The 260,187-nt window shown below is 43.4% G+C and overlaps 14 protein-coding genes and 1 pseudogene across 26 annotated transcripts in view; 9 read left to right on the forward strand and 6 right to left on the reverse strand.

Annotated features, from left to right (window-relative positions):
- Positions 1-68,927: 68,927 nt before the first annotated feature.
- On the forward strand, positions 68,928-70,172 carry LOC311016005 (Ig lambda-1 chain C region pseudogene; annotated as a pseudogene). The gene is made up of 2 exons (XR_014599280.1): positions 68,928-69,015; positions 69,702-70,172. The product of XR_014599280.1 is annotated as an Ig lambda-1 chain C region pseudogene (transcript).
- Positions 70,173-105,026: 34,854 nt separating this feature from the next.
- On the reverse strand, positions 105,027-115,726 carry LOC311015693 (serine/threonine-protein kinase PAK 2-like). Of its 4 annotated transcripts, none has more exons than XM_084013093.1 (15): positions 115,544-115,726; positions 111,252-111,445; positions 111,057-111,163; positions 110,578-110,725; positions 110,462-110,478; positions 110,261-110,374; positions 109,532-109,655; positions 109,393-109,456; positions 109,210-109,258; positions 108,802-108,914; positions 108,601-108,718; positions 108,140-108,239; positions 107,796-107,992; positions 107,541-107,678; positions 105,027-107,141 (listed from the first exon to the last, which is right to left on the reverse strand). In XM_084013093.1, the coding sequence occupies exons 2-15, from the start codon at positions 111,427-111,429 to the stop codon at positions 107,055-107,057; spliced, it is 1,554 nt and encodes a 517-aa protein (XP_083869219.1). In that variant the 5' UTR covers positions 111,430-111,445; positions 115,544-115,726; the 3' UTR covers positions 105,027-107,054. The 4 variants fall into 4 exon arrangements, with proteins under 4 accessions (XP_083869219.1, XP_083869218.1, XP_083869220.1 ...); XM_084013092.1 differs by lacking the exon at positions 115,544-115,726 and adding an exon at positions 112,998-113,141; XM_084013094.1 differs by lacking the exon at positions 115,544-115,726 and adding an exon at positions 111,686-111,795.
- Positions 115,727-116,355: 629 nt separating this feature from the next.
- Positions 116,356-124,777, forward strand: hltf (helicase-like transcription factor). Of its 2 annotated transcripts, XM_084013090.1 has the most exons (25): positions 116,356-116,461; positions 116,975-117,177; positions 117,290-117,456; positions 117,751-117,893; positions 118,037-118,107; positions 118,318-118,389; positions 118,648-118,839; positions 118,974-119,048; positions 119,138-119,198; positions 119,360-119,426; positions 119,585-119,643; positions 119,794-119,841; positions 120,050-120,154; positions 120,264-120,355; positions 120,464-120,607; positions 120,818-120,950; positions 121,329-121,464; positions 121,677-121,856; positions 122,004-122,119; positions 122,731-122,912; positions 123,045-123,167; positions 123,493-123,605; positions 123,883-124,063; positions 124,199-124,279; positions 124,572-124,777. In XM_084013090.1, the coding sequence occupies exons 2-25, from the start codon at positions 116,980-116,982 to the stop codon at positions 124,713-124,715; spliced, it is 2,883 nt and encodes a 960-aa protein (XP_083869216.1). In that variant the 5' UTR covers positions 116,356-116,461; positions 116,975-116,979; the 3' UTR covers positions 124,716-124,777. The 2 variants fall into 2 exon arrangements, with proteins under 2 accessions (XP_083869216.1, XP_083869215.1); XM_084013089.1 differs by lacking the exon at positions 116,356-116,461 and having other exon boundaries at positions 116,487-117,177.
- On the reverse strand, positions 124,771-165,137 carry gyg1a (glycogenin 1a). 3 transcript variants are annotated; one of them, XM_084013099.1, is made up of 8 exons: positions 165,133-165,137; positions 132,284-132,368; positions 129,570-129,705; positions 129,309-129,483; positions 129,055-129,217; positions 128,259-128,385; positions 127,485-127,722; positions 124,771-126,442 (listed from the first exon to the last, which is right to left on the reverse strand). In XM_084013099.1, the coding sequence occupies exons 2-8, from the start codon at positions 132,288-132,290 to the stop codon at positions 126,275-126,277; spliced, it is 1,014 nt and encodes a 337-aa protein (XP_083869225.1). In that variant the 5' UTR covers positions 132,291-132,368; positions 165,133-165,137; the 3' UTR covers positions 124,771-126,274. The 3 variants fall into 3 exon arrangements, with proteins under 3 accessions (XP_083869225.1, XP_083869224.1, XP_083869223.1); XM_084013098.1 differs by lacking the exon at positions 165,133-165,137 and having other exon boundaries at positions 132,284-132,455; XM_084013097.1 differs by lacking the exon at positions 165,133-165,137 and having other exon boundaries at positions 129,570-129,708; positions 132,284-132,455.
- LOC311015628 (plastin-1-like) lies at positions 134,743-141,496 on the forward strand. Of its 2 annotated transcripts, XM_084012982.1 has the most exons (16): positions 134,743-134,877; positions 135,166-135,256; positions 136,684-136,844; positions 136,935-137,064; positions 137,312-137,444; positions 138,015-138,096; positions 138,548-138,713; positions 138,825-138,967; positions 139,050-139,145; positions 139,230-139,443; positions 139,762-139,840; positions 140,050-140,164; positions 140,242-140,375; positions 140,498-140,621; positions 140,704-140,837; positions 140,945-141,496. In XM_084012982.1, the coding sequence occupies exons 1-16, from the start codon at positions 134,872-134,874 to the stop codon at positions 141,081-141,083; spliced, it is 1,947 nt and encodes a 648-aa protein (XP_083869108.1). In that variant the 5' UTR covers positions 134,743-134,871; the 3' UTR covers positions 141,084-141,496. The 2 variants fall into 2 exon arrangements, with proteins under 2 accessions (XP_083869108.1, XP_083869109.1); XM_084012983.1 differs by lacking the exons at positions 134,743-134,877; positions 135,166-135,256; positions 136,684-136,844; positions 136,935-137,064 and adding an exon at positions 137,131-137,257.
- atr (ATR checkpoint kinase) lies at positions 141,934-158,218 on the forward strand. Its single transcript, XM_084013082.1, has 48 exons — positions 141,934-142,278; positions 142,425-142,516; positions 142,689-142,841; positions 142,937-143,844; positions 143,921-144,063; positions 144,288-144,458; positions 144,582-144,745; positions 144,929-145,081; positions 145,188-145,386; positions 145,484-145,740; positions 145,885-146,081; positions 146,201-146,301; positions 146,755-146,926; positions 147,215-147,370; positions 147,524-147,718; positions 147,877-147,972; positions 148,081-148,170; positions 148,290-148,385; positions 148,557-148,687; positions 148,849-148,992; positions 149,209-149,302; positions 149,419-149,544; positions 149,684-149,890; positions 149,997-150,110; positions 150,384-150,499; positions 150,625-150,745; positions 150,890-151,027; positions 151,115-151,286; positions 151,521-151,687; positions 151,936-152,100; positions 152,448-152,539; positions 152,719-152,810; positions 152,894-153,071; positions 153,161-153,346; positions 153,470-153,629; positions 153,810-153,989; positions 154,283-154,425; positions 154,533-154,630; positions 154,727-154,956; positions 155,170-155,304; positions 155,674-155,874; positions 156,006-156,149; positions 156,438-156,588; positions 156,690-156,846; positions 156,976-157,129; positions 157,253-157,404; positions 157,516-157,621; positions 157,726-158,218. The coding sequence occupies exons 1-48, from the start codon at positions 142,046-142,048 to the stop codon at positions 157,897-157,899; spliced, it is 8,004 nt and encodes a 2,667-aa protein (XP_083869208.1). The 5' UTR covers positions 141,934-142,045; the 3' UTR covers positions 157,900-158,218.
- Positions 158,790-165,889, forward strand: LOC311015694 (endophilin-B1-like). Of its 3 annotated transcripts, none has more exons than XM_084013096.1 (11): positions 158,790-159,443; positions 159,559-159,700; positions 159,927-160,055; positions 160,134-160,267; positions 160,380-160,472; positions 160,563-160,646; positions 160,752-160,775; positions 160,985-161,074; positions 161,231-161,331; positions 161,904-162,507; positions 165,456-165,889. In XM_084013096.1, the coding sequence occupies exons 1-10, from the start codon at positions 159,387-159,389 to the stop codon at positions 162,499-162,501; spliced, it is 1,452 nt and encodes a 483-aa protein (XP_083869222.1). In that variant the 5' UTR covers positions 158,790-159,386; the 3' UTR covers positions 162,502-162,507; positions 165,456-165,889. The 3 variants fall into 3 exon arrangements, 1 of the variants encoding a protein (XP_083869222.1); XR_014597399.1 differs by lacking the exon at positions 165,456-165,889 and adding an exon at positions 163,584-163,709 and having other exon boundaries at positions 158,791-159,443; positions 161,904-163,421; XR_014597400.1 differs by lacking the exon at positions 165,456-165,889 and adding an exon at positions 163,584-163,700 and having other exon boundaries at positions 158,791-159,443; positions 161,904-163,417.
- Positions 165,890-166,166: 277 nt separating this feature from the next.
- LOC311015698 (uncharacterized protein) lies at positions 166,167-167,931 on the forward strand. Its single transcript, XM_084013102.1, has 2 exons — positions 166,167-166,380; positions 167,166-167,931. Exons 1-2 carry the CDS (start codon positions 166,206-166,208, stop codon positions 167,771-167,773), a joined length of 783 nt encoding a protein of 260 aa, XP_083869228.1. The 5' UTR covers positions 166,167-166,205; the 3' UTR covers positions 167,774-167,931.
- A 1,426-nt stretch (positions 167,932-169,357) lies between these two features.
- slc35g2a (solute carrier family 35 member G2a) lies at positions 169,358-173,810 on the reverse strand. The gene is made up of 2 exons (XM_084013354.1): positions 173,502-173,810; positions 169,358-170,923 (listed from the first exon to the last, which is right to left on the reverse strand). Exon 2 carries the CDS (start codon positions 170,888-170,890, stop codon positions 169,529-169,531), a length of 1,362 nt encoding a protein of 453 aa, XP_083869480.1. The 5' UTR covers positions 170,891-170,923; positions 173,502-173,810; the 3' UTR covers positions 169,358-169,528.
- Positions 173,811-180,975: 7,165 nt separating this feature from the next.
- On the forward strand, positions 180,976-216,163 carry stag1a (STAG1 cohesin complex component a). 2 transcript variants are annotated; one of them, XM_084014338.1, is made up of 32 exons: positions 180,976-181,124; positions 204,391-204,598; positions 204,675-204,795; positions 204,873-205,025; positions 205,124-205,220; positions 205,340-205,416; positions 205,990-206,194; positions 206,451-206,602; positions 206,717-206,790; positions 206,953-207,076; positions 207,231-207,329; positions 207,446-207,525; positions 207,768-207,875; positions 207,985-208,099; positions 208,310-208,427; positions 208,645-208,748; positions 209,075-209,167; positions 209,572-209,865; positions 209,952-210,022; positions 210,121-210,289; positions 211,144-211,236; positions 211,419-211,593; positions 211,700-211,839; positions 211,960-212,061; positions 212,172-212,320; positions 212,863-212,991; positions 213,072-213,274; positions 213,373-213,541; positions 213,694-213,810; positions 213,922-214,036; positions 214,142-214,222; positions 214,492-216,163. In XM_084014338.1, exons 2-32 carry the CDS (start codon positions 204,570-204,572, stop codon positions 214,513-214,515), a joined length of 3,780 nt encoding a protein of 1,259 aa, XP_083870464.1. In that variant the 5' UTR covers positions 180,976-181,124; positions 204,391-204,569; the 3' UTR covers positions 214,516-216,163. The 2 variants fall into 2 exon arrangements, with proteins under 2 accessions (XP_083870464.1, XP_083870465.1); XM_084014339.1 differs by having other exon boundaries at positions 213,376-213,541.
- A 609-nt stretch (positions 216,164-216,772) lies between these two features.
- On the reverse strand, positions 216,773-221,504 carry pccb (propionyl-CoA carboxylase subunit beta). 2 transcript variants are annotated; one of them, XM_084013538.1, is made up of 15 exons: positions 221,237-221,504; positions 220,587-220,706; positions 220,433-220,501; positions 220,271-220,327; positions 220,079-220,192; positions 219,881-219,991; positions 219,677-219,785; positions 219,462-219,582; positions 219,295-219,376; positions 219,081-219,204; positions 218,839-218,946; positions 218,635-218,735; positions 218,182-218,280; positions 217,548-217,647; positions 216,773-217,464 (listed from the first exon to the last, which is right to left on the reverse strand). In XM_084013538.1, exons 1-15 carry the CDS (start codon positions 221,477-221,479, stop codon positions 217,343-217,345), a joined length of 1,680 nt encoding a protein of 559 aa, XP_083869664.1. In that variant the 5' UTR covers positions 221,480-221,504; the 3' UTR covers positions 216,773-217,342. The 2 variants fall into 2 exon arrangements, with proteins under 2 accessions (XP_083869664.1, XP_083869663.1); XM_084013537.1 differs by having other exon boundaries at positions 220,271-220,501.
- A 1,099-nt stretch (positions 221,505-222,603) lies between these two features.
- Positions 222,604-226,450, forward strand: msl2a (MSL complex subunit 2a). Its single transcript, XM_084013091.1, has 3 exons — positions 222,604-223,603; positions 224,224-225,638; positions 226,128-226,450. Exons 1-3 carry the CDS (start codon positions 223,462-223,464, stop codon positions 226,428-226,430), a joined length of 1,860 nt encoding a protein of 619 aa, XP_083869217.1. The 5' UTR covers positions 222,604-223,461; the 3' UTR covers positions 226,431-226,450.
- Positions 226,451-228,931: 2,481 nt separating this feature from the next.
- Positions 228,932-232,788, reverse strand: LOC311015697 (tumor necrosis factor ligand superfamily member 10-like). The gene is made up of 6 exons (XM_084013101.1): positions 232,226-232,788; positions 231,468-231,611; positions 230,763-230,808; positions 230,548-230,664; positions 229,360-229,613; positions 228,932-229,147 (listed from the first exon to the last, which is right to left on the reverse strand). The coding sequence occupies exons 1-6, from the start codon at positions 232,529-232,531 to the stop codon at positions 228,938-228,940; spliced, it is 1,077 nt and encodes a 358-aa protein (XP_083869227.1). The 5' UTR covers positions 232,532-232,788; the 3' UTR covers positions 228,932-228,937.
- A 3,391-nt stretch (positions 232,789-236,179) lies between these two features.
- nceh1a (neutral cholesterol ester hydrolase 1a) lies at positions 236,180-241,264 on the reverse strand. The gene is made up of 5 exons (XM_084013233.1): positions 241,012-241,264; positions 239,485-239,740; positions 239,160-239,229; positions 238,636-238,807; positions 236,180-238,549 (listed from the first exon to the last, which is right to left on the reverse strand). Exons 1-5 carry the CDS (start codon positions 241,150-241,152, stop codon positions 237,929-237,931), a joined length of 1,260 nt encoding a protein of 419 aa, XP_083869359.1. The 5' UTR covers positions 241,153-241,264; the 3' UTR covers positions 236,180-237,928.
- A 7,448-nt stretch (positions 241,265-248,712) lies between these two features.
- The window catches only part of ppp2r3a (protein phosphatase 2, regulatory subunit B'', alpha), a 43,560-nt gene continuing 32,085 nt past the window's right edge, over positions 248,713-260,187 (forward strand). The window contains exon 1 of the mRNA XM_084013083.1: positions 248,713-248,991. The gene's annotated coding sequence lies outside the window, so the exon portion shown is untranslated. The remainder of the gene's footprint in view (positions 248,992-260,187) is intronic.

Consider the following 260,187-nt stretch of genomic DNA (forward strand, 5'->3'; position numbering starts at 1 on the left):
CAAGCTGTAGCTGCCTGACAGTTTTTTTTTGGAAGACCATTACAGTAGTCTAGCCTACTAGTAATAAAGGCATGTACAAGTTTTTCTAAGTCTTGAGCTGACATGAGCCCTCTAAGTCTTGCTACATTTTTGAGGTGATAGTAGGCTGATTTTCTTACTGATTTAATGTGACTGTCGAAATGTAAATCAGAATCCATGATAACCCCAAGAGTTCTGGCTTTGTTTGTGGTTTTCAGGGACAGAGAGTGAAGGTGTTGAATTACTTTAAACCTTTCTTTTTTAGCACCAAAAACAATTATCTCAGTTTTGTCCTCATTTAGTTGTAGGAAGTTTTGGCACATCCAGTCTTTGACTTGCTCAATGCACTGGCACAGAAGATCTATGGGGCGATAGTCGTTTGGTGATAGTGCTACATAGATTTGGGTGTCATCGGCAAAGCAATGGTGGTCAATGTTATTATTTTGCATGATTTGTCCTAGTGGGAGCATGTAGATGTTGAATAAAGTCGGCCCCAAGATTGAACCTTGGGGGACTCCACACGTTACATTGGTAGGTTCTGATACAAAGTCGCCAATGGAAACAAAATAGTTCCTATCTTGTATATATGACTTGAACCAGTTTAAGACTGTGCCTGAGAGCCCCACCCAGTTTTCCAACCTGTCCAAAAGTATTGAGTGGTCGACAGTGTCAAATGCAGCACTGAGGTCTAATAGCATTAATATTGAAGTTTTGCCAGAGTCTGTGTTGAGACGGATGTCATTTACAACTTTAATAAGGGCCGTCTCAGTGCAATGAAAAGGTTGAAATCCTGACTAGAAGTTGTTGTGGCAGCCAGTTGAAGCCAGGAAGTGATTTAGTTGTTGGAGGACAATGTTCTCAATTATTTTACTTATGAAGGGTAGATTTGAAATTGGTCTGTAGTTGTTGATAATAGAGGCATCTAGGCTCGGCTTTTTTAGAAGAGGTTTAATGACTGCAGTTTTGAAGGCCTTTGGGAAATTGCCTGATTGAATGGAGTTATTAATTATTTGCAATACGTCTATTGATAGGCAGTCAAAAACATTCTTAAAAAAGTTGGTAGGTAAAGCATCAAGGCAGCAGGTGGATGATTTTAGATTTGTCACCGTTTCCACTAGAGTTTTAGAGTCTATGGCATTAAAGCTTGCCATCATTGCTGTGTTACTTTTGCCTGAACAGGGTGGTGATCCAACTTTTTTGTTTGAGATATTGATGGCGCGTCTGATGCCTTCAATTTTATTAGTGTAAAAGAATGCAAACTCATTGCATTTCTGCGTGGAATGGAGTTTAGCTGGTATTTGTGTTGGGGGGTTGGTCAGTCTGTCAACAGTTGCAAATAGGGTTTTCCCCTTATTAGTGTTGTTGTTTATGATATTGGAGAAGAATGTTTCTCTCGCACTTTTTAAGACTAAATTGTAGGCCCGGAGGCTGTCTTTATAGATGTCATGGTGAATATGAAGTTTAGTACTCCGAGAGGATTCGTTCAGCCTTCCTGCCTCTCTTCTCTGGGCTGTCACAACAGCAGCTTTTCTCCAGGGTGCCTTTTGCTTACCAGAAAATGTTTTAACCGTCGCAGGTGCAATGACATCTATGACATTCAGAATTTTGGAATTAAAGATGTTTACAAGATCGTCAACATGACATGGGTTTAGAGGTGGTAACGAGGAGATGGCATTTTTAAAGAGTACAACTACTAGTACTACGCCCTGCTGAAAATGAAAGCTAATAGTCGTATGTTTATTTTGCAGTGACATTTGAAGAGAATACTATATTTTGAAGAAGAAAATGAATGGATTTTTATATAATGACTAATAAATTGGAAAAGTTTGCTAGTCTGAGAAGAATCTAATCTGACCATCTCACTCATAAAGAGACTGAATGAACTGATAAGAATATGAGTTTAAAACTGCATGTGGAAGAGCGTCTGTGAGTCTGTTTCAGTTTTATTTAGAGTCATTGTGGTTCTGCTTGGTGACTCTGCTTGGTGTTGTGTTCACTGGACCAGTTATTCTCATCACCGTCTCTTCAACAACCCTCTGCACCTGCAGCAGGCCGTTCTCACTTCAGTCACACTGAAGGAGGTTTTTGTAAGGCGACAAATCACTGTGTGAACACATCCCCACTGTTTATCTTGTGGAGACTCTGACAGTAATAAACTGCTGCATCTTCAGCCTGAACTCCACTGATGGTCAAAGTGAAGTCAGAGCTGCTTCCACTGCCACTAAACCGAGATGGTGTTCCTGATTGAATATAGCTAGTCGAATATATCAGGAGCTTTGGAGGCTGTCCAGATTTCTGTTGATACCAGTGCAAATACTGAAATACACTAATTGTGTAAACAGGTCGACTAGTCTTGCAGGTGAGAGTGACAGTGGATCCTGGAGTAGATGTCACTACTGGAGGCTGAGTCACAGTCACCTGACCGCTGCATCCTGCAGGACAAAACAAATCATTCATTCATCAGCAGAAGGAAAGGAGAGAAAAGGCGAGGCGTCGTGTTTGAGATGTTGCCGAGCCAACGAACCTGTAAACCAGCAGCAGGCCAGCGTCCAGATGAGGATGGTGATGAGAGTCATGGTGGTTGTGGTCTCTGCTGTGTTGACTGACAGATCTGAGTCCTGCAGTGTTGAACTCACAGGACTATAAAGCTTCTCAGTTCACTGGAGGATCAGCTGACGATGCAAATTGCCTGCCCCTCATAATACGGGACCGTCCCACGTTTATGAATTTTAAGACTCATTTAAAATTGTGGCTCAGGGAAAATCAAAGCTGCACTCACTTTTAACTGCATCACACACTTCATTATGTGTGTCACTCACATGTCCTGTTGCATCTTGTCTTGTCTGTTGTTGTTAGTGTTTGTCTTGACCCTCAGATTAAATATGAGGGTGTTGTATGTATGTTACTTTGTTTTTATGTTTTCTATGTTTTCTGCCTGGGTACAATAGATGAAAACTAGCCATTGTACTATCGAGTATTTACATTGAGTATTTAAACTGATGTCCATAAATATGCACTGTCCCTATTAAATAAACTAATAGTTCAATAAATAAAGCCTCCTCTCTATGGGAATGATTTCTCTGAGTTTTATTTGTTTCACACAAAGAGAAACGATTTATTCATCAAGAATGTAGCATGAACCATAAACCATCATTAAATAAAACTGGATCATAATGAGCCTGTTTTTGTATTTCTTTTACATATTCAACAAGAAAAATACCGTCTTGATATTTTCAGTATCTAATACATCTGTTAGTAGAGGAGATGGTCGTATGTTTATTACACTGTGACATTTGAAGAGAAAATTGGACGCAAACATGAGAAGACATCAGCTGCAAAAATGATCACATATGTCTTCAAAACCTCTCACCCTGACTCAGAAAACCCAGCATGACAATCAGAGTTATTGGCAACATCATCCTGAAGCAGTTTTCAGTGTGAGTACGAGAAAACAGTTCAGACTCACGGTGACACGAGAACTTAAAACTGCGAGGAGCAGCGATGCATTCAAATCATGCAAAACCCGTTTGGGCCCAGCTGTGGTTGTGGAAGTGAAAGGGAGAGAGGAGGTGGAGGAAGTAGAGGCTACATCTCCCTGTGGACTGATTCAGAACATGAAGAAACTGCTGACTCTCTGTTTCTCACCTCTCTGCTGTTTCTGTCTTTGTCAACTTTCCCAAAGGCCTTTGTACTGATAAATAGTTGCATGCTGCCCTCTGCTGGCTGTTAATGGAGATGCTCCAGATGTGACACTGATGGATTTAGGGGATCAATCATGTGTGAAGGGTTAACGATCCCTTTAGAGACTTTAATTCTTTAAACAAATTCAGGGCTTCATCCCAAAGCTGTGTGTATGGATTATGAATAATATTCTGCTTTATATGTCTCTATTTTGTTAGTGATTTTATAATAGATGATGTTATTATAACATCCTATGGGTTTCATGCCTCTCCTTGTTTAGTCTCCTCTGTTTCTGTTGTGCATTTTAATTGTGTTAAATGAATCAAATCAAAATTATTATTCTGCTTTTTTTCTCCAATAGAAATTTGAATAAGTTTAACATCATCAAGCGTTCCACAAACATCCGTGTGAAACAGGTTCAATTATTTGCAGCTCTGACACATTTCAGCTGAGATTTGAGTCACTTCCTGTTAGGAAAGTTTATTTAAAAAATATTTGACTCTTCATCCTAAAAGAAGCAAGAAGTTTTGTCCAGTTGGGACTGATTTCCTCCTCTGAGACGTTTGATGAATTGTCTTCATGATACAGACTGATTTTTGATTGAATGATTAAATGTATTATTGTGTCATGCATAATCAATATGCCCAGCCCACAAGGGCTTACAAGACACCAATATTAGACAACAAAAAGACCAGAAACCAAAAGTAGATGCTTAACAACACTAATACTAACAAAATAAACCATCCTGACGTTTCTTCCAGGCTTTTGCAACAAAAGAGGCTAACTTAAAAACATTGAAATTAAACAACCCTTCAATCCTGTCATCATCAGTGCTCCAAAACATTTCAGGATACTGAATAAACATTTAGTTGAAAAAAGGTATTCTCAGCTCATCATAAAAAGGACAATATAAAATCAAATGAGATTCATTTTCTACCTCTCCTAAGTCACAAAGTTCACAAAGTCTGTGTTCCTCTGGGATGTTTTTAAATCTGCCGACTTCAAGGGCCAGAGGAAGGATTCCTGTTCTTAACTGAGCACACAAGGATCTTTGATTTCTCCCTAAGTTTGCTTTTACATTAAATTCAGTAGCATAGTTATGTTTGATTTGAATATATGTTCGTAATTTCGGTTTTAACAAGATGTCATTTAACCACTTTTTTTCAAATCCAAAGAGTAACTTTTCTCTAATTGTGTTTCCACTGCATGATCAATTATTTCTATAGATATACTGTAGTTCAGCTTCTCTGAAGACAGCATGAAGCTCTGCAGCCCATGGACCATTCTGAACTTCACTCCAAAGGAAAACCTTCTTACTGATCCTATTATCTGACATATTAATGAAACGATTCCACAGTCTAATCATTTCACATTTCCTCCTTATTGATCCAGGAATCCAACCCATGTCACCCTGAGCAGCAACTTTATGAATGCCCAGAAAACAACGTATAGCTCTGTTTTGTACTGCATCTGAAATTGACCTTTCTTTAGATCCCCATATCCCTGCAGCATAATTCATAATAGGAGAAACACATGCATCATACAGTTGAGAGTAAGTGGAATATCCCAGGTCTTTACATATTTGTAACTTGTTAACAACAGACCCCAAAGCTCTGCTAGCTGAACCAGCCAAGAGTTTAATTCCATTTTCCTAAGTCATAAATTCATCAAGAGGGAATCCCAAATATTTGTACTCAGATTCATATTCCAATGTCATGTTCCAGAAAGTGAAAATGTTCCCACTTCTTGGAACCCTTTTTTTTTTCCAAAAATGAATTATCTGTGTTTTACTCTGATTTATTGACAGCCTCCATCTGTAACACCAGGTCTTTAATAAATGTAACATAATCTGTAAATCATCTTCTGATTCAGCCAGCAGCGCAGTATCATCTGCATACAGCAAAATACCCACAGTTAAGTCCTGGTTCAGTTTATCAGGATCATTGAAGACAGGCCTTCCTGTCTGCTTTTGTTTAACGTTACACTCTCTTCAGGAGCTGATCATGTGACCTTCACCTGCATATTACACATGATGGAGGAAACCTGTCTCCTGCATTTTAACGGTCTGTTTGCATTTAATTAAAAGTTGATACATTTTAAGGGATAACAAATACTAAAAAGGTAAACACTTCTTTAAAAGTATAAAATGTTCCAGGTCACACTGCTTTTAGCACCAAGACACAAGAACAGACAGTAGTTTGTCTAAACAATGGTTTGACCTTTTTTTCAGATGAATTCAAAAACAATTTCCCTGAATTGGAGCAGAAACAACACGGTTGCAGCTGGAGGCCCGATCACTCTGAACCAAGGTTGGGCTGATAATGAAACTGGAGAAATATCTGAAAATGTTAAGAAATAATAGTTTGAAGTGAGAGGCAGAGATCCCAGTAATGTGTGTGCTTGGTGAGGTTTGTGTCAGCTCTGTGTTCACTGGTCTGTGTCTCCTCAGCAGCTGCAGAAGGTTCCTGCTGGAACAGCTCAGCTTCTCTGCAGTCTGACTGAGGGAGGTTTTTGTACGACGACAAATCACTGTGTGAACACTGCAGCACTGTTTATGATATGGCCACTCTGACAGTAATAAACTGCTGCATCTTCAGCCTGAACTCCACTGATGGTCAAAGTGAAGTCAGAGTTCCTTCCACTGCCACTAAACCGAGATGGTGTTCCTGAGTAACGTGTGCTAGCGTCATATATCAGGAGCTTTGGAGGCTGTCCAGATTTCTGTTGATACCAGGACAAATCATCACCACCATTAACACGTTGACTAGTCTTACAGGTGAGAGCGACAGTGGATCCTGGAGTAGATGTCACTACTGGAGGCTGAGTCACAGTCACCTGACCGCTGCATCCTGCAGGACAAAACAAATCATTCATTCATCAGCAGAAGGAAAGGAGAGAAAAGGCGAGGCGTCGTGTTTGAGATGTTGCCGAGCCAACGAACCTGTAAACCAGCAGCAGGCCAGCGTCCAGATGAGGATGGTGATGAGAGTCATGGTGGTTGTGGTCTCTGCTGTGTTGACTGACAGATCTGAGTCCTGCAGTGTTGAACTCACAGGACTATAAAGCTTCTCAGTTCACTGGAGGATCAGCTGACGATGCAAAGCCTCCTCTCTATGGAAATGATTTCTCTGCTCTCAACAGACTGAAGGCAACGTGGGACACGAAATCAGGAGGAATACGGCTCGGATGAACAACATGGAGGATCTTAATGGAACAGAGGAAAACACTCACATTAAAAGTGCAGTTGAGGATTTAAGGATACGTTTGTGTTCACTGTGGTTGGTATGAAACGTTTGTCTGCTGTTCATTTACTGACAGGATTTAATGCAAATCTATCAGATATTTCACTTTTTCATCATATGATTTTGTAAATCATCATTATCTATAAGCATCATGTTCATTTAACCATGTATGAACTTAAATAAGATGGAAAATATGACTTATGAGGAGTCTGTTATCATTTCTCTCTGGAGTAGAAAAGTAAAAAAAAATCATATAATCAATCTTTATTTTTACATTAAGTTTAAGTCCATATAATTTGAAAGATTTTGTATATTCAATTAAATATATGTATTTTTATATTAATAGAAAAAGTGTTTTCAGTGGATAGATTTGTCTCTCAAATTTAAAAATATGCTATAAAATTATTAAAAAACATGTAGAAGGTGAAGGAATATGAGATAAATCATTACTTAATTAAAATAAATGATTAATTATGCATTCTTACTATAAAATAACTCTGTTTTCAGTGGACAGATGCTTGTTCACAGTGCAGGAGGTTTTTGTACGGCCACTTAACGAGGTTGTATCACTGTGGTGGACTTTTGGTGGAGGAACCAAACTCATCGTTAACTGTAAGTATCACAGATTTATGATTTCTACAACGTTCAATATTATAATCGCTTTGTCAAAGTAAATGTGATGAACCAAATCATTATTTTGGATCATTTATACTTTTTGGATATTTATTATTCATTAATCTAGGCTGATATTGGAGTTTAGGAAAACACTGCATATTATGTTCCTATTATAGATTATGTTTTGGTGAAGTAGATGCAGTATTTTATTTTGTAACATTGAAACATCTGTTAGTGTGTTAGCTGTACGTTATAAAATCTAATGTTGATCAAACTAATAAGAGGGTTTATTGTACATTCAGTGTCGCTGCAGTTTGTGTTCACGGTTCGTTAGTTCAAAGTGATGAAAAGGAAGTGAAACAGACAGATGTCAAAGTCTTTCACTGCTTACAGTTTACAGATGATTAATGAAACTTTTCTATTCCAATGACTCCTCAGTCACATTGTATATGATTCTATAATGATTTAATGAGGAGAGCCGCAGGAGAAGATTGGTTCCTGTAAATGACAGAACTCCAGTCAGCGTTGTATTTGTTAAATCCTCCCTCCATCCCATGTCTCTGTGTGACCACAGCATCATGCACACAGCTAACCCTCAGTAACGTCACCTCTGTCATGTTCAGCTGTCTTTCCTACAGTGGAAGTTAATCTGCTCCTCGTGTGTCTCTGCTCTCCCCTCCAGCTGGCTCCATGATCCGGCCCTCAGTCTCCCTGCTTCCCCCCTCCTCTGAGCAGCTCTCTGGGGGCTCGGCCACGCTGGCCTGCCTGCTGACCGGCTACTCTCCTCAGGGAGCCGTGGTGAGCTGGGAGGTGGACGGCACCGAGGTGACGGAGGGGGTCCTGAGCAGCTCAGAGGAGGAGAAGAGCGGACTCTACAGCAGCAGCAGCACCCTGAGCCTGAGCCAGGAGCGCTGGATGGCAGGAGAGCTGTACTCCTGCAAGGTCCTCCATCACAACCACAACCAGATGCAGTCCCTCCACAGGAGCCAGTGTAAGGCCTAGAGGGTCTGGATGGAGGCCAGGACAGGAGCTCTGCATGGGGGGAGCAGGAGGAACACACCTGCTGCTCTGAACAATCTGAGGACAACGTTTGTAGAGGAAACTATAAAGCCTTGTGTGACTGCTGTAAAGTAGCTAGAGAGTAATGTGTGTAGCTCAGCAAGTAGATGTGTTTAATAACTGTCTTTATATAATAATAAAGCTTTCACTGATGAATAACATGATGAAGTGTTTGTTGTTTTATTTTATTAAGAGAAGTAAAGAATGAAATGGTTTCATATCAACTGGTTCTACTCCCTGCAGAAAATTAAAGCTTTGGATTCATCTTATAAAAATTCATATTTCTACATTACAATACAATAATACAGAGATGTGAAACTGAGGGAGGATTCTGCAGAAACTTCACCTCCATCCATCAGACAGAGAAGACAGGACCCACACATGCAGACAGACAAGGTTGCAGTGCCGAGGCTCAGTGTTCAATAAACCAGTTCAGGTTCGGTACACAGGAAGGCAGTCGGTGAAGATAACGGCACAAACGTCCGAGAGGAAGGAAAGCTGATTTTCCATAATCTTCTTTATGTTCATTACTTTACGAAATAAACATTTTAAATTATTGGTACATTCAAAAAGGTTATACCATCCTAAAATAAAACTGTGGATTATAAGAAGTCAGTGTCTCTGTGTTATTTTTAGGCAAGTCAAGGCAACTTTATTTGTATAGCACATTTCATCCACAAGGCAGACTCAAAGTGCTTCACATCACGACATGTCATACAATAAAGTGAAAAGAAAAGAATTAAAAGAAAATAAAGGCAAAATTAAAATGCATTACAGAAAGAAAGGAGAATAAAAACATATTTGCAATAATTAAAAACAGTGCAGACATTAAAAGATTTAGCAGAAAGCTATGGTGAACATAAAAGTTTTCAGTCTAGTTTTAAAAGTGGTCAGAGTTGGGGCAAGTCTTACATCTTCAGGAAGTTTATTCCAGCTATTTGTTGCATAGTGACTAAATGATGCTCTCCCGTGTTTGTTGTTTACTCTGGGAATCACTAACAGATTGGTCTCAGAAGATCTTAGTGGTCTAGAAGTCTTATATAGTGGGAGCATATCAGTGATATACTTCGGTACTAGACCATGTAGTGATTTATATGTGAGCAGGAGGACTTTGAAATCAATCCTCTGACATACAGGGAGCCAATGTAAGGATTTAAGAATTGGTGTAATGTGCTCACATGTTTTGGTCTTTGTAAGAACTCTAGCAGCAGCGTTCTGAACAAGCTGTAGCTGCCTGACAGTTTTTTTCGGAAGACCTGCAAGGAGACCATTACAGTAGTCTAGCCTACTAGTAATAAAGGCATGTACAAGTTTTTCTAAGTCTTGAGCTGACATGAGCCCTCTAAGTCTTGCTACATTTTTGAGGTGATAGTAGGCTGATTTTGTTACTGATTTAATGTGACTGTCGAAATGTAAATCAGAATCCATAATAACCCCAAGATTTCTGGCTTTGTTTGAGGTTTTCAGGGACAGAGAGTGAAGGTGTTGAATTACTTTAAACCTTTCTTTTTTAGCACCAAAAACAATTATCTCAGTTTTGTCCTCATTTAGTTGTAGGAAGTTTTGGCACATCCAGTCTTTGACTTGCTCAATGCATTGGCACAGAAGATCTATGGGGCGATAGTCGTTTGGTGATAGTGCTACATAGATTTGGGTGTCATCGGCATAGCAATGGTGGTCAATGTTATTATTTTGCATGATTTGTCCTAGTGGGAGCATGTATGTTGAATAAAGTCGGCCCCAAGATTGAACCTTGGGGGACTCCACACGTTACATTGGTAGGTTCTGATACAAAGTCGCCAATGGAAACAAAATAGTTCCTATCTTGTAGATATGACTTGAACCAGCTGAAGACTGTGCCTGAAAGCCCCACCCAGTTTTCCAACCTGTCCAAAAGTATTGAGTGGTCGACAGTGTCAAATGCAGCACTGAGGTCTAATAGCATTCATATTGAAGTTTTGCCAGAGTCGGTGTTAAGACGAATGTCATTTACAAATTTAATAAGGGCCGTCTCTGTCACGGTTCTGCCAGGACAGTGGGGGGGATTTTTGTGTTTCTGTGTTGTGTGTTTTCCCTTGTCTGTCTTTCCCCTCCTTTTCCCTCTCACTCTCCAGCCACTCCGGGGGGTGTGGCCGGTGGGCGTGCCGGCAGCAGAGGACCAAGCGGGCACACCTGATGCCAATCATCAAATCACCAGCAGACTATTTAAACCTGGCTTCCTCATCACTCCGGCGCCAGATTATTTCGTCCCTACGGTGATGTGTGAAGCTCTGATCTTCGTCTCCGCAAACAGTGTTTTCTCCTGCCTAGTCGTAATCTCTACTAACGCCTTTTTTGTGACTTCGCTCTCCAGAAGGACTCCAGCGTTCTTCCGCTGGACTCATCCCTGCCTGCCAGTCCACCTGCTTGCTCGTCACCTCAGCAGTCCTCTGCTAACCAGCGTGAACGGACACGTCACCCGCACCAGCCTGCTGCACTATTCACTTCTGGTTACAATAAACATCTTAAACCTGCCTTCTGCCTCTGGTCTCTCAGTCCGGGTCCAATAGACAAAAACCTAACAGTCTCGGTGCTATGAAAAGGTTGAAATCCTGACTGGAAGTTGTTGTGGCAGCCAGTTGAAGCCATGAAGTGATTTAGTTGTTGGAGGACAACTTTCTCAATTATTTTACTTATGAAGGGTAGATTTGAAATTGGTCTGTAGTTGTTGATAATAGAGGCATCTAGGCTCGGCTTTTTTAGTAGAGGTTTAATGACTGCAGTTTTGAAGGCCTTTGGGAAATTGCCTGATTGAATGGAGTTATTAACTATTTGCAATACGTCTATTGATAGGCAATCAAAAACATTCTTAAAAAAGTTGGTAGGTAAAGCATCGAGGCAGCAGGTGGATGATTTTAGATTTGTCACCGTTTCCACTAGAGTTTTAGAGTCTATGGCATTAAAGCTTGCCATCATTGCTGTGTTACTTTTGCCTGAACAAGGTGGTGATCCAACTTTTTTGTTTGAGATATTGATGGCGCGTCTGATGCCTTCAATTTTATTAGTGTAAAAGAATGCAAACTCATTGCATTTCTGCGTGGAATGGAGTTTAGCTGGTATTTGTGTTGGGGGGTTGGTCAGTCTGTCAACAGTTGCAAATAGGGTTTTCACCTTATTAGTGCTGTTGTTTATGATATTGGAGAAGAATGTTTCTCTCGCACTTTTTAAGACTAAATTGTAGGCCCGGAGGCTGTCTTTATAGATGTCATGGTGAATATGAAGTTTAGTACTCCGAGAGGATTCGTTCAGCCTTCCTGCACTCTCTTCTCTGGGCTGTCACAACAGCAGCTTTTCTCCAGGGTGCCTTTTGCTTACCAGAAATTGTTTTAACTGCAGCAGGTGCAATGACATCTATGACATTCAGAATTTTGGAATTAAAGATGTTTACAAGATCGTTAGCATGACATGGGTTTAGAGGTGGTAACGAGGAGATGGCATTTTTAAAGAGTACAACTACTAGTACTACTCCCTGCAGAAAATGAAAGTTTATTTTGCTGTGACATTTGAAGAGAATACTATATTTTGAAGAAGAAAATGAATGGATTTTTATATTATGACTAATAAATTGGAAAAGTTTGCTAGTCTGAGAAGATTTTAACCTCCCCAGCTCACTCTCAAAGAGACTGAATGAACTGATAAGAATATGAGTTTAAAACTGCATGTGGAAGAGCGTCTGTGAGTCTGTTTCAGTTTTATTTAGAGTCATTGTGGTTCTGCTTGGTGACTCTGCTTGGTGTTGTGTTCACTGGACCAGTTATTCTCATCACCGTCTCTTCAACAACCCTCTGCACCTGCAGCAGGCCGTTCTCACTTCAGTTACACTGAAGGAGGTTTTTGTACGACTCTAAATCACTGTGTGAACACACCGTTACCAAAGTAACCCAGACAGTAGTAATCTCCAGCATCTTCAGCCTGAACTCCACTGATGGTCAAAGTGAAGTCAGAGTTCCTTCCAGTGCCACTAAACCGAGATGGTGTTCCAGATTGAAGTCTGCTAATTAAATATATCAGGAGCTTTGGAGGCTGTCCAGATTTCTGTTGATACCAGGACAAATCATCACCACCATTAACACGTTGACTAGTCTTGCAGGTGAGAGCGACAGTGGATCCTGGAGTAGATGTCACTACTGGAGGCTGAGTCACAGTCACCCGACCGCTGCATCCTGCAGGACAAAACAAATCATTCATTCATCAGCAGAAGGAAAGGAGAGAAAAGGCGAGGCGTCGTGTTTGAGATGTTGCCGAGCCAACGAACCTGTAAACCAGCAGCAGGCCAGCGTCCAGATGAGGATGGTGATGAGAGTCATGGTGGTTGTGGTCTCTGCTGTGTTGACTGACAGATCTGAGTCCTGCAGTGTTGAACTCACAGGACTATAAAGCTTCTCAGTTCACTGGAGGATCAGCTGACGATGCAAAGCCTCCTCTCTATGGAAATGATTTCTCTGCTCTCAACAGACTGAAGGCAACGTGGGACACGAAATCAGGAGGAATACGGCTCGGATGAACAACATGGAGGATCTTAATGGAACAGAGGAAAACATTCACATTAAAAGTGCAGTTGAGGATTTAAGGATACGTTTGTGTTCACTGTGGTTGGTATGAAACGTTTGTCTGCTGTTCATTTACTGACAGGATTTAATGCAAATAATCAGATATTTCACTTTTTCATCATATGATTTTGTAAATCATTATTATCTATAAGCATCATGTTCATTTAACCATGTATGAACTTAAATAAGACTGAAAATATGACTTATGAGGAGGCTGTAATCATTTCTCTGTCTGGTGTAAAAAAAAAAGTTAAACAAAATTAAATAATGAATCTTAATTGATTCAATAAGTTCCAAAAAATCCCAAATATATATAATTTGAAAGTATTTGTAGATTCAATAAATTATAAATATGTCTATATCATTAGAAAAAGTGTTTTCAGTGGATAGATTTGTCTCTCAAATTTAAAAATATGCTATAAAATTATTAAAAAACATGTAGAAGTTGAAGGAATAGGAGATAAATCATTACTTAATTAAAATAAATGATTAATTATGCATTCTTACTATAAAATAACTCTGTTTTCAGTGGACAGATGCTTGTTCACAGTGAAGGAGGTTTTTGTACGGCCACTTAACGAGGTTGTATCACTGTGGTGGACTTTTGGTGGAGGAACCAAACTCATCGTTAACTGTAAGTATCACAGATTTATGATTTCTACAACGTTCAATATTATAATCGCTTTGTCTAAAGTAAATGTGATGAACCAAATCATTATTTTGGATCATTTATACTTTTTGGATATTTATTATTCATTAATCTAGGCTGATATTGGAGTTTAGGAAAACACTGCATATTATTTTCCTATTATAGATTATGTTTTGGTGAAGTAGATGCAGTATTTTATTTTGTAACATTGAAACATCTGTTAGTGTGTTAGCTGTACGTTATAAAATCTAATGTTGATCAAACTAATAAGAGGGTTTATTGTACATTCAGTGTCGCTGCAGTTTGTGTTCACGGTTCGTTAGTTCAAAGTGATGAAAAGGAAGTGAAACAGACAGATGTCAAAGTCTTTCACTGCTTACGGTTTACAGATGATTAATGAAACTTTTCTATTCCAATGACTCCTCAGTCACATTGTATATGATTCTATAATGATTGAATGAGGAGAGCCGCAGGAGAAGATTGGTTCCTGTAAATGACAGAACTCCAGTCAGCGTTGTATTTGTTAAATCCTCCCTCCATCCCATGTCTCTGTGTGACCACAGCATCATGCACACAGCTAACCCTCAGTAACGTCACCTCTGTCATGTTCAGCTGTCTTTCCTACAGTGGAAGTTAATCTGCTCCTCGTGTGTCTCTGCTCTCCCCTCCAGCTGGCTCCATGATCCGGCCCTCAGTCTCCCTGCTTCCCCCCTCCTCTGAGCAGCTCTCTGGGGGCTCGGCCACGCTGGCCTGCCTGCTGACCGGCTACTCTCCTCAGGGAGCCGTGGTGAGCTGGGAGGTGGACGGCACCGAGGTGACGGAGGGGGTCCTGAGCAGCTCAGAGGAGGAGAAGAGCGGACTCTACAGCAGCAGCAGCACCCTGAGCCTGAGCCAGGAGCGCTGGATGGCAGGAGAGCTGTACTCCTGCAAGGTCCTCCATCACAACCACAACCAGATGCAGTCCCTCCACAGGAGCCAGTGTAAGGCCTAGAGGGTCTGGATGGAGGCCAGGACAGGAGCTCTGCATGGGGGGAGCAGGAGGAACACACCTGCTGCTCTGAACAATCTGAGGACAACGTTTGTAGAGGAAACTATAAAGCCTTGTGTGACTGCTGTAAAGTAGCTAGAGAGTAATGTGTGTAGCTCAGCAAGTAGATGTGTGCGTTTAATAACTGTCTTTTTATAATAATAAAGCTTTCACTGATGAATTACATGATAAAGTGTTTGGTGTTTCATTTTATGAATAGGACTAGAGAATGTAATGGTTTTATAACTACTAGTACTACTCCCTGCATAAAATTAAAGCTAACGGTTGTATGTTTATTACGCTGTGACATTTGAAGAGAATAATATATTTTGAGGACAAAATTATTTGGATTTTTAAATTATGACTACTAAATTGTAAAATTCTGAGAAGAATTTAACCTGACCATCTCACTCATAAAGAGACTGAATGAACTGATAAGAATATGAGTTTAAAACTGCATGTGGAAGAGCGTCTGTGAGTCTGTTTCAGTTTTATTTAGAGTCATTGTGGTTCTGTTTGGTGACTCTGCTTGGTGTTGTGTTCACTGGACCAGTTATTCTCATCACCGTCTCTTCAACAACCCTCTGCACCTGCAGCAGGCCGTTCTCACTTCAGTCACACTGAAGGAGGTTTTTGTACGGCGACAAATCACTGTGTGAACACCCAAGCACTGTTTATATAGTGGACACTCTGACAGTAATAAACTGCTGCATCTTCAGCCTGAACTCCACTGATGGTCAAAGTGAAGTCAGAGCTGCTTCCACTGCCACTAAACCGAGATGGTGTTCCTGATTGAAGTGTGCTAGCGTAATATATCAGGAGCTTTGGAGGCTGTCCAGATTTCTGTTGATACCAGGACAACTGATTACCACCATTAACACGTTGACTAGTCTTACAGGTGAGAGTGACAGTGGATCCTGGAGTAGATGTCACTACTGGAGGCTGAGTCACAGTCACCTGACCGCTGCATCCTGCAGGACAAAACAAATCATTCATTCATCAGCAGAAGGAAAGGAGAGAAAAGGCGAGGCGTCGTGTTTGAGATGTTGCCGAGCCAACCAACCTGTAAACCAGCAGCAGGCCAGCGTCCAGATGAGGATGGTGATGAGAGTCATGGTGGTTGTGGTCTCTGCTGTGTTGACTGACAGATCTGAGTCCTGCAGTGTTGAACTCACAGGACTATAAAGCTTCTAGGTTCACTGGAGGATCAGCTGACGATGCAAATTGCCTGCCCCTCATAATACGGGACCGTCCCACGTTTATGAACTTTAAGACTCATTTAAAATTGTGGCTCAGGGAAAATCAAAGCTGCACTCACTTTTAACTGCATCACACACTTCATTATGTGTGTCACTCACATGTCCTGTTGCATCTTGTCTTGTCTGTTGTTGTTAGTGTTTGTCTTGACCCTCAGATTAAATATGAGGGTGTTGTATGTATGTTACTTTGTTTTTATGTTTTCTATGTTTTCTGCCTGGGTACAATAGATGAAAACTAGCCATTGTACGATCGAGTATTTACATTGTGTATTTAAACTGATGTCCATAAATATGCACTGTCCCTATTAAATAAACAAATAGTTCAATAAATAAAGCCTCCTCTCTATGGGAATGATTTCTCTGAGTTTTATTTGTTTCACACAACGAGAAACGATTTATTCATCAAGAATGTAGCATGAACCATAAACCATCATTAAATAAAACTGGATCATAATGAGCCTGTGTTTGTATTTCTTTTTAATTTAACATGAAAAATACCTTCTTGATATTTTCATTATCTAATACATCTGTTAGTAGAGGAGATGGTCGTATGTTAATTTCACTGACATTTGAATAGAAAATTGGATGCAAACATGAGAAGACATCAGCTGTAAAAATGATCACATATGTTTTCAAAACCTCTCACCCTGACTCAGAAAACCCAGCATGTAAATCAGAGTTATTGGCAACATCATCCTGAAGCAGTTTTCAGTGTGAGTACGAGAAAACAGTTCAGACTCACGGTGACACGAGAACTTAAAACTGCGAGGAGCAGCGATGCATTCAAATCATGCAAAACCCGTTTGGGCCCAGCTGTGGTTGTGGAAGTGAAAGGGAGAGAGGAGGTGGAGGAAGTAGAGGCTACATCTCCCTGTGGACTGATCCAGAAGAAACGTTGGACTCTGCATCTCTCTGCTCCTTCTGCCTTTGCTGGTAAATAGATACAGGCCGCCCTCTTCTGGCTGACTCCATACTGTAACCCAGTAGAAAACAGATATTGTTATTTCCCTTAAAATATATTTTTTATTTATTTCACCCTCTTTAATTTATTATTCTGTCAATAATATTATTTTGCACACACATAGTCCTTATTTGTTGTATTATATGCATGATAGGAAAGAGGAAGTAGTCCCACCCTCTTCTCGCGAGAGTTACAGTGCGTGAGTGAGAGTATAGAGTAGCGCGGTGCAGAGTCAGAGCAGCGGTACGAGCAGATGAGAAACACGGAAGAGAAAGACAATAAGAAGTCACGAAAACGGCGGTTGTTAACTCACTTATCAACACAGAATAACCCGTGAGAGTGTACCTACCTGAAGCAGAGAGGTGGTCGAGGACCTGTGGGTTATTGTTTTCGGCAGAGGCTTGGTGAGTCGCTCGAGCTAACTAGCGCTAGCCCATGCTAACCGGAGTAGCCACATCGTGATTCAGTCTGTGAGAGGGCAGAAAGCTTGTTTACTCATGAACGTGACCTGCCGCTACTGTTTACTGTGTGTTTTAAGAGTTAACGCTGCATATTTTGCTCTGATAATCTGATGAAAATATGAGGTGTGCTATTTATTTTCCTGTGTGTGTATTCACTCTGAGATGCACTGTTTAGGGTGTGTGTCTATTAAATACGGCTAAACATGTCCATTTATCACAGAGGCAGAAACTCTGAAGCACTGAATTGATATTGTGATGTGTGTTAAAGGTGCATTTAGCTAGTTTTCAGTTCATAATTCAATGAAAATGTGTGAAATGGTTAAAAAGGATTCAAATGAACAATATTTCATGTGGAAAACTGAGTTAAAATTATCATAATTCATGGTAAAGAAGCTAAAATGATCATAATTCATGGTTAAATAGCTAAAATAATTCATGTTGATTTAAAATGATTAAGAATGTGTGAAAATACTCACCTTGAGATAAAAATAAAAGAACTGTACAGTTAAAAAGATAATTAATTTAATCACTATTGTGTTCCAGTAGTGTGTTGAGATTTATAGTATGTATTGAATATGGCCATAAGAGAAGTTTGATGATTCTGTGTTTAAGTGATAGCCCTGTCTTTATACAGGCTAGGTTTTTGTGAGATCCTTGAGAAACCTTTTGATGTGGATCTGGATTCTCCTGATTGAGGGAGATGGCGAGCCAGTGAAATGTTCCTTGCCCAAAGGAGCAGAGAACCAGCACCTGAGCCGAGGAGGACATCCAGCCCTTCTTCACCTTAACTGAGTGTGTCTGTGGTAGGACCACCACACACACACCTGACTCTTTGAACTTTCCCCTGACTTGACTTACACACAATTGACTGAAGCGCGCTGACCAACAACAAGAACATTCAAGAACATTAAAGGAACGTTACGGTTCCTATTGGACACTTTTATTTGGTTTTATGTTAAAGAGAGACTGTGAAACATTGAGCAATCAGATGTCATTGCATTGAATTTTATTTTGATTTTATTTTATTTTCATACAGTTCAATACAGTCAACTTACTTTAAATATACGCCGTGGCTCCATTTATTTATTGTGTCTGTCACTTCCTCTTTAAACCCTCCTCTACGAACCTAGTCTCTGGTCCAAACTCTATAGTAACTAGTGGGTTACACTACCATGACATTTAATTTGTACAGCCCTTTGCTCTTCTCCTGATCATGACATCAGTCTAATCTGGATGCTTCAGCTGTGATACTATAGAGGTCTCAGGGGGAATGCTAGAAAACTGCACACTTGGTTATCTTCTCCATTCAAGATTTGTTTAAGCCCTCAAATCCTTTAGTTTCTTGTGGCTTGTATTTTGAGCATGTCCTTGCTTTCCTCTGAAGGTTAAAGGATTATCTGCGTTGTTTAAAGTTTTTTTAAATGGGTAATAATCCCTTAAATGGACTGTCATTCTTCAATCAATGTCAAAGTTGTGTTTATGGATAAATAAATAATATCACTCTGCTTTTTGTGAAAAAGCTCTTTCATTTATTTGATTTGATTTGATTTTTATTTGTCTCAAACAAGCACATCAAAAGACAAACAATCTATGTAACAAGAAACAAAACAACAGTGATACTGTGCAAGTTTGAGAAGGGGCTGAAAGAAGCAAAGCTTATCAAGTTCAGCCCCCCCTTACATTGTGATTCATGTCATACATCTGTAGTTCCATACAATTCAGAAGATTAAAAACATATTGCTTTAATATGAAATAAGATCATGATTATAAGTAAAAAGAGTAAAATTAGCAGTCCAGTTCTTTATAACTGTCCAAGAGTGTATGTTTGTACTTACTTTTAAATTGTTTTAAGTTATTGCACATTTTTATATCCTCATCTAGTCTATTCCACATTTTAACACCACAAAAATAGATGCTAAAACTTTTCAGGGTAGAATGGATGGTAGATTGTTTAAAATTACAGTTCCCTCTTAAATCATATATGCTTTCTCTGACCATAAACATTTTCTGGATGTTTATTGGTAGCAGCCTATTCCAGGCTTTAAACAAAATCTGACCTGTTTTGAATTTGACCAGGTCCTCAAATCTTAAAATACCCGATTTTAAAAACAACGGATTTGTATGATCAAGGTACCCAGCAAGATGAACCATCCTTATGACTCTTTTTTGTAAAATGCAAATCTTTTGTAAAGTGCTTTTATATGTGTTTCCCCATACCTCAACACAGTAAGATAAGTACGGATCAATGAGTGCATAGTACAGCATTTGAAGTGACTTCTGATCTAAAACATGTCTAGTTTTACCCAGGATTCCAATACTTCTGGATACTTTGGAGCACAAATATTTCACGTGAGATTTCCAGCAGAGCTTGTGATCTATTAAGACACCAAGGAACTTACTTTCGTAGACTCTTTCAATTTCCACATTTTCAATTTTCAAACATACCTCTTGCTTAATTGGACGATTTCCGAATATCATGAATTTTGTTTTGTTTGGGTTTAATGATAATTTGTTTTCATCAAACCACCACTTTAATTTTAGCAATTCACTTTTGACCATCAATAATAGCTGCTGCAAATCTCCCCCTGAGCAGAAAATATTTGTGTCATCTGCAAAAACCACCATTTTTAAAATATTCGACACTTTCCATACATCATTAATATACAATATAAATAGTTTGGGCCCCAAGACTGACCCCTGTGGGACACCACAGGTAGTGTTCAAGCACATTGACTTATGTTTACCTAGTTGGACAAATTGTTTTCTATTACTGATATAACTTTGTAGCCAGGTGAGTGCAACCCCTCTGACTCCGTACTTCTCCATTTTTCTAAGCAATATCCTATGGTCGATCGTGTCAAAAGCCTTCTTTGGGTCACTGTATATTTTCTTTTATCAATACTTTCTGTTATCTCTTCCACCAGCTCTATCAGTGCCATGGAAGTAGATCTAGATGATCTAAAACCATACTGACTATCATTTAGTAGGTTATGTTTGTCAATAAAATCATCCAGTCTTTGCACAAATAATTTCTCCAGTACCTTTGAGAACTGTGACAGTAAGGAAACAGGTCTATAATTTGTAAATAGATGTTTATTGCCAGCTTTATATAATGGAATCACTTTAGCCAGTTTCATTTTATCTGGGAAGATGCCTGTTTTAAACGATAAGTTACATATACAAGTTAGTGGATCGGCTATTCCCTCAATTATTTTCTTTACCAGTGACATATCAATGTCATTCCAATCTGTAGAAGTTTTGCTGGTACATTTATTTACAATAGCAATAATTTCCATTTTGTCAACAGTTCCCAAAGACATTGAATCTGCATTTCTCTCACCACATTCCATTTCAGCTGGTTTCTTTCCAGGATCTTTTATTTCTTTAGCCAGATTGGGCCCAACATCAACAAAGAAGCTATTAAAACCATCAACCACATCCTTCATTGTAGTAATTTCCCTACCCATATCTGTAAAGTGATCGGGATATGTTTGATTTACTCGTTTTTTTCTAATAATACTATTTAATATATTCCATATATTTTTCATGTTATTTTTATTCTTATCTAATAGTTTGGTATAGTAATCCTTCTTGCATATTCTCATAACAGTTATTAATTTATTTTTATATTTCTTATACCTTAACTCTGCCTCTTTTGTTTTATTTTTTATGAACAGTCTATACAGGCTATTCTTTTTTTTACATGCATTTTGAAGCCCCTTGGTCATCCATGGGTTTTCTGCATACCTGTTCTTGACTCTATACTCTAAGTTGTCATCAAGCGTTCCAAAAACATCAGTGTGAAACAGGTTGAATCTTAAGTTGATAAAGTTGATGACATGCTTTTGCTATTTGTCCTAAAAGAAGAAACCAAACATGTCACTCAGAGAACTTTTGTTCAGTTCAGATTCATTTCCTCCTCTGAGGCGTTTTGGTGAATTCAGGCTCTGCTCCGAGTGTCTTTTTGAAAGATGCTGATCCTGGTTCAGTTCGCAGGAACATCAACGAAAGCTGCAAAAGTGACGGAAAGTTTCCGATGTTTGTCTGTTCCTTTGTGACCTTTTTAAACCCGGACACACAAACATGTACTTAAACACAGCACTTGAGTAAATGTGCTTTGTTTATATTCTGAAAGTAGTTTTATGTGTTTTACTGAGACTTCCATGTGGAAAATGAACATCTTCTAATCAAAGTGAAGGGACTGAGTAGGAGATAGTGGAATGAATTATGAAACAGTTCTGCTGACGTGAAAAATGCATCTTGATGTCAATTTTCTATTTCTGAATTGGAAGATAGGTCTGAAATGTGTCATGTGTCTATTAGGGTGAATATGTAGTATGTGCTTGGTGAGGTTTGTGTCAGCTCTGTGTTCACTGGTCTGTGTCTCCTCAGCAGCTGCAGAAGGTTCCTGCTGGAACAGCTCAGCTTCTCTGCAGTCTGACTGAGGGAGGTTTTTGTACGACGACAAATCACTGTGTGAACACACTGCCAGTGTGGTCACTCAGACAGTAATAAACTGCTGCATCTTCAGCCTGAACTCCACTGATGGTCAAAGTGAAGTCAGAGCTGCTTCCACTGCCACTAAATCGAGATGGTGTTCCTGAGTGTCTTACGTTCCGATGTCTTATGAGGAGCCGTGGCGCCTGTCCAGATTTCCGTTGATACCAGAACATACATAAATCAACACCACCACAGATGTAAACAGGTTGACTAGTCTTACAGGTGAGAGCGACAGTGGATCCTGGAGTAGATCTCACTACTGGAGGCTGAGTCACAGTCACCTGACCGCTGCATCCTGCAGGACAAAACAAATCATTCATTCATCAGCAGAAGGAAAGGAGAGAAAAGGCGAGGCGTCGTGTTTGAGATGTTGCCGAGCCAACGAACCTGTAAACCAGCAGCAGGCCAGCGTCCAGATGAGGATGGTGATGAGAGTCATGGTGGTTGTGGTCTCTGCTGTGTTGACTGACAGATCTGAGTCCTGCAGTGTTGAACTCACAGGACTATAAAGCTTCTCAGTTCACTGGAGGATCAGCTGACGATGCAAAGCCTCCTCTCTATGGAAATGATTCCTCTGCTCTCAACAGACTGAAGGCAACGTGGGACACGAAATCAGGAGGAATACGGCTCGGATGAACAACATGGAGGATCTTAATGGAACAGAGGAAAACACTCACATTAAAAGTGCAGTTGAGGATTTAAGGATACGTTTGTGTTCACTGTGGTTGGTATGAAACGTTTGTCTGCTGTTCATTTACTGACAGGATTTAATGAAATCTATCAGATATTTCACTTTTTCATCATATGATTTTGTAAATCATCATTATCTATAAGCATCATGTTCATTTAACCATGTATGAACTTAAATAAGATGGAAAATATGACTTATGAGGAGGCTGTCATCATTTTTCTGTCTGGAGTAAAAAAGTAAAAAAAAATCATATCAATCTTTATTTTTACAGTAAGTTTAAATCCATATAATTTGAAAGATTTTGTAGATTCCATTAAATATAATTATTTCTATATTAATTGAAAAAGTGTTTTCAGTGGATAGATTTGTCTCTCAAATTTAAAAATATGCTATAAAATTGTTAAAAAAAACATGTAGACTTTGAAGGAATAGGAGATTAATCATTACTTAATGAAAACAAATGATTAATTATGCATTCTTACTATAAAATAACTCTGTTTTCAGTGGACAGATGCTTGTTCACAGTGCAGGAGGTTTTTGTACGGCCACTTAACGAGGTTGTATCACTGTGGTGGACTTTTGGTGGAGGAACCAAACTCATCGTTAACTGTAAGTATCACAGATTTATGATTTCTACAACGTTCAATATTATAATCGCTTTGTTTAAAGTAAATGTGATGAACCAAATCATTATTTTGGATCATTTATACTTTTTGGATATTTATTATTCATTAATCTAGGCTGATGTTGGAGTTTAGGAAAACACTGCATATTATTTTCCTATTATAAATTATGTTTTGGTGAAGTAGATGCAGTATTTTATTTTGTAACATTGAAACATCTGTTAGTGTGTTAGCTGTACGTTATAAAATCTAATGTTGATCAAACTAATAAGAGGGTTTATTGTACATTCAGTGTCGCTGCAGTTTGTGTTCACGGTTCGTTAGTTCAAAGTGATGAAAAGGAAGTGAAACAGACAGATGTCAAAGTCTTTCACTGCTTACAGTTTACAGATGATTAATGAAACTTTTCTATTCCAATGACTCCTCAGTCACATTGTATATGATTCTATAATGATTTAATGAGGAGAGCCGCAGGAGAAGATTGGTTCCTGTAAATGACAGAACTCCAGTCAGCGTTGTATTTGTTAAATCCTCCCTCCATCCCATGTCTCTGTGTGACCACAGCATCATGCACACAGCTAACCCTCAGTAACGTCACCTCTGTCATGTTCAGCTGTCTTTCCTACAGTGGAAGTTAATCTGCTCCTCGTGTGTCTCTGCTCTCCCCTCCAGCTGGCTCCATGATCCGGCCCTCAGTCTCCCTGCTTCCCCCCTCCTCTGAGCAGCTCTCTGGGGGCTCGGCCACGCTGGCCTGCCTGCTGACCGGCTACTCTCCTCAGGGAGCCGTGGTGAGCTGGGAGCTGGACGGCACCGAGGTGACGGAGGGGGTCCTGAGCAGCTCAGAGGAGGAGAAGAGCGGACTCTACAGCAGCAGCAGCACCCTGAGCCTGAGCCAGGAGCGCTGGATGGCAGGAGAGCTGTACTCCTGCAAGGTCCTCCATCACAACCACAACCAGATGCAGTCCCTCCACAGGAGCCAGTGTAAGGCCTAGAGGGTCTGGATGGAGGCCAGGACAGGAGCTCTGCATGGGGGGAGCAGGAGGAACACACCTGCTGCTCTGAACAATCTGAGGACAACGTTTGTAGAGGAAACTATAAAGCCTTGTGTGACTGCTGTAAAGTAGCTAGAGAGTAATGTGTGTAGCTCAGCAAGTAGATGTGTGCGTTTAATAACTGTCTTTTTATTATAATAAAGCTTTCACTGATGAATAACATGATAAAGTGTTTGGTGTTTAATTTTATTAAGAGAAGTAAAGAATGAAATGGTTTCATATCAACTGGTTCTACTCCCTGCAGAAAATTAAAGCTTTGGATTCATCTTATAAAAATCGATATTTCTACATTACAATACAATAATACAGAGATGTGAAACTGAGGGAGGATTCTGCAGAAACTTCACCTCCATCCATCAGACAGAGAAGACAGGACCCACACATGCAGACAGACAAGGTTGCAGTGCCGAGGCTCAGTGTTCAATAAACCGGTTCAGGTTCGGTACACAGGAAGGCAGTCGGTGAAGATAACGGCACAAACGTCCGAGAGGAAGGAAAGCTGCATCTCTCCCACGAGGCCAAAGACCATCTGGCTCAGGAGGACGGAGAAACACACAGCTGAAGTAGACGAGGGGGGGGGACACCTGGACACAGGTGAGACACATGAGGGCGGGACAAGCAATCACACAGGAGGACACTTGACAGGACACGAGAGAAGCCAAGAGTTAGGGAAACGAAAATGAAAACGTAGAAAAATGTTGACAAAGACAAGTTGACCTCTAAACAAACCCGGAGCGTGACAATCGATGCTGAGAGAGAAAACTTCAGATGGGACTTAGACTTTTAGACTTTGACTTTTGTCCCACAGGGGTCAGTTCTGAGTCCAAAGCTGTTTATATTATACATAAATGATATATACAAAGTGTCAAATATTCTGAAATACATATTATTTGCGGATGACTCAATATTTTCTGTTCGGGGAGTGACTTGAACCAACTTGTGGAAACAGTAAATCAGGAAATGGCCAAACTTCAAGTGTGGTTTAATATAAATAAATGATCACTAAATCTTGGTAAAACTAAATACATGCTATATGGGAAAACTGGCTGCAACAACAGTCCCAACATTCAAGTAAACAGAGTTAATATTGAGAGGGTCCGTGAGAATAAGGTTCTGGGAGTGATTATCGATGACATGTTAAGTTGGAAGCCACACATAACACAATTAAAAAGGAAGTTGGCCAGGAGTGTGTCCATACTTAGGAAAGTACAAAAAATACTTAACCAAAAAGCACTTCATCTGTTATACTGTGCACTAGTCTCTCCGCACCTGCAATACTGTGCAGAGGTGTGGGGACACACATATAAAGGCTCCACACAGCCCTTGTTAATTCTCCAAAAAAGAGCCTTGAGAATCTTACACTACGCCAACTACAGGGCACACACCAATCACTTATTTATCAAATCGAGAATACTCAAACTATATGACTTAATAAACTATCGCACAGCACAAATGATGTACCAAGTTTCTAACAGAACTCTCCCCCAGAACCTGCAAATACTGTTCCTAGACAGAGAGAGACACAATCTTAGAGGGAACAGGATTTTCAGGCAAAGGAAGGTACGAACTACGTTAAAATCCTTTTCCTTATCGGTCACAGGTGTTAGACAATGGAATGTGTTAGAAGAAGAAGTCAAGAAATCAGCAACACTAAGTGGCTTTAAGAAGAAGTATGTATATTCAACACTTGACCGGTACAGATTATTGCATGAGAGTTGAAAAAGGTCTGAGGCACGAATCAGCAGACATGGTGTTGTGTCGGGATGGGAGAATAACTAATGAACATTCTGTACCCAAACAATAAGTTGAACCTGAGAAGCTTGTATGGTACGATGTCAGTTGTACGTAGCAGGGAGTACAGCTCTCTGGACCACCTACTGCTGTAACATGTTATGTCAAATGTCACAAGTAAAAGAAAATGTTATGTCAAATGGAAAATGCTAAATATAAGATAATATTATGATGACGATTTTATCCTGTGGGTAAAGGGCGGGACTAGATAAGCCTTGGCTTCTCCCGCTTTCCCTTTCGGCCATGTGTATTGTATTATTTGAACAAAGATGTGTGATGATGATTAAACTGACATGCCCAAAATAAATAAATAAATAAAGACTTCCTGTCTCTGTCTCTCCTTTGACTTTACCATCGTTTTGTTGTGGAGCTACATTGAGCTGCTTGTCTCATGATTTACAGGTAAAAGCAGACGTGGATAACATGTGTCCTAGATGGTCTGGTGGTTAGGACTTCTGGTTTAGATCCAGATGGTCTGGGTTTTGAGTCCCGGTGTGGGAATCCTTTGTACTTAACTCACCAGGAATTGTGCTTCAAAGCATTTTTGTGTTCATCACAGATTTACCCCATAAAACATGAGAGGAATAGATTTTCTGATATTTAAAAAAAACAAATATGAAACAGAATATTCAGAGAATCTTTACCTAAACCTGGATTTGAACCCACATCCCCAGAGTGAAAACCCTGATTCCTGACCTCAAGGCCAAACACCAGACAAGCAACATAACATCAAAACAACTTCATGTTCAAAAAGTTACTCTAAATTATAGAGAAAGAACAAACAGTGGAGTTTGACCACCGATATGCAGACGATGAAGCTGTGTTTCTAACAGCTGAGCCACCTGATGGTCTGAGAGGTAAACTGTCACACAGAGAAGAAGTACAACAGGTTCCAGTGTGTTAAAAGAGATGCTCCTCCATGACCACTAGAACATCTTGAAGGATCCTAGAACCTCCCAAACGACCCTCACTGAAACCTCCTGAAAGAACAATAGAACCACCTGAGGAACCTGTAGGACCGCCCTAAAGAACACCAGACCAGGTCTCAGGCCGTCAACGTCGTGCCTCTGCAGCTTCACTCTCATCTTCTGTCTCTGCTTCTTGGAGCCGTGCCAGAGGTGGTCCAGCGGTCAAGAACGCAGACCGCCGTCGCAGGGAAGCGGGTTCGAATCCCGCCTGAGGTATGTCACACGGGAGTGTGTGAAGAGTGTGTGTGATTTCATTTCAACAACTAAAAACGTTCAAAACTTGCGTTCGTCGTCGTCGTCCGTTGCGATTTGCGCGTCGATTTCAACTTGAGAATTTCCACCAACAACAACAAGGAGGGAACGAAGAAGCCGTAAGTACACATGCCAGGAGGTCAAGCTAGGCTAGCTTGATAGGCTAATGATTATTTAATTTAATTTTAAACTTAAATTGTACACAATAATATTCCAGGTTACATCATTCTAATTTCAAAGCTTTCTATTCAGGCTTTTAAAGTGAATGCTGAATTTTTTTTTAAACTGATATTTTCCATAATCTTCTTTATGTTCATTACTTTAAGAAATAAACATTTTAAATTATTCATACATCAAAAAGGTTATACCATCCTAAAATAAAACTGTGGATTATAAGAAGTCAGTGTCTCTGTGTTTCTTTTAGGTCATGTTCATTATGAAAAATGTCTTGTTGATCATCTCAGCATCATATCTGATATTACACCTGATAGTACACAAGCTCTCTTATTAGTTTGTAATATTTAATATGAACTACATTTTAAGAATAAAATAATTTAGCAATGAATTGGTTCTTTTTTTCTGTGTACTGTTGTTATATTCCATCGTTTTGTGCAGCTATCAGTAGAGACACTGTTGAGGACTTTATCAGCGGCTATAGTGCAACAAGATTTTAACCTCCCCAGCTCACTCTCAAAGAGATGAATGAACTGATAAGAATATGAGTTTAAAACTGCATGTGGAAGAGCGTCTGTGAGTCTGTTTCAGTTTTATTTAGAGTCATTGTGGTTCTGCTTGGTGACTCTGCTTGGTGTTGTGTTCACTGGACCAGTTATTCTCATCACCGTCTCTTCAACAACCCTCTGCACCTGCAGCAGGCCGTTCTCACTTCAGTCACACTGAAGGAGGTTTTTGTACGGCGACAAATCACTGTGTGAACACCCAAGCACTGTTTATATAGTGGAGACTCAGACAGTAATAAACTGCTGCATCTTCAGCCTGAACTCCACTGATGGTCAAAGTGAAGTCAGAGCTGCTTCCACTGCCACTAAACCGAGATGGTGTTCCTGATTGAATATAGCTAGTCGAATATATCAGGAGCTTTGGAGGCTGTCCAGATTTCTGTTGATACCAGTGGAAATAATTATCGCCGTAAACAGGCTGACTATTCTTACAGGTGAGAGTGACAGTGGATCCTGGAATAGATGTCAATACTGGAGGCTGAGTCACAGTCACCTGACCGCTGCATCCTGCAGGACAAAACAAATCATTCATTCATCAGCAGAAGGAAAGGAGAGAAAAGGCGAGACGTCGTGTTTGAGATGTTGCCGAGCCAACGAACCTGTAAACCAGCAGCAGGCCAGCGTCCAGATGAGGATGGTGATGAGAGTCATGGTGGTTGTGGTCTCTGCTGTGTTGACTGACAGATCTGAGTCCTGCAGTGTTGAACTCACAGGACTATAAAGCTTCTCAGTTCACTGGAGGATCAGCTGACGATGCAAAGCCTCCTCTCTATGGAAATGATTTCTCTGCTCTCAACAGACTGAAGGCAACGTGGGACACGAAATCAGGAGCTAACTATTAGCTGGTGTGTTTTTCCACGTGTGCTGTCACGGAGAGTATGTGTTGCTTTGCTACTATATAAAAGTAATGTTCATGCTGTAGTTATAACAAGGTGTGATGGATATTTCTCTACATGTGTGTTATATGCTGTACATGTGCGGCGCAGCTGCGTCATTGTGCGCTGCTGGTGTTTAATATTAATATGTAGCCTGTTAAGGAGAAAATTGATGTGTACTTGAAATATGCTTGAATGTGAATGTGATGTATATGATTTGATGTCATTTAGACTAGTTCAGGACTTAATACTACTGAATTACAATAGTATTTTGAGAGTTTGTTATGATATTCATTATGGCCATAGATTGAATTCATGACATAAGAAGTAATAGCCTTGTTTTACACAGGTTTTTTCCTGGGATGACTTGATTTGGATTTGGATTCTGAATTCTCCTTGACGAAGGAGAATTAGAGCTGATACAGGGTTTATCCTGCAGGAAGGATCACCTATCCTTTCTTTCACACTTGGAGTTCACCGGTGTGGTAGGACTTCTGAATGACTAAACTTGAATATTTTCTTTTTGTTGACTAACTGACTTATTAAAGGACCTTGCATTCTGGATTGAAGACACTTTCACTGCATTCTGGATTGAAGACACTTACACTGCATTCTGGATTGAAGACACTTACACTGCATTCTGGATTGAAGACACTTACACTGCATTCTGGATTGAAGACACTTAGACTGCATTCTGGATTGAAGACACTTTCACTGCATTCTGGATTGAAGACACTTAGACTGCATTCTGGATTGAAGACACTTTCACTGCATTCTGGATTGAAGACACTAACACTGCATTCTGGATTGAAGACACTTAGACTGCATTCTGGATTGAAGACACTTACACTGCATTCTAGATTGAAGACACTTAGACTGCATTCTGGATTGAATACACTTAGACTGCATTCTGGATTGAAGACACTTAGACTGCATTCTGGATTGAAGACACTTAGACTGCATTCTGGATTGAAGACATTTAAACTGCATTCTGGATTGAAGACACTTACACTGCATTCTGGATTGAAGACACTTTCACTGCATTCTGGATTGAAGACACTTACACTGCATTCTGGATTGAAGACACTTAGACTGCATTCTGGATGGAAGACACTTAGACTGCATTCTGGATTGAAGACACTTAGACTGCATTCTGGATTGAAGACACTTACACTGCATTCAGGGTTGAAGACACTTACACTGCATTCTGGATTGAAGACACTAACACTGCATTCTGGATTGAAGACACTTAGACTGCATTCTGGATTGAAGACATTTACACTGCATTCTCGATTGAAGACACTTACACTGCATTCTGGATTGAAGACAGCACAGACAAGCTGAACTTAAAAAGGACCACGAACATTAAAGGACACAACAGCGGGACACTTTATTGTATTAAGTGAGCTGTGTGTTTCATGGGATTGTTGTTGTGTGTTAAACCATGAAAGCGCTGTAAAATTATTAATGTTGAAATTGTCTTGCCAAATACTGTGGTATTGTTTAATTCCTCTGTGATAACTGGTTGAAAAGGGGAACTATTTTATTTTCAGTTTTCAATACATTTCATATGTTTTAGTAAAGGTTATTGCCTATCACTTATCTTGTCTGGTGCTTCCATGTGTGGTCAATGTGTCACTTAGCTCCTCCCGAACCTAGAGCAACTGTTACTTACAAAGATTAGGTTATCACGGTTACAAATAGGACTATGGAATGTAGTGGTTTTATAACTACTAGTACTACTCCCTGCAGAAAATGAAAGCTAATAGTCGTATGTTTATTTGTAGGGAAAATATTATATTTTGAGGATGAAATTAATTGGATTTTTAAATTATAACTTATAAATTGTAAAAGTCTGAGAAGATTTTAACCTGACCATCTCACTCATAAAGAGACTGAATGAACTGATAAGAATATGAGTTTAAAACTGCATGTGGAAGAGCGTCTGTGAGTCTGTTTCAGTTTTATTTAGAGTCATTGTGGTTCTGCTTGGTGACTCTGCTTGGTGTTGTGTTCACTGGACCAGTTATTCTCATCACCGTCTCTTCAACAACCCTCTGCACCTGCAGCAGGCCGTTCTCACTTCAGTCACACTGAAGGAGGTTTTTGTACGACTCTAAATCACTGTGTGAACACCCGAGAACCGCTTATCTCGTGGTAACTCTGACAGTAGTAATCTCCAGCATCTTCAGCCTGAACTCCACTGATGGTCAAAGTGAAGTCAGAGCTGCTTCCACTGCCACTAAACCGAGATGGTGTTCCTGATTGACGATTGCTAGCTAAATATATCAGGAGCTTTGGAGGCTGTCCAGATTTCTGATGATACCAGTGCAAATACTGATATCCACTACTTGTGTAAACAGGTCGACTAGTCTTACAGGTGAGAGCGACAGTGGATCCTGGAGTAGATGTCACTTACTGGAGGCTGAGTCACAGTCACCTGACCGCTGCATCCTGCAGGACAAAACAAATCATTCATTCATCAGCAGAAGGAAAGGAGAGAAAAGGCGAGGCGTCGTGTTTGAGATGTTGCCGAGCCAACGAACCTGTAAACCAGCAGCAGGCCAGCGTCCAGATGAGGATGGTGATGAGAGTCATGGTGGTTGTGGTCTCTGCTGTGTTGACTGACAGATCTGAGTCCTGCAGTGTTGAACTCACAGGACTATAAAGCTTCTCAGTTCACTGGAGGATCAGCTGACGATGCAAATTGCCTGCCCCTCATAATACGGGACCGTCCCACGTTTATGAACTTTAAGACTCATTTAAAATTGTGGCTCAGGGAAAATCAAAGCTGCACTCACTTTTAACTGCATCACACACTTCATTATGTGTGTCACTCACATGTCCTGTTGCATCTTGTCTTGTCTGTTGTTGTTAGTGTTTGTCTTGACCCTCAGATTAAATATGAGGGTGTTGTATGTATGTTACTTTGTTTTTATGTTTTCTATGTTTTCTGCCTGGGTACAATAGATGAAAACTAGCCATTGTACGATCGAGTATTTACATTGTGTATTTAAACTGATGTCCATAAATATGCACTGTCCCTATTAAATAAACAAATAGTTCAATAAATAAAGCCTCCTCTCTATGGGAATGATTTCTCTGAGTTTTATTTGTTTCACACAACGAGAAACGATTTATTCATCAAGAATGTAGCATGAACCATAAACCATCATTAAATAAAACTGGATCATAATGAGCCTGTGTTTGTATTTCTTTTTAATTCAACATGAAAAATACCTTCTTGATATTTTCAGTATCTAATACATCTGTTAGTAGAGGAGATGGTCGTATGTTAATTTCACTGACATTTGAATAGAAAATTGGATGCAAACATGAGAAGACATCAGCTGTAAAAATGATCACATATGTTTTCAAAACCTCTCACCCTGACTCAGAAAACCCAGCATGACAATCAGAGTTATTGGCAACATCATCCTGAAGCAGTTGTCAGTGTGAGTACGAGAAAACAGTTCAGACTCACGGTGACACGAGAACTTAAAACTGCGAGGAGCAGCGATGCATTCAAATCATGCAAAACCCGTTTGGGCCCAGCTGTGGTTCTGGAAGTGAAAGGGAGAGAGGAGGTGGAGGAAGTAGAGGCTACATCTCCCTGTGGACTGATCCAGAAGAAACGTTGGACTCTGCATCTCTCTGCTCCTTCTGCCTTTGCTGGTAAATAGATACAGGCCGCCCTCTTCTGGCTGACTCCATACTACCATGACATTTAATTTGTACAGACCTTTGCTCTTCTCCTTATCATTACATTTACATTTAGGTCATTTAGCAGACGCTTTTGTCCAAAGCGACTTACAATAAGTACATTTGTCAAAAGAAGGAAACATAGAAACCACAACGTATCATTGCCGATAAAGTAAGAGCTAAAAATAGAACAAGTGTTAGGTCCTCATCTGAGTAAAGTAGTACCTTAAGAGCAACAGTGCTATGATCAGAGTGCTATAGGTAAGGGTGTTTATTTTTTTTTGGGGGGGGGGGGGGGGGGGGGTGTTAGTGGGTCATGCTATGTAGAGTCGAGGTGAAGTCTGAACAGGTGAGTCTTGAGCCTTGAGACTCTGCTGTCCTGACATTGGTCGGGAGTTTGTTCCACCACTGAGGACCAGCACAGAGAAGAGTCTGGACTTTGCTGAGCCACATTTGTTTGATTTCAGCGATGGTGGTACCAGCCGGCCAGCTGAAGTAGAGGAGCGAAGTGCTCTCTTCGGGGCATGAGGTTTGACCAGTGTTTGAAGGTAGATGGGTGCCGTTCCATTGATGGCCCTGAAGGCCAGTGTCATCATCTTGAATTGGATGCGTGCTGCAACAGGGAGCCAGTGGAGGTCACGGAGGAGGGGGGTCACATGGGAGAATTTGGGTAGATTGAAGATAAGACGTGCTGCAGCGTTCTGGATACGCTGCAATGGTTTAATCACAGAGGCCGGGAGTCCGGCCAGGAGAGAGTTGCAGTAGTCAAGGCGGGAGATGACCAGTGCTTGGACCAAGAGCTGCGTTGCATCCTTTGTGAGGAAGGTCCGAATCCTGCGGATATTGTAGAGGGCAAACCTGCAGGATCGGGCCACAGCAGTGATGTTGGGGGTGCAGGATAGTTGGTCATCGATAGTTGGATTATGAAATCATATTCTGCTTTATATGTCTCTGCTCTATTTTGTTACTGATTTTATAATATATGATATTATTGTAAGCTCCTATGTGTCAGGACTGGACTTGAAGGAGGACTCAGGCGCAGAGTGAGGACAGTAGAACCAAGCTTTTATTCGCAGACTTTGCAAGATTCCAATAAACAGAGTGACAACGAAATTCGGCTATGAAATGCTTGATCCCTGACTTCAGGAAAAAGGGAGAGACGGGGAAGGGAAAGGGTAGGCAGCGGACGCAACAAACACCGAAACGGAAAAGCGCTCCGAAGGGGAGGATACAAAAGAAAAGGCTAACTAATCGTCTACTCTAGCGAGGACTAATCTATGAACTTTAATAAACAGAAAACGCTCCAAAAGGGAGGATACGGGGCTACAAAAGGATTAACTACTCTTACTCTATGAATAACTCTAGAACATAAAAACTCTCCAAAAGGGAGGGCACGAGGCTACGAAAAGGAATATCAACACTAACACTAGGAAGAACTCAAGAACAGAAAACGCTCCAGCAAGGGAGGAATATAACAATATCGCTAACAGGGCTAAAGAACAGAAAACGCTCCCAAAAGAGGAGGACAAAAACTACGACGAGAATACAAACTAAGGTAAATCACTACTACGAGAATATCTAACTATGAACCTGGAACTTAAAACATTACAAAACCAAAAATCACTCGTCTTCAGGAAAACCTGAAACTCTGGAATATACAAAACTTGGTCGAGAACGATAGCTGTGGTCAAGGGCTGGACGTATACGTGGGACGAAATACTCTGGCAAGGAGACAGGGGAAGACACAGACTATATAGACATCAGGGAGGGGAGCACAGGGGACAACAATCAGGGATTAGGGATGACGTCAGACCAGAGACACATGAGGAAGAGCAAGTGACCTGAAACGAGAGGAGAGTTACTTTTCAAAATAAAGCATTCACAAGACAGAAAACCCAAGACAGGACACCCCTCACCGCTGTGTGACACTATGGGTTTCATGCCTCTCCTTGTTTTGTCTCCTCTGTTTCTGTTGTGCATTTTAATTGTGTTAAATGAATCAAATCAAAAATATTATTCTGCTTTTTTTCTCCAATAGAAATTTGAATAAGTTTAACATCATCAAGCGTTCCACAAACATCCGTGTGAAACAGGTTCAATTATTTGCAGCTCTGACACATTTCAGCTGAGATTTGAGTCACTTCCTGTTAGGAAAGTTTATTTAAAAAACATTTGACTCTTCATCCTAAAAGAAGCAAGACGTTTTGTCCAGTTGGGACTGATTTCCTCCTCTGAGACGTTTGATGAATTGTCTTCATGATACAGACTGATTTTTGATTGATTGATTAAATGTATTATTGTGTCATGCATAATCAATATGCCCAGCCCACAAGGGCTTACAAGACACCAATATTAGACAACAAAAAGACCAGAAACCAAAAGTAGATGCTTAACAACACTAATACTAACAAAATAAACCATCCTGACGTTTCTTCCAGGCTTTTGCAACAAAAGAGGCTAACTTAAAAACATTGAAATGAAACAACCCTTCAATCCTGTCATCATCAGTGCTCCAAAACATTTCAGGATACTGAATAAACATTTGGTTGAAAAAAGGTATTCTCAGCTCATCATAAAAAGGACAATATAAAATCAAATGAGATTCATTTTCTACCTCTCCTAAGTCACAAAGTTCACAAAGTCTGTGTTCCTCTGGGATGTTTTTAAATCTGCCGACTTCAAGGGCCAGAGGAAGGATTCCTGTTCTTAACTGAGCACACAAGGATCTTTGATTTCTCCCTAAGTTTGCTTTTACATTAAATTCAGTAGCATAGTTATGTTTGATTTGAATAAATGTTAGATATTTCGGTTTTAACAAGATGTCATTTAACCACTTTTTTTCAAATCCAAAGAGTAACTTTTCTCTAATTGTGTTTCCACTGCATGATAAATTATTTCTATAGATATACTGTAGTTCAGCTTCTCTGAAGACAGCATGAAGCTCTGCAGCCCATGGACCATTCTGAACTTCACTCCAAAGGAAAACCTTCTTACTGATCCTATTATCTGGCATATTAATGAAACGATTCCACAGTCTAATCATTTCACATTTCCTCCTTATTGATCCAGGAATCCAACCCATGTCACCCTGAGCAGCACATTTATGAATGCCCAGAAAACAACGTATAGCTCTGTTTTGTACTGCATCTGAAATTAACAACAGACCCCAGCACGTTAATAACAGACAGACCCCAGCACGTTAAAGTCAATGGTGTCAAATCAACCAACATAACTCTAAATACTGGGGTTCCACAAGGTTGTGTTCTCTCGCCTATCCTCTTTTCCATCTACACCAACGAACTCACCTGCAACGCCAAAAATCTGACGCTTCTGAAGTACGCTGACGACATGGCCCTGGTGGCCTGTCTGACAGATGACCATTCCCTGTTCTTATACAGGCAGTATCTGGACTTCATGACCACCTGGCTCCGGGACAGCATGGTCCTAAACATCTCAAAGACCAAGGAGCAGTGTTGTGGGGGCCGCCAGACATGTGATAACCCCCACCCCCTCTTTGAGCCTCTCATGCTAGAGGGGCAGGCGGTGGAGCAGGTCAATGTTTTTAGGTACTTTTAGGCACTGACATCGATCACCACCTGTCCTTTCTCCAACATGCAGATGGAGTTTACAAAAAGGCCCAGCAGCGCATGTTTCTATTGAGGAGGCTGAAAGGTTTTAATGTAAAACAGGACATTTTAACAGTAGTGTACCGGTCACTCATTGAGTCAGTCCTCACTTTCAACATTGCATCCTGGTACAATTCCAGAATCATAAAACAAGCTGTGAAAATCACTGGTACACCTCAGTTACAACTCCCAGATCTCTAAAGACGTGCAGTACAGAGGAAAGCGCTCTTGATCACTACGGACCCCTTACATCCCCTACACGGCTCCTTTCAGCTTTTACCATCAGGCAGCCGGTTCAGAGTACCCCTGGCCAAAAAAAAGACCTACAAGAACTCTTTTATCCCTACTGCAGGGCGTATTTTAAACGAAAAGAAATAGGTGCCTGTTTTTAGGGCAAGATTTATCTGCTGTTGCAGCTTTTATGTGAGCGCCACAGGAATTTTAGGATTTTTATGGTTTTTATGTGAGATCTTTTAATGTGAGTTTTTATGTTGGTGTCTGTATGTTTATGTTTAACTGAGCCCAAACTGATGAAAATGTTCTGTCCCTGTGACGGACAATAAAGTTTTTGGAATTGAATTGAATTGAATTGAAAAGGTAAACACTTCTTTAAAAGTATAAAATGTTCCAGGTCACACTGCTTTTAGCACCAAGACACAAGAACAGACAGTAGTTTGTCTAAACAATGGTTTGATGTTTTTTTTCAGATGAATTCAAAAACAATTTCCCTGAATTGGAGCAGAAACAACACGGTTGCAGCTGGAGGCCCGATCACTCTGAACCAAGGTTGGGCTGATAATGAAACTGGAGAAATATCTGAAAATGTTAAGAAATAATACTTTGAAGTGAGAGGCAGAGATCCCAGTAATGTGTGTGCTTGGTGAGGTTTGTGTCAGCTCTGTGTTCACTGGTCTGTGTCTCCTCAGCAGCTGCAGAAGGTTCCTGCTGGAACAGCTCAGCTTCTCTGCAGTCTGACTGAGGGAGGTTTTTGTACGACGACAAATCACTGTGTGAACACACCGCCAGTGTGGTAACTCTGACAGTAATAAACTGCTGCATCTTCAGCCTGAACTCCACTGATGGTCAAAGTGAAGTCAGATCTGCTTCCACTGCCACTAAACCGAGATGGTGTTCCTGATTCAAGTGTGCTAACGCGATATATCAGGAGCTTTGGAGGCTGTCCAGATTTCTGTTGATACCAGGACAAAAAATCACTGTTGTAAACAGGTTGACTAGTCTTACAGGTGAGAGCGACAGTGGATCCTGGAGTAGATGTCACTACTGGAGGCTGAGTCACAGACACCTGACCGCTGCATCCTGCAGGACAAAACAAATCATTCATTCATCAGCAGAAGGAAAGGAGAGAAAAGGCGAGGCGTCGTGTTTGAGATGTTGCCGAGCCAACGAACCTGTAAACCAGCAGCAGGCCAGCGTCCAGATGAGGATGGTGATGAGAGTCATGGTGGTTGTGGTCTCTGCTGTGTTGACTGACAGATCTGAGTCCTGCAGTGTTGAACTCACAGGACTATAAAGCTTCTCAGTTCACTGGAGGATCAGCTGACGATGCAAATTGCCTGCCCCTCATAATACGGGACCGTCCCACGTTCATGAACTTTAAGACTCATTTAAAATTGTGGCTCAGGGAAAATCAAAGCTGCACTCACTTTTAACTGCATCACACACTTCATTATGTGTGTCACTCACATGTCCTGTTGCATCTTGTCTTGTCTGTTGTTGTTAGTGTTTGTCTTGACCCTCAGATTAAATATGAGGGTGTTGTATGTATGTTACTTTGTTTTTATGTTTTCTATGTTTTCTGCCTGGGTACAATAGATGAAAACTAGCCATTGTACTATCGAGTATTTACATTGTGTATTTAAACTGATGTCCATAAATATGCACTGTCCCTATTAAATAAACAAATAGTTCAATAAATAAAGCCTCCTCTCTATGGGAATGATTTCTCTGAGTTTTATTTGTTTCACACAAAGAGAAACAATTTATTCATCAAGACTGTAGCATGAACCATAAACCATCATTAAATAAAACTGGATCATAATGAGCCTGTTTTTGTATTTCTTTTACATATTCAACATGAAAAATACCGTCTTGATATTTTCAGTATCTAATACATCTGTTAGTAGAGGAGATGGTCGTATGTTTGTTTCTCTGTGACATTTGAAGAGAAAATTGGACTCAAACATGAGAAGACATCAGCTGCAAAAATGATCACATATGTTTTCAAAACCTCTCACCCTGACTCAGAAAACCCAGCATGACAATCAGAGTTATTGGCAACATCATCCTGAAGCAGTTTTCAGTGTGAGTACGAGAAAACAGTTCAGACTCACGGTGACACGAGAACTTAAAACTGCGAGGAGCAGCGATGCATTCAAATCATGCAAAACCCGTTTGGGCCCAGCTGTGGTTGTGGAAGTGAAAGGGAGAGAGGAGGTGGAGGAAGTAGAGGCTACATCTCCCTGTGGACTGATTCAGAAGAAACGTTGGACTCTGCATCTCTCTGCTCCTTCTGCCTTTGCTGGTAAATAGATACAGGCCGCCCTCTTCTGGCTGACTCCATACTACTGTAACCCAGTAGAAAACAGATATTGTTATTTCCCTTTAAATATATTTTTTATTTATTTCACCCTCTTTAATTTATTATTCTGTCAATAATATTATTTTGCACACACATAGTCCTTATTTGTTGTATTATATGCATGATAGGAAAGAGGAAGTAGTCCCACCCTCTTCTCGCGAGAGTTACAGTGCGTGAGTGAGAGTATAGAGTAGCGCGGTGCAGAGTCAGAGCAGCGGTACGAGCAGATGAGAAACACGGAAGAGAAAGACAATAAGAAGTCACGAAAACGGCGGTTGTTAACTCACTTATCAACACAGAATAACCCGTGAGAGTGTACCTACCTGAAGCAGAGAGGTGGTCGAGGACCTGTGGGTTATTGTTTTCGGCAGAGGCTTGGTGAGTCGCTCGAGCTAACTAGCGCTAGCCCATGCTAACCGGAGTAGCCACATCGTGATTCAGTCTGTGAGAGGGCAGAAAGCTTGTTTACTCATGAACGTGACCTGCCGCTACTGTTTACTGTGTGTTTTAAGAGTTAAAGCTGCATATTTTGCTCTGATAATCTGATGAAAATATGAGGTGTGCTATTTATTTTCCTGTGTGTGTGTGTATTCACTCTGAGATGCACTGTTTAGGGTGTGTGTCAGTTAAATACGGCTAAACATGTCCATTTATCACAGAGGCAGAAACTCTGAAGCACTGAATTGATATTGTGATGTGTGTTAAAGGTGCATTTAGCTAATTTTCAGTTCATAATTCAATGACAATGTGTGAAATGGTTAAAAAGGATTAAAATGAACAATATTTCATGTGGAAAACTGAGTTAAAATTATCATAATTCATGGTAAAGCAGCTAAAATGATAATAATTCTTGGTTAAATAGCTAAAATAATTCATGTTGATTTAGAATGATTAAGAATGTGTGAAAATACTCACCTTGAGATAAAAAAAAAGAACTGTACAGTTAAAAAGATAATTCATTTAATCACTATTGTGTTCCAGTAGTGTGTTGAGATTTATAGTATGTATTGAATATGGCCATAAGAGAAGTTTGATGATTCTGTGTTAAGTGATAGCCCTGTCTTTATACAGGCTAGGTTTTTTTGAGATCCTTGAGAAACCTTTTGATGTGGATCTGGATTCTCCTGATTGATGGAGATGGCGAGCCAGTGAAATGTTCCTTGCCCAAAGGAGCAGAGAACCAGCACCTGAGCCGAGGAGAACATCCAGCCCTTCTTCACCTTAACTGAGTGTGTCTGTGGTAGGACCACCACACACACACCTGACTCTTTGAACTTTCCCCTGACTTGACTTATACACAATTGACTGAAGCGCGCTGACCAACAACAAGAACATTCAAGAGCATTAAAGGAACGTTACGGTTCCTATTGGACACTTTTATTTGGTTTTATGTTAAAGAGAGACTGTGAAACATTGAGCAATCAGATGTCATTGCATTGAATTTTATTTTGATTTTATTTTATTTTCATACAGTTCAATACAGTCAACTTACTTTAAATATACGCCGTGGCTCCATTTATTTATTGTGCCTGTCACTTCCTCTTTAAACCCTCCTCTACGAACCTAGTCTCTGGTCCAAGCTCTATAGTAACTAGTGGGTTACACTACCATGACATTTAATTTGTACAGACCTTTGCTCTTCTCCTGATCATGACATCAGTCTAATCTGGATGCTTCAGCTGTGATACTATAGAGGTCTCAGGGGGAATGCTAGAAAACTGCACACTTGGTTCTCTTCTCCATTAAAGATTTGTTTAAGCCCTCAAATCCTTTAGTTTCTTGTGGCTTGTATTTTGAGCATGTCCTTGCTTTCCTCTGAAGGTTAAAGGATTATCTGCATTGTTTAAGGTTTTTTTTAAAGGGTAATAATCCCTTAAAGGAAAACACCACCGCATGTCCATACTGAACTATGTTCTGCTCTGATCTTAGACGAGGTGATACATACCTCCCTCTCCTCTGTGCGTGCACTCAATGGCTCTTGCGCGCACTCCGCGCAGCGCTAATTTGCTAGCATGTAGCTTGTCCCAGTATATTCCTTAGGATCCAAAGGGGGGTGAAGTTAGAAGCGACCAAGCACTTCCACGTTGTCCCTATTTAAATACGGTTACGTGAGTAGTTACATGACCCATGTTTGGTTACACAAAATGAAACATGCCAATTTTTCTAAGCGGATAACAAGGATAACTATATAGTATGGCGGAATAACAACTGGAAGCACTTCGACGTCGGCGCAGTAATATCATCACTCAAAACATGACGGGACTATATACCTTCTGCTTGTTTTCACAACCCTGTACGATGCACGTTATAACCATGATGTTTGATTGTTCACAAACTATCTTACTACAACCTGATGCTTCCTCAACTGTGCACAAACTACTACAGGTAGTGCAGGCGACGGCGTGCAGGTCACGTAGGTTCTATTGACGGAAGTAAGAGGGGGAGCGGAGTGATGATATTACTGCGCCAACGTCGAAGTGCTTCCAGTTGTTATTCCGCCATACTATATAGTTATCCTTGTTATCCGCTTAGAAAAAATGGCATGTTTCATTTTGTGTAACCAAACTTGGGTCGTGTAACTACTCACGTAACCGTATTTAAATAGGGACAACGTGGAAGTGCTTGGTCGCTTCTAACTTCACCCCCCTTTGGATCCTAAGGACAAGCTACATGCTAGCAAATTAGCGCTGCGCGGAGTGCGCGCAAGAGCCATTGAGTGCACGCACAGAGGAGAGGGAGGTATGTATCACCTCGTCTAAGATCAGAGCAGAACATAGTTCAGTATGGAAATGCGGTGGTGTTTTCCTTTAAAGGGACTGTCATTCTTCAATCAATGTCAAAGTTGTGTTTATGGATAAATAAATAATATCACTCTGCTTTTTGTGAAAAAGCTCTTTCATCAAGTTGTCATCAAGCGTTCCAAAAACATCAGTGTGAAACAGGTTGAATCTTAAGTTGATAAAGTTGATAACATGCTTTTGCTATTTGTCCTAAAAGAAGAAACCAAACGTGTCACTCAGAGAACTTTTGTTCAGTTCAGATTAATTTCCTCCTCTGAGGCGTTTTGGTGAATTCAGGCTCTGCTCCGAGTGTCTTTTGCAGATGATGTCCAGCTGTATCTCCCCCTCAGGGTTGATGGGCAGGCTGCACTCCATCCACTGCTTGACTGTCTGGCTGACATCAAAGCATGGATGGGTGCAAACTTCCTCAACCTCAATGACAGCAAGACCGAGACCATTGTTTTTGGAAAAACCTCTCCAGCCTTCTCCAACGATGCCCTGGGCCCTCTCGCCTCTACCATCAGGCCTTCTGTCAGAAATCTGGGCGTGATTTTTGACAGTGCCTTCAAATTTGAGCAGCAGGTCAGTGCAGTAGTTCGAAAAAGCTTTTTCCACCTGAGAACTATTGCCAAGGCCAAAGCCTACCTGCCCCAGAGTGACCTGGAGAGAGTCATCCATGCTTTTATAACTTCACATCTGGACTACTGCAACGCCCTATACACCGGCATCGACCAATCACAACTCCGCCGCCTGCAGTTAGTTCAAAATTCAGCCGCCCGACTCCTCACCCGTACAAAGAAGCGAGATCACATCACCCCGGTCCTTGCATCACTCCACTGGCTCCCCATCCGCTACCGCATTGACTTCAAACTTCTCCTGACTGTTTACAAATCCCTTCATGGTCTGGCCCCCACCTACCTGTCTGATGTTCTCCACCGCCACATCCCATCGAGAGCACTCCGGTCAGCCGACCAACTGTTGTTGGAAGTGCCCAGGTCCAGGCTAAAAACCAGGGGGGACAGAGCCTTCGCAGTGGCAGCCCCCAGACTCTGGAACTCCCTCCCCCTACACATCCGGTCAGCCCAGTCTTTAAATATTTTTAAACCCCAGTTAAAGACCCACCTTTTCTCCCTTGCCTTCGATTAGTGTCTTTTATTTTGTCTAACTCAGTCGTTGTCTTTTAACCCTTTTCTTTTCTTTCTTTTTCTTTTTAAGTGCATTTAGCACTTAAACACAAGCACTTTCTGTGAAGTACTTTGGTTGCGGCTCAGCCGCTTGTATATGTGCTATATAAATAAAATTTGATTTGATTTGATTTTTGAAAGATGCTGATCCTGGTTCAGTTTGCAGCAACATCAACGAAAGCTGCAAAAATGACGGAAAGTTTCCGATGTTTGTCTGTTCCTTTGTGACCTTTTTAAACCCGGACACACAAACATGTACTTAAACACAGCATTTGAGTAAATGTGCTTTGTTTATATTCTGAAAGTGGTTTTATGTGTTTTACTGAGACTTCCATGTGGAAAATGAACATCTTCTAATCAAAGTGAAGGGACTGAGTAGGAGATGGTGGAATTAATTATGAAACAGTTCTGCTAACGTGAAAAATGCATCTTGATGTCAATTTTCTATTTCTGAATTGGAAGATAGGTCTGAAATGTGTCATGTGTCTATTAGGGTGAATATGTAGTATGTGCTTGGTGAGGTTTGTGTCAGCTCTGTGTTCACTGGTCTGTGTCTCCTCAGCAGCTGCAGAAGGTTCCTGCTGGAACAGCTCAGCTTCTCTGCAGTCTGACTGAGGGAGGTTTTTGTACGACGACAAATCACTGTGTGAACACATAGCCACTGTTTATATAGTGGAGACTCATACAGTAATAAACTGCTGCATCTTCAGCCTGAACTCCACTGATGGTCAAAGTGAAGTCAGAGTTCCTTCCACTGCCACTAAACCGAGATGGTGTTCCTGATTGACGTGTGCTAGCGTAATATATCAGGAGCTTTGGAGGCTGTCCAGATTTCTGTTGATACCAGTGCAAATCATTACCACCATTAACAGGTTGACTAGTCTTACAGGTGAGAGCGACAGTGGATCCTGGAGTAGATGTCACTACTGGAGGCTGAGTCACAGTCACCTGACCGCTGCATCCTGCAGGACAAAACAAATCATTCATTCATCAGCAGAAGGAAAGGAGAGAAAAGGTGAGGCGTCGTGTTTGAGATGTTGCCGAGCCAACGAACCTGTAAACCAGCAGCAGGCCAGCGTCCAGATGAGGATGGTGATGAGAGTCATGGTGGTTGTGGTCTCTGCTGTGTTGACTGACAGATCTGAGTCCTGCAGTGTTGAACTCACAGGACTATAAAGCTTCTCAGTTCACTGGAGGATCAGCTGACGATGCAAAGCCTCCTCTCTATGGAAATGATTTCTCTGCTCTCAACAGACTGAAGGCAACGTGGGACACGAAATCAGGAGGAATACGGCTCGGATGAACAACATGGAGGATCTTAATGGAACAGAGGAAAACACTCACATTAAAAGTGCAGTTGAGGATTTAAGGATACGTTTGTGTTCACTGTGGTTGGTATGAAACGTTTGTCTGCTGTTCATTTACTGACAGGATTTAATGCAAATCTATCAGATATTTCACTTTTTCATCATATGACTTTGTAAATCATCATTATCTATAAGCATCATGTTCATTTAACCATGTATGAACTTAAATAAGACGGAAAATATGACTTATGAGGAGGATGTAATCTTTTCTCTGTCTGGAGTAGAAAAGTTGAAAAAAAATCAGATAATCAATCTTTATTTTTAGTTTAAATCCATATAATTTGAAAGATTTTGTAAATTCAATTAAATATAATTATTTCTGTATTTATAGAAAAAGTGTTTTCAGTGGATAGATTTGTCTCTCAAATTTAAAAAATATGCTATAAAATTGTTAAAAAACATGTAGAAGTTGAAGGAATAGGAGATAAATCATTACTTAATGAAAATAAATGATTAATTATGCATTCTTACTATAAAATAACTCTGTTTTCAGTGGACAGATGCTTGTTCACAGTGCAGGAGGTTTTTGTACGGCCACTTAACGAGGTTGTATCACTGTGGTGGACTTTTGGTGGAGGAACCAAACTCATCGTTAACTGTAAGTATCACAGATTTATGATTTCTACAACGTTCAATATTATAATCGCTTTGTTTAAAGTAAATGTGATGAACCAAATCATTATTTAGGATCATTTATACTTTTTGGATATTTATTATTCATTAATCTAGGCTGATATTGGAGTTTAGGAAAACACTGCATATTATTTTCCTATTATAGATTATGTTTTGGTGAAGTAGATGCAGTATTTTATTTTGTAACATTGAAACATCTGTTAGTGTGTTAGCTGTACGTTATAAAATCTAATGTTGATCAAACAAATAAGAGGGTTTATTGTACATTCAGTGTCGCTGCAGTTTGTGTTCACGGTTCGTTGGTTCAAAGTGATGAAAAGGAAGTGAAACAGACAGATGTCAAAGTCTTTCACTGCTTACAGTTTACAGATGATTAATGAAACTTTTCTATTCCAATGACTCCTCAGTCACATTGTATATGATTCTATAATGATTTAATGAGGAGAGCCGCAGGAGAAGATTGGTTCCTGTAAATGACAGAACTCCAGTCAGCTTTGTATTTGTTAAATCCTCCCTCCATCCCATGTCTCTGTGTGATCACAGCATCATGCACACAGCTAACCCTCAGTAACGTCACCTCTGTCATGTTCAGCTGTCTTTCCTACAGTGGAAGTTAATCTGCTCCTCGTGTGTCTCTGCTCTCCCCTCCAGCAGGCTCCATGATCCGGCCCTCAGTCTCCCTGCTTCCCCCCTCCTCTGAGCAGCTCTCTGGGGGCTCGGCCACGCTGGCCTGCCTGCTGACCGGCTACTCTCCTCAGGGAGCCGTGGTGAGCTGGGAGGTGGACGGCACCGAGGTGACGGAGGGGGTCCTGAGCAGCTCAGAGGAGGAGAAGAGCGGACTCTACAGCAGCAGCAGCACCCTGAGCCTGAGCCAGGAGCGCTGGATGGCAGGAGAGCTGTACTCCTGCAAGGTCCTCCATCACAACCACAACCAGATGCAGTCCCTCCACAGGAGCCAGTGTAAGGCCTAGAGGGTCTGGATGGAGGCCAGGACAGGAGCTCTGCATGGGGGGAGCAGGAGGAACACACCTGCTGCTCTGAACAATCTGAGGACAACGTTTGTAGAGGAAACTATAAAGCCTTGTGTGACTGCTGTAAAGTAGCTAGAGAGTAATGTGTGTAGCTCAGCAAGTAGATGTGTGCGTTTAATAACTGTCTTTTTATAATAATAAAGCTTTCACTGATGAATTACATGATGAAGTGTTTGGTGTTTTATTTTATTAAGAGAAGTATGGCATGACATGGTTTCATATCAACTGGTTCTACTCCCTGCAGAAAATGAAAGCTAATCAAGCATATCATGTCAAGTACCGCAGTGAAGTTAGTTTTAAGTTGGATATTCGACGGATATTCACTCCGGTTCCAGCCGCGACTTTACTGAGGTTTGCCCAGTGTTGGCAGCAGGAGAACGGCTCCAGGGCCTCGCGCTGTATTAAGTATTAATACTTGATTAATTCTGAAGTGTAAGTGAAGGTATGTTGCATGTTGCTGAAGTAGGTTCACATAAACATTTGCATTCATCCAGCCATGTAGCTGTACAAGAGGCCCAACTCCTGCTGCAGAAAACATCCCCCAAACCATGACACTTCCTCCTCCAAATTTAACTGACTTCTTTACACACTTTGGGTTCATTCTTTCTGCTGATGAGAGGTTTGGTCACTGTAGAGTGGGCTTTCGGTCCAAATTGTCTTAAACGGCGAGACACTGTGCCAAGACGGATCCTTGTCCTGTTCAGCACTGAACTGGCGAGCAACTCCAGCTGCAGCTTTTCCAAAACCTTTTCATTCCCAGTGTCAATATTAAACTGCATTAATGCATTTCCTGGAAATTCTCATTTTCAGTTAACCTTACTATGGGAAAAGAGGGACACAGATATGGTCATTTCAGTGCTCCCTTCACAGATTAAGGGGCACAGCATCCTCATCCACCATAGTGAGCAATGCTCACTTCGACCATACAAGTGGTTGACAGGGGAGGTACGTGACTGCATGTTTTCAAGTATCATAAGTTTCACTCTGCACTGTGACATACCTAATTTATATAGCATTTCAAGACTTATATCAAGTGTTCAATTACTAAGATACTCTTAAAATGCTGGAAAGTTAAAACAATTTTAGAGTGTGTATTAACTGAATAATTATTATTTTTGTTTTTTATTTTGTTGTTTTTGCCAGGTTATTGAGGGCCTGTTTCATGTTGCTGCCCACACATTCAAGGTGGTGGACACCATGTACATTATGAATCATTACTCAGCAGGTGGGATTCTGTTCAGTGACAGAACTGAGCTACCTCGTCACAGTTTACCAAAGGTAATGTGTGTGGTGATTGTAGGTCTGTTTGTGCATGGTGATGATGTGGGGTGTGGTGGGGTGGGGAATGACTTGGAGGTTCATGGTCATACATTAGCTACATGGAGTAAAAAATGGTCTAGATTCAAATCAAGTACTACATTACCTGAGATTATGGATTTTTTTTATCCTCTCTGTGTGTTTAAAATCCCCTCATGAAATATTTGGTTTAAAGTTAATCAACCTACTATTGGACATCCATACCAACACTTCTATCTAGAAGTTCCTAGGCGCAACAAATACAGTGCACAAGAAAATAATTGTCATTGGTTTGTTTTTTATTTCATACTTTTGTATTCTGTATTATTTGTCTTTTAATGCGCACTACTTAACTATTAATGTAAAAAAGATCATTTGTGATTAATAGTAATGTTCCTCTTTGTTCTGTCACAGTACATTAATGCAGAAACCAGCACAGTATTTCTGATGGATCCAGCAGCATTGTCATCAGAGCTTGAGGACTCTAAACATGCTGCTCAAAGAATACAGTAAATCCACATTTAAGCTAGTTTTGAAAATTCTTATATAAATACATCTAAATGTTTAAAGTGAATAACAGTCATTTACATTAATATTCACAAACAACAGTAACTGAAGTGTAGAGGTCAGTATTCAGTCAGTAACATTTATGGCTGATTTGCTCCAGTCCATCAAACATTGGTTATTCACTGGTGGTACCACATGTAACAAAATCACTATTTAAAGTGTGTTAAAATGAACCTTATTTAGGGAATACTTAAGGATGAGGAGGACACGCCATGGCAAAGCAGACTGGGTGGATGTTAGGTGGAAAGGGGGTTATGAGCCATCCAGTTCAACAGGATGGCAGTAGCTGCGGTGTCATTGTTGTTAAGGTAAGCGAAGGAGATTTTGTATTCATTATGTCATGTACAAAATTACATGTGTGAAAGATCATTACATTTCAGAATATTTAGGCAAATGTAAAATGCATCTGAAGACAAGTTACAAATCTGTTAAATGTTTTGGGAGGCACTACTCACAGGTCGATGTCTTCAATACCGTGTTCCCCATGTTTGTTGTCAGTAGCTGTGTAATTATTATCCAATGGAGAAACACCCACAGAAGTGTTGTTTGTTTAGATGGCAAAAGCAGTGATGGAGGCATTCCCTCAGATCCCAGATGTTAAATTTGAGACATCAAAAAAGGCCATGAAAAAGGAGAGGAGAGATCTGGCTGTCGAAATCCTAAAGGTATCAGGTACATATACTGTAAAGCACACATAGGCTGTATAATTACAATATACTGTATGTAATGTCTGGACCTCCCATTACAGACTGGGTGAGTTGTTGTGAAGCAGCAGTTCCAATGTAGAATTGTTATGTAGACATAACAAGTACACTTGAGTCCAGCTAAGGGAAAGCCAACTGACACAAGCATGTAAACACACTGATAGCAAAATTAAAATGCATATTAATATTCATAAAAAAATACACAAAGCACTAACATAGCATAAAAAGTGGTGTGTCTTATTTGATCAGTTTGGTAATACAATTGGATACTGGTTTGGAGTCACTGGGTCACATGATGTGGAAGCTATTGAAAAAAAATGCAATCATTTTGTATTCGTATATTTATGGGAAGTAATTTAAGGACGGTCCCTAAATCAGTTTCCAACGACTTAGCGCGAGGCCCTGGAGCCGTTCTCCTGCTGCCAACACTGGGCAAACCTCAGTAAAGTCGCGGCTGGAACCGGAGTGAATATCCGTCGAATATCCAACTTAAAACTAACTTCACCGCGGTACTTGAAATGATATGCTTGAATGTGAATGTGATGTATATGATTTGATGTCATTTAGACTAGTTCATGACTTAATATTAATCATAAGTCATGGTTTAAAAGCTAAGCATTCATGAGTTGAATACTACTGAATTATAATAGTATTTTGAGAGTTTGTTATGATATTCATTATGGCCATAGATTGAATTCATGACATAAGAAGTAATAGCCTTGTTTTACACAGGCTAGGTTTTTCCTGGGATCACTTGATTTGGATTTGGATTCTGAATTCTCCTTGAAGAGAAAATATTATATTTTGAGGATGAAAATAATTGGATTTTTAAATTATAACTAATAACTTATTGTAAAAGTCTGAGTAGAATGTAACCTCCCCAGCTCACTCATAAAGAGACTGAATGAACTGATAAGAATATGAGTTTAAAACTGCATGTGGAAGAGCGTCTGTGAGTCTGTTTCAGTTTTATTTAGAGTCGTTGTGGTTCTGCTTGGTGACTCTGCTTGGTGTTGTGTTCACTGGACCAGTTATTCTCATCACCGTCTCTTCAACAACCCTCTGCACCTGCAGCAGGCCGTTCTCACTTCAGTCACACTGAAGGAGGTTTTTGTACGGCGACAAATCACTGTGTGAACACTGGCCCACTGTGGACACTCTGACAGTAATAAACTGCAGCATCTTCAGCCTGAACTCCACTGATGGTCAAAGTGAAGTCAGAGCTGCTTCCACTGCCACTAAACCGAGATGGTGTTCCTGATTGAAGTTTGCGAGCGTATCTTATCAGGAGCTTTGGAGGCTGTCCAGATTTCTGTTGATACCAGTGCAAATACTGATCACTATCTGCATACACAGGTTGACTAATCTTACAGGTGAGAGCGACAGTGGATCCTGGAGTAGATGTCACTACTGGAGGCTGAGTCACAGTCACCTGACCGCTGCATCCTGCAGGACAAAACAAATCATTCATTCATCAGCAGAAGGAAAGGAGAGAAAAGGCCAGGCGTCGTGTTTGAGATGTTGCCGAGCCAACGAACCTGTAAACCAGCAGCAGGCCAGCGTCCAGATGAGGATGGTGATGAGAGTCATGGTGGTTGTGGTCTCTGCTGTGTTGACTGACAGATCTGAGTCCTGCAGTGTTGAACTCACAGGACTATAAAGCTTCTCAGTTCACTGGAGGATCAGCTGACGATGCAAAGCCTCCTCTCTATGGAAATGATTTCTCTGCTCTCAACAGACTGAAGGCAACGTGGGACACGAAATCAGGAGGAATACGGCTCGGATGAACAACATGGAGGATCTTAATGGAACAGAGGAAAACACTCACATTAAAAGTGCAGTTGAGGATTTAAGGATACGTTTGTGTTCACTGTGGTTGGTATGAAACGTTTGTCTGCTGTTCATTTACTGACAGGATTTAATGAAATCTATCAGATATTTCACTTTTTCATCATATGATTTTGTAAATCATCATTATCTATAAGCATTATGTTCATTTAACCATGTATGAACTTAAATAAGACTGAAAATATGACTTATGAGGAGGCTGTGATCTTTTTCTCTCTGGAGTAGAAAATTAAAAAAAAATCATATAATCAATCTTTATTTTTACAGTAAGTTTAAATCCATATAATTTGAAAGATTTTGTAAATTAAATTAAATATAATTATTTCTATATTAATTTAAAAAGTGTTTTCAGTGGATAGATTTGTCTCTCAAATTTAAAAAATATGCTATAAAATTGTTAAAAAATCATATAGAAGTTGAAGGAATAGGAGATGAATCATGACTTAATAAAAACAAATGATTAATTTTGCATTCTTACTATAAAATAACTCTGTTTTCAGTGGACAGATGCTTGTTCACAGTGCAGGAGGTTTTTGTACGGCCACTTAACGAGGTTGTATCACTGTGGTACACTTTTGGTGGAGGAACCAAACTCATCGTTAACTGTAAGTATCACAGATTTATGATTTCTACAACGTTCAATATTATAATCGCTTTGTCAAAAGTAAATATGATGAACCAAATCATTATTTTGGATCATTTATACTTTTTGGATATTTATTATTCATTAATCTACGCTGATATTGGAGTTTAGGAAAACACTGCATATTATTTTCCTATTATAGTTTATGTTTTGGTGAAGTAGATGCAGTATTTTATTTTGTAACATTGAAACATCTGTTAGTGTGTTAGCTGTACGTTATAAAATCTAATGTTGATCAAACAAATAAGAGGGTTTATTGTACATTCAGTGTCGCTGCAGTTTGTGTTCACGGTTCGTTAGTTCAAAGTGATGAAAAGGAAGTGAAACAGACAGATGTCAAAGTCTTTCACTGCTTACAGTTTACAGATGATTAATGAAACTTTTCTATTCCAATGACTCCTCAGTCACATTGTATATGATTCTATAATGATTTAATGAGGAGAGCCGCAGGAGAAGATTGGTTCCTGTAAATGACAGAACTCCAGTCAGCGTTGTATTTGTTAAATCCTCCCTCCATCCCATGTCTCTGTGTGACCACAGCATCATGCACACAGCTAACCCTCAGTAACGTCACCTCTGTCATGTTCAGCTGTCTTTCCTACAGTGGAAGTTAATCTGCTCCTCGTGTGTCTCTGCTCTCCCCTCCAGCTGGCTCCATGATCCGGCCCTCAGTCTCCCTGCTTCCCCCCTCCTCTGAGCAGCTCTCTGGGGGCTCGGCCACGCTGGCCTGCCTGCTGACCGGCTACTCTCCTCAGGGAGCCGTGGTGAGCTGGGAGGTGGACGGCACCGAGGTGACGGAGGGGGTCCTGAGCAGCTCAGAGGAGGAGAAGAGCGGACTCTACAGCAGCAGCAGCACCCTGAGCCTGAGCCAGGAGCGCTGGATGGCAGGAGAGCTGTACTCCTGCAAGGTCCTCCATCACAACCACAACCAGATGCAGTCCCTCCACAGTAGCCAGTGTAAGGCCTAGAGGGTCTGGATGGAGGCCAGGACAGGAGCTCTGCATGGGGGGAGCAGGAGGAACACACCTGCTGCTCTGAACAATCTGAGGACAACGTTTGTAGAGGAAACTATAAAGCCTTGTGTGACTGCTGTAAAGTAGCTAGAGAGTAATGTGTGTAGCTCAGCAAGTAGATGTGTGCGTTTAATAACTGTCTTTTTATTATAATAAAGCTTTCACTGATGAATAACATGATAAAGTGTTTGGTGTTTTATTTTATTAAGAGAAGTAAAGAATGAAATGGTTTCATATCAACTGGTTCTACTCCCTGCAGAAAATTAAAGCTTTGGATTCATCTTATAAAAATCCATATTTCTACATTAGAATACAATAATACAGAGATGTGAAACTGAGGGAGGATTCTGCAGAAACTTCACCTCCATCCATCAGACAGAGAAGACAGGACCCACACATGCAGACAGACAAGGTCGCAGTGCCGAGGCTCAGTGTACAATAAACCAGTTCAGGTTCGGTACACAGGAAGGCAGTCGGTGAAGATAACGGCACAAACGTCCGAGAGGAAGGAAAGCTGCATCTCTCCCACGAGGCCAAAGACCATCTGGCTCAGGAGGACAGAGAAACACACAGCTGAAGTAGACGAGGGGGGGGGGACACCTGGACACAGGTGAGACACATGAGGGCGGGACAAGCAATCACACAGGAGGACACTTGACAGGACACGAGAGAAGCCAAGAGTTAGGGAAACGAAAATGAACACCTAGAAAAATGTTGACAAAGACAAGTTGACCTCTAAACAAACCCGGAGCGTGACAATCGATGCTGAGAGAGAAAACTTTGGATGGGACTTAGACTTTTAGACTTTGACTTTTGTCCCACAGGGGTCAGTTCTGAGTCCAAAGCTGTTTATACTATACATAAATGATATATGCAAAGTGTGAAATAATTAATAGTATTCGCGGATGACACAAATATTTTCTGCTCGGGGAGTGACTTGAACCAACTTGTGGAAACAGTAAATCAGGAAATGGCCAAACTTCAAGTGTGGTTTAATATAAATAAATGATCACTAAATCTTGGTAAAACTAAATACATGCTATATGGGAAAAGAGGCTGCAACAACAGTCCCAACATTCAAGTAAACGGAGTTAATATTGAGAGGGTCCTGAGAATAAGGTTCTGGGAGTGATTATCGATGACATGCTAAGTTGGAAGCCACACATAACACAATTAAAAAGGAAGTTGGCCAGGAGTGTGTCCATACTTTGGAAAGTACAAAAAATACTAAATCAAAAAGCACTTCATCTGTTATACTGCGCACTAGTCTCTCCACACCTGCAATACTGTGCAGAGGTGTGGGGACACACATATAAAGGCTCCACACAGCCCTTGTTAATTCTCCAAAAAAGAGCCTTGAGAATCTTACACTACGCCAACTACAGGGCACACACCAATCACTTATTTATCAAATCGAGAATACTCAAACTATATGACTTAATAAACTATCGCACTGCACAAATGATGTACCAAGTTTCTAACAGAACTCTCCCCCAGAACCTGCAAATACTGTTCCTAGACAGAGAGAGACACAATCTTAGAGGGAACATGATTTTCAGGCAAAGGAAGGTACGAACTACGTTAAAATCCTTCTCCTTATCGGTCACAGGTGTTAGACAATGGAATGTGTTAGAAGAAGAAGTAAAAAAAACAGCAACACTAAGTGGCTTTAAGAAGAAGTATGTATATTCAACACTTGACCGGTACAGATTATTGCATGAGAGTTGAAAAAGGTCTGAGGCACGAATCAGCAGACATGGTGTTGTGTCGGGATGGGAGAATAACTAATGAACATTCTGTACCCAAACAATAAGTTGAACCTGAGAAGCTTGTATGGTACGATGTCAGTTGTACGTAGCAGGGAGTACAGCTCTCTGGACCACCTACTGCTGTAACATGTTATGTCAAATGTCACAAGTAAAAGAAAATGTTATGTCAAATGGAAAATGCTAAAGATAAGATAATATTATGATTATGATTATGATTAAGGAGCTTGGCTTCTCCCGCTTTCCCTTTCGGCCATGTGTATTGTATTATTTGAACAAAGTGTGATGATGATGATTTAACTGACATGCCCGAAATAAATAAATAAATTAAATAAATAAAGACTTCCTGTCTCAAGGCCAAAGACCAGACAAGCAGCATGACATCAAAATGACTTCATGTTCAAAAATATACTAAATTATTAAATTATAGAGTTACTGATATTTTCCATAATCTTCTTTATGTTCATTACTTTAAGAAATAAACATTTTAAATTATTCATACATCAAACAGGTTATAGAATCCTAAAATAAAACTGTGGATTATAAGAAGTCAGTGTCTCTGTGTTTCTTTTAGGTCATGTTCATTATGAAAAATGTCTTGTTGATCATCTCAGCATCATATCTGATATTACACCTGATAGTACACAAGCTTTCTTATTAGTTTGTAATATTTAATATGAACTACATTTAGAGATTTAAATCATTTAGCTACAAATGTTCTTTTTTTCTGTGTACTGTTGTTATATTCCATCGTTTTGTGCAGCTATCAGTAGAGACACTGTTGAGGACTTTATCAGCGGCTATAGTGCAACAAGATTTTAACCTCCCCAGCTCACTCTCAAAGAGACTGAATGAACTGATAAGAATATGAGTTTAAAACTGCATGTGGAAGAGCGTCTGTGAGTCTGTTTCAGTTTTATTTAGAGTCATTGTGGTTCTGCTTGGTGACTCTGCTTGGTGTTGTGTTCACTGGACCAGTTATTCTCAACACCGTCTCTTCAACAACCCTCTGCACCTGCAGCAGGCCGTTCTCACTTCAGTCACACTGAAGGAGGTTTTTGTACGGCGACAAATCACTGTGTGAACACCCAAGCACTGTTTATATAGTGGACACTCTGACAGTAATAAACTGCTGCATCTTCAGCCTGAACTCCACTGATGGTCAAAGTGAAGTCAGAGTTGCTTCCACTGCCACTAAACCGAGATGGTGTTCCTGAGTAACGATTGCTAACTACATATATCAGGAGCTTTGGAGGCTGTCCAGATTTCTGTTGATACCAGGACAAATCATTACCATCATTAACACGTTGACTCGCCTTACAGGTGAGAGCGACAGTGGATCTTGGAGTAGATGTCACTACTGGAGGCTGAGTCACAGTCACCTGACCGCTGCATCCTGCAGGACAAAACAAATCATTCATTCATCAGCAGAAGGAAAGGAGAGAAAAGGCGAGGCGTCGTGTTTGAGATGTTGCCGAGCCAACGAACCTGTAAACCAGCAGCAGGCCAGCGTCCAGATGAGGATGGTGATGAGAGTCATGGTGGTTGTGGTCTCTGCTGTGTTGACTGACAGATCTGAGTCCTGCAGTGTTGAACTCACAGGACTATAAAGCTTCTCAGTTCACTGGAGGATCAGCTGACGATGCAAAGCCTCCTCTCTATGGAAATGATTTCTCTGCTCTCAACAGACTGAAGGCAACGTGGGACACGAAATCAGGAGGAATACGGCTCGGATGAACAACATGGAGGATCTTAATGGAACAGAGGAAAACACTCACATTAAAAGTGCAGTTGAGGATTTAAGGATACGTTTGTGTTCACTGTGGTTGGTATGAAACGTTTGTCTGCTGTTCATTTACTGACAGGATTTAATGAAATCTATCAGATATTTCACTTTTTCATCATATGATTTTGTAAATCATCATTATCTATAAGCATCATGTTCATTTAACCATGTATGAACTTAAATAAGACGGAAAATATGACTTATAGAAAAGTATAAAAAAATATTATATAATCTTTATTTTTAATATACGTTTAAATCCATATAATTTGAAAGATTTTGTAGATTTAATTAAATATAATTATTTCTATAGTACTAGAAAAAGTGTTTTCAGTGGATAGATTTGTCTCTCAAATTTAAGAAATATACATTTTAAATTATTCATACATCAAACAGGTTATAGAATCCTAAATTAAAACTGTGGATTATAAGAAGTCAGTGTCTCTGTGTTTCTTTTAGGTCATGTTCATTATGAAAAATGTCCTGTTGATCATCTCAGCATCATATCTGATATTACACCTGATAGTACGCAAGCTTTCTTATTAGTTTGCGATATTTAATATGAACTACATTTTAAGAATGAAATCATTTAGCTACAAATGTTTCTTTTTTTCTGTGTACTGTTGTTATATTCCATCGTTTTGTGCAGCTATCAGTAGAGACACTGTTGAGGACTTTATCAGCGGCTATAGTGCAACAAGATTTTAACCTCCCCAGCTCACTCTCAAAGAGACTGAATGAACTGATAAGAATATGAGTTTAAAACTGCATGTGGAAGAGCGTCTGTGAGTCTGTTTCAGGTTTATTTAGAGTCATTGTGGTTCTGCTTGGTGACTCTGCTTGGTGTTGTGTTCACTGGACCAGTTATTCTCATCACCGTCTCTTCAACAACCCTCTGCACCTGCAGCAGGCCGTTCTCACTTCAGTCACACTGAAGGAGGTTTTTGTACGGCGACAAATCACTGTGTGAACACCCAAGCACTGTTTATATAGTGGACACTCTGACAGTAATAAACTGCTGCATCTTCAGCCTGAACTCCACTGATGGTCAAAGTGAAGTCAGAGCTGCTTCCACTGCCACTAAACCGAGATGGTGTTCCTGAGTTAAGTGTGTGATCGTAATATATCAGGAGCTTTGGAGGCTGTCCAGATTTCTGTTGATACCAGGACAAAGCATTATCTCCATCACCATATGTGTAAACAGGTTGACTAGTCTTACAGGTGAGAGCGACAGTGGATCCTGGAGTAGATGTCACTACTGGAGGCTGAGTCACAGTCACCTGACCGCTGCATCCTGCAGGACAAAACAAATCATTCATTCATCAGCAGAAGGAAAGGAGAGAAAAGGCGAGGCGTCGTGTTTGAGATGTTGCCGAGCCAACGAACCTGTAAACCAGCAGCAGGCCAGCGTCCAGATGAGGATGGTGATGAGAGTCATGGTGGTTGTGGTCTCTGCTGTGTTGACTGACAGATCTGAGTCCTGCAGTGTTGAACTCACAGGACTATAAAGCTTCTCAGTTCACTGGAGGATCAGCTGACGATGCAAAGCCTCCTCTCTATGGAAATGATTTCTCTGCTCTCAACAGACTGAAGGCAACGTGGGACACGAAATCAGGAGGAATACGGCTCGGATGAACAACATGGAGGATCTTAATGGAACAGAGGAAAACACTCACATTAAAAGTGCAGTTGAGGATTTAAGGATACGTTTGTGTTCACTGTGGTTGGTATGAAACGTTTGTCTGCTGTTCATTTACTGACAGGATTTAATTAAATCTATCAGATATTTCACTTTTTCATCATATGACTTTGTAAATCATCATTATCTATAAGCATCATGTTCATTTAACCATGTATGAACTTAAATAAGACTGAAAATATGACTTATGAAGAGGCTGTCATCATTTCTCTGTCTGGTGTAAAAATGTTTTTCTCTCTGGAGTAGAAAAGTAAAAAAAAAATCATATAATCAATCTTTATTTTTGCAGTAAGTTTAAATACATATAATTTGAAAGATTTTGTAAATTAAATTAAATATAATTATTTCTATTATTCTTTATTTAGAGTCATTGTGGTTCTGCTTGGTGACTCTGCTTGGTGTTGTGTTCACTGGACCAGTTATTCTCATCACCGTCTCTTCAACAACCCTCTGCACCTGCAGCAGGCCGTTCTCACTTCAGTCACACTGAAGGAGGTTTTTGTACGGCGACAAATCACTGTGTGAACACATTGCCAGTATGTAAACCCAGACAGTAGTAATCTCCAGCATCTTCAGCCTGAACTCCACTGATGGTTAAAGTGTAGCGAGAACCAGATCTACTGCCACTGAATCGAGACGGCGTTCCAGAGAAGCTAGTTGATACTTTATATATAAGAAGTTTGGGAGCCTGTCCAGGTTTCTGAAGGTACCAACTGAGATCAGCACCAATATCTGAGCTCCCCGTGGCGGTGAGTTCCACAGTCCCTCCAACACTAACAGACTTGAATCTGTCGGCCTGAGTCAGAAATTTTTGGGCAGAAGTCTCTGAAATGAGAAATTAAATGAGATTTTGAGAATGAAATGGAATAGCCAACAACATGCAGCAGCAGTCTAAATTATAACAATCATACACAGATTAAGACATAAAGAAAATAGCACGCAAACATGAGAAGACATCAGCTGCAAAAATGATCACATATGTTTTCAAAACCTCTCACCCTGACTCAGAAAACCCAGCATGACAATCAGAGTTATTGGCAACATCATCCTGAAGCAGTTTTCAGTGTGAGTACGAGAAAACAGTTCAGACTCACGGTGACACGAGAACTTAAAACTGCGAGGAGCAGCGATGCATTCAAATCATGCAAAACCCGTTTGGGCCCAGCTGTGGTTGTGGAAGTGAAAGGGAGAGAGGAGGTGGAGGAAGTAGAGGCTACATCTCCCTGTGGACTGATCCAGAAGAAACGTTGGACTCTGCATCTCTCTGCTCCTTCTGCCTTTGCTGGTAAATAGATACAGGCCGCCCTCTTCTGGCTGACTCCATACTACTGTAACCCAGTAGAAAACAGATATTGTTATTTCCCTTAAAATATATTTTTTATTTATTTCACCCTCTTTAATTTATTATTCTGTCAATAATATTATTTTGCACACACATAGTCCTTATTTGTTGTATTATATGCATGATAGGAAAGAGGAAGTAGTCCCACCCTCTTCTCGCGAGAGTTACAGTGCGTGAGTGAGAGTATAGAGTAGCGCGGTGCAGAGTCAGAGCAGCGGTACGAGCAGATGAGAAACACGGAAGAGAAAGACAATAAGAAGTCACGAAAACGGCGGTTGTTAACTCACTTATCAACACAGAATAACCCGTGAGAGTGTACCTACCTGAAGCAGAGAGGTGGTCGAGGACCTGTGGGTTATTGTTTTCGGCAGAGGCTTGGTGAGTCGCTCGAGCTAACTAGCGCTAGCCCATGCTAACCGGAGTAGCCACATCGCGATTCAGTCTGTGAGAGGGCAGAAAGCTTGTTTACTCATGAACGTGACCTGCCGCTACTGTTTACTGTGTGTTTTAAGAGTTAAAGCTGCATATTTTGCTCTGATAATCTGATGAAAATATGAGGTGTGCTATTTATTTTCCTGTGTGTGTGTGTATTCACTCTGAGATGCACTGTTTAGGGTGTGTGTCTATTAAATACGGCTAAACATGTCCATTTATCACAGAGGCAGAAACTCTGAAGCACTGAATTGATATTGTGATGTGTGTTAAAGGTGCATTTAGCTAATTTTCAATTCATAATTCAATGAAAATGTGTGAAATGGTTAAAAAGGATTAAAATGAACAATATTTCATGTGGAAAACTGAGTTAAAATGATCATAATTCATGGTAAAGAAGCTAAAATGATCATAATTCATGGTTAAATAGCTAAAATAATTCATGTTGATTTAAAATGATTAAGAATGTGTGAAAATACTCACCTTGAGATAAAAAATAAAAGAACTGTACAGTTAAAAAGATAATAATCACTATTGTGTTCCAGTAGTGTGTTGAGATTTATAGTAGGCTATGTATTGAATATGGCCATAAGAGAAGTTTGATGATTCTGTGTTATGTGATAGCCCTGTCTTTATACAGGCTAGGTTTTTTTGAGACCCTTGAGAAACCTTTTGATGTGGATCTGGATTCTCCTGATTGAGGGAGATGGCGAGCCAGTGAAATGTTCCTTGCCCAAAGGAGCAGAGAACCAGCACCTGAGCCGAGGAGGACATCCAGCCCTTCTTCACCTTAACTGAGTGTGTCTGTGGTAGGACCACCACACACACACCTGACTCTTTGAACTTTCCCCTGACTTGACTTAGACACAATTGACTGAAGCGCGCTGACCAACAACAAGAACATTCAAGAACATTAAAGGAACGTTACGGTTGCTATTGGACACTTTTATTTGGTTTTATGTTAAAGAGAGACTGTGAAACATTGAGCAATCAGATGTCATTGCATTGGATTTTATTTTGATTTGATTTGATTTTCATACAGTTCAATACAGTCAACTTACTTTAAATATACGCCGTGGCTCCATTTATTTATTGTGTCTGTCACTTCCTCTTTAAACCCTCCTCTACGAACCTAGTCTCTGGTCCAAGCTCTATAGTAACTAGTGGGTTACACTACCATGACATTTAATTTGTACAGCCCTTTGCTCTTCTCCTGATCATGACATCAGTCTAATCAGGATGCTTCAGCTGTGATACTATAGAGGTCTCAGGGGGAATGCTAGAAAACTGCACACTTGCTTATCTTCTCCATTCAAGATTTGTTTAAGCCCTCAAATCCTGTAGGTTTCTTGTGGCTTGTATTTTGAGCATGTCCTTGCTTTCCTCTGAAGGTTAAAGGATTATCTGCATTGTTTAAAGTTTTTTTAAATGGGTAATAATCCCTTAAAGGGACTGTCATTCTTCAATCAATGTCAGGGCTTCACCTCAAAGTTGTGTTTATGGATGAATAAATAATATCACTCTGCTTTTTGTGAAAAAGCTCTTTCATCAAGTTGTCATCAAGCGTTCCAAAAACATCAGTGTGAAACAGGTTGAATCTTAAGTTGATAAAGTTGATAACATGCTTTTGCTATTTGTCCTAAAAGAAGAAACCAAACGTGTCACTCAGAGAACTTTTGTTCAGTTCAGATTCATTTCCTCCTCTGAGGCGTTTTGGTGAATTCAGGCTCTGCTCCGAGTGTCTTTTTGAAAGATGCTGATCCTGGTTCAGTTCGCAGCAACATCAACCAAAGCTGCAAAAGTGATGCAACGTTTCCGATGTTTGTCTGTTCCTTTGTGACCTTTTTAAACCCGGACACACAAACATTTACTTAAACACAACACTTGAGTAAATGTGCTTTGTTTATATTCTGAAAGTAGTTTTATGTCTTTTACTGAGACTTCCATGTGGAAAATGGACATCTTCTAATCAAAGTGAAGGGACTGAGTAGGAGATAGTGGAATGAATTATGAAACAGTTCTGCTGACGTGAAAAATACATCTTGATGTCAATTTTCTATTTCTGAATTGGAAGATAGATCTGAAATGTGTCATGTGTCTATTAGGGTGAATATGTAGTGTGTGCTTGGTGAGGTTTGTGTCAGCTCTGTGTTCACTGGTCTGTGTCTCCTCAGCAGCTGCAGAAGGTTCCTGCTGGAACAGCTCAGCTTCTCTGCAGTCTGACTGAGGGAGGTTTTTGTACGACGACAAATCACTGTGTGAACACCCAAGCACTGTTTATGAGATGGAGACTCTGACAGTAATAAACTGCTGCATCTTCAGCCTGAACTCCACTGATGGTCAAAGTGAAGTCAGAGCTGCTTCCACTGCCACTAAACCGAGATGGTGTTCCTGATTGAAGTTTGCGAGCGTAATATATCAGGAGCTTTGGCAGCTGTCCAGATTTCTGTTGATACCAGAACAAATACTGATCACTATCTGCATACACAGGTCGACTAGTCCTACAGGTGAGAGCGACAGTGGATCCTGGAGTAGATGTCACTACTGGAGGCTGAGTCACAGTCACCTGACCGCTGCATCCTGCAGGACAAAACAAATCATTCATTCATCAGCAGAAGGAAAGGAGAGAAAAGGCGAGGCGTCGTGTTTGAGATGTTGCCGAGCCAACGAACCTGTAAACCAGCAGCAGGCCAGCGTCCAGATGAGGATGGTGATGAGAGTCATGGTGGTTGTGGTCTCTGCTGTGTTGACTGACAGATCTGAGTCCTGCAGTGTTGAACTCACAGGACTATAAAGCTTCTCAGTTCACTGGAGGATCAGCTGACGATGCAAATTGCCTGCCCCTCATAATACGGGACCGTCCCACCGTTTATGAACTTTTAAGACTCATTTAAAATTGTGGCTCAGGGAAAATCAAAGCTGCACTCACTTTTAACTGCATCACACACTTCATTATGTGTGTCACTCACATGTCCTGTTGCATCTTGTCTTGTCTGTTGTTGTTAGTGTTTGTCTTGACCCTCAGATTAAATATGAGGGTGTTGTATGTATGTTACTTTGTTTTTATGTTTTCTATGTTTTCTGCCTGGGTACAATAGATGAAAACTAGCCATTGTACTATCGAGTATTTACATTGTGTATTTAAACTGATGTCCATAAATATGCACTGTCCCTATTAAATAAACAAATAGTTCAATAAATAAAGCCTCCTCTCTATGGGAATGATTTCTCTGAGTTTTATTTGTTTCACACAAAGAGAAACGATTTATTCATCAAGAATGTAGCATGAACCATAAACCATCATTAAATAAAACTGGATCATAATGAGCCTGTTTTTGTATTTCTTTTACATATTCAACATGAAAAATACCTTCTTGATATTTTCAGTATCTAATACATCTGTTAGTAGAGGAGATGGTCGTATGTTTATTTCACTGTGACATTTGAAGAGAAAGTTGGACACAAACATGAGAAGACATCAGCTGTAAAAATGATCACATATGTCTTCAAAACCTCTCACCCTGACCCAGAAAACCCAGCATGACAATCAGAGTTATTGGCAACATCATCCTGAAGCAGTTTTCAGTGTGAGTACGAGAAAACAGTTCAGACTCACGGTGACACGAGAACTTAAAACTGCGAGGAGCAGCGATGCATTCAAATCATGCAAAACCCGTGGGCCCAGCTGTGGTTGTGGAAGTGAAAGGGAGAGAGGAGGTGGAGGAAGTAGAGGCTACATCTCCCTGTGGACTGATTCAGAACATGAAGAAACTGCTGACTCTCTGTTTCTCACCTCTCTGCTGTTTCTGTCTTTGTCAACTTTCCCAAAGGCCTTTGTACTGATAAATAGTTGCATGCTGCCCTCTGCTGGCTGTTAATGGAGATGCTCCAGATGTGACACTGATGGATTTAGGGGATCAAGCATGTGTGAAGGGTTAACGATCCCTTTAGAGGCTTTAATTCTTCAAACAAATTCAGGGCTTCATCCCAAAGCTGTGTGTATGGATTATGAAATCATATTCTGCTTTATATGTCTCTATTTTGTTACTGATTTTATAATAGATGATGTTATTATAACATCCTATGGGTTTCATGCCTCTCCTTGTTTTGTCTCCTCTGTTTCTGTTGTGTATTTTAATTGTGTTAAATGAATCAAATCAAAAATATTATTCTGCTTTTTTTCTCCAATAGAAATTTGAATGAGTTTAACATCATCAAGCGTTCCACAAACATCCGTGTGAAACAGGTTCAATTATTTGCAGCTCTGACACATTTCAGCTGAGATTTGAGTCACTTCCTGTTAGGAAAGTTTATTTAAAAAATATTTGACTCTTCATCCTAAAAGAAGCAAGAAGTTTTGTCCAGTTGGGACTGATTTCCTCCTCTGAGACGTTTGATGAATTGTCTTCATGATACAGACTGATTTTTGATTGATTGATTAAATGTATTATTGTGTCATGCATAATCAATATGCCCAGCCCACAAGTTTAGTTTAGTTTTTTTTTTTAGTTTTTATTTGTGCAAATAAACAAGATTAAAAAAAAGGCAAAAAGATTTGCATAGACATACATAGATGCACGGGTGGGACAAAAGAAACCCCGAAGGGCATATTAAGGATGTCCACCAGACATTAAAATACAATAAGGTAAAGAAAATAAAGTAAAAGAAAAAAAAAAAGACAAACAAAAGTAAAATTAAAGAGATAAAACAACTACAAAGTCATTTTACAAAAATGAGAATACATTTGAGTAAAAGTAAAAAAGCAAAGTAAAGATGTAACTAACAAGCAAAAAGACAATACAGCATACATTCAGTTTATCACATTATCATAGGCTTTTAAAATTAGGTACATTTTAAGATATTTTTTTAAAGTAGCTAAAGATGAGTGTTTACGTAGAGTAGCTGGAAAACTGTTCCAAACGACTGGACCTCTGTCCCTAATAGAAAACTGTCCCAGATTTGTTCTGAAAAATTGCCGGTGAAGGAGATCTGGTCTGATGACTATGGATCTGTGACCTGGTTATAAAAAAAACTGTTAAAAGAAGAGGGAAGTAAATTATTGAAAAACTGGAAAACAAAAGTGCCGATCTGAAGAGTATTCACATCATATATGCTTAACAACTCCAGATTCCGAAATAATGGAGCACTATGAGCGTCCCAACTGGAGTTGGTTACAGATCTAACAAATTTTTTCTGTAACAGAAAAATCGAATTTACACTGGTTTTGTATGTACTAGCCCATACTATATTACCATAGGATATAAAGGGATAAATAAGGCAGTAATATAAATCCATACAAATTTTCCTTGACAGCACGTGTCTTACTCGTCTAATAACCCCAATGTTTCTAGCCAATTTATTGGACACCTGTGATATGTGTTTTTTCCAATTGAGCTTATGGTCAATAAAAACCCCAAGGAACTTAACATTGGAAACATTAGCAAGTGCATTGTTCGCCATAAAAATTGGCTGGATAGGATCGGATAGAATAATATTTTTAGGCTTAAATATCATATAAGCACACTTCTCTACATTAAGGGATAATTTGTTGAATTTGAACCAGTTATCCAGCCGATCGAGTACGCTATTCATTCGATCTATCAACTTGTGTTCATCTTTATCGGTAATGAAAATATTTGTGTCATCGGCATACAAAATAAAAAGTGCTTCATCAGATATTAAACGCAAATCATTAATATAAATAAGGAATAAAAGAGGTCCAAGTATGGAACCTTGAGGAACTCCACACTGTAGATGACTGTAAGTCGAGTTAGCTCCATTCCATACTACATACTGTTTCCTGTTGAACAGATAACTTTTAAACCAATCAAGCTCAGTCCCAGAAACCCCATGAGCCTGAAGCTTAGTTAATAATATATTCGGATCAACGGTATCAAAAGCCTTGGATAAATCAATGAACACTCCAATTGTGAGTTCCTTGTTGTCTAAAGCTGTAGATATTCTGTTAACTAATTGGACCAGGGCCATAGAGGTAGAATGTTTGGCACGGAAATCAAACTGATAATCATACAATAAATTATTGTCTTTAAGATGTGCAATTAATCTATTATATACAATTTTTTCAAGAATTTTGGAGAAGCAAGGTAATAAAGAAATTGGTCTATAATTTGAAAATAGTGATGGATCCCCATTTTTAAATATGGGAATAACCTTAGCCCATTTCAGTTGGTCTGGTACTACACCTGATTGAAGAGAACAGTTAAAAATATGACACAGTGGTTTTACAATGGTGGGGAGACACTGCTTCACTAATTTCATTTTGAGATCATCAAAACCAGCACTTGTTGACTTTAGACTTGATACAATATCCCATATTTCTTTTTCATCCACAGTAGAAAAATGAAACATTGATTGACTGGAAGGAGGTCCTGTACTGTTAGAATACAGTGGTGTTAGAGGGATTTTTGCAGCCAAAGCGGGACCAATATTGACAAAATAAGTATTGAATTCTTCAGCAATTTCAATGGGATCCTCAATACTAGAATCGTTGTTATAAAATATGCTCTGAGAATTAATTTTTGATGAGGGTTTGTTGATAACTTCATTAATAATGGCCCATGTCTTCTTCATATCATTTTTTGATGTATTCAATTTCTGTTGGTAATGATTTCTCTTAGATTTTCTCAACATATGGTTGAGTTTATTTCTGTACTTTGAATACATATTAAAGTTCAGGGGAGAGGGATTTGTCAAATAGTCTTTGTATAGTTTGTGTTTACAAGGGCTTACAAGACACCAATATTAGACAACAAAAAGACCAGAAACCAAAAGTAGATGCTTAACAACACTAATACTAACAAAATAAACCATCCTGACGTTTCTTCCAGGCTTTTGCAACAAAAGAGGCTAACTTAAAAACATTGAAATTAAACAACCCTTCAATCCTGTCATCATCAGTGCTCCAAAACATTTCAGGATACTGAATAAACATTTTGTTGAAAAAAGGTATTCTCAGCTCATCATAAAAAGGACAATATAAAATCAAATGAGATTCATTTTCTACCTCTCCTAAGTCACAAAGTTCACAAAGTCTGTGTTCCTCTGGGATGTTTTTAAATCTGCCGACTTCAAGGGCCAGAGGAAGGATTCCTGTTCTTAACTGAGCACACAAGGATCTTTGATTTCTCCCTAAGTTTGCTTTTACATTAAATTCAGTAGCATAGTTATGTTTGATTTGAATATATGTTCGATATTTCGGTTTTAACAAGATGTCATTTAACCACTTTTTTTCAAATCCAAAGAGTAACTTTTCTCTAATTGTGTTTCCACTGCATGATAAATTATTTCTATAGATATACTGTAGTTCAGCTTCTCTGAAGACAGCATGAAGCTCTGCAGCCCATGGACCATTCTGAACTTCACTCCAAAGGAAAACCTTCTTACTGATCCTATTATCTGACATATTAATGAAACCATTCCACAGTCTAATCATTTCACATTTCCTCCTTATTGATCCAGGAATCCAACCCATGTCACCCTGAGCAGCAACTTTATGAATGTCCAGAAAACAACGTATAGCTCTGTTTTGTATTGCATCTGAAATTGACCTTTCTTTAAATCCCCATATCCCTGCAGCATAATTCATAATAGGAGAAACACATGCATCATACAGTTGAGAGTAAGTGGAATATCCCAGGTCTTTACATATTTTAACTTGTTAACAACAGACCCCAAAGCTCTGCTAGCTGAACCAGCCAAGAGTTTAATTCCATTTTCGTAAGTCATAAATTCATCAAGAGGGAATCCCAAATATTTGTACTCAGATTCATATTCCAATGTCATGTTCCAGAAAGTGAAAATGTTCCCACTTCTTGGAACCCTTTTTTTCCAAAAATGAATTATCTGTGTTTTACTCTGATTTATTGACAGCCTCCATCTGTAACACCAGGTCTTTAATAAATGTAACATAATCTGTAAATCATCTTCTGATTCAGCCAACAGCGCAGTATCATCTGCATACAGCAAAATACCCACAGTTAAGTCCTGGTTCAGTTTATCAGGATCATTCAAGACAGGCCTTCCTGTCTGCTTTTGTTTAACGTTACACTCTCTTCAGGAGCTGATCATGTGACCTTCACCTGCATATTACACATGATGGAGGAAACCTGTCTCCTGCATTTTAACGGTCTGTTTGCATTTAATTAAAAGTTGATACATTTTAAGGGATAACAAATACTAAAAAGGTAAACACTTCTTTAAAAGTATAAAATGTTCCAGGTCACACTGCTTTTAGCACCAAGACACAAGAACAGACAGTAGTTTGTCTAAACAATGGTTTGATGTTTTTTTCACATGAATTAAAAAACTATTTCCCTGAATTGGAGCAGAAACAACACGGTTGCAGCTGGAGGCCCGATCACTCTGAACCAAGGTTGGGCTGATAATGAAACTGGAGAAATATCTGAAAATGTTAAGAAATAATACTTTGAAGTGAGAGGCAGAGATCCCAGTAATGTGTGTGCTTGGTGAGGTTTGTGTCAGCTCTGTGTTCACTGGTCTGTGTCTCCTCAGCAGCTGCAGAAGGTTCCTGCTGGAACAGCTCAGCTTCTCTGCAGTCTGACTGAGGGAGGTTTTTGTACGACGACAAATCACTGTGTGAACACATAGGCACTGTTTATATAGTGGAAACTCTGACAGTAATAAACTGCTGCATCTTCAGCCTGAACTCCACTGATGGTCAAAGTGAAGTCAGAGCTGCTTCCACTGCCACTAAACCGAGATGGTGTTCCTGATTGACGTGTGCTAGCGCGATATATCAGGAGCTTTGGAGGCTGTCCAGATTTCTGTTGATACCAGGACAAATACTGATATCCACTATTTGTGTAAACAGGCTGACTAGTCTTACAGGTGAGAGTGACAGTGGATCCTGGAGTAGATGTCACTACTGGAGGCTGAGTCACACTCACCTGACCGCTGCATCCTGCAGGACAAAACAAATCATTCATTCATCAGCAGAAGGAAAGGAGAGAAAAGGCGAGGCGTCGTGTTTGAGATGTTGCCGAGCCAACGAACCTGTAAACCAGCAGCAGGCCAGCGTCCAGATGAGGATGGTGATGAGAGTCATGGTGGTTGTGGTCTCTGCTGTGTTGACTGACAGATCTGAGTCCTGCAGTGTTGAACTCACAGGACTATAAAGCTTCTCAGTTCACTGGAGGATCAGCTGACGATGCAAAGCCTCCTCTCTATGGAAATTATTTCTCTGCTCTCAACAGACTGAAGGCAACGTGGGACACGAAATCAGGAGGAATACGGCTCGGATGAACAACATGGAGGATCTTAATGGAACAGAGGAAAACACTCACATTAAAAGTGCAGTTGAGGATTTAAGGATACGTTTGTGTTCACTGTGGTTGGTATGAAACGTTTGTCTGCTGTTCATTTACTGACAGGATTTAATGAAATCTATCAGATATTTCACTTTTTCATCGTATGACTTTGTAAATCATCATTATCTATAAGCATCATGTTCATTTAACCATGTATGAACTTAAATAAGACTGAAAATATGACTTATGAGGAGGATGTAATCATTTCTCTCTGGAGTAGAAAAGTTAAAAAAAAAATCATATAATCAATCTTTATTTTAACAATAAGTTTAAATCCATATAATTTGAAAGATTTTGTAGATTCAATTTAATATAATTATTTCTATATTAATAGAAAAAGTGATTTCAGTGGATAGATTTGTCTCTCAAATTTAAAAATATGCTATACAATTCTTAAAAAACATGTAGAAGTTGAAGGAATAGGAGATAAATCATTACTTGATTAAAATAAATGATTATTTATGCATTCTTACTATAAAATAACTCTGTTTTCAGTGGACAGATGCTTGTTCACAGTGCAGGAGGTTTTTGTACGGCCACTTAACGAGGTTGTATCACTGTGGTGGACTTTTGGTGGAGGAACCAAACTCATCGCTAACTGTAAGTATCACAGATTTATGATTTCTACAACGTTCAATATTATAATCGCTTTGTCAAAAGTAAATGTGATGAACCAAATCATTATTTTGGATCATTTATTCTTTTTGGATATTTATTATTCATTAATCTAGGCTGATATTGGAGTTTAGGAAAACACTGCATATTATTTTCCTATTATAGATTATGTTTTGGTGAAGTAGATGCAGTATTTTATTTTGTAACATTGAAACATCTGTTAGTGTGTTAGCTGTACGTTATAAAATCTAATGTTGATCAAACTAATAAGAGGGTTTATTGTACATTCAGTGTCGCTGCAGTTTGTGTTCACGGTCCGTTAGTTCAAAGTGATGAAAAGGAAGTGAAACAGACAGATGTCAAAGTCTTTCACTGCTTACAGTTTACAGATGATTAATGAAACTTTTCTATTCCAATGACTCCTCAGTCACATTGTATATGATTCTATAATGATTTCATGAGGAGAGCCGCAGGAGAAGATTGGTTCCTGTAAATGACAGAACTCCAGTCAGCGTTGTATTTGTTAAATCCTCCCTCCATCCCATGTCTCTGTGTGACCACAGCATCATGCACACAGCTAACCCTCAGTAACGTCACCTCTGTCATGTTCAGCTGTCTTTCCTACAGTGGAAGTTAATCTGCTCCTCGTGTGTCTCTGCTCTCCCCTCCAGCTGGCTCCATGATCCGGCCCTCAGTCTCCCTGCTTCCCCCCTCCTCTAAGGAGCTCTCTGGGGGCTCGGCCACGCTGGCCTGCCTGCTGACCGGCTACTCTCCTCAGGGAGCCGTGGTCAGCTGGGAGGTGGACGGCACCGAGGTGACAGAGGGGGTCCTGAGCAGCTCAGAGGAGGAGAAGAGCGGACTCTACAGCAGCAGCAGCACCCTGAGCCTGAGCCAGGAGCGCTGGATGGCAGGAGAGCTGTACTCCTGCAAGGTCCTCCATCACAACCACAACCAGATGCAGTCCCTCCACAGGAGCCAGTGTAAGGCCTAGAGGGTCTGGATGGAGGCCAGGACAGGAGCTCTGCATGGGGGGAGCAGGAGGAACACACCTGCTGCTCTGAACAATCTGAGGACAACGTTTGTAGAGGAAACTATAAAGCCTTGTGTGACTGCTGTAAAGTAGCTAGAGAGTAATGTGTGTAGCTCAGCAAGTAGATGTGTGCGTTTAATAACTGTCTTTTTATAATAATAAAGATTTCACTGATGAATAACATGATGAAGTGTTTGGTGTTTTATTTTATTAAGAGAAGTAAGAAATTAAATGGTTTCATATCAACTGGTTCTACTCCCTGCAGAAAATTAAAGCTTTGGATTCATCTTATAAAAATCGATATTTCTACATTACAATACAATAATACAGAGATGTGAAACTGAGGGAGGATTCTGCAGAAACTTCACCTCCATCCATCAGACAGAGAAGACAGGACCCACACATGCAGACAGACAAGGTTGCAGTGCCGAGGCTCAGTGTTCAATAAACCAGTTCAGGTTCGGTACACAGGAAGGCAGTCGGTGAAGATAACGGCACAAACGTCCGAGAGGAAGGAAAGCTGATTTTCCATAATCTTCTTTATGTTCATTACTTTACGAAATAAACATTTTAAATTATTGATACATTCAAAAAGGTTATACCATCCTAAAATAAAACTGTGGATTATAAGAAGTCAGTGTCTCTGTGTTATTTTTAGGCAAGGCAAGGCAACTTTATTTGTATAGCACATTTCATCCACAAGGCAGACTCAAAGTGCTTCACATCATGACATGTCATACAATAAAGTGAAAAAAAAGAATTAAAAGAAAATAAAGGCAAAATTAAAATGCATTACAGAAAGACAAGGAGAATAAAAAAACATATTTGCAATAATTAAAAACAGTGCAGACATTAAAAGATTTAGCAGAAAGCTATGGTGAACATAAAAGTTTTCAGTCTAGTTTTAAAAGTGGTCAGAGATGGGGCAAGTCTTACATCTTCAGGAAGTTTATTCCAGCCATTTGTTGCACTAAATGATGCTCTTCCGTGATTGTTGTTTACTCTGGGAATCACTAACAGATTGGTCTCAGAAGATCTTAGTGGTCTAGAAGGCTTATGTAGTGGGAGCATATCAGTGATATACTTCGGCCCTAGACCATGTAGTGATTTATATGTGAGCAGGAGGACTTTGAAATCAATCCTCTGACATACAGGGAGCCAATGTAAGGATTTAAGAATTGGTGTAATGTGCTCACATTTTTTGGTCTTTGTAAGAACTCTAGCAGCAGCGTTCTGAACAAGCTGTAGCTGCCTGACAGTTTTTTTTGGAAGACCTGCAAGGAGACCATTACAGTAGTCTAGCCTACTAGTAATAAAGGCATGTACAAATTTTTCTAAGTCCTGTGCTGACATGAGCCCTCTAAGTCTTGCTACATTTTTGAGGTGATGGTAGGCTGATTTTCTTACTGATTTAATGTGACTGTCGAAATGTAAATCAGAATCCATAATAACCCCAAGATTTCTGGCTTTGTTTGAGGTTTTCAGGGACAGAGAGTGAAGGTGTTGAATTACTTTAAACCTTTCTTTTTTAGCACCAAAAACAATTATCTCAGTTTTGTCCTCATTTAGTTGAGGGAAGTTTTGGCACATCCAGTCTTTGACTTGCTCAATGCACTGGCACAGAAGATCTATGGGGCGATAGTCGTTTGGTGATAGTGCTACATAGATGTGGGTGTCATCGGCATAGCAATGGTCAATGTTATTATTTTGCATGATTTGTCCTAGTGGGAGCATGTAGATGTTGAATAAAGTCGGCCCCAAGATTGAACCTTGGGGGACTCCACACGTTACATTGGTAGGTTCTGATACAAAGTCGCCAATGGAAACAAAATAGTTCCTATCTTGTAGATATAACTTGAACCAGTTTAAGACTGTGCCTGAGAGCCCCACCCAATTTTCCAACCTGTCCAAAAGTATTGAGTGGTCGACAGTGTCAAATGCAGCACTGAGGTCTAATAGCATTAATATTGAAGTTTTGCGAGAGTCTGTGTTGAGACGGATGTTATTTACAACTTTAATAAGGGCCGTCTCGGTGCTATGAAAAGGTCGAAATCCTGACTGGAAGTTGTTGTGGCAGCCAGTTGAAGCCAGGAAGTGATTTAGTTGTTGGAGGACAACTTTCTCAATTATTTTACTTATGAAGGGTAGATTTGAAATTGGTCTGTAGTTGTTGATAATAGAGGCATCTAGGCTCCGCTTTTTTAGAAGAGGTTTAATGACTGCAGTTTTGAAGGCCTTTGGGAAATTGCCTGATTGAATGGAGTTATTAACTACTTGCAATACGTCTATTGATAGGCAGTCAAAAACATTCTTAAAAAAGTTGGCAGGTAAAGCATCAAGGCAGCAGGTGGATGATTTTAGATTTGTCACCGTTTCCACTAGAGTTTTAGAGTCTATGGCATTAAAGCTTGCCATCATTGCTGTGTTACTTTTGCCTGAACAGGGTGGTGATCCAACTTTTTTGTTTGAGATATTGATGGCGCGTCTGATGCCTTCAATTTTATTAGTATAAAAGAATGCAAACTCATTGCATTTCTGCGTGGAATGGAGTTTAGCTGGTATTTGTGTTGGGGGGTTGGTCAGTCTGTCAACAGTTGCAAATAGGGTTTTCCCCTTATTAGTGTTGTTGTTTATGATATTGGAGAAGAATGTTTCTCTCGCACTTTTTAAGACTAAATTGTAGGCCCGGAGGCTCTCTTTATAGATGTCATGGTGAATATGAAGTTTAGTACTCCGAGAGGATTCGTTCAGCCTTCCTGCCTCTCTTCTCTGGGCTGTCACAACAGCAGCTTTTCTCCAGGGTGCCTTTTGCTTACCAGAAATTGTTTTAACCGTAGCAGGTGCAATGACATCTATTACATTCAGAATTTTGGAATTAAAGATGTTTACAAGATCATCAGCATGACATGGGTTTAGAGGTGGTAACGAGGAGATGGCATTTTTAAAGAATACAACTACTAGTACTACTCCCTGCAGAAAATGAAAGCTAATAGTCGTATGTTTATTTTGCTGTGACATTTGAAGAGAATACTATATTTTGAAGTAGAAAATGAATGTTTTTTTATATTATGACTAATAAATTGGAAAAATTTGCTAGTCTGAGAAGAATTGAACCTGACCATCTCACTCATAAAGAGACTGAATGAACTGATAAGAATATGAGTTTAAAACTGCATGTGGAAGAGCGTCTGTGAGTCTGTTTCAGTTTTATTTAGAGTCATTGTGGTTCTGCTTGGTGACTCTGCTTGGTGTTGTGTTCACTGGACCAGTTATTCTCATCACCGTCTCTTCAACAACCCTCTGCACCTGCAGCAGGCCGTTCTCACTTCAGTCACACTGGAGGAGGTTTTTGTACGGCTCTATATCACTGTGTGAACACTGGCCCACTATGGTAACTCTGACAGTAATAAACTGCTGCATCCTCAGCCTGAACTCCACTGATGGTCAAAGTGAAGTCAGAGCTGCTTCCACTGCCACTAAACCGAGACGGTGTTCCTGAGTAACGTGTGCTAGCGTAATATATCAGGAGCTTTGGAGGCTGTCCAGATTTCTGTTGATACCAGGACAACCAATTATTATTGTAAACAGGTTGACTAGTCTTACAGGTGAGAGCGACAGTGGATCCTGGAGTAGATGTCACTACTGGAGGCTGAGTCACAGTCACCTGACCGCTGCATCCTGCAGGACAAAACAAATAATTCATTCATCAGCAGAAGGAAAGGAGAGAAAAGGCGAGGCGTCGTGTTTGAGATGTTGCCGAGCCAACGAACCTGTAAAACAGCAGCAGGCCAGCGTCCAGATGAGGATGGTGATGAGAGTCATGGTGGTTGTGGTCTCTGCTGTGTTGACTGACAGATCTGAGTCCTGCAGTGTTGAACTCACAGGACTATAAAGCTTCTCAGTTCACTGGAGGATCAGCTGACGATGCAAATTGCCTGCCCCTCATAATACGGGACCGTCCCACGTTTATGAACTTTAAGACTCATTTAAAATTGTGGCTCAGGGAAAATCAAAGCTGCACTCACTTTTAACTGCATCACACACTTCATTATGTGTGTCACTCACATGTCCTGTTGCATCTTGTCTTGTCTGTTGTTGTTAGTGTTTGTCTTGACCCTCAGATTAAATATGAGGGTGTTGTATGTATGTTACTTTGTTTTTATGTTTTCTATGTTTTCTGCCTGGGTACAATAGATGAAAACTAGCCATTGTACTATCGAGTATTTACATTGTGTATTTAAACTGATGTCCATAAATATGCACTGTCCCTATTAAATAAACAAATAGTTCAATAAATAAAGCCTCCTCTATATGGGAACGATTTCTCTGAGTTTTATTTGTTTCACACAAAGAGAAACGATTTATTCATCAAGAATGTAGCATGAACCATAAACCATCATTAAATAAAACTGGATCATAATGAGCCTGTTTTTGTATTTCTTTTACATATTCAACAAGAAAAATACCGTCTTGATATTTTAAGTATCTAATACATCTGTTAGTAGAGGAGATGGTCGTATGATTATTTCTCTGTGACATTTGAAGAGAAAGTTGGACGCAAACATGAGAAGACATCAGCTGCAAAAATGATCACATATGTCTTCAAAACCTCTCACCCTGACTCAGAAAACCCAGCATGACAATCAGAGTTATTGGCAACATCATCCTGAAGCAGTTTTCAGTGTGAGTACGAGAAAACAGTTCAGACTCACGGTGACACGAGAACTTAAAACTGCGAGGAGCAGCGATGCATTCAAATCATGCAAAACCCGTTTGGGCCCAGCTGTGGTTGTGGACGTGAAAGGGAGAGAGGAGGTGGAGGAAGTAGAGGCTACATCTCCCTGTGGACTGATTCAGAAGAAACGTTGGACTCTGCATCTCTCTGCTCCTTCTGCCTTTGCTGGTAAATAGATACAGGCCGCCCTCTTCTGGCTGACTCCATATTACCATGACATTTAATTTGTACAGCCCTTTGCTCTTCTCCTGATCATGACATCAGTCTAATCTGGATGCTTCAGCTGTGATACTATAGAGGTCTCAGGGGGAATGCTAGAAAACTGCACACTTGCTTATCTTCTCCATTCAAGATTTGTTTAAGCCCTCAAATCCTTTAGTTTCTTGTGGCTTGTATTTTGAGCATGTCCTTACTTTCCTCTGAAGGTTAAAGGATTATCTGCATTGGGTTAAGGTTTTTTAAATGGGTAATAATCCCTTAAAGGGACTGTCATTCTTCAATCAATGTCAAAGTTGTGTTTATGGATAAATAAATAATATTACTCTGCTTTTTGTGAAAAAGCTCTTTCATCAAGTTGTCATCAAGCGTTCCAAAAACATCAGTGTGAAACAGGTTGAATCTTAAGTTGATAAAGTTGATGACATGCTTTTGCTATTTGTCCTAAAAGAAGAAACCAAACGTGTCACTCAGAGAACTTTTGTTCAGTTCAGATTCATTTCCTCCTCTGAGGCGTTTTGGTGAATTCAGGCTCTGCTCCGAGTGTCTTTTTGAAAGATGCTGATCCTGGTTCAGTTCGCAGCAACATCAACGAAAGCTGCAAAAGTGACGCAAAGTTTCCGATGTTTGTCTGTTCCTTTGTGACCTTTTTAAACCCGGACACACAAACATGTACTTAAACACAGCACTTGAGTAAATGTGCTTTGTTTATATTCTGAAAGTAGTTTTATGTGTTTTACTGAGACTTCCATGTGGAAAATGAACATCTTCTAATCAAAGTGAAGGGACTGAGTAGGAGATAGTGGAATGAATTATGAAACAGTTCTGCTGATGTGAAAAATGCATCTTGATGTCAATTTTCTATTTCTGAATTGGAAGATAGATCTGAAATGTGTCATGTGTCTATTAGGGTGAATATGTAGTGTGTGCTTGGTGAGGTTTGTGTCAGCTCTGTGTTCACTGGTCTGTGTCTCCTCAGCAGCTGCAGAAGGTTCCTGCTGGAACAGCTCAGCTTCTCTGCAGTCTGACTGAGGGAGGTTTTTGTACGACGACAAATCACTGTGTGAACACCGAAGCACTGTTTATGATATGGAGACTCTGACAGTAATAAACTGCTGCATCTTCAGCCTGAACTCCACTGATGGTCAAAGTGAAGTCAGAGCTGCTTCCACTGCCACTAAACCGAGATGGTGTTCCTGATTGACGTGTGCTAACGTAATATATCAGGAGCTTTGGAGGCTGTCCAGATTTCTGTTGATACCAGGACAAATAAGTTCCACCAACAACACGTTGACTAGTCTTACAGGTGAGAGCGACAGTGGATCCTGGAGTAGATGTCACTACTGGAGGCTGAGTCACAGTCACCTGACCGCTGCATCCTGCAGGACAAAACAAATCATTCATTCATCAGCAGAAGGAAAGGAGAGAAAAGGCGAGGCGTCGTGTTTGAGATGTTGCCGAGCCAACGAACCTGTAAACCAGCAACAGGCCAGCGTCCAGATGAGGATGGTGATGAGAGTCATGGTGGTTGTGGTCTCTGCTGTGTTGACTGACAGATCTGAGTCCTGCAGTGTTGAACTCACAGGACTATAAAGCTTCTCAGTTCACTGGAGGATCAGCTGACGATGCAAAGCCTCCTCTCTATGGAAATGATTTCTCTGCTCTCAACAGACTGAAGGCAACGTGGGACACGAAATCAGGAGGAATACGGCTCGGATGAACAACATGGAGGATCTTAATGGAACAGAGGAAAACACTCACATTAAAAGTGCAGTTGAGGATTTAAGGATACGTTTGTGTTCACTGTGGTTGGTATGAAACGTTTGTCTGCTGTTCATTTACTGACAGGATTTAATGCAAATCTATCAGATATTTCACTTTTTCATCATATGATTTTGTAAATCATCATTATCTATAAGCATCATGTTCATTTAACCATGTATGAACTTAAATAAGACTGAAAATATGACTTATGAGGAGGATGTAATCTTTTCTCTCTGGAGTAGAAAAGTTATAAAAAAAAACCATATAATCAATTTTATTTACAATAAGTTTAAATCCATATCATTTGAAAGATTTTGTAGATTCAATTAAATATAATTATTTCTATTTTATTAGAAAAAGTGTTTTCAGTGGATAGATTTGTCTCTCAAATTTACAAATGTACAATAAAATGATTAAAAAAGATGTAGACGTTGAAGGAATAGGAGATAAATCATTACTTAATGAAAATAAATGATTAATTATGCATTCTTACTATAAAATAACTCTGTTTTCAGTGGACAGATGCTTGTTCACAGTGCAGGAGGTTTTTGTACGGCCACTTAACGAGGTTGTATCACTGTGGTACACTTTTGGTGGAGGAACCAAACTCATCGTTAACTGTAAGTATCACAGATTTATGATTTCTACAACGTTCAATATTATAATCGCTTTGTCAAAAGTAAATGTGATGAACCAAATCATTATTTTGGATCATTTATACTTTTTGGATATTTATTATTCATTAATCTAGGCTGATATTGGAGTTTAGGAAAACACTGCATATTAATTTCCTATTATAGATTATGTTTTGGTGAAGTAGATGCAGTATTTTTTTTTGTAACATTGAAACATCTGTTAGTGTGTTAGCTGTACGTTATAAAATCTAATGTTGATCAAACAAATAAGAGGGTTTATTGTACATTCAGTGTCGCTGCAGTTTGTGTTCACGGTTCGTTGGTTCAAAGTGATGAAAAGGAAGTGAAACAGACAGATGTCAAAGTCTTTCACTGCTTACAGTTTACAGATGATTAATGAAACTTTTCTATTCCAATGACTCCTCAGTCACATTGTATATGATTCTATAATGATTTAATGAGGAGAGCCGCAGGAGAAGATTGGTTCCTGTAAATGACAGAACTCCAGTCAGCGTTGTATTTGTTAAATCCTCCCTCCATCCCATGTCTCTGTGTGACCACAGCATCATGCACACAGCTAACCCTCAGTAACGTCACCTCTGTCATGTTCAGCTGTCTTTCCTACAGTGGAAGTTAATCTGCTCCTCGTGTGTCTCTGCTCTCCCCTCCAGCTGGCTCCATGATCCGGCCCTCAGTCTCCCTGCTTCCCCCCTCCTCTAAGGAGCTCTCTGGGGGCTCGGCCACGCTGGCCTGCCTGCTGACCGGCTACTCTCCTCAGGGAGCCGTGGTGAGCTGGGAGGTGGACGGCACCGAGGTGACGGAGGGGGTCCTGAGCAGCTCAGAGGAGGAGAAGAGCGGACTCTACAGCAGCAGCAGCACCCTGAGCCTGAGCCAGGAGCGCTGGATGGCAGGAGAGCTGTACTCCTGCAAGGTCCTCCATCACAACCACAACCAGATGCAGTCCCTCCACAGGAGCCAGTGTAAGGCCTAGAGGGTCTGGATGGAGGCCAGGACAGGAGCTCTGCATGGGGGGAGCAGGGGGAACACACCTGCTGCTCTGAACAATCTGAGGACAACGTTTGTAGAGGAAACTATAAAGCCTTGTGTGACTGCTGTAAAGTAGCTAGAGAGTAATGTGTGTAGCTCAGCAAGTAGATGTGTTTAATAACTGTCTTTTTATAATAATAAAGCTTTCACTGATGAATAACATGATGAAGTGTTTGGTGTTTTATTTTATTAAGAGAAGTAAAGAATTAAATGGTTTCATATCAACTGGTTCTACTCCCTGCAGAAAAATAAAGCTTTGGATTCATCTCATAAAAATTCATAATTCTACATTACAATACAATAATACAGAGATGTGAAACTGAGGGAGGATTCTGCAGAAACTTCACCTCTATCCATCAGACAGAGAAGACAGGACCCACACATGCAGACAGACAAGGTTGCAGTGCCGAGGCTCAGTGTTCAATAAACCAGTTCAGGTTCGGTACACAGGAAGGCAGTCGGTGAAGATAACGGCACAAACGTCCGAGAGGAAGGAAAGCTGCATCTCTCCCACGAGGCCAAAGACCATCTGGCTCAGGAGGACGGAGAAACACACAGCTGAAGTAGACGAGGGGGGGGGACACCTGGACACAGGTGAGACACATGAGGGCGGGACAAGCAATCACACAGGAGGACACTTGACAGGACACGAGAGAAGCCAAGAGTTAGGGAAACGAAAATGAAAACCTAGAAAAATGTTGACAAAGACAAGTTGACCTCTAAACAAACCCGGAGCGTGACAATCGATGCTGAGAGAGAAAACTTCAGATGGGACTTAGACTTTTAGACTTTGACTTTTGTCCCACAGGGGTCAGTTCTGAGTCCAAAGCTGTTTATACTATACATAAATGATATATACAAAGTGTCAAATAATTAATAGTATTCGCGGATGACACAAATATTTTCTGTTCGGGGAGTGACTTGAACCAACTTGTGGAAACAGTAAATCAGGAAATGGCCAAACTTCAAGTGTGGTTTAATATAAATAAATGATCACTAAATCTTGGTAAAACTAAATACATGCTATATGGGAAAAGAGGCTGCAACAACAGTCCCAACATTCAAGTAAACAGAGTTAATATTGAGAGGGTCCGTGAGAATAAGGTTCTGGGAGTGATTATCGATGACATGTTAAGTTGGAAGCCACACATAACACAATTAAAGAGGAAGTTGGCCAGGAGTGTGTCCATACTTTGGAAAGTACAAAAAATACTAAATCAAAAAGCACTTCATCTGTTATACTGCGCACTAGTCTCTCTGCACCTGCAATACTGTGCAGAGGTGTGGGGACACACATATAAAGGCTCCACACAGCCCTTGTTAATTCTCCAAAAAAGAGCCTTGAGAATCTTACACTACGCCAACTACAGGGCACACACCAATCACTTATTTATCAAATCGAGAAAACTCAAACTATATGACTTAATAAACTATCGCACAGCACAAATGATGTACCAAGTTTCTAACAGAACTCTCCCCCAGAACCTGCAAATACTGTTCCTAGACAGAGAGAGACACAATCTTAGAGGGAACATGATTTTCAGGCAAAGGAAGGTACGAACTACGTTAACATTCTTTTCCTTATCGGTCACAGGTGTTAGACAATGGAATGTGTTAGAAGAAGAAGTCAAGAAATCAGCAACACTAAGTGGCTTTAAGAAGAAGTATGTATATTCAACCGTTGACCGGTACAGATTATTGCATGAGAGTTGAAAAAGGTCTGAGGCACGAATCAGCAGACATGGTGTTGTGTCGGGATGGGAGAATAACTAATGAACATTCTGTACCCAAACAATAAGTTGAACCTGAGAAGCTTGTATGGTACGATGTCAGTTGTACGTAGCAGGGAGTACAGCTCTCTGGACGACCTACTGCTGTAACATGTTATGTCAAATGTCACAAGTAAAAGAAAATGTTATGTCAAATGGAAAATGCTAAAGATAAGATAATATTATGATGACGATTTTATCCTGTGGGTAAAGGGCGGGACTAGATAAGCCTTGGCTTCTCCCGCTTTCCCTTTCGGCCATGTGTATTGTATTATTTGAATAAAGATGTGTGATGATGATTTAACTGACATGCCCGAAATAAATAAATAAATAAAGACTTCCTGTCTCTGTCTCTCCTTTGACTTTACCATCGTTTTGTTGTGGAGCTACATTGAGCTGCTTGTCTCATGATTTACAGGTAAAAGCAGTCGTGGATAACATGTGTCCTAGATGGTCTGGTGGTTAGGACTTCTGGTTTAGACCCAGGTGGTCTGGGTTTTGAGTCCCGGTGTGGGAATCCTTTGTACTGAACTCACCAGGAATTGTGCTTCAAAGCATTTTTGTGTTCATCACAGATTTACAGCATAAAACATGAGAGGAATAGATTTTCTGACATTTAAAAAAAACAAATATGAAACAGAACATTCAGACAATCTTGACCTAAACCTGGATTTGAACCCACATCCTCAGAGTGAAAACCCTGATTCCTGACCTCAAGGCCAAAGTCCAGACAAGCAGCATAACATCAAAACAACTTCATGTTCAAAAAGTTACTCTAAATCATAGAGAAAGAACAAACAGTGGAGTTTGGAGCACCGATATGCAGACGATGAAGCTGTGTTTCTAACAGTTGAGCCACCTGATGGTCTGAGAGGTAAACTGTCACACAGAGAAGAAGTACAACAGGTTCCAGTGTGTTAAAAGAGATGCTCCTCCATGACCACTAGAACATCTTGAAGGATCCTAGAACCTCCAGAACGACCCGCACTGAAACCTCCTGAAAGAACAGTAGAACCACCTGAGGAACCTGTAGGACCGCCCTAAAGAACACCAGACCAGGTCTCAGGCCGTCAACGTCGTGCCTCTGCAGCTTCACTCTCATCTTCTGTCTCTGCTTCTTGGAGCCGTGCCAGAGGTGGTCCAGCGATTAAGAACGCAGACCAGCGTCGCGGGGAAGCGGGTTCGAATCCCGCCTGAGGTATGTCACACGGGAGTGTGTGAAGAGTGTGTGTGATTTCATTTCAACAACTAAAAACGTTCAAAACTTGCGTTCGTCGTCGTCGTCCGTTGCGATTTGCGCGTCGATTTCAACTTGAGAATTTCCACCAACAACAACAAGGAGGGAACGAAGAAGCCGTAAGTACATATGCCAGGAGGTCAAGCTAGCTAGCTTAGCTAGCTTGATAGGCTAATGATTATTTATTTTTATTTTAAACTTAAATTGTACACAATAACATTCCAGATTACATCATTCTAATTTCACAGCTTTCTATTCAGGCTTTTAAAGTGAATGCTGAATTTTTTTAAAACTGATATTTTCCATAATCTTCTTTATGTTCATTACTTTAAGAAATAAACATTTTAAATGATTCATACATCAAAAAGGTTATACCATCCTAAAATAAAACTGTGGATTATAAGAAGTCAGTGTCTCTGTGTTTCTTTTAGGTCATGTTCATTATGAAAAATGTCCTGTTGATCATCTCAGCATCATATCTGATATTACACCTGATAGTACACAAGCTTTCTTATTAGTTTGTGATATTTAATATGAACTACATTTTAAGAATAAAATCATTTACCAATGAATTGGTTCTTTTTTTTCTGTGTACTGTTTTTATATTCCATCGTTTTGTGCAGCTATCAGTAGAGACACTGTTGAGGACTTTATGAGCGGCTATAGTGCAACAAGATTTTAACCTTTAAGAGCGTCTGTGAGTCTGTTTCAGTTTTATTTAGAGTCATTGTGGTTCTGCTTGGTGACTCTGCTTGGTGTTGTGTTCACTGGACCAGTTATTCTCATCACCGTCTCTTCAACAACCCTCTGCACCTGCAGCAGGCCGTTCTCACTTCAGTCACACTGAAGGAGGTTTTTGTACGGCGACAACTCACTGTGTGAATGCACCGCCACCAAAGTCACCCACACAGTAGTAATCTCCAGCATCTTCCGCCTGAACTCCACTGATGGTCAAAGTGAAGTCAGAGCTGCTTCCACTGCCACTAAACCGAGATGGTGTTCCTGAGTAAAGTGTGCTAACGCGATATATCAGGAGCTTTGGAGGCTGTCCAGATTTCTGTTGAAACCAGGACAAAGCCCTTACTCCATCACTATATGTGCCAACACGTTGACTAGTCTTACAGGTGAGAGCGACAGTGGATCCTGGAGTAGATGTCACTACTGGAGGCTGAGTCACAGTCACCTGACCGCTGCATCCTGCAGGACAAAACAAATCATTCATTCATCAGCAGAAGGAAAGGAGAGAAAAGGCGAGGCGTCGTGTTTGAGATGTTGCCGAGCCAACGAACCTGTAAACCAGCAGCAGGCCAGCGTCCAGATGAGGATGGTGATGAGAGTCATGGTGGTTGTGGTCTCTGCTGTGTTGACTGACAGATCTGAGTCCTGCAGTGTTGAACTCACAGGACTATAAAGCTTCTCAGTTCACTGGAGGATCAGCTGACGATGCAAAGCCTCCTCTCTATGGAAATGATTTCTCTGCTCTCAACAGACTGAAGGCAACGTGCGCTGTCACGGAGAGTATGTGTTGCTTTGCTACTATATAAAAGTAATGTTCATGCTGTAGTTATAACAAGGTGTGATGGATATTTCTGTACATGTGTGTTATATGCTGTACATGTGCAGCGCAGCTGCGTCATTGTGCGCTGCTGGTGTTTAATATGAATATGTAGCCTGTTAAGGAGAACATTGATGTGTACTTGAAATATGCTTGAATGTGAATGTGATGTATATGATTTGATGTCATTTAGACTAGTTCAGGACTTAATATTAATCATAATTCATGGTTAAAAAGCTAAGCATTCAAGAGTTGAATACTACTGAATTACAATAGTATTTTGAGAGTTTGTTATGATATTCATTATGGCCATAGATTGAATTCATGACATAAGAAGTAATAGCCTTGTTTTACACAGGCTAGGTTTTTTCCTGGGATGACTTGATTTGGATTTGGATTCTGAATTCTCCTTGACGAAGGAGAATTAGAGCTGATACAGGGTTTATCCTGCAGGAAGGATCACCTATCCTTTCTCTCACACTTGGAGTTCACCGGTGTGGTAGGACTTCTGAATGACTAAACTTGAATATTTTCTTTTTGTTGACTAACTGACTTATTAAAGGACCTTGTATTCTGGATTGAAGACACTTAGACTGCATTCTGGATTGAAGACACTTAGACTGCATTCTGGATTGAAGACACTTACACTGCATTCTGGATTGAAGACACTTACACTGCATTCTGGATGAAGACACTTTCACTGCATTCTGGATTGAAGACACTTAGACTACATTCTGGATTGAAGACACTTACACTGCATTCTGGATTGAAGACACTTACACTGCATTCTGGATTGAAGACACTTACACTGCATTCTGGATGAAGACACTTTCACTGCATTCTAGATTGAAGACACTTAGACTGCATTCTGGATTGAAGACACTTACACTGCATTCTGGATTGAAGACACTTACACTGCATTCTGGATTGAAGATACTTACACTGCATTCTGGATGAAGACACTTTCACTGCATTCTGGATTGAAGACACTTACACTGCATTCTGGATGAAGACACTTTCACTGCATTCTGGATTGAAGACACTTAGACTGCATTCTGGATTGAAGACACTTACACTGCATTCTGGATTGAAGACACTTACACTGCATTCTGGATTGAAGACAGCACCGAAAAGCTGAACTTAAAAAGGACCACGAACATTAAAGGACACAACAGCGGGACACTTTATTGTATTCTAAGTGAGCTGTGTGTTTCATGGGATTGTTGTTGTGTGTTAAACCGTGAAAGCGCTGTAAAATTATTAATGTTAAAATTGTCGTGCCAAATACAGTGGTATTGTTTAATTCCTCTGTGATAACTGGTTGAAAAGGGGAACTATTTTATTTTCAGTTTTCAATACATTTCATATGTTTTAGTAAAGGTTATTGCCTATCACTTATCTTGTCTGGTGCTTCCATGTGTGGTAAATGTGTCACTTAGCTCCTCCCAAAACTAGAGCAACTGTTACTTATGTGACGGGTGGGAGGGGGACACCTGGCGTTAATTCTAACAATCAGAGCGCAGCGAGTCACCGGCCGGGTCCCCCCTCACGTGATCAGAAGTGACGTGGGTAAATAGAACGCCGTGCAGTCAGTCTTCCTTTTCAAACCGAACGGCGCGACTATTGCAGTGGTGAGAGCGCTGTTAATTCTGCCGGCGGTGATTCAACACAACGGTGTACCTTTCGTCTGTGATCTGGTCACAGCTGTAGTTATCAGCTGTAGTCGTCCTCGTCCGTGTCGGGTGGATGGCTGGCAGAATGACTGGTCGGTGAAGATTTTATCAAGAAGCTGATTGTAGCCACTGTTTTTCCCTAGGTTCTTATGGGTCAAAGCTATGTTGCATAGCTACTCTGTATGCCTTATTTGAGTGTAAAACCATCTCCAATTTGTTATTTATCATTTCTTTATTTTATTTTGGCGAGGCGTGTTTTCTTTTCTTTTCTTTTTGTCAGCCGGGGCGCGGAGAATTTAGAGGGTAGTGTAGACTGCATGTTCAGTCCAGTGGGTCTGTTTTGGCAGTAGCCAGTAGTGCAGTGAGGCCTTTTCCTTTTTGTTGTTTGTGTGCAGTAACATTAGCCTACGAGTGGTGCTTGATTTGCAGTGTACTTTTTGACTAGATGGTGCGTCAGTGAACTAGTTAGAGGACTCCATTGATAATATATATACATAACTAACCGTGTGCGGCTAGCCTCATTATAGTCCTGCTATGATCTGTCCCTCTGAATGATTCCACTCGCGGCTGGTTTCTTCTTTTCCCTCGCCCTTAGTGGAATGCTTATGCCCGGGTTTTGGGTTGATTGTTGTGTGCTGTGCTTTTCTTTTTGAAGCAAACAGAGTAGGTAAATCTAATGCAAGTAGTGACGTACACCTAGTGTTACAACTTGTGAGTGTGTGGAACAGTTAACGAAATCTAATTTATTCTGTTTATCCCTCTGCTATTCCAATATTTATTGCTAAGTATTTATTGACACATGTCCATATGTTTTTATTCCAAACAAATTCAGAAAATAAAGTGCAGTATTTTTGTACATTGTCTCCTCCCTCATTCATTCACTTGAATACCTGTTAGTGGGGAATACTGGAATTACACTGTAGCTTGTTAGCCCTGACACTTGGTTGTAGTCTTAGGGTTGGCTAGGTTACATTTGGCGTTGTCGGCAGGATTGGAGTTGATGTAAAAAATTTGCCTAGTTGCTTGCATTTATTTTTTTTATTTTTTTTCCTCTTCTGTTTTGCTGTTTTATTTTCTTTTGGAGGTGGTTCTTCAAGTTGTTAAAAAAAAACAAAAAAAACAAACATCAAATAGGTGGGAAAAACAGTGGTTACTACAAGGAAGATCCATCCCTCATCGTGCTCAAGTCGGGCTGCCTCATCATCATGTCTCTGGAGGAGCAGGTTCAGAGTTTGACGGAGATGGTTAACCAGCTTAAAGCTGACAATCAGAGACTCAGAGGGCAGGCAGGTGCCTCTAATACATCAGACTCAGGCCATGAGCCTCTTGACAATCCTAATGTTCCAACCTCGGTTGAACGTTTATTATGTGTACCACGAGAAAGAAAATGTCCTCGGTTTTCGGGTAAAATGTCTGTTGATAATATGTCTGTAGAGGACTGGATTGAAGAGGCAGGCCGGTCATTAGCAGCCCGTCGAGCATCTAAACTTGAGCAGGCGTTGTTTTTGTATGATTTGTTGGATGGGGAAGCTAAGCGGGAGATAAAGTTTAGTCCAGCAACTGATCGAAATGACCCACAGAAAATCTTTGAAATTTTGAAAAACAACTTTCGTTGCTCTAAATCCCTTAATGCATTATACCGCCAGTTTTATCACCGCCGGCAGTTCGAAAGTGAATCGGCAAGGGAGTATTCCCATGTGTTAATGGAATTGATGGAACAGATTAAAGAGAAGGATGAAGATTTGGAGCATTCTGATCGTATCCTCCGTGACCAGTTTGTTGAAGGCCTTCGTAATGACAAACTTCAAGGTGACTTACTAGACCAAATTTCAGCAAGCCCGCGCCTAACTTACAGGGACATATGTAGTGAAGCCCTTGACTGGCTAAATAGGCGAGCACAATCTACAACTCATGCCCGAGCTTACTCCTGCAATTCATATGAGGCAGATACTAATGCAGTGACAGCCAGTCCTTCCTCAGAACTATCAGAATTGAAGGAGTGCTTCCGTAAACAGCAGTCTCAGCTAGATGCAATTTTATCTCAGTTAGGGCAGACACACAGTAATCCCAGTTCCAATAGACCAATGTTCCAATCTAGACCATACAAATTCCAAGCAGATGGGAAACCTATATGCTTGCGTTGTAACAAAGCTGGTCATGTAGCAAGAATGTGCAGGGTCACGATTCCAGGAGGCCAGGGGGTGGCAGCACGGGGTGACTTACACATGGGAGGGCAGACAGTGGTAGCCAACAATAGCGTCATGCAGCAGGAAAACTAGCGCCCTCCGGTGTTGGGAGCTCAGCACCTGGAGGGGGTTTCTTGGGCTCAGATCAGAGTAGGACTCTCTCGACCAAAGCTCGTCTTATTGGAAGTTGTCCAGTCATCGACATCCGTCTTGGAGGTGTACTTACACGATGCCTTCTTGACACCGGTTCCATGGTGACAACAGTAACCGAGAGCTTCTTTCGGCAGCATGTGCAGCCTCAGACCAATGAAACGATGCAGCCATGTGCCTGGCTACAGCTCAAAGCTGCTAATGGACTGGCTATACCTTACTTAGGCTATATTGAGCTGGACTTGGAGGTACTGGGCAAAGCACTCCCAAAGATAGGAGTGTTAGTTGTGAAAGATGCAGGGGACCCCACCACTCGACAACAGAAGATGTCGGTGCCGGGCCTGTTGGTAATGAATGCAATCAGCCGTTGCTACCAGGAGCTCTTTGAGGAACATGGGCAGGATCTGTTCCACTGTCCGCCAGTACAGACGGCGGATGACGGGTGGAAACGAGCTCTCTCTGAATGCCAAACCTTAGAACGTCTCTCCGGCTCTGGCTGCATTGGAAAGGCAGTGGTGCAGCCAGGTCCAGCCCTTCGCATACCTGCGGGGTGCCTTATGTTTGTGCAGGCGACTTGCTCCCTCCTCCCAAGCCCTATTACATCATGTCTTTTGGAGCCCCTGCCTTATGGTGAGGGACGATTGCCAGTGAACCTTCTTATTTCATCTGCCCTTTTGCCAGTCATCCAAGGCAAAGTGAGTGTACCAGTGGTTAATGTAGGGACAGAAGATCAATGGCTCCAGCCCCGCATTACTCTTGGAAGCCTTCATATAGTGGACCCCACCCCTTGTGATGATCAGGTAGTTCTAGTGCAATCAGCAGAAGCTACTACCTCAGCTTCAGTAGATTTCTCGGTGCTACAATGGCCGAATCTTTCTCCCTCACAACAACAGGAAGTTTGTGGCCTTCTAGAGAAATATAGAGAAGTTTTTAGCGAAAATGATGGGGACTTGGGTTGTACGTCACTAGTCCAACATGAGATAACCTTAGAGGATACAGCCCCAGTACGACAGCGTTACCGTCGTTTACCGCCATCACAGTTTGCACAAGTCAAAGCTCACGTTCAAGAACTAGTGGAGAAAGGTGTGGCCCGAGCTAGTAGTAGCCCCTATGCTTCCCCAATCGTAGTGGTGCAAAAGAAAGACGGTGCCATCCGACTTTGTGTTGACTATAGGCAACTCAATTCCAAAACGAGGAAGAATGCGTATCCCCTTCCAAGAATAGAGGAATCCTTGGATGCACTGACGGGAGCCACACTGTTCTCCACGTTAGATTTGGCCTCTGGATACAATCAAGTGCCCATGGCAGAACGTGACAAGGACAAAACTGCCTTTTGTACACCTTTTGGCTTATTTGAGTTCAACCGCATGCCATTTGGGCTATGCAATGCACCTGGTACATTCCAGCGCCTGATGGAAAGAATCTTTGGCGATCAAAGTTTCCAGTCTTTGCTATTGTACCTTGATGACATAGTCATATTTTCATCCTCTTTCCACCAGCATTTACAACGGCTACAGTTAGTCCTGAGCAGGCTCAAAGAACACAACTTAAAACTCAAATTGAGCAAATGTCATTTTTTCAAGGAGGAGGTACAATATCTAGGCCATGTAATATCGGCTAGTGGAGTGGCAACTGACCCTGATAAAATTCAGACCGTCCTGCAGTGGAAACACCCTACTACCCTGACTGAACTACGGTCATTTCTGGGTTTCGCCTCCTATTACCGCAGGTTTGTGGCAGGTTTTGCCAAGCATGCAGGTCCCTTACACAAGCTTGTAGCTGAAGTCCAGGGTAAGGGAAAGAAGTGTGGAGGATCTAATGCCAAGCTGGGGAACCGCTGGGATGACCACTGCGAACAAGCATTTCAGACATTAAAACAGGAACTTGTAAGCGCCCCTGTACTTAAATATGCTGACTTCTCAAAGCCGTTCATTCTTGAAATTGATGCTAGTCATCAAGGTCTGGGGGCTGTCCTGTCTCAGGAAGTAGACGGCAAGAAAAGACCCATTGCCTTTGCAAGCAGAACTCTGAGACCAGCTGAAAGAAATATGTCAAACTATAGCTCAATGAAACTTGAGTTCCTGGGCTTGAAATGGGCAGTGACGGAGCGCTTCAGGGAGTATCTACTGGGAGCCAAATTTATTGTCTATACTGACAATAACCCCTTAAGCCACCTGCAGACTGCCAAGTTGGCTGCCGTGGAGCAAAGGTGGGCCTCCCAGCTGGCCGTCTTTGACTTCCAGTTGAAATATCGGCCTGGAATGGCTAACCGGAACGCCGATGCCCTGTCCCGCCTGACAAGTGACTCGTCCACACAGTCCATTGCAGCCCTCGTCTCTGGCATTACTGTGCCGTCTGAAGTAAGGGCACCCAGGGAACTATCACCACAGCTGGCACAAGAAGCAGTGATCGCCACCATAGATGCAGCTCCTGTCCGGTCGCAAGCAGACGTACGAACACTCCAGGCAAAAGACCCAGTGATCGGCGCCTTCTTGGCATATTGGAGGAGGGCCCGACCACCTAATAGACAGGAGCGGACACAAGAAGCGCAGTCGGTCCTGGAGCTGGCCCGTCAGTGGCGCAGAATACGAGAACAAGAAGGCATTTTGTATCGGGAGATACAAATGCCCCCAGCACGTGATGTCAAGCTACAGTTACTCCTGCCCAAAGCCCTGCAAAAGGAAGTATTAATGAGCTTACATGACAACCATGGCCACCAGGGGATCGAAAGAACAACACTACTAATCCGTCAGAGGTGTTACTGGCCGAAAATGCATCATGATATTGAGCAGTGGTGCAAACAATGTGAGCGGTGTACCCTAGCCAAGGGGGTGGTCCCTACTGCACGCAGCTATTCGGGCCACTTGTTGGCTGCCAAGCCTCTGGAAGTCCTCACCATCGACTTCACATTAATGGATAAGGCCAGTAATGGCTATGAAAACGTTCTCATTGTCACCGATGTCTTTTCTAAATTCACCCAAGCTTTCCCCACTACTAATCAGCAGGCAGAGACGGTGGCTAAGGTCCTGACGGAAAAGTGGTTTTACTCCTTTGGAGTGCCTAAAAGGATCCACTCAGACCAAGGCAGGGCATTTGAGGGAGAACTACTGAAGCGTCTGTGCAAGTTGTATGGAATTGACAAAAGCCGAACAACCCCATATCACCCAGAAGGAAACGGACAATGTGAACGTTTTAATCGTACACTCCATGATCTCTTGCGGACCCTCCCCCCTGAGAAGAAGAAGAAATGGCCACAAGCACTTCCACATTTGCTGTTTGCATACAACACATCCGTCCATCAATCCACAAACCATTCTCCATATGAGCTCATGTTTGGGCAGAAGCCCCAACTCCCAGTGGATTTCCTACTCGGGCTGACAACGGCAGATGCGGAGGACACCCCCCCAGTTGACTGGGTCACTACTCATAAAGAGTATTTGGCTGAAGTGTATGCCGATGCCAAGACCCGTCTGGAGGCCACAGCAGCCTCTAGAGATCGTCACAGTCAGCCTCCAACCCTTCTTCCAGTGGGCACCAGGGTGTATCGTAAGAGCCACCTGCTTGGTCGGCATAAAATTCAAGATCGTTGGGATCCAAGAGTACATCGTGTGGTGAAATGTCGAGATGAGAAGAATCTTGTGTATCACATCACCCCTGAAGATGGGCTGGGCCCAGATGTGAATGTCCACCGTAAAGAGCTAAAGACTCTCCCATGTCAGGATGAACCACCTGTTGACATTCCTGTAAACATCCCACGTGACCCAGGAAAGGAGGAAGAGAGTCCGGAGGCGGAGGAGGAGGAGGATGCATGGTTCCAAGTTCTACCTCACCAGCCAGACACAATCCCTCTTCGTGATATACGGCAAGATGACTCTACGGCTGAAAAACAAATACCCCGCGTTAGTGCATCAGCAGGTGACCCGCACGTAAATCAGGCCACCCCAATGAGGACATTGGGTGGCACAAGTAGTACCCCTCTGGAATCGTCAGATTCAGGACCCCCTCAAGATGCGATGCCTTTGGGCGAAGACATGATCTATCGCCCTCGGCGAGTACGGGCGGGCCAACACTCTAACCCCTTCCGGTTGCCACAGACGGCTACCCAACATCTGGAGGGCCAACAAAATGCCATTCAGTCAGTTGATTTTACCCCCAGCTGTTATTTTAGGCCGTGGCGTTAGAAAATATCAGATAACAGGCACCGGGACGGTGGCCTTTCAAAGTGGGGGGAATATGTGACGGGTGGGAGGGGGACACCTGGCGTTAATTCTAACAATCAGAGCGCAGCGAGTCACCGGCCGGGTCCCCCCTCACGTGATCAGAAGTGACGTGGGTAAATAGAACGCCGTGCAGTCAGTCTTCCTTTTCAAACCGAACGGCGCGACTATTGCAGTGGTGAGAGCGCTGTTAATTCTGCCGGCGGTGATTCAACACAACGGTGTACCTTTCGTCTGTGATCTGGTCACAGCTGTAGTTATCAGCTGTAGTCGTCCTCGTCCGTGTCGGGTGGATGGCTGGCAGAATGACTGGTCGGTGAAGATTTTATCAAGAAGCTGATTGTAGCCACTGTTTTTCCCTAGGTTATTATGGGTCAAAGCTATGTTGCATAGCTACTCTGTATGCCTTATTTGAGTGTAAAACCATCTCCAATTTGTTATTTATCATTTCTTTATTTTATTTTGGCGAGGCGTGTTTTCTTTTCTTTTCTTTTTGTCAGCCGGGGCGCGGAGAATTTAGAGGGTAGTGTAGACTGCATGTTCAGTCCAGTGGGTCTGTTTTGGCAGTAGCCAGTAGTGCAGTGAGGCCTTTTCCTTTTTGTTGTTTGTGTGCAGTAACATTAGCCTACGAGTGGTGCTTGATTTGCAGTGTACTTTTTGACTAGATGGTGCGTCAGTGAACTAGTTAGAGGACTCCATTGATAATATATATACATAACTAACCGTGTGTGGCTAGCCTCATTATAGTCCTGCTATGATCTGTCCCTCTGAATGATTCCACTCGCGGCTGGTTTCTTCTTTTCCCTCGCCCTTAGTGGAATGCTTATGCCCGGGTTTTGGGTTGATTGTTGTGTGCTGTGCTTTTCTTTTTGAAGCAAACAGAGTAGGTAAATCTAATGCAAGTAGTGACGTACACCTAGTGTTACAACTTGTGAGTGTGTGGAACAGTTAACGAAATCTAATTTATTCTGTTTATCCCTCTGCTATTCCAATATTTATTGCTAAGTATTTATTGACACATGTCCATATGTTTTTATTCCAAACAAATTCAGAAAATAAAGTGCAGTATTTTTGTACATTGTCTCCTCCCTCATTCATTCACTTGAATACCTGTTAGTGGGGAATACTGGAATTACACTGTAGCTTGTTAGCCCTGACACTTGGTTGTAGTCTTAGGGTTGGCTAGGTTACACTTACAAAGATTAGGTCATCACGGTTACAAATAGGACTATGGAATGTAGTGGTTTTATAACTACTAGTACTACTCCCTGCAGAAAATGAAAGCTAATGGTCGTATGTTTATTTGAAGAGAAAATATTATATTTTGAGGATGAAATTAATTGGATTTTTAAATCATATCTAATAACTTATTGTAAAAGTCTGAGAAGAATTGAACCTCCCCAGCTCACTCTCAAAGAGACTGAATGAACTGATAAGAATATGAGTTTAAAACTGCATGTGGAAGAGCGTCTGTGAGTCTGTTTCAGTTTTATTTAGAGTCGTGGTTCTGCTTGGTGACTCTGCTTGGTGTTGTGTTCACTGGACCAGTTATTCTCATCACCGTCTCTTCAACAACCCTCTGCACCTGCAGCAGGCCGTTCTCACTTCAGTCACACTGAAGGAGGTTTTTGTACGGTGACAAATCACTGTGTGAACACCCAAGCACTGTCTATATAGTGGAGACTCTGACAGTAATAAACTGCTGCATCTTCAGCCTGAACTCCACTGATGGTCAAAGTGAAGTCAGAGCTGCTTCCACTGCCACTAAACCGAGATGGTGTTCCTGATTGAATATAGCTAGTCGAATATATCAGGAGCTTTGGAGGCTGTCCAGATTTCTGTTGATACCAGTGGAAATAATTATCGCCGTAAACAGGCTGACTATTCTTACAGGTGAGAGTGACAGATGATCCTGGAGTAGATGTCAATACTGGAGGCTGAGTCACAGTCACCTGACCGCTGCATCCTGCAGGACAAAACAAATCATTCATTCATCAGCAGAAGGAAAGGAGAGAAAAGGCGAGGCGTCGTGTTTGAGATGTTGCCGAGCCAACGAACCTGTAAACCAGCAGCAGGCCAGCGTCCAGATGAGGATGGTGATGAGAGTCATGGTGGTTGTGGTCTCTGCTGTGTTGACTGACAGATCTGAGTCCTGCAGTGTTGAACTCACAGGACTATAAAGCTTCTCAGTTCACTGGAGGATCAGCTGACGATGCAAAGCCTCCTCTCTATGGAAATGATTTCTCTGCTCTCAACAGACTGAAGGCAACGTGGGACACGAAATCAGGAGGAATACGGCTCGGATGAACAACATGGAGGATCTTAATGGAACAGAGGAAAACACTCACATTAAAAGTGCAGTTGAGGATTTAAGGATACGTTTGTGTTCACTGTGGTTGGTATGAAACGTTTGTCTGCTGTTCATTTACTGACAGGATTTAATGAAATCTATCAGATATTTCACTTTTTCAACATATGATTTTGTAAATCATCATTATCTATAAGCATCATGTTCATTTAACCATGTATGAACTTAAATAAGACGGAAAATATGACTTATGAGGAGGCTGTCATCATTTCTCTCTCTGGAGTAGAAAAGTAAAAAAATAATATTATATAATCAGTCTTTATTTTTAAAATACGTTTAAATCCATATAATTTGAAAGATTTTGTAGATTCCATTAAATATAATTATTTCTATATTAATTGAAAAAGTGTTTTCAGTGGATAGATTTGTCTCTCAAATTTAAAAATATACAATAAAATAAAAATAAAAAACATGTAGAAGTTGAAGGAATAGGAGATGAATCATTACTTAATTAAAATAAATGATTAATTATGCATTCTTACTATAAAATAACTCTGTTTTCAGTGGACAGATGCTTGTTCACAGTGCAGGAGGTTTTTGTACGGCCACTTAACGAGGTTGTATCACTGTGGTGGACTTTTGGTGGAGGAACCAAACTCATCGTTAACTGTAAGTATCACAGATTTATGATTTCTACAACGTTCAATATTATAATCGCTTTGTCAAAAGTAAATGTGATGAACCAATTCATTATTTTGGATCATTTATACTTTTTGGATATTTATTATTCATTAATCTAGGCTGATATTGGAGTTTAGGAAAACACTGCATATTATTTTCCTATTATAGATTATGTTTTGGTGAAGTAGATGCAGTATTTTATTTTGTAACGTTGAAACATCTGTTAGTGTGTTAGCTGTACGTTATAAAATCTAATGTTGACCAAACAAATAAGAGGGTTTATTGTACATTCAGTGTCGCTGCAGTTTGTGTTCACGGTTCGTTAGTTCAAAGTGATGAAAAGGAAGTGAAACAGACAGATGTCAAAGTCTTTCACTGCTTACAGTTTACAGATGATTAATGAAACTTTTCTATTCCAATGACTCCTCAGTCACATTGTATATGATTCTATAATGATTTAATGAGGAGAGCCGCAGGAGAAGATTGGTTCCTGTAAATGACAGAACTCCAGTCAGCGTTGTATTTGTTAAATCCTCCCTCCATCCCATGTCTCTGTGTGACCACAGCATCATGCACACAGCTAACCCTCAGTAACGTCACCTCTGTCATGTTCAGCTGTCTTTCCTACAGTGGAAGTTAATCTGCTCCTCGTGTGTCTCTGCTCTCCCCTCCAGCTGGCTCCATGATCCGGCCCTCAGTCTCCCTGCTTCCCCCCTCCTCTAAGGAGCTCTCTGGGGGCTCGGCCACGCTGGCCTGCCTGCTGACCGGCTACTCTCCTCAGGGAGCCGTGGTGAGCTGGGAGGTGGACGGCACCGAGGTGACGGAGGGGGTCCTGAGCAGCTCAGAGGAGGAGAAGAGCGGACTCTACAGCAGCAGCAGCACCCTGAGCCTGAGCCAGGAGCGCTGGATGGCAGGAGAGCTGTACTCCTGCAAGGTCCTCCATCACAACCACAACCAGATGCAGTCCCTCCACAGGAGCCAGTGTAAGGCCTAGAGGGTCTGGATGGAGGCCAGGACAGGAGCTCTGCATGGGGGGAGCAGGAGGAACACACCTGCTGCTCTGAACAATCTGAGGACAACGTTTGTTGAGGAAACTATAAAGCCTTGTGTGACTGCTGTAAAGTAGCTAGAGAGTAATGTGTGTAGCTCAGCAAGTAGATGTGTGCGTTTAATAACTGTCTTTTTATAATAATAAAGCTTTCACTGATGAATTACATGATGAAGTGTTTGGTGTTTTATTTTATTAAGAGAAGTATGGCATGACATGGTTTCATATCAACTGGTTCTACTCCCTGCAGAAAATGAAAGCTAATCAAGCATATCATGTCAAGTACCACGGTGAAGTTAGTTTTAAGTTGGATATTTGACGGACATTCACTCCGGTTCCAGCCGCGACTTTACTGAGGTTTGCCCAGTGTTGGCAGCAGGAGAACGGCTCCAGGGCCTCGCGCTGTATTAAGTATTAATACTTGATTTATTCTGAAGTGTAAGTGAAGGTATCTTGCATGTTGCTGAAGGAGGTTCACATAAACATTTGCATTCATCCAGCCATGTAGCTGTACAAGAGGCCCAACTCCTGCTGCAGAAAACATCCCCCAAACCATGACACTTCCTCCAAATTTACCTGACTTCTTTACACACTTTGGGTTCATTCTTTCTGCTGATGAGAGGTTTGGTCACTGTAGAGTGGGCTTTCGGTCCAAATTGTCTTAAACGGCGAGACACTGTGCCAAGACGGATCCTTGTCCTGTTCAGCACTGAACTGGCGAGCAACTCCAGCTGCAGCTTTTCCAAAACCTTTTCATTCCCAGTGTCAATATTAAACTGCATTAATGCATTTCCTGGAAATTCTCATTTGCAGTTAACCTTACTATGGAAAAAGAGGGACACAGAAATGGTCATTTCAGTGCTCCCTTCACAGATTAAGGGGCACAGCATCCTCATCCACCATAGTGAGCAATGCTCACTTCGACCATACAAGTGGTTGACAGGGGAGGTACGTGACTGCATGTTTTCAAGTATCATAAGTTTCACTCTGCACTGTGACATACCTACTTTATATAGCATTTCAAGACTTATATCAAAAGAGTTCAATTACTAAGATACTCTTAAAATGCTGGAAAGTTCAGACAATTTTAGAGTGTGTATTAACTGAATAATTATTATTTTTGTTTTTTATTTTGTCGTTTTTGCCAGGTTATTGAGGGCCTGTTTCATGTTGCTGCCCACACATTCAAGGTGGTGGACACCATGTACATTATGAATCATTACTCAGCAGGTGGGATTCTGTTCAGTGACAGAACTGAGCTACTTCGTCACAGTTTACCAAAGGTAATGTGTGTGGTGATTGTTGGTCTGTTTGTGCATGGTGATGATGTGGGGTGTGGTGGGGTGGGGAATGACTTGGAGGTTCATGGTCATACATTAGCTACATGGAGTAAAAAATGGTCTAAATTCAAATCAAGTACTACATTACCTGAGATTATGGATTTTTTTTAATCCTCTCTGTGTGTTTAAAATCCCCTCATGAAATATTTGGTTTAAAGTTAATCAACCTACTATTGGACATCCATACCAACACTTCTATCTAGAAGTTCCTAGGAACAACAAATACAGTGCACAAGAAAATAATTGTCATGGGTAAACCATGAATTTGTCATTAGAAGTATGCGTTTTAAGAGTTAAAGCTGCATATTTTGCTCTGATAATCTGATGAAAATATGAGGTGTGCTATTAATTTTCCTGTGTGTGTGTGTATTCACTCTGAGATGCACTGTTTAGGGTGTGTGTCTATTAAATACGGCTAAACATGTCCATTTATCACAGAGGCAGAAACTCTGAAGCACTGAATTGATATTGTGATGTGTGTTAAAGGTGCATTTAGCTAATTTTCAGTTCGTAATTCAATGAAAATGTGTGAAATGGTTAAAAAGGATTAAAATGAACAACATTTCATGTGGAAAACTGAGTTAAAATTTTCATAATTCATGGTAAAGAAGCTAAAATGATCATAATTCATGGTTAAATAGCTAAAATAATTCATGTTGATTTAAAATGATTAAGAATGTGTGAAAATACTCACCTTGAGATAAAAAAAAAAAGAACTGTACAGTTAAAAAGATAATTAATTTAATCACTATTGTGTTCCAGTAGTGTGTTGAGATTTATAGTATGTATTGAATATGGCCATAAGAGAAGTTTGATGATTCTGTGTTAAGTGATAGCCCTGTCTTTATACAGGCTAGGTTTTTTTGAGACCCTTGAGAAACCTTTTGATGTGGATCTGGATTCTCCTGATTGAGGGAGATGGCGAGCCAGTGAAATGTTCCTTGCCCAAAGGAGCAGAGAACCAGCACCTGAGCCGAGGAGGACATCCAGCCCTTCTTCACCTTAACTGAGTGTGTCTGTGGTAGGACCACCACACACACACCTGACTCTTTGAACTTTCCCCTGACTTGACTTACACACAATTGACTGAAGCGCGCTGACCAACAACAAGAACATTAAAGAACATTAAAGGAACGTTACGGTTCCTATTGGACACTTTTATTTGGTTTTATGTTAAAGAGAGACTGTGAAACATTGAGCAATCAGATGTCATTGCATTGAATTTTATTTTGATTTTATTTTATTTTCATACAGTTCAATACTGTCAACTTACTTTAAATATATGCCGTGGCTCCATTTATTTATTGTGTCTGTCACTTCCTCTTTAAACCCTCCTCTACGAACCTAGTCTCTGGTCCAAGCTCTATAGTAACTAGTGGGTTACACTACCATGACATTTAATTTGTACAGACCTTTGCTCTTCTCCTGATCATGACATCAGTCTAATCTGGATGCTTCAGCTGTGATACTATAGAGGTCTCAGGGGGAATGCTAGAAAACTGCACACTTGGTTCTCTTCTCCATTCAAGATTTGTTTAAGCCCTCAAATCCTTTAGTTTCTTGTGGCTTTTATTTTGAGCATGTCCTTGCTTTCCTCTGAAGGTTAAAGGATTATCTGCATTGTTTAAGGTTTTTTTAAATGGGTAATAATCCCTTAAAGGGACTGTCATTCTTCAATCAATGTCAAAGTTGTGTTTATGGATAAATAAATAATATCACTCTGCTTTTTGTGAAAAAGCTCTTTCATTAAGTTGTCATCAAGCGTTCCAAAAACATCAGTGTGAAACAGGTTGAATCTTAAGTTGATAAAGTTGATGACATGCTTTTGCTATTTGTCCTAAAAGAAGAAACCAAACGTGTCACTCAGAGAACTTTTGTTCAGTTCAGATTCATTTCCTCCTCTGAGGCGTTTTGGTGAATTCAGGCTCTGCTCCGAGTGTCTTTTTGAAAGATGCTGATCCTGGTTCAGTTCGCAGCAACATCAACCAAAGCTGCAAAAATTACGGAAAGTTTCCGATGTTTGTCTGTTCCTTTGTGACCTTTTTAAACCCGGACACACAAACATGTACTTAAACACAGCACTTGAGTAAATGTGCTTTGTTTATATTCTGAAAGTAGTTTTATGTGTTTTACTGAGACTTCCATGTGGAAAATGAACATCTTCTAATCAAAGTGAAGGGACTGAGTAGGAGATAGTGGAATGAATTATGAAACAGTTCTGCTAACGTGAAAAATGCATCTTGATGTCAATTTTCTATTTCTGAATTGGAAGATAGGTCTGAAATGTGTCATGTGTCTATTAGGGTGAATATGTAGTGTGTGCTTGGTGAGGTTTGTGTCAGCTCTGTGTTCACTGGTCTGTGTCTCCTCAGCAGCTGCAGAAGGTTCCTGCTGGAACAGCTCAGCTTCTCTGCAGTCTGACTGAGGGAGGTTTTTGTACGACGACAAATCACTGTGTGAACACCCAAGCACTGTTTATGATATGGCCACTCTGACAGTAATAAACTGCTGCATCTTCAGCCTGAACTCCACTGATGGTCAAAGTGAAGTCAGAGCTGCTTCCACCGCCACTAAACCGAGATGGTGTTCCTGATTCAAGTGTGCTAGCGTAATATATCAGGAGCTTTGGAGGCTGTCCAGATTTCTGTTGATACCAGGACAACCGATCACCACCAGCAACAGGCTGACTAGTCTTACAGGTGAGAGCGACAGTGGATCCTGGAGTAGATGTCACTACTGGAGGCTGAGTCACAGTCACCTGACCGCTGCATCCTGCAGGACAAAACAAATCATTCATTCATCAGCAGAAGGAAAGGAGAGAAAAGGCGAGGCGTCGTGTTTGAGATGTTGCCGAGCCAACGAACCTGTAAACCAGCAGCAGGCCAGCGTCCAGATGAGGATGGTGATGAGAGTCATGGTGGTTGTGGTCTCTGCTGTGTTGACTGACAGATCTGAGTCCTGCAGTGTTGAACTCACAGGACTATAAAGCTTCTCAGTTCACTGGAGGATCAGCTGACGATGCAAAGCCTCCTCTCTATGGAAATGATTTCTCTGCTCTCAACAGACTGAAGGCAACGTGGGACACGAAATCAGGAGGAATACGGCTCGGATGAACAACATGGAGGATCTTAATGGAACAGAGGAAAACACTCACATTAAAAGTGCAGTTGAGGATTTAAGGATACGTTTGTGTTCACTGTGGTTGGTATGAAACGTTTGTCTGCTGTTCATTTACTGACAGGATTTAATGAAATCTATCAGATATTTCACTTTTTCATCATATGACTTTGTAAATCATTATTATCTATAAGCATCATGTTCATTTAACCATGTATGAACTTAAATAAGACTGAAAATATGACTTATGACGAGGCTGTAATCTTTTTCTCTCTGGAGTAGAAAATTAAAAGAAATCATATAATAAATCTTTATTTTTACAGTAAGTTTAAATCCATATAATTTGAAAGATTTTGTAAATTAAATTAAATATAATTATTTCTATATTAATTTAAAAAGTGTTTTCAGTGGATAGATTTGTCTCTCAAATTTAAAAATATGCTATAAAATTGTTAAAAAATCATATAGAAGTTGAAGGAATAGGAGATAAATCATGACTTAATAAAAACAAATGATTAATTTTGCATTCTTACTATAAAATAACTCTGTTTTCAGTGGACAGATGCTTGTTCACAGTGCAGGAGGTTTTTGTACGGCCACTTAACGAGGTTGTATCACTGTGGTACACTTTTGGTGGAGGAACCAAACTCATCGTTAACTGTAAGTATCACAGATTTATGATTTCTACAACGTTCAATATTATAATTGTTTTGTTTAAAGTAAATGTGATGAACCAAATCATTATTTTGGATCATTTATACTTTTTGGATATTTATTATTCATTAATCTAGGCTGATATTGGAGTTTAGGAAAACACTGCATATTATTTTCCTATTATAGATTATGTTTTGGTGAAGTAGATGCAGTATTTTATGTTGTAACATTGAAACATCTGTTAGTGTGTTAGCTGTACGTTATAAAATCTAATGTTGATCAAACAAATAAGAGGGTTTATTGTACATTCAGTGTCGCTGCAGTTTGTGTTCACGGTTCGTTAGTTCAAAGTGATGAAAAGGAAGTGAAACAGACAGATGTCAAAGTCTTTCACTGCTTACAGTTTACAGATGATTAATGAAACTTTTCTATTCCAATGACTCCTCAGTCACATTGTATATGATTCTATAATGATTTAATGAGGAGAGCCGCAGGAGAAGATTGGTTCCTGTAAATGACAGAACTCCAGTCAGCGTTGTATTTGTTAAATCCTCCCTCCATCCCATGTCTCTGTGTGACCACAGCATCATGCACACAGCTAACCCTCAGTAACGTCACCTCTGTCATGTTCAGCTGTCTTTCCTACAGTGGAAGTTAATCTGCTCCTCGTGTGTCTCTGCTCTCCCCTCCAGCTGGCTCCATGATCCGGCCCTCAGTCTCCCTGCTTCCCCCCTCCTCTAAGGAGCTCTCTGGGGGCTCGGCCACGCTGGCCTGCCTGCTGACCGGCTACTCTCCTCAGGGAGCCGTGGTGAGCTGGGAGGTGGACGGCACCGAGGTGACGGAGGGGGTCCTGAGCAGCTCAGAGGAGGAGAAGAGCGGACTCTACAGCAGCAGCAGCACCCTGAGCCTGAGCCAGGAGCGCTGGATGGCAGGAGAGCTGTACTCCTGCAAGGTCCTCCATCACAACCACAACCAGATGCAGTCCCTCCACAGGAGCCAGTGTAAGGCCTAGAGGGTCTGGATGGAGGCCAGGACAGGAGCTCTGCATGGGGGGAGCAGGAGGAACACACCTGCTGCTCTGAACAATCTGAGGACAACGTTTGTAGAGGAAACTATAAAGCCTTGTGTGACTGCTGTAAAGTAGCTAGAGAGTAATGTGTGTAGCTCAGCAAGTAGATGTGTGCGTTTAATAACTGTCTTTTTATAATAATAAAGCTTTCACTGATGAATAACATGATGAAGTGTTTGGTGTTTTATTTTATGAATAGGACTAGAGAATGAAATGGTTTCATAACTACTACTCCCTGCAGAAAAATTAAGTTAATGGTCGTATTTTTATTATGCTGTGACATTTGAAGAGAAAATATATTTTGAGCATGAAAATAATTGGATTTTTGAATTATGACTAATAAATTGTAAACGTCTGAGTAGAATTAAACCTGACCATCTCACTCATAAAGAGACTGAATGAACTGATAAGAATATGAGTTTAAAACTGCATGTGGAAGAGCGTCTGTGAGTCTGTTTCAGTTTTATTTAGAGTCATTGTGGTTCTGCTTGGTGACTCTGCTTGGTGTTGTGTTCACTGGACCAGTTATTCTCATCACCGTCTCTTCAACAACCCTCTGCACCTGCAGCAGGCCGTTCTCACTTCAGTCACACTGAAGGAGGTTTTTGTACGACGACAAATCACTGTGTGAATCCATCGCCATGGTTACCCAGACAGTAGTAATCTCCAGCATCTTCAGCCTGAACTCCACTGATGGTTAAAGTGTAGCGAGAACCAGATCTACTGCCACTGAATCGAGACGGCGTTCCAGAGAAGAGATCTGATGTATCGTATATAAGAAGTTTGGGAGCCTGTCCAGGTTTCTGAAGGTACCAACTGAGATCATCACCAATATCTGAGCTCCCCGTGGCGGTGAGTTCCACAGTCCCTCCAACACTAACAGACTTGAATTTGTCGGCCTGAGTCAGAAATTTCTGGGCAGAAGTCTCTGAAATGAGAAATGGAATGAGATTTTGAGAATGAAATGGAATAGCCAACAACATGCAGCAGCAGTCTAAATTATAACAATCATACAGAGATTAAGACATAAAGAAAATCGGACGCAAACATGAGAAGACATCAGCTGTAAAATTATCACATATGTCTTCAAAACCTCTCACCCTGACTCAGAAAACCCAGCATGACAATCAGAGTTATTGGCAACATCATCCTGAAGCAGTTTTCAGTGTGAGTACGAGAAAACAGTTCAGACTCACGGTGACACGAGAACTTAAAACTGCGAGGAGCAGCGATGCATTCAAATCATGCAAAACCCGTTTGGGCCCAGCTGTGGTTGTGGAAGTGAAAGGGAGAGAGGAGGTGGAGGAAGTAGAGGCTACATCTCCCTGTGGACTGATCCAGAACATGAAGAAACTGGTGACTCTCTGTTTCTCACCTCTCTGCTGTTTCTGTCTTTGTCAACTTTCCCAAAGGCCTTTGTACTGATAAATAGTTGCATGCTGCCCTCTGCTGGCTGTTAATGGAGATGCTCCAGATGTGACACTGATGGATTTAGGAGATTTTTTTTAAAAAGCTTGGTGCGCGGATCTTAGGGAGAGCTATAGTGTTCAAGAGGTTTAAAGGAGAAATTTTGACCCCATTTTCGTTGTCCCCAGGGTCATAAAAACATAATTCAAAGTGGTAAATTGGTATGCTGACACAGATAAGTCATTCCCTCCGATGAGAATCTGTATCTCTCATATTAAAGGAGAAATCCGGTCTATTTTGACCCCATTTCCGTTGTCCCCAGGGTCATCCCGACTTATTAGAAGCAAAAAACCCGTCAAAAATTGATGTGGCCTAGCCCGAGATCTGTACCTGCCTGGCAGCCTTCCAGACTCGCTCCAATGCTAACCCATTGGGGCAAGTTTTATCTGCTTTCCTGGCCCTCAGAAAAAGACCTATACACAGGTTGGGTCTGTACGAGACACCACGGCGCTCGTTTAGCTCAAATAGTGTGGCGAAATGACATAAATATGTGTTTTTGCATGGAGTTACTCACCTCAAATCACCCCGTAGACATTAGGAGTAGATAGCCGAGCGCGCGCTTGTCGCTCCAGTCGCAGAAACGAAAACGTTTTCCTCGTAGTTTTTGTATCCAAGAAACGATTGAGCGGTGCAGTCGTCATGTCCATAATAAATCCATGAAGCTGTTATGTCCATATGCATGACTTACAAAATCAAAACTACGTGGAAAACGTTTTCGTTTCTGCGGTGACTGGGAGCGACAAGCGCGCGCTCGGCTATCTACTGCTAATGTCTACGGGGTGATTTGAGAAAAACACATATTTATGTCGTTTCACCACACTATTTGAGCTAAACGAGCGCCGTGGTGTCTCGTACGGACCCAACCTGTGTTGCATAGGTCTTGGAATTATTTCCTGCGGCCCAGGGAAGCAGATAAAACGTGCCCCAATGGGTTAGCATTGGAGCGAGTCTGGAAGGCTGCCAGGCAGGTACAGATCTCGGGCTAGGCAACGTCAATTTTTGACGGGTTTTTTTGCTTCTAATAAGTCGGGATGACCCTGGGGACAACGGAAATGGGGTCAAAAATGACCGGATTTCTCCTTTAATATGAGAGATACAGATTCTCATCGGAGGGAATGACTTATCTGTGTCAGCATACCAACTTACCACTTTGAATTATGTTTTTAGATTTCATTTTTACACCGCCGGGATTGCAGCTGAAAGAATGAGGCTGGTATTGTCAAACACCGCGCCATAAGAATACATAGATGCAACATATTAATTTATTTAAAGTTATTTTTGGGCCTTTTATTGCGGGAGGACAGCGTGAGAGTGAAAGGTGCAAGAGAGAGGGACGACACGCTTCAAAAGAGGGTAGCAGAGCGGACTTGAACCAGCGACCGCTGCAGGGAGGCTCGGCACAAGAGGTGATAACTCCACAACTGAGCTATCAGCACACTTAACGCAATGCACTAACCAGTCAGATCTATTAGTGCGCTTATGATGGGGCGGAAATATTGTACGACTCTTAACTTTGCATCCAAACAGTCGGCGAGTTTTTGCACAATGTTGATGTGAAATATGAATAACTGACCATTTGTCATTCAATATATTTGTAATGTGAAATTTTGAGTTGATAAATTATCCGCTTGTATGCGTTGTGTTTATCAATACATAGAATTGTTGTTTTATACACAGGTTGGGAGGGATCACAATAAAACCAACAAAGCTTTCGTTTTTAAATGGGTTTTTTCAAGCTAAGTAACATAGAAACTACAGATTTTTTTTATTTTTATATTTCATCATATCAAATAAATATTATATAAATATATAATATAAATAGATTTATATTAATATATGTTGTATTCCTGTTAGGGTGTATTTTTGGACATATTTAAATTTTTGGAAGAAAAAAAGTTTGGGATGAAATCATTTCGGGGTCCCCCTGCAGTAACTCCGCGTTCTGAGTCTCCTTGTAATTTTACATCTCATTGTAGTTTGATTGGATTTCCGACAACAAATGCAAAAAGGTCACTTCCAACTGAAGTTTTGTACCCTGGGGCCCACCTGACCCCCTCGGGCCCACGAAGCCCCATCTCCTTTGAGTGACACAAGCCAATTGAGATCCACGTTTAATAACAATAATTTACACAATGCATCGATGATATTCATCACCAGAAGCTTTTGGTTTTCAACGACAACACATCCATTTTAAACTCTTCAATCATGTGACTGGAATGTGTGTTCTGGACATGTGACACATAACAGTGGATTCCAACCTGTTTATAGTATCTGCAAGTCCTCAGTTTTCTTTGTCGACCTGCCGGGTAAACACACAGCAGTTTGTGAACTTTCAATCTATTGATTGGTGTACTTGGACACAGATGTTCCCAAACTTAGGTTGTATGAGGTACTTCATACATAGGCAATGTATTATACCTAAGGTAGATGGAGAAGAACCAGCACGGGAGCAAAGTACTGCTGCAGACGGGGCTAGCAACAACACATAGTCTCACGGTGGACAGTCCTGTGTTTGTTCTACCCCCCCACGAAAAAGGATCCTAAATTACTTTCCATTGTTTTTGTGCTAAGTAATGGGGGGGGAAGAGGAAGATGTGTGTCCATGTACACGAATCACTAGATTTTTATTTCAGGACTAGTTAATTAACTGCCGTGAGCTGAAAATGAGTTAAAAAAAACAATCTCATTCTGTACTGTAAGCAGGTTAAAACAATAACTTCCAAATACTATTTGATCCGGCTGGATTGTCTCAGGTTTATCAATAAAAAATGTGTGCTTTGGGGTCCTTAATTACACAGTTCAGAGAACTGAGGATGGATCGGTACCCCCCAAAAAATAAAATGTCTTCTGTTGTGTTAGTTACAAATACCAAACAATGATATACATACTTTTAAAAAGCTATTAAAAAATACAGGACATCACCAATACATAATATACAAAAAAAACAAAAACAAAAAAAAAAGCAAATTCTTCCTCCAGTTCAACACATTCAGACATACGAGTCAATACAGTACTTGTGTGGGACGCACACCAACACACCGACGGTAAGGCATCTATTGTAAAAAGGCACGGCTAAAGACAAACAGAACATCTCGAAGAGAGTTCAGACGGGTTTGCATTGTCTGTAGAAGAGTCTGCACAGAGTGTGTGCAGTCACTGATAGTGTATCTCTGTGCCTGGTAACACCCAAAGCTGCCACCAGAGGGTTTGAAGCCCATAGCAGAAAACACTATGGATATTTTAATCCACCATTTTAAAAATAACTAAATGTTTCTTGCACTTGTAACTTGAAGCCCATTCCCTTTGCTGGAATGGTTGGATTTCCAGTGACCTACGGGGTCAAACCAGGACACACGATCGGGCATTTCCACACTGCACAGAGACTGCAGTGTCCTGTTAGACATCGTCAGGATGCACATGTGTAACTACAGCAACAGCAACCATAGAAACCAGTTGCAAAGGCCCCGGTCCCTCCACACTCCAAAATTGTTAAGGATGAACAGAGTCATTGTGACATAAGACTTTTATCTGATACAAAAAAAATATTTTTAAAAAGCATTTCCTATAATAATAATAATAATAATGATGATAAGTCTTAAGGGCTATAAGTAGCTCCTTAAGCATTGCCTGCTGCAGGTAATGCACCAAAAAAAAATAGAATAATGAACGTATTGACTGAGGCATATTTTGATGACAGATGAATTAATAAAGATTCCAGTCAGATCAAAACAATCCAGTGACAGCAGAGATGATGGTTTTGCACAACTCGCCAATATTTAGACAAATGCGGAAGAACTTGGACTATCTTTGATCCTTTGTGAATATGACCCTTGATGTGTAAGGAGTCTGAACCTCAACATGTGCTCTGGTTGCAAGAAATACACGACAAAACAAAAAAAATTTAAACATTGTGGCTGCATGCGGCTGTAGGACAAGGAACAAAAAAAAAAGGTAAATCTGGCACCAGTACAGAAACACTGGGAATAGTGGAGAGGCACTTTGTGATCCTCTGAAGAAACAAAAACACCAGCAGGTTGCTGATGGTCATCACGCAGAGACCAGGAGGAGATGCCGGCTGCTTTGGCTGTCATTGGCATCAGCTCTTATAGTCCTTAGAGACCGGGATCTAGCGGTTGCTCCTCATGGCCTCCTTGGCCGCCAGGATGAGCGGAGTGAGGCTGGACAGAGGCTTGGCCAGCTTCAGGAATGGGTGCTACAGACGGACGGACGGACAAACAAACGTGACGAAGTGAGTAAGAAACTCCATCGGTTACGTATACATAGTACAAGGACAATCATTCATGTTTTATGGGATCCCAAACTTAATCTTAAATCGGACACAACAAACTTTTTGAAGAGGTCGTCTGGGATTTAAGGAAATTGTTATGGACATTTTACACTGTCGTCTGATAGTTTGGCGACCAATGGGAATAATTCAACACCGTGGAGGGACATTTGTCACTATTTCCTGACATTTCTTGCACAGTAATAAGGACAATAATAAACAATTAAAAGGATAAACTGAGAAAACCCCCCAAAAAAAGATCTTTAGTTGCGGACCTAACACCTGTTTTTGAGAGGGACATGTTCATAAAATGGGGGCAGCGCGTACCTGCAGCAGTTCTCTGCCTGATCCTCGTTTCTCCACGTCCATCTCCAGACAGCGGGACAGGAAAGACCTGAAGACAGGAGACAGCTTCTCTGGACTCTGCAGCTCAGGAGTCCCATTGGTGGCGATTAAATACAATGCCTACGACGAGCACAACATCAGGGTCAAGAAAAGCAGTATAACAAAAAAAAATACCTTTTTCGTTGATAATAATCACGTGCGATTCGAGAGAATTAAAACAGAAACTAAATTGCTCACCCTGAGAGGGTTCTCGTTAAGATACGGAGGCTCTCCCTCCACCATCTCAATGGCCATGATCCCCAGAGACCAAATGTCCACTTTGGGCCCGTAGGCCTTCCTGGTCACCACCTCCGGAGCCATCCAGTACGGGGTTCCCACCATGGTGCTACGTTTGCTCTGCTCTGGAGTGATCTGGGCACAGAAGCCGAAGTCCGCTGCAAAGAGAGAGAGAGAAAGAAAAACACTCTGTTGAGATCCTTGAGGATTCGTGGTTTCCGACTCCGTACCACGGTCGGGTGATATCCCGCCCAGATGTGTACAACATGTGGATCGGTGCGTGTTCGTAAGGTGCTCTCCCTCACTGAGTTTGACCGATCCGTCCATTCCGAGCAACACGTTGTCACTCTTGATGTCTCTGTGGATGACCTGGTTGGCATGAAGGAACTCCAGAGCCTGGAGGACCTGGTGGCAGAGAGGGAGAGGGTGTGTGACACTCCTGCTAATCCAATCACACTATTCATCTGACCTATAGGTGGCAGCAATGAGTAAAGGAACAGAGCGATATGCCAGCAAAGACAAAGTAGACTGCAAGCGAGTAATCCTCGATTGAAGAAGATGAGTTTTAAAGGAGCCAGGGAGGAAAATAGAAGGCATAAGGTAGCAGCTGGGAAAGGAAAAGGTTCAAGAAGTCAGGGAGAACAAAGGCGTTTAGACCCTAGAGCCAACAGTGATAAGGAAAGTTTATTCGAGAGTAGATATGGGGACAAAGTTTCTTTCTTTTCTATTTCTGAAACTGTGACTGTAAACATTTAAAGGCTCCTACCTCTCTGCAGACCGCCGCGATCTGAGCCTCATCCATGCACGTCTCCGTGACGACGTCAGTCAGGGAGCCACCGGCCAGGTACTCCATCACCACGAAAAGCTCGTCTCCTACGAGGAAACTAAAGGCACGCCCCACAGAGCGGTTAGCGAGAGAGCGGGAGGTGCCGCGGTCGTCCGTTTTGTCTGTGAGGTCAGCAGTTACCTGTCTACGAAGTTGACGATGTTGGGGTTCTTCATCTCCTTCATGACCAGGATCTCGTTGATAATGAGCTCTTTCTTAGGCTGCTTCTGCAGGTTGATCTGCTTGATGGCCACCTGCAGAACATCAACACCGCATCAACAACCGCCCACACGTGCAAAGAATGAACCTTCTGTGCAACTAGTCTGTACTGTTAGCAAGCTTTTAACTGCCTGGAGAGAGAAAACATATGGATTAGGCTTAGTGTGGATTTTGAATAGAGATGTTCTTGCAAGGGGGAACTTCTGATAAGCTTCAAAAAGGTATTGCAGCTGACCTTATGCTGTGTGATACAGTAATATAACAGAATTTCTTCAGTTTTTTTCCCCACAGTTTAGTCTAATTGTAGAAGCAGAGGATAAGCAACCTTACCTCTTGTCCTGTGGCAACATCTATGGCTGTGTAAACTGTGCCAGATGCCCTGAAAGATACAAACAAAAAGAGGTGACGTAACCTTTAATGACTTCCCCCTTGTAGCGAGCATCCCACCAAACAGCCTCCATCAAATTCCTGCCGCTTTGTCCAACATTCAAACCCTGCTGAATCCAGACTTACCCCTGGCCAATCTTCTCGTAGCGAGTGTATTTCTTCTTGGGATCTCCAATGCTGACAATAGTTCCTAGGAGTCATAAAAAAATAGCCAAGTCAGCTCTGCGACGTCTCCTTTACCAGCGCGTGTGCGTGTTTGACGTACTGAGCTTCTCCATGATCTCCTCGTCCGTCATCTTGCCTCCCTTCTTCTTCTGTCGGTCGGCTGCCTTCGAGGCGCCATCCACCTCTGGAGCTGGGAGGGGGTCGATCACCGACCGCGTGTACACCTGACGCAACGCAGGAGAGAAGCATTTCATGAATATGGACCTTGGGTGATCTTTCCCCTTCTTATTTATTTTTTTGATGACTTGACAAGTGAGTGCAGCTAGTTTTATGTCTTTTCCTTTCTAGGGTTGCACCCTTCCTTCTTGTTTTTAGTCAACTAAGACATTTTTTGTCCATTTTTATGCTATTAATGCTATATTTTCTCATATTGAATTAAGTTTTACTATACAACTCTGGTGAACACAACATTTAAAGATGTGTTTTGTGCGATTCTTTGTGGAGAAACCAAATTTTAAAGATCTGTTGATTAGGCAAGGCAAGGGAATCCTTTCAACGACAAGGCAATTCAAAGTGATTTACTTAAAAGCATTGGAAAGAAACACTTATAAAAAAAAATCATAATGATAAAAAAAAACAAGCAAATAAAATGGAAATATAAAATAAAAAAATAAAATAAAATTAAGATTAAAAATAAAAACTGAGAGCAAATGAGATTCAAATTAAAAATAAAATAAAATAAGTGGACAAAATGTGCACTAAGAATTTCTTTGGTCTTGGTGTCCCTAGTGCTGCTTTTAAAGTAAAAAAAAAAAAATCCCAATCTCACTGATTTCGTGTGTTCTGGCCGCGGTGCCACAATTGGAGGCGGCGTGTCGTCATCGTCGTCGTCGTCTCCACCCTTGCCACCTGACGTGGAGGTGGCCGTACCCGGCGTGCCCGCCTGCAACAGCAAACACACGTAGATCAAACCGAGTGCACCGCTGAATGGACGTCAATGTGATGAAGTGACGAATGGAAGCTCACTCACCGACTGCGAGTCTTTATCTGAAAAGGGATAAAGCGTAAAGGACACATGAGTGTGTCTGCGTAGTTACAACATTGGACCTTTTAATCTATTTAGCTGTTGAGCAAAAGAAAACTGACCCGAGGCGGAAAAACTGAGGTATTTCTGTTTTCCACTGGTGGAGTCGTAGAACTTGAGAATGTCGAGGACAGCCTGAGGATTCTGTTTCTGTTCTGATTTACTGATGTTGGAGGTTTGAAGGAGACGGGCCCACTGCTCTGGCATGCCCTGCAAGCCACCAAACACACACACACACACATTGAAAAACATATACAGAGATCTAAAACGAAGAGAGCAAAAATATCATTGCCGTTATGTTTCAGTTGGGATGCTACAGTGACTTCCTGTTTGCATATTTGATTATTTTGGACAGTGCTCGAGATGAAATCTATAGATTTCCTAACAACAATTAAGACATCACTTTAAGTTTTGACCAGATGAAACACGACTCGATTTGTTGACCCTTTGGGAAATACATTTTGAGAGCAAGATGAGTAGACTGACATGGTTCTCGTGTCTAGGTGGTGCTGGGAAATGTAGTATTATGGTAGATACTTACAGTGAACTCTCCAGTGACAGAATCAAAACCCACATGGATGGTGTGTTCAAAGTCTGAGGGGGAGGAGATCTCAGGTCTGTCCTTGTCCCGGTCCTTCTTCCTGCCTCCTGCAGCACGAGGTCAAGAGTCAACATGTTGGTCATCTGCGATGCACGTGCATATGTCACGTGCTGTATGCAGCCACACATCTCTTACCTTTCTCAGAGGCAAACATGGAGATGATCTTGTTCCTGGACTTCCTCTCCTCCGGCACGGACGGCAGCGGCCGCGAGCTGTGATTGGCCGACTGGGGGTCCTTGGCTCCTCCTCCTTGGCTGCTCATCCTGACAGGGGGGGCGGGGGGCTTGTCCTCACACACTCCGCTGTCACACATCTACACACACGTACACCTGCACGGATAAATGACACCGCACGCAAAAAATGCTGTGAAGTCTGTCGCACACTCAACCACTGGGCGTGCGACAGACACTGGTTCACTTCTTCCTGTTTTTTAAAGAGATTTCACAATGCTAGTCAAAGCTATACACGTTAGCGCAAGCTGCTCCAGAGAAGTACAGCCTTAGTTCCACATGACACAGAATAACACACGTTTGAGTAAAAAAGCAAATGAGAAATCAAGAAGCACTCACGCCGACCTAAATAATCCACCCATGCCACGCAGTCTTGCGAGGGGGCACCGAGCGTTGGAGCGAAGGGGAACAGAGAGTGTGAACAGGAAGCAACGCTGAATGGGCAAAGTGACGTGTCGAGTCTCGTTCACGGCGACACATGAATGAGGAAGGAAAAGAGGCAGAGAGAGAGAGACAGAGAGAGAGAGTGTGTCTACGAGTGAGAGAGGAGGAGAACAGTATGACGACTGGAGTTAAAGGGAGAGGAGTAAATAAAAACTGTACTAAAGAGCGATTTTACACCACATATGATATGCGTATAAAATTCAACGCACGGTTGTGTGTTGAATCAGTAGTTTCCAATCTTTTTGTCACATAAAGTTGTATTTTGAATACATCTTCTAATGTGGTTATTTTGATCTTGATTCGAGTACTTCTTCCACCACTAAAACTGTTGTTGTGTTATCTATTACCCTAATATGGTGGTGACATTGTAGACACACACACGCAACACACAAAAAGCACCTCTTCCAGTCTTGCAGAGCAAGCGCATTTGGTCGACTGAGCCTGCGGCCTACATTCTTGGTGACATCACAGACAGGAAACAGGAAGCAAACAAAGGTTTCCTCACTTCCTGTGTCTGACGCTGATGACACGCCGCAAACCGGGATGAGAGACGCGGCTCAGGTTCAGGCAGGTATGCCCTCTTCTTCAGACATAAATCCCTTTACCTGCCACGGCGCTGCCGACCTGCTGACCTCTGACACAAAAACACCTGAAAATGAATCCGATCAGGAGGAGGCTGCTCAAACGAAGTCAAAGCTGATGGAAATATGTTTCACTGATGTCGGCCATATTGTCTGCCCAGAGGATTCAGCAGTTTCGGGTGCTGCTGCTTACGTTCCTGCTGATTTTTTAAAAATCCACGACAAGAACGGTTATATTTTTTCTCCTTCTTGGAGCATTAAGGCAGTAGAAGATATCTTGATACAAACCCCTTTCCTGAACACAACACAAACAAGATGAGGCCTTTGAGGGAGTGGAAATAGCCATTTCACACCAGCTGAACTTTACTCCCCTCCCTGTGTAACCTATGAAACGTCTGAAGCTTTATGATGGAAGCTGTCCCTGCAATCGCTGCTCTAGACTCGAACCGCGCAATGAAGGATGATGTATGCTGGCCTTAGATCATGGAAATCCTTAACTTCCAAATGTTCACACACATCACACAACCCAACGAGCTAGCCTACCAACACAACACCAGGATGCCTCGCTCTCTCACGCCCTTTTCAATGGCTCCGTCTCTTTTTCGTGTAAGCTGTCGAGCACTCACCTGTTTGTCGCCTCTTCTGCGTCTTACAGAAGATCATGTAACCAATGAGAACGGTTGTACTCCCAGCGAGCGTATGCACCTCTCTTCTCCAGCACTCTCACTGTTTTCCTTGCCTCTCTCTCTCTCTCTCTCTCATCTAAGGGCAGGTCTTAGCATGCTGCCTCATTCCTCAGCAAGCTTGGAAGGGACGAGTGTGTTCTTGCCCTGGCAAGATAAAATTAGACCCAGTCCAGACTTAATATGTATTTTCAAAGTCAGTGTGTGTGTGTGTGTGCGTGTGTGTGTGTGTGTGTGTGTGTGTGTGTGTGTGTGTGTGTGTGTGTGTGTGTGTGTGTGTGTGTGTGCGTGTGTGTGTGTGCGTGTGTGTGTGTGTGTGTGAGTGTGTGTGTTGGACTGAATGTTGGGTGCTGGCCGGCCAAGCTGAGACAAGTTGTCTCTCAGAAGGAATTCCATAGCTGCAGGGCTGCGAGGGTTGGGCGTGTTCTCCCATCCATTTCAGCCACACACACACACACACACACACACACACACACACACACACACGTGCTCACGCACACACACACATACATACGTACACACACACAGGCTCCATTGTCAGCACTTGAACATCTTTTATGTAGCTCTGAGCGAAGCCTGAGCGCAGAAGGAAAAAGAAGAAAAAAAAACTTTGGGAGGAGAGCAGGCAGGTGCACACATCAGCACTGCCACCTAGAAAGCTTGTGTGTTTGTATAACTGCCAACCACTTACACCACTATTGGATTAATTAGCAAGCTCGTCAACTTCATTAGTTCGTCGTCTGAAGGAAGAGTTCAACATTTTAAAGAATACACTTTCTTAGGGTTGGATGAGAACATGGATACCGCTCTCACGTCTGCTGGACTCATCAGCCGTTGAGCTTAGCTTAACCCAAAGATATAGTGCTCTTCACAAGGTTTAGGTGGCAAACTATTTATTGGGTAGGACCAGTTATGGAGATAAAATGACAGGCCTGGCACAAGATCAGAGGCCATTAAGGCAAATCAACTGTTAAATGCTCATGCCTCAGGCCTATTAAACATTCCACAAGGAAGTCACACATTTAAGGGAACACAAGCATTGTGTCTTACTGACCCTCTAGCCTTAATAATATATATATATATAATACATATATTATTTCTGTTCCTCATTCTGGGCTCTCTCGCCGCATCAGAGCACTTTCTATTCCCTGTGGCTGCTCGCCATCAAGGGAAGCCCACTTCCTCATCCTGGAACTCCCCCCCCGAGCGCCCATGAGGGTCACAGGACCGAAGCAGCCAACCAGAAGGCGGCAAACGCAGCCGCCGAGCTGTTTACAGGAAGTGGACAGCGGGCCTTTTGTATTCGGCTTCTATAAAAGGAAATTCTGCAGAGGACTTCCTGGAAGGAGTGATGAATCTGACACACACACAAACGCTACCCCCCCCCCCCCCCTTTCATTCACTCACACAGAAACAACATGGAGATAGAGGCAAAAACACACATACTGTACGCTATATGTGCACGCACACTCCCTCTACAGTCACTCCGCTGATTATGGGTCTGGCAGTGACTGAAGCGTAAACACGCTGCCCAGCTGCACACCCACACTTGAACACCTTATCCTGTTATTCAAACAAGCACGCCTCACCCCTGTGTCAACATTTTTGATTAATTAAATCACCGGGGCCCCTGGTCCCTGTCAGAACTCGACTCCACAGTTTGGAGCGGGCCTCAGGACTCACAGTCAAGGTCTGTTAAGATTCAGGTCCTTGTGAATGAATGGCTGGCTTGAGCGTAGCTGCGGGGTTACTAGTCTGGACAGAGGATTCACAGTCACAGATTTGCACACTGGCGTGTAGTACATGCTATACGAGAGTTAAGAAACTCAGAGGGCATGAGTCCAAAGTTCAGCGTGGCTCACATTGTTCCATTATATGTTCTGCTACCTCCCAAACAAAATCCTAAATTCTGTTTAAAGCCTTCTCCGCACTGCCAGGAATACAGATTTGGTATCCTTGCTTGTAGTTTGCAGGTTAAAAAACATTTAGTACGTAGCAGAGGTGGTAAAACCACTAAACTTAGGTACATTTTTCATGATACAATTCTGATACGTATGCAATAATAATATATAATAATAACAGCATAATAATAATAATGTTTGAGGTCCATTTCAGCAGAGCTGGCCAGACTCCACTGACAGTTATTGCAGATGTTTTGTATTAACATCACGTGTTATTTACAATCCTATAGTTGCCCTGAAGCCGCTACTTTGGTTTAAATGTAAAGGAAATCCCCACATCCACATACAAACGAACACGATGATCTTGAGCCTGCTGTGCTTTATTTGATCCCCTTTAAGGGACAAGAAAAACGTCTCGCTCCACACAACAGTTATGGTAGAAGAAACCACTCAGTCTGAACGCTTCCTCTGCCAAAAAAACACGTTCATAGTAACAACTACAAATATCCAATTTGGTATGACTTGACTGATCGGTTGGTTGTGTTGGATGATAAACGTAAGGTGAGAGCAACGAGCATGTAAACTCACCGGTTGCTGTCAACCGCAACAACAAAAAAATCCACAGCACTCCGGCCAAACTCCCGAAACTCTGCCCGGTCTCTGCTAATTTCCACTCCGTTTGAAAGCCAGATTTGACGCTGAGATTTCCCAAGTTTCCCCGGAAGTGTGAAAAAGAACCCGATATCGTCTCGGTCCACCACACTCCACACACTTTAATCCAGTGTCTCTCCGGGAGTACTCTGGGCCTTGTCTCGCTCCTTGTTTGGCCCGGGGAGGAACCTGGAGGAAGCGGAACGTCGTAGAAACCAGCCGGGGAATCGGAACGTCGCGGCCACCGTAGCGTTCATTGGGCAGAACGCAAAGGGCGCGAAAGATGCAATTGGCGAAGAGAGCTGTGCGTCACGTCGGACCGTAAAAGTAGACGGACACATTACCGGAAACAACTTCGATTACAAAATAAAATACATCTGGAGCACAACTGTCGTTCAAATTATGTTGATGTTTTTCTTCTTCTCATGTTCAATAATGGCGCTTGGAGAATGCTGTTGCAAAACAATTTTTTGTTTGTATGTTGAGTTTGTTTTCCAGCTCAGAAAAGCACAGTATATTCAGCTGATAGTCTGTGATTCAAGTCTAATACTTGCTAATACTACACTAACCTATTTCTATTTTTTTAAGTTTTTCAAGAAACGCTTTGCTTAAGCAACACACCTGTTATTAATATTCCAGCGCACATTTCGATGCTGATCTTCCACTTTGTTTATTATCAATATGATTTCTTCCATTGTTATTGGACCGTTGCTCAAAGCGTTTGCTACGACCGGAAGTTGTGTGCGCGAGAGCTGCTCACGTGACGCAATCGGGTAAAAGTACATCCGCAGCGGCAACGCACACAAATCAAATCGGAAACACCAAACAAAAAGTCGACCGAGGCGAAGAAAAGTCGTACGGAATTTTTAACTAATAATAAATCACAAACCGCCTGTTGTTACGTATCTATAGCTAGCTGTTGTTAGGACTAGCGTTAAATTACGCTACGGCTACGTTAGCTTGCAAACAACATTAACGCTAATGTTTTGGTTAACTAGCTAACGGATAGGCTGCGTCCTCTCAACGGTGCGGGGAGACGAATTCACTTTAGACACTTATTCAGCAACATTTACTTAAAAAAAAAAGGAGCAATAAATGCTATTTCCCTGCACGTAAACCTGTATGTCTACTGTTAGTTGAGAAGACTGTGACGTCAACGTTATCTGGTTCAACTTTTCCTGTAGTTAACGTGCAACCTGTACACACAGAACAGATGTTTTCTGGGTAGTGTTGCCAGATGAAGCTATGAAGCTGCTCTCTATAACAGTTACTGTCCCTTTTTTTTGTCTATTTGTTTATGTGTGTGTGTGTGTGTGTGTGTGTGTGTGTGTGTGTGTGTGTGTGTGTGTGTGTGTGTGTGTGCTCCAGGTGTCATGTTTTCCCGAAGGTGGAGGTTCGGCTGGGACCCGTTTAGCGAGGTGGACCTCTTCACAGACCGCTCTGAGACCAGTGCAGAGACCCTCTCCCAGGCCATCAGAGCTGCTGGAGCCGAGGAGCCCGACGCAGATGGCAGTGTGCTGTTTGGCCACCTGCAGGGCACTGTGGTCGGCCTCAGATATTATACAGGGGTGGTGAGGATCACTCACTTTTTTTTCTCCCTTTTGAAAACAGAATTCAACGCAGCACGGATGTAGGTTTGAGAGGCCTTTTTTGAAATCTTCTGCGTTTGCGCTCTCTTCACAGGTGAATCAAGGGGAAATGGTCGGTTTGGTGCGGCAGCCCCAGAATCCATACGACCGCAATGCAGTGATGGTCGCCAACGTTTACGGCAACCAAGTGGGTCACATCAAGCGGGAGCTGGCAGCAGCCATGGCCCACGTCATGGACAACAATTTGGCCAAATTAGAGGGGTGAGTAAGTTGTTTTTGGTGTGTCAGTGTCAATCTGCTCACATGTCAATCTGAGGTTTCCCAACGTCCTAAGGATTGTTAGCCAAGAAACACCCCTAACCCTAAACGTAGGCACACAGGGCTGCTATTGATGGATTCTCCCTGTAAATATCTGTATTTGATTTTTTAAAAAAACATGTTTTATTCATACCACGTAGCAATTGTTCAGTTTTAAAAGGAACTGTGATTACAGTGGGACGCCACAAATGTAAATGTAGTGTGGGATTAAAAACAGCTGTCTCACTGCTCTGTCAGGGTCGTACACTCGGGGACGAAAAACTCTTTCAACATGCCAGTCATGCTCTCCTTCTGGGGGGCAGAAGAGAACAAAAAGGCCGTGATTGAAAGCATGGCGCGCCGCGGATTTAAATTGAACACCGGAGGAAGCAAAGCAACTGGTACGAACGCACTAAAACATCTGATCTCACTTGCCTCCTGATGCAAAACCTCTCACATTTATCCACATAGTGTGCTTTGTTGCATTAAGAATGTTTTATGTCATTAACTTTATTGTTTTGTGTTTTTTTTTGTGTATTTTCAGGTGCAAATCAGTATAATCAAGGTGCAATGTCATCTAAAAAAGGGTTAACCATCCCACTAACTACACAGGAGGTAATCTACTTAAATGTAGTCAAAGTCATATAAAGCGTTACATTTATGACATTTTGCCAATATTTATTATAATATTTGGCATTAATGTATATGTTTCAGTTTGCGTGAAAACACCCTTTTACTTTCCTCTCAGTTGTTGACAACACATTCTGATTTATCATCCTTTTTTAAGACTTTAAGTCGGCAGTTGTAAATATTTTTTTCTTCCAGCTGAAGAATGCATTTGACAACCTGTTTGATGGATTGATGGATACTGAATACGGAGAAAAACAAGCAGCCGAGGTGTGTATTTAATCTCTTTTTTACCCGTCTATCTATTTTTTTTGTCAGCATTTTTGTCTTGTATTGTATTTCATATTACTCTCACAACTTTTATCTCAGTTTTATAAGGATATTATTTGAGCCCTTCAGCTTGGATTCTGTTAATCCGTCTCATCATTTTTACATAAATAAATAAATTAAAAAAGCTGCACCCTGAATCAGTAACGTGTGGATCTCAGTGAAGCTGTATTGTAAACATGCGGATCTCTTTCTCCGCAGGCTGTGGGTACTCCTCTCCTGCCTCACCAGAAGCAGGCGCTGTCCTGGATGTGTGCTCGGGAAAACAAATCTTCCCTGCCACCCTTTTGGGAGAAGAGAGGCGAACTCTATTATAACAGCCTCACGTGTTTCTCTGCCAAAGAAATACCAGAGAGAATACGCGGGGGAATACTGGCAGATGACATGGGACTGGTGAGTAGACGCACTGTTGGGTGTTATCATTACCATTAAAAATAATAATTCACTTAGTTAATTTATGCATTAACTCGCCACGAGATGTTTGGTCAGTCGAGAAAAATGAGGCTTACGCCGTTGGTGTTTTCCAGGGGAAAACTCTGACAACCATCGCTCTGATTCTCACCAACTTTCACAAAGGAAAGCCTCTGACTGTGGAGAAATGTGTAAGCGTGTGTGTGTGTGCGTGCGTTCTTTTCAATCAATATGTAATCTCATTGTGTTCAGCCGTCATAAAAATGTTCCGTGTCTGCAGAAGGAACAGCATTCACCTGTCAAAGCCATAACTAAACCAGATATGGCCCCCGAACTGGAAGGTAATCTCAACTTTCAATAAATTAGCTGCTGGTGGAGGGAGATGCAGATTTCCTGTTAGTTAGTTTCTGTTCTCTGTCTCTCTTTTTGTGAGTTGAATGCAAAAAAAAAAAAAAAACAGAAATGGAGCACTGGCGGTAGAGATGATGCGTCTGTGTTTCAGGAAGCAGCCGTGCAGGCGATAAAGCGGGAGCGAGTGATGCAGCAGCTGGTTCTCTGTGCTCCGACCTGTACGTGATTTAATTGAATTTGGCACATCCAGTCGGTCTATATGTGCACACGTGATTTGTAGAATGTAATAATGTCAGTGGTGTTATTGATGTAAGGGACTTCACTTTGCTGTAAGCATAAATATATATATGTATATGTGATGTCCTCTCTGGGTCAGTCCTCAGGCGGAGGTGATCTATGTCGATTCAGCAGACGAACTGGAGAAGTCGGATAAAAGTACGCATTTCAATAATTCCTTATCTGTGACCTTTTGACTGTCATATGTCCATTCATGCTCTCGTTCGCTTGCTCTCTACTGGTTTTTGAGTTTGTGGCTTACATCCAGTTTAACTTCTACTACCGGTACTTTTACTTTTCCACTTACAGATTGCAGCAAAGGAAAGAAGAAAGCCACCAAGCGTAAGCCTGTTAAAGGTACAAGCCCAATGAAATATTTGTATTTGTGCACTATAATATGTTCATGTAAATATATGTGTGACATCACTTGGAATCCACTCGAAAAGACGGAACAAATTGGCATTTGCAGTTTAAATTTTACTTTTTTTGTTATTTGGCTTGTATGACATCATAATCACTCCTTCTCCGTATGAAATAAATCACTATGTATGTGTTATATGTGCAGAGGCCCCAATATTTGTGGATGATCTGGAATTCGCTGCAGCTCTGGGCGGCCCCGCAGCAAAAACAGGCGTGAAGAAGAAGAAAACGGCCACTTCCAGTTCTAAAAGTGTGTTTTCACCTGGTGTTTCATATACGATCATTATTTAGTGGGGAGGGGGGGGGGGGGGATTTGTGGGGATATTGGAGATGAGTGTGTACATTTTTTGTGTGTGCAGGTGTGGACTCGCCCGTCACTGAAAGTGCAGACGACTTATCAGCTAGAACGACTCTCATCATCTGCCCGCTCTCTGTGATCAGCAACTGGCTGGTAAGATAACACTTTCTGTCACTCAACTTCATTTATGTAGTCCCGCTAATTAGCTTGGCGACAGGTTTGCTAGACTGGTGATGTCTTCTGTCCCGTTGACCTGTGCAGGACCAGTTTGAGCAACACGTGCGTGCCAACGTGAAGCTCAACGTGTATCTGTATTACGGCTCAGAGCGCAACAGGAGCAAGACCTTTCTGTCCTCTCAGGATGTGGTGATTACGACTTACAACGTCCTCTCTGCCGACTTTGGGGTGAGTGTGACGGGGTCACGTGTGTGTCTGTGGCCGTGATGCGTCTTTCAAGGTGTTCACCCTGAAAAGATAAAGTGGCTTAATATGGAGGTGCAGACTGCATTCATTTGTTTGCATAACAAAAATCCTCCAATCGCAACTGATTCATGTGTGTCCTGAACATGGATGCTCTGGATGCATTTCCATATCGTCATTGTGCTTCGTTTTCAGAATCAGAGTCCCCTCCATGGGATCAATTGGTTGAGGGTTGTGCTGGACGAAGGACACGTCGTGAGAAACCCTAATGCACAGATGAGTAAGGCTGTGCTCGACCTGAAAGCTCAGCGGCGCTGGATTTTGTCAGGTAGGCCTGACACACACACTGACACATACTTTGTCTGGGAGATTATTAGGGCCCGAAATAACGCATAACGTTACCGTGACATTGTGTGACCCCAGCCCCAGTCTTGGACCCCTTATAATAATGTTGGCGTGACCAATAGGGTTTTCATCACTAGTATCGTATATCCTCTCAATCTTTCACTCTCCCCTTTCTTGTCTGTCTGTCCTGTCAATGTAATAAAGGCTAGTTGGTTGATGCCATAAAGGAGTTACAGTAGTCTTGAGAAGATAAATGCATAAATGATTTTGGGGTCAGAGCGTGAGAGGATTGGTTTAATCTTGGAGATGGTTCTTACATGAAGGAAACCGGCTTGGGCGACCTATTCTTGCCTCCCTCCAGGTACTCCTATCCAGAACAGTGTAAAAGACCTGTGGATGCTGCTGGCCTTTCTGCGTCTGAAGCCCTTCGACGTGAGAGAGTGGTGGAACAGAGTGATCCAGAGACCCGTAACTCAAGGAGACAGGGCCGGCCTGCAGTGAGTGCTCACTGATGCATTATATGACAGCGCTGAAACATAGTAATAACACTCCACAAACTACTGTCATACAGTCAATCAGAATTAAATACCGTTTTCATCTAAGTTTCAACATAGTAACGACAAAAGTCATCGTTTAATTGATAACGAGCTATGTTGAGTTTTCAATGTAGCAACCTGAGTGAGTGTTGAGGCTCACATTCTGCGCACAGGAACCTTCAGACGCTGGTGAAGTGCATCACTCTGCGGCGGACCAAGAGCAGCAAGGTGAATGGGCGCCCCCTGGTGTCTCTGCCCGGGAAGACGGTGAGCGTGGAGCAGGTCGAGCTGAGCCAGTGGGAGAGAGAGGAGTACGAGCTGGCACGCAACGAGGGAAGGAACACCATAGGCCGGTATGCGTCAGTGTGCTTGTGAATAAATCAACAACATGGTAAAAACTTATCAGCAAAACGTCATGATATGAGGCTATTTTAACAGAACATACAGCTGAGGTTACAGCGATGTAGATCTTCTTTAGGCTTAACTATGTGTGCGTGTAGATACTTAACTGAAGGGACGGTCTTGAGGAATTATGCTGACGTGTTAGCCATCCTGATGAGGCTTCGACAGCACTGCTGCCACCCTGATCTGCTGGCGAAAACATCCTCAGACCTGGGTAAGCCCCCTGCAGTATGATACGAGACTAATTAACCCATGTATAGTACTGTATAGCCAAGCGTAGTCAATTGTCCTGCCCAACTGTACTGAGAGCATTTCCTCTTCATTCCCACGTAGTCCTGAGAGGAGGCCCAACCACACCTGTGTTAATGCACCAATTCCAGGCCCCTGACTTGTCATAGCAGGTGTAATAAATAACATTAACGACGGCTTCGTTGCATTTGGCTTTACCAGTTCCAGGCTCTGCTACCGTGCTTGACTGCTCACTGGGATGTAATGGGATGCTTGAATGGACGTGAGCCCTCGTTAATGTCATGACACCTGTGCTTGCCTGCTATGACAAACCTACACGTTTCCCTTATGAATTTCACTGTATGACTGTGGTGGTTTATTCATTTTTTGTGGCTCATGATGTGAAAAAATTCACATTGAGGCAACATATTACCAACCCTGTTTAGGAGCAGAGGCTGTGAGGTGAATATGTTATCCCAACCCCAACAAGTGTAGCATTTATGTTATCCATTTAATTGCAAAACCCCAAATTTACGTTTGTGTCCTCACGCACACGTTTCATTTTCACACTACATTTGTCAAATATTTGGCGTGCAGGTGCTGCAGCGACGCCCGCAGAGCTGCGGGAGCGTCTGATAAAGAAGCTGCGTTTGGTGTTGGCCAGCGGCTCTGACGAGGAGTGCTCCGTCTGTCTGGAATCGGTGCATCTGCCCGTGATCACACACTGCGCCCATGTTTACTGCCGGCCCTGCATCGCCCAGGTTATCAGCACTGAGCAGGTAACATGTGCCGACCTCGGGCAGACAGCAGGCATTCGGAGTTTGATTTTTCATTTTGACCACTGAATCCAAGGTTGCACCTCCTTTTGTAATCAATCATTTAGCTGCTAATCATGAACTGTGTGTGTGTAGGAAACGGCGCGCTGTCCTCTGTGTCGGAGCGAGATCAAGACTGGTGAACTGGTGGAGTTTCCACAGGAGGAAATGGAGGAAGATAAAAGTGTGAACCCTGATAAGTGGAGGACAAGCTCAAAGGTACACTGCACATACTGAGGCTGTAGGAGTAACTGGGAGATTAAAATAAATACAATAATCAATCACAAGTTAAATAATGTAATAAGCACCACATTATTTAACTTATTTATTAAGTGGTATGCAGGAAATTATTGACTTAATTTATTACTAATGTATTCCCATTACCTGCCTCAAGTGAGGGCAATTTAGGAGCTCTTGTGCTCCTGATTTTGTTTTTGTGACTTCCCTAATTATCTACTGAGAAGTCACTCAAAGTCTTATTCAGCAGCATGGCGGTGATGGATGATGGGTTTATGTTGTTCCTCTTTCTTTTGGCTCTCTGCAGGTGCAGGCGCTGATGGGAAACCTGCTCAGGCTGCGGAGTGAAGACGGCAGCGTTAAGTGTTTGGTCGTCTCCCAGTTTACACGCTTCCTCACCATACTGGAGACTCCACTCAGGTACACACACGCATTCACAGTATAGAGGTTCGGGATTATTAGAGGTCAATGTTTTTTTAATCGTCGGTAATACGTTTAAATAAGTTTCTCCATTTGAAGCATTTCACAATTGTCTTATAAACAGTTGGATTTGTGGCTCCTACTAGATATTTATGCTCGTCAAGGGAGATGGAAAATAATATGTTAGCAGTGCACCAGCAGATACGTTCTGAAATTAATTAAATCGTCTATTATATTAGTTAGTTTTCTTGGTGTTGATGCCCGCCCTCTTCCCCAGAGAGCATGGTTTCAGTTTTGTGCGGTTGGACGGCACCATGAGCCAAAAGAAGAGGGCTCAGGTCATCCAGGACTTTCAGAGCCCTGCGGCCGACGGCCCCGTCGTCATGCTCCTGTCACTCAAAGCTGGAGGGGTGGGGCTTAACTTGACTGCCGCCTCGCATGTTTTCCTCATGGACCCTGTAAGTAGATTTTGGCCAGGTGCCAGACACATTCACACGTGACTATTTTGCCATGACCTTTGTAAATTGATCACAAGAAACCCTGCAGATGAGCCAAAGATGGGTAAATCAAAGAATGTCCGCTGTTTGTTTCAGGCGTGGAATCCTGCTACTGAGGAGCAGTGTATCGACCGCTGCCACCGTCTGGGACAGACGAGGGAAGTTGTTGTAACCAAGGTCAGAAAATGACTAAACTATTGGATTGTATTTTTGTATTAATGCGTTTCTCGTCTGTGGCATCGAATGTTCTTTAGTCTGTCCGTTTTACACTGTGAGGACTGAAACTACAGTGCCAAAGTATTCACCCCCATGGCATGGTTCCTATTTTGTATAGATCATTGCATTAAATTCCATACCTTTTGCAAGGCATTGTATGTGACAACTATACATACCATTTACAATGTTTCATGTATGTATTGCATATTATATTCTGAGGCTAAACGCTGTGTTTGTGTGTCTGTTGCTGCAGTTCATTGTGAAAAATTCCGTGGAGGAGAGCATGGTGAAGATCCAGAACGAGAAACGGGACCTGGTGGAAAAGGCTTTTGGCTCCACAAACGCCGACAGGAAAACGTCTCGCATCGATGACGTCAAAGCTCTGATGGAGCTCTAGATGAAGTACAGTGGCAGTGTTTGTGTTGTTCCCATGTAAATAAAACAGTCCAGGTTCAAACAGTTCTTTATTAGTGCTTCAACAGGGATGTACAGTTAACAGCTGGGGGGACAGGACAGGACAGATACTGATGAACTGATGTCATTACAATTATGTTTCACTTCCATACTCATGCATATTCAGGATTTAGCAGGCGGAAGTTTTCTCAACCGTGCCAGCGTCTCGTAGGAGGACGGAGTTTACTGGAGTGAGGAGAGTATTGGTAGTTAGGATGGGAGCTACATATGATTAGTTTAAGGGCACACGGCTGGAGTGGAGAAGAGGAGTGGACTGTTAAGTTTGTTGCACTACTAGCAGCAGTTACAGTAAGTGAGGTTTTGTAAACAGTGAACGGCAATAAGGCAGCTGGTAACGCTACAGACAGGAAGTGATGAAACGGGCATGGCACCAAGACGTACTGATGTGGGTCCGGCGGGGACGTAACATGCAAAATATCTGGGGGGGGGGGGGGGCGCACTATGGTTTAATCCCGCACAAATACATACAAATCTATCAACATCGCTTTCAGGATGTGGCTGGAAGGACTTCATTATTGACCCACTGTTTTACTGTGCCATGCAACTACAACACAACAGACCTTCACGTCCGAATACAACACCAGATATTACAAAGCTGAAGTCACGGGGAGCTGGTGAGTGTCAGAGGCACAGATAGGGAAGTTGACCCGTGTGTACTCTGGTGAGGTGAACGCGGTCCGGTTAAAGCGAGATTGTCATAACTGGCGGGAGACGATGAAAAAAAAAGGGGAAAATGAGCCAGTTAAGTGGTTTTAAATAGAGAGAGGTATCGCAGGATAGGAGCTGTGGTAAAAACCCAGAAACGTCTTTTAAAACGTACTGATTTCCCTGCAGCCGTTGCTGGAAGTTTCCACACGTTAAGGAAGACTCGGGACTGTGAATCCATCTCCATCGATTGCACAAGAACACTTAAAGAAGTAAAGGAGATTGTGGGAAGAACTCTTATTTGCTTTCCAGGATGAGAAGATTACACCACTCGTGTGTTAGCGATGTTTTTTTTTTTGGTTAACCTCCGAGAGCCGGGCAAAGGTCAACATGATGGAGTTTCCCTTTAAAAATAAGATGCCGGCCATATGATCAGCCCACATCTGCAAATTCACAAGACTATCTTTGTTTTGCCACAACTGCATTTCACTGAATGATAATTATAATTATAAAAAAACGTTTACATCCGACATCTGTACGATTCTGAAAATATCTTTAAAGATTACCAAAAAAAATCACGCAGACGTGTGAGTGGGTTTTAATCTTCTCATCGAACTCGGCAAGAAAGCAAACGAGTTTATCTTTTGAAATGTCAAAAAAGGTGCATGTGAACTGTGTCAAACTTCAACTCTGTCACTACACTCATACACACTGACAGGCATTCATCCAGTCAGCTGCTCATCCAGTCCCTGTGATTGGCTGAGCGGGGGGCTTAAAATCCCCGCCCCCCCACAGGGCTTTTTAACTCGTGCTCTCTCTGTCCGTCACGCCGCCCCGCTACTTCAAGAAGGAGTCGAGCTTCCGCTCGATGTTGGCGAAGGAGTCGTCCCCCATGTAGTCGATCTGGCCGGCCTCCCAGCGCTGCTTCCTCTCCGCCGAGGAAACCTTCTGAGGGGGAGGGACCGAGGGTGCTGGCTTCTCCCTCACCTCCTCATGAAGCGCATCCTGCGTGACAGAATGAACAAATGCAATACTTTATTAGACTTACAGATTGACACTCGTTCCACGCTGTGCTGAACGCTCTGTTCTACACATTAACACACAAAGCAGCTCATGAGGTGATTTCGTCAGGAGAGTCAAAGTGCAAGCAAGACTTTCGCAAGAAACTTGCAGCAGATAAGAAGAAGAAGAAGGCTTCCTATAGTAGATACTCAATAAGGCAATACCAAGCGAGGCATGATGGCTCTAGAGCGGTGGAGGGACCCCCTATTACATATCGTATAATATTTATATTTGCATATTATAGGTTGAATTTTTGGGATCAAATTCTTTCGGGGACCCCTTGCAGTAACTCTGCAGACCCCCTAAGGGTCACACACCCCCTGTTGAAGATCTCTGCTCTAGAGAGCATTAACAGAGTGCGAGGTAGTGGTCTGATCTGGTCTGGTATGACCATGCTAGCATAAGGTGGCAAACGTAAGATAGATATTACTCTGTAACATGATTAAGTAAATTCCCTGATTTCCACATTCAGTCGGGTTGCCAAATAATGAGGCACTCTTGGCCAATGTCCCGCTGTGTGTTACTGTAAAACTATTCAAAAGAAGTCTTACATTTCAAGCCTCACTTATATATCAAGCATGCATAAATATATATATATAGTTTTTTAAAAACAAAGACTTAAAGACTTTCACCTCAGCGGGCTTGTATAAACGTGTTGGTGTGACATGAGGTGGCAGAGCTGCAGGTTTGGCAGCTTTGCTTTTTTTCCCACACCATTTCACGGCCGCCCTGTCACAACAGGCAGCACGGCAACTTCCTGCTACTCTGAAGTGCTGAACGGTTGTCGGGGGAACTCGACACGCTTCATCGACAGCGATTCATGCAGTCTAGACTGCTAAGAGGACTTAAAAACACCCGCAGACAACAAACTCCACGTTCGGTAAACGATTAGTGCTGAGGAATGTGGAACAAACCGCCTTTTTTTTTTAAATATGTTAATACGGCCACACCTAGAACCGGACATTGGCCACAACGGCTGACTTACGTCCTCCCTCGCCTCGACGAAGCCGCTGTCGAACGGAGCGTCCCCGTAGTTGTGCTGCAGCAGAGGCTGCACGGACTGGGCGTACAGCTGCCACCACATGAGCAGGTAGTCGGGGTGCAGATGGCACTGGTCGGGGGACAGGGAGTGACCTTTGACCTCCCCCCTCTGGGCGTCGTAGGAGTAGTTCCACGGCTTCACCTTTCCCAGAAAGTGCACCACCTTGGCGTCGCGGCCGTACCTGTGAAAACACAGCGGGGGAAACCTCGTCAGTTAAATCCGAATGTGCGCGAACAAAGAGAATGTACGGTAAAACCGTGGCTGAGTCCCAATTCTAACTTTACTTTCGAGTCAGAATGAGAAAGGCTGGTAGCATAGAGCATAGAAGTTGGATCCTCCGAATTCACATCTCCCGGCAGCATTTGCATTTCCTCTTCCAAAAAAAAAAAACGCTAACCGGAGGATTTGTTGGAAACCTGTATGATACAATTGGCTTCTCCATCTTTAAATAAAACAAAGTATGCAAATACGGCTAGAGTAGCTCCTCTGTTTGGAGTCAGTAGCTCTTTTGCTACTGAATTTGCACACACAGACACACACAAATGGAGAATGTTTCCACTGACCTTACATACATTTTATGCCTCCTACCACACAAACACCCGGACATCTCACAAGCAAAGTTACAAAGAGAGAGTGTGTGTGTGTGTGTGTGTGTGTGTGTGTGTGTGTGTGTGTGTGTGTGTGTGTGTGTGTGTGTGTGTGTGTGTGTGTACTGACTGTTTGAATGCTGGCAGGTAGGAGTAGATGGCGATACTGCTGAGGTTGTAGATGAAGGGAAGGTGTTTGGAAATATCTGCTGTCGCCCAGGTGTCAAAGAAACTGTTGAGAACCCCCTGATCTCCACCTGCAGACATGGACACACACACACACACACACACACACACACATGCTGAAGACACAACTTCAGGCGTAAATAGAGCAGACTGTGAGAGATGGCTGGGAGCTCTGGTTTGGCATGTTAAGATACACAAACATCAGAGTCATGCGACGATGATTCTGCGTTTTTGCTACGAGCAAAGGGCTGTTCAAAGACATAAAACAGAACCGACGTTCCAACTAGGAGGGAAAAAAAACAAAACTTTATGGCAAAATATCAGAATTGTGATGCAAAAATCCTTTATCTTAGTCATGACGTTGCACGCTAACATGCTTAATTATGATTATAACCTGCTAAACATCAGCATGTCAGCAGTGTCATTATGAGCATGTTAGCATGATAGTGGTAGCATTCAACTCAAAGTGCAGCTTATGATCAAGACACATATCTTCCTGACTTTTCCGATACAAAAACAGACAAATCTCCTTTTAACCACACACACAACGCTCCCAAACAAGGCAGGGGGGGTGCAGGGGAGGGGCAAACCTGTCATGACCACGCCCACTCCGGAGACAGGGCGTGTATACCATTTCATAGCACGACATAGCTTCATTCTTTTTGCTCCACCAGTATCTAGTTCCTCCTTTTCTTGAGAAAAGCTTGTGCTAGAAAAAGGAGAAGATAAAAAACACTCACCGTCAAAGCTGCCGTTTTCGCTGCAGAACGCCAGCAGCCTCTCGTGTGTCTCCTCGGACGGTCGGAAGACGAACACGCCAGAGTTGAAACAGTCTGGCCAACCGGGATCCGGCGCCGCAGATAGCTCCTCCCTCTCGAAGAGCTCATCAACATTCGACAGCACCTGAACACATTCAAATGAACCAAAGGTCGATTTCATGGTCGGGGATCAAAAGGGTCGAGCGGGAGCGAAAAAACGCAATTCCAGGTCTCACCAGCGTGTCGGCGTCCATGAACACACACTTGCTGTACTGCGTGAGAGTCCAGCAGTGCAGTTTGGTGAACGTGACCCCGAGGTCAGGGCGCTTCATGAGGGACAGATGAGCCGCGTCACCCGAGTCCATGACGTCCACCACGCAGACCTCGTCGTAGATGGAACGTAGTGCGTCCCTGCGACACGGACATGATTTGTGTGAGCGCGTGTTGGAGATCAACGCTTTAATCATAATAATAATAAGAAGAACAATGTGCGTTACATGCAAGGCTCTGCAACGTGAGGTCCTATGAGCGCCACCAGCTTCCTGGTTGTGTTGTGTTTTCGTAACGACTGGCCGAGAACCATCGCTCCTTTGGCGTAGCTGTCGTTTGTGGCCAGCGTCACGAAAGCTTGGTCTGCTTGGAGAAACACACACACACACACGTTGGTGTATTGTACATCGTCTGGAGAAAAAACAGCTTTCGTTTGATGTGAATAACACTTAAGAGGGATTCCTTCTCATGTACATTTCTATTGCAACATGCGTTCTATAAGAATTCTGAAGGTGTCAAATGTGATATTACACTGCAGAACTGTAATCACTTAAATCTGTGACATCTTGGGGAAACTGACAGCAACGCTGAGCTCCCAACATCCTTGTGATTAATAAAATAACACAGGTGAATACTGACGTAGAATGTGCATAGTTTGTAAACGCATCATAACCCATAAATTACACAGCAAACTCTTTATAACGTCAAGGACAACGAGATATAACCGGACTTTAAGGGTCACATGTTGCTCAGATGAGATGAATCAACACCAGTTATGTTTGTATTACATCCGAAATGCTGCAGCATATAAATATATATAAAAATATGCACTTATATTTACACTTGCTATTAAAGTGACTAAACATCCTCAGAAAGAAATGGTAGAAAAAGGTTAATTTATTTGTACTCTCGATGCCGCCGTCTCTTTATTGGACAGTAAAAGACATTAAATGCACCTTTTTTTCTGAGTTTTCCTCCATTAACAGACCTGCAGTACCAACACAAGTATGTCTAATCTCATCTATTGTGTGAGGCTCAGTGTCTGATGAGTCCCCCATGCATATATAACAGCAGCAGGGGGGCACGCTGTGTTTCTGCTGGGGTGAAAGTTAGTATTCATCACCATGTCTGTGGTGTGTGTGTGTGTGTGTGTGTGTGTGTGTGTGTGTGTGTGTGTGTGTGTGTGTGTGTGTGTAGGGGGGGTTTGACGGTTGCTAGGGGTTGTTTCAAGGAACTCTGGTTAAGGCCCCTCTCCTCTTTATGATCGTGCAGGAAGCATGTGCTGTGTTCCCACGGTGTTATCTGCCTACAGTCATACGATCAACACTCATGATGAATAATTGACGAATAATTGATGAATTAATCTGGGGGGGACATATATATTTATAAATAATCTAATATCTAAGGTATGAGAATAAAAATGTGGAGTGCCCGTTTGTCATGGTAAATACGGTACTTGTTAAAGTACAGCTCTCTCTATTGTAATACATTAATAGCAAGGACACTTTATAATGCGTGACACTATTAGCCTTTATAAGGTAAGAAGAGGAAAAAACGTTCAAGGAAACACGCAGTGGCGCACGTCCGCAATGAGAGACCGCTACGTCAAGTTCATCAAAGACACCGCATTAAAACAGGAAGTTGACAGCGGCGTCGTTAAAAAAATAAAACCATAAATGAGCCGTTCAAAGTCATTTTCACTATCAATTTAGTTTCTTACTGGAGGACGATGGATGGGATGTATTTTCCTCAATATTTGTGTTTTGCACGTGTAACAAATACTATTATAAATCTAATATAACTACTAAAATTAAAAACTTAATTTAACTAAAACTTTAAAATGCAACTTCTTATATAATGAATATACATAATATAAATAAATATTACATGTTCGAAGGAGTGAGAATTATACATTTACATAATTCCTCCCCTTTTGCATAACGAAACAAAAACATTTATGAAAGGTACAACCCGTAAACAGCTCCACCAATGCTGTACATTATGTACAAACCCAATATCCATCCATTGTCAGCAGATATAATCATTTATTTCCCCTCATGTTCGACTTACAGATTTACTGATCATCAAAACTATTGCAAATTAATTTTCTGTAGACAGACTAATCAATTAATCGGCACGTTTACTTACGAATGTGCACAAAGCGAATGCAAATAATAAAACTTGAAACCAGCTTCACGTTATGTAATAATACAGGAGTCACATTAAAAGGCATAGTTCAATGTTTTAGATGAGGGGAAAAATCATTGCCACTCCGTGCTGTCAACCCAACAGCTGGTTTTTCCTTCTTTCAGTGCTAAACTAAACTAACCAGCTGCAGTCTATGTGGAGAAATCATCGATGCCGGTAATGCAATGTAGGTCATTTCCACTTGCCTCATTTGTCCACACCCTGATGGGCTGTGTCACAACCCACACTTCAACTTTGACATATATATAGGCCTATGTGATATTATTGGGTGTATTAGGTACCTGTACAAATGTTGGCTGATAAGTTAAGACAAATACAAAAATATATATTTCTGTGAAATGTTACTTGATATTTACTAGATTATTATTATTATTATTTTAAAAATTATTTTAAAAATTATTATTATTTTTAAACTCATATCTGAGACAAATGACACCAAAGTTTCACTTTTAAAGTTGTAACCGGATGTGCTCTCTTTGATTATCGTCAGCTTTACTCCGGTCCAAACCGCTGCAGCAACGCATCGACTCAAAGCCATCATAAACCCTCCAAACGGCCGCGACGCGTCTAAAACACAACTGCACTATTGAGACTCATTCATGTCCGTGAGCCAGCGGCGGTGCGTGTTTCATCCGATGTCCTCCGGAGAGGGGCGGTTCGCGCTGACACTGGACCGGACCCGGGAGGCCGTGTTCCGGTGTCGGTGCGGCGGAGCCCCGCCTGTGTGTCTTACCCGACATGGCGCGATGAGAAGAGTCCACCCGGGGCTCGGTGGTCGCGATGGGGCAGATGTACGGTTTGCACTGCGAAGGGCAGAGGCGCAGCAGCTGGGAGCAGTCCAACGCAGGAATTAAGCCCCACATTTTCCGGGTCATGTGACCAGTGACAGCTGACACGCCCCCTGCGCGGAGTCCTTCATGTTCTGGAGAATTGATAACGAAACTACAGTCTGGGCAGCAGGAACACCACAAAAATACTTCAAAATAAAAGTCATACATTTGATTTTACATACCGGTACATATTTGCATCACAATACACTTAAAGTATAAAAAGTACTGTTTATGCAGAAAGTGTCACAATAACATATTATTACATTATTATTATTATTATTATTGATGCATCATTGTGTGCAACACTTTAATGTTGCAGTTGGAAAAGGTGTACACTGCTGGTTTGTTTAATGTATACAAAAAAAACATCAAAATTGCTGATTATATTTTGTATTAATGATCTAAATCTGCTACCTCAAAGTAGTGTAGTGGAATAAACACACTTTACTTCCTCAGCTCGTGTCAGCGCTGCCTCTGACTGGTCAGGACTTCACATTACATCTGAATGAAGCATCAGAGTCTCGACCAAAAGCACCGGCACACAGGTGGCCGTGTTGATGTCACACCCAGATATTATTACATCAAATAGATAACTAAATGTGTAGTGTGTAATGCTAACATGTTATGTCTTTCTACTTGAATGACTGGTGCAGGTTTTTTCCAAGTCTGTCTAAATGCAGTATTCCCATGTGTACACTGACAGAAGCACCCTCTTGAATACCCCTATTTAATGTGAATAAGGTGCCTACTGCAGTGGCCCAATGTGCAAGAAAATGTAATTACATATTTCTCACATAAGAAAATATTGATAAAAATATTTTTTATTGTAGTAGAGTTTCTATGTGTGTGTGAGATGTATGTATCTGTACTCTATTCTCTTTCCTGGGCATGTGCTATGGTGCCAGTGAACAATGCAGGACGCTTGTGAGAAAAAGTCATTTGGCTGTCACACGTTTTACACCAACAACTGATCCTAGCTCAGGGTCCACAACCCACAAACTGTGGCTGCTGTACATCACAACGGCTGGAGGTGGATCGCTTGCCTGAGCCCGGTAACTAGTAGAGGGTAACCTGAGACCTCGGAGTCACCGAGTGAAACTGGGCCGATCGGGTGTCTGAGGAAGAGAGACTTGAAAGGGAGATAGAAAGATGGAGTCCTTTTTTTCACGTAGATTTAGAGGCAACATTTTGAGTGACTTTGTAGTGAGAAGGTGTAAAGAAGCAGTTTGCACAGACTAGATTTGTGAGACGAAAGGAGGAGGTACAAACAGAGAAAGGGAGGGAGTCGAAGACCAGAGAGCAAGAAGTGAAGGAGTGAAAAGAAAGAAAATGGGCCCGAAACTCGACAGCAAGCTGATTTTCTACGTTGGATTGGCCCCTGATCTCCATCCTGCCTGGGACTGAATGTAAGCTCCTTGCCTCTATTGTTTCCACACATTACATGTTGACTATTCTTCAACAGGAGAACTTTGCTGCATTCGTACAAATTGGCAAAATGTTTAATGCACTGATTGAGGAAGAGCATTAAATGCTCTTAAACGTAAGAGAGAGAAAAAGTCCAACCTGCTGGTTTTCAAGCATTGCTGACTGTTGCAGTAAAGTGTTGCTGTGAAGGCGGTTTAATCTGAGTGATGAAGTTGGCTCAGTGCCTCAAGTTACAGGGCATTGTGCGGCAATGACGGAAGTTGCCTCATGTTTTCATGCAAAATTAAAAAAAATCATGTGACACACATCCCAAATATTGTTTTTTCTAGTGGGATTGGACAGTGTAGCAATTATTGTTTCCGTGTATTTATTAATTTCAAGTTCATTCATTGAAATCCTCCTTTAATGACTATTCGAAACTAAATATCAAACTATGAAGCTAGTTATGGAGTCTTTACACTGTCATAAGATAATCATCTCCTGGTTGTAGCTTCACATTTAACGTGTTGTAAATGGATATGGTTAAGTCTGGAGCAACAGGTAGGATTTCAGGCCTATTCGCGTGGATTCAGGTTCAAATCAAGGAAAAACTGCAGCACCTGCTCCCATAAATGTGGACTATGCCACACATTGTACATGACTTTCCTTAGTTAGTGTTTTTATTTTAATGTGCCCTTTATTTTTATTTTCATCCTCTGTTACTGTTGCCCTGACAATACAGGTTTAAGTGTGCAACTCTATGCTTTCTTCACCACAGTCAGACAATTTAACTGCAAAACAACGAAGAGACAGGCACAGAGGAAGAGACAATAACGATGACACAGCTGAGATGTTAAATGTTAACCGCCCGACTACGCCTGTCCCAGGGTCCAGGAAGGCCAAAGGTCCGCTCCGTGCTCCTCCTGGTGACTCCTCCTAGGAGAGATAACCAGCCCTCCAGCCTCTCCAGGATCCAGCTTCCGCTTTGTCCCCGGTCTAAAGCCTCGCAGAGCTCTGGAGTACTCGACTCCACGCAGCCAGTCCGGGAGGGATCTGCAACAAGAGACAAGAATCGCAGGACTTTCTTATGAAGGTACTCGTCTCTCTCTGATGGTGTTACTCTTAAGACCCAGGAGGATTGTAATTTCTTATCGGTTTTATGAGGAAGGTGTGTGGATGTTTGTGAACAGTCAGAGGGGAAGGCCAACCTGGACAGATTTCAGTGTTTAACCTGACACTTCCTAATCGTTCTACCTTTATCCCACCTCTCTTCAGCTTTCGTCTGATCTGTGAGTGATCTCTCATAGTAAACGTAGATGTCTGCAGGGTTAAATTAAGTTTATCAGCGTCTGTTTTCAGGTGTGATCTGAGAGTGTTTCAGGGGCATAAAGCAGAAGCAGCCATGGAGAATCACGTGACGCAGATTTCCCGAGACGACCTGGAGGATCTCAGGGAGGCCTTTAATAGAATCGGTTAGTTTCATATTTGCATGCCTATAACCTGACTGGCCAATTGTGTTGACAAGGATTCTGGCCTGACTAATACACATAAAGCATGTCCCTTATATCAGCTATTTTTATGGCTTGGATTGCTAAATTTGTGCTCTTTGCATCTGATGATTATTATATGTAATAATGAGGCGTTGGCCGATCTTATCAGTCAATCACATAAGTGTATAATTTAAAAAAATGATAATAATAACGAGCATAATAAGGCGCGCCACATTCCTATTCTTGTATGATACACAAATACAAAGCACACAAGCTAAACAAGTGAATGAGACAATTTTATTTAAAGAGTCCCATTTAATTTGTCGTCTAAATTAATATTGAAATTACCTACGAAACTGAATGCAACTGCAAAGCCGGCGAATTTGTAAGAAGGCGTTGTTTAATTGGCACACTTCCATAAGTTGTAGTTGTAGTTATGTGTTATGTGTAGTTAAGCTGAGGTCCAAAATTTGTTTTTGATCTTTACCAACTGTGTTGATTAAATGTAATAACGGACCTATGAAAATATAAAAATAAAGGTATATGACTTACTGTATTACAATAGGAGGGTCTTTCATTTTGTAAGCACCATCCAGCCCGTTTTTATATTGTAATAATAACAGTTTTGTTTTAAATGAGAAATGTAACAAATACAGTAGTTAGTTTTTTCAATTTGCAATATGTTTTCATTTCTGTTTTGTGTTTTTTATCGATGACTAGATTTTATTACCATCTAAGTTTAGCGTATTAGTTTGTCAAAGTAAACTGAGTCATTCGTTTTGTAAGCATTTACTCATAAAGCAGATCTAGAGATAAATCGACCTGATGGTGACCCAAGATGAGAAGTAACAGCCTCAACCGTAACCATGAATGTCTGCACTAGATTGCATGATAATACTGCTTACGGATGACATGTCTCTAAACCCCCAAATGTGAACCGAGGGGGACAATGAAATCTGGAATAACAGATTCTGTTGGAATCACAAGTCAAAATGTGACGTCAGTGAACCACAGGTCAGCCGAGGGCAAGCATACCACTCAATATATACTGTATATGAAGGGCAAAGTTTACAGTAAATGAATCACGGTTCAATATTTATTTGGGTTTAAATGGAGCAGTAACCGTTTCCAAAGCAATAACTGCCTTATAAACGCAACACAACTGATTAAACTCATATCAGTCTTTATTCTGTCAGTTCCAGAATTAAATCAAAACTATTATTAAATTAAATTAGCAAATGACGCACTGTGATAAAGCATCAGCCGTCTTTTTGTTTGCCCTTGCTTTTATCACCTGTGCAATATTGACCAATAAATATTGAGCTCATCATCTTCAGATGTATGTGTAAAGCAAATTGACTTACTGTACGTGTGTGTGTGTGTGTGTGTGTGTGTGTGTGTGTGTTCAGACACCGATAACAGTGGCTTCGTGAGTGACTTTGAGCTCCAGGAGCTGTTCAGAGAGGCAAGCTTCTCCCTGCCGGGGTACAAAGTGCGAGAGATTGCTGAGACCTTCATCGCCGGAGACACCAACAAGGATGAGAAGATCAGCTTCGAGGAGTTTGTTTCTGTGAGTTCTGATCGTGAGCACATATATATATATATATTATATGACCGTACAAATCCAAATCACGGGGGGTAACAGCCTTGCCGTGTTTAGATCTACCAAGACCTGAAGAGCAAGGAGCTCAGCGAGACGTTCAGGAAAAACATCACGAGGAAAGACGGGATCTGCTCCTTCGGAGGCACGTCGGGAAACTCCAGCGAGGGAACACAGCACTCCTACTCTGGTGTGAGAGTATGCATTGTGTGCGTCATTATATGGGTGTATGCTTACCATGCTTAGTGTTGATGGCTCTTAATCATCTCGATGAGAGAGAACCAGGAGTGTGAGAGAGTAAGTAAGTGCAAATCGTCCAATGTCACTTCAGATGTGCGTAATCTTAGATTCCTGTGTGTGTGTGTGTTTGTGTGTGTGTGTGTGTGTGTGTGTGTGTGTGTGTGTGTGTGTGTGTGTGTGTGTGTGTGTGTGTTTAGATGAGGAGAAGGTGGCATTCGTCAACTGGATCAACAAAGCATTGGCGAAAGATCCACACTGCGAACATCTGCTGCCTATGAACGCCGATGACCAAAGCCTCTTCACCTCTGTCCGTGATGGCATCCTGTTGTGGTAACACACACACACACACACACAATCTAACCTCACCCTAAACTTAAACCAAGTCTTCACCCTGAAATTAAATGATTTACATCATGGGGACAAATGTCCTGATTTGGTCTAAAAAAAAAGGTCCCCACATGACAGTTAAAACACATGCGCACACAAACACACACACACACACACACACACACACACACACACACAATCTAACCTCATCCTAACCTTAAACCAAGTCTTCACCCTGAAATTAAATGATTTACATCACAGGGACAAATGTCCTGATTTGGTCTCAAAAAAAGGTCCCCACATGACAGTTAAAACACATGCGCACACAAACACACACACACACACACACACACACACACACACACACACACACACAATCTAACCTCACCCTAACCTTAAACCAAGTCTTCACCCTGAAATTAAATTATTCACATCACGGGGACAAATGTCCTGATTTGGTCTCAAAAAAAGATCCCCACATGACAGTTAAAACACAAACACACACACATCTGAAATGACATGAGACGACTTGCTGACTTCACTAACTCTCTTACACACCATGTTCCCTTTCAGCAAAATGATCAACCTGTCTCAGCCCGACACGATTGACGAAAGAGTCATCAACACCAAGAAGCTCGCCACCTTCACGATGACAGTGAGTAGCAGCCATGAAAACGACAGCTGATTCTGTCCAAGGGTCACAAAATGTACTCACCGGCACCTTTAAACAGAAAATCACGTTGTTTCTAGTTGGTTTAATCCATACGAAAAGGTGTTCAAACAACAACGTGAGGGAGTTATGGGACTCGTTCTTCTTCATTTGTTGCTGTGACCTTCTGCGGCCTTGTTGTCGCTGTGAGGTTGCTAGGAAGCCAGCGAAGAATTATTATCTTATTATAGATTGTGATTCTGTAATTGCCTCCTCTGTGGACAAGTAAAGAAAACAAAGAGCAGTTGCGTATTTGTCCAAATGGATGATATGCTCCGTTCGATTTCTCATAAGTTTGTTATTATTTGGAGGATTCAGGCCATGGCTGCTGTCTTTTGCCGAGCTGCTACAAGGATAAATATCTGACGATATTGTTTGGTCGACAATTCATTCGTAGGAGAATCTGGTCCTGGCGCTGAACTCAGCCTCGGCTATCGGCTGTACGGTGGTGAGCATTGACGCCCATGATCTGATGGCTGGGAAACCCCATCTGGTCCTAGGACTGCTCTGGCAGATCATCAAGGTTGGCCTCTTTGCTGATATAGAAACCAGCAGGAACGATGGTCAGTACACACACACAGTTACTGTGCACTATTCATGTCGTTGGAAAGCAGTTGTAAGTACTGATATTCATGATTTATTATTGTTATGTTATAATTATTGTGTGTCTTTAGGTCTGATTGACCTTCTGTCAGAAAAAGATAATCTGGGTCAGCTGGTGTCTCTGTCCCCTGAGGAGCTGCTGCTCCGCTGGGTCAACCGTCATCTACGCAACGCGGGAACCAAAACCATCAGCAACTTCAGTGAAGATATTAAGGTAATCTCTGGAACGCAAACACACACACACACAATTACACGAGCGCATGCATGTAACTCCTACCTGTGCTGTCCCACCGTAGGACTCGCGGGCCTACTTCCACCTGTTGGACCAGATTGCTCTCCAAGAGGAGCACGACTTCAAAAAGAGCGTCAAAATCGACATGAGAGGTCTCGAAGTGAGTCCGTTTGTTTTCGAATCACAGTGAGGAAAAATGTCCAAAACAGAAACTGTTGTAATATGTTTTACTATGTACGTGAAGGAGCGTGATTTGGAGCGGAGGGCTGAGCTGATGCTGCAGCAGGCGGCCCGGCTGGACTGCAGACAGTTTGTTTCTCCTCATGACGTCACGTCCGGGAACAGCAAACTCAACCTGGCCTTTGTAGCCAACCTGTACAACACGCATCCCGGTGTGCAGAAGGCCCAGCTCAACAGCAACGGAGGCGGCAGCGGCGTGGAAACGGCACACATAGAGCGTGAGAGACGGAGACAACCCTCACTGGATAAAATGCGTTATCATGGTCTTAAGGCTGCTCGTTTGTACAAGCCCAAATATATATAACTCAATAATAATCAAATGCTGACACACACACACTCAGTCCATAATGTGTACATATGGTCATAAATCCAACAAAAAGGCAAATAAATGATCTGCAGTTAGTCATGGCAGCCATAAATCCATATTTAAGCTATAGCTGAACCTGAAACGTTCTTACCAGCTGACAGTAGCTGTGTGGGAACAACTGGTGGAGAATGCGAGGTGGATGTTTATCACGTCTATCGTGTCTTTCCAGCTGAGTCCAACGAAGAGAAAAGATTTCGAAACTGGATGAACTCTCTGGGCGTCTCTCCGCATGTCAACCACCTGAACTGGTATGTCGTCAGTTACATATGTCTGTGTAACACTTTGATGTTTAGAATCTATTCTATGCTACTGAACTTTTGGATGGTCAAAATCTCATATATTTTCCCTTTTTAAATATACCATGGCTCATTTTTGCATTCACTCGTGTCGCAATATCAACTCTTGCCGCAGTGCTACTATATTTTCCTCACTGCCTCTGTGTTGTTGTCTTCCTCAGTGACCTGGGTGATGGTTTGGTGATGATGCAGCTCTTTGACAAGGTTAACGTGCCTGTGGACTGGAAGAAAGTCAACAACCCGCCTTATCCCGCCCTGGGGACCAATATGAAGAAGGTGCCCACATTAAAGAAAATCGAACGCTGGTGAGTATACAAGTATAAAGTAACATTGCGTTTCTGCTTGTATCTTAGCTGGAGAATTGTAACTATGTTGTGGAGCTGGGCAGGGATAAAGCCCACTTCTCCCTGGTCGGCATCGGGGGAGAAAACTTGAACGAGGGGAGCCGGATGCACACCCTGGCACTGGTCTGGCAGATGATGAGGAGGTACGTGCCCCAAGGCTGTGGGGACATGTCGCCGGCTGTCCATTTTGAATCAATTACAGTGGTTTGGATACAACAGCTCCTTGTACAGTTTGAGTTATCTATCCTGCTTCTTATCCCTTCAGGCACACAACGCTGGTTTTGTCGGATCTGGGTGATGGAGAAAAGGTTGGAGACCAGGTCATCCTCAGCTGGGTCAACAACACCTTGAGCGACAAGCGAAAGGACACCCAGATCAGCAGTTTCAAGGTGTGTGTGTGTGTGTGTCTGTCTGTGGTGTATTTGAGTAAAAACGTTTGCATTTGACAATGTATCCCTGTTTTTTCTGCAGGACAAACTGATCAGCACCAGTCTGCCGGTGATTGACCTGATCGATGCCATCGCTCCCGGTACTGTGAAGTGGGACATGGTGAAGAGGGGACAGAAAGGAGTGCTGAAGGATGCCGATAAACTCAACAATGCAAAGTAAAAGACGAAATCTCAACTGTTTTTTTCCCCTCCTTCCTGCACCTTTGTGTTTGTCACTCGGTCATCGTGTCCTCTCTCTCTCTCTCTTCCCGTTCCTCTCCCAGGTATGTGATCTCATTGGCTCGTAAGATCGGCGCTCGCGTCTACGCGCAGCCCGAAGATCTGGTTGAAGTGAATCCCAAGATGGTTCTGACGCTGTTCGCCTCCCTCATGGGCCGCGATTTGAAAAAGATCCAGCACTGAGACAGACGTGAACAAACTGAAAATGCACCAATAAACATATATGTATTTTTTTTTTCTTTTGACCTTTGACTTTTCTGTGATCAGAGAAAGAACAAAACGTTATGCCTACCTAAAGTTGGAGATCATTTCTCATCAGCATTTGCATTTGTTTGTTATCTGTGATTTTACAGAACAAGCTTGTTCTTTGCTAAAAAAAAATACAAAAAATAATGCATTACATCAATTTACTTGCTACATGAACACAAAAGGAGATACAGAAAAAGGACAAAGAGAATCATACACACTCCAATACTTTTGCTAAATGTCTGTGATATGAATGTATTCCTTCTTGCTTAAATGTTGTCCATTGAATATCGCTATTTAATTATTAAAGAGAATCTATTAAATGTGAATAGTTGTCTTGTATGTGTGTTTTGTGTCTGGTTAAATAAAGAAGAAAAAAATGTACTTGATCCTGAAATCTTGAATAGCTTTCTAAACCTGCTGCCCAGTCCCGGGTAAGTGGAATAAATGGAGACTAAATTGAGATTTTATATGATATTGTACTATGAAAAAAAAACGTTGCTTTAAAAAAAACATAAATATATAGTGATTGAAAGTAAGTTAATTGACTCAAGTAGGCTACTGTGCAATTTTGCGGTATTTTTTATTTTTCTTGATTAATTCCATTTTCTGTTTCTACTTTACTCTGCAAGAAAAATGTTACTTTTCTAAAATGTATTTGTATTTATTTTTATACATTTATTCCAAGGCATTAGTTACTATTTAATTAACATACTAGATCATTAATACAAATAAATAAATCAACACATCGGTAATTATAACCAATTAAATAGTATAATGTGCCATTCTGCGTAGTGAGTACCTTTATCTCAGTATACTGCGTATACTTTAACGGTAAGTACACAAATACGTCGCCAGGGGGAGCAGTTTGCATTTCGCGTAGGGTGTAATGACCCTCGATGGCTGCCGTACCAAAACAAAAAGACGTCACTTTGGAGCGAAACTTTTCGAAAGACTTTCAGCGGCATGGCCGGGACACGCAACGCGAGAGGTGTGCACGTCGACGGTCACTCTCGAAGTTGATGTTCTGTCTCGAAGAAGTTGCCCTTTCGGTAGCGACGCAACGAGCGGCTGTGAACATGGAAGGACTGGAGATGTCCGCCATGATACCGGCGCTTCAGGAGCTAGCGAGGTGAGCGACCGGCTAAACGTTGTGCTAAGCTAAGCTCGTTCTTCTGAAGCCATTATTAGAATGAGCTGAGCCCCTTATTTGTGCATGAAAAACCGTCTTTGTACTGTATTCCCGCGAATGACGTCACGCCGTGCTTGGGTCTGCAGTGCCGGCGCGGCTGAGTACGACCAGGCGGTGCAGAAACCGCGACAGATCCTCTGCCAGTTCATTGACCGGATCCTGACGGACGTGGATGTCGGTGAGTCTCAGGTGGACACAATAATGGAAACACCTGACAACACGTGACGCAGCTTGTTACCTTTTTAAAGGGAAGCCTCTTCCCACAGATGTGTCTCCATCATTATGTCCGGGTGAGTTTCCTGATTCCCAGGTTGAGAACCAGTTGCTTAATCAAGTCCTTGTTCTTCCAGTTGCTCTGGGGCTGAATAAGAAGTCCAGTTCTGAGCCCGCTTGTGTGATGCTGCTGGACTTTGTGCAGCATATAATCAAATCCTCATCTCTGATGTTTGCCAACCCTGCCTGCCAGCCTGCTGAGTATCCGGACACCACACAGAGCTGTACTGGTATGAGACACTGGTTTTTTTGGAGTGTAAAAATGTGAAATCATGTGATTATTCCCTTCCAGCGCTAACGTCTCCTCATTCCTTCCTTGATCCAGACTTTAGTAAGTGGGTGGCCGTGCGTTTGCTTCGTGTGGCGGCGGCTCCAGACTGCGATGTCATCCACGGCCAGGTCTCTGCCGTGCTGTGTTCTTTACTCCACACCCTGAGAGCCAGGGCGCCGTTCATCTTCAGCCGTCTCACGCAGGAACTCATTCTCTTGGCCCAGGACCTCAGCGTCACCCTGCACACTCATTTTGCATCGCCGGCAGGAAGTGGACGCGCTTCGGACATTCGCGCTCGGAGCCGATGGCCTGTAGCGCTCGAACGCTTCAGCATCTCCCCCGTCCCTGCCTCCTCGTACCTCACCCCCTCCCCGCTCGTCGTCTCCTCGCCCGCCGCCCTGGAGTCCCTGACCGCTGTGGCCATCGGCGTCGGGACCGACGCCCTGCGGGGAGTCGTCTCCCGTCGCGACGTCGGCGTGGCCTGGGAGACGGCTTGCTCTTTCCTAACCAACGGCAACGCCAGACTGAAGAAGATCTCCATGGTGATGCTCAGCCGACTGGTGGAGCTGGGAGGGTTTCCTGAGATGCAGAGCCACGAGTTCTTCGCGGCCTACCTCAATTTGCTCGAAACGCACGCCTACACCTACACGGCGGACTCGGATGAGAACCATCGGTATGGCGGAGAGCTGCTGCACCTGACTCGCTGTGTGTTTCAGCCGCCTGGTGTCTCCCACTCCCACTTTGAACCCGTCCATCTTTCGGACATGTTCGAGTGCGTGTGTTCTCTTGGAGGGTCCGGTGTCAAGTTGGGGTCGGAGGTCACCGAATCACTCTGCTTGCTGTTCAGCTTCTTGCTTTCTGTCGCCGTGGTTTATGAAAGTGCCGCGTTGTTGAGAAGGCAGCGGGTCACCGACGTCTGCAGGATGTTGGCACGCACCATTGGAACAGAAGATCAAGCTGAGGTACGATTCTCTGCTGCATATTTCTTTCTTTTTTGTCACATCTTTCGTCGTCCTTACAATGTCTGTGGCGCTTCAGTGTGCGGAGGGGTTTCTCCGATCCGCGCTGAAGGTGGACACCGCTCTGGTGATGCAGAAGTCGGGAGAAGGACAGACCGCCGCAAAGAAACCCTGCAAACCTACCACCAAGTCGGTCAGCAAGACGACAAAAACACCCGCCGTGTGAGTTAATTGGACATTCACAACTGTGCTATAGAAGTAGTCCAGTGCTCACGTTTAGTGGTGTAAAGGGTTGCATTATGTCATATCATATAGAGGGAAATACAACAAAGTGCATGTGGTTATATGTTCAGCTAATATCTCGTATGTCGGTGAGTGCTCAACTGTTATTTGTATCGCTATTGCGTTGTCCTTCACATGACTTTATTTTGACTGTGTGTCTTTAGTGAGGTGGACATGCGTGTCGGCAGCGAGGTCTGGGCTGTGGTGAACAGTCAGCTGGAGGAGCTGCTCACCTTCTTGAACTCTGACGGCCCTGAAACCAAACGGACTCTCTCTGCTCTGGAGGGTCTCGCCCTCATCCTCCACCTGGCAGCCCTCTGCTCCTCTCCCACCGGGTGAGACACAAACTCCGCCTGTCACTCTAGCTCTCTTGTTTTTATTTTTATTCGTTGTCTGTCAAACTTTAAGAATGACCTACATTGCTGTAGTAAGTAACGACCCGGTCTCATTGTTGACAGCGCGTCTCCTCTCCTCTGGGTGCCCAATGAGACTCTGGGCCGGGCCTTAAAGGGCTGTCAGTCAGTGTTAGAAGGAGGTCCTCAACCTGACTCAAACCAGGACTACTTTGCGTCTGCTGTCAAGACCACTATTAGGGTCCTGGACTCTATCCTCTACCTGACAAGTAAGGACACATTCACAAAAAACACATACAGTTCCTATAGTTTTTTTATTTGTTTTTTGTTTGCTTTGTTATTTATTGTACGTCACCTCAAAAGCATATATTGGTGTGTGTGTGTGTGTGTGCGTGTGTGTGTGCGTGTGCGTGTGCGTGTGCGTGTGCGTGTGTGTGTGTGTGTGTGTGTAGTGAGCTGCCACAGTGAGGACGGGCTCCAGCGGCGAGTGTGTGCTCTGCTGTCTCTTCCCTGGGTGAACGAGAACAAGTCGGTCTCGGCCTATAAGAGTTCAGGATTCCCCTCCTGGCTGCCCGCCTTCGCCCACAGACTCAGCCTCTGTTACTGTGAGCATTCCTCACTTGTCTCACAATTGCTATACCATCGTTTCAAACGTTTTTTACCGGGCCGTTTTCCTGTGGGTTGACCTCCAAATTGTATGCGTCTTTCCAGCATCCGAGATCCAGGCAGACTGCGTGTCGCTGCTTGCCCTCCTGAGGCGTGGCGTGTGTGAAACGTGGCGCGTTTGTGTCTTTACCAAGATGGTGTGGAGTCCAGATGAGGTGGTGAGAGCGGCGGCGGTCAGGGCCTTCCCTCTCCTTCTTCATCACCTGGGAAACTCCCACCACGACCTCATGAGCACTACTCTTCTGTACGCACATATGTGCATATGCATAAACAGTATGCGCGCACAAATATGCTCTCGCTTTGGTGTCCCTGTTTCACGTCGCACATTTGACCGTTTGCAGGCCCATGCTGGAGCACGACTCGGAGCCGGTGAAGAAGGAGCTCGCCAGGATCGTCGGTCAGCTGAGCTGCATCCAGTCGGAGCTCTCCCAGCTCAGTGACGTCTGCACGGAGTCTACTCGTCTTCCTGAGATCCTCTGCCACCAACTCAGCCTTGCAACAGAGCATGCCGGGAACGCTTCTCCGTCCCTCGGGGCAACTTTTGTCAGACCCTTCCTGCCACTGCTCAAACGGCAAGCTCCAAGTTGTGTTAAACAAGGTATCGTGTGAGGGTTTTCTTCCACATTGAGCTTTGATAACATGCAGAAACCCTAAAAGATGCTATATGTATTATATATACAGTACATTACTGTGATTACTTTTCATTTTTCTCTGAGATATTTATTGATTTCACTTTTCGTAGCTTTCCTAGAAGCCCTGCCGCACCTCTGTCAGCACGTGAATCTGGTTGGTGGAGACAGCGACGCCCAGGCAGTTCTCTGTGCTCTGATTGGTCTAATGGAGGACTCGGATCCAGTGGTCAGGACACGCTTCAGCCAATCGGTGCATTTCCTGCTAACAGAGACCACCAAATGGACCAAGCAGGGCTCTCTGAGTGAGGTGAGTTATTCCGCTGGTGAGACTCAAATATCTAAACATGTAGAGACCATCATTTTCATTCTACATATATTATTCTTCAACAAAAATGCATAAAATGTGTGCATTTTTTTGCCCCTAAGCTCCTGGTCGCCCATCTTAAAGAGGCATTCAACAACGCTAAACTCAACAGAGACGACGACCTGCGCAACACTCTCATCCTCACCACTGGAGAGATTGGCAGGTACGGGCGACTTTGTCTTTACACGAGAGAACAGAAGAGAGTCAACGCCGCCGTGGTGTTTAGTGTGACTGAAGCATAAAGCCAGGAATCACTCTTAAAAACATGCTTAATGGGGGCGGCCGGTGGCGCAGTGTTTAGGGCAGCAGCCCCATTTACAGAGGCTAAAAACTGTCCTCGACGCGGTGGTTCGACTCCCGCCCGGGACACATTTCCCGCATGTCATCTCCCTTCTTCTTCACTGGCGCTCTAGCCAAAAAATAATCTTAAAAAACATGCTTAATGCAGTATAATGCTCTCCTGCTTCCTTCTTTCCCTTTTGTATCGATATATAGTCTTATTTTTAATCATGTGTCTTACATGTTTGTTGTCGGTGAAATGTAGATAATGGAGAGATGTAATCCTCCTAAAAGCGTTGTGAATAAATACTTTTAAATCTCCCTTGTCTCCTGTCAGAGCCTCTCAGGGTAGTTTGGTGTCGTTCTCTCTGCTGCGGCTGCTCCACTGTCTGCTGTCCAAGTCGTCTCCGGTGTCTCTAGCCGCTTACGCGCAGATCAGAGCTCTGGCCGCCGCCAAAGGCCTCAAACTCCAGACCCTCTTCAGTCAGTACAAGAACCCCATTTGCCAGGTATCAAATACGTAATGCTCATGGAGAAATTTCAAGATGCTCAATCTGTAAGGAGATATATTAACAATACCATAATAATGTAGTATAACACTTTCAAAGATGTGCAGCAGTGCTAGTTGGAATGCTTTTCTTTTGAGTAAATGTGTGTCCTTTTTTTGTGGAAAATAACTCTTTCCTGGTTGTCTCCCTGAATTGCGTTGAGATTAATTAGTTTTTACTTAAAAAATGGGAGTTTCAGAAATGTAAAGACACGCTGGCGTTAATTAAATCTTCCCTCTCCATGTGAAGTTCCTGGTAGAGTCGCTGCATTCGCGCCACGCGTCGGCCCTGCGAAGCACACCGGATCAGGGCAGCGAATCGGCCAATCAGAGAGAGCTGGCCCTGGACATCCTGGCTCAGATCGCGCACGCTTTCGATTTCCCAGACCTCCACCGCTTCCTCACGGTATGACATGCATGTACTGTAACTACAGGAAAGTACACCGAATATACACTGAACATTCTGTTGAATATGATAGTACATTGAGACTGTATTATGTATATGTACATGTGTTTTGAGCATATCTGGGGGTTTTTTTATGCATACTTGTATATGTAGAGGACCCTCCAGGTGCTCCTGCCCTACCTGGCAGCCAAAGCGAGTGCTACTGGCTCCGCCCTGATCCGTACCCTGGCCAATGAGCTGAAGGCGAACCGGAGAGAGATCCTGATCAACAACTTCAAGTACATCTTCAGCCATCTGGTCTGTTCCTGCACGAAAGAAGAGCTAGAGAGGGCTTTCCACTACCTGCAGGTATTAATAATATGACCAATATCAGAACAGTTAGTCTGCTTAGTGCAGTAGTGTCGTGGTTAATGAATGTAGATGTTATTGGTATTTTATAAAGTCTAAAGCACTGCACTTGGCCAGATTGGAACGATTTCTACTTGTTTTTCCTAATATTCTGTCAGAGCGAGACAGAGATTGAACTGGGCTCTCTGCTAAGGCAAGACTTCCAGGGTCTTCACAACGAGCTGCTGCTGCGCCTCGGAGAACACTACCAACAGGTCGACTCACGCATATAAACACAAGATTGTTGAGTCCGTTTCAGTATGCATTCACATCTTTAATTGATGTGGTTAAACGCTATTTATTGGTCACGTGTGTTTTTCTAGGTATTTAATGGTCTGGCAATCCTGGCCTCTTTTGCGTCCAATGATGACCCGTACCAGGGTCCTCGGGACATCACCACCCCAGAACGGATGGTACGTGTCACAGTTTAAACCAAAAAGAAAAATGTGTTGCTAAGCTTGTTTACATCATATTTACAAGTATAGGATGTGAGGAAAAATGATTTTCCCTTTCTTCGGTCGTCGTGTGACAGGCAGACTACCTGCAGCCGAAGCTGCTGGGAATTCTTGCCTTCTTCAACATGCAGCTGCTCAGCTCCAGCGCCGGAGAGAAGGACCGCAAGAAGTTGGTGCGTGGTCCACAACTGAATCTGTTTTATGTTTGAGAGTGTATAGTTTCAGTCAGGGAGAATTCACGGAGCTGCTGTTTGTGGTCAATAACCACAGCAATATCGTGTCTGAATGTTTAAACGCTGTTGTTTGTCTGAAGTTCCGCTGAGCCTCGTCCGTTTTCTGTGCAGGCGTTGATGAGTGTGATGGCTCTAATGCGACTGATGGGCTCCAAACACATCAGCTCCGTCCGAGTAAAGATGATGACGACGCTCCGCACGGGCCTCCGATACAGAGAGGACTTCCCTCTGCTCTGCTGCCAGTCAGTGCACACACTTTGAATCCACAAGGAAACGACATATCTGTGCTCCATTGATTGGATGCCAAGGCTGCAACGTTTGATTACATACCAGAACACAGTGCGATGCAGTCGGACCACTGCCTCTAGTTCTGTGTATTAATTCCTCCTATTTATTTGAACAGGACGTGGGAGTGTTTTGTGAGGAGCGTGGAGACGGCACACCTGGGCCCTCTACTGAGCCATGTCATCGTCGCACTCCTCCCCCTGATCCCACTGCAGCCCAAAGAAACCGCTGCCATTATCCGCTTCCTCATACTGGAAAACAGGTAACACACACACACACACATTTTAATTTTAATTTAAAACCTGTGCAAAAGAAATGTCACCTTTTTTTTTTCCTGCTTTGATTAAGATGTAATTTTTCATGTTAAAACAACATATTATAATCTCAAATAAGAGTGCTTGGATGGGGGCAAATTCTAAAACAATACTTTATTCAGGACCTTCAATAGTCGTGATCTAATTCAGTCAATTTCCCACAGGGAAGAAGTCAACGACTTCCTCCACGAGATTTACTTTCTGCCGGACCACCCTGAGTTGAAAGACATCCACACTGTTTTGCAGAACTACAAGAAGGTCAGTATGGATAAGAGGACCATCATGATGATGACGACGTAAATGAAGGATGCGGATGTTTGACAAGGTTTTAGTGGTTGTTAATAAGAATATGCACTATGTCTGGTTCCATCCAGCTGACAGCCAGCAGCAGTGACCTGGCCGCAGCGCTGCAGCTGTCCATGAGGGCCGTTCAGCATGAGAACGTCGACGTCAGGATCCACGCGCTGACCAGCCTCAGGGACATGATGCACAGCAAGCAGGTGCACAACAAAACACACGACTTCCTCTGACAGAGTCCAGGCTTCTTGTCCCAGTGTTATAATAGAATGTTCTACTATGCTATTAGTCGTGTGAGTGTCGGTCTTTCACTGCTTTTTTATTTAATGCTGTGGACTGCAGGAGTGGCTCCTGCGGCAGGTCTGTGCGAGTGAGGCGGTGGAGCCGGTCATCTCCAGCCTCGTGTCGGTTCTGCTGAAGGGCTGCCAGGACTCGTCCCCGGAGGCCAGGCTCCTCTGTGGGGAGTGTCTGGGGGAGCTGGGGGCCGTGGATCCTGGACGCCTGGATCTGTCGCACGCGCAGACCCACGGCGACCGCAACACCTTCGTGGTAAGCTGGACAAGTCCAAAGCTGTGCATTTATTTAAAAAAAGAGTGTGGCACTATGTCTGTACTCGTGTGGAAAGATTCCCAGCTAGATGTTTTTCTATGAACAGAGCGGCGTTGAGGATCCCAACTTCGCCTATGACCTGCTGATTGAACTGACCAGAACATTTCTGGCTTACGCCGATGATGTGAGAGCACAGGACTCGGCCGCTTATGCAATTCAGGTACCCGCCCCCCCGTGCAACCCTTCACTTTGCAGTTTAATTTGTGCATCTTGCTCTCTCTTTATTTGGCTTCTAGTGCTGTGAACCTATTGCCTGGCCTCCGTTATCGCTGCTTGCAGCTTTCTAGAGAACCGTTCATCCAAAAAAACGTCACTTGGCAGTTTCTTGGGTTCTGAGCGATACTGCCGCCGAGCGTGATGTCGATCGGGTCAGCGATTGTCGAGGAAATCGCCCTTCGTTTTGAGTAAGGTGTCCGCTTGTCATGTGTCGTAGGAGCTGCTGTCCATCTTTGAGTGTCGCGAGGGTCGAAGCGACTCGCCGGGGCGCCGTTTATGGCGGAGATTCCCAGAGCACATTCAAGAAATACTGGAACCGCACCTCAACAGCAGGTATTCAGGTTTACACCAACACTCTGATCCCGTCTTTGTAAATGTCTCGCACGTAATTCAGAGATCGAATCCATCAAGTGGAAGCTATTTTACTTTTACTATTCTCCCCTCCTCTCCATCTTCAGATACAAGAGCAGTCAGAAGGAGGTTAATTGGTCTAAACTGAAGAAGCCGGTGTATTTAAGCAAGAGAGGCAGCAAATTCTCTGATTGGTCAGCCACCTGGGCCGGATACCTCATCCACAAGGTCAACCAGTTGGATGCTTTTGTTGGTCTGAATGTCCCATCTTTTCTGAAATCCGTGAAAAGCCTATTTTTTTTTTTTTCTCTACAATGGCGTTAACTTGCCTTTCAAGTTGGAGGTTTTAGGAACTGGTTTTGCGTGTTTTAGGTGCGACATGAGCTGGCCAGCAGAGTGTTCACCTGCTGCAGTTTCATCATCAAACACGACTACAAGGTCACCATCTACCTGCTGCCTCACATTCTGCTCTACATGCTGCTGGGCTGCACGCCTGCAGAGCAACAGGAGGTGAGGACGCCGTCTGTGTCGCATTAATGGAGGTTTTGGGATTTGTTTTTTTTATGCTGGTATTAATAAAAACGCACCGCCGTCCAGGTAACGGAGGAGATGCTGGCCGTGCTGACGGCGGGGGATGGACGAGGGAGGCGGCCTTGTCAGGAGACGGCCTCCAGCCTGTCCCAGCTCAGCACTCAGACTGTGTTCAGCATGATCTCCCACCTCACACAGTGGAGCCGCCACATCCTCTCCTCCAAACCCAAACACAACGGTTAGTGACACATCACCCCGGTGCACTCATCATTGCTAGGCTCTAGGTTTTCACTGCAGTGCTGAAACAGAGTGATAATAATACTACATTTTATTTGTAGGTGCCTTTCTGAGCACTCAAGGACACCGTAAAATTTAATAAAAATTTGTGGAGTTGTGGTTTCATCAGTGAGCTATAGGTTGAGTCACCCGTGTTGATCACTAACCCGCCTGAAGTAAAAAGGCCTTATTGCAGAGAGCGGAGAGTACCAGCGCGTGGTGGCCTTCCTTAAAGGTATCCCACAGGACGTCCTGGCCAAAGCCTCGCTGCGATCCAAAGCCTACACTCGTGCCCTCATGCACTTTGAAGCGTACATGTTGGAAAACAAAGAGAGCATCCAGGACCATCTCACCCTCCTGCAGGTCAGACAATAAGTCATTTGAATGATTTCTTTTGCTAAAGTGTGTGTTTTTCCTCTGCTTTTTATGTATAAAAAAGTATTGGTTGGCATAGTACTGGTTGCTTATAAGTAATCAGAACATGTTATTATTAATTAGTTAGAGTATTAAAATGATAAGATCATATCTTTACCACGCTGTTCATGGTCAATAAATGATGGTACTTAATGATCGGCTCGCCCATGTTAAGTAGAAGTTGTTGGCCGCTGCAGACGCTGTACGCCGCCATGCATGAGCCCGACGGGGTGAGAGGGGTCAACGCCCTGAGAAGGGAGGAGCCGTCGCTGCGGGAACAGATACTGGAGCACGAGAGCATCGGCCTGCTCAGAGATGCAACCGCCTGCTATGACCGGGCCATTCAGCTGGAGTCGGACCAGGTGCACACACACACACACACACACACACACAACCATGTTTTAATGACTTGCTTTTTTGCCTTCAATGTCAGCAAATGATTCACACTGTATGCATATGAGGTTAAAATGCCACGCCAGAAATAAATAAGCTAATTTTCAGGTTTGATATGATGAAAGGTTGTTAAATCGATCTCATATTCAGTTCCAGTTCTATATTTGCTTTCTATAATTTTGCCAAAATTGAATAAGTTTCCGTTCTCAGCTCGCCAACATTGCAATTCATATTTAAATAGTGCAAAGGTAACAGTGTGGTGTCCGCTGCTCTTTGTAACGCCGTTTAATCTTTCGGTTGTTCCCCTTGTGTATAGATTGGTCACTATCACGGGGTGATGACCTCTATGCTCGGCCTGGGACAGCTGTCAACAGTCATCACTCAGGTTAATGGAGTACTGGCCAACAAGTGAGACACACACACACACATCTCTCTTGTTCTCACAAAAGTCGCTGTTTGATTTACAAAATACATGGTTTTATGTCTTCTTCATGACTTCTTAACTAATGGACTGTTGTATTTTATACTTGGATAACACGTAAGTCAGTTAGGATCCACTGAATTTACCTATATATGCACTCATTAAGGCACCAGTGGAAGTCGGAGCTGAATACCTACAGGGTGGAGGCGGCCTGGAAGCTCGGGAAATGGGACCTGCTGGAAGATTATTTGAGTTCAGGTTAATAAAACGCACACGACGATCCTTGAAAATCCCGTATATTAGCTCCCATATAAGTTTTTTCACTGCCGTCATGTCTCCAGACCACCAGTCCAATACCTGGGGTGTGCGACTCGGCCAGTTACTGCTGTCGGCTAAGAAGCAGGATGCAGAGACGTTCAGTGAGAAGCTGAAGCTGGTTAGGAAGGAACAGGTCGTCCCTTTGTCTGCAGCCAGTTATGAGTGTGGAACCTACCAGAGGGGATACGAGTACATCGTCAGGTCTGGGTTCTTGGAATCAGTTACGTTTTACATTCTGTTGTTGATTCCTGATTCTCACCAGCGATAAAACTATGTGTGTGTGTGACTAGGCTCCACATGCTCAGCGAGCTGGAGCACACTTTTACTGAGCTGCAGAGACAGAGGGAAAGCTCCACCCCCAGCCTCAGCCAGCTGCCTCCTCATTGGTCGGATCGTCTGGAGATGACCCAGAACTCCTTCAGGGCCAAGGAGCCCGTCCTGGCCCTCCGGCGTGCCCTGCTCAGCCTGGGACCGCAGTAAGAATGGAGAAGGATTTGTGTTAAAATGTCAACATTCGCCTCCAATATATAATAATCTCCCTCTTGTGCATTATCGTGCAAATCTGAAGAAAGGTCCCATCACAGATGTTTTCTCTCCAGGCCCAACAGCAAGGAGCTGGTCGGGGAGTGCTGGCTGCAAAGTGCCCGTGTGGCCAGAAAGGCAGGCCACCACCAGACTGCCTTCAACGCACTGTTAAACGCAGAGAACACACACCTGGCCGAGCTGGTGACCGAGAAGGCCAAGTGGCTTTGGTCCAAGGTAGAACCAACCCTTTGATCACATTTTTGCACTTCCTTGTCTAAAGTACACCATCGGCAACTCTTGTGTGAAGCTCCCTCTTGTTTCCTTATCAACCAACCTCTACAAGGGGTGCTTTCCTATTCACGATTGAGTTGCGTAGGGATTCTGATAGGCCGCTAATAAACCGTGTGTTGCCAGGGCGATGTACACGAAGCCCTGATCGTCCTCCAGAAGGGCGTGGCCCAGTGTTTTCCTGAGGACCAGCCGCTGACGGATCCCCGCAGCCTGCAGACTAAAAGCAGGGCCATGCTGCTGGTGGGACGCTTCATGGAGGAGACGGCCAACTTTGAGTCCAATGCCATCATGAAGGCTTACAAGGTACCAGGCATGATATCTGTAGAGGGTAGGAACCACTTTGCAGAACGTCAAAGACATCAATATGAAGACTTTACATACAGCTGCACTTTTTGGACACTGCAGAGTAATTAATCCAATATTAATAATGAGCAAAATTGCCAATGATATCCTACTCCACTTATTACATTACAAGGATATGCTGCCTTTCTTTGACATTTTGGCGATTAATTGATTGAATCAAGAAAGTAATTGTCAGATTAAGCAACACATTGTCAGTTAGAGACCTGCTTTGAAGTGTGTTTGTTGTTTCTTAGGACGTGACCAACCTTCTGCCTGAGTGGGAGGATGGCAACTTCTACCTTGCCAAGTACTATGACAAAGTGATGCCGATGGTGACTGATAACAAGCTGGAGAAACAGGGGAACCTCATCCGATATATCGTCCTGTACTTTGGAAAGTAGGTTATTCTTCTTCCCGCCGATGCACAATCCTTGAGGATTACTTTACTCCGCCGTAGGCGAGTCATCATCGGCCATTTAAATTGGGGTTGTCTCCCTTCCCCAGAGCCTTGCAGTTTGGAAACCAATACATCTACCAGGCCATGCCTCGTATGCTGTCTCTCTGGATGGATTTTGGGGCCAAAGTGTGTGAGTGTGAGAAAGGTGGGTGGCCAGTAGTGACTAAAATATAGACACACACACGAGATACTGCCTCCCAGTGTCTGGCTAACTGCTAACCCACGCCTCCCTCCTCCACAGCGGGGCGCTCAGACAGACAGATGCGACAGGAGCTGGGGAAAATCAACACGGCGGTGAGCGAGCACTGCGCCAACTTGGCGCCGTACCAGTTCCTGACTGCCTTCTCCCAGCTCATCTCCAGGGTGTGCCACTCCAGTGACGAGGTGTTCACCGTCCTCATGACCATCGTGGCCAAAGTCTTCCTGGCGTACCCCCAACAGGCTATGTGGCTAATGACTGCCGTCTCTAAGGTGTGTGTGTGTGTGTGTTTTCTGTTTCCTTGTTTACTGAATCTGCAGTTTAATTTTTCATGGTAGAGCTCCTAAACCTTGGATGCCTGCATATTTCCCTATTACCATCTACTAGAAGTGTTTACTATCGTATTTACTGTGTGCATGCTGCTATGGGTGAACCCTTCATTCCCTCCTAACTGTGTTTTTCCCCATTTTATTTGATTTTTTCAGTCTTCCTACCCTATGCGTGTGAACCGTTGTAATCAGATCCTTAAGAAAGCAATTAGTCTTAAAACGTCTCTGGAGAAATTCATTGGCGATGCCAACAGGCTGACTGACAAGCTGCTGGAACTCTGCAACAAGCCGGTACACACACACACACACACAGTATTATATATTACATGAAATTGAAATAGAAAGTACATTTCCAAACTCCAACAAAAATGTTATCTAAATTATAGTTTAGTATGGTTTAATCGTTTTACAATCAAGATTATACATGTGTAATGATTGGATTCTTCCTGTTTATAGCATACTCTGTACTCTAAGATACTAGTTTGGAGCCATGGCATAAATATATAGCTGATCACATAATTCTAAAGCTATAAAATCAACATTTATTGATCCCCTTCTGGAACTCCAATGCTTGCAGTTACCATTACAAGGTGGGCCGCGTCGAAATAACGTATAAAAAGGCAGCTGTGAATATGTAGTTGTTTTGAACGTGCCTTTCAGGTGGATGGTAACAGCACCACCCTCAGCATGAGCGTTCACTTCAAGCAGCTCAAGCGTCTGGTGGAGGAGCCCACCTTCAGCCAGATCTTGATCCCGCTGCAGTCGGTCCTCATCCCAACGCTGCCCTCTACTGGCGGGGCAAACACACAGCACGACGCCTTCCCTGGACACTGGGCATACCTGGATGGCTTTGAAGACACTGTAAGAGAAGGGCCATAAATATCTGAGTTTCTTGCAGAGAGCAGTCATTAAGCAACATTATCTTAGAAGGTCTGATTTTGTTGTCACAGAAAGCATGTTGAGGTGGTGTTTACTGTAACCTGTGTCTGTAGGTGGAGATCTTGGCCTCCTTACAGAAGCCTAAGAAGATAAGTCTGAAGGGCTCCGATGGGCGGAGCTACACTATGATGTGTAAACCCAAAGATGACCTGAGGAAGGACTGCAGACTCATGGAGTTCAATTGCCTCATCAACAAGGTGTGTGATATTTGACTCCATATGTAATAACATAGTTTGAGTTGTTGATTTTCTACCTGTACGATATATATATTTAGTCATATTGAGATGTAGTAATCCATCCCCGTCGTGTATGTTAGTAAAGGTGGAAAAATGTACATTATGCAGTCCAGTGCAATGCAATTGATAGAGCCGTATATTCATTAACTCTGAACAGTGCGATTTCCCTCCATACTTACTAAGACTATACAGCAGAATGTTTCCTCTAAAGGTCAGCAGTATTTATAGCATGTGTCTTTGTACGTGAAGTGCCTACGTAAAGATGCTGAGTCGAGGCGGAGGGAGCTACACATCCGTACCTACGCTGTCATCCCTCTCAACGAGGAGTGCGGCATCATCGAGTGGGTCAACAACACCGCCGGGCTTCGACACATCCTCACCAAGCTGTATAAAGAGAGAGGTATACTCCTACGTGACACCCGAAGACATCGAAGTAGAGATAAAACGAACCGTAAGCTCAACGGTATGAAGTGTAATTTGGTCATGTTTTGTGTTTTTAAGGTATCTACTTATCAGGTAAAGAGCTCAGGAAGCTTATTCTACCAAAGACGGCCCCCTTTGAGGAGAAGCTTCGAATCCACAAGGAGGTGCTTTGTGTTCGACACATTCCTGTATTCCACGAGTGGTTCCTCCGAACCTTCCCCGACCCGACGTCATGGTACGACCCTACCTGTAACTCTCCTTTCAAAAGCAGTGTCAAAACGAATCAAATAAATCCAGTCCCGGTTTAGTTACATTTAGGGATACGATAGTAGTTAGTAAGTAATCCATCACTGTGTGTTTGTAGGTACAGCAGTCGCTCTGCATACTGCCGCTCCACTGCTGTGATGTCCATGGTTGGCTACATCCTGGGTCTGGGAGATCGCCACGGAGAAAACATCCTCTTTGACTCTTTGACTGGGGAATGTGTTCATGTGGACTTCAACTGCCTCTTTAACAAGGTTTGTCTTCAAATATACATGAATTAGGAGTCATTTAAGATGAAGCCTCCTTCGATAAAAAAAATCATAGATGTTCCACTCTCCCTGCATTTCTCTAATGCTGCGTATTTCCCTCTCCACTAGGGGGAGACATTTGACGTGCCAGAGGTGGTTCCCTTCCGCCTGACCCAGAACATGGTCCACGCCATGGGGCCCATGGGCACCGAGGGTCTCTTCAGACAGGCCTGCGAGGTCACCCTGAGATTAATTCGAGACCAGAGAGAACCGCTCATGAGGTACCCAAATTATTTTTAACTTGTTTTCTCTGTCACAAATGTATATAGTGACTCTCTTTTTCAAAAGGTTTCCACATTCGAAGTTTCTCATTTTTAATATCCCCTCTTAAGTGTTCTTAAGACCTTTCTTCATGACCCGCTGGTGGAGTGGAGCAAACAAGCCAAAGGACCCTCCAAAGCTCAGGCTAATGAGACAGGAGAGATAGTGAATGAAAAGGTGTGTTGGAAGTTTGTTTACATGCATTTACCATATAAATGTCACATTTTTGGTATTAGCATCACTGTATTGTGATTTACCCCCGGCTCCTCCTTCTGTGCCAGGCGAAAACCCACGTGTGCGACATCGACCAGCGTCTGCAGGGAGTCATAAAGAGCAGGAACAAAGTACTGGGTCTACCTCTGTCCATAGAGGGGCACGCACATTACCTCATACAGGAAGCCACAGACGACAAACTGCTCTGTCAGATGTATCTGGGCTGGGGGCCCTACCTATAAAACACACACCTATTTATTATTTGTTTAAAAAATGACCGGAAGATTCTTTCCCGTGCTCAAATTCATATACTTAAACAACCTGAATTGCCCTCCAAGTTTGGGAGTTTCACAAGTGCAAAGAAGAAGACTTGAACATCACGTTTAAAATTTACGGAGAGAAAAAACACAAACATCTGTGACACTTTGTTAAAGAGCTCTTTATAATGGCATTTGTTTGCTCTGGTCCTTCCATCATTATTTAGTTTCCTGTTTTCTGGAAACGAAGATTATATGTGGCATTGCTGTACATTCTTTCATAATAAAAGATTTGTTTTGCAGATTCTATTTTGTAGGTAAATGTGTATGTAAACAGGAGTGTCTTCTAATCTCTTAACCCTCTTAAGGTTTTCTTTAGCAGTCAGATTGTTTTAAGCTGCTGTGTGTGTGTGTGTGTGTGTGTGTGTGTGTGTGTGTGTGTGTGTGTGTGTGTGTCTGTGTGTGTGTGTCTGTGTGTGTGTGTCTGTGTGTGTGTCCGTGTGTGTGTGTGTCTGTGTGTGTGTCCGTGTGTGTGTGTTGGGGAGCAGGAGCACCAATTACAGCTAAGCATTTGCTCATGAAAGCCTTGACAGACTGGAGAAGACTGGGTGAGGATAGGATTTTTTTTAAATTCTCCAGCCATGCGTTCAGAAACTCAAACTATCACTGTATTTTTTGTCATAACGTTTCTCATTTTTGTCAATGGCTGGCTGCTGTTTCAGCTTTCTTTTGGATAGAAGAATGAAACGTATATTAAATGAGGAGACGCTGCACTGAGGATGTTAACGAGTGACTTGTCATTTTTTTTTTTTTTTTTTTTACGTTATGGGAAGGTGATCTTCCTGCTGGATTTTCTGGCCGGTTGTTTTAATGTGTTGTAGGCGTGTATCTTTTATTCTGAAAGTCGCAACCGGAAGTCACGGGCACTGTTGATTTTCTATCGTCGAAATATCGTTTTCAGTCAGTTCGTGTCAATATTTTCACCGGCTATCAACGCCAATGCGTGTCGCTTTTAAAACGGCTAGTTTCCCGTGAAACGTACAATGTTTTTGAAATAATTCAGACGTTGCGGCTAAGCTAGCGTTGAGGTTTGCGAATTAAAAAAGTCCTAACGGAGCCTTTAACGGTGTCGTTACACGTCAGTAACGTAACGCAACAGAGACGAGTCCTCCGCCAAACCGCCCGTTGGTGTAAACGGAAGTTAGTCGGTACGACGAAACCGGTAACAAACGTCAGAGGAAGCTCTTGGCTGAGGATGAATTGACAACGACGTCACGTGTTTTTGTTATTATAATTACGTGACACGGACCGTCGTCTGGCTGTGAGAGTGGCGGTGGACGGTGGACGACATGGCGTCGAGGTCAGCTGCTTGTCCGCCTCTGGGCTTTTTTAAGCTAACGGCGGTCTGACGGACGTCCCCGCCCGGTTCCGGACGACCGAGCACGGCGGCGACCTTGGGGAGGGCCGTTGCCATGGATTTGACGCGGCTGGCTGTGGATGCTGGTCAGTTCATCAACCGGGCTGTTCAGGTAAAAAAAAAACGTCACACTAACGAGTTTAATACGCAGTATGAGACGTGAATGTCGTCATTCACCCGTATAGCATGTTGACGACATTGAAACACCGCGGTGTTGTTCGCTCCAGTACACGGAGGAAAGTCTTGGTCAGGCGGAGAAGACGGAGTTGGACCCCGGGCTCGAGGAGCTCTTCGCCCGCGCAGACGCCACCAAGACCTGGACGGACCAGATAATCTCCCAGAGCGAGGTCTTGCTGCAACCCAATTCCAGTGAGGCTGCAATCCGTGTTGGTCTCCACAAAGACACCATTGCCCCCTTTTAGATGAATAGAGATGCTTAATCAATAACCTCAACTAATGGCATTATGACTGCATGTGGTCTGTAAATGTCCAACAGCATATCCTTTACAAATATACACATTTAAATACATATTCCAGAGGATTTTTTCAAAGGTAATCCCTGAACCTGAGCTCTCTGATCCCCCCCAATGAACAGGAGCACGGTTGGAGGACCGCCTGTATGAGCATCTGGACTGGAGCGTCCCCCCTCGGCCTCGTGCGCTGGACGTCCTGGGAGACCAAATGACCGAGGCCGGGCTGGAGATGGGGTCCAACACGCCCTACGGTGAGTACACATCAATGAGGACAACTTTTTTAAACCGATGTGCTCTTTTTTTTTAAACCGGCCCAGTTCTGTGTTCAGGGACAGCACTGCTCAGGTGTGGAGAGGCTCAGAAGCAGCTCGGCGAGGCAGAGAGGAAGTTTGTCCAAAGCACCAACATCCACTTTCTCGCACCTCTGAGGAGTTTCACAGAGGGAGAATACAGAGTCATGCAGGTAAACACGCACAGACACACACACCCATCATCGTTAATTGCACATTATGGATGACACATTCTCCGTAATCACATCTCTAAACTCCTTCTTTTGTGTGTGTGTGTTTTCATAGGATGAGCGCAAGATGTTGGTGAATAAGCGTTTGGACTTGGACATAGCCAAAACCAGACTGAGAAAAGCCCACGAAGCCGACCATGAGGGCAGAGTGAGTATCGATGTCTTCATTTATCAATCCAAATCCTAATTAACACGTGTCATATCTACTCATTCCACCTTCCTGCTTCGTCTCTCTCAGAACCTGAACGCAAGCCCGCTGGACGGCGACTACTTGTCTAATTTCTCTTACATGTTCGGGTTCCTGCGTGTCAAATGGCTAAAGGTCAGTCAAGGTCACATTGAGAGGGCGCAGCAGAAAACTGTTGTTTTTTTAGTTTTTTTTTCATTGACTAAGTCCCTTGTCCTCCTCCGCCTCTCGTCCAATCAGGTGTGGGCTCAGGAAATCTCTCAGGTGAGTTGATCCTTATCGTTGCACGCACACAGGAGCCCGTTGGTTGCAGTCGTAATGAGCTAATTTCAACTTTAAAGCCCTTCTGTGCTATGGTTTACAGTTAGACAGACCATAATAACTGTGTGTGTGTGTGTGTGTGTGTGTGTGTGTGTGTGTGTGTGTGTGTGTGTGTGTGTGTGTGTGTGTGTGTGTGTGTGTGGGGTGTGTAGGCAGAGATGGAGCAACGGATCTGTCAGAGTCTGTTTGATCGACAGGCAGAAATCACAAGACGAGCCGTGGAAGGAATCAGCAACACTCACGTACGTGCACACAACCACGCAGCAAGAAGATTAGCTTCTGTCGTAGCTCATTTTTTCAATAGAAGATGCAAAGTTTTGTATTTTTTTTACTATATTTTAGAGCTTGTGTTTTATGGGTCTTATATATTGTATTTTTTATTTATTTATTTTTTTTAGACCAAACACATGCGGAGCCTGACTGACTTTGTGGAAGCTCAGGCCTGTTACTTCGACCAGTGCAACCAACACGCACAGGAGCTTCAGAAGCAGCTGGCCAGGTCTGTGTTTCAGATTTACACTGTGTGTGTGTGTGTGTGTGTGTGTGTGTGTGTGTGTGTGTGTGTGTGTGTGTGTGTGTGTGTGTGTGTGTGTGTGTGTGTGTGTGTGTGTGTGTGTGTGTGTGTGTGTGTGTGTGTGTGTGTGTGAAAACATGGAGATAAACTAAAGCAAACGGCTGCCTGTGGAGAGAAAGTGACTTCAGCAGCATGGCAGACATGAAGACGAGAGCCTTGTAGACCGCGTCTACAGAATGTCATTGCTAGGCAACAGCTTGGGTCCATGTTTACTTTATTGTCATGATGTCATTCACACTGCAACAGGAAATACACCGGGACACATTTGGCATGTTTTAGTTTACAACTGTGAAACGATCCCCTGCGACTAGGTATCTGGGAAACATACTGACTAACAGACTGGCAGAGAGTGAAGTTTTCACACCAAGGCTAAAAAAGAAAAACGTTTAAAACGCTAAATTCAGAAGCCAAATATCATTCTAACTACTGGAAAATAAGTTTTAAAGCAAATCATCTCTTTTCACATGAATGATTTAGATTTTTCCTTCTCCTTGCAGCATTCCAGCAGTCCTCTGCTCCAATAACTGGCAGTCAGCGATCACTAACCATCAGCCGTCCGTGACCAACCATGTAGCCAATCAGGTCATCCCTGTAGTCGTCCACCAGATTCCAGACTTCGACCAGGACTCGTGGACCGCCAATCCACCGGCCGCACCTCCAAAGACACGACGTTCCTCTGTGACCGCACAGCAAAATAACAACACCAATAACAACAACACCTTCTCTTCTGATGGACCGCCACCGAGGCACCGCTCAGTGATCGGCGAGGTGCGTGATAACGCCCGTCCGTCTAGTTTGGATCAGAACTCAACACTCCGCGAATCAGCTGCTGCTGCGATAACCCATGCTGCTTCCCCACCTTCTGATCTCAGTGGAGTGGAGCCTCAGACAGGAAACGCAGTAGCCAGCGGCTCCATGACGATCAATCACACGGCTGTTGAGATTCTTACAGCCGATGGCATAAATGCTGAGCCGCAAACAACCGACGGAGCCACGAGCTCGCTGCTGACTTTTCACGGAGGAGATGTCCAGGAGGAGCTTCGGCTGATTGAGACCACTGGTGAATCTGAGAGTCATGAAGGGACAGAATTATAACATATGGTACAGTTAAAAAGTTTAATTAATCCCATAGGGAAGATATCTTGAAGTGGTTGTAAAAGTGCTTATTTTTCTAATGTGTTATAGTGCCACGGTTACTTTAGCCTTCAACCATATGCATCTAATATTCATGTTGTGTGAATACGATGACTGCCGTGTTATCAGTCCCCTCTTGTGGCAATGGGTGTAATATTTCCTGACAGACTTATTTACATTATGCGATTGTGAAAAAAGTTAAGCTAATTGAGGGAGGTTTGTGCCAAGAGCATGTGTGTGTGTAGTTGTTCATGTGAAAACAGCACTTCATGTGTGTTTACAACTTCCTCAAACCTGTCGCCCCGTGTGTGTGTGTGTGTGTGTGGTGTGTGTGTGTGTGTGTGTGTGTGTGTGTGTGTGTGTGTGTGTGTGTGTGTGTGTGTGTGTGTGTGTGTGTGTGTGTGTGTGTGTGTGTGTGTGTGTGTGTGTGTGTGTGTGTGTGTGTGTACGTGTGTGTGTGTACGTGTGTGTGTGTACGTACTACTCCTGTTACTGCAAGTTGAGGTCATTTTCCACATGAAACATGTTATTTACATGCGTTTGCAAGGTTTCCAAAACACCAGGCTGAACGGGGCCTTTATGCCGTAGCGGGGTATAAAATCTGTTTCCTCACACACACTCTGGGTGTTTCCCCCCGTTACACACCGGCCAGTCGCACACTCACTTTTACCCTTTTAGCCCATTAGAGGCCGACGAGGTGAAACGGGTAGAAGTTTCCAAGTCCAGATGTTGTTCATTTGTCTTGGTGAGGGCAGCCGTGCTCTTCTGTGGTGTGGGTCCGTCTCTGGGGACCATGGATGGAAACGTACGTTAATACCCTGCTGATGTAATGTCTCCGCTCTATGCTGTGTGTGTGTGTGTGTGTGTGTGTGTGTGTGTGTGTGTGTGTGTGTGTGTGTGTGTGTGTGTGTGTGTGTGTGTGTGTGTGTGTGTGTGTGTGTGTGTGTGTGTGTGTGTGTGTGTGTGTGTGTGTGTGTGTGTGTGTGTGTGTGTGTGTGTGTGTGTGTGTGTGTGTGTGTGTGTGTGTGTGTGTGTGTGTACAGTTCTCGTTGTAAACTGCATCCATGCAGTCACGTCACATGTTGTACATTGAGCTGATGTCAGAGGGGCTGATTCACGTAAAGATGTGGAAATAAATATGCAAACACTGATGTCACGTCCATCGTTAGTCATTTCCAGGGTACCGTATTGATCGCGCTTCCCAGGCCCAGTATAGTGATATCTAAAGTAATGCAGACACGCCGTGAAGCTTGCAGTATTGTTAATCCTATTAATTGTGTGTGTGCCTCGTGTGTTTTTCTCCCACGTCTTCGCCTCTTCCCTGTCGGAGGTTGCGTAAAACGGATTTGATCGATCAAGGGCAGGTTAATGACATTGATCCGAGTGCAGTCGGGAGGGCCCCGCGGTTCAATAACACCATAAACACGTCTATCATTCCACTCTATCAGCTCTGCATTTCAGAGGCGCCCGGCAGGAGGAGCAGCCAGTACATAAAGACAGATCACTCGTGTTTGCTTCCTGTAATTTTCCCTCCGACTCAGCCGAACAAGAATAGATTTCCCCATTTTGTCCCCAAGCCGGTCGTGAGTGTTTTTCCTCCACGGCAGGTCCCTGCTGTGTGTCCCTAATAATGTTTTATCATTTCCGGCATGCATATTGTCCATCTCTCTCTCTCTCTCTCTCAGGCTTTCCTGTGACTTTGGGCTCATGTTTGATACAGGAAGTTTTGCAGGTCTGGCTGCTGATGAGTGAGTTATGATAAAGGGAATTGGGATGTTTGTCATGTGATTTAGTTTATTTCACTGGGGAAATCCCACTGACCTCTTTTGCAAGGTTAGACCTGGCCAAGACGGCAGCGATCGATGGTTAAGTTTCCACCACAGTGGGTTTGAATTCTGTCAGAAATGTCAGGTTGATCAATTTTAATTTTCTTTTCCAGAGATGGCCTGTGAACTCTAGAATAGAAAGAACTGATGAATGTTTTTATTGGTGACAAATCCAAGGATTCCTCTTTATTAGGATCGGAAAACAACATCAATGTGAATGAATCTGCATTCGGCACGAGTTTGAGTTGATTGATCATTAAGCCGTAACATAACCACCAATGAATACACTTTTTTTTAGCATAATTAGACATATCATAAGCTGTATTCTTAAAATGGCTCTATTGTTTTACAGTTTAGTGTGTTATAATATAATAATATCTCCATGGTTTCCTCCCCTCCGCCTTCCCACATATTGAGGATGAAAACACCCTGTTCTCGTAAACCTGACTTTGCCGCGTTGGTGTTAATATGCGGTTTATTCATCAGTTAAGTCCTGTTGCTGTTTTATATTGCAGCCAATGAAGTTTCTGTGGACAACACCCACTGCCCCAGTTTCCCTCGCATCTCTGGTTTCGTCAGGAACAAACCAGATGACGGGGATCTGTCCCCCTTCTCATTTTCTCCGGTCGGAATATAATAAGTGCTGATACGGGAATGCTCTCCTCGAGAAAAACAGTGTCTTTTCCCTCTCTCTCTCTCTCTCTCTCTCTCTGCTGAGTTTTGGCCAATCCTTCCATCAATCATCGCTCCTCGTCCTCCTCGCCGCCAGCTGGGAGCGCTTTGTGTGACAGCTCCACTGTAGGTGGGGGGGTAAATCACGTCTGGTGGCTGCTGATAAATGCAGCTTCTTTTTTTTGTGGAGTCATGTGAGTGACCTAAATAGAAACCTGTAGAGAGAAAGAGACAAATAGGTGGAACATGCTCTGATTTTTATATCACATCTGGGATTTCCATCGTATAAATGTATTTCCTGAGGAGATCCTAGTTATTGAGTTTTATAAAAGTGGGCCAGTGGAATGTACACACAGATTTCCTCTGTCCCTGCATACCTTTCCTCACCGACTATCCTTTCCATCTCTTCCTCTGCAGGTCTTCCTGAGATAAACCTGCCGGCTTCCACCCCAATTAGTCCCTCCGCTCCTATTCCAAGCTGCCAAACAGAGAAAATCTGATGTCGTTACTGGCCGGCATGCTGACATCTGCAGGGGGGGAGCTCGGTCTGGAGGTCTGCGGAGAGTAGAAAGGTCGAGGCTTTTCCTCCGACCTTGACGTGTCCTACTTCTGCTGCTTAACCCCAACACCTGTTGACCCGGGGACCCAAGGCGTTCCCGTAACTCCTTATTCTTACATTATGGAACGTTTAACCGACAAGCCAGAAAGCAAATTTCGCAGTGTTGCTTAGCAACAAGATTTCATTTCCAAGTGGTTGAAAACATACTCATTGCGAGCCTAAATACAATCCAGACTCTGCAATATGTTTTGCTTTAGGGATTTGGGAGTGACTGTAACTCATCAGTAGAAGAAGGTTGAAGGCAAACAACAGAAACATTGAAATGGTCTTCTTCCTTCACATCTGTCTTCTCACCCCAGCTTTTCCTGAACCCCTGTAACTCTCCCCCTCTTCTCCCATAATTTCCCCCACTCTGACTTTTGACATATTACCTCCACTGAAGCATTTTCCCCACTCGGCCTCCACAGCACCCCCACCTCCGTCACACCCTCCTTCGCTTCCCTCCTTCCCTTGCGCCAAGTTTATAAGTCAGCAGCAGCAACAGTTGGCTCAGTGTGAAGAGCTTTACGTACAGCGGAGCGGCTGGAAAACCTGTACGACAAACGTCCATGATATTTTTCCAAAGCAACCGTGTGCAGGGCTCCATCATGCATGTGTTGGGGACGTGGCGTGTGCTGTGCGTGCTTGGCGTTGTGGCTCCATCCTTGTGTGTTATCGAGGCCGAGTTTGAAGTGAACTACGCAGACGTCTATGACAACGAGATCACTCAGGACCAGCAGGACGGTGAGTTTATTTGTCCTTTTGTGTCTTTTGTTCCCGGTGTGTTTGAACAGATGGCTCATTGTGAGGAATGTTCTTCTCAGCTGCTTGATTTCATTGTGCAACTAAAATAAAATGCACGTGCTTTGTTTCTTTGAATTATTCGTTTTGGAAGGAACGTAAAGGTGTCCCGCATGGGTCTATTCTTGGTCCAATTCTGTTTAAAAAAACATGGAATTTGTAAATTCAATAAATTGCAGGTTGTTGCAAATTTTAATGTGTTTTTCCAGGTTCATACTTAGTTGGTATCACTAATACAATTCTACTTTCTACTTTTCTATTTTCCTCCCTGTTTTTATTAGTTCTCATGGTCATTTTTGGACACATTTATTTTTCAACCCCAACCGCTTATGTGTGCGTATTTGATATGTAAATTACAATGTAAATCACAGACTGTATTATCAAGTGTCCCAGGACTAAACATACAGTACAAACATGGATAAAAACATTTAAAAATGATAATAAAAACGTTATACTATACAATATACTTGAGTATGATGTTTTCATATTAATTCCAAAACGTTTTGTGCATCATCTCTTTTGGCAGTTTTTCCAATTAGATTTCCAGCTAGCAAGTTAAAATGACCTTTGACCTGACATCATGTTTCATTTCAGAGATAGTTTTTCTTGTAATATAGAGCAAAATAGTATTACCAAATTAAATAAATGTAAATATTTTGATTTTATTTAACATTTCATCTGGCTCTGGGACTGTATAAGTGATGCATCCCCGTGGTTGTTTTCTACAGGAGCACCTACTACCGCACCATGCCATGCTGCAGATTTCTCCCGCTGGGACAAGCTTTTCATCGCTCTGGAGGACTCCCATATGAGGCAGAACATGCTGCTGGAATCTGTGGGCCAGTGCTCTGGAGGAATGGCCTCCATCAGAACCCAGGTGGACACGCTGGCTAAAGGGACCTGCCAGCGGTGTCTACCCATTCTGGAGTCGGCGTGCAGGGCCGGGCAGGAGAACGTCGGGCTGCGACGAGTCCTGCTGGAGCTCCGGGAGGAGGAAGCACAGAGGGAGAGGAGGCTAAATGCCACGCTGCATCAGCTCCTGCACAGTGGCCGTGAGGCTAATGCCCGGCTGAAGCGGCTGGAGGAGGGGAGAGGCGACAGAGCGGTGCCCCGACCAACGCAGAGACCTGGAGGTTTAGGTGCAGCGTTTGGCTTGGGGATGAAACCATTAGGCCCGGAGGAGTCGGGAGTGGCTTCATCCCTGGACACAATGGAGAGGGCCCTGGTTGCCATAGCAACAGAGCTGCAGAAGGTTCACCTGCAGCTTAGCAGCGTGATCGAGCAGGCAAGAAGGACAGAGGAGACGCATGAATTGCCCAGAGGGAAAAAACGATAAAAGATGACCTGAGGACGTTCTGTTCTGTTGTTTTTTTTAAAGGGGCTTTTTTTTAATATGTGAGCTTGTTTTTGTCTGGTGACAATGATTTTTTTTATGTACCATAAATGTCGTGGTTTTACTCTAATGAATAAAAAATTAACTCAACGACCTCATCAGCCTCATGGAAAGGTTTCCCTCCCTCCTCCCACACAGGAATCATATTTAGAGCCTCGTACTTCACACACATGCCCACAGTTTGTCTATGTGCTTCCTGCACTTGCCAGCTTTTTACACCACTACCTCAATGTTTGTGTAGTTGTCTGCAGACCGACAACCGCGAGGAAGCGTGTCGGAGGTTTTTGGACCGCGTTCAGTTCTGAGCAGGTCTCACTCTCCCTCTCATTAGCTGCTTTAAGAGTGTCTGGAAGCGAAGAGGCCACGACTAACGATGCTTTATGATTTACAAGTCCCTGCCAGAGCTTTTACACTACCCCGCCTGCAGGCTCACACACAATGGCTGCTGTTGACTGGAGGTGTACTTTAGTGTGCATTTTTTATAGTTTCTGCGTGACGGTCTTTGGTCCCAGATCACCTCTTCATCTATTTTTAAACTTTGTATTGTTTGTTGTGGAGTTTTAACAGCACTACGGCAGAAATCCGGCAAATGAGAAGGCAAAAAATGGAAGTAATCAACATAAAGTACCTGCAAATTGGGCTGGACTAAATGGACGTCGTCACATTACACCGCTGGGAAACAGAACGGCAACAGAAAACATTTAATCCGTGTGTGATTTTAACTTCCCACTGGCATCACAACGTTTTTCACGAACGAAAAATGTGGCATGAACTTATACGTGTGTGTGTGTGTGTGTGTGTGTGTGTGTTCCTGATAGATCTTCAGCTGGGTGGGAAAAATTGCAGACAAGATCTGATGCTTTCTGGCCTATTTCTTAAATGTCACGGCGAACAAGATGCAGTAACAAGGACAGCAGTTACATCTCATCTCCACACTTCCTGCTACACAAACACATGCACACATGGTGTACACACACTGTTCTGTCAAAAGCCCCCCCACTGTGCAGTGAATGCAAGGTCTTTTTTAGTGAATGGGAGCTTCGTCGTCTTCATTCATTATTAACACGGGGGAAAAAGCAGAAGGAAGGGAAAAAAAAGCTGGCTAATGATGAGGGAAGTAGAGGAGGAGGAGGATCCCTGAAGAGATGAGTGACGGCGCCTGACAGGCAGTTATGAGACGATGTAGAACTGTGATTTTAATCAGCCCAGCTGGCCAGACACACGGCACAATACCCACAATGACTTCCTCCTCTTTCATCTCTGTTTCGTCATCTGCCATCGCTCTCCCTTCCCCTCCTGCTTCTTATCTGTATGCCAATCCCATCATCTTCTCCCTCGCTAGCCCCATTTATTTTCCTCTCATGGTGTCTCTCCGCTCTCTTGCCTCCCATCCTCTCTCTCTCTCTCGCTAGCAGCCAAATAGATCAATCCTGAGCTAACCCTCAGCTGGCTGGTAGATTTGACTTGAAATGTGAAATGTACGTAAGGAGGATACTGATTACATGGCTTCAGGAATCCGTCGTGTTCATGAGATTTTAATATCACACCACATAGTCACTATATAACAGACAACACAATATTGGCACTTTCTCAAACGCAAAGAGGACGATACAAAATTGATAAAGCTCCGATGAACATTAAGCAGTCTGTTATGTACACGGGAATTTCACGGAGGAGGGGGTGTGACAAGGAGAGATACTATTTAATGGGTGAGTCCAGAATCTCCTCGTACTCCTCCCGTTGGCGGCGGCCTCCCCCGCGAGCCGGCAGCAGCTTTATCGCCACCAGCCACCCGACGCTCAGCATGACCATCACGTTCCCAACGACCTCCGGCGCGGTGGGCGCCGCCGGCAGCACGGCCAGATGCAGCAGCATGGCGACGGGCACCTCCAGGCTCTGCGAGGCGGAGACCAGGGCCGGGTGGAGTCGGGTGAGGGCGTGCGTCATCCCCAGAAAGGCTGCCGCCGAGCAGGCGACCAGGCCCGCGACCAGGCCCCAGGCCGGGGCGCTGGCGGGCCACGACCAGCCCTCCTGGAGCAGAGCCAGGGAGGCCGGGGAGAGCAGGCAGCCCGTCCAGCTCACTGTGAACAACGCGGTGCCCACTCCCACCCTCTCCTTCAGGGAGCGATACCCAACCAGCGCCAACGCCATCCACAGCCCTGCGAGAGCCGCGAGAGACCAGCCAAACGCCCCCCTCCAGAACACCACCGGGTCAGTGGGCGAATCCGAATTGCTCTCATCCGCCGTGGGAAGTAACATGAGCCCCAAGCCGCACAGGCCGGCCGATATGGTGATCCCGTCGGCCAATCCCAGCCTCTCCTCCAGGAGGAGGAAGGCCAGGGTCGCCGACAGCGCCGTGGTTGCCAGGCGCCAGGTCGTCGTGGCGTTCCCGGGGGAGACGAAGGTCAAGGATGCGTAGGCGCAGCAGAGGGAGAGAGAGTAGGCGACGCCGTAGCAGACCAGGCGTAGACGGTAGCCCGCCGGTCCGAAAGGGTTCTCCCCCCTGTGCAGCGGCACGGCCACAGAGAGGAGCTGGATGATGGAGCGGACCAAGAGCAGAAACAGGGGGCCCAGGCTGAAGCGTTCGGAGGCCAGGCGGGTCAGAACAATCAAGCAGCCGTGGGCCAGCGCCGCGCCGAGCAGCCCCACCCAGGTGAGCCGGGACGCCGACACGGACGCCTCCCCGAAACTGGCCAGCTGTTCCCCTACCCCTTTCCCAGGCCCCTTCGCTGCTTTGGCTGCCCCCTCGCTCCCGTCTCCTCCCCCGGCGGCCTGAGCGGACGGTTTGCCCGCCGTGTCCTTGTCTTTGGAGCCGAACAGAGTCAGAGGCCATCTCCTGCTCTCCGTCAGCTGCTTCTTGTCCGACGTCTCTTCCAGGAAGGAGCCAAAGTCCTCGAAAGAGGGCGCGTCGTCGTAGCCCTCGTCCCCCGGCTGGGGGAAGTGTGTGTGTACTCCGGGCTGAGGGGAGTAGGGGGCGTGCGTGGCGTACTTGGCGGTGACGGTGTGAGGGTGGATCTTCACTCTCTTCTTAGAGCTGGTCAGGAGGTGAGTGGACTCCATTTTTTTTTTTTAAACTCGAGTGACGACGGACACCTGTGAGGAAACGAGAAGAGACTTTAGGACCACGTGAAATGTATATTATACACACACCCTCTCCCTGCTTGCTTCCGTCTCTCTCTCTCTCCGGGACGCCGCTTGATATCTCATATATCTTTAATATCCCAGATAATAATAGCCGTGACTCACGTCTTCTCATGTGCCCCTCGTGTTTGGCAGGGAATGTACTCTGCCCATCTGAGCAATCACCAGTTTTAATCGTTTTGTTTTTTTTCCTGTTCCATGGGAGTTCACATCGAGTTCATATTAGCAGAGTCATAACGGCAGATTAACAACCCTATTACGGTGCCTTTGTGGGCTTCTCGGATAACGCGACCTTTCAAGGGGTGTTCATCGGCAATGACACGTTACATAAGCCGAGTCTCTCTCTATTTCTATTTCTCTTCCCCTCCCTATATTAAAACAACAGATGTGTCGCCTTTTACAAAGAAAAAACGGGGAGAAGAATCCCACGTCTCATCTATAATATCTCCTCCTCAACCGTCACCCTGCTCCTTTCATCTCTGCATCTCACATTTCCCTTCAAGGTCCTGCTCCCCGGATGACTAACTTCGAACCCACGTAGCTCTCTGCAGCAGAACAAAGCGGCCGTGCAGGTGCTGTACAGCACGACCCCACTGCTGCATTTCTGTAAAAACACTCCGCCGGTTTCTGTGAATGGGGGGGGGGGATACTTATCCACCAGTACTGTTTATCCATGTAAGGCATGTGTGCTCAGCTATGTCCCCGGAGCTGTGAAATATTACTCAACAGTAATTTACCTAAACACAGTCATCAAACCACATCATACACAGTGCCTACACTAAGTGGCTTCACTCACCAAATGTGTAATTTGAGAGTCTGCAGCCATGCTAGCGGCTCGGCAAAGCTGCACTTAGGCACAGCGGTGCTTTGAGCTAATGGCGCCATGCTAACGGGCTTTCAGTGACAGCGATTACACGCTTATTTTCTTTAGCAGGTGTAATGTTTAACGTGTACTCTGTATTACTATAACATGTCAGGAAACACCAGCTAATTAGAGTTCAGCTGAGGCTCATGTAAAAGGCGTTTTTATTCTACAGGTTACTAACCGATTGAAATGTTTAAAGTGATGATGGCGTCAGAAGAAAGGTTAACCAAAGAGGACATGTACCACATTTAATGGCAATCCGTCCAACATTTCAATCAAGAAATCAATGTTGCCACAATAACTCTGTACATGGCAGTTCAATATCATCTCTTTATACCATCCAGCTGTTTGGTAAAGGTGTACCACATCAGATCACAAACAACAGCTTTTCAGTTTCATTCTATTTTCCCGATTTGAACGCATGCAGGCGAAGTCGAAAGTCAAAAGTGGGCACTTTTGGCATCTCGCTGCCGTTTTGTCACATCGTCGTTGGTGCAGTCCCTTTGATTTAGATGGAGCAGGATGGAGACTGTGAATTTGTGGCCAGCTACGAGGCCTCTTGCTCTCCCTGGAGATGTGGAGTATTCCCACAAGTCAGCGTGGATCGCTCTGTTACAAATCAGCAGCAAGAACTCTCATGCTGGCGAAGTATTTCGGATGTTTTCTTTGAAAATATGGATTTTGAGGGAAACGTACTCGATCAATTCATCCTAACTTGAAAATGTGCCCTGCACTTACATCATGAAGTGTGAATATGAGACGAATGAAACGTGTCATGGTTTCTCGACTTCACGGCTCACACACACACACACACACACACACACACACACACACACACACACACACACACACACACACAGGCACTGATAGAACACAAATGACTCTTCTCTTTTCAGTCTGTAGTATTTACTGATCTGAATGATGCAGCCTCCCTCTGCAATGCTGCTGCTGCTGCTGCTCCTCAGAAGCTTCTTTGACACCTTACACAACCCTAAAGTGAGCCGACCGTCAGGCACTGTCTGGATTTTTCAGAGAATGCTCTTCTGATGAAATGTGGCAGAGAAACCGAATGTAACACTATCCTCCTGGTGTGCATATTCTACTATAAATGTATGTTGATTAAATATTAATGGCAGTCCTATACTGTTAATAATTGAATGATCTGAAAGCATCACACACACACACACACACACACACACACACACACACACACACACACACACACACACTGTGTGTACGGGAGTTTCAAGGTTACCAAGGTTCCTCGGCGGTGACGCCAGACGGCTGATACAACACACACACACACGCACGCACGCACGCACGCGGCTGTGCTGCTCGGGTCCATCACATTCCCATCACACAGCATCTCTGCTAGTCCCGCCATTGTACGGGTCCCGCACCTGCAGAGGGGTGCCGGTGCGAATCCCGTCCTGACGCACGCCGAGCTTCGTTAGCTTTCCCCCAGACAAGCGCGCACTGTTATGAAATGGTACCCGACAAAGACCCGTGACCCATGACGGCTTTCTTGGACAGGAGTGAAGCCCCGCACGCGCTCCGCAGAACTGCCTCGCACGCGCGCGGCTCAATCAGTCCTCAGACCAATTAGTGAGCCCGCCGTCGCCTCGCGGTGTTGCGTAACACGGTCCGGCCAACGCGCCGACTCACCTGCTCTACCGCGGACAGCCGATGTCACCTGGTCGAACTTTCACTCTCGGTCAGCCTCACTCATTCAGCGCGCAGCTCCGCAAGCTCCATCACCTCCTCCTCTCCATCGGCAGCTCCTCTTTTCTCCTGCGGCACTCGGGTGGTCTCCTCAAGGGCACGGCGACGCGACACGCCCCCCCCTCCCGAACCGGTCCGGACCCCGCAGCCCTGCGCTCACCTCACTTCGCTCTGCGGGAGGAAAACGCTTGTTTTATGGCGACCTGCTGCCCGTCCATCACGCTCTGAGCACGGATGCAGACGCTCCTCCTCAGCCTGCCCGAGAGAGGGAGGGGGGAGGGGGGGGAGACAGAGAGAGAGAGAGAGAGAGAGAGAGAGAGAGAGGGGAGAGAGAGAGGGGGGGGGAGGAGGGGGGGTCTAATCATATCGTCTGAGCATGCGTGACAGCCACTGATGTATCACCCCGATCATTGTCACTGTGTGTGTGTGTGTGTGTGTGTGTGTGTGTGTGTGTGTGTGTGTGTGTGTGTGTGTGTGAGAGAGAGAGAGAGAGAGAGAGAGAGAGAGAGAGAGAGAGAGACCATCATGGCCTGATAAATACTGTACAAAGGCCATGTCATTTTTTAATGATAGGCTACTCTGCACTGTTGGACCCTGTATGTTTGATAAATGTAAACACTGAAGCACTTACAACTTTGTGAGTTTAGAGAAAAGCTCTTTCCTGTTTCAGGATCAAAAAATATTGAAAACGTGCATACGGAGCGAGGTCCCATCTAGAAATGGTATTTCCTGTTTTGGTGGAACCACTTTGACTTTGACTAACCCTTGGCCGACCTCACCGACGCTCTTCTGGCCCAAAATGGGAGAAAAACATCTCTGCAAAGTCTTGTGGACGACGGTGTAATGTGTCAAAGTAGATGTCACCAGTCAATAGTTGAATTGCATATACTTATGCAAGCAATTATAGATAATAATCTGCACTGCAACTTGTCTAATTACCTGGGCATCAAACAAATGTATTCATTTCACCTTTTGGTTTTGGCTGGGTCTTTACTAATTGCATATTTTCTGGGTCGTTAGCTGCTAAATTCTCCCAAATGTTCACTAGTAATAGACTGTGTCCACATTAACATAGTCGACTGAGACGTTATTAATATAAAATATTGATCAGTGCGACTTTAAGTTGTGGAAGCACGACCACTGAGAGATGTCAGTCTAGTTACAACTTTAAAACTTTTTTTTTTACTTGAGTTTTACTTGTACTTAGAGCTGAGTCCAAACTACGTTTTAAATGTTTAATTAAATAAATCCCCCCATTTAAAGCCCATTATCAAAGAGCAGCTATCTTCAAGATGGAGTTCACCCTGCTTCCTCATTCAGAAGACAGCATTTGCGCCCTGTTCTCCTTAAATCTCACAAACCTGCTGTATTTCAGGGATGTTGGGCTCTAAACTTGTGCTGTTTTTATTTATTCAACACAACCACGGGGATGTTCTCACATAATTGCACTGGAAACGCTGCCAAAATGAGTTTGATGTGGACAAATGCATGGAGCACTGATAGGAATAAAAAAAAGTGATTTTCCTTGTATTCTGTCCCTGGGGCTTTTTTTTATAAAATGTTTTATAGTGGCCAAGCTCCTTGGAGAGATGCATGATGGTCCAGAATTTAACTGACAATTATTTCATTCTTGCTTTCTTTCACTATCTTACCCGTGCATTCGCTTTAGGCTATTTCTCTCAGGATGAGGTGGATTATCTAGTGTTTCCATGGTTACCGTGAACAAGACTACATCGGACCCATCTATTTAGGGCGCTGTTAAAAACCTATCGTCTACTTTGCAGGCCAGCCTGTGGGCTCATCGTGGTTGGTGACGCGATGTGATGAGAATATGCTGAAGGAAGCAGAGATGAGCTGCCAGCCGGGAGGGAAGCAGGGGGGAGAAAATGGGAGGCAAGAGGGTGGACGGATGGATGGAGAGTACGGCAGAGGCAGAGAGGTTTTTGATGTGAGAACCAGAGAAGCTTTCTGCGCCTCCCTTTGCTCCGTCTCTGACCAGGAGGAAATGAATAATAGAGTACGGCGAAGGAACAGGCAGCTTCAACTTGGTTTTATTTTCCCATTCCTCTCACAATCTGCTGCTCTATTTCTGTTTCTCCCTGACTCTCACACACAGCCTGGGCACTCTCTCTGCCAATGTCACACTTGTTTGACACGGAAGTCATCGTCATTCTCAGTACGTCACCATTCACAGACATCAAATTTTACATTTCGACAGTTGAATTGAGTGATTTCTATAATAAATACACATTGACATTGGGCATTGACCGCTATATCAGTTAATGTTCCTTGCACTGTCGCCGGGGTTATTAATAGGTCTGTTTTGGGGGCGTTGGGTGTTTATGAACCATAAACAGGATGTAATTATTCAAAGCCTGGCTCCTTGGATGTCTGAGCGCTTGTTCTCATTACAACCGGAGCTGATGGGAGCAGAAATATGACAACCCAAACCGCAGACTCACACATTCATCATCAGTGCCCTCCGCGGTGGAGGGGAGGAGTTGAGAGGAAGATGGGGATAAGATGAGGATGTTCCAGGAGAAATTAGGAGCCTGAGCTGGTGGTGTGTGACACACACGCTGCAGCAAACACCAAACCGTGTGTCCAGCTGCCATCTGTGTGTGTTCCAGTGATGGAGGACGATGTGACAGAAGACAACCGCTTGGCTCAGAAGTAAAAGTTGTGATAGACTGTGATTTTGTTTCCCCCCCCCACCTATAGCTAATATAGCACTCTACCTCTCATGCATTTTGCATTACCACAGTGGTGGAAGGGAAAAGAGTGGGAAGACATGGGGGGGGGAGTCAGAAACAGGGGTGTCAGAGAGATGCAAGCAGAAAGAAGAAGAAGAAGAAGAAAAAAGGCCTCGGGAGTGAAAACGCTGCAAGGAAGGTCAGTGGGAATTAAAAATAGAACCGGCGTAGAACAGCTACGTAAAGCCTCTCCGTTAGTCAACAGCCCCAGAGATGAGGGTATAAAACAGACCTTCCGTTGCGTAACGCTCAGTACGTCAAATGAGTGCGTTTCAGACGAGCAGCCGTCATCAAAACCACACTCCAGTCCTCCCCCCACCGTTCTATAACCGCTCTTGACCATTTGAGTCAATAACCTGTGATTACCTTGACAGTCTAAAAAGGGTTGCCTCTGTTGCCATGGTTACGGCTACAGCTGGTTCCCGGAGAAGACTTTTAGGACCGTCATTCAGTGTGTTGTGTTTACCAATGTCACAGTTCTGTCGAGAATCTGCGTAGAGAATCTCAAAACTGGGGCACTAACGTGGCTCCAGACTTCTTTTTTTTTTTTTTTTTTTTGTGATGCAGACACCCTGGGAGTCTAATGATTATGTAACTCAACACTGCAGCATGCATACCTAAAAAAAGTAAGGTGTCGTCTCGGTGAAAATGCCTTCAAACACTGGGGTGGTTTAAAGCAGATTAACCTGGACAAGCGTCTACAAAGTGTGTTTGAGAGGTTGGAGACCCCCACGGAAAGGTTGAAGAGCCTCAAATCACTGCAACGTGATGCAACACCCGGCACGGACACACCCGTTTGGTCTGAGTTTGTCTGAACACGGGTGGAAAAAAAACATGTAGAAGAAAAGAGAATAAACAGCAAGACAGTAAGTGAGATCACTGAAAACCAACATTTAGTATATTATTTACTGCATAATATGCATAAAACAGCCAGAAGATACAGTAATGCCAATAGTTGGGCTCAACAGTGCTTTATTCTGATAGTGGTACATCTGTTTAAATAAACCAGGATGTCATTATCTGGCAGAAAGAAACGAGGAGCGCGTGCAACGATTTGAACCGGGAGTCGCAAATAAAATATAGTAAATAAAACAGACATGACAATGTTTCTGAAATAATACTGCAGAACACTGACGATGCAAAGAAAAAGAGAGATATTTGTTCAGCTGTTCTGGAGCCAGTCTCTTAACTCCTCATCTAATGTTGGTAATCTGAGAACTGAGTGTAAATACTTTGCTACAACACACAATGTCATTTGTTGAGAAGGATGTTTTCTCTGCCATGAGTGAGGTGATTTAATAGCTTTTTGTCCCCTGTAATCTGAGAAATGAACTAAAAAGGCAACAAGATGGAACAAGCTACTGATTGGCAGATCAACCTTCTCAGGGCTGCTGAACTGATCTGGATAAAAACACTGAAATCCTCCTTTATCCGGTGTTTCTTTTTATGCAGCTGACCTCTGACCTCTCAATAAAATAAGAAAATTAAAAATACAATATTTTTATTCAGAGTATGGTACAGTGGATACAAAGAAAATATGTATTTTCTTTTTTATTAGAATCTATAAAGAACCTCAATACGACTGAACTATTCCACTGGTTTGGGTCTCTGAAGCTGTGATTATGTCTTCTTATGTGTATCGATGCTTATAATATTCACACATTATTCAAATACAATCTTTTTTTACGTAACTAAATGCATTCATTTGTATGAAGCTGTATGAAATTACAATATTCCCCCTGTCTAATCAATGTATTTTTTTTTTCAGAGGCTCCAGCGAATGCTCCTAAAACACACGACTTCTGTCAAAGTTCAATCCACGATGACTTCCACACGACCAAATTAGCAGTGGAGACTAACTGGTGGCTGAGAACTCAGTGGCAGTGATTCATAGTCTCCGCCTCCTCCGAAAAAAAAAGATGATTAAAAGCCTGCGAAAGCCTGCGAAAGTGCAAGCAAACAGTGATGCATTCAAGGACTGGCGTAGGTAATAAAGTGCATTCAAACAGTGACGCATTCACAGGTATTGAAGTGCATGTGAAAGGTGAGGTCTTCACTTGCTGTTGTACAACCGAACACTGAACAAGAGACTTTTAGAAAAGCAAAAACTGAATTCACTTTGATGCACATGGAATGCAAAGAGGTAAGGTTGTGTAAGACGAAAACACGGACAACATCCAGAAAGAAAGGAACTTGTGCTTTGTACTTGACTTGCAAAATGATGATTTGAACAGGCATCATACGTGTTCAATTTAAGATCACCTGTGTTGTGTATAAAATGTAATATTATAAGAAATGTAGAATGGGCAATATTTTACACCATTACTGTTATTTTGCGGGAAGAAACATCACAGCGTGCGAACAATTGCATCAAGAAGATAAATAAGAACATGAAATGCATCAGTGTCAAAACTGTAGTATGTCATGCATGCATGTACAGGTATTTACATTTTTATGCATGTATTTAAAAAATAATCACATTTGTAAAACAAAAACAGATATTAGCCCTGAAGCCGCGTTCTGAGTATGAAAGTTATGAAATGACCTTTCCATGTCAGATTTTCATTTTTTATTTTGCAATGACGTACAAAGGCAAGGTGCCACTACTCTTCTACCTTGACTTGTTTGTTGCAATGTAAAAAAACAAAAATGTAGCTTGTATTTGTTTTACTTGCACTTCATAATTATTTCCAGAATATCTATTAAAATGTCATATATTGCCATATTTGTAAACTATATAGGAACAATAATGATATCATTTTAGTACAAAGACAATTTAGAAAGTTTGTGTTTGTGTGTGTGTGTGTGTGTGTGTGTGTGTGTGTGTGTGTGTGTGTGTGTGTGTGTGTGTGTGTGTGTGTGTGTGTGTGTGTGTGTGTGTGTGTGTGTGTGTGTGTGTGTGTGCTTGCATATATGTGCATGTGTGTTAAGTGTCTGCAAACATGCATATGTACATTTTGGAGGATAAACAGGATAAAAAGTTTGCACACTGATACACGTACACACACACTAGCCCTGCATCGCTCAACCATTCTCCCTCTCTCACACACACACACACACACACACACACACACACACACACACACACACACACACACACACACATGCGTATGAAAGTGGAGGGACTGGGCATCACATTAGAAATCCATTTAACTGTTTGTTTTTGTCAAATAACCCTGAGGGGAGGATCTGGCTGCAGCTTTTATGGGGAAGACGTGTTGTTGCTATGGCGACAGCAGTGCGTCCGTCAGATGAAACACCAACTTGTGTGTGTGTGTGTGTGCGTGCGTCATTGCCTTATTTAATACAAATATTTGTTTAAATGTACACATGACAATTTGCTTTTCCTCTCTTTTTCTCTCTCACACACACACACACACACACACACACACACACACACACACACACACACACACACACGTCATACAGGAGTTTGATAGTCCCCTAATGACTCTCAAGTGAGACAGATGTAGTTAATCAAAGTCATTGCCTTCCATCTCTGTCTCTGTGTCTCTTACGTTAGACAGCAGTGAGTAATGTGTGCACACGCGTCCAGACTCTTAAATTAGGTTTGTGCACGTCTAATTTCAAACCAAAGACCTCATGGAGACGAATGGCATCGGAGTTTGGCCATGTGTACATACTCACTCGGTTCTCTCTCCCTCCTTTCTCTCTGTCTGAGGTAGAGGGAGAGGGAAAACAGGGATGAAAGAGGTGGAGAAAGCATCAAATAGCAGAGGTCAAAGGTCATTAATGTGTGTACCCCACATCATTTTTAAACGTTACTCTAAAGAATCCTTGATATCTATATGCAGCCGTGTTCTCCACAGGGAGTTTATTAGAGCTGCAACTATTTTTCATAATCAATTAATGTTTCAGTCACTTTCAAACAAACCTTTCGATGATATGGATGTTTTACCAATCAAATAATTAATCGAGAAAATAATCCACAGCTTAATTGATATTGAAAATTATTCTTTGCAACAAATCTGATTTATCTGAAGTATGTGTACACTTTATGAGGAATTACATTTCTCAATGTACTTGCAATAAGAATGTACAGGGATATAGAAGTAGGCCTATATATATAATAAAGTTGAATAAAACAGGAAAATTAAAGATAGAACTAGGATGTGCCATACAAGTATGTGAAAAGTATATGCAAATACATATAAATCAATAAAATTGCAAACAAATACAAATAATGTAAAAGAATACATACCTAAATATATCATATGAATGTGATTTTAACCCCCTAGTATTAAGGATTGTATTAAGTATTGTAACTCATAGTGGCTTCGTTTTATTTGAATGTGCTGCTGTGATGTGTGTATTATATTCCAAAATCTAATCAGGTATTTCATGTACTATTTTCAAGAATGCATAACCTTAATGGTGCTTCGGATCTTGTATTTTTATTACACGTCGTTGTCCAAAAATAATAAGTAAACCGAGAGAGACAGGGAGGAGGTTTGGGGGGTCTCTGTGTTCCTGTGCGCGTCCCCGTGAGTGTTGTGCTGGCGGGGTCCTGCGGTCCCTCCCTTCCCCCGTGCTCGCCCCCCGGGGCGCGTGTCCGCCGCGGCCCGCTGTGTCCGCCAGGGGGCAGCTGTGTCTCGGTCTGAGGCTGCGCCGCTCCCGCTGCATCACAGAGAGGAAAATACCACCAGATGGCGGTTTAGGATTGCTGCTCTTCTCTCAAGGCGCGGTTCCGCTCGCACGGCCAATTTTCAATATTAAAATACACACGATATTAAAACGATAATCGATTTATTATTTCGGAAGGTGCTAATCGATTCGGCGATGTTCGTCAGAGGTGAGTGGCTTGTGTTTTGGTCGTGTTTTGTGCGGTGGGAAGGAGACGGAGCACAGATTAAAGATGGTGGACACAGACAGGGAAGACTGGTTGGTGGGGGGATGGGCGTTAGCGGCTAGCAGAGGTTGAATGTGCTTTCTCTCTCTTCCTCACTTCCATTTTAGCCTAGCGGAGCCGTTAGCTTGCGAGCTAGCTCCCAACATTTTCGGGAAGCAACTTGCTTAAGAGGGGGCAAGTGGCTGTCGCAGCGGCGGCCCGTTAAACACCCATTTGCACCCGGCTCTAAAGAGTTGGGCTTGTCAACAAATAGGAGCCATGCGGTGTGACGTGTTTTCTTGCTCTTTTTTGCGAGGCAGGACTCGGGAGCATCACCTTCTCTCTCATTCGCACAGCCCGCATATGATCTACTGTGTTGCCCTCCCTTGCTGCCAGTTGCTGCTACTCTGCTCCGGGGGGTTCGTCATCAACGCAGACGCCACGTTGTTGTTGACTTTGTTGCCGAGTGGCAGTTGTGCTCTTGTTTGTCTGCACAACGTTGAGATGTTAAATGTGTCCCTGCAGCTACTTTCCCAAGCCCTTGTGTCAACAACAGCATCCCTCCATCCTCCTCCTCCTCCTCGCCTCCCAAGTTTCCAGAGTAGTGACTTTTACACGCGGCTTAGTGGACGTGTTGCTTTTTCATGAATGACAGCATTTTGACATCATTAAAAAACAGCTTTGGACTCGCGTTCATGCTAAACAACATTATTATGGCGCTTCTTCCCGCCCCCTTTTTAGTGCGGGAAGCAGGCATCACTTCAGCGGGAGAAACATGAGTCACATTAAGGAGGGGGGGATGGGCTCCAACCAGCTCTACACGTCCAAAGGGGCTCCAGATCCGTCCCTCCCCTCTCTCACACTGACCTGCGGTCAGCTTGGCCATGTGCAGAGCAGTCAGGGCTAGTTGATAGCGGGTCAGAGTGCCTGCTGGCAGTGTGCATGGATGTCACATTGTTGCATAACTTTGTTTACAGTCAGCCATGTGATTTATTCCCCCCCCCCCCATGCAAGAGTCTTGGATTGCCATCTGCAGCCCGCTTGCATGACAAACTTATCTTCCGTTATCACGCACTCCATAGTGCACAAGCCACAACATCATTGTTCCTGCTCAAAGTGAAGCAATACAACGTTGTGAGATTGCATGTGCATGTTTTATTGCAATGCATGATGGGTAGTTTTGGGTCTGTTGAGCTGTTGACAGACTTGTTGACATATTTAAAAAAACAACAACAACAAAAGGCTGAAAATATTGTCCAAGCACATGTAAAATGTAGCTTTTATATAATATTTTATATTTTATATCGCAATCGCCATAGAACATATTTTTGCCACACTTTTAATTGATAAAATAATGCATGTTGTTGGCTTATCCAGCAGATAAATACCTGACAAATGAATTCTTAATGGAACAATCATATAAAAATGTAATATTTCCCCTAAGCTGTCGTCCTCATTCATTTCTCATTTTAGCTGCCACAATGTATGACAAACTCCTTGATGACTGAATTTGATTGATCTTTTATTTTCACCCTAAAGTAATACATTGAGTTTAGTTTGTTTACTTTTATACTCTTACAACACACAAGATGGGGAACAACCCAAAAGGGCAACAAGTGGCTCCAGTCCAGTTAATAACTTGAAGTGAATGGGGTTTTTTTTTAACTTCCTTATACAGCCCACCATGTGCAGGAGAGAAACTACTGGTTGGCATCAATAGTACACCAGTTTTATTGCTACCTGGACTGTACAGTAATGCTCACTCTGAACCAGTCTTCCCATTACATACCATTTGTATTTATTATAATCTCCTTTTTTTTTAGATTTTGTGTGGAAACGCAACTGAAGATATTGATTTATTGAAAACTGCTGGAATGGTGCAGACATCTGAATATAGTGGGGAATTTGTCATCCTTGGTCAGATGTTTGATTCAAAGGCACTTCTGTTTGGACGTTTCAGAGTAAACCTCCACAGACATCGTGTCAACCCAGCAAACACTGGTTATCCTGAAATATGTTGGGTGCTCGTTTATTGCATCATCAGGGTCCCTCGGTGTGGTATGCAAAACGTAATTTGAGATCACACGCATACACTGTGACCTTTGCCCCTCTTTCATGTAAAGAGTCGTAGCATACCTCATGTTTTGATGCTAGAACACAGTTATATTATAGACATCCTCCATTAAGGAACATGCAGTCTATTTGGCGCCAAATTGTTGTTTTTAGATATATCCACATTAATATGGATGTATAGAGTTGGTCTGATGTCAAACCGAAGGGCTTTCGACAAGATACTTAAAAATGGCTTCAACCATTCATACATACACCAGCCTGTCCTTGCCTTGGTTCTGGGAATAAAACTGAAATGCAGTGGCATTTCCTGCAGGACTCTCTAAAGCTGGCTGGTGTGAAGAGTATGTCTATTATAAACCTTTAGATAAGATTGATGGTTAACAGAAATGGTGAATAATCCCTCCTCCTTCCTCTTCCCCCTTGAATTGCTTGGCTCTTTGCCCCGGCCCTTCCCATAATAAGCCTATAAAGGACTGAACATCAGATAATGGACCCTATTAGTAGTGAGCATACTGTGGTTTGCTGTCGTTTGACAGGTGTTAACGGGTCGTAACGGATTAACCAATGGGTATTTGTTGTGAGGCGTATTGGTGTCAGGCAGCATCTGTTAAGTAAATTAAATGGCTTGTCCATGTGTTGCTAATAATATTTTCTCTACAAACTCTAATGAGAGAAATACACTTTATGTCTTAATTTTTTCAAACATAAAGGTACAAAGAAGACATGGATTCTGTATTTCTGATTGTTACTTTAATGTCACTAAGCTGGAGGCTCTCGCCGCTCAAGTTCAGTGCTGTTTGTAAGAGCCATATGCTTGTAATGATACGGCTCAGGAGATTATGCAACATGTTGACATTTGTCGGAGCCTATTACATGGCGACCTTGACGCAAGATGTCGGTGAGAGAAAGAACAATATTTCCTGTTCGTATTGTTGTCCAGCCTTCGGCGGTTTCCAGCACAGTCAGAGGAATGTCAAAGAGAAACCATAGATTGCTGCCGTCTCATTGTTGTCTTTAAATCTTAGGAACGAGAAGCACAGTGATCTGAGATCCACTTCATAATTATGTTTATGAAAATAATAGAATAAGACGGATATACATTGGTGAGTTTGGTTTGTTTTAAAGGCATTTGAGAAACCAGCTATCCCCAGAAGTCTGATAATAATGGATTCATATTATGGTGCTGTAGAATAACATGTATATACTCATGCAAATACATTTTACACCTTATTTCCTGAGTGAAATGACTGTGCTGTGGTAGTGTGGTTACCATGGGGGTTTCGTGAAGGAACGCTTGCTCAGGTCAATATGCATAACACTTTCTAAACTAGTTTTCTCACCCTTTGTTGAAACCTGATTCGAGGCTTTCCTTGTGATGCAGTAGCCTGTTGTGTAATCGGCTCCTGCATTGCTCATGTCGGACTCGTTGTCTGTCACTTTTTTTATTGCAGGGCAACTCAGGTCAAATGCGATTGCTGTGAAGAGGAGCTGAATTTGTTCATCTCAAGGCTGTTTTAGATGAGGTGCATCAATCGTACTGAGAATGTAACACTGTGAGTCTGCCTGCCAGTAGAAGCAGCATCGTAGCCAAAAAAATAAATAAAAAATACAACATATGAGACACATTATACACAATAAAATGATAGAAAGTTAACAACTTAACGTTGAACACTCAGTCGGACTGTTTTTGCACTATTGTTGACACAGCACAGTGTTTTTCGGCGGCACATACCCAATATTATTTCATTGCAGCCTCATTGCACAGGCATTAGAGTGATGTCACCTATTGATTCTGAACTTTTTAAAGCCACTTCACTTTTACGGAAAACTCGGGCGTCATTAAGTTAAATATTGATTGTTTGCCAAAGTGTTAAGAGAAGTTACGTTCATCATATACCACGAGAAGTGCACATATGGAAGTATGATATGGAGCGGTATTGTCGCAGTTTGACATACAATGCCATTATTTGTTCATACACAAACATTTTGTCAGTGCTCAAGTGCAGGGCAGCAGCAAACAAACGTGGTAATAATTAGCATAGATTCTCTGCATTGAAGCACAATCCCCCAAGCCCTCCCTAACTCGAACAGGACAACAGGGTTACAGTGCCAGCTGGTGACCACAGCATGTGCACTTGGTGGAAGTAGTTGTTTAACCACGCATATCAGAAGGCTTCACATGGATTTTCCTGCTGTACCACAAGAGCTCGTATTCCAAGTGTTAATGAATGCAAGCTGAAGCCGTACAGATGGTCCAGGCCTCGTCTGTAACCACACGGATAAAACTAGCAGTAGTGTAATAATGCAAAAGTACGACGGAAATCGCGAGGCTGTCTCCAAAGTCAAATTGCATGTTGTCAGGCGTCGTAGCAATGCAGCGTTGACATAATGATGGGTCACGTAAGGCGATGACAAGCCAAAAATACCCCTGTAGCAGCAAGGACTAGTTTGTTAAAGTAATAAGCTGTCAGCTTGGGTTGTAATGAGACGAGGCGCTTCATGTCGTTTGTGTGTTTTAGAGGATAGCGATCTGTCCGTGGTATTCCCACATGGCTCAGTGGTTTTGAGAAAGCTGCTTTTACCTGTTTGCTGATGCAGCCAAGCCACACACTATCAGTGGCTAGGTACTAGTTTTTAAAGAGTCCAGAACGGGAAAACAAAACCATCAAATTGTCAAGACGCTTTCTTCTTCAGGCCACTGCCTACACTTTAAAAAAAGAACCGATACTGCTTCCTCAGTGCGATTATGAGTCGATTATGGCAGGTTTATAGCATGTATAATACTGCAAACGTACATATTGACCAGTTTTCTTTGCAGTTTCTTTTAGCAAAGCCAGTAAGGAGGCTGATCTGACTCATCTGAGTGGTGAGCTAGTTTCACGCTGATCTCGCCGAACAGATGTGAAAATTAACACTTACAATGAAATTCAAGTACCTTTTTTTTTTTCTGCTGCAGCTGACATATCTGCTTTTTAAATCACGTGTCCTGCTTTCAGTAATAAAAAGGAGAAAAAACCGGAGGCATTTCTTTTTTGAGAGCATGCTCAAGTTTTGCGTTAGTCCAATGGAATACTGTTGTGGTGTCCATCTGCATATATGGAGGCCTTATTTTGATGTAGCCGACATGAAGCAGAAATGTCAGCGTTCAATCATAGGCACACGCGAGGCCGTTTACCCTGATTATACCCCGACTAACGGGCGACAGCAGCTACACAACACAAGGCATACAGACTTGAAACAACAGTCTCCATCGTATCTAACTGAATTGTACATGCGTCTTGTCCGGAGCGACCAAATAAAGTTTTAGCAGGGAAAGGCTCACTGCCAATATCTGCGTGCAGGCTAGGTAGCTAATTAGCTGCTCCGCTGCAGCACATTAAACACCATATAAACATATCAGTAAATGTCACTTCTGTCCTGTTGGATGCTAGTGTGGTCGTCTTCCATCACCAACAACACACTGTCTAGTGTGGCTCCATTGCAAGTGTATTTACGTTTCCTCTCTACAGTGTAAAGGCAGGGGCAGTTTTTCCCCTGTGCGATTCATGCATCAGCATATTTCATCCGTCATATTATTCAAGAATTTTAAGTGGCATAAAACATGTATGGATAACTTACATTTTAAATGTTGGACTTTTATAGTTAATGCAGTATTTTTTTTGTATCTAAGCCAAGGATTAGTGTATTTTCTGCACCATTGCGGCGTTCAAGCCTTAAGAATAAACATAAATCTCAACCACGCCATTGGCTCCATGAGATGCAAATCCGTGATAACACAACGCAAATGTGATAACGTGTTAATTTGATGTCTGATCGCCTTGTTCAAGCTGACTGCAACCACAAACGTTCCTCTTACTGGCAGCAAAACAAGCGAGATCTTACTCCGTTGTTATTTCCATCCTTTGAAAACATCCAATTAAAATGCCCAAGCCAGTGGTATTTTTCACTTTCCCACTCAGTTTATATAAAGGAATGGAACTTGCACACTTGCATCAGAAATGTGTTATTCCTTGTGTGTTTTTACAGCTAGAATTTGATTATGGTTTTTACAAAACAGACTGTGAAACATTATTTAAATGTGTGTATTGTGGAACTCATTGTTGCTCAGCTGCTAGGACAGTGAGGAAGTGCTGCTCCCCCCGTCTTGGGATCACCTGCCCTGTTGATACTGACAGCAGCTCATTTTTTTTTCTCACATCGGCGCTGTAAAGTGGAGCTTTGTGGACTGGAACACCTTATTAAATACTGAGCCTCAGGCAGAGCTCAAAGAAAAGACTGCCACGAGGCTTCGCCCACGTCGAACGCAGGAGGGACTTGAAGGTGGTGTGAGCAGCGAGCCTTTGTGTGAAGTACATTTTTTTGTAAAGAAGGTATTCAACATATGTAAGAAATGCATAGAAAAGCCTACAGACACGTGCATGAACATTAGCACTTACTTCCAGCACCCTAAGTAACGATGATGCACTATAATATAGTTGTAAACAGACATAAGGACGTTTGTGTTGATTAATTTCTTTGTAACAACTAGAAGTGCTCCTGTGAGGCATCAATGGGTGCTGGATTATTAACAAAAAATGAATGACAATTAAACCCAGTTGTCATAAAATGTCTTTATAGTTGCGGATAAATGCCGTACCTGCATACAGGTGGATTAAAGTCTAATATTATATATTTATAAAGCTTAGAAAGTACAGTAGAAATGTAATAATCCACACAAATACAAGCAATAAAATGTGATTTAAATTGGATAAAAGAACAGTAAAATAGAAAAAAGCAAGTAGGGAAGAAGAAAAAAATACAATAAAACAAAATTAGAGAAATAATGGCTTGTAATCATTTAAATGAAAAACTGCCTCGGAGTATAAAAACTAAAAGCTAGCTCACCAAACACTGTTAATTTGTGTGTTACCTGATTCCGGGGTGGAAATAATTTCTTTTGGAGCCAACAGGAAGGTAATGAAGTGAGAGTCTGGGATTTGCATAGACATCGATCGAGCCGTGAACTGTATCTGTGTCTCCTCGAGGAGAGCAATCCTGTTTTTATGAATGGACAAGGGAGGTTATGATGCATTATTGATCTCTCTTCCCGCGTCAGCGTAGAGATTGATATCCTGATTATGGAGTCTCCTAGGGGGCTGATGTCTGGCGGATAATAAAATCCTCACGACAGGAGTTTTGACCCATTATTTTTGTGTGATTTACGTTCAGAGCAACCAGATCTAAGCTTGAAGCTACAGCAACTCTTCAGGCTGTGGCAGTGGACGTCTCGGCGGTCGGTGTTATTTGTACACACACTCTTACTTAATATTGATTCGCCGGCCTGTGCCAAGTCAATTCTGCAGCTGTACAGAGTGCAAGCGGAGTGGACGCAAAAGGGCTTTTCAGCAAAGTGAGCTACTTGTCAGGATGCTTCCTGGCAGACTTGGAAACTGTAAGTGTGCCAAGTATTGAAATCAAACTTTTTTACTTCTCGAGTCTCTTGCATAAAAATTGTCTGAAAAATAATTTTCGAAGACAAAAAAAAGGGAAAGGACTTGAAAGTTGACGCCGTGACTGTGTGACATGAATCCCATCGAGGTCTCTGACTAGTGGAGATGTGGCCGGCCAGATCTGCTCTCTGCACTACCCTGAGCCATCATTAGTTTGTATCACTCATACCCCATCTGGCCTGTGTGGAGGGGATTAAGGGGTTTCCCTGCCTGCACTGGCTGACTCCAACAGATTATTTACCCGTAAACCTCTTTTCTTATTCCCCACCGACTGCATATTATCCTGCCAGCATTGACACAGTATCAGACAATCCCACTGCTCATGGCGTCCTTTAAACTTTTAACCGTTAGGTTGGACTAACCTTGTTTGAAGGGCATCTACAGTAGCTGATGGACTTTAATAGTGACCGAGCATGGCTGTTGTATTGATTTGATGTAGTAAGAGGGAAAGGCACGTCTCCCTTTCACCGCAAATAATATAAACTGGAAAGTCGGTTTGCTTATGAGCGATGCCTGCATGCTGTATGCCAAATATCCGTATTGGTATCGGTGCACGTTAGTGTACGTTTTACGGTTTTTGTTGTCTATATAGTTGGAAAAGAAACCGACTTGGTGACGTATCCGACCTGAATGCCATACGATATAAAGCGTATTAATCATGGTACCTCTGTTATTGGAGACTAGCATCATTTCATTAATTGTTTTATTCATTAAGTCTATGAAACGTCAAATAAATAGAGAAAAAATGCCCATTACAAGTCCTGAGGAGACAAGGTGACCCCTCCCTCCTTTCATCCAAATGTATTGCTCTGTCTGAACAACAGCCCAACATTCAAAGTGATTCAATTTTAAATCATATCAACCACAGACAAACAGGAACCAGACAGTATTTGCTTCCTTGCCTAAACAGCTGTAGCCGTTTATCATCAACATTGTTATCATGAGAGTGTCTTATTGGGACGTACCCAGTTCACGTCTCTAATGTGCAGTCATTTCGCTGCTTGTGCTTTGCAGCAAATGCTGATTTTCAACTTGGGGCTTTTTGAATGGGATTGACAGAGCGGTCTCCTCTACTGAGCTCAGCCCAGCTAGACTCTGGAGCAGGGCTGCAACTCACGATTTCTTTCATACAGTTAATATAATCTGCTGATTATCTTCTTGATTAATTGGTTTATCACCGAGTCTAACAATAAAATGTCTATAAATAGTGAAAAATGTGTCTTGTTGAGCCATACCAACAGCCAAAAACTCCAAAATGTTCACCATAAAAGAAATAAAAGCAGTATTACTACGGGTGATCATTTACACGATCAATATCTTTGCATCTAATATTATTTTTATTTAATCGTTTTAGCATCTCAGACAATTTCTTGTATAGGCAACAGTTTAACAACATATTTCTTTAGTTTTCCTGATATGAAAACACTTGTACGAAAGTGTAACCAGTACACGTTTAGTGTATATATATTTTATAAATGATAGAAGTGATGACACAGTTACTAATTGCTGAGTAATGCATATACTGATGTCTTGTTGTGTGTTGTGTAAAACGCTTTAACAGCCTCCAGTTGACCTCCCTGAATGTACCAATCATTATGAATCCAGCATGTTGCTGTTATAATATTGAATTATCCTCCTTTTCTTTGCCATTTGACACCTGGCTTGGATTTACATACCCAACCTTTTTAATATCAGCCAGAGCTCACTAGCTTCTTCTTCTGATTCCCTCGTGCTAGATCTGGGCAGAAATATGATTATTATTATCATTATAACTGCATTTTGTTTTGCTTTGACATGTGTCTGCACGGATTAGCAGGCTTCTCCAGCTCTCATGAAATCTTTGACATGCCGCTAGATCATTAGGAAGTAATGGTGATAGGAATAATGGCAGTGTGTGTGTGTGTGTGTGTGTGTGTGTGTGTGTGTGTGTGTGTGTGTGTGTGTGTGTGTGTGTGTGTGTGTGTGTGTGTGTGTGTGTGTGTGTGTGTGTGTGTGTGTGTGTGTGTGTGTGTGTGTGTGTGTGTGTGTGTTTATGTGTGTGAAGTTCTCCCCCTCCATTAGAAGTGAATATGAAGCAGAGTGGAAATACAGGCCAAGGTGAGAGAGGGAGCCCAGACAGATGAGTGGAGAACAAATGAGTCTCTTTTTTCTTTTGCTACCCCACTCCCTCTCCTGCTGCTCTCCCCCTCTGTGCTGCTGTCTCCCCCTCTACCCCCTTACCCCTCCTCCCGAGACACACACACACACACACACACACACACACACACACAACACCACATCTTCTCGTGGCTCCATTTTGCGCCAGCTGCAGCTGAGAAGGCAGCCATTGCACAAAGAAGGGGAGAAATATTGCTTATTCTCCATCTTATCTGTCTCCTTTATGGCGTGCCGTTTGGTTTTCTTCTGCTCTATTTGTCCTTTATTCATGCAGGTAGCTCTCAGGAGATTACCGGGGGGGGGGGGAAATCTATTTTTCAACAGAGATCTTATCAGTTTGTGCAGTTCACACAGCATCCTTCCCCTCCCTCCTCTCTGCTAAGATCAGGCTTTGTGTGCTGCAGAGATCGAGCGTACAGTAGTCGGTGGCAATAACAGATGGCGTGAATGTGTGCGCAGGAACATGAATGTGTCAGACTCTCTGTGTCGGATGGGTAATCTCCCGCGTGACATAATCATAATCTGGTTAAACCAGACGGCCACAGTCGGCCTCGAGGCCGTTCCCCGTTATAAGTCCAAGGCTCTTTGGTCTCAGTATGTATGAAGGCTGGCAGCATGATAAAGTGCAATTATTGCTTGTAGCAGTGGCCCAGAGGGACCGGTTGTGGTTCAGGCTCTGGTTGGCCTTCGTTGTGGGGAGGTTTGAGAGCTTGCTGATTTCTTTTTATTCTTTGTTTGGAGTTTTAATGACATGCCTGCTGTTTGTTTTGACTTTGATTATAAGTCAGGACGTTAGGTTTCACAGTCCTTGCAAGGAAAATTTAAATAATCCGGAGATGGGAAACTTTTTTCCTAACTGAATGGTTAATCTGCTGGTTACTAATTGCTGGGTCTATAAAATATTGAATACAAGAAACTCATTTAAATCCCTCACAGACCAAGAGGACATATTTAATGGGCTATAATCTACTGTCTGTCATACCATTTTTGTTATGTAATGTAAACGAGCATTTCACAGTTAAAGAGTTTTTCCCTCAGGAGGTGGAGGAGACCAAAAAATAGCTAAAACAGAGTGAATATTGGGCTTCAGATGGACACAAGCACAACTCCAATGAATGCTAACATTGCCCAATCTTGTCCAAATAGTCTAAAACCCAAAAATATATTCAGTTTACTATCATATGAGGCAAATAAAATGAATTCCTGTTTATAGCTGCTAATGCTAATGAGCATTAGGGCAAGGTAATTATAATGCTGTTATGAATGTGTAATCTTGCAAAAAATTTCATTTTTTGATTAAAAAAAAATACAATTGAATAAACACAGTTGTTGGAAGGTTGTGTTTTCAAAGTAATATCAAATAGATATTAGAGGGGGAATTATGACCTTGTGTGCTATCCTCGAGATAAAATGCACATTTTATACCACCTTCTAATGATTTATTCCAAGCATCCTCTTTATAGTTTAGTTTACTATGAAATACTTTGAAAGGAGCCGTTTTAAGACAAGGCTCCTCTATCTGAGCAGTCAGTCTATAAAACAAATGTTCCCCTCTCGGTGCGAACTGAAGCAAAACGAGTTGAAAAACAATAATATTGTCTCTAAATACAATAGTCTCTTCATATATTTTCTGTGTTAATTCATGGCAACTGCGTGGATGATTAAATTAATATCGTACACTTTACATATACCATGTGAGCAAATAAGAACTGACTCAGCTTCAAGCAACGGTTAATGACGGCATTATTATTGTGCTATTGTAAAACAGGCAACAGCAATCTTACAATAAATTCATCTGAGCCTGAATGACAATATGCCATCAGCCACGAAGGAAGTGGTGTTCCTCCTGAACACCAGCGGCTGATCTCCGTACAGCAGTATGGATGGCCTCCAGTCTTAAATCTGACCGGTCCTGTCTGCAAATGAACTGCCTGTAATTAGTGTGCTTCACTCGCACTCTGAAATCTATTATAATTGAATCACTACTGTCGCTTCGGCTAGTTTTATTCAATGACTAATGCCTCATTTTCACTGCACGGTTCACCTCGACGTGAATGAACTTTGTTAGTAATCTTTTTTTTCTCTATTTCGTTTCCGACTGGGGATAATAGAGCGTAGGCAGGATTCTCAGCTGACCGCCACTGCGATGCTACGAAAACTGCCGTGGTGACTTCTTCAGCGACGCACTCGCTTAATCTTTTCAAGGCCACAAAACAGGGGAACCTCCGCACTTAGGGGCCGTCCAGACGAAGCAAAACAAACTTTTTTTCTCCGTTTTGCCTTGGCGTCGTTTCAAGAAAATCCTCGTCCAGACGAATCCACTGAAAACGATTCAGCGTTAGTACATATTCCAGGCCTATATGTGGCGCTGTTTCTGCTATAAAAACGCAGAAGAAGAGACGGAGCTTGACCGGATGTTTGCCGTTGCTATGGCAACACGTGAGAGTTACGGCTAATCTCCGCCCGACCACCCGATCAATAAACACCCAAAAGATGACAATTCTTATTCATTTTAATTTGTATTTAATTATCTGTATCTCTTTAAATGGCTTGGGTGCTTGTCAACATACTGCCTGACCCCTCTCTGTGATTTCCCCCCTCTCTCTGATGTATTTTGCAGATCTGAACTGTGAAACAGTGTAGACTAAGTAAGCGATACCCTATCTGATTTCTGGACTTCTGGCAGAAACATTTTCAGTAAAAAAAGCTGGTGCTCAACGTGACGAACAGAAGGGTCTGGTGTGAAATAGGAAATATTTCAAGTTGGCATGTTTTACTACCATTTTTTTGATCGCCGCTGCCCCAGAATGTAAAATCTGAGCAGCTTATTCAGACTTAAACTGCTGACTGGATGTTGGCCCCTCGCCATAGGCTTTTTTTTTTAGAAGAGAAATGTCCTAAGATTGACCAGTTTTCCTCTAGTGGTTTGTGATTACAGACATCATACCATTCAGTTTTCTTCTATAAATACATAATATGTCAGTTACAATGACGGCTTGCCATTCACTGTCCTATTCAGCCATTTCTGTGAGTGCTTCTGCCTTAATTATATTTGCTCAGCAGCTCACAGTGTCTCACTCTTACAGGCTAATGTACACGACCTTGGCCAGTTTATTGAACTACATCCATATTCGAGTGTAGCTGTTAGATATTTTTTTTTTTTTGTTAGGTTTTTATATTTAGTTTCGGTTTTCTTTTTCGCACATGAACCTGATTCTACCTGATAAATTATGTGCTTGATACAATTAATGATCACCCATTCCACTCAATCTACTCATCCATGACGAGGCATTGGACTTGAATCCCTTTTATTCCCCAAACCACCAAATTGTGTCTGTTAAGTATCACAAGGTATCGATCCGAATTCTAGATTATATGTCTTTGAATAAATACTTGATCAGGTTAAGTTGAATGGAAATGGTGGAACTGATATTGGTCAATATTTAGACAGGAATTCCAGTGAATAGAGCATAATTGAATTAAATAGATCAGCACCATCGTTACGGAAATCCAATCTGTCTTTTTTGAAAATTAATTATCGGAATTGCTGCATCCCTAAAAGAGACGAGAACAAATTCACCTTGTCAGCAAACTGTTTTAACCTTAATAATCAGTTAACTTGGGGTTGGCGTTGGTGTGTGTGCATCTAGTTAATGGATGTATACAAATAATTGGACAAAACGTTTGAGGCAGAGCCCCATTCATTCCTATTAAAAGCTGCCGAGTATGATCTTCCACATCCACGTGCCAATAAAGCAAGCACACCAGCACATTTCTTTAACCCCGCCTCCCAGCCCTCGGTCCAACCTCGTCCTTGGGCACATTAGCATGAACAGAAGGAGGAAATAACTCTATTTAAATGTTTGTTCTGGGAAATTGATTTACCTTAAAAACAAAAGTATCTGCTCATTTACAGACGTCTCTTTCCCAAGTCATTTGGGGTCCAGTTGCATCACATGAGGTATCCGGAAGTTGCATTTCCCCGCTTTGGTCACTATGTCTCTTCCTGCCCGTCTCTTTCCTAATTCTGCTTCTGAAGCACATTCAGGACGCCGAGGCAGAAAAAACGACGCAACACAGAACTATACATACCAACCTGATTGCAGGCTATTAGTCTTACTTTCAGCTGCTCTGATACTTTAGTTTGGAGGTCTGGTGCTGTAGACATTTACATACATTCTTCTTATAGGAAACAGCTAATTCAGCTCTGCCAGACATCATCAATCAATTTAAAGATCTTTTTTTTTTGCAAGCTTTTTCACACTGGTGTGCCAGCTCTGCCTATAAATTGCTCTTCCTCCGAACTCAACACAGAAATATGGCACAGTATGTTTGCTGCTCTGTGTCACTTTGACCTGCCGTCCGGAGGATTGACCCTCTCATTTTCTACACGTGGGAGGATGATCCCCATGCCAGCAGGTCTACCCAGATCCAAGTTAATTTAATCCATCTAAACCCGCCGAGGTTAAACCCGTCGGCTACCTGCGAGCCACCTCGCTCTGCCTCTTCCTCCGTTACGACATCTTAACGCGGTTGTAAAGCGCGGCGGTAAAAGTACTTTGAGGAGACGACAGCGTGCCGGAGAGGACAGTGACATAACGCAGCGTGGTTTATGGTTACCGATAACAGCTGAGCCTGATGTGGGTCAAATTCTCCACCGGACAAACGCGTCAAGACAAATCGTTTTTTGACAAAATAATGAAAGTGGTAAATGGCTTCATTTATGGTCTGTACTGAGGACGTTGCTACGGAAACCAACTTTGTAAGGACGAGTTCTTGTGCAGACTGTTTGATCAGTTTTTAATAATTGAGCCTGGCAAATTATTGCCCAGGCCATTTTTGCATGTAGCCGAAGACACTCGGGGGGGGGGGGGAGAAGTGTGAAAGTTAATCCACTTCAGCCTGAGCTCGATGCAACAACAGCTCAACAAGTCAGCAGCTGTAGTGTGAAGAGACTGAAGGGACAAAGTTAAGCAGCTTCAGGCTGTCAGTCACTTCCAGCCCTGCAGAGCACTCGCTGAGCTTGCGGCCGTTAGGAGAGAACCACGTCGTCCCAGTGTCTTCAAGCTTTTGCATTTATGGACTTGTCAACAGTTCATTAAGTCATAAAGCAGCTCTCACTCTTTTGCCGGCTTTCGTTTCCTTCAAGGGCATTCATTGTGCTTCATTATTTAACATTTGTTTGGTGTCATCCTCCTACATTCGCTGACTTATGTCCCATTATTCTTCTTCCCTGTTTGAAGAGCTGAGGTGAATTTGAGGAGACGGTGAGGAAACTCATTCCGTGTTATGCAGTTGTGATGTTATCCCAGTTTGACGGCGTGCTTTGCCCAACGTGGCTCTTCGGGGCCAAATTATTTTTGCAGATTCGTCGGTAATGATGCATGGTGTTGTGGTTGTGGTTGAAGGCATAAAGGGGAAGTGCTTCTTAGCTGTAGGGAAGTTATTAGGGTGTTTTTTGTTATCCATTGTCCAACTTTCTGGTCACTTAAAATGAATAAATGTGGTGCTTAAGATACACGGCACATTCTGTACAGACCTAGATTGAGTAAATGTCCTGATTCTCCCAGCTTCCCTTTAAGACGCTTGGAAATGCTGGCGAGAAAACGCTAAATTGTTCTGAAATCGCTCATGCGGGAACATGCAGATAAATCTTTTTCATCAAATTATTAACTATCATTTGCATCTTGAAGCTATCAAGTCCATTTCTGGAGAGATCCTGACATTTGAGATCCCTTAAGCTTGGATGCATTTCATTTGACTTCAGGGAAAGTTTTTGACTTCCTTCCAGGAACGTATTGGCAAATTAAACTTCAGTATCACGTTCCTGAGCAGGATTTAGATGGGATCTCTTGCTGAAAACGTCCTGTACGTTCTCCGCTAAACTTTTTCTTCTCTCCATGCATTTGTAATGCACTATGGGGAAGCCTCTTGCTCTTTCCTCTTGTGATGCTTGAATCTCTTTGTGCCTCACTTTGATGTTTTGTTTTGTGCCAGCGGCCTACCTGAGGCAACACAAACACTGTAAAACCAGGCTTAATATGGATTGTGGCTTAATTATCATCACAATAAAGACGTTGACTTTTGCAAACAGCTGCTGACTGTTGACAAAACACACTGTTCGGCTTTTACAGCACAAGGATACATTAGAGTCTGCCGGGTGGTCTTGAGCTGTTTGTATTCAATCTTACAAGTCTTTTCCATATAAATGAACAATATATATTCTTCTCTAAAATAATTCCATCAGTTCATCTTTTTCTGGTCTGTTTTTGTACTTTGTTCTCTCCTTATCCCCTTTAATAAATGTACATATTATCACCACTGTCTCATACCCTGAAATATTGACTTTTGAGACAGAAATAGTACTTGGGGCTCGATTGGCTATATTGACATACAGTAAGACGTGTATAGTATCTGAGCAACCATCCTTTGCCTTTTCCCTCCTGATGTTATCCAGTCTTGTTTTTCCATCTCGAACACTGTACAGTTGTAGTTGGAAACACTCCGTCTCTAGAGATAACGGCCAATTATAGCAGATGCATTTCAGGTTATAGTTGTCGGAAGAATCGGCCAGCAGGGACCACAGCAGCAGGAAGGTGTGTGTGTAGCGTGCGTGCGTGCGTGCGTGCGTGCGTGCGTGCGTGTGCGTGCGTGCGTGCGTGCGTGCGTGCGTGCGTGCGTGCGTGCGTGCGTGTGTGTGTGTGCGTGCGTGCGTGCGTGCGTGTGTGTGTGTGTGTGCGTGCGTGCGTGTGTGTGGTTGTGGTTGTGTGTTGCGTTTTCCGAATAAAAATACTTTTCAGTAAAAATGCAACTGAAAGCAATCCTCACCTTTTATAGTTACCATCTGTTAAAGCATCTTTGTGGTGCTTTAAAAGCTTTAAATAATTAAATGGAGAGATTACACAATACCGAGTGCCCCCACCCCGAGGCTACTGGCATCCACCTTGCTGAAGTGTCACCCATTACAAGTGATGTTGAAAGGCTGCCAGCGGTAGCCACACGATAGTGTGATTGACCCTGCACTCTGATCTCTCCGTAGAAGGAGGCAGAGAGGTTTGCTTTCGGGTATCGGTGGAATAACGCCTAATAATAAGCTGTGGGCTATTTCGGGAGCCTCTTCCTTGTTGCCACAATCATGTTTTAGTTTAGAGCTAGTAGTTTTGTTAAGGGTGTTAATTAAAAGTATTTTGTGCTAATTGGAATGTGACTGCTGTTGTTTCTCCTGGCCTGAGGCAGGAGTAGCATTTTAAAACTATAGAAACCCGATTAAGCCGCGCTATTTTCTACCAAAACAAATGTTTTCACAGATGAAGGGGTGTGAGGGATCGTGAAAGGCACTCTCTTTGGCGAGAGGCACTTTGTAAAAACCTGATTTATGGCTTTCAGTCGAGGTGTTTTCACCCGTCTCACAATAGAAGCCTCCGGCACTGGAATTGATTTATTGCTTTGAATAGATTTTCACCCGTCGATCCCTGGATGTGTCACACAAATCCGGTTGTGCCACGCATTCACTACATCCAACGTATTTCCATTTACACTCCATAATTAGCTTAGTGATAAATCCTTAAGACAGACAGTTTTGCTCCGGAAATGTAATTTGCCTGCTAGCATAAATTTGTCGAAAGGAGGCTGTTGCCTTGCAGTCATTCTATAGCCAAATTAAAGCTGTTATTTTACTTCCTTAGTGACACTTTGGACAAGGAGGAACTTCCCATAGGAAATTGCTTTGCAAGATCACAAACTACTTACAAACATCACTAAATGACTGAGCCTGCTGTGTTGAAGAGGGCTGTTGTTTCGGGCACATATCCAGTCCAGGAAGTCAGATGTTATAATGCTGTAAGACTGGATCTAGAGCCCTATGAAGATATTACAGTGACCATTATTTTGTTCTCTTTTCACGACAATCACAAGGTTACCAGAAGAAATATTCAAATGTGGCAAAGTTAAGCTAGTTTAAAGTTATTTACTGGACAAGCCTGTTTGTTTTTGCCAGAGCCCATCTGCCTTTTTCTTCTTCTTTTTTCACACAGTAATTTTTTCTGTCTGCATGTGTCCTTCGGTTGGGGGTCTGTTGTTTCAAGGAGTGTGTCTATTCCAGGAAGCCCCATTTATATAAAAAAAAAAACATTGTTTACAATACAAAATAAGTTACCAGGAAATGTTCACCAGCATATCTTTGATTGGCCTTGAAGAAGATGCCACGTTGGCCACGTTGCGTTCAGGCAAAAGTTGGATGAAGTTGACGGTTTGGCAGGATGGTAGAATTCCCGTAGCCATCTGTTTTGGCACCGTTGCATTCAACCAAGCCTTAAGGTGGGACTTCCACTTCTAACGAAACCACATTGCTGGCCTGAACGTGTTGAGACAAAGCAATATTAGTGTGCGGTTTGATCTGAGAAGTCAGCCGTTCATACATTAATATAGTCATGCTTTCATTTTACGCTTTTACCCATCAATCTCCGTCACAGTTACTGTTCCGTCGTTATTTTAGGCGACGGTGTGACAAATGTATGATGTCATCAACAGTTATTTTAGAAAGAATGGTAATCGGAGAATAACTTTTTATAAGCCCCCTCCAACCCCTTTTACTGTGGTCCCTCCTGTCTCCGCTCAGCCAATCAAATATGCCGTCACCGCCGGGCTTATGACCCACACGGGTTGCTATAGCAACGGCGGCCTGCCTCCTCGAGAACATGTCATGCATGTTAAGTGGTTCTCAGATGCTCGCTCGTTGTCGTCTCTCTGTCTTGTGCTAGCTCTTAAGTAGAGACACACACACACTCTCTTACACACACACACACACACACACACACACACACACACACACACACACACACACACAGAGGATAAAGTGACTCGGCAGACCAAATCGTATAGTTGATGATAACTGCAAGCAAGAGTTGCCTCAGGTACATCCTGGATATCTCATCACGAGATGAATTTCTTAGAACTCGACTACAGATACTACTGGTTGGAAATGGAAATACAACTGAACTGCTTGACATCTTGTGTATGTTGCATGTAAGAAGTACTGAAAAGCTCACTAACACATCTGTGTCAAATCAAACATTCACACCTGCATTTACTCCAAATAGAGAAGCCCTTATTACAGTTTATATGGTTATTCCTAACCTTGTTTTAAGTGGCTACATTAGGTTTTATTACTTGTAACTGGGCTGTAATTATTTGATTTATTTAGGGATTATTAGGTTCAGCTCAGGAGAAGTGTAGATCAACCCCAAGAGAGCAACCTCCTTTAGTGAGAATATTTCTTTCAGTACAACACTAGATATTAGCCAAGTCTTGTACGGTTTCATGTAGTTAACTTTTCTTCATTTTATTCATTCTTTACCGCTGGATTTCAAGACATTTAGGATATCCACGTGGTGCTTATGCATGAAGAAATTGTGGCCAGGGCCCATGATGCAGATGCTGCACGAGTGCTTTGTATATGACGGGATGCATTATTAAAAACAATTAGAGGCTTTCGTAATAAAGTTTTTGATTGATTTGCTGGTTCTGACTGGGATGGACTTTGCATTATTTAAACTGGGCCACTTAAAAACATGTTGATCAACAGAACCAAGAGGTATACTTTTTGTCATGTCTCACATGTGCTTTATTCTAATTTCCATAACTTTGTCAATGAATTTGTTTCTAATGACTTCATATTGTTGTTTTCTGTTTTAATGGGTGCTTTTTAACGAAAACTTATGTATTAGGGTTAAAATAACCCAATTCTGCTTACATGCAGTTTTAATTGATGGAACTATTTATTGAGTTCACGTTTGCCATGAGTCCTAATTTACTGTCGGGCGTGGGTACTAGTCATTTTGAAGGAGACAGAGATTTCCTCATGTGTTCTGTCTATTTTAGTTCGACACTGTAGTGGGTAGCACTGTCGCCTCACAGCGAGAGGGTCCGGGTTCGACTCCCGGGTCGGGTCCGGGTTCCTTCTGTGTGGAGTTTGCAGGTTCTCCCATGTGAGCGTGGGTTCTCTCTCTAACAATCTGTTTTTTTTTTTATGCAGATGACATTAATTACATTTTGCGATGGTGGTTGTTTCTTACAGTCATTTATTCTCAGGGATGCCAGTCGATAGTCTTTATGATATGATGGGTCAGTGCTGATATTTACATGTCACTGCAAAGATATATATAAAAAAAAAAAAAAATGTGAACGAGGAATTTAGTTTTCTTTCATGCTATTAGAGTCGATGGCATTGAGATGAGAAGGGAGCGAGAGAGAGATGCAAAGAGAGTTTGGGAGGCTCACTGCAAATTATTCATAGCCTCCTGATGACTGTGTGTGTGTGTGTGTGTGTGTGTGGGTGTGGGTGTGGGTGTGAGAAAATGTTTGGAGAAAGCCAGTGTGCATCAAGGATTATTTACGGTAGTTGGTGGTCAGTATCGGGCTCGACAGGCTCACGCACACTCTTCCTCTGACAAACTAGAAATAGTTGATTTGAATCGAGGCTTCTGTCCCTTCAGAGAAAGATAATCAATAATAAAAGATGTATGTCAGGGCAAAATAGTAAGAGCTGAGATGTGACAGAGGTGTGATGTGTGATGTGATGTACAGGGTTTGCAGGTGGGGAAAGTGGAGAAAATACTTTACAAGAGCTTTACTTCCCTACATTTTGTGATTTTTTATTAATTAGTAACGGAGTAGTGCTGATTACCAATATCAAATGTCTCAAGCAATAGGAGGAGCAATATCATTTCGCTGTGCGTATGGAGTCTTGCATCGACATCTTGATCATTCTCAGCTACAGTTCAATTCAATTTTATTTATTTATGGCGTCATATCACAACAGAAGTCATCTCAGGACACTCAACACATTGTGCAGGACTAGAATACGCTCAAAATTTCCAGTCAATACAATTTCAACATCACCCAGGGGCAAGCGTTACCGCGACAGTGGTGAGAAAACACTGCCTTAATAGACTTTTAGGCAGAAACCTGGTGCAGCCCAGACCATTGGGTTCCAACTGCATTTAGTGTTGGTAGTAGTATAGTATAGTAGCATTAACAGTAGTGGTGGACCAGAAAGCATAGCCAGACTCCCGGGAGTAATCAAGTTAGTAACAGTAGAGATGCCGATTTTCACAGCCGGTCCTGTGAAGTGTTTTCATGGGATTAATCCGCAAATAAAAATCACTCGAGACTAAATTAGGTGATAATTTTCCTGTCAATTTCCTCCAGGTTTACACATTGGTGTCCCACTCCTCCATAAAAGGGTTTTGTCATCATAATTGTTTTGTTTTTTAATACACTCACTTAACGAGGTACACCTGTTCAAGTGCTCGTTAAGTGCTAGTTGGTTTTTAACAGGAATGTGTGCAGACCCTCAGACGTTTCGTGGGTGTCCCTATCTCCATGCTATTTACCTTTTACTGTGCTTTTCCTCCCCCTTTTTATTTGTTCCTTTGTACTGTATATGTGCCCCGGGCCTTATTGGGTGGATTTTAAAGAGCAGACAACTGCAAGGATCAGGGAAGTCCCCGTATTTATTGTGGATATTTTAAAACTGGTCTCTCTTTGTAACAATTGTTACATGCAGTGTGTGCAGGTGGAATAATCTGTTTGGTCTGACAGCATTTTAATTCTTAAATTCAGTGTTAAAAATGCTGTTTGATGAGAAATGAAAGTCATATTATATATTGTATATTATTTTATGAAAGGCTAATGGAGCCATTTTACTATTTGAAAGTGTATTATCCACCTTGAATTTAAGTTTTTTTTTTTTCTTTTTACTGTTTTGTCATAATTTCAAGCATTTTCCCTCTCGCCTGATCAAATGCATACTATGTAAATTCAATTTGCACAAGTTTCCTTCACTTAAAATGTAACTGACTTGCAGAGTTTTCATTTTATTCTGAGTCTGTTTACCTAGACGTCAGCCAGGTTATGTATACATATGTTTTAAAAGGGAGGAGGAGTTGTCGTCTTTATTGTGGCATTGTGCAAGTTCACATTTCAGCGGATAACAGATTATTTCCTTCACCATTTATATGTGCAGCCACGTCAGCGGCACAATGCCTCCATATCCTTTTGTAGGTTTAATGTCTGTGCAGCAGGAATATCAAGTGTCACAATTGATCAGAGGTTCAGATGCATGCAAGTGAGTCAAATCCCATCCTATTAACACCCTTCTGCCTCTGTGGGTTCTGCAGTTTGAGCTTGGAAGTATGAAAGGCAACTTCTTATTAATTAAATTCATCATTATTACAACTAACTAAAAACCATACAGGATTACTGGCTTTACTTACTCAACAAAAAATAGCCTCTGATGTAACAATTGAAGTCAGTCTTGTTCAGATGAAATCTGCCTGTGTGTGTGTGTGTGTGTGTGTGTGTGTGTGTGTGTGTGTGTGTGTGTGTGTCTCCATGCTTTTTCCTCAGTACAAACACTGTGGAAGATCGTATTTAAATACACACTCTCTTAGCCTGCCCCCTACTGTTGCCCAGACCTACTTTCAAACACACACATATGCACTCACACACACTCTGGGGAAAATACACTCTTAAAACATTTTGTAGACACACAGAAGTAGACTGTAACTGAGCTGTGCCTTAAATGTGTGTCGGGTGATTTTTCTTAACCCACTTTCCCCCCAGTTAAAACTCAATTAAGTAGTTTGCAGATAGACTTTGGCCAGAGGACTTTGTGGATCATACTGCCTCCTGTGGTTAAGAACGGTATCGCTCCCCCCTCTGCTCTTTGCTCTCATTAGCATATTAACATGTCAATAACTAATGTTGTGAATAATTTAGCTGCAAAGTCTTCTGAGATGTTTCCCCCCGTTCTTAACTCTGTTTCCTGGGCATTTTGAGATTGTTTCATTAATGTTGCATCATTTGTGACAGCTGGGAATTTTCACTTATCCTGGAAAGTATTTCTGAAAATCATATTTATCCACAACCTCTATCCAGCAGAGGTTATTAAGACATTGCACCTCTCTGCCCTCTGTGTAATTCTACTTAAATGTCACACATTAACCTGAACTTACTCATTATTTAAAAAGGAAGCCTACTTGGTTTATGTACTATGGTACGTTTCTAACAGTTTCCAGGGGTGCTTCTAAAATCCTTTAACAACAAGATCCCTGTGTACAAATCCTCACCACACATCCCACAATATGTTGCTGTTGTAGTTCTCAAAGTGTCCAGTTGGTGTCCTCCTCTCCCCACTTCCACCTCCACAGCCTGAGTGGAAGATTGAAAGCGTTCAGTGACATTTTGGACGCGGTGCTTTCACATCTGATATCAACGTTCCATTGCTGAAGGAATATGAAAAAAAACATGCAGACTTGTTATTTATCACAGTTTGAATAAATAATTAATAATAATAATACATTTTAATATCTAGATCAGGCTTGAATTTATGTGCACATGCTTTACTATTGCACAAAGTATAGCTGCAACAGAGCAGTTGTATTATTTATGGTTGTTACTGAATGGACATGGATGTTTTAATCATCTCTTTTATCTCCATTTTATTCCAGGAGCGGAAGAGAGTTAAGTGCCAGCAAGTTGAGTGCAGTCCGTCCTGGAGCCTCCCCCTCCTGCCCTGCCACAACTTACCCCCCCCAAGTGACCTGCTGTCTCGTGCCTCCATCGCTGGACCTCAAACAAACCTGAAAACACACACACAACAGAGTTACACACCTCACCGCCAACCAGGATGATCACCTCGGAGCTCCCTGTCCTACAGTAAGTTCAGTGTTTACATCTCCCTAAAACAAGTTCTTTTGAATGCACACGAGTCTTATGTGTTTGTCTCTCTCAGGGACTCGTCCAACGAGTCTGGGGCAACAGACACCGTGGGGTTGAGTCTGAGCATGGGCGAGATGGAAGAAACCGAGGTGAAAGGCAAGAAGAAGAGAGGGAGGCCTGGAAAACAAGCCCCGGTATGCGTCCGTGTTTCTCCCCCGTGAACATGAGTGTTTGGTTTCCTCCCCGCTCGCTGACATCTCCGTCCCTACAGGCAAACAAGAAGCCTCGGAAGTCACCGGCGGAAAAGGCCGTGGGTGTAGCGAGAGGGCGAGGGAAAGCCAACGGCGTGGCTCAACACAATGGGGACGGCGGAGACCCCGTCACTCTGTTTGAAGTGGTCAAACTGGGCAAGAGTGCCATGCAGGTGGGGGAATGTCCATACTCAAAATCCAAAACGTTAGACTTTGCCAATGGAGGAGGAGGGTTTTAACATCTCACTGTTGGGATTTTGTGTGTGAACAGTCTGTGGTGGATGAGTGGATCGAGTCGTATAAACAGGACAGAGACTTGGCGCTGCTGGATCTCATCAACTTTTTCATCCAGTGCTCAGGATGCAAAGGTAAGACGAAGTTAACCCACCAAACCAGCATTTCCTGATGTGTCTTTTCTGTGTTCATGTTGTGAAACATCTGGACAAAAAATGTGATTTGAATCCTGTGGTGGTTGTTGTGTAACCAGGCACTGTGAGGATCGAGATGTTCAGAAACATGCAGAATGCCGAGATCATCCGCAAGATGACCGAAGAATTCGATGAGGTAACGGTCCTCTTTAGTCAGGAAGCTCAGAATGAAGTTGTCCAGTGTGTTGCTGTATTTGTCAGCAAGGGAGATATATTGCAACAGCTCAAACCATTTTCTTTGGTAGAAGTTTTAACATCTGTGCAGAAAATACAGGCTTTTCGGAGGTGAATGCAATGAGATTCAAATCACACGATAAAAGATGAAATCCACACTCACCACAGTTTTTTTTTTATCGCTTTTCCAATTTTTGTACTCACTAGCTGTTCACCACATGACATATTTTTGGACAGAGCCAAGAACAGAAAGCAATTATCAGTGGCTGAACAAGTACAAGTGGTTCTGTTCCCCTTCATTGGGAACAAATGTGTTCTTAACCAGCAAACATAACAAGCAGGCAGAAAGAGTGCACGTCGCTGAAAACATCAACCGTTTTAATCAAGTTTGAAAGACACAAATCCGATGTGGACACTATGAAAGAGTTGGCCAATGTTTCTTTAAAGCGACTCCGACTCTGAAGAGAGCGAGGGGATTGTCTCGCAGACGTTTGAAGCAGATTAAAGAAGTCCCTCTGATCGCTGTGTGTTTCAGGACAGCGGGGATTATCCTCTCACCATGCCCGGGCCCTTGTGGAAGAAGTTCCGCTACAACTTCTGCGAGTTCATCAGCGTCTTGATCCGCCAGTGTCAGTACAGCATCATCTACGACGAGTACATGATGGACACGGTGATCTCCCTCCTCACCGGCCTGTCGGATTCTCAAGTGCGAGCTTTCAGACACACCTCCACATTAGCAGGTACGGGCGCTGCAAACAACGCGTTGCTGAACTTGAATCAAGTGGGTTGCACACACCTGTGCTACAATTTACAGGTGGGAGGTAATGACAGCAGTTAAAATAAGTAAGATTAACCATCTCTTTAAAATTAGTTTGATTTGAGGAAACGTTTACTGTGTTTCCGTGTTGCAAAACAAATATTGTACAATTTATGGGTATTTTTCAAGACATGGATCGTCTGAAAGCACTTAAATATGTATTTTTTGTTTCTGCATAGCAATGAAGCTGATGACCGCGCTGGTGAATGTGGCACTTAACCTGAGCATTCATCAGGACAACACCCAGAGACAGTACGAGGCCGAGAGGAACAAGATCGCCGGCAAACGGGCCAATGAGAAGCTCGAGCTGCTGCTCCAGAAGAGGAAGGAGGTTGGCTGGTGTTGATCTGACTCTTCAGATTTCATCTAAGATATTGGAATCTAAATCTTTTTGTTTTATCAACTTAATCATTTTACCTTTTGTTTTTTTTTTTGGTCCTTGCAGCTTCAGGAAAACCAAGATGAAATAGAGAATATGATGAACTCCATCTTCAAGGGAATCTTTGTGCATCGCTACAGGTACATTTAGAAGACACTGTTACTTCAGTTCAATTAATCAATCGGGTTTGTTTGTATAGCACATTTCATACAACAGGTGGAGACTCAATCTGCTTTAAAAAAAAATCAATAATAATAATAATAGCACTGATAATGGTCGTGAATGTACTCTTTATTTTCCAGGGATGCGATCGCTGAAATCCGAGCCATCTGTATCGAGGAGATCGGGGTGTGGATGAAGATGTACAGCGATGCTTTTCTCAACGATAGTTACCTGAAATACGTGGGTTGGACGCTACACGATAGGGTAAGCACACGGTCTGTTGGTTTCTTCTTTTCTCCCGCTCACATTTCTTCAAGTCGGTGGACAGCTGTTGAATGGATTCAGTGGGTCTGGTGATGTTTACACACAAAGACAAGATGCTAGACCCAATATTTGTGTTGAACTCCATCTCTTTCAGCAAGGAGAGGTGCGTCTGAAATGTCTGAAGGCTCTGCAGAATCTGTACACAAACCGAGAACTGTTCCCCAAGTTAGAGCTCTTCACCAACCGTTTCAAGGTAACGCCTGCAATAATACCAAACCGACAGTGACTGGCTTTTAAAACTGTGTAATGCTCACAGACTTCTGCTGATTTCTTCCACTTCTTTATTTTTTCCATCTGTTTTTTTGACAGGACCGTATTGTATCGATGACGCTGGATAAGGAGTATGACGTGGCGGTGGAGGCAATCAGATTGGTCACCCTCATCCTGCAGTGAGTAGTATTATTAAAACATTACCAATTAATCACATAACTGTCACACATTTTTGGGGTCACAGGAGATCCAGAATCACAAATAATAATGTAGGAATGTGGACTTTTTTTCCCCAACTTTGTTTGGTAGGAAAAAACAAATCGGTTCCATGAAACTAAATAGTTCAGTGCCTGGTCCGTTCCCATCTGAAGCATCATGTCTACGATACTGACGGACACGACTTGACCTTTATCTCTTGCAGGGGCAGTGAAGACGCCTTATCCAATGAGGACTGTGAGAACGTGTACCACCTGGTGTACTCGGCCCACCGACCAGTCGCAGTTGCTGCCGGAGAGTTCCTGCACAGGAAGTGAGTTCGATATCCCAATTTATCTTCAAATAATGCTGACTGGACATGATATTTTCACTCTGTCACCTTTTTCTACATTTGGCTGTACCTCCCTCCGTCTCCCTCTCAGACTGTTCAGCCGCCATGACCCGCAGGCAGAGGAAGCCCTGGCTAAGCGCAGAGGGAGGAGCAGCCCCAACGGAAATCTCATCCGCATGCTGGTGCTCTTCTTCCTGGAGAGCGAGGTAACACGGGACCAGTTATACATATGAGTGTGCACAGAGGTGCTTTATAATTGTTTAAAGAATATATCAATACTATACCCTTTTGGTGTGGTGGTGTATGATTTGCATTTTTTTTTAAAAGGCATTGTCCTCATATTGCTGCTTGACAGTGACCATCTTTGTAGGATTTCAGCTTTTAGATTTCATGCGAGTGTCTTTCTGTTTGTGTAGCTCCATGAGCATGCAGCCTACCTGGTGGACTCGCTGTGGGAAAGCTCTCAGGAGCTGCTGAAGGACTGGGAATGTATGACTGAACTCCTGCTGGAGGAGCCTGTGCAGGGAGAGGAGGGTAAGACATGCACAATGAAATAAGAGCTTTAGGTTTCTTCATTTCAACATCACGGCCAAAAAAACAGCTGGAAGAGATGATGTAATGAAATCTTTCCTTCATTGAAACTCTCTTTTTTTTTTAAATTCACCCATTTTTGACCTTCGCTGACAATCTGCCTTTTGCCTACCCATTTGTTCCTCTCGTTCCTCTTTGTATCCGTCTCTCTCTCTCTCAGTGTTGTCAGACAGACAGGAGAGTGCTCTGATAGAGCTGATGGTGTGCACCATCCGACAGGCAGCAGAGGCACACCCACCTGTTGGCAGAGGCACCGGCAAACGGGTAGGTAGCGTTTCAAAGGAGATAGATTTACCTCGCTATTTTTATATCAGCTTGTTGTGGGTTTTGACGACTATAAGATTAATCTAAGCACAGTTACAATTGGGGAAAAAAAAAGATTAAACACAAAGACTATCACACATTTATGGGTCGGGAACAGAGGGAGCAAAAGCAGATTTTTTTTATCCGACATGTGAAAAACGTTCCCGGTCATAATGAGAGGACAACATACTCCATCTAACCCCAAATCCCTGTCTTTATGCCATTTCTTCTGCCTGTTTTTACGCCTACTACTGCATTGACCTTAAGCTTTGTGTCTGCTTGTCCAGGTGTTGACGGCGAAGGAAAGGAAGACCCAGATAGACGATAAGAACAAATTGACAGAGCACTACATCATGGCTCTGCCTATGCTGCTGTCCAAGGTACATTTTACATTTAGGTCATTTAGCAGACGCTTTTGTCCGAAGCGACTTACGATAAGTACGTTTGTCAAAAGAAGGAAACAAAGACACCACGACATATCATTGCCGATAAAGTAAGAGCTAAGTGAAGCAAAGTGTTCGGTCCTCGTCTGAGTAAAGTCCAGCGACACTGACTAATGAATGGGCTGGGTGACTGATCCGTTTGTCGAAATAATTGATCAGGATGTCACTTATCTAGTCAAGTGTTATTGAACGTAATCGACCATTTTACTAACTGGCAAACCAAGTTGATTGACGGGTCCGTCTCTCTCCTTCCTGCCTCCGTATCTCTGCTGGTTCTTTCTTTCTGTATGCTATAAGTCTTCCTCGTCTAACTCCCACCTCGCCCATCTCGTTGTCCACAGTACCAGGCGGACTCGGAGAAGGTGGCCAACCTCCTGCAGATCCCTCAGTTCTTTGACCTGGACGTGTACAGCGCCGGGCGCATGGAGAAGCACCTGGACGCGTTGCTGAAGCAGATCCGGCTGGTGGTGGAGAAGCACATCGAGATGGATGTGCTGGAGGCCTGCAGCAAGACCTACAGCATCCTGTGCTCCGAAGAGTACACGATCATGAACCGCGTGGACATCGCCCGCTCGCAGCTCATCGACGAGATGACGGATCGCTTCGCACACTCTGTCGAAGGGCTGCTGCAGGAGGTGTGATGGGAAGGGACGATGGCCTAGCATATCACACGCCTCGTCTTTGTGTACTAACAGGTGTGATTATTATTGTTATTCTGCAGGCCGAGGAGGCTGACGATGACGATATCTACAATGTTTTATCCACGCTAAAAAGACTCACAGCCTTCCACAAGTAAGACTTTATTCTTACTTTTTTGTACTCCTAAAACTAGAACATACTCTGGAGTCCACTAAATGAACACACTCTATTAAATGTGTTTCCTCACACAGTGCACACGACTTGACGCGGTGGGATTTATTCGGGAGCTGCTACCGGTTGCTAAAGGCCGGCATCGAGCAGGGCTCCATGCCGGAGCAGATAGCCGTCCAGGCCCTGCAGTGCTCCCACTACTCCGTCCTCTGGCAGCTGGTCAAGATCACGGAAGGGGCTCCCAGCAAGGTGCTGCACAGAGCTTTGCACACTCAGATCCCGGATTCATCCTCGGGCGTTCAGACGTATCTGAGCATCCGTGGCCCAGAGGGGACAGGGGGCTTATCTGTCGACAGAGAAGGGATGCTGAGGTGTAAACATTCCTCCCGCTGTCTGACAGGATGCTTAACTCCAAATCAGGGGCTTACCCTCAATCTATCTCATTTAAAACTAAACAGTCCCAAACCACCAAAACACTTGAACTCATAATCCCCCTGCTTGGAAGCCCCCTTTCCTACAGTGCAGTATTTAAAGTTGAAGGATGTTTTTTTCAGTTCTGCAATCTGACCTACAGTAGCTTCAATGTTCCCCATGTCCTCCCGTTATATGTCACTATTAACTAGAGCTGCAACTAAAGATTATGTTCTCACAATCATTGATATTTGAATTCTAAATCATTCTGAATGACCTGTATAAGATGAACATGCATCAGGAATAAAACCACCAACTCAATCATCATTAGTTGGCCATTATTAGGGCTCGCTATGGCCTTTGAATGACTTGACCTGCATCAACACAAAGTGTATTGATCCAGTTGCCTCGATGAAGGTAGTCGATGATTTAATTAAATCATTTAAGCTCGTTCACTGGTGCGGTTAGACAGGGCAAGATCACTTAGCCTGAATGAAAACTGCTGTTTTAATATCGATTTCCACTAACGTGTGTGTGTGTGTGTGTGTGTGTGTGTGTGTGTGTGTGTGTGTGTGTGTGTGTGTGTGTGTGTGTGTGTGTGTGTGTGTGTGTGTGTGTGTGTGTGTGTGTGTGTGTGTGTGTGTGTGTGTGTGTGTGTGTGTGTGTGTGTGTGTGTGTGTGTGTGTGTGCAGGATGATCTGTTGGCTCTCAGGAGAGTGGTGAAGTCTTTCCTCGCCGTCTGCCAGCAGTGTCTGTCCAACGTTAACACGCCAGTCAAAGAGCAGGTAACGACACACACTTCATAGGACCTCCTCCCTCCGTCTCATATTCAAATGTGTGCATTATGATCAGGAACGTTTCCTGGATAACAAGAAGAGAAACTGTGTAGTCTTCATTACAACTTAGACGTGATGTGGCGGTGATATGTTATGAGTCCCCAACTCCTCATTTTTTGCCTCTTACGCAGGCGTTCATGCTTCTCTGCGACCTGCTGATGATCTTCAGTCACCAGCTGGTTTCCGGCGGCAGGGAGGGCCTCCAGCCGCTGGTCTTCAACCCGGACGGCACTCTGCAGAACGAGCTGCTCACCTTCGTCCTGGACCACGTCTTTATCGACCAGGACGATGAGAGTCAGAGCATGGGTGAGAAGTTCGGAGGGGTCCAGGCCCATCGCTTCAGGGATGAGATGAGATAGATAATGATGATAAGGATGAGATCATTTTCTCGTTTCTCTTGTCTGACCTGCAGAGGGGGACGAAGAAGACGAGGCCAACAAGATCGAGGCTCTCCACAAAAGGAGAAACCTGCTTGCGGCTTTCTGCAAACTCATCATCTACGACATCGTGGACATGCCTGCTGCTGCTGACATCTTCAAACACTACATGAAGGTGACTATCTTTGATTTCCTGTTAAGTTGGGATGACAGATCTTTCTTCGGGAATTCTCTATGAAAATATGTAGATGATCTCATGGTAAGTGTACTAAACTGTCGCGTTTCTCTCCCTCAGTATTATAACGATTATGGCGACATCATCAAGGAGACTCTGAGTAAAACCAGACAGACGGACAAGATTCTCTGTGCCAAGACGCTCATCCTCAGTCTGCAGCAGGTGAGACATTCATCAAAGACAACGTGACAAACCACGTTCACGGCTCCCCGGCTTTGAAATCGTGCGTGCTTCCGGTCACGAGAGTCACCCTGTCGACGCGTGTGTTGCAGCTGTTCAATGAGCTGCTGCAGGACCAGGGACCCAACCTGGACCGAACGTCGTCTCACGTCAGTGGCATCAAGGAGCTGGCCCGCCGCTTCGCCCTCACCTTCGGCCTGGACCAGATCAAGACCAGAGAGGCCGTGGCCACGTTGCACAAGTAAGACTGCAGGAAGGATTTCTGAGATGTGGATCCAAGCTATTAATATGTCACTTCTTTCAGTTCAAAGAAACATTTTAGATTCCCCAATATGTGATCACTTTTTCCACATATCTTAAATTTGCTGCGATCGTTTCCAGGGATGTGACGGTCGCTGGCAGTGTGCCTCGAAAAACTAGCTGGCCAGCATTCTTGTGAGATTCTGAGCCAGAATAAAAACTGTTAATATGTCACTTTATTGCATTTCAATGTGTTTTCATGCGAGAAAGTGTTCAGAAACCCAATATGTGATCAGTTTAGACAAATAACATCCTAAATTGCCTCCATGCTGACGAAAATGAAACCACTGGTGAAAGCGGACATTTATTTATTTGATTTATTTATTATAAGAGAAAAGTAAAGAGTTTCTCTTTGCAATTACAACAAAATGCTCCACCGTTTAATTTGAATGTATGCCTTTCTCTTTTACTTTCCTTGTTTTTCCTCACCCTCTCCTTGTCTACTTTCTACCACTCTCCGTCTCGCTCCCTCTCTCTTATCAGGGATGGAATTGAGTTTGCATTTAAGTACCAGAATCCTCGAGGAACAGAGTTTCCTCCCATCAACTTGGCCTTCCTGGAGGTTCTGAGTGAATTTTCCTCCAAACTAATCCGCCAAGACAAAAAGACGGTGTAAGTACTCCCTTCCACCATCATTTGATATGTTGATTGTTTCATTTAAAATAAAATGAACGATGATGATGTCTCCTCAGCCACTCGTACCTGGAGAAGTTCATGTCGGAGTCGATGTCGGAGCGTCGGGAGGACGTGTGGCTGCCGCTGATCTCCTACAGGAACAGCCTGCTGACGGGCGGAGACGAGGACCACATGTCTGTCACGTCGGGGTCCAGCAGCAAGGCCGGCTCCGTCCGCAGCAAGAAGGGACGGCCGCCGGTACAAAAGAAGCGCATCGAGGGTGAGCCGAGCCGAGGTCGGGTTACTTTCTGTTCTGGTCGATGAGACCTGGTCGTGGTTATCTGGTGGTTATTGCTGATGCTGCACGTTCATTTTCAGAAGAGAGCAGCGTCGAGAGCTCGTGGCTGCTGCGTAATGACACCCTTCAGACACCGGGGGCACTGCAGACTCCTCAGCTCACCTCGACAGTCCTCAGAGAGAACAGACCAGCAGAACACATGCCCGACCCGGACTCAGAACCCGGGTCGGAGAACGACTTTGTACACAAGTGAGTACATATAATATACACATGAAATGGTCTGTCTATCCGTTGCAGCTCCTTTTTTTTCATACTTTAAAGATGGAAACGATTAGTATCGGTTAGAATCAGTATCACATTATTTCTGCCCCTGATTTTGATGACCCTCTGTTTGTCTTCAGTCCTCAGATGCAGATGTCGTGGCTCGGCCAGCAGAAGATGGAGGAGGTGAACCGGAAGGATCGAACGGGCTTGAACTACATCAAGGCACGCAGCAATCAGGGCGTCCGGCAGACTGTGTAAGTGTGTTGAGCTTTCGAAGCAGCGACACGGGACGGTTTCATGATTTTAACGAATAAAAAGAAAATGGATTAAATGGTGTGTTTTGTGCCTTCTCCTGATGACGTCAGGCGTGGGTTGATGGAGGACGACGCGGAGCCCATCTTCGAGGACGTGATGATGTCATCGCGGGGCCAGCTGGAGGACATGAATGAGGAGTTTGAAGACACTATGGTGATCGACCTGGTCAGTGACATCACTTCCTCTCACCGCGTGTGTGAAATCCCATTTGACAAATCAATAATAAAGGTCCTGGTCTTAATTAAATGTCTTGAATGTTGTGCCACCCAGCCCCCATCGAGGAACAGACGGGAAAGAGCAGAATTAAGACCAGACTTCTTTGACTCTGCAGCGATGATTGAGGATGAATCGGTATGTAAAACTCTGTCAGTCAAACAATTTATTAGCTTCCAGCCTCTAAAATGTTCCAGCCTTAAACCCCAAAACTCAAGATGTCATTTTAAGCTCAGGGAAATTGTTTCATCCTCATTTTAAAGCCACTATGTGTAGAATGTGACATTTGCATCTATGGCGCCCTCTAGTGGTAATGGAAAGAGACAGCTATGCATGCTTGCTGCAGGTTTGCAGCTGAGATGTTTTCTGTCTAATGTCTGACAGTCGCTCTCGCTCCGTTTTTCCAGGGTTTCAGCATGCCCATGTTCTGATCTGGGAGGAGGCAAAGATCCTGAGTCCAGGATCCACATCAGGAGTTAACAGAAGTGGGGGGGGGGGGAGTGGAGTGGAGGGGTTTGGGACGTCTAACCCAGATAACCTGCGAATCAAACTCTTAAGAAGAAGAAAGAAAACATTGTTGAAATACTTTTCTCTTTCTATAAGACACGATGAAAGGATGTTTGTCATCTACCGATGGATCCCGCATCGGGCTGAGATCTCAGCCCCCGAAGTGTGAAGCGTGGATCGGCTCTGTTCTTTCAGGTGGCGCCGGAGGATCGGGAATATTCTCCAGAATCTAGTCCCGGATTATTCAAGAGCTTCGTCTTGCTCCTAATCTTCCTCTTCCGCCTCCTCCTTTCAGCCCGTCGGTGCAGCTCTTGTTAGCGGTAGCTCTGACGGCACTCTGGCTAAGAAGTCCCGCTGACGAGCACTCACAGTTTTTACGGTTCCCTGTTACAGATGTACAGTCGTTTGTTTTCCGCTCCCGATCAGCAGCACAGAGCAGCGTAACACTCTGTACAGCCCCCCCCCCCAACACCCAAACCCCCGTTTTTTGGTGTCACACTTTGATCCGTCTGGTAAAATTCAACATTAAGAGGATCTCAATAGTAAGTGTTCTATATCTGTGCTCTTATTGCCACCCACAGACCCCTCTCCTCTCTCTGTTCGCCATCTGAGTCCTTGTATGTGGTGGTACTGAAGTGTGTGTGGTGTGTGTGTGCGCGTGTTTAAAGTGGTGGTGACGATGGTGCACACTGAGGTCGACAGCTGTGGACCGACCTGGCGGAAGTGATGTAACTGTCTTGTGTGTGATGTCAAAGCAACCCCACCCCCCCCTCAAAACGACCTCAGACAGACGCCTCCACCCTCTCAGATCTCGGAAGCATTCTGCACACACACACACACACACACACACACACACACACACACGCCCTGGAATACGTTTTTGAAGTTAAAAGGTATGAGAGAAAAAAGACAAACATATTTTGAATTCTGTAGCTTTAGTACTAAAGTTTTAAATCAAGTGTGTTTTTGTTTTTGTCTGATGTTTGTACAGCTTTTTTCTTGAATATGTATCTCGTTTGTTGCCAAATCGTGGCCTACATACTTACGGTATATTCCAGCCCCCTCCACCTACAACTCCTATCTTAACGTTACCGAGCTCAGATTGTTGCCGGGATGCCCCCCCCTTTTTTTAAGCGCTGTAGCGTCCGATTGTAATCGTTTCACAGTTCAGTATTACAGCAGAATATCTGTTAGGTTTGTTCATTTTACAAGTCAAACCGAACGTTTTTAACACCCGCCTTCAGTGTTTACGGATCAAAGAAGTTTTAAGGTTTGTTGTTCTCATTGTTCAAATCCAGTGCAGTGGTGGATCTCTGTTTGACAGATTTGTTTGAATGTGTTTTGAATGTTTCCAGCCATATCGTCGTTCACCATCTGTTGATCACCCATTTACCTTTCCCTCGGCTGGCTCGGCAGTCCTCCTGTAAATATCACAGACAGTTGGATCTTTTCTGCAGTGCAGTTGACATCAGTGGCCCTCAAATGCGCTTTTTTTTTTTTGTTTTGTTTTTTTCTGTGAACCTAAAGTCTTTTTAATAAAATAAAATCTGTAATCGATTAATGCAGCGGTGTTTGTGTAGCACTGGACCATTCATAGTTGACCTTTCACACGATCCTCATCAGCAGATTGAGCTCGCTCAGTTACCATCAAACAGATGTTCATATGTCCGTGATATTCTCATCCACGCCGACTTAAAAATTGAGTTGGACAGTTTAAATGGGGGTCCTCGCTACGTCCACATTGTAAGAGACTAACCAGGGTTATCTTAGCAGTTAAAATTGCAAAATAATAGTAAAAAAGAGCAATATTTAAAAGCAAGAAAACAGTGTGGTTTCAAGGAGTATTTCTTAATCTGTAGGTGGGTGATTTCAACATAATTGATAGGGAAATTAATGAATTTGATTTGACCTTTTGAGAGGAAAAAGCATTGCTGAGGATATTGAATCTGGGGAACATAGGACCCCGGGGACATAAATACGCCCCCTTGAAAAGTTCCACAGCAACTTGGAAACTCAAATTGCCAACGACACAAATCTATGTGACACAGTTGAAGGCTCCGGATTCCTCTTCTCTCTGGTTATCTCTCTATCCCCAAACTTAAAATACCTTTTTTTACATTGAGCCAAACTCAAAGAGAAACTATCTACTTGGTAAAAGTAAAGAAAACACACATCGGTAGATGGAGTTTATTTATTTTACAAACGTCTGGGCAGAGCCTGCCAGAGAGGAAAGGCACGGTTCCAGCTTGACTTGACCTACGTGGAGTTCACGGAAACACAGGGAGTGAGTCTGAAAGTGCAGACTACAGTACACACCAGAACCCTAACGACCAATTTGGAAACCATGTATGTGGCAGAAGAGGACAGTATGTTTGCATATCCACGAATAGCATGTTGACAGTCGTGATCTCTTTCAGATAGTGACCAATATGGCCACTACTTAAATGTGAGTCTCCGCTATTATTCTGTGCACGTCTAAATGGTAAAGTCTTAAAGATGCACATGCTGATTTTATTTACAGAGCACTAAAAGTTCCTCCTTGAAGTTTTAACAGTTCAGGACATAATGATCGAGTTGGAAGGGGAACGTGGTTTCAAAATGAGGGAGTGGTAACGAGCAAACAAACATCTGCCGGGCAGACTAGCCAAGTCGTCATTACAGGGCAGCGCCGCAGCTCATTTAAGGTGGAGGAGAATCCCACAGCGAGCGCTGCTCCGCGGCGTTAACGAGGACACGGTGGTGGGATGCGTCTCACAGAGGGATGTTGGCGTGCTTCTTCCAGGGGTTGACCTGCTTCTTGCTGGCCAGCACCTCCAAATCTCTGCAGAGCCTCTTGCGAGTGGTCGACGGCTCGATGATGTCATCCACAAAACCTGAAACGGAACACTTGTCAGGAATAGAAGTGTATAAATGCATTGAAAAGGCAGGTTGTTGTTTTTTTTGAGCAAAAGTTCACCTCTGACAGCAGCTGGGAAGGGGTTGGCAAACTTCTCGACGTATTCAGCCTCTGCCTCCGCCTGGTTCTCCTTTCCTCGGAAAATGATCTGAACGGCGCCCTGAGAAAGAAACAAAACAGACCGCGAATCATCGCCTGTCAAAGTTGGGTGTGAAGTTTCTCCAGGGGGTGTTTCTTAATGTTTCTTCTCCTAGTGTGGGCATTGATGAGGAGCTGGAACCGTTTGGGCTGCTGCCCGATGTAGCTCCTTCATGTGGAGGTTTTTTTTTTTAGGTTGATCCTGATGTTGTCCTTAAAAGGCTTTTTCTGTCCATCTCATCAGGAGGTTGGTGGCCTGTGTGGATGTTTGCTTCCTCAAGAACACTGATTTTAGGCCAATTCTCTTTCCAGCTGAACCAGATTTTTCCCCAGACATCTCTGGTGGTAGGACTCCAGGACTCTTCTGTGCCTAAGTCCCTCCACCATAAAAAAAGGCATGAGTAGGCCAGCAGCTTGGTCTTTGCGAGCAGGTCAGAGGTCCCAGAAACTCTGGCACAGCAGACACGCTGGCGTTTTGCACGTCTGCATGCCCACTGTCGAATCAGACGAAAGGAAAGAGAGACGGATGGATAGAACGAATGCAACGTTTTTTTACCTTGGCGCCCATGACGGCAACCTCAGCCGTGGGCCAGGCGTAGTTCACGTCTCCTCTCAAGTGTTTGGAGCTCATCACGTCATAGGCTCCTCCGTAAGCCTGCCATACACAAACACACACACATCGAGTCACATGTCTTAAATTAAAAAATAAAATAAAAGAATAAATCATGTTTTGGTCCTTGCAACCACTGCCAACACAATAAAATGCTGTTTCAGGCTAAAGCCTTCTTAGAGACAGTCATGTCTTGTATTCTAGTGCGTCTTTATTACACACAGTACGGTAAAGTCATTTGTAAAGCTTTTAGAACGGATGATAAAAAATAGCAAAGCTGTCCGTTTAATTACTTTCTATTCATATCAGAAGTGTAATTTAGGTTGTAGTCTGCAAGAGACGTAAAAAAGGAAGTTATAATATGTATCGTTTCTAGTAATTAATTTGAATATAACATACCTTTCTAGTGATGACAGTGATTTTGGGGACGGTGGCCTCTGCGAAGGCAAACAGCAGTTTGGCTCCGTGTCGGATGATGCCTCCATACTCCTGAGCGGTACCTGATGACAACCAGCCGATACAGTGAGGGTGAGTGTGAGCGGGCCGCAGAATCCTTTTTACGCCACGCTCGTTAACAACACTGCGAGACTTTCAGATGAATACCTGGCAGGAAGCCCGGCACGTCCACGAAGGTGATGATGGGGATATTGAAAGCGTCACAGAAGCGTACGAAGCGGGCTCCCTTCACCGAGGAGTTGATGTCCAAACACCCTGATGAAGAAGACGTGAAATTAAGGACTCATTCCCGCCATGCTTTATATGCACAGATCATTTGAAAAACAGCTAAATACAACACTGATCATTTATCCCCTCTTACTTTTGGCCCTTCCACTTATTTTACTTACCAGAAGCCACTTTGGGCTGGTTACCCACAATGCCTACAGTGCGTCCGTTCATCCTGGCAAAGCCCACCACGATGTTTTTGGCATAGTTGGGCATGATCTCAAAGAAGTCGCTCTCGTCCACGATCTGAACAGAACGCATGAAGAGAGGAACTACTTAACCACTTGAGGAAATTAAATGAGACGCGGTTGCACAAAGTGTTTGCGTCGCACATACCGCTCGAACGATGTCCAACATGTCGTAGGCTTTCGTCGTCTCGGATGGCACGATGGTGTCCAACGCGGGGACCAGGCGATTGCTGGAAAAAAGGGGGACGAGATGTCGGAAAACGACAAAAAAACGATAGGTTGTTGGTTTTTCCTCTAAAGTGGAGATGGAGCTACCTGCGGTCATGGCACTCCCTGATGGGGGCGGCATCCTGGTTGCTCAGCGGCAGGAAGTTGAAGAACTCTCGCATGTTGAGCAAGGCTTCCACGTCGTCCTCAAACGCGTGGTGAGCCACTCCTGATCACAAGACATGGGACATTTATTATCGTCTCTGAATATTTTGATTTTCGGTGGAAATATTAACCTCAACTCCTCCGTGAAGCAAACTCACCGGACACGCTGGTGTGCGTTTTGGCTCCGCCAAGCTCCTCTTGAGTCACGTCTTCGTTGGTGACGGACTTCACGACGTCAGGTCCTGTGATGAACAGGTATGATGTATCCTACACACACACACACACACACACACACACACACACACTTTAGCACAATGAGCTAACGCTGAAATCAATAATATGGTCGTTAGATCATTGCCTACCTTAACCATAAAGGTGAAGTCCGTCAGGGCGGGGGAGTAGACGGCTCCTCCTGCACAGGGGCCCATGATGAGGGAGATCTGTGGTACGACCCCTGAAGCCATCACATTCCTCTGGAAAAGGAGAATGTGTGGTTTTGTGTTGACCTCTAGCCACGTGACAACAATGTATGATTTTAGCATCGTGAGCAATAAGCGCACCAGGAATATATCTGCATATCCAGCCAGAGACTCCACCCCTTCCTGGATCCGAGCTCCCCCGGAGTCGTTCAGGCCGATGACCGGGGCGCCGACCATCATAGCCTGGTCCATGATCTGAGCACAGAACATTTAAAAAAAAACGGTGTACAGACCCAGACTCTTGCTGTTGACGCGGAATGTTGTTGTTTTTACCTTGCAGATCTTCTGTGCGTGAGCTCCAGACAGACTTCCACCGAACACCGTGAAGTCCTGGGTGAAAGCAACAAAAAAATTAAAAAGGAGGAAGATGGAAAGAATGAAACGGAGGTGAAACCGAGCTGCCTGTGTGTGTAACAGTATAATGACACACTGTACCTGACTGAACACGTAAACCAGCCTGCCGTTGATCCTGCCGTGGCCGGTCACAACGCTGTCCCCCGGGAACTGTGAGAGAAAAATGACGTACTGTGTTTTGAGCGTTATAAAGCGTGACGCTGCTGAATCGTGAAGCACGTATGCGAGCGCCAACCTTGTTCCTGTCCTGCTCCATGCCGAAGTCAGAGCAGCGGTGCTCCACGAACATGTCCGACTCCACGAAGGACTCGGGGTCCAGCAGAAGCTCCACTCGCTCCCTGGCCGTCAGCTTGCCCTGCACATGAATAACGTTTATAACATGCATATATATACACACCATACACATGTGTGGCCAGTGGTTTATATCATTGAGAGGGCAATATTGAATCTGTATAACACTTCAGTAGATTTGTGATATGACATCACTTCTATTTGGTACATTGGCTACCATGTTAAGGGATTTCATTGAGCAAAACAGGGTTATTACTATCATCCAGTTATGGAAATATGTCATGTCAAGCTGTCATTGGGCTGTAGCTGAAGCTGCCAGACAATTAGAACTTTGTTTAAAGAGGTTTCACAAGATAATAATAATAAAACATTTTATTTGTTAAGACATTAAAAAGTCCCCAAAGTGCCACAAGGCAAACCGTGAACTCTCACAAGAGGAGAAAGTTTGTTTTAAAGGTCATTTGCATGTGTGACACTGTACACACTCTTGCAGCCGACCGTTGACTTGGGGCCTTTTAGCCAAGCAGCTCACACCTCACCCACTCCAGCTGCACACACCTTCATTAACGAACATACAGTAATGCTGCTTTTTACCTTTTTGTGTTGTGCATCTATTCTCTTCTGACCTCCCCCACGTAGCGCCATATTCCGTTTCTTGTCGATCCTCTCCTTGACGGACAGCTGGCTGACAGAGTTCCAGCGGCGGTCCTGTTGCAGGGTCGTCGGCGACACTGCGGCCGCGACCGCGCCATATTTCACGGGGGCCAAACTCCTGAAAGACGTCCTCAAGCCGTGGATCAGGCCGCGGCTTCTTAGTGCCACACTGAGAGCCGCCATCGTTGCCTCTCTCGCGAATAATCGGCTGGGCACAAACGATGAGTATATGTGAGCCAATGGGAAATGGGGGCGAGCTACCACAGCCAATAAGAAAGAAGGAATGCGTACCACGTGTGAATAAGCGGGAACCCGGAAGAGATCAGGTTTACATCCGTTTCCTTCGCATCCTATGCACTACGTACTCGTTATCCGTCAACAGTAGTACGTAATGAATAAACAGTAGGATGTACCTTTGCGGAAGCACTGAACGGTAACTATGGTAATTACCATAGTGATTCTCAAGAGCTTCCTGGCTGGAGACGCGTTGCCAGGGTAACCTGTGCCAACCTCATGTGACCAAGCAATTACTCATACAATACGGATGTTTTGAGAATATTTTACACTCGCTTTAAAGAGTTACTGGACTTAAAGAGCTGTCTGTTATGAAGATTGCCGTTACTACAGCATTGCATTGTGGGTTATGTAGTATCTAATGATTTCATATTGGGATATTTCATCAGAAATAGTATGCAATTTGCGTACTAGGAAGGTTTCAGATATACTAAAAAAAAGTTGGACATATTTTAGCGTACTAAATAGCGTGAGGGGTCAATAAAGTTAACATTTATTATATCAACTGACTATGTTAACATTTTTTTTACATTTTTATTTATCACCGTTGAGCTTTATGGTCTTCCGTATACAGGCGGAAGCGTTACTTTTCCCCAACTTTTCTAAAAAAAAAAAAACTATCCAAAAGACATCAATCAAAGTGTAGATTCTCCAACGGATATTGCAAGGCATATAAATAATATTAAGTGACTAAATCAAATATAAGTGAGATGTGGTTGGAAGCTTTTGAAAATGGACCTTTGGCCTATTTTAAGGGCTATTAGGCTACTAAACGATAACACTGGAGTAACATGTATGCTGTGCAAACTTAAAATGTATCTATGACAACAAATGAATAGATAGAACTGACAGAGACGGTTCAGTGAACAGCAGCAACACAAATGTAAAGTGTAACATATTGACATTGTGAATGAGGAAGTGTACAGAGTAGAGCTAACCTCTCGCACACGACGGTAACCAGGGTTACTGGGTAACTCTCGCGAGATGACCATGTCTGTCGAGAGGGTTGATGCGAGGAAAACTGGAAAATCGAATGATTGATGCATTTGCAAAGCGGCTAGTTAGCTATGTTTCGGTCGCTGCTCGCCAAGTATTATTGTAAAACGTATCAGAACCGCGGGATTTGGAGTAATAGCTCGCGTTTTCCTCTTACACGCGAGGCATAAGGCGGACCTAGGGGAGTAAACGATACGGTTGAATGTTCGCTAGCTAATTTGGCTAGCCATGCTAACGCAAGCTGGTTAGCTTTGTTTACATCAAGTGCGCGCCTGGGAGATGCTAGCAAATTGCTAACCAAACAAATGTGTATTCTCAGGAGCAGCTCTTCGTCCCGTTAGCGATAGACACCGACGAGGAGACATTGTTGGATAGTAAATGGGATCTATGGCTAACGACCATCTCTCATTTAAAACGTTTACCTGATGTCGTAAGCTAACGCTAGCTCCATGATGCTAACCTTTTGATCATGGATGGTTTGATCGTTTGATTCACTGTTAGCTGTTAGACAGCGTTGGAGAGAATGTAAGTAATTCTAACCAATGGTCTAGTTGGTCCTCATCAACAGGAATTTAAATTGGGACCCGAAATATCTTGTTGGTGAACAGAAGCTACTACGAACCAGTGATGCTAGCGTTAGCCGCCTGCAGAGCTAGCTAGCGTTGTGCGCGTTTAGTGCTAACCGCTTCAGCATGTTCGTTGTCTGTTATTGTGTCTATTATTAATTCACGTGCCTGCGTTGACACGCTGGAGTGACTGATTGTTGCCCCACCAGGCTAGTTTGTATTTCCTCCATCCACCCTGGGACTTGGCTATCTTTTAAGTGGCTTTTTTTTGCCGGGCCGTGTTTCCCTGCGGCTGCGGAGCACACCGCTATGAACCCCGTGAATGCAACCGCTCTGTACGTGTCCGCCAGCCGGGCCGTGCTGCAGTGTGACCCGCGGCAGCCTCACACCTTCGCCGAGATGTACACGCTGCTGCCCTTCTTCCGACAGTCCCTTGCATGCCTCGTCTGTGGTAAGCACCCCTGAAACACACTAATACACACCACTCGCGCTAATGTGAATGTGATGTTGTTTTGTGTTACCCCCACTGCAAAGTTAGCATCCCTTTCGTGCAAGATAGTTTAAGTTAAATCAAATCAATTCGTGTTTTTATGACCGTAGTATTCACATTGATTGTGTCCGTGGGCGTGCGGGTCTCCTTAGCAACCCAGGCTGAGCCCCAGTCTTCTGTCCTCTTGTCAAGACGGATGACTCCCCTGTTGTCTGCTGCAGAGCAATGCCTTTCCTATTCATGCTTTATTTACTCTCTCTCTCTACTTAGCTCGTAGAATATCCTTACTGGCACAGCTTGCATTGAGAAATGAACAACATTGAAAATGATATGTGACAGTATTTCTGGCCGATTATGTAACGGTGTTGGTGCTTACATGATTATTTGTGCATCCATGTGCTACAGTACATATCAGTTATGTGGACATAATGGTTACGCAGGTCGGATACTTCTTTGTTTATTTCAATAAGCAGACAGATACGTTCAGAAAAAGAACTGATCTGCTTGAAATTCATCAGTTGATGCAAAAAATAAAGTGGATAATCACACGTATCAACAGCTGCCTTTTGTTTTTCTCTCAGGTAAACTGCTCCAGGATCCAATTTCCCCAACACACGCAGAGTGTCAGCATTTTGTCTGCTTGGGCTGTAAAGGCCAGAAGATGCAGATAAGGCCATCATGCAGCCGCTGTAAGGATTATTCCTGCTTCCAGGAGAACAAACAGCTTTCTTTGTTGGTGCAATGCTACAGGAAGCTCTGCCTCTATGTAACTCATTCGCCGTTGCTGCAGTCGATCAGCAGCCATGTGGGAGGGTCTCCAGAGGTTTTGGCCTTGCTAGAGGAGGTGTTAATGTCGCACGAAGAGGAGATAGAGACGGAGGACCCAAGCCTAGCACAGGAAGACGTGAATCCCTCTGCCCCCCAATCTCTTACCCCCACAGAGGCACCACCTGCTCCTGCAGAGCTGTCAGCTGTACCCCAGAGCTCCTCCTCTGATCCTCCTCATTCAAATGGACCACAGGAATGCAATGGAGCAGTGCTGGAGGACCTTGCTCCCTCTTCTCCCGAGCTGGAAGTATGCGAGCTGGTTGAGGAGCAGCCACAGGCAGGCCTGTCTGTGTCCAATACTGGTTGTGGTGGCCTGGAACTGAGTCTAACCACTGGACATTTAGCCACAACTCCAGGCACTGTGTGCTCACTCAGGGATGGGGAATCTAGCAGCAGGGAGCTGGAGGAGGGGGAAGTGTTGCTCCTCAGTGTGGAGGAGGTGTTACAGACTTTGGATCCCCTTCAGCCTGGTCGAGGTGATTCTCCTCATACACAGCCGGAACGTATGCACACTCACACACACATAACCACGGACAGAGCACACGCTCAAATGTACATACAGCTGGACACAGCTCACAACTACACACAGATTCAGACAGACAGGACTAACACAGTGGCAAGTCATGGCGTTCACATACACACATCCTCCTTTGATCCTCCTCCAACCTCGAAGCCCCCGCCGGTACGCCTTAAACGTAAACGTTCTCGTTCAGAGAGTGACAGGGAAAAGGTGAAACCCCTCCCTATTGCCTCCATCCTACAGGGCCCCTCCTCACATTCATACACTCCAAACCCCTCTCAAACACTGTACATGCATCCACCTACGCCCTCCATAACTGTACCAGCGCACACGTATTCGTCCCTTCCCAATGGGGCGCCCCCCAAGCTCAGTCGGCCTGCTCCGAATCACAATAAAGGTGCCAGGAAGCACGTCGATTCGGGCCCTAAGAAGCCCCATGCGAAGGCCCGCAGTGGTGGAGGCTCCAAGACCAAGGATGGAAGCAAAGACCAGCGGTTGATGTCAGGCTGCCACGTGCCCCCAGCGCCTGTCAGGCCTCCGTATAAGAAGCCGGTGGAGAAGAAGGGCTGTAAGTGTGGCAGGGCCACCCAGAATCCATCTGTACTGACCTGCAGGGGCCAACGCTGTCCCTGCTACTCAAACCGCAAGGTAAGACCATTGCACGTGTGAAACGTTTGGGTCAATTTTCATCGATCGGTCAATTTAATCAGTAGTGTTTTATGTAGTTTACGTGTAAAAATACTTGATGAAACAACTATTTTTCTTATATGGAACCCTGGAAGAGTTGCCACGTTTTAATTAATTGGCCTGTCTTTGCACTTCTTTGTTTTATTTCTGCAATGCCATGCTTGGTTAAACACTTACCAGTTTGTTGAAGCAAGTAATGGCAGTAGTACATCTAGAAGAGGGACTTATTCTATAAACAAAAATGTCCACTTGTGATGTATGTCACTGGAAATAATTAATATTTGCCTGGTGAATATTTAATTAAAGCACTCACATGCTGTTCTTTTTCAATCATCGACTACATTCTCAAACACTTTTGACGTTAGATCAGCAGTTTTTGCAGCTTTTATGCGACATCTGTGTGATTAAAATAGACTAACGTTCCTTGCCTATTTTTGTCATCGTTCTCAGGCATGCTTGGATTGTATCTGTCGAGGTTGCCAGAACTCCTACATGGCCAATGGAGAGAAGAAGCTAGAGGCCTTCGCTGTGCCAGAGAAAGCCTTGGAGCAGACGCGGCTCACACTCGGCATCAATCTCACCAGCATCACTGCGGCCGCGGCACTCCGCAACCCGGCAACCAGCAGCATCCGCGCTAACACCCTCCTCAATGTCGCCACAGCAACAGGGACCCCTGTTACCACAGCCTTCCTATCGCCCAGTCCCCCGCAAGAGCCCAACTATGAGGACAGCCTGGAGCTGCTGATTGGATGATAGGCTGGGACTCCAGAAAACAGACAGCTCAGTGCTGATCGAATGTGACGGCTGCTCATTGTGTCCGTCAGACGACCTGTACCTCCCACCTTCAGAGGGGAGGCAAATCTAAGGCAGCTATGGGTCTGTCCTGTTGTGTAACCTGCTCTTCTTCTGTGTTGGAAAATGCTGAGTAGTCGGACTAGCATGGGTGTGCCAAAGCCTCCTGTATTGTGCCTGTGTGCTGGTGTGTACTGTCGCCTGTCTGTAGTTAAACACTTATACTCGGTTCCAAGGCTGTTCTGTACTCCAGAGGTGCTTTTCGTTCATAGACCACAGACGTACTGTTAGAGGCAATAGGAACCCAAACCAGGTTTTGTGTTTGTTCGTGTGTGCGCACCATTATAGATTTCAGTGTGCGCACGTGTGATTTTTTTTTTTTTTATTTCTTTTTTTTTTTTAAGTGCATCATGAAGACAAAAACTTAATCATCATATCTCGATCACCCGTCACAGCAATTTCCATGTTTGAGTGTTAGTTTTGTCCGTTTAAGAAATGCATACGTGGTATCAGGACGGCCCTTACTAACCCGTAACCCCTATATGTGTTCACGTCTTAATCGTGAACGAATCTTGTGTCTAATCTATGGAGAAGTTATGTCCCACACAAGAGTCTATGCCTTTTCTATCTCATTATCTCACTCGATCCAAGTACTGTTAGGTTGATAATGAATTTGTCTTAATGAACTAGACTGATGCAGGCATTGTACAGGCAGCAAGATAATGTCAAAGCACTTGGCTGGCTCCACGGTTTGATTGCGTGTGTGTGTGTGTGTGCGTGTGTGCGTGTGTGTGCGTTACTGTAATGTCAGTGGGGAGGTGGATGGTGGGTTGTAAGCACTTAGTCTGATTGGCCAAATTACAACTAAAACCAGTCTTGGTTACCATAGCAATAGGAGCACCAACCAGGAGCCTCCCAGCTCTCGTGCACACACACAGTTGTTAACAATATTATGTAGACGATAAGTTACCGTCTTCTAAAAATATAACACCGTCATGGTTTGATTATGGGATTGTACACGACTGTGTGTGTGTTTAGATAAACTGAAGCCATAGATTGTCATTATCAAGACAAAATACCCCCCCCACACACACACACACACACGCTCTCCAGCTGTAGTGTCCCGACTGATTAGAGACCAACTCAGAGACTATTTTTGATACCAAGATTTGGTACCACTGTCTTTTTTTGTGTTTTAGTTCAAGCACCTTGAAGCCCTCCTATAACTCGAGAGGCTGTGTATCGTCTGTGTTTTGTGTTTACTGTCTCAGCTGTAACTACGACGCGTTTGTCAGTCCAGTCACGGTGACCAAAAAAAGAGACTGAAGGAGAGAGAGCGGGAGGACTCAGGCTGACCAAACCCAACACCTTGGTTCTCAACTCACAGACCAGGAAGTAGCAGGTGGATTACAGTATGATCAGCAATTATGATCTATCTTCCTGCGTGCGTGTGTATGTTTAAAAAAAAAATGTATTTCTTTTGGGCATTACTTGAACCCCGATTTAGGTTGTTTTTTTTTTTTTTATGTAAAAAAAAAAAAACTCGTTTGAGGAGTGACTCTTATTATTGCTGAAACATTCACTGCCATAATATGGACACATGTAATACAACATGAATTAAATGATAGTTTTTTACTTTTTCAGTTTTGTGTCTTTTTTTTTTGTGTAGGGGAGATATTTCACTCAAGGTTGTGACGACACGTTAGTAGCAGTGAAACCAGCAGTGTGTTGGCGCTAATTATACTGACATTTTCAAAAGACTAAGAAATATGAACATCTCAGGAAAGTAGAGCTCTTTACACTCAAATAGAAAATAGATACAAATGTGAAGGAGGAGTTGTTCTGTGTCGGTACCCCGTAGTTACAGAAGTGTATATGTTGGGAAACACTTCATCCTCAGTCCATTCATACTACATCCAGCCTTCTGAAAAGGCTGCGGGACATCACGATAAGTGTCACGCCACACATTCCTTAAAGGCATTGCACAAAGAGGAAGTTCAACCAGAAATACTGTAAACCAAAAATATGCTTTGCTCATAATACTGATCATTCAAAAATCTTGTCTTGTGGCATTTTTTTTTTTAACAATTCATCATGTTAAGTTTCACGTGTCCAGCAGCACTGTCATTTCCCGACTCGCTCGACCCGCCGACAAACCGCCTCTCTCTGTTCTGCGTGTCCTGTATCATGCACGGCATAGTACAGTCCGTTTACTAGCCTCAAAGACAATTCATATATTAATCAGCTGGAGTAAATGCACAGCGACATGGCTCTTCTGCTTCGCCCGTCACCGCAGCTCCGTTTCATATCCTTACAGTGATCCCGGAGAAGTCCTAGAAGTCCGTCCTTCTCCGATCCTGCACCAGACAGCTGCTTATATTATCAAGCAAACTTCAAAAGTTCACTTCTGTCGATGTCTATATCAAGTCATCCGAGTCCTGGTCCACCCCCAGAAAGGTCTCCTCGCTTTATCCCACGAGGAAGGCCCCAAAGTAGCTCGCCCTCCCGTCCATTTCCATGGTGCTGGCGTTGCTGACGGTGACGAAGAGGCGGTCGGCCGGCTGGAGAAAGGCAGTGCCGGCCTGGTGCAGGGAGAAGAGGCCCGGCTCCGGACCCCGAGGCCAGCAGGCGCTCCGGGACGATTTCATCAGCAGGATGGGCACCGTGTAGGAACTCATCTATGGGCCATAACACACAAAAAACCCTGTCATACATCATATTAGAACATTCATTCCTCATCATATCTTTCTGAAATCCTTTTGGTGCATTCAAGGACCCTGACATTTGCAGTTTACCAACAAAAGATTGAATTTTATCTTTATCCAGACTGACATATCCATCCTGTTGGTGTAACCTGCTTTTGAGCTTTTATTGTTTTTCCGAGCCGAACCTTCTTGTAGATATATTGGACCAGCTGCGCCTCTTCTTCCTCCTTCGCCTCCCCAGTCTCGCCCCTCGCCTCGCCGTCCGCCTCCCCCGCGGAGGGCAGTCTGAAGTACGTCTGACCATAGATGTAGTAGAGGCCCGCTCTGGGCACCAGCAGCTCTCCTCCGCTCAGCTCCATGTTCTGCAGGAAGGACAGACCCCTCTGGCCCTCCCACGCCCGGACTCGCTCGCCCAGGTAACCCCTGCTGCTCCGTGACCCTGCATCTCACACACACACACACACACACACACACACACACACACACACACACACACACACACACACACACACACACACACACACACACACACACACACACACACACACACACACACACACACACACACACACACACACACACACACACACACATTGTAGATTTACAGGGTGGATTCTTACTGAGTGGAGCCAGTCATGGGATTGGGTTCCAATAAAAACAATACAGAACATAACCAGACCTCTCCTTTAAAGCCAAAACATATAGAATAAGAAAGAAATTGATTTTGGTGTCCCCCGGTGGTTGCCGTGACAGACAGCAGTGCACGCTATAGAGGGTCTGAGGGCAACACAAAGACACAGATCTGATTTGATTTGACATGTATGGGGATATGTCCCAACATGTTTCATTATTATTATTATATGACTACATTTTTCTAGAACCAAACAATTGAAAAAATGCTTTGAATGGAATGCATTTCTAAATTAAATTAAAAACTAAACTCAAAGAAGTGCTTTATACCTTGTATCATTAAAAAAAGACATGGTTAAACAGACTTAAATGGCTGTTACGTTTTGCATAATTTTACTAGATAAGAAGGACTACTTATTTCTGAAGATACCGCATATTTTGTATTAATATATGGACTAAATGGGACACAAAGACGACTGCAGAGCCACGTGACCGGGATAAAGCAGCTGCACATCTGCAGTCGGATCTTGACATCGGGTGCAGCCTGAGAAGCCCTTAAAGCACATTCCTCACCTCTGGCCCTGAAGACGTTTTTGGGTGAAGCAACACAGCAGTCGCAGGCGTGCGAGCAGTTTTTTGTGTGAATACGGGTCACAGAAAAACCCCAGCGCTGCGTTCAAGATGTCAGCTATGCTTTCCAGGACTCTCTGGGTATATATCAGGATATTAAAAAGGTCCCTCACCACTCGCTGTCGGAGGCTCCGTGGACGAGACGAGGCCCGTCACGTGGGCCGCCACTTTAGGACGAGGGACCCCTCGGATCCCGGGGCTGAGGAAAGGCAGCGTTCCCGTCAGCTTATCTGTGGAACCACAGGCGGATAAGAACGCACCAAAAAAAAAAAGACATTCTTCACCTCTATTAGTAGAAAGTGATAGTCAAGGGAGGTATTGTTCTCACTTCTCATAGCAGTCGATATCTCCTTCTGGAATCTGTCCGTCATCGTCTGAAGCATGCAGAGAGACGGGAGGAAAAAGAAACGGAAGGGAAGAATGGGTGGCATGTTAAAAGTACGTGGACATGTTTCGTTGTTATGCCTTTTTTAGGGCATCTTTAGATCTAAATTAGCAACTCACCAGGGGCCTCGTTAACCCATCAATCATCCAGCTCTCTGGGGAGTTACAGCAGTATTCCCCTTTGGCTGTGATACGGTTTTTTTTATAGCCTCAAATCACAATAAATCTCAAGTCAAGACTGCACTCAATTTAAAGCGAAACGCCAATTTAATGGGAAGAATCCTCGGGCAAGAACCGGGCTCTGGGTGGACGGCCATCTGCCTCGGCCAGTTAGGTCAGAGTTTCTTAGAAGAAATGTGGCGTTGCCTCATTTTTCCAGTTTCAATCAGTGGTGTCGGAGTAACGGCATGTAATGTTGGAAGTCTTAAAGGAACAGTGTGCAGCATTTAAGGGGCTCTATTGGCAGAAATGGAACACAATATTAATATGGTTTCTTTAGTGTGTAAATCCCCTGCAAATAAGAGTTGACTCTACATACGGACCGGGTCGTCTTCACACACTGTTCCTACGGGAGCCCAGAGCGGACAAACCGGACACTTTCTTGCACGCGGAATGTTGGAATCGATCAGAATATTAAAAATTAAAAAACCTTCTCTATGTGGTAGTGGAGCTGCTGCGTGACCTGCCAGCAGGGATCGCTCTTCTTGTCCTCCGCCGCCGACTCTTGGACCTCGGAGCGCAGATCCACATTAATCAGACAGGACACGCTGCTGCGGGAGAAACTCTGCTGCATCTGGAAGAAGAAACACGGCAATCAAATGATATTGATTAATCGGTTCAAATTTCAAGTATGTTGAAAACATCAAATATATAATTAATCAAATAAAAATAAATAATATAGTCTGTAGGGAAACTACACAGTCCAGGCGGCCAATTACGGGCATGCAATTAAACCTCTAAAGTAGTCACAGGTGTGCGCGAGGTCACGTGGTCGTTTTGTCGCCGCGACTCGGCCAATCACAACTCGGCATCGGATCTATCTTCTCCAAAATCTGAAATATGTTGCTTTTGGGTGTCACAACCCCCCCAGAGTCCCGGCTAAGATCATTTCCTGCCATTGTTTTCTGTTATCTGCTCTCCCAACGTTGTGCAGCCTGGAGAATGGCAGACACATTAATGCTACTTTTTAAAAAAAATATATAATGTTCAACCTCATATGACAACATAGCACTATTTTAAATGAGGCTAAACGGTGAGCTCGCGGCGGGATACTAGAAAGTGTCACTGCGTGGTTCTCTGTGAAAGTAGCTGTTTGCATCCCTGCCTGTAAAAGTGTAAAAAGGGAGGATAAACATCATTATATCTGTTCGATAGAAGGGGGGGGAGGACCAGAGTCCAGACCCTTACCGTGCCCAGGACTCTGTTGAAGTAAACGAAGCTGACTGCCACCGCGATGGTCTGCAGGAGGACCGCTGCGAGCATGATGAGCCCCAGACTCTGCAGCGAGACAGAAGCGGCCATATCGCAGCGTGAGCGGGGGGAAGCGGCTCCAGGAAGACCGGGCAGAGAGCGAGGAGCAGCGGGGAGGACGAGCCGGGCTCCGTGGTCTGCTGCTCTCCGGGGAGAGAGAGAGAGGGAGGGACAGACGATTAACAGCCTCAAGATGTCACTGGTATTACACACAAATGAGCTGGTGCCCTGAATGTTGCACATGCAACTTCGTGACGCCTTCACTTGCTGCGGGAAATATGGGAACTTTGTGGTTGAGCGCGCATGTACGACCCTTTTTTTTTTTTTTTCTTTCTTTTTTTTTTTGCGAGATTGACAGCTAGGCTGGTGTATTGATATTATTCACTTTAAGCTCCATTTAGTAATCAATCATACAGACTTTATCTTTGTTGTTTTTTTTCCAGTTGGCGTTGAGGTATGTCGTCACCCTCTTAAAATAATCAGTATATTATCAGTTCACACAAAAAGGTTATGACAAAAGATGACTGTATTCATAACATTTTTTGTGTGAAATGTTGAATAAATATCATATAACTTGAAAACATGTCCATTATTTTTAAAAGGGCGACGATGTGTTTAAATGTTCACTTAAAAGTTGAGGTTTAAATTTCATTCTTTTTCTATATTAACATAGGCTACCATATGATATAATATATAATACTATTGTTATTAAGATTGTACTTTACAGGCCTATAAAAAATCATATCTAATCAAATACCAAATCTAATCGACTGCTGTCTAATTCCCAAGCATTGCCAGATGGAGTGACTTGGTGTGGAGCAGATCTTGTTCTAATAGCGTGTTAATTGCCTGTGGGACTCGTTATGTGGCAGATGCTTGTATCGCGGTGTTTTCCCACTATTTGACGTTGTTTACAGCTTCTCTGTGGTCCAGAGTATCTTTGTTTAACTTCAATCAGGACATCTGCAACGTTTGGTAACCGCATTCATTTTGTGTTATTGAATTGCTTTTCAGCCAGAGGGACTTCAATTCACTACTAATTGTTTTTACGACTTCCACTCTCCAAATTTGGAGCCGCCGCAGGCAGGATTAGCCATCTTGATCGAATGGGGGCATTTGGGGTGAGAGTGGAGGCTCTGGAAACGATCAGTGGTTTAAAAAAAACAAAAAAACTGACGTGTGTTATGATTTTTGTGACTTTATGTTTACAGTTTTGCCCCGTATGAAAGGCTAAACAAGCTGAAACAATGTCATGTTGGAATATGGCCAGCAGTGCAGGTAGCAGATCATCAGCATCTGAAAAATAAGATGAAAAAAAGACCTGTTTTTCTTCTCTTTCCTGCAATTGTGAAGTGATCTGAGAGAGTGCTATTTCATTACAGTGCCAAATGAGCCGCTATTGTGTGCGCTCGCGTGCATCCCTGAGTAGCATTCGTCTCCTGGGAGTCGTTCAGACCTGCGGAGCTTATTGAGTGATTCCTGGTTCCTCTACTTTAATTCCGTCGCCTCTGACCCCTCCGAGCTCCATTGTCGGTGTGAGGAAGTGAGAGTGGAGCCGAAGGAGTTCACAGCTCCTGGATGTGCAGGACCCTCCCTACACAATCGAGGCCTGCAGCCACGCGAGCATTGTGAAACACATTCATGCTGGCACACATCTCGCCGTTCACACGGTGGGCAGCGCTGTGCCCGTTTAAACTGGGAATGTTGGCAGCGACGAGACGGACATAAGTGTTGGGTTTGTTTCCTTATTCTGAGGAGAATGAGTTGTTGCTGTGTTCCGTCGGTGTGTCACTTCCCAGGCTCGTCGGAGGATGAGTGATATCTGAAGACTGTCTGGCCTCGGGCGGGGAAGAGGACACCCTGAGAGACATGCCTGTCTGCAGTCCCATGGCAGACGCACACACACACACACACACACACACACGTGCACACACGCGCACAGGTACACACACATGCACGCATACATGCACACACACACGCACACACACACACCCTGAGAGACATGCCTGTCTGCAGTCCCATGGCAGGCACGCACACACATTCTCACACACACACACACACACACACGCACATTCACACACACGCGCACACACACACACACACACATGCACGCACACACACACACACACATTCACGCACACACTCACACACACACAGAGAAAACTATTTCTAAACATTTCTCTCCTATCATGTCATTGTTGTTGCTTCCTCCTTCGGTGCAATCAGCCGGTGACCTTTGACCTCTGTCAGACAGGCCCCGACTCGTCTTAATCCTCTGGCATTTAGAGCTTCAAGGAATAGTTCTAAAGTGTGTTTATTTGCTTACGTGCTGAGCGTTAAATGGGGAAATTGATACCTCTTATCTTTGTAACGCTACAACTAACAGCCACTTAGCTTAGCTTAGCATAAAGACTGGAAATGGGGGGAAACGGCTAGCCCGGCTCTTTGTCGAGGTTACTAAGTCTGTCTACCAGCACCTCCAAAGCTCACTAATTAACGCCCCGTATCTTGTTTGTGTTATATAACAAACAAAGCATTAATGTAACACGTTGTGGCGTTATTATTATTATTCACATTTCTAGCTGTTTCAGAGTGAACATTCCTGTGAACACCTGCGTAGGAGGGCGATCCAAACCAATCATGTGGAATGGCGTTACTCACTTGTAGCTCTGTAACTTTAAAACCCTGGAAAAAGAACTGCAACACAATGTAGGGCGACATCAAAAACATGCAGCAGTATTGTGAAATTTTAGACTCCATGACTCTGAAACTACTTTCCAAACCCTAAATCTGAAATCAGATACAAGAACAATTGGAAACAGGAAAGCCTAAAGAGAGCTTGCTGCTTCTCCCCCCCCCCCCCCCCTCCCACCTCTTGAATTGAAAAGCTTGAATAACACCAGGGAAAACAGTTTAAAGAATTTATTGGACAGATCACGCTCCATCCACCTTCCTCCGTCCTCCACTCCCCCTTTCCCCTCCCCCGAGGCTTCTCCTCCCAACGTTCCTCTCGGTAAAGTCATGGAATCTCCCTAAACTCCCGTATGAGCAGCTGCTCATTGTCTCATTTGTAGAAACAAAGACGAGTGCCGGAAAAATGCTACAGCAGCACAATGCACGGTTGCCCATGACTCGGCGCCGTCAGCGGAGGGCGTTTCCCTGACAGGAAACTACTGTACGTGAATGCTGGGGCATAGAAACAGTCGCTGCATATCAATATTTCACTCACAATCCTTCATTTCTAGCTTTTCATTATTTTGAATGTCGTAGGTGGAGGTACTTGCATCACAAAATATACAAAAAACACTTTTTTTAGACATTAATAATTTAGGTATCAAGGAAGGATGTGTTCAACGCCCTCCGAGTGTCGTATCATACCTTCACTTATTCAAAATAATGTAAAAATATTTCATTACAAGTAAAAGTCCTGTACTGAAAACAATAATGAAAATTATGTTACATTATGTTTAATAGCAATGTATACTTAAAGTATCAAACGTATTTGAAATGTAGTGTTTTATTATTATATTGTTTATTGTTGCTAATGCATTCATGTCTAAGTAATGCTGTAACTGGTTGAGGTTTTAACTACCTTACCTACTGTTGGGTACTTTAACCTAAAATAATGTTTTATTTTAGTAGTAGTAGTAGTAGTAGTAGTAGTACTAGTAGTAGCAGCTGAGTAAAAAGTCAAATATTTTCCTCTGGGAGTACTTCAAAGATGAGTTTGAGAGTGGTTTGGGTGTTAGATTACATAGAAGGGTCATGTTGTCATCTGTCCACTAGAGGGAGGTGTTGCATTGATGCAGAATGTACTCTCCTGGGCGAAGACACAAACACATGTCTGTCCTTATGTTTGCCCAGGTAGCATTCTCTCATAAAAACGTACAGTAAACATGAATGACCTGTTCAGCCGCTGCATCATGAAACCACCGTTTGTCTAAATGCTTGTATTTAACAATCTGTTTGGAGAGTGGTTCCTCTGCTTTGGCTTCTCATTGTTTTAAAATAGGCCTATTCGTGAGTAGCAGGCAATTACTCATGAATGGTACATACACAGAATAAACAAGTATTTGAATGTATTCATACATAATATAACATAATAAGCCAAAAGTGGCCTATGTCTGGAAACAATCGATGGCAAATTTAGATATTTGACGTTTGGTCCTTTCATTTCAGTCTGTTTTTAACTTTGTGCAAATTGTCATTTGCAGTTTTATACATTTGTATACACTAAATATCAGCCCCAGTGCATTAATTCAAGCATAATTCTCATGTGTGAAAACATGAAAATAAGAATAATTAAAAATCACTGAGTTACAAAATCATGATGATGCATAGCAGCGTAGCTGTAACATTATTATTTAAGTAGCAAATGAACGGAACAATTTGTGCTTCATGTGACTTCACTTTTTCTTTTTTTATTCATCAGTTCCTCCACCAATCACAACAGCGGGCAGAGCAGAGACAAGTTTGTGTCCCACGTCGAATGTTTAAAAGCAATGAAAATTACATTTAAAAGCAAAAATGACATTTTATTTTTGTAGCCCTTCGGTTTAAATCATTTTAGAAGCAGTTACTCTGAAAACATTTGAGGAAAGGTTCTATTACAATGTAGACATCTGACAACTCCTTAAAGGACAAAAGTAAAACACAATGAGAAACCTAATAGTGCAGTTTGTTAGTGATTGTCAAGGATTATCTGTCGGGGAAGACATCGCCCTCTAAAGCACAAGATGGGTGAAAACACACAAACGCCCAGGAGAAAGGTTACGAATCCCCTCTTAAAATATATCTAATTTACTTTCTACTAACGCAACAGGAGTCTCGAGCCAAGCAGCTGGGCTAAATGCTGACGTCAGCATGTTAACACGCCCGCAGTGGTGACGCAAAAAAGTACTGATGGGACTCAATCGTTTAACAGGTAATTTGGTCATTAAAAGAATTAGGCAAATTATAGTTTTGACCTGACAATTAGTCACCAATGACTTATTCTCTGGGCAAAATGACCGTCTGTGCAAAACTGTAACTTGCTGAGTCATCGTTGTTATTTGTTTTTCCCACTAAAATTGCTTCTGACAGTTTAAACCACTGCTTCCACAGACTTAAAAGTTAAGTTGCATTGATGTATTTAGTGTCCCAGAATGTAATCTCTCTGGGTAAACACATAAAAACATGAGCCCCGGGAGGGACCGAGCATTCTCTTACAACAATATAAAGTCCACATGCAACACGAGTGACATCATCATTATCTCTTTTAAAGTAAATTGCTTCAGACGGTTAAACCCACTGCTTACACGAACCTTTCTTTGTTTGAGTATAAAAGCCATTCCACGCCACATTGTGTTGCTCATGTGTTTGAGGCGTGGATGAGAATAAGTGGACTGTGTTTATCCATTCAAACAAAGCTAGTCTGTGCATCTTTTAAAACATTTTCATCCGCTGGTGTTAATATAATTATTTGCCTTCATAAAGTGGTGCGTTTTGTGTGTATCTGCAGGAACGTGAGGGCCCCGAGTTGTATTTTGAAACAAAGAGCAGATGTGTTAGCCCTTAGCACGTCCATGATTCATAATCATGGACTTTGTATCTGAAACACACGCACACATGCTCCCATAAAGACCCTCCGTTTGCACACTTTTACAGGTTGTTCTGCAGCCAGTTGAGGTAAGCCCTGAGCGCCCGCTTCCCCACTTCAAATTCCATCGGCCAGGTTACGAAGCTGAAACAGCCGTGGAAGCCGTCCTGGAGGTGCTCTCTGGTGACGGCGACGCCGGCGTCGTGTAAGCGCCGCGCGTACATCAGGCCGTCGTCCCTCAGCACGTCGTGCTCGCACGTCAGGACGTACGCCCGGGGGCATTTGGCCAAAACCTCTGGACCCGCCAGCAGCGGCGACGCCCGGACGTCCAGCAGCCCTGGCAACTCCTTCGCCGGCCCCTGGGCGTCCCTTTCCACGACCAGGGGACGGTAGTTCTTCTTGTGCTCCGGGGCCAGGAGGACGGACCAGTCCAGCCGGGCCCTCAGCTCCGGGGTGATGCCCGGGTGGTGTAAGGAGCTGTGGTTGTTGGCCAGCAGCTGGGCCAGCAGGGAGGGGTCGGCGCCCAGGTACTGCAGCCAGAAGCGCACCATCATGGTCCGGTAGAGGATGGGGACGTGTTGGTTCTGCAGATAGGACGGCGTGTTGAAGTCCAGCGCCTGGAGCACCGGGTAGATCAACGCCTGGACGCTGAACTTCACGCTCATGGTCTCGTCTGTAGAAATCTGGGGAAGCGTAAGAAAGAAAGAAAGTCCTCCATCTCTTCATTTACAGCACATTGCTACATACGGGAGATTTCTTTGGTGCGTACCTCCTGAGCGACGGCAGCAGCCAGGTTTCCTCCGGCGCTGTCGCCCGCCACCGCCACACGATCGGGGTCCACCGCATACCTGGCCTGGACCTCTGGAGACAGGAAGTGCTTGGCGGCAGCGAGGCAGTCTAAGTACGGCACGGGGAAGTGCACCTCTGGATACAGACGATACCTACCCACACATTTACCGGAGGCTCAGAAAACGTTCCACACACTCTTTCTGTAGTCTGAGAATGTTGTTTTTATATTTCCCAAAAGGTCCTGTGTGCAGGATTTGGCACCATCTAGCTGTGAGGTTGCAGAATGCGACCAACTGAAACTTCTCCTGTGTGCTAAATGACAAAAAACTGCGATGGCCGACGCCATAAGCGGCTCATTCTAAGATAAAGAAAACGCGATTCTTATTTACAGATGAATACGCACTGAGGAAAACATACTGATTATTACCACTGTGTTCCATTTCTGTGTGATTGTCTTTACGAGCGGAAACATTAAGAAGCGGCAGATTAATGTTGGACACTTACTCAACCGAGACCACGACGGTGTTGAGCTCGTCGGACAACATCTGGTTGATCGTATCGTACGACCCCTTCTCTGGAAAAGAGTGAAGAGAAACAACACAAACTCCTTTTTGTGGAATCATTTCCCTGGAAGGCAGACGATTGAATAAAACCAAGAAAAATACTATCAATCTGCATCTTTCTTAGGGTATTTATATTAAACAAAATAAGCAAATAAAACCTTTTCCCAGCTGAAGGCAGATCTAAGCTCTGAAACACTGGATGCATGCGTGTTATTCTATGAAAAATACTTCTATGCTCTCTGTTTTTTCAGTCTGTCGGTACTCACTGGCGCTGCCGAGGGCCCAGCCTCCTCCGTGGAAGTACATCAGCCCTCTCCTCAGGTGACCCTCGCCTCCGGCCGGGGGCTCGTACACGCGGACCGGGACGCCGGCGAAGGTGATGTCGCTGACTTTGACTCCGGGCATGACGCCTCCGCCGGACTCGGAGCCGCGCAGCCCCTCCATCATGCCGTCGAAACCGTCCGTGGACTGCCTGATGGAGTTGATGTAGTGGTCGAAGCCCAGCCAGGCCTTCAGTGTGGCCTGAAGACAAGAGGGGAGAAGAAGCAGGTAGAAAAGGGATTCTGGACTGTTGTTGCGTCATCTCACATCGGTTTGTCCTTCTGCTCTTTATCCAAGTCAGGTGAGCAACAAAGTCGGTTTATCTGGAGCTGTCAATGTTTGTTTACAATTTCATGGTCTGGACCAAAGAAAATCAATCCATCTATCCACTCAAGAGGGAATGAAAACCACATTGTGGCTGTTAATGTCTTCATAGCGAAGCACAATGTGTGAAATCAGTCAAAGAGATTTCATCACTCGATTCTTGTGCTGCAATGTGGAGACGCTTTAACTGGCAAAGGCCCGTTTTAAGTACTTTATCTGAATTATTTTATACATTGTCAAATCTGGTGGACAATAAAGTTGTATTCTATTATTTAAAAACATACTAATTAAAAACGACTTTGGTATATTTATGATGAGAGCACAGGAATTCATCTCTGCTCTTTGACTGTATAGTAAATGTTCTAAGTGAACTCATTTCAGCCCAATGTTAAAATAACAAGGACAAGTGAATTTAATCTGATCTCAAAGGGTTTTAGATTATCTTAGATAAATATGAAATGGCTTGAGTGAACGAGTATTATCTGCTAGAGCAAAGTAGAATATTAATCTGTCTGTGAGGCAATAACTGTTACTCTTCACCGCCAGTGGCTATTTGTCAAAATGTGGGCCAAAGGTAAAGTCGAAGGGTTTGTTGTCCTCAGACAGGCCCAGAATAAACCCCTGCTCTGCCTCGGAGCCACACCCTGGGCATCGGGGTGGCAGACTACAGGAACTCTTTCATGCAGTTGGTACATTTGGCCCTGCCGGATCTAATGTGACTTCATGGTCACAAGCATGGGGAAGGTCTCCTGGTGCAGTGAAGCCCTGGGGATCCATATCCGTGCGTAATGTGGAAGTATTCATATTCTGCTCTGGAAACACTCCAATAAAACACACATTATGGTTCTGCAATAAGACCTATACTAAGCCAAAGTTGGCCATGATGATAATCAACACGAGGCTTAAGTGGGTCAGGTCAAAGTCTGCACATGCTCAGTGTGTCACTGTGTTTTAATTACAGATATGTGTCTTTTATTAATGACACTACTTTTTCACATATGCATGCAGCCAACCTTTTTATTTAAATGTGGAAAACAACTGCAATCAATAACATATATATATGTATATATATATTGTATTTATGTATTTCTGTGTTATATGTGCAGATGATATCCTGTCTGAAGCGGTTCCCCACATGAAACACTCACCAGGTGCATCGTGGTTCGGAATCCAGCGTCCAGCATCATGAGCTTCCACGGCTCCTGGATGGCGTCAGGCATCGGCACGTACACGTAATAAGCCGCCGCCACCGTCAGTGACACCGTAACGACCACCGGCAGCAGCCTCATCTTGCACCGGACGGCTTCAGGCTCATCGGAGACTCGCTGGACGCGTTGGAGGAGGACCGGGAGGATCCGGATCGGACCTGGGAGGGCCCAACCAGGCGCAGGTAGGAGGCGGCGCTGCGAATCGATTGTTTAAGGGGACCGGCGAGCGTGCAGGCTTCCGTTGGTAGATCTTCAAAATAAAACCGTAATTAAAAAATGTCTGGAAACTTAATGAAGCAATTGATTGATCACTTCATTAAACACGGTTGCTCAGTATTAGTAATACTTCATGAAATAGCTATATCAATAATTTTCTAAAGCACTATTTAATAAATATTAAGTATGTCTGGTCCAGTCTGTCAACTTACATATTTAATGTTTTTTACTAATAGATTTTAATCTAACTCGGGGGAAAAAAATATATATATTCTTTACAAACCGGACAGACTCACACTTTTATTTTGAAGGCTATGTCGCAGCAACGAATGGGCATCTGCGAAATTATGATTTTTTTTATTTTTTATATCTGCTGGCTGGTACGAAGCTGTATTACACACATGTGACCACAGAGGAGCACGCTAGAGCTGCAGATTGGAGTCAGGACTCCAGAGTTTCATCATGTGGAAACAATGGAAACCTGTGGAGATTTCTCTTGTCTTAATGCAACACAAAAGCAGCACATTAGTTTATAAATAGACGAATAAAGTCCTGTTAATGCAGTAAAAGTCAATGACGGGGTGTGAAGTCGTGGCCGTGTACGTCTGCTAAAGTCCAAAGTGCTTTTCTGAATATTGATGCCTTTTATGTGGACACGTCAATACTGAACTGAAGTCTTACTGGAACGGACACGTTGTTGATCGGACTGATATTTATAGCTCATTCTATTCTTTGTTTTTGCTTGTGTTTGGTGATATTTACACCAGGACTCATCAATCGCAACACATTTGGGTTTTTTAAGATTGTTTTTTTTTTGTAACAGTGAGACCCTTTATCAAGTAATGACACCCGTGTTGGAGTTGGCATCCGAGGCCGGCGGAGGCGAAGAGCCTCAGCGTGACCGTCTCACTCCCTCAGTGCTATTTGTCGCCCCGTTTCTTCCCACGGGTTAACATTTAAATGGCCGCCGTCTGTCCCTGGTGGCCCTGTGTGAGAATGTCAACAAACATCAGAGCCGGGGAGGACCCGACCCCTGCTCTGGACTGGTTTTTCCAAAACACGGCAGCGAGACCACCAGACCATGTCAGATTAGCCTGTTTGGAGGACCAGGGTGGGGTGTGAGGAGAAGACCTGGCGACGTCTTTACACTATTTGATTTTTTTATGAACCCGTATTTCCCAGAATGTTAAATTAAGGATTTGGCTCAGAAAAAGAAATGGCATGATTCTTTTTTTATGCATGTTTTGGTGAAATTTCTCCCATGAAAACATGTCACATTGCAACCAATACACCTAAATACCTCAGTCTGACCACAGCTGGCGTTTCTCAGTTGGCGTCACCTTGAACGCCTCCGTCCTGCTGCTATGCTCAGAGTGCACTCAGACACAGATGCCGTACTTTCTATCTGAAGGAGCAGCAGCTTAAATGGTAAACGTTAATGTGATATATGTGAGTGAGTGTGCATTACTTCCTGCCGACTCCCCCTCCCTCTAATCTGTGGTATGGAGGGCAGCGAGAGGGCCTCTCTTTTGTCGCCGGCTAGAAATTCAGTCTTCTGGTCATTCGACATGACTAAACGCACGCGGCAGAAATGGAGGTTTTCCATTTCAGGCGACTCCGTGTCACATTTATGTGTTACAGCAGGAATTACTGAGCAGAGAGAGTTTTTTTTTTTACCAATAAACAGCACCTTCGACTAACTGGGATTTTCAAGGACTTGGAGTGAAAAGATGCAAAGAATACAAGCTAATTGGCACTGAAACGCAGAATTAACTTAAGGAAGACATTTCTGTCCTTTTTACTGTTTAAATCTGGGTCGATGGAGAATAAAACATGACCTTTAAAATCAGGTTTGTTCTCCCTGGGACGATCCAACTGGGATGCTGAGTGATGAGTTCATACCTGTGTAGGATGGTTGGGTGGAATTAAACCTCCCATTCTCTGTCATTGTTAATAGTAACGCCTGTGCTCTTACTGTGACAAAACACAAACCCTAAATCCAACCACAAGTTGACAACTCATGTCTTTGTAAAAGGAGGAAACTGCCGGCCAGCTCTCACGCTGACAGGAAGTGAGTATCTGTTTGGTAGGTTTCCTCTTCTCTCATGAACACATGCAGCAGCAGACCCTGAATCAGCTGCTTGGACTACTTGAGAATTCCAATTTGATTCATTCAAGTGGAAACTATTGTAGTTTTACCTGTTTTTTTGGAGCCTTTTTTTTATTGTGGAAGGAAGGATTTTACTTGTTTGGGGTATTTTACACTCTTTTATTGTCATTTTTACTCGAGCAACTCTTAAATATCAACTCTGAATAGACTTCTTGGGATGTCCAAAGAGAGTGTGTGGCATAGGAAATATTACATTACACCTTTTTTTTTTTTTTTTTTTTTTTGCAGAGGTGATAAGTCAAATTTGAAATATTAAGACAACGGTCGTTTTTTTTTTTTTAAATCTGTTTATTCAACATGATTTCCTATTTTATTACATACAGCACGTTGGGTGTGTGGCACATGCTAGCCACACGCCAAGGCCTACACACACACACACACACACACACACACACACACACACAGGGAATGTGGTGGACAGCTGGTGTGCTTCGTCTTTTTCTGAAATGACAAAACAAAGACCTGAACTTGTTTCTCTGCCCTCAAGGTGTCCCGTCTGGAAGGAGGATGGGACCCGAGGGGGCTCAGTTAATAATATTAATACGGTTCTTGTTTGGTTGAAGGCTGTTTGCTCTGCTGGAGAAACAGTCCTGGAATCATTTATATTTTTTTAAGTATTCATATCTACTGCAGTCTTTCCTCCTCTGCTCTTCATCTGGTTCTGTTGTCTGTATTCTCCACCGATGAAGACAAATGAATTCACACCGAGCAAAACGAATCACCACTTTGGTCCACTTTTTCCTCTCCCGCCATCAGCTGCTTGAAATGAATGTTGTTTGGTGTGAAATGTCTGGACAGCTATTGGATGGATTGCCGTAACATTTGATACAGACGTTCAAATGAAATTAGTGCTTCCAAATCAAATCTAATACGCTTAAACTAAGACGTGAGCGTGCCGCCTGCTTCTTCACGTGAGCGTCCTACATCTCAAGTTTCACACTCGGCTTCTGTTTTGCATATAATTGATTGGAAACAGATGAAGGAATAAAAAGATGTGAGAGTCTTTTCTGGGCCAGCTAACAGAGCAGAGACTTTCTTTACAAACCGTTCATTAACCGTGTTAATTGCTCACACAGCCAGAAGTCAAGCCAGGCTCGGACTCGCAGGATCTTCGGGTCACTAATTAAAGTGTTTGCTTTGCTCTTAATGAGAGGAGGAGACGGTGAAAGTGACGACGAGACCATCTGGTCTCTCTGGAAGATATTCATTGATTCAGTTGCCGAGGTGTTTCACAATTTACCGCCCCCTTTTGTTTTCTATTTTTTTGTCCCTTATAAGTTCCTCCAGCTCATACGTAGCTCCTGTCAGACTCAGGTTTTCCACTACTCTACTCTACTCTACTGCGGATCCGGGACTTTAGAAGACGGATAGCGTAGTCCCTCGGTCTGTGCATCCCACAGTTTGGGGAAAAAAGCTGGCAGCCGGCCTGCAGTCACTGGTCAAGCGTCAAACCGGGACTGGTGTGGACGGCCGCATGCCTCAGCCGTGACCTTTGACCAGGAGGTGCACGAGGGGGACAGTGCTGCACTGTTGTGCTGCCCAACACAACGACCTCTTTCTGACTCTTCAGTGGAAACGGTGGCGACTGAAATGAAACCACATTAAAACACAGCGGGCAGGGCTCACTAGGCTGCAGGGATTAGCACGGCAGCTCGGACGAAACGGCATTAAAGAAAACATGGAGACGAACATGCACGCACAAATGACCTCCCACTTCCTCCCTTGGCATACTCAGCCGAAGCCCCCCCCCCCCACCATCCCTCTGGTCTAAATGGGATCCTGATGTTCTGTTAAGCAGACCCCCCCCCCCCCCCCCCCCCACCACCACCCCACGTCTCTTCCAGAACCAGGGCTGTTAAAACGCGGTTTCACACACTCCTCCCCATCGCCACTCGGCTGCAGAGCGGCGTTGACAAGAGGCAGCTGTGGCGGCTGAAAGGAGGGGGGAGGGGGGGGCGGGTCACCAGAGGAGATACGAAGGCACGATCCTCAGACATCTGGTGCAGGGCACCTTTTTATTTAGCATCATCTACATAAATATGTGAGCTATTGCCTCTTTTTAATCAGCAGGAGTCGTGTGGTTGTGGCTTGTGGGATTGCTTGAAGCTAATTTGTAGCTTTGGGGGGGGGGGGGGTGCCTCAAAACGTGCAAAGATGACAACTTGTGAGCTGCAGCAGAGGAGCTCGAGATGTTGAGAAGTTGCAGCAGGTCGTACGAAGGGAGGACAGGAAGGAAGCTTCTAGGGCTGGAAAAGAGGGTTTAGACTAAAACTTAAAAACCCAAACTCACAAGATTTGAGAAGACCTCAAATACGATACAAATAAGGTATAAAACGTATAAGAATATGTCCAAAAGAACGAGATGGATTCAGTTTAGCAGTATAGTATATAATAATATAATATATTGTATAGAATGGACCCACAGTTTGCCGATAATGAGCCCATGTGATGCTGAAGTTGGCTCAGCTGTAAAAAATGCACACATGCAGTCCACGGTTTTATGAACTGTGGCTTTTCAGAATAAGAGTCTGCAGGATTCAGGCCTGGACGTGCTGGACTGTGATGTCCTTGGCCTCTATATGTGATGCTGTATTTCTGGCATCTGCCGCTTTCAGCAGCAGCTTAGATCCAGATGCCCTCGTCCCGCAGGCGAGGCGTGTGTACACGTGTGTGTGTGTGTTGGTGTGTGTTGGTGTGTGAGGTGCTGACTGACGCTCCCTGTTCCATTTTGTCAGGATGTGTCAGCACCCTCATCGCCCCCCCCCCAAGCCCCTCCCTCCTCCATCTCCTTCTCCGTGTTGCATCGGTTCACGGTGGCTTTGGTCTTTTTTAAAAGAAAAATCAAAGTCAAGGTTTTTTTTTTCCTTTTCTGTAATAAAGTTGATTCTCCACTCCTCAGATTTCCCTCATAAAAGGCCTGTTGTGACTCATCACGCAGCGAGGCTAGCCTCCATCTGCCTATTAGTTTCACTCGGCGGTGTCAGTAATTCATTTCATGGGAAACATCAAACTTTAAACTTGAAAGGAGATACACGTCTCTCTCCATGTGACAACATTAGCCGGCGTGGACGTCTCAGTTAGCATCGCCAACCGCCGACCTTCCGTGACCTTTTTGCTTTGGGAGTGGGAAAGTTTCGTCCCGTTCGTCCGTTCACGTCGATGTTCGGTCGCGGCTTCCCAGAGCTGATGTGAACAGATGTGGTGAAGAACGGAGTTTAGGACGGGGACATTATTTCTGTATTTTTACAACGCAAAGCTTTTAAGAGCTTTACTTTTTTGGGGGGTTTTTGGTTTCATCTTATTGCCGTTGTTCACTGTTGTCAATGTGGTGATGTATCTGGGAAGTGTTCCTGGGCACGGCAACCCAAATTAGTATTGACTGTATTCTGGTCTACGCTGCCACTCGTTGTGTAAGTGGTTCACAATGCCTGGCGACTTCTTTCTCATCCCTCTATCTTGTCCTCCTGCTGTAATTAGTATTTATTTTTACTCTGTTGGCAGAACAAGGTACTGTCCAGCATGTAGACACACACACACACACACACACACACACACACACACCGCGTCCAAAAATATATGGTCTCACACACAGACCCTTCTTGTCATGTGATGCAGGCCTTGTGACAGTAATGTTGTTATAGGAGACACATTCCATCAGGATTTGTAGAGAGATCGTGTGTGTGTGTGTGTGTGTGTGTGTGTGTGTGTGTGTGTGTGTGTGTGTGTGTGTGTGTGTGTGTGTGTGTGTGTGTGTGTGTGTGTGTGTGTGTGTGTGTGTGTGTGTGTGTGTGTGTATAAAGAGCTGGGGTGCTTTAAATCAAATCCACCTCCCATCATCCATCAGCAGGTCTTCTGCTCACTCATCGGCACAGTAACTTCACACCGCCAGAGACGCGACCACAGACCATCGTCCTGTTTTAGCGAGTCCCCCCCCCCCCCACCACCACCTCATGGGTCATCAGCTGAAACGCCGGTTTCAAGTCCGCCATCAAGCGGCGCCTGGCGTCCTCACCATGTCTCATCACGTTGATGGAGCACATGTGGATGTCATAACAGAGGTCATGCATGTGTATTCCACAGATTTCCATCACCTGCCGTCATTGTCTCACTCCAAAATAACACTCTTATCGTCCAGCATTTATAAAAGAAACACACGATATCATGATCTGCAGTCTGTGCTGCGGAGTCGGTTTCCTGGTCTCCATAGAAACACAGATTTCTGAACACACAAGTCTTGCTCTTCCCTGAATACGTTTTTTTTTTAAAATAAATTAAAAAAAAGAAAGAAGATAATCCATCGATCATTGAAAGAGAGCCCATGGCATGAATGTCACACACTTCACACTGCGGTCGCTTACAGACGATGCTTTGTGTCTGCCGGACACGAAGGAACACCACTGACACTGTGACGGTCTGTGGTTCAAGTTTTTCACACGTTATCCCTCCAGGGTTCATGTTCTAGTGAGAGTGGAACAGACAGACCCCTTCAGGTCCCCGGGACCGTGATTTCAAAGAGGGGCACATAAATCGACACAGTGGCAAGGCAAAGTGGCAATTTGCATTCTGATGTGATCAATAAAAGCATGCCTAACACGTTTACAGTATGAGTAAGATGAGAAGTGTCTCCAGATGGAGCAACAGGAAAGCCTGCTGTGCCTCACATAGATATTAGATATTAAACTTTACAGCAATTTGAGAAGTTTGGCTTATTTCGCTCAACAGGGAAAACATGTTCATATCAGTTGAATTGGTTGAAGATGAGATATTAATAGATGATTCTGAGCTAAAATGATCCAAATTCACTTTGCATGTGAATTTCCCTTTCAGCAAATTCAATTCACTTAAAAGTATTTATAACCATTTTTCATCCTTTCCGATTCATGACCTTAATTTGTTTTTACTTAATTGAATTTACTTTATTTTATTTGTGACTTTATTTGTGTTTTTACTGCTTTTTTTTTTCTTTTTCCAAGAATTTCATTACTTGTATATGACAATATCTTAAATTTATTTGTTTTTTTTTTACATTTTCTTTTTTTAATGGATCAAATGGTAAACTAATGGGGAAAAAAAGTCTACCAATCCGAGAACAGTGTATTATTTGGACAGATGGAAGTGGGGTTAATATAAAGTACACTGTTATATACATAATTATTTTACATACGGGGCCTGAATGAGACGCGAGCAGCGGTGGGAGCCTAAAACCGGCCAGCCTGTCACTCTCCTCGAGCCCCGCCCCGCCTGCGTGTTAACGGGAACTCCCCCTAAATTCCCCGGTTCTCCTCTCCCTGCTCATTCTGTCCGTGAGCTGTCACACACACACACACACACACACACGCACACACACACACGTTCAATCCCGCGGAGTCGCTGCACGTCGGAGAAACGTCCGTGCTCCCCCGGCTACCGACACGGTTTTTTTTTGGTTTGGCGTATCTGCGGCGGAGCCTCGTCGTGACAGACCGGAGGCGGCTGGAGGAGCAGAGGAGGAGGAGGAGGAGGAGGAGAAGGAGAAGGAGGTGGGGAGATTCAAGGTAAGAGATGGTGTCTGTTTGGAAACTTTGCCCGTGTTTACCGTCCTCCCGCCCGGGTTAGCTCCGCTGCAGGCTCCCTGTCTCCTTGTGGATAACTAGGGCGTGTTTATTAAAGTATGTCTGGGGGGCGCGCGCGCATGGGGGTGCGTGCGGGCGCGCGTGCACTTTCACATTGGAGGGGATCCTCTTGTTGTGTCACAGGAAGTTTGGAGATTGGAGGTGCAGATTGTAGAGAGGGGGGGCAGCAAGTAAAAACAAGTAGAATCAGGTCACTTCATTTATTAATTTAACGTCCACGAGTGATTTTCCTCATCACAAACGGATGATCTGTTTCCCTTTCCCACCCTCTTTAAATTGATTGAAAGTTGTATTCCCATTTCATCATTTTAAGAGCTTGATAATTGACTTTAAATCACAGAAGTTTGTTTCTTAAGCACCTTTTTAAACAGCCTTAAAAGTGCCTTAATACATGTGTTTTAAAAACAACAACTTCGGTGTGGCGAGGCTCCGAACACACACTTTATGTTGTTTGTTGTTGTGTGTCTCCTCTGCATGCAAGTGTGTGTGTGTCCTTTGACACACCCATCATTTGTTTTTGTGCCCGTAAACACACACATATATATATATATATATATATATATATATATATATATATATATATATATATATATATATATATATATATATATATCCTAGTGTGTGTGTTCACGGGTGGTGACATCCTGTGAGGTGGGGGTCAGTCACAGGGTCTCCCCTCTGGAATTCTCCTAGAATAGATGCAACACACACACACACACACACTTTGAGCACATCTTCATTCAGCTCCACGTCTTCTCTTTTAACAATGACCCGTTAATGACCGTGCGGTGCTTTGATTTCCTCCGAGCTGCTGCAGCTTATGAGCTGGAATCCACTTGATTGGGAAGCTCCGTGAATAAGCGGGACTCTCCTCCAGCGACGCTGACGCTTGACTCTCAACTTAGACCGCGTTCTTCTCCTCGACGCGATCACAAGTCTCCTTTACAAGCATCTGTTTCGTTCAGATTTCAGCCGTCCTCAAATGCGATTTGAACAAATACAGCGCGTGGCCTGAGGAGCCACTTAACATATTAGAATTACATAATAAGTCAAATTAATAGGAGGCAAATATTGCTTTCCCTCCGTGGCCTGAGCACCCACTCCAAAGTAAACGGAAGCTTTTAAATCTGTAAGTAAATATTGAGATGTAACAGAACAGGCAGAAATCTTATTTTTAAAAGTTCACTGCAGGCCTCTTCAAAAAGTTTGGACACCCTGGGTTCCTTCTTCATATCTGGATATCAAACTGTCAACATGGCATCACCACGGATGCTGGCCGGGATGCCTTGCTGGAGGGCACGTTGGCAGCACAGACGAAACCCTGGAGTGACAGATGAGCTGTTCTATGTTCTCTTGTTTTCTCTCTCCTCTTATAGCCGGCGAAGAATGGCAGGAATGAGTCAGGGACGATATGTTAGAAGAAGAGCAGCAAACCAGCGCTCCATTGTTGCTTCTGTGGCCCGTTCAGATGATGGATGCTTGTGTGTGTGTGTGTGTGTGTGTGTGTGTGTGTGTGTGTGTGTGTGTGTGTGTGTGTGTGTGTGTGTGTGTGTGTGTGTGTGTGTGTGTGTGTGTGTGTGTGTGTGTGTGTGTGTGTGTGTGTGTGTGTGTGTGTGTGTGTGTGTGTGTGTGTGTGTGTGTGTGTGTGTGTGTGAGGATCTTGTCTGCTGTAACTCGAGCCTTGCTGGACACACTAACTCTTGGAAGACCACAAAGACCGCGCTGCATGAACTGTGGGGAGTGTGTGTGTGTGTGTGTGTGTGTGTGTGTGTGTGTGTGTGTGTGTGTGTGTGTGTGTGTGTGTGTGTGTGTGTGTGTGTGTGTGTGTGTGTCACCCACAAACACCAAGATTAATATCAGAAAACAATCGATAAACAACCTTGAACCGAAGCTATCAGTCGAATGATCAATTTCTGGTTTAAGGATTTGTTGCTTTTCGCCGTTTTGCGTCATTGCGAGTTGTAGGGATGTCTTTCATTATCGATCATACAAAGACAAAACTATAGGCTTCTCTAGGATATGTACAGTAAATAGTCACTGGATGAATAAATCAGGAACAAAATCATTCATAGAATATATTTTAAACGTGTGATTTTTGCTTTTTCAAAACATTTTATCGGTTTCACAGATTTAATTATATTGAAAATCATTGGATAGACAGGTAATAAAACAAGGCTTCGTGTGTGAGCTGTTCTTTTCAGCAGGAAGATAGAAAGTCACTTGGAAGTGTGATTATGTAATCATAAGAGAAACAAAAGAATGCTGTGAAACATGATGTTCTAAGAAGCTCGGGGGCCGAGAAATCGACCCGCAGGGGGGCAAGTGAAGTAAATCCACACTTTCAGTCATCAGAGGTTGTTGTGGTTTTCCTCTCAAAGGATGTCGTCTTACCTGAGCCAAAATTTTGGATCCTGGATTCCAAAACGATGGCAGTATATCAAAAGATGCTTCCCTTTTCCGATCCTAACGCATTTTAAATGGCCAGCGATAGCAGTTGGAATCCATTTAAATGCTCGAATAGCCGCAGCCCTAAATCATTTCTGGCCACAGACTGGACGTCTTCTTTCATCTACACGTTGCAGAGGAGGATGCTTTATGTGTTTTTAACTTCCAGATGATCGCTCTGTTGCTTTTCGCGGCTCTAATGGATGGCGTGTGGGCGGACCGGCGCGACGCATGAGTGACAAGAGTCTGAAATTCTGTTTTCGAACTGCGTGTCCCCGCACAGATGTGCGTCTTTTCACGCCCGCTCGTTGTTCCCATGCTTCCAGCGGTCGACTGTGTGCTATCGCGGTGTGATATTAATCTGGACTCCATCCATTTCTCAGATAGGTGTAGAAGGACAGTCAGTGGGATGGGAAGTGTCATGGCTGTGGTCGTGGGGGCTGTGGGAAGATCAGACCACGCCAAGGAATCGCCTCGTTACATAAATCCAACAAATACAGAATGTTGCCAATCGGTGAACTCAACACCAGCACAGACATGCAGGGTTTAAATGCAAAGTGCAGTCCATTAAAACATGTTATGTAACAGCAAAAATAACAGAGGTGGATACTTTTTGGTTTGGACAAAACCACTTGTTTATGTCTCACAGACACAGACAGACAGACGTGCACACAAAGAGAGAATCCAGCAGAATCCCAAATCTTAATTAAGTTTCATTCCAGGATTACTTTCATGTGTAATTATGAGTTGCATCACACCCACACCCTCGCTATATGTGTGTGTGTGTGTCTGGCTTTTTGTCTGGCCGTGTGTGTGTGTGTGTGTGTGTGTGTGTGTGTGTGTGTGTGTGTGTGTGTGTGTGTGTGTGTGTGCGTGTGTGTGTGTGTGTGTGTGTGTGTGTGTGTGTGTGTGTGTGTGTGTGTGTGTGTGTGTCGGTAATGAGGCCAGATTTAAACTGTACACCAGGTCACCGCCGGCTGTAGGACTTCTCACATTTATGCTTTCTAATTGATTCAGAGTGTGATTTATGTGGCTCCTGGCACCCACATGTGCCTGCCTGCTTTTAGTTGTGCAACACTCACACGCACACACACACACACACACACACACACACACACACACACACACACACACACACACACACACACACACACGAGTTGCTCATCTCTGCAGCACAAGGCTTTATTGTATTTCGCATCTTCGTTGCACTTTTGGTGACACAGTCATTCACATTTCCCAGCTCTGTGTGTGTGTGTGTGTGTGTGTGTGTGTGTGTGTGTGTGTGTGTGGTTGACTCATATTCCATGTAACAGTGTCGGCTGCTAAAAATGAAGACGTGACAGGGGAAGTGTGAGTGTGATAGTGAGACGTGGCAGGGGGGGGGGGGATACAGGGAGCCGCAACTCAATAAGCTGAGGTTACATGCTCTATGCTTATCACTGCCGTCAGAAGTCCATCAAATTCTCTTCCTCACATTTCTATAATACTTGCTTCGTCCCGGTAACCTTCGCATCGTGAGTTTGCGATAGAAACGCGTGAAAGGGAGACAGGACGGAGGAGATCCTCAAAGATGGCCTCCAAGAAGTTCACCTGTTGGTGTTGCACGCTGCGGTTTGTGGCGAACCATAAGAGCAGAGAGGTCGGATGAGGTCGACGACTCGCCAGATTGGGCGGAAGCCTAAAGTTGCCTTGAAGGAGTCGTGAGTGATCATGGGGACATGTGCGTCTCTTAAAAGCAGGTGTTTTCTTATTAGAACCACAGTGGTCGTTGTTTCTGTCTGGTCTGATGAAGTTCTACTCCCCAAAGTCACTGCTGAGATCTGGGAAGTCAAGTGGGTCAGGGAAAGACCCATGAGCAAATACGGTCATCAGATCTGAGCCGACGATGGAAATAACTACACTGTATGATAAAGGAGGGTCAGGCTGAGATTAAGGTGTTAAATTGACCTCTGCTTGTAAGATGTTTGGGGAAAATTAGAATGGAAATCAGATTCGAGTCTCTGGTTGAGGAGGAGCAACATTAGCAACGAATCCCTAGTTGCTCAGGATAATTGTGTAAATGCTCAGCTACGGCAAGCACAGTAGATCAAGTTGAAACCGGATGTGAGAGATGATCTTGAGTGATAATTAACTGTTGTCTCATAGGGAGGTCAAAAGAACTGAAGCTTCTGGACCAATTTGATGCCAACCTTCCTGATGAAGCATTACGAAGAGGAGGGGAGCTAGCAACATTAGCTGTTAGCAGCCGGCAGGCGACACAGTCCTGCTTGGCCGGATAACGGAGCTTAACGCTAACGTACAGAGCTACTTATGGTTTTAGCGTGTGTTGGAGTGCATTGGATGCATTGCTTTGTTTTTCTTCCCTCTATGAAGTGGAGTATTGAGATCCATATCACTGGTGTTGCTGTCGACTACTAACTGATCTGGTATCATGACACGAAACAACAAACGGCTCGCATGGTCGCTGCGTGTGGTCGTCACAATAAAGCCTGCGTAGCGTCGGGGAATCAAACCAGCCCACAATGGAGCTGATTCATAGACCAGTCCAGAGCTGGACTGTGCCCCCGATTGGCTCTTCTAACCACCTTTTAACCACAGAGGGATCCACCCTGGGAAAACACAAGCAGGAGGGAGGGAGGGAGACAGGGAGGGAGGGAGGCAGGGAGTGAGACAGGGAGGGAGGGAGGCAGGGAGGAAGGGAGACAGGGATGGAGACAGGGAGGGAGGGAGACAGGGAGGGAGGCAAGGAGACAGGGAGGGAGACAGGGAGGGAGGGAGACAGGGATGAGGAGCCGGACACTTTGATTCACACATCTCCCATCATCCTCTGCTGCTCATTGACTGGCTCCATTGTGACTGCGGTAGAAAGCGTGCTGATTGGTCGGTTGGGTCTGAATGTCACTGCTTCTCGTCCGTGGACTCTGGAATTTGTGTGTGTGTGTGTGTGTGTGTGTGTGTGTGTGTGTGTGTGTGTGTCTGCATTTGTGTGCGATGAGTTAATAGCTATCCATTGAGTGGTTGATTGTGTTCTGTTGTCACACTGGCTGTCTTTGTCCAGACACTACACACACACACACACACACACACACACAAACACACACACACACACACACACACACACACACAGACACACACACACACACACACACACACACACACACACACACACACACACACACGTGAATCTGAAGCAGGCATTCCTCCATGGCAGGACACTTGCCAAGAGTGAAAGGGAAAGAAAAGTACTAACTAAGTAACAGTACCATTCATAGTCATGGCAGTGTGGTTCTTCCTGGCCCCGGCTCGAGACATGAATGGGGTCCGGAGCTAAAAATATTTTACTGCCTGTTCTTTCTTTTTTTTTTTTAGTCCTCCTGCTCTTTTCATTACTTCGCTCCCTCTGTTGTTGTTCACTCAAACGAAGCCTGCGCTGCATTAAGGATGCGTTTAATAGCACTCATTTACAGACGGCCCGTGGTTGCAGTTCCTGAAGGTGTGAATGTGTGCAAAGAGTGGAAAACAGATAGCAGGACCAGGGCTCATCAGGGATCCAGACCCGGTGATTTGTCCTGAGCTGTGTAACAGACGGGCCGCCTAAATGACAGAGGCGAAGGGATGCCTTTTTATTGGTCAGTGTGGGTAGACCATGCGTCTCACTGCCGACCACAGACGGAGAGGAGAGAGACATGAAGGAGAGGCGGCAGACTGACGGTAATCCAGCAAAACTCCCAGCGAGAGGGACGTAGAAACGGAGAAGTCGGGGGAGATGATTTCATCCACACGCTGGGAATTCGCTCTACCACAGAAATACCTCCAGTGCAGCACTGGAAATCGTGGGAGGGGTGGGGTGGGGGGGACTATTTCAGGCTTTGCTCCTGTTTGTTATGCCAGTCAGCATCTCGGGGCAGTGTGAACGTTTTTTTGCAGAGCTGTAAGTACATTAACATATGAGATGGGAGGAGGAGGAGGAGGAGGAGGAGGAGGTGAAATGACCCCATTGCACCAGCGTGACCTCTCATGTTTTCCCCTCTCTCTCACTCTTTAATCTAAATCCATTCAAGAGGCTTCATTGGCAAGATAAGATCACCCTGACATCGCCAAGGCTTAAGTGCATCTCTGGCCTTCTCTCTGATTGGACGAGGGGGGGGGAGCGACGGCCTTTATCTCGCGTCAGTAAACACAGGCGGAGGGCGTCCCCACGTTGTTTATGTCTTTAACTCCCCCACTCCCGTTCTACACACACACACACACACACACACACACACACACACACACACACACACTGTGGTCAGCCAAAGTAGTGGTGTGTGTATGTGTGTGTGTGTGTGTGTGTGTGTGTGTGTGTGTGTGTGTGTGTGTGTGTGTGTGTGGTGGATTGTTGGCAGCCAGTATACGGTGAACTGGTCAGATCCCAGCACACTCGAGCTTCCCTCCTGCCTGCCAGTCTGACCACTAGTGGTCGTGTGTGTGTGTGTGTGTGTGTGTGTGTGTGTGTGTGTCTGCTCTACAGCAGCTGTATTTGCCATAAACCAGAGATAATTTCACACAAGACCGTGTGATGCGTTTGTGTTTTGTAGCTGCTCCTTCGGCGTATTTAAGGAGGTATTTTTACACGACTCTTTCTATCTCAAGTCTTTCCCTCCATCTCGTCTTCCTCACCTGTCCACTGTCTGTCCACAGACGGACAACAATCCGGGCTCCGTTATGTTAAAAGGTCAGTCTGCAGCGAAAGTAAAGCAAATCAGGGCTACAACGGATTCAACCTTTCATGGTATGACTGCTAATTCGTGAAGGAGGCGGTTTTGGTTTTTGCGGCCTGGATTTCCAGGGAAGAAGTTTGCCAGCTACAGCCGTGGCTGGAGGTATCACATTTTGTTGGGTTGAGAAAGGCCGGGTGGGGTGGGGGGGGGGGGGGTCTGGGTGAGGAGAGTAAACAGGCTAAAGTAACGGGTCAAGTTGCCCTTGAGCAACACGTCGAACAACTCGAGTGGAGTTTTGCCAACGGCGGAGGATTAGCTGTATGGATCGTGAGGCGAGGCTCCACACCAGCAGGAAGTGCGCCGCTCAGCTCACCTTCCAAAGAGAAATGGTTTCTTTTTTTTTACGAGAGAGGCCGCGTCCCAGCGGACTCTCGGGACGCCGGCCGTCTTTTGCTTTCCCTTTGATCGTGGGAAGACGGTTTCTCCTGCGTGAGTGGCGACAGCGCTTCCTGCGATTCCAAGCGGTACACATCCTAGCAGTTGCCATGGCTACGGACAGTGCTGGATCCCTGCTGCGAGACAGATGAGAGAAACTTCAGCTGGTAGTTGGAGCCGAGTCGTGCCGAAGCCCCAAGAAATCCTCTAACAAGGGTCCTTTTCTTTTTTTTTTCTTTCTGTCTCTTCTTCTGATGTCTTGGACGGACATCAGAGACATCTCAGCATCGCTACGGAGTCAAAACCGGCTACAGTTAGGATGAAATCTGACCAATCCTGCAAAAAACACACACACCAAACATTTGGGTTAAAAACGAAATGACGTGGGTTTGGCGTGAGCGGTTGTGCGTGAGGTTTGAAAAACCTCCCAGAAACGTTGCACCTGTTGCTTCTCGTACGTTTCCTCGTCTCGTTGCATGGATATTGGTAATAATAATAATAATAATAATAAAAATAATAACATTGATGCTGCATTAGCCTTCAACCGTGTCCGTTTCTGTCATTTCGGATTGACGGAGGGAGGAAAAGTGACAGTAAAAGACAATAGCAGCTTGTTTTTCCTTGTGGATGTTTTTTTCCTCCCGCCCTATTTTTATTCAGGAAGCCTGTTTATTAAGTTAAGCCCAGCTGTTGGGAATAAGGAATTTAAACTTTTTTTTTTTTTATGACATTTTGATAGTTTACTCAGAATTCCCTTGACATTTGGGTGGAAACATAGTTCCTCCATCCTCCATCGCCTCCTCCTGACTGTTCTGCCTCTCTGGAAAAACAAACCACGTATGACGGTGGATGGGGTCGGGCTCACAAACCTTTATTTTGGCGGTCTCTGTGTTTGCTTTCTTTCCTTCTGCCCTTCCTCTCCTCTCGTTATCTCCGTGCCTTCTATCTCTTCTTCACCACTGACGTCTCATCTGTCCAGATACAAGCCCTTCAGGGGAGAAACACCAAAGACGTTACAGTCACTCTCTGATCCAAGCTGAGTGACTGTGTGTGTGTGTGTGTGTGTGTGTGTGTGTGTGTGTGTGTGTGTGTGTGTGTGTGTGTGTCGGTACCCGGGAGGGCTAAGATGTGGTAGTTTGATATCACTGGCGCTCTTTCATCAGTGAGCTGATTCTCCTGCTATGTGTTTGAACTGCAGTGAATCAAAGACAGCTTGTAAAGCTGCAGCTGCGTCCACATCACCTGCACATTCATTCTGCTGTCTCTCTCTCTCTCTCTCTCTCTCTCTCTCTCTCTCTCTATTGTTCTGCCGTCTTTGGAGCTTTCCCTTTTCCAAGTGCGGAGGAGAGACACAGGAGAGGGTTAATACCAGAAAGAGGATCTGTTCTTCCATCCACCGTTGGAATAAGTCTTACGTGAGGTCACGTGAGGTCAGGGACAGTCGATGGGCCTCATGGTCTTCACCCGATCTGCTTAACGAGCCTCATGGTTAATTGCATTGGTGCTTCCTTAAAAGAAGCACTTAACCCTGAGTTTGTATGTTTTTTTCCTCGTTCCTCGCGGAGACTAAAGGTCACAGTGACTCTCTGTTGGAGTCTTCTCTTCTCGCTTACACAATGGTATCTGGATCATCTTGGTTAGCCACGGCATGCTGGGATCTTATCTGTGCCAGTTTGATTTGACATTCGCTCATGAATCGGCTCCATTCACTGCTCCGCTGTTTGTTTCTCTCCTCCCAACATCGTCCTCTTGATCTTCTCCCACGTGACAGGAACGTCACTTATTAGAAGGACATTCATCGTGATTTCTTAAAGATGATTTATGTGTTCCTCTCACAGTAACGTAGGAGGGAAACGCATCTTTTGTCTGGTTTTATACTTTTATAAGCCGTTTGTAAAGTTATGTTTAGTCTCGGTGCGTTCACAATGTCAACGTGCAACAAAGTAAAGTTGGATCATCATCCCAACGTCTGTACTTTTTGATTGAGTCTTGATTAAAGGCCGAGTTTTAAAGCGATCGCCTCAGAAAACAGAGCGACGGCGGGCGGCTGACATTGATGTGGCCCCGAGCGTGTAATTATACTGCAATTTCATCATGCTAACGTTGTGATTAAGAGTTTTTTTTACTGGTTTATTTGAAGAAACATTGTGTAGAGTATCACAATAGAAAGTAACACAATCCGCTGCCGGGCCCTCGTGGGAACCAGAGGGACCTTTTTTGCGTTCGGGTCCTCGGGGGACCTCGGCCGGGACTGAACCTCTCTATTTTCAGATGCTGTTGTTTTTTTGTTTTGTTGATAAAGGCGCTCCCACAGTTTTATGGCCAAAACATACACAAGTCTCATTCTCTAATTCTTATCAAGCCCCGAGGATCAGATATGTGGTGACACACATGCACTTATAAATGTGAAGTTCAGAGATCTGGAACAAACAGACTCCTCTCAATCTGCCCTTTCACTCACAGCAGGGAACATTTGGTACTTTGTTGTTGAGTCACTTCCTTGTTTCCTTGATTCCTCGTCCTGCCTCCTTCCCTCCTTTACAATAAGTGTAGAACTTAAGAACTGAATATATAGATGTATGCAGTCAAACGACAAAAATGTTCAAGGTTGTATCATAAATGTCCTACAAAAGGACATTTTCAGAATTATATGTGAGCAAAACTTGTTATCCTGTAGCAGAATATGAAGTATTTCATAATCCGTTGATCATTTCAGTCCGTTTTTTTTTACAGCAAAAGAGTATTTTTTTCCTTTCTATCATGATGAATTTAATATATTTGGGCTTTTTGGACTGTTGGTCAGACAAAACAAGATATTTGGACATACTAGGTGATGCAACAGTCCGACCCCGACGCCAGCGTTGCCCTCTGTGGATGCAACCTGCACCTGCGGCTTGTTCAGCGCCGCTTTCCAAAAGTCCCCGGTCATGTTGGAAGAGTCTGCTTCTCTCTCTCTCTCTCGGTCTTCCGCCCACGTGGACGATGTGTGTGGGTGTTTTTTTAACTCAAATCTGGGGTTTTTTAAAATGTCAGAGTCTCTCTCCCTTTCTCTCTGTCTCTATAAGCACTCAGTTCCTCTCTTTCAGGTCTGAATATCTCCTCCGCTAAAACCCAGAGTCTTAATCCCAAACAGCGGCGCGTCGCTGCGAGAGTGGAAGCTTTTTTTAAAGACATGCATGAATGACGGAAACTTGCAAAAGGCCCGTGTGAATAGATCTATAACTGGAAGTCTTCATAATGAGGCGGGGAAGCGGCTCTGTGTTTGCTGACTGACGGGTGGAGACCGGCTGAAGCCAGTTTCCCAGAGGTTCTCTGACTCCCGACTTCAAAGACAGTCACGCTGTCACTGCTTGCTGGAGGAGCCAAATCCTGAGGGGATCACTAGCGTGTGTGTGTGTGTGTGTGTGTGTGTGTGTGTGTGTGTGTGTGTGTGTGTGTGTGTGTGTGTGTGTGTGTGTGTGTGTGTGTGTGTGTGTGTGTGTGTGTGTGTGTGTGTGTGTGTGTGTGTGTGTGTGTGTGTGTGTGTGTGTGTGTATGT

Source organism: Eutrigla gurnardus (genome assembly GCF_963514095.1).
Source record: "Eutrigla gurnardus genome assembly, chromosome: 7".
Taxonomy (NCBI): Eukaryota; Metazoa; Chordata; class Actinopteri; order Perciformes; family Triglidae; genus Eutrigla; species Eutrigla gurnardus.

Bases quoted from the DNA above. Each gene is read 5' to 3' on its own strand.
- gyg1a (XM_084013097.1), bottom strand. From the start codon at position 132,425: ATGACCCGGAAAATGTGGGGCTTAATTCCTGCGTTGGACTGCTCCCAG. The intron at 129,709-132,283 runs GTAAGACACACA...TGTTTCTCCAAG, and splicing joins TTCTCATCGCGCCATGTCGG to CAGACCAAGCTTTCGTGACG. The intron at 127,723-128,258 runs GTCAGTACACAC...GTGTTTTCACAG, and splicing joins TACCTGCCAGCATTCAAACA to GTACGGCCGCGACGCCAAGG.
- msl2a (XM_084013091.1), top strand. From the start codon at position 223,462: ATGAACCCCGTGAATGCAACCGCTCTGTACGTGTCCGCCAGCCGGGCC. The intron at 223,604-224,223 runs GTAAGCACCCCT...TTTTTCTCTCAG, and splicing joins CCTTGCATGCCTCGTCTGTG to GTAAACTGCTCCAGGATCCA. The intron at 225,639-226,127 runs GTAAGACCATTG...CATCGTTCTCAG, and splicing joins CCTGCTACTCAAACCGCAAG to GCATGCTTGGATTGTATCTG.
- LOC311015694 (XM_084013096.1), top strand. From the start codon at position 159,387: ATGGATTTGACGCGGCTGGCTGTGGATGCTGGTCAGTTCATCAACCGG. The intron at 160,056-160,133 runs GTGAGTACACAT...TTCTGTGTTCAG, and splicing joins GGGGTCCAACACGCCCTACG to GGACAGCACTGCTCAGGTGT. The intron at 161,075-161,230 runs GTACGTGCACAC...TATTTTTTTTAG, and splicing joins AAGGAATCAGCAACACTCAC to ACCAAACACATGCGGAGCCT.
- stag1a (XM_084014338.1), top strand. From the start codon at position 204,570: ATGATCACCTCGGAGCTCCCTGTCCTACA. The intron at 213,542-213,693 runs GTGAGTACATAT...GTTTGTCTTCAG, and splicing joins GAGAACGACTTTGTACACAA to TCCTCAGATGCAGATGTCGT. The intron at 214,037-214,141 runs GTCAGTGACATC...TGTGCCACCCAG, and splicing joins ACACTATGGTGATCGACCTG to CCCCCATCGAGGAACAGACG.
- atr (XM_084013082.1), top strand. From the start codon at position 142,046: ATGGCTGCCGTACCAAAACAAAAAGACGTCACTTTGGAGCGAAACTTT. The intron at 142,842-142,936 runs GTATGAGACACT...TCCTTGATCCAG, and splicing joins CACCACACAGAGCTGTACTG to ACTTTAGTAAGTGGGTGGCC. The intron at 150,746-150,889 runs GTCAACCAGTTG...TGCGTGTTTTAG, and splicing joins CCGGATACCTCATCCACAAG to GTGCGACATGAGCTGGCCAG.
- hltf (XM_084013090.1), top strand. From the start codon at position 116,980: ATGTTTTCCCGAAGGTGGAGGTTCGGCTGGGACCCGTTTAGCGAGGTG. The intron at 117,457-117,750 runs GTGAGTAAGTTG...CTGCTCTGTCAG, and splicing joins AATTTGGCCAAATTAGAGGG to GGTCGTACACTCGGGGACGA. The intron at 122,120-122,730 runs GTAAGCCCCCTG...TTTGGCGTGCAG, and splicing joins GAAAACATCCTCAGACCTGG to GTGCTGCAGCGACGCCCGCA.
- nceh1a (XM_084013233.1), bottom strand. From the start codon at position 241,152: ATGAGGCTGCTGCCGGTGGTCGTTACGGTGTCACTGACGGTGGCGGCG. The intron at 239,230-239,484 runs GTGAGTACCGAC...ACTCTTTTCCAG, and splicing joins CTGGGCCCTCGGCAGCGCCA to AGAAGGGGTCGTACGATACG. The intron at 238,808-239,159 runs GTAAGTGTCCAA...ATGTGTGGGTAG, and splicing joins ACCGTCGTGGTCTCGGTTGA to GTATCGTCTGTATCCAGAGG.
- pccb (XM_084013537.1), bottom strand. From the start codon at position 221,479: ATGGCGGCTCTCAGTGTGGCACTAAGAAGCCGCGGCCTGATCCACGGC. The intron at 220,502-220,586 runs GTTGGCGCTCGC...TTTCTCTCACAG, and splicing joins TGGAGCAGGACAGGAACAAG to TTCCCGGGGGACAGCGTTGT. The intron at 219,786-219,880 runs GTAGGCAATGAT...GTGTGTGTGTAG, and splicing joins ACTTCACCTTTATGGTTAAG to GATACATCATACCTGTTCAT.
- LOC311015698 (XM_084013102.1), top strand. From the start codon at position 166,206: ATGATATTTTTCCAAAGCAACCGTGTGCAGGGCTCCATCATGCATGTG. The intron at 166,381-167,165 runs GTGAGTTTATTT...TGTTTTCTACAG, and splicing joins CACTCAGGACCAGCAGGACG to GAGCACCTACTACCGCACCA.
- LOC311015693 (XM_084013093.1), bottom strand. From the start codon at position 111,429: ATGTGTGACAGCGGAGTGTGTGAGGACAAGCCCCCCGCCCCCCCTGTC. The intron at 110,726-111,056 runs GTAAGTATCTAC...GGTGGCTTGCAG, and splicing joins CTGTCACTGGAGAGTTCACT to GGCATGCCAGAGCAGTGGGC. The intron at 107,679-107,795 runs GTGAGCAATTTA...TGCTCGTCGTAG, and splicing joins TTAACGAGAACCCTCTCAGG to GCATTGTATTTAATCGCCAC.
- LOC311015628 (XM_084012982.1), top strand. The intron at 138,714-138,824 runs GTCAGTACACAC...GTGTGTCTTTAG, and splicing joins AGAAACCAGCAGGAACGATG to GTCTGATTGACCTTCTGTCA. The intron at 140,838-140,944 runs GTAAAAGACGAA...TTCCTCTCCCAG, and splicing joins GATAAACTCAACAATGCAAA to GTATGTGATCTCATTGGCTC.
- LOC311015697 (XM_084013101.1), bottom strand. From the start codon at position 232,531: ATGTGCAACATTCAGGGCACCAGCTCATTTGTGTGTAATACCAGTGAC. The intron at 231,612-232,225 runs GTAAGGGTCTGG...TTCTTCTTCCAG, and splicing joins TCAACAGAGTCCTGGGCACG to ATGCAGCAGAGTTTCTCCCG. The intron at 230,809-231,467 runs GTTTTTTAATTT...TGCATGCTTCAG, and splicing joins TCCACTACCACATAGAGAAG to ACGATGACGGACAGATTCCA.
- slc35g2a (XM_084013354.1), bottom strand. From the start codon at position 170,890: ATGGAGTCCACTCACCTCCTGACCAGCTCTAAGAAGAGAGTGAAGATC.